We start from the raw sequence: 268,719 nt of genomic DNA on the forward strand, positions 1-268,719 counted from the left end.
ATGGGTACTTCAGACCTGTGTTCACTGGGGAAGACACAAGCAATCTCCCTGAGGTAACAGTGGCTGAAGGACCTGAACTGAAGGGAATTTATATTTGCCAGGATTTGGTGTTGGAGAGACTGTTAGGTCTGAAGGTTGATAAGTCTCCGGGGCCCGATGGTCTGCATCCCAGGGTACTGAAGGAGGTGGTTCAGGAAATCGTGGATGCGTTGGTGATTATTTTCTAGAGTTCAATAGATTCGGGGTCGGTTCCTGAGGATTGGAGGGTGGCTAATGTTATACCACTTTTTAAGAAAGGTGGGCGAGAGAAAGTAGGAAATTATAGACCAGTTAGTCTGACCTCAGTGGTGGGAAAGATGCTGGAGTCTATTATAAAGGATGAAATTACTGCACATCTGGATAGTAGTAACAGGATAGGACAGAGTCAGCGTGGATTTATGAAGGGGAAATCATGCTTGACTAATCTTCTTGAATTTTTTGAGGATGTAACTATGAAGTTGGATGAGGGAGATCCAGTAGATGTAGTGTACCTGGACTTTCAGAAAGCTTTTGATAAAGTCCCACACAGGAGGTTAATGAATAAAATTAGGGCGCATGGTATTGGGGGCAAAGTAATAGACTGGACTGAAAATTGGTTGGCTAATAGGAAACAAAGGATAGTGATAAACGGCTCCATTTCGGAATGGCAGGCAGTGACCAGTGGGGTACCGCAGGGATCCGTGCTGGGACCGCAGCTTTTTACAATATATGTTAATGATATAGAAGATGGTATTAGTAATAACATTAGCAACTTTGCTGATGATACAAAGCTGGGTGGCACGGTGAAATGTGATGAGGATGTTGGAGATTACAGGGTGACCTGGACAAGTTAGGTGAGTGGGCAGATGCATGGCAGATGCAGTTTAATGTGGATAAATGTATGGTTATCCACTTTGGTAGCAAGAACAGGAAGGCAGACTACTACCTCAATGGAATCAATTTATGTAAAGGGGCAGTACAGAGAGATCTGGGTGTTCTTGTACACCAGTCAATGAAGGCAAGCATGCAGGTACAGCAGGTAGTGAAGAAGGCTAATAACATGCTGGCCTTCATAACAAGAGGAATTGAGTATAGAAGCAAAGAGGTGCTTCTGCAGCTGCACAGGGCCCTGGTGAGACCACACCTGGAGTACTGTGTGCAGTTCTGGTCTCCAAATTTGAGAAAAGACATTCTGGCTATTGAGGGAGTGCAACGTAGGTTCACGAGGTCAATTCCTGGAATGGCAGGATTACCTTACACTGAAAGACTGAAGCGACTGGGCTTGTATACCTTTGAGTTTAGAAGATTGAGAGGGGATCTGATTGAGACGTATAAGATTATGAAAGGATTGGACACTCTGGCAGCAGGAAACATGTTTCCACTGATGGGTGAGTGCCGAACCAGAGGACACAGCTTAAAAATACTGGGTAGACCATTTAGGACAGAGCTCAGGAGAAACATCTTCACCCAGAGAGTAGTGGCTGTGTGGAATGCTCTGCCCCAGAGGGCAGTGGAGGCCCACTCTCTGGATTCATTTAAGAAAGAGTTGAATAGAGCTCTCAAAGATAGTGGAATCAAGGGTTATGGAGATAAGGCAGGAACAGGATACTGATTAGGAATGATCAGCCATGATTATATTGAATGGCGGTGCAGGCTCGAAGGGCTGAATGGTCTACTCCTGCACCTATTGTCTATTGTCTATTGTCTAAATTGCCTGTAGTGTTCTGTGAAGGGGTAAACGTATGGGTGGGTTGCACTTCGGTATGGACCTGTTGGGCCGAAGGGCCTGTTTCCTCAATGTAAGTAATCTAAAAAAATCCTTTCCTATTTCCCCAAACCATCTCCGTCATAATCTTATACAACTCCCAACTTTCTCTGCTCCAAGGAAAACAACCCCAATCTATCCCACCTTTCCTCATAGCTCAGACCGCTTAGCCCAAGCAACATCTTGGTGAATCTTCTCTGCACCCCCTCCAGTGCAATCACATCCTTCCCATAATGTGGCGACCACAATTGCACACAGTACTCCAGCTGCGGCCTAACCAATGTTACATCTAGGTCCATCATAATCTCCTTACTCTTGTGTGAACAATATCGGTTATCAGAATATCAATTATCTGAATTTTGGGTTATCCAAACAAGATCTCAAGGTCCTGTAAAAATTTTATTAAATTTAAATAAAAGCACGAGAACAGGCAGCCTGGGCTGGCAGGGGGAGCAGGAACAGGGTTGCCACGGGACACTGTTCCTGCTATTGCTGCCGTCACGGGACACTGTTCCTGTTATTGCCTCTGCCATGGGGCTCTGTTCCTGCTATTGCCTCTGCCATGGGGCTCTGTTCCTGCTATTGCCTCTGCCATGGGGCTCTGTTCCTGCTATTGCCTCTGCCATGGGGCTCTGTTCCTGTTATTGCTGCTGTCACGGGGCTCTGTTCCTGCTATTGCCTCTGCCATGGGGCTCTGTTCCTGCTATTGCCTCTGCCATGGGGCTCTGTTCCTGTTATTGCTGCTGTCACGGGGCTCTGTTCCTGCTATTGCCTCTGCCATGGGGCTCTGTTCCTGCTATTGCCTCTGCCATGGGGCTCTGTTCCTGTTATTGCTGCTGTCACGGGACACTGTTCCTGTTATTGCTGCTGTCACGGGACACTGTTCCTGTTATTGCCTCTGCCATGGGGCTCTGTTCCTGTTATTGCTGCTGTCACGGGACACTGTTCCTGTTATTGCCTCTGCCATGGGGCTCTGTTCCTGCCATTGCCTCTGCCATGGGGCTCTGTTCCTGCCATTGCCTCTGCCATGGGGCTCTGTTCCTGTTATTGCTGCTGTCACGGGACACTGTTCCTGTTATTGCTGCTGTCACGGGACACTGTTCCTGTTATTGCCTCTGCCATGGGGCTCTGTTCCTGTTATTGCTGCCGTCACGGGACACTGTTCCTGTTATTGCCTCTGCCATGGGGCTCTGTTCCTGTTATTGCTGCCGTCACGGGACACTGTTCCTGTTATTGCCTCTGCCATGGGGCTCTGTTCCTGCTATTGCCTCTGCCATGGGGCTCTGTTCCTGTTATTGCCTCTGCCATGGGGCTCTGTTCCTGTTATTGCCGCTGCCATGGGGCTCTGTTTCTGCCATTGCCGCTGCTATGGGGCTCTGTTCCTGCTATTGCCTCTGCCATGGGGCTCTGTTCCTGTTATTGCCTCTGCCATGGGGCTCTGTTCCTGTTATTGCCTCTGCCATGGGGCTCTGTTCCTGTTATTGCCTCTGCCATGGGGCTCTGTTCCTGTTATTGCCGCTGCCATGGGGCTCTGTTCCTGCTATTGCCTCTGCCATGGGGCTCTGTTCCTGTTATTGCCTCTGCCATGGGGCTCTGTTCCTGTTATTGCCGCTGCCATGGGGCTCTGTTCCTGCCATTGCCGCTGCTATGGGGCTCTGTTCCTGCTATTGCCTCTGCCATGGGGCTCTGTTCCTGCTATTGCCTCTGCCATGGGAACCTGATCAGTTATCCGATCGATCAGTTATCCAAACAAAATACACCCCATCCATCTTGTTCGGATAATCAAGGTTGTTTTGTATTCAACTATCCCATATGGCTTCTGAACCACTTTATCAACCGACCAAGGATCTATGGACATGCTCACCAAAGTCCCTCTGTACTTCCCAGGGTCCAACCATTCAACTTTAAGTCCCTTGCTTTGTCAGTCCCTTAAAATACATCACCTCACACTTTTCAGGATTAAACTCTATTTGCCACTGTTTATCCCATCTGACCAGCCCTAAGGCTAAGCCTCCAAGGCTCCTCACTATCTATCGCACACCAAATTTTGTGTCATCTGGGAACCATCACAACATTCATTATCACTTTACCTCAAAATGGTTGGAGTTTTGATGCCCCCAGTGGTAAAAGTGATTTAGGTGGGAACATAAATATAAGCAATTACCTTGTCTTATTCCTGGCTTGTGCTGACTCAGCTGGTGACCATACAGGTGGCAGTAAACGGAGGAAGATTCCATCAGGGCTCCTGCTCTTGGTAAGTCTCAGTACCCATGGCAGCAAAGCCTCCAGTATTGGGTGGTCTTTGGGATATATCTTGTCGTATAGCCTCATGTTTAGAAGGATATGGACCAAGTGCAGAGAAATAGTGTTACTGTGGGTAGACGTTTTGGTCGGCATGAACCAGTTTGGGCCAAAGAGCTGTCTCCATGCTGTAGGACTCTATGAATCTATATGATGGGTTGTTTAGTGCGTGTGTCCCAGAGATATTTTCTGAAATGTTTCACAAGCTGATATCCTGTCTCCCCAAAGTAGAGGAGACCATCAAAGCAGTTAGGAAGGGAGTTCCATGATTTTGACCCAGTGACAGTGAAAGAACAGTGACATTTATAATAAGCAGGTTGTTGCTCAACTAGTGCCTCTTGAACAGCGTTGTCACTGACCACACCCTGTATTACCTTCCTAATGACAGCAAGAGGGCTGGCAGGGTAGGAATTGATCTTTTGTAGATAAGATGTACTTGGACAATATTCCACACTGTCAGTAGGATGGAAATGCTTTAGCTGCACCAGAGCAGCCTAGCAAATCTTGTAGATGGTTCTGGAACTTCATATTGAAGGAACCTGATGCAGTTTGGACTTTGCACTAGCTGAACAATATATAGTTTGACATCATATATAAAGTAACTGGGACGCTGAGCTCACATTGAAGGAAACAATACATCATAAAAACAATTATTAAAGAATAGAAGACATGAACATTTGATTTTACTTTGTTGAGGTAATGCTGGTCAATGAGAAGTATAACCTTTCTTTAAATAATGAAAGGGTAGAGGAGGGCAAATACAAGCAAACTATTTCCAACAATTGAGAATAGGGACATGAGATTAAACACAAGTGCTTCAGAATGAGGAGATAAAGAAATTCTCTGTGCAGAGAACTGTGAAATGATGGAGTTTCTTTCAAGAGCTTATGGTTGAAATAGAAATTGTCAACATTCAAGAATAGAATGAAATGGTTGAAAACTCAAAAGGGTTGGAGGAACATGGCAACATCTGAATAAATGTGATTAGACCTATTTGTTCCACAGTCGTACAATGACCTATCTCTATTCTGTGACTTCGAGGCAATACTTGACTGGCCTTTCTAAAACATCTCTAATTCCTTCATTCCATCAGTTAGCCATTAAAATCAAACCTTGAGCATATCTTTTCAATAAACACACCTGAAGAGAGATTTTGCGCAAATAAGTTAATTCAGTTTGATATCTAACTCCCCTATTTTAAAGGCTGTTGATTCCATAGTACTCTACTGATTAACACTGACATTGTGAACATTTCACCAGTAGCTCTGATTGGATTAAAAGGTGATTAAGAACTGACAGATTTTGTTTTCAGTTTGAAGTATGGAAAATTAGTGCCAGGACTTTATTCACAGAATTAGAGCCAAGAAATTATTTATTAGCAGTATCACCAGACAATATTTGATTTATTCACAAGAGCTTCCTCTGTTTATTATCGTAATGTACGTTTGATCCAGTTATTGTTCTTGCTCTGCTAAAATTATGGATAATGGAATATTCTGAAAACATGTTAACTGGATACTGGATATCCACTAATGACTTCCAGAAGTAATTTCTAGTCTTCTATTGTTTGAGAACTGTAGACTTTAAGAAATCATTACATAAGGTAGATAATGTCTTTTTTTAAGAAGCAGCATACTACTGTGGAACTTTGAATACAGCAGTTCCTCCTAGTTTCTGTGAAACTCAGTCTGAAGTTCAGCTTTTGCTTGTCCTATGATTAATTATTTCGAGTCATTGTGTTCATGTGCTTTGATGGTGTTCTTTGTTCCCAGAGTGACAAATAAAAAAGGTACTTCATTGATCGTGTGAGAAGAATAAAGGAAGCCCTCAATGTACACTGTCCTCAACCTTTAGAAAAGAAAACTGATTTCCCTGAGTTCGATTCCTCATTATTTGGCCAAAGGGGAAGTGCAAACTTGAGAATTCTGCCACTTTACAAGTGAGATGACCAAGTCACAGTGGCTTGCTTTAATTTATACTTCCCTCTGGAGCTGTTCTCCCCTCGGAGTGTGCTACTCATAACCGAGCCAAGAGTTGGAATTGACTCTCTGTGGAACAATCTACAGCGTGCCTCACTGTGCTGTCACATTCTACTTGGCTGCCATTAGCTCATCTATTTATGTAGCCTTGGTGAAGATACTGGTGTGGAATGCAAGCATTTGCACTGTCAGGTTGCCTTCGTTTTACACATTGTGAGTGAATTCAGACTTATGTGAATGAGGTGTCTTTTCCTTCCAGTAAAGGATCTTTGTGCCAATGATGGGCTCCTCCTGTGCTAATTTCCGTGTCCTCAGTGAGATCCCAATGGAATCAGGGTGGAACGACTTCCTTTGAACATTGAGTGACCATTTGGAGTCAGGGTGTGATGGAGTGTCTAAGTACAACCCTTCCTGGAGAGGCTTCCAAATAGTCACGGATGTCATCGCTGCATTGTTCCACCTGTGTCCTGCTTACTCACACTCGGATAAATCTTTTCCAGACAAATCCGATGGCAAAGAATACGACACAAGGAGGGGAAAGGAACCATTCATCCCCTTTTCCCCTAGTTTTCTTTCTTCATCACCTTGGCAACAGCTTCTGCTCAATAGAACCACTGAGAGTCTGAATGTGTGAAGTTATTTTATTCAGGACTGAAACGTAAATCTCTAAATGAAAATAAAGAACTGGGTACACTATGCACACATACACACTGGACTGCTTTGTATCAAAAATAAACTTCACTGTCCGGAGGCTGAATTTATTACTTCACAGGAACACAGACACCAGAATTCTCTTTCACTGCTTTACAGCAAGCTTCAACAAAAACCTGAATGGAAATTATTTACGCTCTGAAGTCGTCAGCATCAATTCTGCTTTACTTTGCTGCCATTGAACACAGTAACAGGGCTCTGATTGTTTAACTTTGTTGAATGTGTTTTAACATTTCCACCACCATGTTAAAGAGAGATTTCCTTTAAGTGGCATCTTTGGGCTTTGTACCATGAAAAGAAGAAAATTCTGCACAGCGTTCCCCCTTAAATCCTCTTGTAAAGTTGATGAGAAGACCACAGCACATCAATCTGGCACAATGCAAATCATCTGGAATGTTCCGTTTTGCACACAATTCAAACTCCCTGCTCAATGGTCTATCAGCTAAACTTGTTCATTTTGGGATTTGCAGAATCTGCTCAGAGTGGAGAAGACTGAGAATGAGAGTCAGAAAAAGTCCACAATGAGCCTACTCTCATTTTGTCTCTTCCTCCACTGAGCACACACAATCCTCTTGAGAGACAGATATCCAAGTTCAGGAAACAAGAAATAAGAAATGATAAAGGCAAGCAGTCACTTGTGGGATTGGAGAACAAGTCTCCAAATGTTATCATAGTGTGGGGAAGGAAGAAATATTAATAGTTTTCATAAAGGCATAGCAATAATCATGGGAGATTTTAATCAGCATATTACCTGGAAAGGTCAGATGGGCAAAGTAGCCCAAGTAAGGAGTTCATGGAATGACTTTGGGATAGTTTCTTTGCAGCAGCATGTTCTGGAACTGACCAGAGGGTAGGCTATCCTAGCCTTGGTATTGTACAATAAAATAGGATTAATTAGCGAAAGTGAGTGTAGGTAGCAGTGATCATAATGTGACTGAATTTTATATTCCGGTTTGAGAATGTAGTGGAACTGAGACTATTATGTCAAAATTTAAGGAAGGGCGATTATGAGGCATAAAAGCACAGCTAGCTAAAGTGAATTGGCAAATTAGGTTAAAGGATAGGCCAATAGAAATGCAGTATTAGACATTTGAGGGGATATTTCAGAGAATATACCCATTAGAATGAGTAAGACCAATTCCAAAGGACAAGCCCACCACCAGTGGTGAACAAAAAAATGTTAACGGTAGTAACAAACTTAAAGAAAAATTGTTGTAATTATGACAAGACAAGTGACAAGTCAAGAGATTGGGCAGAATATTAGAGAAAAGTCACAAAATGATCAAATAATTAAGGAGGGGAAAATTAGTCTTATAGGGCCAAATGACCTAATTCATTATCCCCATCATCTGCTCCAACATGGCCCTGGTGGAAGAAAGCAACCTCACACATTCAGACTCTCAGTGGTTTCTGTTGAGCCAAAGTTGTTACCAAGGTGATGAAGACTTAATGGTTCCACCCCCCCCCCCCCCCCCCCCCCCCACAACCCCCGTGTTGTATTCTTTGCTGTCGGATTTGTCTGAAAAAGAATTATCTGAGTGTGAGTAAGGAGGACAGATGTGGAACAATACAGCAGTGATGTTTATGACTATTTGGAAGCCTCTCCAAGAAGGATTATACTTAAACAATCCATCACACCTGGCAGCCTGGGCAGTAGGATTCAGGAGTAGAGCTGAAAGTTAGTAAGTTTGTAGGTGACACCAAAATTGGAGGCGTAGTGGACAGCGAAGAGGGTTACCTCAGATTACAACAGAATCTTGGTCAGATGGGCCAATGGGCTGAGGAGTGGCAGATGGAGTTTAATTCAGATAAATGCAACATGCTGCATTTTGGGAAAGCAAATCTTAGCAGGACTTATACACTTAATGGTAAGGTCCTAGAGAGTGTTGCTGAACAAAGCGACCTTGGAGTGCAAGTTCATAGCTCCTTGAAAGTGGAGTCGCAGGTGGATAGGATAGTGAAGAAGGTGTTTGGTATGCTTTCCTTTATTGGTCAAAGTATTGAGTACAGGAGTTAGGTCATGTTGCGGGTGTACAGGACATTGGTTAGGCCACTGCTGGAATATTGCGTGCAATTCTGGTCTCCTTCCTATCAGAAAGATGTTGTGAAACTTGAAAGGGTTCAGAAAAGATTTACAAGGATGTTGCCCGGGTTGGAGGATTTGAGCTATAGGGAGAGGCTGAACAGGCTGGGGCTGTTTTCCCTGGAGCGTTGGTGGCTGAGGGATGACTTTATAGAGGTTTACAAAATTATGAGGGGCATGGATAGGGTAAATAGGCAAAGTCTTTTCCCTGGTATCGGGGAGTCCAAAACTAGAGGGCATAGGTTTAGGGTGAGAGGGGAACGATATAAAAGACGCAACTTTTTCACACAGAGGGTGGTATGTGTATGGGGAGGAGTGGTGGAGGCTGATACAATTGCAACATTTAAGAGGCATTTGGATGGATATATGAATAGGAAGGGCTTATGCCCGAAACGTCGATTCTTCTGTTCCTTTGATGCTGCCTGACCTGCTGCGCTTTTCCAGCAACACATTTTTAAGCTCTGATCTCCAGCATCTGCAGTCCTCACTTTCTCCTATATGAATAGGAAGGGTTTGGAGGAATATGGGCCGGGTGCTGGCAGGTGGGATTAGATTGGGTTGGGATATCTGGTCGGCATGGACGGGTTGGACCAAAGCGTCTGTTTCATGCTGTACATCTCTATGACTCTATGACTCCCAGGTACAAGGTAACATTGATTGTAAACACACAGCACTGAGAGGGCCTGACCACAACACTGCAGAGTTTATCACCAGGATTCATGTTCAAGTGCTCTATCATCACTGTTACCACTTCCTGGAGGGTGTGTGCCTGCTCCCCTGGCAGCTGCCACTCCTCCTCCACCTTGGAATCCTCTTATGTATCGCATGTGTTTGAGGGTGCAGGGCCTGAGAAGGAGGTTACTTGGATCAAGGGGCTAGCCACAGCAACCATGGCTCATGACAGCATTGCACAACCCCGTGACTGAGGTGGGGCACAGATGCAATGCTACTCTTGCTGCTGTGCCAAGGGCCATCGTGGAGCAGACGATGGGACTACTGAAGATGCTGCTTGGTCCAGTCTTGGGCAGGGGAGCCTCCAGCTTAGACTGGACAGAGTGTGCTGCATCATCCTGGACAGTTGTGCTCTGGACCATTGGAGCAGGCGGTGAGGTGAGATGATAGATAGAATCAGAGAGTCCTACAGCACAGATACAGGCCCTTTAGCCCAAACTAGTCCATGTTAGTGGACCAAAATGTCTGTCCACGCTAACTCCATTCCCCTGCACTTGGCCCATATCCTTCTAATACTTTCCATTTGTTCAAATGCCTTTTAAATGTTGTTAATGTACCCGCTTCAACCACTTCCACTGGCAGCTCATTCCATATGCATACCACCCTCTGTATAAAAAAGTTGCCCCTCAGGCTCCCTCTTATTCTTTCCCCTCTAATCTTAAACCGATGCCCTCTCGTCCTCGATTCCCCAACCCTGGTAAAAAGACAGAGCGCATTCACCCTATCCATGCCTCTCATGATCTTATACACCTCTATAAGGCTCCCCCTCAGTCTCCTACACTCTAAAGAAAAAAGTCCAACCTCTCTCTATGGGTCCAGGCAACATCATTGTAAATTTCTTCTGCACTCTTTCCAGTTTAATAACACCCTTCCTATAACAAGGTGGCCAACACAATAAACACAATATTCCAAATGCGGCCTCACCAACGTCCTGTATAACTGCAATGTAACTTCCCAACTTCAATACTCAATGCCCTGATTGATGAAGGCCAGTTTGCCAAAAGCCTTCTTCAATGCCCACTTTCAGAGAAACATGCACCTGAACTTCAAGATCTCTCTGTTCCACTACACTCCTTAAGGCCCTACCATTCACCATGAGAGTCCTATCTTGATTAGACTTTCCAAAATGCAGGACCTCCCGTTTACCTATATGAAACTCCATGCTGAGGAACTGGGGAATGGGGAACAGTCTTTAAAGGAGGAAGAGGAGGAGGACACTGGGGAGGTGGAAACTGCTATTCTTCATGACTGAACTCAGCTGCATCAGGCTCTGCAAGGCCAGTCAGTCTGGGAGCTGACTGACAGCTGGCTCCAGTCAATGGGAGCGGCAGACCATCACAGTCTCTAAAATAGTCATTTGTCACAATGCCTTTGGTTTGGTTTGTATTGTGGGGGTGGACTTCAGCCTCTGTTGATTTTGTTTCCCTTTGCTGTTTGTAAATGCAAGCTCATCTTTGGAACTGCCCAATTATTTGTCTGTGTGTGATGCTTACCAACTGGACAATAACAGGGCTTTGGGGGTAGGGTACAGCTGATGTAGAGGGTGTTCAAACAGGATGTAGCTAAGGACAGGTAAACTGTGTATCCTAATGGTTAAACAGTGATGAGGGAGAGAGAACGTGTGAGGCAGGATCAGCCATCCACAGATGTGTGCTCTGGGCAGTGTGGCTTCATAACTGCTGGGCACGACGTTGCCAGTGAGGGGCAACATGGGATTGCCAACACTTGTCTGGGTGGATGGTGACCTCTCAATTATTACACAGGTGCCAGGGGTATTGCTCTTTCACAGATACCAACTGAGTGGTGAGTCATTCCAGGAACAGGGCATGGAAAGATGAGAATCAGACTCAATGGATGCCTTGGGGGTGGGCTAGGTAGCTGATGTGGTAAGCTTGATAAGAGACGGTGAGACACCTCATTGTGCAAAGAGAAAACTCTCCAAAAATTGCATCACAACTCAGCCTTGGCCAAAAACAACAGCTTCAGCCCAAATGTTCTTGTCTGATGATGCTAAAAAGAAGTGGGTTTCTTTCGGTTAATCTTTTTGTTTTCATTTTGAAGCAGGATAATTACATCACCTGCTGTATTGATTGAGCTTTAAGATACTTCAATAAATGAGGATTAACTAATGAACAGGTGAACGTTTTATTTGGGTTCAAACTAAACAGGAACAATATCAATCGCTGTGAGCAGATGCTTTCTAACCACTTGCAATTATTGCTCGACCGATATAGGAAAATGTAGAGCCCAACAATAAATAAATAGTCGTTTTAGCTCAGTGCATGCTTAAATAAGTTTTAACTATTCTTAAACAAATAGAGAATTTCCCTCAGGGAAGAGTGAAACATGAAGGTTATCTCCTCATCTCTGCTCTATACGATATCCGCCTCTTTGATCTTCCATAAATATTTTACATGGGAGAAAGGAACTAAAGTTGAACATACAGCAATCAGCCCTTAGTTAAATCTCATTCAACAACAATATTGGAATTGATAGCCATGGGATTTCATGAAGGACGTGACTTTCCCTTTCTTTTCAATTATAGATTTTATATTTCTCCCTTTTTTGAAGTCATTGATTCTCTGCTGAGTTTCACAGGGTCTGGGAATATTCACTGTGGGGATATGGGAACAGGTAGAGAACATTCAGGTTGCTCTGCTGTTCAATAGTATCATGGTTGACCATTTACATCAAGGCCTTTAACACAGATAATCCATATCCCTTTATATCATTGGCTTTTAGAAATCCATCAAACTCAGAATGTACTCAAAGACTGAATATCTTTAGTCCTCTGTGGTAGGGAATTCCAAAGATTCACAAGTTTCTGAGTAAAATAATTTCTCCTCATCCCAATCAAAGCATATTGACCCACAATGCTCTTAGGGAGAGAATTCCAGGATTTCGATCCAGTGACAATGAAGAAACGGCGATATATTTCCAAAGCAGGAGGGCAACATGCTGGCCCTGTGGTAGAAGCCACAAGTTTAGAAGGGATTGTGAGGTGATGTTAGAATTGAAAGTAAAAGATTTAATGGGAAACAGTGACGAGATTGGACAGAGACAGCAAATCATGCTTGGAACTTTTCAAGTCTGTAACTCGTAGAATTGATCAAAGAGGATCAGTGGATATGGTTTACTTTGGCTTTCAGAAGGTCTTCAATAAGGTCCCACATATAAATTTAAAGTCCATGGGATTGGGGACAGTGTACTGACATGGATGGAGAACTGGCTGGAAGACAGGAGACAAAGAGGAGTAAGAAATGGGCCATTTTCGGAATGGCAGGCAGTGGTTCATAGGTACTGCAGGGACTCATACTTGGACCCCAGCTATTCATAATATATATTGATTTAGATGAGGGAACTAAAAGCAATATCTCCAAGTCTTCTGACAACAAAAAGCTAGGAATGAGGGTGAGCTGTGAGGAGGATGCAGAGACACTGCAGTGTGATTTAGTCATGTTGAGAGAGTGGGCAAATGAATAGCAAATGCAATACAATATGAATAAATGTGAGGTTAATCACTTTGGTTACAAAAACAGGAAAGCAGATTATTATTGTTATGGCGACAGATTGGAAAATGGGGAGGTGCAACGAGACCTGGCCTTGTTGAAAATAAGCACTGCAGGTGAAGCAGGTAGCGAAGAAAGCAAATAATATGTTGACATCCATAGTGAGAGGGTTTGAGTACAAGAGCAGGGATGGCTTGCTGCAATTGTACAGAGCCTTAGTGAGACTACACCTCGAATATTATGTGCAGTTTTGGCCTCCTTATCTGAGGAAGCATTCTCTGGCTATGAAGAGAGTGCAATGAAGGTTTACTATCCTCAAAGAACACTATCTGGCTTGTCAAATATGATTTCCCTTTATTAACCCATGCTGTCTCTCCCAAAGTTGACTGTCCTCCCTTCTTAAATAGATGTGTTACATTGGCTAAATTCCAGTCAGCATGAACCTTTTCAGAATCAGCTGAATAATAAAAGATCGCCTCTAATGTAGACATTACCACTTTTGCTACTTCCTTCAAAATTCTGAAATGAAGCTCATCTGGTCCGGGGATTTATCAAAATTATCTTGATCTTGAAAAGTGATCTTGATCAGTTGGACGAATGGGCCAAGGAGTGGCAGATGGTGTTAAACTTGGAACGATGCAAGGTGTTATGTTTTGGTAAAACAAATAAGGGCAGGACTAACATAGTTAATGGTAGGGCCCTGGGAGTGTTGTAGAACAAAGAGAGACCTAAAGGTTCAGTATATAGTTCACTGTAATTTGAATCTAAGATAGATAGAATGATAAAGAATATATTTAGCACACTTGCCTTTATTACTCAGCTCTTGAGTTCAGGAATTGGGATGTCATATTATACAGGATATTGGTGAGGCTGCTTTTGGAGGATTGTGTACAGTGGTGGTTGCCCTGCTATAGAAGGATATTATTAAATTGCAAAAGATACAGAAAAGATTTACAAGGATGTGATTGGGACTAGAAGATTTGAGTTATAAAGAGAGGCTGATAACCTGGGATTATTTTTCACTGGAGCATAGGGGTTTTATGGGCAATCTTATAGAGGTTTATAAAATCTTGAGGGGCATAGATAAAGTGAATGGAAAGGTATTTCCCCTGGGGTTGGGGAGTTCAAAACTAGAGGGGATAATTTTAAGGTGAGAGCAGAAAATTTTAAAAAGGACCTGAGGGACAACTTTTTCACACAGAGGGTGGTTCATATGTGGAATTAACTGCCAGAGTGAGTGGTGCAGTTGCAACATTTAAAAAAGGTTTGGATAGGCAAATAAATGGGAAAGGTTTAGAGAGATATGGACCAAATGCAGGCAAATGGGACTAGTTTAGTTTGGGAAACATGGAATGGACAAGTTGGACCAAAGCTTCTGTTTCTGTGCAGTATAACTTTAAGACTCCATAACCCTCAATCCAGTTAGATTTTCAATTACCATCTTTTCACAAATACTTTTTTTTTAGGTTTCAGTTACACAAGTCAAGGAGCCTTAGAGATCTACAGCACTGAAAAGGTCCATCGTGCCTGCACTGGTCAACAATAATGACCTTACTGTTCGAATCCTATTTTCCAGCACTTGGCTCATAGTCCTGTATGTCTTGGCATCGCAAATGTGCATCTAAATACTACTTCAATGCTCTGAAGTTTTCTGCCTCTACCACTCTTATAGGCAGTGAGTTCCAGATTTGCACCATCCTCTGAGTGAAAAGGTTTTGTTTACAAATCCTTCTAAATCTTCTCCCCTTACTGTAAATCTATATCCCCTGGATATTGACCCCCCTGGATATTGACTCCTCCATCATGAACAATCCAGACATTGAGAATTCAGAGGATGCATGGGAATTAGAATGGGTACCTGGCGACTTCAGCTCCTGATGACTGAAGATTAGTCTCCATAGAGCTCAGTACCAAGCAATGTCTCAAACCACGATGCATGGAGACCAGCCACACATGGGCATTGCCAACCCATCATGACCATATGGTATCTCTTCGGTACACTGGCAGTGCATTTTGGAAGCTCAGACCTGCATTGCAGGGTACAATGTCGAAAGCTGCTGCAGTTAGGAACACATGGTTAGGAACACATTGTGAGCAGAGAATGCCGTAGACTAGATTAATGGATTGCAGGTAAAGTACGGCTTCACCTTAAAGGTGCATCTTGGGCCTTGAATAGTGAGGAAGAGGGGAGTAAGCAGGCAGGGTATTACACCTTCTGTGAATACTTGAGGAGGTGCATTGAGTCTGTGGGGAAGTGTTGGGAATGAAGGAGGAGTGGACTAGGGTATCCCAGAGGGAACGGTCCCTGTGGAGATGCCTCACAAACCTTATTGAATTCCTTGAGTATGTGACAAAAGACATTGATGAAGATAGAGCAGTGGATGTGATGTACATGGATTTTAGCAAGGCATTTGATAAGGTTCCCCATAGTACGCTCATTCAGAACGTAAGGAGGCATGGGATATAGGGAAACCCATCTGTCTGGATACAGAATTGGCTGGTCCATAGAAGACAGAGGGTGATAGTAGATGGAAAATATTCAACCTGGAGCTTGGTGACCAGTGGTGTTCCACAGGGATTGGTTCTGGGACATCTGCTCTTGTGATTTTTATAAATGACTTGGATGAGGAAGAGGGTGGACATTTTGGAGTTGGCACAATCAGAATAGAGGCAACAGAGATGGAGGAACTGGGAGAATAGAATAGAACTTTTACAGGAAGCAGGGTGTGAGGATATATAGTCAAGGTAACAATGGGAGTCACTGGGTTTATAATGGATATTGGTGACCAGTCTATCCCCAGAAATTGAAACAGAGATATTGAGGAAGGGAAGGGAGGAGTCAGAGATAGACCAAGTGAAGGTGAGAGAGGGGTGGAAATTGGAAGGGGAATAGATAAACTTCTCCAATTCCAGACAATAGAGAGAGGTAGCACCAATGATGTCATTGATGTACTGGAGAAACAGTTGTGAGTGGGAGCCAGAGATGGACTGGAACAAGAAATGTTCCATGTACCCCACAAAGAGACAAGTGTAACTGGGACCCATGCAGATACCCATGGACACGTCTTTGACCTGACAAAATTGAGAGGAGTTAAAAGAGTTGTTCACAGTGAGTACAAGCTAGGTCAAGCAGGGGAGAGTGATGGTGGATGGGGATAGTTTAGGCCTTTGTTCCATGAAGAATCAGAGAGTCCTGAGTCCATCCTGAGGGGGATGAACGTCCATGGTAAAGTGGAGGTGGCTGCAAATCACAAATTGGAAATTACAAAACTCACGTAAAACTTTAGAAGAATTGCTTAATGAGGTGAGTTTGGCTTGATTTGGCAAGAAATCTGACTTGGTCTAGCCCTCTAAAATAGTTAATGCAACTTGTATTTAGCCAAAAAAACACATCAGCATAGAGTAACTGTTTAGCCTCTTGGACATCTCCTTGTTGTCCACTATAAATTCTCCAATCCCAGCCTGCATATCCATGGGTATCCTTCCTAACCTCTTCTTTTCATATGATTGAATCTGTTACAATCTGTCTTTCTGCTTCTCACTAAATTGCATCCTTGTGAAACCATTCTGCCCCTTAATCACAACACACATTCTCACTTAATATCGCCAAATTTGGAAATATTGTATTTGATCCCCACCTCCAAATCATTGATATAAATTGTGAATAGCTGGGACACAAGTACTGATTCACTAGTCATGGCCTGCCAACACGAGAATAACCCATTTATTCCTACTGCTTGTTTTCTGACCTTTCGCCAATTGTTAACCCATACCTGTACGTTACCTCCTGGTCCATGTGCTTTAATCTCTCTAAGTTGCTAATGTTGTGTCCTTGTTTAAAGGTGGCAAGGGATAATCCAGGTAATTATAGACCGGTGAGCCTGATGTCAGTGGTAGGGAAGCTGCTGGAGAAGATACTCAGGGATAGGATCGATTTACATTTGGAAGAAAGTCGGCTTATCAGTGATAGGCAATATAGTTTTGTGCACGGAAGGTCATGTCTTGCCAACTTATAGAATTCTTTGAGAAAATCTGAAAATAGATAAGACCTCTGGGCCGGATGGGATTTATCCTTGAATTCTTTGGAAAGCCAGGGAGGCGATTGCAGAGCCTTTGGCTTCAATCTTTATGTCATCGTTGTTGACAGGAATAGTGCCAGGAGACTGGAGGATAGCAAATGTTATTCCCTTGTTTAAGAAGAGGAGTCAGGACAACCCTGGTATTTATAGGCCAGTGAGCCTTACTTCGGTTGTGAGTAAGGTTTACGAAAACGTTATAAGAGGTAAGATTTATAATCATCTGGAAAGGAATAATTTGATTAGGGATAGTCAACACAGTTTTGTAAAGGGTAGGTCATGCCTCATTAACCTTATTGAGTTCTTCAAGAAAGTGACAAAATAGGTGGACTTCAGTAAGGCATTTGATAAGGTTCCACATGGTAGGCACAAAATACAGAGGCATGGGATTGAAGGTGATTTAGTAGTTTGGATCAGAAATTGGCTAGCTGAAAGCAGACAGAGGGTGGTGGTTAACGGGAAATGTTTATCCTGGAACTCAGTTACTAGTGGTGTACCTCAAGGATCTGTTTTAGGACCACTGCTGTTTGCCATTTTTATAAATGACCTGAATGTGGGTGAAGAAGGATGGGTTAGTAAACTTGCGGATGACACTAAGGTAGGTAAAGTTGTGGGATAGTGCCAAAGGATGTTGTGGGTCACAGAGGGACATAGATAAGATGCAGAGTTGGGCTGAGAGGTGGCAAATGGAGTTTAATGCGGAAAAGTGTAAGGTAGTTCACATCGGAAGAAGTAACAGGAATGCAGAGTATTGGGCTAATGGGAAAACTCTTGGCAGTGAAGATGAACAAAGAGATCTCTGTGAGAAAGTGAGGACTGAAGATGCTGAAGATCAGAGTCGAGAGTGTGATATTGGAAAAGCACAGCAGGTCAGGCAGCATCCAAGGAACAGGAGAATTGACGTTTCAGGCATAAGCCCTTTCCTGATGAAGGGCTTATGCCCAAAACGTCGATTCTACTGCTCCTTGGATGCTGCCTGATCTGCTGTGTTTTTCCAGCACCACTCTCTCTCTCTCTCTCTCGTTAAATCCCTGAAAGTTGCCAACCAGGTTGATAAGGTTGTTAAGAAGGCATGTGGTGTGTTGGCGTTTATTGGTAGGGGAGTTGAGTTTCAGAGACACGAGGTCTTGCTTCAGCTGTGCAAGACACTGGTAAGGCCGCACCTGGAGTATTGCATGTAGTTCTGGTCACCGCATTATCAGAAGGATGTGGAAGCTTTGGAAAGGGTTCAGAGGAGATTTACTAGGGTGTTGCCAGGTGTGGAGGGAAGGTCTTATGAGAAAAAGCTGAGGGATTTGAGTCTGTTTTCTTTAGAGAGAAGAAGGTTGAGAGGTGACTTAATCAAGACGAATAAGATAATCAGAGGGTTTGATAGGGTGGACAGTGAGTGCCTTTTTCCTTGGATGGTAAAGGCTAACACGAGGGACATAGCTTTAAATTGAGGGTATGATAGACTTAGGACTGATATTAGGGGTAGTTTCTTCACTTAGTAGTAGGAGTGTAGAACCGTCTTCCTGCAACAGTAGTAGACTCACCAATGTTAAGGGCATTTAAATGGGCATTGGACATACATATGGATAATAATAGAACAGTATAGGTTAGATGGACATCAGATTAACTTCACAGTCAGCGCAACATTGAGGACTGAAGGGCCTGTACTGCGCTGTAATGTCCTATGCTCTATGTTCTAAGTGGCAAAGTTAATTGATGAGGGAAGGGCTGTAGATGTCATATACATGGACTTCAGTAAGGCGCTTGATACGGGTTTTCCATGGTAGGCTGATGGAGAAAGTGAAGTCACATGGGGTCCAGGGTGTACTAGCTAGATGGATAGAGAACTGGCTGGGCAACAGCAGATTGAGAGTAGTAGTGGGAAGGAGTTTCGCAAAATGGAGAACTGTGACCAGTGGTGTTCCACAGGGATCCGTGTTGGGATCGCTATTGTTTGTGATATACATGAAAGATCTGGAGGAAGGTATAGGTGGTCTGATTAGCAAATTTGCAGATGACACTAAGATTGTTGGAGTAGCAGATAGTGAAGGGGACTGTCAGAGAATACAGCCAGTATAGCTAGATTGGAGAATTGGGCAGAGAAGTGGCAGATCGAGTTCAATCTGGGCAAATGCGAGGTGATGCAGTTTGCAAGATGCAATTCCAGAGCGAACTATACAGTAAATGGAAAAAGCCCTGGGAAAATTGATGTACAGAGAGATCTGGATGTTCAGTTCCATTGTTCTCTGAAGGTGGCAACGCAAGTAGACAGAGTGGTCAAGAAAGCACATGGCATGCTTTCCTTCATCGGACAGGGTATTGAGTACAAGAGTTGGCAGTTGTGTAAGACTTTGGTTTGGCTAAGTTTAGAATACTGCATACAGTTCTGATCGCCACATTGCCAAAATGTGGATGTGGATGCTTTGGAGAGCATGCAGTGAAGGTTCACTAGGATATTGCCTAGTGTGGAGGGCACTAGCTATGAAGAGAAGTTGAGTAGATTAGGATTATTTTCATTAGAAAGATGGAGGTTGAGGGGGGACCTGATTGCGGTCTATAAAATCATGAGAGGTATAGACAAGGTGGATAGCAAGAAGCTTTTTCCCAGAGTGGGGGATTCAATTAATAGGGATCATGAATTCAAGGTGAGAGGGGAAAAGTTTAAGGGAGATATGCATGGAAAGTTCTTTACACAGAGGGTGGTGGGTACCTGGAATGTGTCGCCAGCAGAGGTGGTAGAGGCAGACACTTCAGCACCATTTAAGATGTATCTAGACAGATACATGAATGGGCAGGGAGCAGAGGGATACAGACCTTTAGAAAATAGGTGACAGATTTAGATAGAGGATCTGGCTTGGTGCAGATTTGGAGAGCTGAAGGGCCTGTTCCTGTGCTGTAATTTTCTTTGTTCTTTGTTTGCCTCCTGTGGGAACTTTATTAAAAGATTTCTGAAAATTTAGCATCCATCAACTCTCCTTTGTTAAATTTGTGAGCAATGTCTTCAAAAACACCAAAAAGGTTCACCAAATGTGATTTCCCATTTGCTGTCTGTACTCAACCAAATTATTATCCAAATGTCAATTTTTCACTTTACCCCTTATAACAGACTCTAGGATTGCCTGTCCTACTAATATAAGGCTTTTAGGTCAGTAGTTCCATGTTCATTCTCGCCCTCCTTTTCTAAATAGTGGGGTGACATTTGCTATCTTCCAATATGCAGGAATCATTCCAGAATCTAATGAATTTGAGAAGATGATGACCAACTTATTCATTATCTTCCTAGTTACCTATTCCTACACATTGGAATTTAGAATGTCAAGTTCCAGGGACTCATCAAACTCCAGTCTTGTTAATTTCTCCAATAAAACCTTCCGACTAATACAAATTCCTTTCAGGTCCTATGTGTCTCTACACCTTTGGATCTCAAAATCTGAGGGATTGTTTGTATCTTCCTCAGTAAAGACAGAAAAAAATTAATAATTTAACTATTCTGCCATTTTTCTATTCTCTGTGATGACACTTCTTGGCTTTGTCTATAATGGACTCACCTGGAAACTTTCTCACACAGAGGGTGGTGTGTTTATGGAACAAGCTGCCAGAGGAAGTGGTAGACACAGGTACAATTACATCATTGAGAAGGCATTTGGACTGTACATCGATAGGAAATGTTTGGAGGAATATGGGCCAAATGCAAGCTAAAACTGGCACTAGTTCAGTTGAGGAAACCTGGTTGACATGGATGAGTTGGGCTGAAGTGTCTGCTTCAGTGCTCTATGACTCTGTGACTCTAGTGCTCTTAGTTAAATGTGCCTGTAGAAGATTTTACAGTTCATTTTTATGTGTTTTACCTACATTCATATTTCATTTTCCCTTTCTTCATCAACTTCTTGGTCATTCTTTGCTGCAAACTAAAGTCCTCTCAATCTTCAGGTTTGCTACAATTTCTGGCAAATTTATTTGGTTTCTCCTTCAATCTTATACAACTCTTAACTTCCTTTGTTAGCCGTGATAGACTGCCTTTCTTTGAGGTTTTGTATCAAGCAGAAATGTATAGTTGCTGTAAACTATGTAATAATTCTTCGGAAGAACAATTGCCTCTGTTCCATCAAAGCTTTTTATTGTTCCAGTCAATTTAATTAAATTCTATAACATTATGATCTTGATGATGAGATGAGATTCCCTACAGTATGGAAACAGGCCCTACGGCCCAACAAGTCTACACCTACCCCCCAAAGAGTAACCCACCCAGACCCATTCCCCACATTTACCCCTGACTAATGCACCTAACGCATTGGCAATTTAGCATGGCCAATTCACCTAACCTGCACATCTTTGGATTGTGGGAGGAAACCAGAGCACACGGAGGAAACCCACGAAGACACGGGGAGAATGTGCAAACTCCACACAGACAGTCACCCGAGGCAGGAATTGAACCTGGGTCCCTGGTGCTGTGAGGCAGCAGTGCTAACCACTGAGCCACTGAACTGCCCCATTTCCTATTTCTATCCCTATTTTTTAAGGCAAGAACAATCTGTAGTCTTTTTCATTAAATACTGCTAGATCTAAAATAGCCTTTTCCTTGGGTTTTTATATTTGTTAACTTTTCTAGAAAGCCATCACATAGCAGGAGCCCATGCTCCACAGTCTTCAGTTAGTTCACCTGGTCTAATCTATGATAACTGTGTTGCCCAATCTATATGCTTCTCTCATCTCCTGATTAACACCATGCTCCACACCACTACTATTTAATGGCCTCTAAATAATGCCACCTAATGATCACTGTTATTTTATTGATTTTTAGCTCCATCTGAACCGATTCCACATTATGTATTTTCATACTGAGACCTCACTTATGTACTGATCCCACTCCCTAATATCAGCACAATTCAACTTCTTTTCCCTGTCGTCTGTCCTTCCTAAACATGGAATATCCTTAAATATTACATTCCAATTCCTGGTCAGCTATAACCTTGTTGCCGGAATGGCAATTAGATCCTACCCGTTTACCTGTATTTGTGTATTTAAATGATTTACCTTGTTGTGAATGCTATGGATATTCAGGTAGAATGCTCCTAACTTTGTCTTTTGATATTATTCCACATTCTAAGCTTTGGTTACTTTCATCTTCATTTCTGTCTCCTAATTTAACTCTATTCCTGTTTCCATCTTCACCTCATTCCAATCAGAACTAGCCCTCAGATTCCCAATCCCCTGACAAGATACTTTAAACTCTCCTCAACAGTACTTCCTGAACAGTAAACCTTCCTGTAAGGATATCAGTCCTGGTTTCTGTTAAGATGTAACCCATCCACCTGGTACAGGTTCACCCTGCCCGTACCTGATTCGATGATCTAATATCTGATGCCTCCTGTCCTACACTCGTTCTCCATTAAACATTCCATCAAACAATCCTCTTATTCGTTCGCCTGTTAGCAAATGGCACTGGGAGTAATCCTCAGATTTGTGCTCTGAGATCCTGCTTTTTAATTTCCTTTTTATCTCAATTAAATCTGCTTGTAGAATCTTATCCCTCTTCCTACAAAATGTTATTGGTACCAATGAGGACCATGACTTTTGGCTGATCACCAGGGTCCAAAAGGAAGTCCTGCAGCCATCCTTGACCTTGACACCAGCAAGACAACACGCCATCTTGAACTTATGTTTACTGCCACAGAAATGCCTGCCTGATCCCCTGTTCATGGATTCCCCTTTACCGATTGATCTTCTATGCTACTTACTCCCCTCTTGTTTCGCTGAGTTGCCCAGGGTGCTGCAAATTTGGTTTTGGTTGTATTCCTTTGAGGAACCAGCTCCTTCACTTGTAACCCAAGTGTGAATAAGGTAGATTCCTGAACTGTCTGCCTTGTTCTCTTAGACTGCCTGGCAGTCAGCCACTCCGTCTCAGCCTGAACATTCCTAGCTTGTGGAATGTTCCCCTCCTTAAACCTGTTATCCACATATGTTTTGTTTTGCAGATACGTAACTATGATTCCATCTTCTGCTGAAGTTCTAAAACTTGGGGCTCAACCATTTTTAGCCATTGGCAGTTTTTGCATGTGTCCATCTCAGACATATGGTGCATCCATGATTTGTACATACTGCAAGATGGACATGGTAAAAACAAGGACTGCAGATGCAGATTCTAGATTATAGTGGTGATGGAAAAGCACAGCAGTTCAGTCCTCAGCAAAAGACTCACCTTCATCCCCCTCCGCTCACGCATCAATGAATTTAATACGCGTCGTGACGTCGAACACTTCTTCCGCCGCTTGCGCCTCTGAGCTTAATTTTACAATCAAGACTCCTGCCCACCTTCCGAGAACCCCTTCACTCACCTCCAACACACCCCATCCACCTGGACACCCCGTGCTGGCCTATTACCCGTCCTCGACCTCTTCATTTCCAACTGCCGCCGAGACATTAGCCGCCTCAACCGGTCTACCTCCCTCCCCCACTCCAACCGCTCACCCTCACAACGTGCAGCCCTCCACTCCCTCTGCTCCAATCCCAACCTCACCATCAAGCCAGCAGATAAAGGGGGTGCAGTGGAAGTCTGGCACACTGATCTCTATACTGCTAAAGCCAGATGCCAACTTGAAGACACCTCCTACCGCCCCCTCGACCATGACCCCACCCCCCATCACCAAACCATCATCTCCCAGACCATACAGAACCTCATCACGTCAGGAGATCTCCCACCCACAGCTTCCAACCTCATAGTCCGGGAACCCTGCACTGCCTGGTTCTACCTCCTTCCCAAGATCCACAAGCCTGACCACCCTGGCCGACCCATTGTCTCAGCATGCTCCTGCCCCACTGAACTCATCTCTACCTACCTCGACACTGTCCTATCCCCCCTAGCCCAGGAACTCCCCACATACGTTTGAGACACCACCCACGCCCTCCACCTCCTCCAAGACTTCGTTTCCCCGACCCCCAACACCTCATCTTCACCCTGGATATCCAATCCCTCTACACCTCCATCCGCCATAACCAGGGCCTCCAAGCCCTCCGTTTTTTCCTCCCGACATCCCCAACAGTACCCTTCCACCGACACTCTCATTCGTTTGGCTGAACTGGTCCTCACCCTTAACAATTTCTCCTTCGAATCCTCCCACTTCCTCCAGACCAAAGGGGTAGCCATGGGCACACGTATGGGCCCCAGCTATGCCTGTCTTTTTGGAGGCTATGTAGAACAGTCGATCTTCTGTAATTACACCGGCACCACTCCCCACCTCTTCCTCCGCTACATTGATGACTGCATTGGCGCCACCTCGTGCTCCCGCGAGGAGGTTGAGCAATTCATCAACTTCACCAACACCTTCCACTCTGACCTTAAATTTACCTGGACCATCTCTGACTCCTCCCTCCCCTTCCTGGACCTCTCCATCTCCATTAATGACGACCGACTTGACACTGACATTTTTTACAAACCCATCGACTTCCACAGCTACCTGGATTACACCTCTTCCCACCCTACCTCTTGCAAAAATGCCATCCCGTATTCCCAATTCCTCCGCCTCTGCCGTATCTGTTCCCAGGAGGACCAGTTCCACCACAGAACACACCAGATGGCCTCCTTCTTTAGAGACCGCAATTCCCCTTTCCACGTGGTTAAAGATGCCCTCCAAAACATCTTGTCCACATCCCGCACCTCCGCCCTCAGACCCCACCCCTCCAACCGTAACAAGGACAGAACCCTCCTGGTCCTCACCTTCCACCCTACCAACCTTTGCATAAACCAAATCATCCGATGACATTTTTGCCACCTCCAAACGGACCCCCACATATTTCCCTCCCCACCCATTTCCCCCTTCCGCAAAGACCATTCCCTCCGTGACTACCTGGTCAGGTCTACGCCCTCCAACAACCCACTCTCCCATCCTGGCACCTTCCCTTGCCACCGCAGGAACTGCAAAACCTGCGCCCACACCTCCTCCCTCACCTCCATCCAAGGCCCTAAAGGAGCCTTCCACATCCATCAAAGTTTTACCTGCACATCCACCAATATCATTTATTGTATCCGTTGCTCCCAATGCGGTCTCCTCTACATTGGGGAGACTGGACGCCTCCTAGCAGACTGCTTTATGGAACATCTCCGGGACACCCGCACCAATCAACCACACCGCCCTGTGGCCCAACATTTCAACTCCCCCTCCCACTCAGCCGAGGACATGGAGGTCCTGGGCCTCCTTCATCGCTGCTCCCTCACCACCAGACGCCTGGAGGAAGAACGCCTCATCTTCCGCCTCGGAACACTTCAATCCCAAGGGCATCAATGTGGACTTCACCAGTTTCCTCATTTCCCCTTCCCCCACCTCACCCCAGTTCCAAACGTCCAGCTCAGCACGGTCCCCATGACTGTCCTACCTGCCTATCTTCCTTTCCACCTATCCACTCCACCCTCCTCTCTGACCTATCACCTCCATCCCCACCCCCATTCACCCATTGTACTCTTTGCTACCTTCCCCCACCCTCCTCTCTGACCTATCACCTCCATCCCCTCCCCCACTCACCTATTGTACTTTATGCTACTTTCTCCCCACCCCCACCCTCCTCTCATTTATCTCTCCACCCTGCAGGCTCCCTGCCTCTATTCCTGATGAAGGGCTTTTGCCCGAAATGTCGATTTTACAGCTCCTCTGATGCTGTCTGAACTGCTGTGCTTTACCAGCACCGCTCTAATGTAGAATGCATGAGGGACATCCCTTTGGCCAAGCTGTACTGCTGTAGGACAATATTATAACCTATTTATTATAATTCAAATAACTTACTAGTTACTTAGTTTCTCCCTCTGTGCGAATGTAAGATACAACTATTAGAGGCTGGAAAAGGTGGAAAAAGAAAGGAGCACTCCATTCCCACACACACAAAGTCCCTCGCACCCCAAACCCCCCTGGTACCATAAACCTCCCCTCGCACACCAAACCCCCCTCGTACTCTAAACCTCCCCTCGCACACCAAACTCCCCTCGCACACCAAACCCCCCTCGCACACCAAACTCCCTCGCACACCAAACCCACCTCGCTCACAAAACTCCCACACACACCAAACCCTCTCCCAAACTAAACCTCGCTCACACACCAAACACTCCTCACATACCAAACCCCCTCACACACCAAACCCTCCTCACACACCAAACCCCTCTCGCATGCCAAACCCTCTTGCATCAAACCTCCCTCACACTCCAAACCCCCCTGGCATACGAAATCTCTCCTCGTACACCAAACCCTCTCACACACCAAACAAAACCCGCACACCAAACCCCCCCACGCACAACAAACTCTCTTGCACTCCAAAACCCCTAGCACACCAAAACCCCCTCATACACCAAACACACCTCGCACACGAAACCTCCTTGCACTCCAAAACCCCTCGCACACCAAGCTCCCCTTGCACACTAAATGCCCCTACAACCACCAAAACCCCTCATACACCAAAGCCCCTCACAAACCAAACCCCCCTTTGCACACCAAATCCCCTCTCACACACCAAACAACCTCACACGCCAAACCCCCCCCCCCCCCCGCACATCAAACTCCCCTCGCACATTAAAGCCCCACACACATCAAACTCCGTCACACACCAAACCCCTTTTGCACACCAAAATCGCCTCGCACACCAAACCCCCCTCGCACACCAAACCCTCTCGCACATCAAATCCCCCTCACATACCAAACACCCCTCACACACCAAAACTCCTCACACACCAAACCCCCTCACACACCAAACCCCACTCACACACCAAACCCCCCTCGCACACCAAACCCTCTCACACACCAAACCCCCTCACACACCATACCCCCCTCACACACCAAACACCCTCACACACCAAACCCCCCTCGCACACCAAACCCTCTCACACACCAAACCCCCTCACACACCAAACCCCCCTCACACACCAAACTCCCCTCACACACCAAACTCCCCTCACACACCAAATCCCTCACACACCAAACCCCCTCACAAACCAAATCCCTCACACACCAAACCCCCCTCACACACCAAACCCCCTCGCACACCAAACCCCCCTCGCACACCAAACCCTCTCACACACCAAATCCCCCTCACACACCAAACCCCCTCACACACCAAACCCTCTCACACACCAATCCCCCCTCACACACCAAACCCCCTCACACACCAAACCCCCCTCACACACCAAACCCCCCTCACACACCAAACCCCCTCACACACCAAACACTCTTCACACACCAAACCCCCCTCACACACCAAACACCCTTCCCACACCAAACCCCCCTCACACACCAAACACCCTTCACACACCAAGCACCAAACCCCCTCACACACCAAACCCCCCTCACACACCAAACCCCCCTCACACACCAAACCCCCTCACACACCAAACACTCTTCACACACCAAACCCCCCTCACACACCAAACACCCTTCCCACACCAAACCCCCCTCACACACCAAACACCCTTCACACACCAAGCGCCCCTCACACACCAAACCCCCCTCACACACCAAACCCCCCTCACACACCAAACACCCTTCCCACACCAAACCCCCCTCACACACCAAACACCCTTCACACACCAAGCGCCCCTCACACACCAAACCCCCCTCACACACCAAACTCCCCTCACACACCAAACTCCCCTCACACACCAAACCCCCTCACACACCAAGCCCCCCTCACACACCAAACCCCCCTCACACACCAAACCCCCCTCGCACATCAAACCCTCTCACACACCAAACCCCCTCACACACCAAACCCCCCTCACACACCAACCCCCCCACACACCAAACCCCCTCACACACCAAACCCCCCTCACACACCAAACCCCCCTCACACACCAAACCCCCTCACACACCAAACACTCTTCACACACCAAACCCCCCTCACACACCAAACACCCTTCACACCAAACCTCCCTCATACACCAAACACCCTTCACACACCAAACCCCCCTCACACACCAAACCCCCTCACACACCAAACCCCCCTCATACACCAACACCCCTCACACCCCCTCACACACCAAACCCCCTCACACACCAAACCCCTCTCACACACCAAACCCCCCTCACACACCAAACCCCCCTCACACACCAACCCCCTCTCACACACCAAACCCCCTTACACACCAAACCCCCCTCACACACCAAACACCCTTCACACACCAAACCCCCCTCTCACACCAAACCCCCCTCACACACCAAACCCCCTCACATACCAAACACCCTTCATACACCAAATCCCCCTTGCACACCAAACCCCCCTCGCACACCAAACCCCTATCGCATACCAAACCCCCCTCATACTCTAAACCTCCCTTCACACACCAAACCCCCCTCACACACCAAACACCCTTCACACATCAAACCCCCCTCACACACCAAACACCTTCACACACCAAACACCCCTCACACACCAAACACCCCTCACACACCAAACCGCCCTCGCATACCAAACCTCCCCGTACTCTAAACCTCCCTTCGCACACCAAACCCCCTCACACATCAAACACCCGTTACACACCAAACACCCCTCACACACCATACCCCCCCACACACCAAACACCCTTCACACACCAAACCCCCCTCACACACCAAACACCCCTCACACACCAAACACCCCTCACACACCATACCCCCCTCACACACCAAACACCCTTCACACACCAAACCCCCCTCACACACCAAACCCCCCTCACACACCAAACCCTCCTCGTACCCTAAATCTCTCTTTACACACCAAACACCCTCACACACCAAACCCCCCTCGCACACCAAACCCCCCTCACACACCAAACCCCCCTCACACCCTAAACACCCTCGGATACCAAACCCCCCTTGTACCCTAAACCTCTCTTTACACACCAAACACCCTCACACACCAAACCCCCCTTGCACACCAAACCCCCCTCACACACCAAACCCCCCTCACACACCAAACACCCTCACACACCAAACTCCCCTCGCACACCAAACCCCTCTCGCACACCAAACCCCCTCACACACCAACCACCCCTCACACACCAAACCACCTTCACACACCAAACACCCTCTCTCACCAAACCCCCTCACACACCAAACCCCCCCTCACACACCAAACCCCCTCGCACACCAACCCCCCCTCACACACCAAACCTCCTAACACACCAAACACTCTTCACACACCAAACCCTCCCTTGCACACCAAACTCCCCTTACACAACAAACCCCCCTCAAACACCAAACCCCCCTCACACACCAAACCCCCCTCACACACCAAACATTCTTCACACACCAAACCCACCTAGCACACCAAACCCCCTTACACACCAAACCCCCCTCAAACACCAAACCCCCCTCACACACCAAACATTCTTCACACACCAAACCCCCCTAGCACACCAAACCCCCCTCACACACCAACTCCCCCTCACACACCAAACCCCCCTCGCACACCGAGTGCCCCAACAGCCACCTAACCCCACACACGCCCCTTTTGCACACCAAGCCCCCCTCGTACACCAAACCCTCCTTACACATCAAATACATTCACACACAAAATGCCCTTACAACCACCAAGGTACATTTCACAAGCTTGTTGTGAAAGGTACGGTGGGCGGCACGGTGGCACAGTGGTTAGCACTGCTGCCTCGCAGCGCCAGAGACCCGGGTTCAATTCCCGCCTCAGGCGACTGACTGTGTGGAGTTTGCACATTCTCCCCGTGTCTGCGTGGGTTTCCTCCGGGGGCTCCGGTTTCCTCCCACAGTCCAAAGATGTGCAAGTCAGGTGAATTGGCCATGCTAAATTGCCCGTAGTGTTAGGTAAAGGGGTAAATGTAGGGGTATGGGTGGGTTACGCTTCGGCGGGTCGGTGTGGACTTGTTGGGCCGAAGGGCCTGTTTCCACACTGTAAGTAATCTAATCTAATCTATTACATTACATTACATTACATTACAGTGTAGAAACAGGCCCTTCGGCCCAACAAGTCCACACCGACCCGCCGAAGCGCAACACACCCATACCCCTACATTTACCCCTTACCTAACACTACGGGCAATTTAGCATGGCCAATCCACCTGACCTGCATATTTTTGGACTGTGGGAGGAAACCGGAGCACCCGGAGGAAACCCACGCAGACACGGGGAGAATGTGCAAACTCCACACAGTCAGTCGCCTGAGGCGGGAATTGAACCCGGGTCTCTGGCGCTGTGAGGCAGCAGCGCTAACCACTGTGCCACCGTGCCGCCCACCGTACCTTTCACAACAAGCTCCCTCACACACTAAATTCTCTCTCCCACCAACACACCAAATCCCCTCACACACCAAACACCCTCACATACCAAACACCCTCTCCCACCACCTGCCTGCCACACCAAATGCCCTTACAACCACCAAACCCTCTTACACAACTCCCACACACTCCCTCAAACATCAAACTCTCTCTCCCACCAAACTCTCTCTCCCACCAAACCCCCTCAACACAACACTCCCTCACATAGCATCTCCCATTTTACACACTGAACACCAACGGCAGTACTCAGTGCAAGCTAAAACTGTACTGAGAAATTACTATTTTTTATGGTCCCTGGCAAACATAAGATTCAAATTTTGAAAACCAGTTTAACTCAGTACTAACTGCAGCTGCTCTGTTGCAAACCTTAACTTTGCCTATCTTAAAAGCACAATGTTTTGATGTTGCTAAGATAAGGAAAAAAAAGTTGTCAGTTGCAGTTCTGGGCAAATGGATTAGGATGGTAGTGTAATTGTTATGCCACTGGGACCAGCATTTCAGAGATCTAGGCTAAGATTCTGAAGACATGCATTGAGTAATAATTAGACAATTCACCAGCACAAGGCGTTACTTTATTTAGATTGAACTCAGTTGCAAAATGAAAACTTGAGACGTCATGTGGACTGTTTCAGTCCACATTCATCAGCTGGTTGGTTTAATCAACAATTCCTCTTTGCAAGCTTCACAGGAATAAACGTTTGAATAATAACACAATCAAGCACAAAATTTCAGTCTCAGATTAAACGACATATTACCCTTAAAATACTACACATAAAATGCCTGATCTGGTGTCCCTGGAGCAATACACACACCTTTTCCCCAGTTCAGCAAATAAACACTAAGTTATCAACTACCTGGTACAGGAGTGACTCGGCAGTAGGACAAAACAGCAATAGCTATTGTCTTTAATGACTGCTTTAACTTCTGTTGCTAAAAGCTGGAAGCGGAATGATTATGTGATGCAGAGGAAGGTTCATCACATTGCCAATCTGTTAACGTGAAGAAATCCTATTTTATATATGCTCGGCAAATAAATATGTAAGATCCTGATTCAGTTTGATCTTCAATGGTAAACAGTGTTGGGCTTAGTTATTTTATAGATAGCAGACTACCTGGGTTTGTTAATAGATTGTTTAAACAAAGACAAAGGTTTAACACAATGGAAGCTCAATGATGAGTACAGTCCTGTACACAAATAGAATCTTCAATTGAGAAGGATGTAACCTTACATGAACTCAACGAATTCCTCTTCCTGATCTAAATCATAAAGATAGCTATTTCCCCAGAGAATAAAGCAGGAGAGGCTAAATTAGAGACACAACTCCAGTACAGAGCTATCGTTAATCACAAAGCAGGGCAAGTGGCCCAAGATTGTTGAAGTTTAACAATGCATTGGACAATGAAGAGTTACTTGATGAAAAATAATATTAAAAGAACATTGCATTTTTGTCAGTGGAAAACAGACTTCAAAAAAAAGTGGCTATAAATAATGTATTGTCAGGAATTCACAGTCACTGCCAGTGCTGAGCTCAGCAACAGACTCCCTTAAGACCATCATTGAGTGCGATATGATTGGCTGTCAAATGCATTCTCACAAAGCAGATCAGGATAACTGGTCACCCGTCCCCAAACACTCCGACAGAATGGGGCAACTTTGAGCAGCAGTTTTTAATATTGTTAAGGGGATGTAATATTTGCACTGATGTGGAATAGTAGGATTCTTTGTGTGATTCTTTTCAAATGCAATTTGCCAGTTTGAGCTGCCAGATGACAGACTTGCCCAAAGAGCATAACTGAACTACATTGTGCCTCACTTCAAGGAAATGCTGGTTTGAAAACCTTCAAACACAAGCCCATCTGATTGGCAAAGAGTTTGGGTGTCATCATCTGTGATGCCATTGCATCATTATTTTTATTAATCTATATGAAGTGTGCATTGCTAGCTGGCCCAGCAATTATTACCCATTCCTAAATGCCCTGATGGTGAGCCACTTTCTTGAACTGCTATAGGTGCAGGTATTGCATGGTGCTATTAGGAAGTGAGTTCCAGGATTCTGTTGCAGAGACAGTGGAGGAATAGCCAATAAAGTTCCAATTCAGGGCAGGTCATAACAATCTTCGCAGTGCATTTAAGAATGGGAAATAAATGCTGTCAAAATGACGATGGTGTCTGGCGTGGGGAGGGGATCTTGCTTCCATCTATCTGCTCCATCCCTTGTGGATGGTAGAGGTCATGATTGTGAAAGGTGATGTTGAAAGAGCCCTGGTGAGATATGGTACTGCATCTTGTAGATGTTATGGGACACATTGCTGGCTCTGTGAGCATCAATGGTGAAAGGTGTGAATGTTGAAGATGTTAGATTTGTGCAGGTCTTTGCTGATTAAGCAGGCTGCTTTGTACTGTACGGTGTCAAACTTCTTAATGATCGAGAATAACCCAAGAGCATGGTGATTGGCTGGGTTAGTTTTGTCCTTTTTTTTGGTCATAACATCACATGGAGTGAATCCAATTGGTTGAAGACTGCTATCTGTAATGCTGGAGACCATTGGAGGAGACCAAGATGGATCATTCACGCGGCATTTCTGGCTAAAGATTGCTGCAATTTCTTCAGCCTTATCTTTTGCACTGATATGTTGGGCTCTATCATCATGGAGGATGGGGATAGGGATATTGGTGGAGCCTCCTTCTCCAGTGAGTTGTCCCACCACCATCTGCAACTGGATGTGATGGGACTGCACAGCTTAGATCTGATCCATTGATTGTGGGATCAAATAGCTCCATCTATCGCTTGCTTTTGTATTCTTGACATGCAAGTAGCCCTGTTTGCTAGTTTGCCAGATTGACAGGTATACCTGGTGCTGCTCCTGGCATACCTTCCTGCACTCTACATTGAAACAGGCCTAATTCTGAGGCTTGATGGCAAGAACAGGGGGATATGCAGAACCATTTGTTTACTTAGAAATTAGGAACAGTAGGCTATTCAGTCCTGCTCCACCATTCAATAGGATCATGGCAGGTTCTTTATCCCAATGTCCATTTGCTCTCCATACCCCTTGATGTCTTTAATATTTAAAAACATGATCTTTCTTGCCTCCACAGTTGTCTGTGCTAATGAATTTGCAGCTCAACCATCTGGAGTAAAATGTTTCTTCATTTCAGCCCTGAATGGATTACCCAGTATCCTGCGATCATAAGATCTGGTTTTAGACTCCCCAACCAAGGAACATCATCCCTGTGTTTAGCCTGTCCAGCCGAGTAAGAATTTTATGCATTTCAATTAGATCTCCCTCACATTCTTCTAAACTGTAGTGAATGCTGACCCATTGAACCAATCTCTCCTCATACTACAGTCTGGCCATCTCCAGTATCAGCCTAGTGAATCTCTGCTGTATCCAGTGGCAAGTATGTACACAGTACTCCAGGTGTGGTGTCAATTACACTAAGGCATCCCTACTTCAGAGCTTAAATTCTGTTGCAATGAAGGCCATTTGCCTTCCTAATTGCTTGCTGTAGCTGCGTTTACTCCCATTGACTGGTGTACAGACACCCAGATCCCTTTGCACATCCACATTCCAAGATATCACCATTTACATATTTCTCTTCCTTTGTTTTTACAGTGTATAACTTTATATTTACTCATGTCATTCTGCATCTGTCCTCTCAAGTTATCCAGATCATAAAGCCCTTGCATCCACCTCACAACTCCATCTAGTGGGTATCACCAGCAATTATACTTTGTTGCCTCATCTTGGTCATTTAAATATACCCTGTATCATGAATTCCTGTGGTGCCCCACTGGTTACCACCTGCCACCTGGAAAGAGACTAATTTCCACTTTGTTTCTGTCTGTCTACCAATCGATCCATCTGCAGATTGCGGTTGAATACAATTCTGCTGCTGACGATAGCAGACATTGTCTCACAGGTGCCAAGTTTTGAATTGCTAGGTCTGGTCAGTCTAGCCCATCGAGAGCAGTGGTAACGCCACCCGACAGAATGGAGGGAAGCTTCAATGTGAAGATGGGACTTAGATGTTAACAATGAGAATCTGGTGGTTACTGCAACCAATGATATCAAAGACAGACGCATCCTCGATCCAGACTGGTGAGGGAAACGTCAAGTACATTTCTTCCCCTTCTTGGTTCCCTCACATCCTACCATAGACCCAATCTAATCACAATGCCCAGCTGAAGCAAGTGGAGCTGCCAAGGCACTTGGTGCTGAACACAAGTGCCCCATGTGGGCATACATTGTGTGCCCATGCCACTCTACAGTTTGTCCAGGTGTTCAAAATGGAGGAGAATTAACTGTTCAGCCCCCAACTTTGAAATGCCACCTGGGATATTGTCTGCAAGACAGTTATATTTGTGAAATCTATGCCAGCCTATTGCTTGACCAGTCTGAGATAGCTCTCAATTTTGGCACCAGCCCCCAGCTAGTTGACCTCAGGTCAAAAGGGCTGTTTGCTGTCATCATTTCCAATGAAGAGGACATCACCATGTGACCAGTCTGGTTTCATTCCTTTTCAGCTTTTATAGCACTGTCCATTTCCTTCCCTAAAGAACATCCCTGAACAGATTGGGGTTTCCTTCTACAGCAAAGCACGAGTTGTAAGATGTAATTTCATGTTCTTCAGTTCCATATTTAACAACTGACTATAAATTCCACCAGTTTCCCCACAGCCTGTGCCTCTGGATTTTTGGTATAGTGATACTACCTCCCTTATAGCTGTTATCAGCTTTAATGCTGCCAATTTTAGCAAAGTGGTTTTGCAAAAATGTCAAGTTGGTCAAATGGAATATCCACATAAGGTACAGTCAAATTAGATAATCAATGAATACTCAGCTATGAAATGCAAACTGTAATATTAAACTTTGAACAATATATCAGATTTGAACAATATATTACATGTAATGTAATCTAATCTAATATATCAGATTTGCAAGGGCACATATTTGGGGACACTGCTTTCCAGCGTTGTTTCTTTATTCTCTGAACATGCCAGATAGCAGAATGCATTTGATTGAACCTTTACACAGCACAAGCCTCAGTACAACTTGCAGAGCTGCTTAGAAAGCAACAGAGACCATTAGAGACCCTCCCCAGGATTATCAAGAAGTGAGACAAGGAGGTAGCACTTCCAACCAATAAAATCCTTTATTAGAAAGGAAAGGATGTGTATCCATCAGCTTTCATTGTAACCATTCAGGGTCCACCCCAAGTGCCAGTAATTGTATTTACAGTGTTTTACAGTCACTCATTTCCAGATACTGGAGTATAAATAAGAAGCAATTAATTCTAAGAGTTCAAACATCACGTTTTTACACATCAGAAAGATCTGATTATTAAGTAATTGTTTCAAATATACAGCCATACAAAAGAACAGTAAATCCTGTCCAGATAAGTATATACACAATGCAAGTAACCCAGTATGGGTCATGATCACAGAACATGACTGACACTCGCTGCTCTAAGTGTTACACACTCAATGGGATAATTTGTACCTTTTATTCCTTCCCCTACACTGAAATCAAGAAGGAAAGGGGTGGCACATATCTAGGAGTCATTAAGAGGCAAATTAAAGGTTTAAAAGGAGGATGCAATTTTAACTTAAAAGATGATAAAAAAAAACTTAAATAGGTTTTCACGACTCAAAAGTAGAGACATCAGCAAGTTTAGAACTGGGTCTTACAGATCAGGAACCCATCAAACCTAAACTCTGATCTGCCCAGCACAAGTTGCTCTCAACTGTTGGCACATGCTACAAGTAATCTCCGTGACATAGATGTCAATGGGGAATGCTAGTCCAGCACTGCAATTTCTAATTCCCCAGCCAGTTATCAATTACAAGCCATGAAGGTGCACGGAAACAAGTGAAAGATATAATTGAGAGCATTTCTGATGCCTCCTTCAGGTTAAATACTTTGTCAATCTAGACAGTGGTTCTGATAATGTAAGTGGCTTTGCATGATCTGACCCTCAATTTAAAAAGGGTGGGCAGGTGAAAAGAGCAGCGAAATCCAAGTGGCGTTCAAATTTTTTTTTAAAAAGTGAAAAATTAACATTTTTCCTAAAACCAAAAATATACTCTCTTGAACCAAATGTTGAGACTTGATGCAAAACAAAAACTCCTTTGGGATTTATAAATAAGTGATCTTATAAAATTTTTAAAAGTAAAACACTGTTTTGCAGCCGCTTTCAATGAAGTGCTATTTCAAAACATTAATTTGAAATGGCAAAACATTACAAATTAATAGAATTAATCAAACCCCATTTCTCAGGTAGCATTCCATTAACTGTTAGTGCAGCGCATTTCCAAATTCATCCCAGAAGTGTATCACAAGCAGCCAACTCCTTTCCAGACCATTAGAAACCATCGGATTTTGAAAGGAGAAAAAGTGCTTTCACGTACAGACAAGCCTCAGCAATAATCAGAGGCCATGTCTAAGATCCTCCAGTAGCCAGTCTTAAACACCAGCTTTAACCACGGATAACCTCAACAGGAGTGCGAATGCAGATATCAAAATGGAAAATTTATTTTTAAAGGAGATCTCAATTATGTTTAATCCTGACTGGCACTTCAGGCGGTATGGAGACAAAATTATTTTCCAAGCCTAAGAATTTGGAAGTGACTCTGCATTCTTCAGACTTGTTCAGTCCCATGTTTTAGCATCAATTGTAATCAAACCTTTGAAACCTCACCACATTGCATAGCATCTGTATTTATGGTTCAACAGGCAGCTTTCCTAAGTCTACTGACATGATCCTAATGCATGTCACAAGGGAAAGCAGTGAATATTTAAAGCTGGTTAAAGGAGGAGTCATTTACATTCCTAAAGATTCGCCGATACATCAGCAACACTTTCAATTTCACACTCGGGGAAAAATTAATTACATGACACACACAATCACACATCCTTTGATGTCTGTTTGCCTTCTGTTGCTTCCTGTTCTGCTTGGACTCAAAACATGGCTTTGTTCCATACACGACTGCAAACAGAAGGGAGACACTAAAGGTATCGGTACATCCAGGCCGCACAGCAGCCTTACCACCCAGCAATGTGCATTAATACAGCTACACAAGAGCTTCACAGCCAGACATAGTGGTCCCCACATCCCCTTCAGATACCAGGGTTACATGGGACGAGGTTAGAAGTTAATAAGTAACATTGCGAGGACACCATGGGGTATCAGGATACAGGAGGCAATGAATTGAGCGAAACCTAGACAGAATCAGAGCAAAAAAAAATAAGTTAGGACAATTGCATGAGAAATAATTTTTGCGGCACTCAAAAGTTAGAATGTCTTGCAATCAGTTTCCAGAATATATTCATTTTCATTTATTCACAACTGTTTAATAAAAAGACTTGATACACAGTATTGAGCTTTGAATGGGCGACAGATGTTTCCTCTTGTACCTTTATCAACTTGTGCTGCTAAACAAATCCATCACAGCCTTTCAAAGAATAAATTTCCAGCAGAATTCACTATCTCAATAAGTTAGAGATCCATTATCGCTCTTAGCTCAACTGAAGCATTTGGCTCTTTTTTTCTGGTGATCTGTTTGCTTTGGCTGCTGTGATACCAGTTGAGCAAGACCTCTGCTACAGAGTTGCAAATGACTAATTGTAGCATGGAAAACTTGTGTTAAACTCACCATGTGTGGCCATTCTCAATGCTTTACTGTACTAAAGGTACAATTATATTCCCCATGCCACCCCTTCCAACCAGAATAGTGGGTGGGAATAGTGCTTTGTTACAGTTGCTGCTCTCTAGGTTCTCATCATTTATTTTAATGACAGTCTAGTCATGGGCTGTGCACACCAATATTTGTAATATGTGATTTTGGCTAGTGAACAGTTCCTACCCATACCTTCTGACATTACTGCTAACATTGTTTTGATATTAAGGGATGACTTGGAGATACAGCATGAAGTTAAAGGGTGGTTCAGTATAAATCAATACTTGTCTCTTCAATAGTTCTACAGTGAGTCAATTACAAAGAGTGGGTTAAATATAAAAAGCGAGTTTTCCTGAATAAGTTTCTGCATAGAGCACATTTCCACAAAGTAGAAACAAATTGATAAAAGACAACAGGAATGAATGATGGAAACTTTAATACAGTAAGCAGGAGCACAGGGACATCAAAATGGGATCTCTCACTTACCGAGAAGGATCCTGCTCAATGGAAAAGCCCCCTTTCAGATTAATGGCATTCCTTTTATTTTCAAACGTGCCATAACTTAGTGTAACCTGAAATACAGACCAGTCCAGTTAAAGACCCTGCTTGCTTCTTCACTGTGATTATTTAAATACTGAACAGCTGATTGGCATGTACCTGGTTGGAAATGTCACCCCTCATTACTTGTTGCAGGTTCTCCAAGTGAGAGTGAAACAGGTTACTCCGAATCAATTTCACTCCCAGAATGGCCTCGATAATGTAACCAATGGTGCAATCATCAGGAAGACGGATTTTCTCCGCAGTGTTAATGAAGTGACCTCCACTATGGAGAATTGGGAAAAACAATAAGGTTAGGGTTAGGCACATTGCAACCTATTCAACACAGCAATCCCCAGCTTTCGGGTCAAGGATCGGGAACCACAACAAAGAGTTTGATTTCAAATTGCATCTTAAAAACTGGTTGAATTACGTTAGTTACGTAGATTTTTAAAGCCAAGAATGATAATCTAAATGTTTCCTTTAGTCATGGTTAAAGTCTAATTTTCAAAACATAAACAAGGTCTATTAAAGCAAGCATGGAATATATTTCTCATGTCCTTAGTTGGGAGTTTAATTAAAAGGTGCACTATTTATAGTCAAACTCCATTTAAGTAGTAAAATGATCCCAGTCAAAAACAAGCTACAGATGTTTGATTTCAAATTGCAAAATTCTCTAAGTTTGGTCACTGTCAGCTCATACCTTGCCCACGGACTCATCTTGAGCGCCAGCCCTCGGCTGATACAGAATCCAGCTCCACCAGTGGCGAACCAGAAGTGCACTGGACGCTGCAAGAAAATAATGGAATAATTCACTGAACAACATCATACCACGCAATGTCCTCCCTGCCCCAGTGCCAAAAGCACCAACATGAAGAGTGAGCAAGATGCCCCAAGTGACCCCATATTCAGGGAGAGGATGAGTCAGGATGCAAACTCCTTCACAAAGGCTTAGTTGATTTTGTTGGTAGCACTCATGCCCCAGAGTTAAAATGGTTTAACTCCTTGACCTGAGCACAAAAATCTCAGCTAACACTAGTGTTGTACTCCCTCAGTACAGCACTATCAGAGGCATGAGATCCCATTAACCCTCACTCATGCAGTAGAAGATTCACACCTACCACTTTATTATCACTGATCCTCTCAGTAGCCTCAATGGGGCGATCCAGGCTTGGCTTCCCAATGTAAATGTCCTGGGTGTGGGGATATTGAGCAAGGAGCTTCACCAGGGCTCGGGTGTTCACATAATTATCATCATCAACATGACAGAACCATCTGCAAGACAACAGGGTGGCATCAGTTAACAGCACCACAAGACAAAAAACATTATGTGTCAATGGTTTACCATTGTTCACCCTCCTGGTCTTTCTCATTTATCATTCTCCACCCCCTCCATAGCCTTCTAACCTCAGCTACACTCATATCTGCCCGCTCACCCCTCCTCCCCCCCCCCACCGATTTGCCCTCTTACAATCTCATTCTCCCCCATCTTTTTCATTCATACTACCTCTTACTTGTTTCCTGACCCATGCCCATGTCATTTTCAATCCCAATACTCACTACCCTCGAAGATCATGGACTGATACGGACTGTGCAGGATGGTGATAGGGTGTAGCTAAAACATCATTCTCAATGTTACAGTTGGTCTGGTTTTGCCAGACAGTTATATCCAAGACAGATCCAACTTGTCCAGTTATTTGTGGGTTGATTGGTGATCTAGATTTCCCAAGGTGATAGTTGCCATTGAGCATTGAGGCTCAGTCTTGGCTCAAATAATCCCAAAAAACCCAGTGGTTGGGCAGGGATAAACAATCAATAAATGAGCTTTCCTACTCCCAAAGACTGCATTCTCTCTGGCAGGAATCAAACTGGGAACATGATCAATCTTAACTGCGATGCCCTCAGTTGAACATCCTGATAATATATACAGTCCAAAATATATGCAAGGCGACCATGATATAGATGAACAGTCGGGCGCACAGTTGAAGAGGGACAGAGGGGAGAGAGAATGTGGGTGGGGTGTGTGGGGGAAACAGAAGGGAGAGGACTTGGTAGCAGTGGGTGGGATGGGAGAAACACAGAGGGCTGGGAGTGGGACTAGCCTTAACACAATGTGGACATGAAGAAAAGATGAAAGGCTGTTTTTGGGCAGCCGGCATGACAGGAACATATTTCCAAAATCTTAAAATCACTTCCTGAACTTTCATGATGGCTTGAGCAGAGCTCAAACTGGGCTCAGGTCATCCATTCCATCCTACACTACAAAGTCCGACAGCCTGTGTCTGGAATGTAACCAGATTCCCATGGTGTCCGTCATTTCTCTGGCATTTTCATAGTCCTTCCCCAGGATTCGTTGACTTTCACTATCCTGTGGGTGACTTTCACTATCCTGTGGGTGACTTTAACCCATGAGTAAATTGTCCTTGTAGCTAATACTCATCTATGGGCTTGAACTCCCACGCCCATGTCCTGGGCTCAAACTCCCAGGGCCATGTCCTGGGCAGAGAGCCCACAGACTTGTTTGCACTTAATTATCACACATATACTGGAGTCAGCATTCAACAGTGAATCTGGCAGGGCCATCTTCTCAAGTTTTCTTGGGGGCACTTATGTTGAAGCCTCTACAGCATTCCATAGTTCCTCTGCTTTTTAGATAGATTGATGAGCTGCACGTGATTTATTTACACTGTTCCGCACCCCCCCCACGCCCCAAAAAGAGACGTAAAATTCCCCCTTCTTACTTACTTTTTCCCTGATTCAATAAACTTGTCGTATTCGACTGCCATCTTGCAAGAAAGTGCTTGCCGGCTGTGAGCAGCTGAGCAGTTTGTATTCACCACGTGGCCTGCTATTGGATGGGAGAAAGGAAACACATTAGCAACAATATCCTCAACAGGACCAAGTGAAGAGCTGCAGAACAACAGCAGGGCACACCACAAATATATCACATTCAGTCAGAAACAATTCAGGAACCCTGGGGTCAAACAATCGAGCCAAAAACAATCAGAATTTGGCTTCCTACACTGCTTTGGAAAAGGATGTGATACTTTGAAACTGTCCAAAGAAAATGGAGTAAAAACTCCAGAGGCACAAAAAACACTTGCCCCCTCCAACTGGTCTAGGATTTTGCCCACTCTGTGCAAATCCAACCCCGTATGTGGCTTAAGGATTGAGCTGTAGTGTTTGGTAAGAGCACAATTGAATTTGCAGACAGGTGCTGTCACCCTGCAAGGGCACTCTGCCTCCTTCCACCCAATCCCTTAAACATTTTCCTGCTCTCTCAGGACAGCCAGAATCCCTATAGCAACCAGTTCTTTATTTTCCCTCCTCGCTTTTTCCCCATTTTCAATTAATTTGATGCAAGGGCATCCCTTGTAGCAGGTGGCAGATAGTGGGAAAGTTTTCACTCAATAGGCACGGAGGTATGAAACACTGACAACTATCCATCACAGTCACACTTGGAAGCTCAAAAAGCAGGGGCTTTCACAGCTTTGCCCCACCCCCTGGGACAGCTGACAGGTCACCGCTGGAGCCAAATCCTGATTTTGTCAGTGATCACAAGGAGGACCAGACAACTTAATCAGACTCCAGTCTGCTAACTCACTCCTGGATCTAACCAGTTTCACCAATTTAACAAGCCACTACTACCCAGATTGGAAAGAAGGCTCATCAACAAGGGTTATGTCACCGTGCTGCTTTTGTTGTAAATTAAAACAAATTTTGTTGCTGAATTGATCTCAGTTAACAATGCATTTTATAATGTCATTGCTGGGCCCATCAAATTAGGGGTCAATAGGTTTTCATTCTCACCTGCCAACTCCCCAACATGAGGAAAGGTGTACAGCAAGGACCTTTTGTGATATCCCCACAGAGTTCTCATGGCTTACCTGCCTTGCTCTTCAACTCTTCATCTTCCCCATCAGTGAAAATATATGTCTGGGGACAAAAAACAAAGGGCACAATGAATTTCAAATCTACTCGAAGAACCTGGCTGATCAATTCTAAAGGGCTTCATGTTTCTGCGGCAGTGTTACTGGAAGAGGTGAAGAAATTGAAAATGGAGCACTTGGCTACATCTAAGTCTCAACTTATCCCTCAACTACTTTGCCGCATTTAGTTACGTAAATTCTCTAAATCCAAAACGGTAACCATTATTTTGTTGACAACTACACAGATCGGTAATCTGGTGTATCCAGAACTTTCACTGAATATTTATACAATGTGTCCAAATATTGTTATTTGACACATTTCTCCATCCCGGCCCCAAACAAGAGACAAATCTCTGCCCATTTCCACCTGCTGACTTTGTCCATTCCCCTTTGACAGCTTTGGCTTTTATTCACAGCATCACCAAGGCTGGGATCGACTGATTAATGCAAAGTTTATTCCAAACTGCTGCTTAAACAAGTCAAACAAGCTCGAAAATGTGAGGTGGGGGTGGTGGGAAGGGAAGGTGGTGCTGTTGGGGATGGAGGGTGAGGGGGGGGGGGGGAAGAGAGGAGGAGAAGAGGAAGGATTGAGGGGGTGGGGAGAAGCGATGAGAAGGAAGCCACCCCACAAAGGGCTGTTGTATTGCTCTCTGCTTTGTTGGAGCTTTCTCCATAGCAACCTGCTCAGAGCACTGCAGCATCCCAGCCTGGAGCTAACTGCAGACAAAGAGCAGAGGTGACCCTTGGGCTCCCTTAACATAAAGGCCATTGTAGCGAAGCCTGTCATCCAAAAGCACAGCTATTCTCCCAGAAATGGCCTTCGAGCCAGCACTCTAAAATGCCAACATGTTAACCATCCATTGATTGCAATCTACACTTTTTTAAAAAGATATATAAAACTTGAAGAGAAAAGGTTAGCTTATTTGCAAAAATGAAAGTCCAAGACAATCGAAGTGAGTCTTAAGAAATCTCATAAGTGCTTTCTTTCTCCGTCTCATCCCCTCAGTGGATAAAGAGCTACTCACCATCTGGGTGAGGCCCCCACCTGGCAGAGGTTATGGGCCACTCATCTGTGTTTTGCTCGGCATACTTAGCCAGCCCAGTGCCCGGGCGTGTCTCTACAACGGCATGGCCTCCTAGAGTCACTGGCGGCCCAGCACTCACTTTCATGTGGCTTTGGCCCGGGGCCAAGGACTGGCTGCGTCTTTCAGCCCACGAGCCGCTCACCTCCCTGGTTGAATAAAAGGGGCTAGTTCAGGCGGCGGCTCACAGAATTCGAGCTGCCGCTGGGTTTGCAGTGGGGGTGGAGCTGGGACCGTGAGGAGACTGACTACCAGGCAAGGCAGCTGAGGATTCACCCCACCCACGGGGAGAGGTGGGGAGGACAAATACCTCAAGAGGGGTGGGGATTGCAACACCATCTGTCGAGCTCAGGGAGCACACCGATACGGGGCAGAGGGAGGGAAAGCAAACAAAACAAGTGAAGGGGGGGGGGGGGGAAACTAATAGCATAAATCTGCTGCACTAGCCCCTGTGTATTCAAGGCACGCAGGGCTTCGGTAAACTCTCTTCACAATGGCAAGGATTCCGCGCTTGAATGAAGTCGCCAGCGAGGAAACTAAAAGCATGTTTAACCGATTAGCATACAGCTGAGCAATTTACACAAAAGGGAGAAAGGGAGGGGTAGGGACAGGAGGGCGGGTGGTGTTGGAGGAAGGCAGCACTTTAGTTAAAGTCTTGGCCACCTGCTCGTTCCATTACCAGCTTTTCACCTAACAATGCACATTGTGCTTGGATCAGTAACACAGCGGCAATGTGTGGACCTTATTTGTTGGGAGAAACTGACGGAATGTGGGATGAACTGTTGAGAAGATTTAGCTGTTTATGAATTAACCCTTCCCCTACTGCCGCGCATTCTATGTCGATCCTGTTAATTCTAAAAATATCCAACTGCAAATATCACAGGTTGATAAAGGGAAAACGTGCCAGACCAGCTATAACATTTCACAATAATTCATTCTTATCTGGGAATGCTTAATCCGTTTATCATGTACAAATATAGTTGAATGCTAAATTGTTTAAAACAAACTAATGGGTAAATAAAACTAATGGCAGCCACCTTAAAGCTACATATTTACATGGTGCCTCAGTGCTGAGGGTACATCAGCTTTGCTTTGGAAACTTATTTCCAAATTTCTCCTTTAAGCTCTCCTTTAAGCTCCAAATTTCTCCTGTTCCCCCAGAATTTGGTAACTTACCAGACACCAGCAGTCCCCCATAACTTGCGCAAATGGCAAATCCTCAGGTGCAAGCCAGAACAGCTGGAATGCTGGGAAACTAGTTAACAATGAAGGCAGCTTTAATGTGCCCATGCCCACCCATTCTGCCACCTGCACATGAAAGGTGCACAGACCAGCATGCAAAATAGATTGGAACAATGGGGAATGTCAGAGGCGCACATTCACCTGATGTGATTAAGGAACACCCTGCCACCCATAATCATGCCAGCTCTGAGGTCCATATAGCAACTGATATGAATATAGATCTCCCACTGGCTTGGCATGCTGCTAAATTGTGTAAATCCATAAGAATCCAGATTCAGTTACAGTCTATCCAGCTGTTAACTATTGGGGGATTTTGTTGAGTGGGGGGAATGGCGTAATCCAATTGGTCTCAGCACCCTTAAATCAGGAAAGATGACAATGGACCCAGTGACCTCCCAACTGCTAACCTGACACTGCTGTCTGAACTTGCATATTTGGGTATGTCAAATGCCAAACAATGACCATTTCCAATAAGAGACAATCTAACCACTGCCCCTTGGCATTCAACAGTGATACCATCACTGAATACCACATGTTCAACATCTTGGGATTACAATTGTCCAGAAATTCAACTGGACTCACCACAAACACTGGTGACAGGAGCAGGTCAGAGACTGGGAATACTGCAAAGAGTACCTCTTAACTCCCCAGTGCCTGCCCACCATCTACAAGGCACAAGTCAAGAGTGTGATGGAATACTCCCCACTTGTCTGGATGGGTGCAGCTCCAACAATGTTCAAGATACTTGAACCCATCTAGGGCAAAGCAAGCCACTTATTTGCCACCACATTCACAAACATCCAGTCCCACCACAACTGACGCACAGTTGCACCATGATATACCCTGTAAGATGTGTTGCAGAAATTCACCAAAGATTCTTGGACAGCACCTTCAAAACCCATGTCCACGCCCAACTAAAAAGGAACATCTTTACCTGCAAGTTCCCCTCCAAGTCAAGCACCATCCTGCTTTGGAAATGTATTACTGTTCCTTCATTGTCATGGAGTCAAAATTGTGAATTCTCTTTAAAAGGGATGGAGAGTCTATCCTACAGCATAAATTGCAGTGGTTCAAGATGACAGCTCACCACCACCTTCTCAAGGGCAATTAGGGACAGGCAATAACAGCTGGCCCAACCAGTCATAACCACGTCTCAAGAATGAATAAAAAAAAAAATGAGATAAAACTGAGGGCTCTTGCAATGCAGTGGTAATGGCCTACTCTCTGGGCCAAAAGGCCCAGGTTCAGGACACACTTACTTCAAAGATATGAACAAGCTGATTACGAAACATCGTTGATAAAATCTGCAATGCATCACCCAATGGAATGGCCACCCCAGAGTCAAGTGAAGAATATCAATGTTGGTTTGTTGTCAGATAATTGAGGATTCAAAGGACTATATTGCTTAAAAGGATTAATTTATCTTTTCTATATTTCTGAAAGGTTGATATCTTTTGTGGTGGCAACCAAATGTGGACCTGGAGAAATCCAGAAACTGACCTTTACTGGCTTGCTCCGATTGTCACCAGATGTATCCAGGCACAATTCAGAGCTGCATGATTTGAGTTCAACTAACAATTCCAAAAAGAGAAAAGGAAAGCTGCAGTTAGCAGCAGCTTGAGTAGGCAAATCAAAGGGATCATCTGAATTTTCCTGCAAAAAAAATTCTGTTTGGCTGGAAACCCAGTACACAAGAAAAGGCAACAAAATCTTGAGAGCAAACAGCATCCAGCTTCAATCCAAGAAAAAAAATGCTGAAGGCTGTTTCATGAGATTCCATCCATCTGTTGAAGAGTGGAGGCTGTGTGAATGACTGTCACCTCCTGCTCACAATTCTGAACAGAGAGAATCCAGCTGCCAACTTCTCAAATGCAGGAAAGGCTACGTGGCCCTCAAGTCTGCACTGTGGAAGGCAGCCGGACTGTCCCTGGCTCCTACAAGGACACTGGGGAGGAAGGGAAGGGCAGGGCTGGGGGCTGCAACGTCAGCCCTTTCGGAGCCTGCTTCTGAACTCTGCAGTTATCACTTCCCCCATTGCTGCCCTTCCTGCTGGCTCTGCACAAGCATTTTCCGCATCGGTAGCAAGCCAGGAAACTGGCTTCAAACAGCAGTCTTGACAGGGGAACTCATTTCATATAATTGATGTATCAAATGTTCTTCAGTTGTTCTGGTCTTGAAATATTCACTCAGTCTCTGTCTGCATGTGCTGAGTTGCCCCAGCACTTTATTTTTATTTCAGATCTTCAGCAGCTGCAGTATTTTGCCTTCATTGCATTTTTTAAAAAAATCTTCAAAAATGCGTCATTTTACCCTCTGTTTCTTTTCTTGCTTCCAAGTTCAGTTTAATTTGATGTTACGCACTCCAGCCTACCTGGTTCTACTGCAGCAGGGTTAAAATCAACTAGGTAAAAACAATGACTGCAGATACTGGAAACCAACAGACTGGTTACCATTCAAGTTAATCAACTATAATTAGCTCAATCATAGATTGAGTGCACAGGATTCGAGTTAAACACTGTCTGCTGTGCCTGCAAGTTCTTGTTCTCATTCCTGCCCTTAAGCATTAATATTGCTGTTGGCACATCTACACCTTTGAAAGTGGGAGTCATCTGCAGAGCTGAAGCCTGTTTCCCCGGGTGTTACAATTCTGTGAGCAAATAAACATAGTAATACCAACATAAAAGAATGAACCCACAATCATTCAGTTGAACCTACACTTCTGGTGAACTGCCACACTCAATAGCCTTTACTTCAGTCAGTGGCATAAAAATTGCCCTCAGCTTAACGTGTGGCTCATATTGCTTTATTATTCCTTCTGCAAGACAGAATTGTTTAACACTGCCACACTTCCACAAATCCAGCTCTTTCAGAAGAATAGGGCTTTCATTTTACCTGAATCCATTCACAAGATACTTTTGTGTTGAAGCAAATAGTCATTGTTTTCTGGCACTATTGTCACTCTGTAGCCTATTCTTCTCTTCCAACTGGGAATTACACATTGTTTTCTCTCAGCATTCAATGCAGCCAAGACAGGAAGGCACACTGGAGGAACTAGCAACAATGAAGTCAGCCAGGTCTGAGAAAAAGACAGGAAGTCATTTTCTGTGGATAAGCTCAAAAACAGAAGGCGGTGCAGGCAACATAAGCTTGGCAAAGCTGAAATAAAAAGGTCCATGTAAAACATGGACGCATCACTGCCCAGGAAGGCGGCAAACATTTGAAACAGTTTGACAATCTAGGTTTGGGTTGGATTGGGATCTGGATCCTACTAAAATCTGGATTATTTTCAGATGCTCACTTTTGAAGGATTAGGACTGTGGCAGATTGCAAATCAAGAGCAGAGTTGATGCTGGTGAAACAGGCCACAATAAAATGTGAAGCCAAGCAAACCACGCATAAAATCCCTACAGTGTGGAACCAAGACCATTTGCCCATCGAGTCCAAACTTACCCTTCAAAAGAGCAGCCCACCAAGACCCACACCATCACTTTAACTCTGCATTTCCCCATGACCAATCCACCCAACCTGCAAATCTTTGGTTTGTGGGAAGAAATCAGAACCCAGAACCCAGAGGAAACCCAAACAATGTGCAAACTCCACATAGTCACCAGAGATTGGAATCAAACCTGGGTTGAAACTTTATTGCTGGAACAGCACAGCAGGTCAGGCAGCATCCAGGGAACAGGAGATTCGACGTTTCGGGCACAGGCCCTTCTTCAGGAACGTTTCGGGCACAGGCCTATTCCTGAAGAAGGGCCTGTGCCCGAAACGTCGAATCTCCTGTTCCCTGGATGCTGCCTGACCTGCTGTGCTGTTCCAGCAATAAAGTTTCAACTTTGATCTCCAGCATCTGCAGACCTCACTTTCTCATCAAACCTGGGTCCCAAGCACAGAGATAGCAGTACTAACCACTGAACCAGTGCCACCTCCTATCTACAAATTAAGACAAATATGACAATATTATGTGCTGAAAATCTAGTTGAGTAACCTAACAGCTTTGGTGACACAAAATGCAAACTCCCAGCTTTGCTTGAGACAGTTGGCAGGCTGGCTGGAGCAGGATGATATTTTGGAAGGTTTCTTATGGAGATTTACAATAGCAATATCAGCAATCACAAAATTCACTACAAAACTAAATTAAATGCTTCTTGAGAAGGGGGAAACACCACATAACAATGATCCAGTAGAATCTTAAAAATCACATACCACAATATTTGGAAAGGCTGTCCATATATATAATGTACATAATTCACTGGCCTTTAGGATTGGATTGTACATTACAACAGATTTCATCAAGAATTTGAAGCAGTCTTTTTTGCTTTTACACACAGCCTTTGCTGCTTTCTGTAGTGCTGTGCTGATTTGCTGACACTTGTGTGCCTCAGGGCTGGAGGAGAGCGTGCCTAGTGAAAGCCGAGTCGATCCTCGGCTCATTGCTGCACACGCCAAGCCTGGAGCAGAATGCCTCAGCTCTCCTCCCAGTCTCTGACAGGTGAATTGATAGCTGCAGAGGGGAGGCTCCAGATGCCGCCACACTCTTGCTCAAACAACCATCAGCTCATTTTGCCACACGCTTTGCACATTCCAGCTTCCACAAGATAAACAGACAGTAGAAAGTGCTCTTTTCTTTTTGAAAAAAAGACTTCCTTAGGCAAAAGAGCCTGCTGGGGTTAAACCAGTTGGAATGGAGCTGGAACTGGCCGGAGCTGGAACTGGCCTGATCTGGCCTGAGATAGATCTTGGATCCACCGGATCAGTGTTTATACTGTACACAGTAAACAGAATACTGGGCTCCAACTGCCAAAGAGACATTGAGAAACGTACCAGGAGAGGAATGCAAACATCAACACAAGGACTGTTGAGGTGCAAGTTCAAATTTAAACAAACTTGCATTCAGTAGGAGGTTGAACTTAAAGAAAATAACAATCGGATTTTCACAGATTCTTTTCAATGTTAACCATAAACTTTACAAATGCTGAGAAATTGGTAATGAGCTGTAATGGCCACCTCTCTAAAATTCTAACCAACCCTTGTGGCCTTGTGAGGGCTCACACACAAAGAATGGGCACTTAGTACAAAAATTGCAGTGCTCCCAGCTCTGAGAAATCCTAGTAACATGAGCAGGCTGGTTCAGGAGAGATGGCAGGAAAAGCATGAGGATTTCCACTCATGATGGGAGCTGGGACTTCAAGCTCTTATTTGCCAGTGTCACTCCCTTTACCCTCCCAGATCTTTATCCTTTGCCATCCCACCAGCTGTTTCATTCCAGCGATGTAAACCTTTGTCTCTTGGTTTAACTAAAATTATTCACTGGAGTTAGTACACTCAAGGCAGCCACAACCAGCTCCTTCTGCTATTAAACTCCTCCATTGAATCTGCTTATTGAAGGAGAAGAGGGGGTGGGGACAGTGTGCTGAGCAAAAGACCGTAGAGCCTAACCCTCCCAAGGGATGCGCGGAACTGACCACCCTCGGGGGATATGGGGTGAACCAGGAGGGAGAAATTTATTTTGTTTGATGGATAGGGTGAAGGAACACTTGACAGATGCTTTACAGCAAGACTCATGGGAGGCGGTCCTTTCCAAAACAATTCGCCCCATCCCACCTCCTGCCACGCTATTCAATAAAACAAACGCAGTCAGCACACATGTTAACTGCTGGGATTTGTAAACAGCCCACCATCCAGCCATCAAGTGGAAATAACAAGGAGTGTCTTTAGCACTGTGCTTTATCCAAAAAAAAGTGCAACTCAATTACATTTTTTGCACATAGCTTTAGCAAAAAATAACTTACACTGTTTCCTAGTGACTTCCTTTCTGATCCCAACACCATTATTTTTAAATTTGAAAAAAAACCACACATATCTGAATAGAAGTCAAGAGGAACAATGCAACAGCGACTCAGCTGCCGCAGACTGTGTCCAGATGATACACGGGGGACCAGCGCAGGTGGCAGCTGCAAGGCTTTCAGAGCCGCCCTGGAGGCTCAGGCTGCACCCGACGGACGTTCCCGACAAGCAACTTGTTCAGAGCTCCACGGTTCAACTTTAGTCACATTTCAATTGGCTCTCAGCAACGCCGAAAAACTGGGCACAAAACTGTGCAGCAGGAAAGACAACTATTCGCTTCATTTAGATGTCCGTCAAGGACGACTAATCAGAAAGGCAGTGTTAGGAGCAGGATCGGATCCTTCAGCCTGTGCAAGTCGCTTCTGCATTTTAATTAGATCCGCTGATCTGCTCCTCAATTCGATTTACCTATTCTTTGCCCTACACCCCTTCATATATTTGTTGACAATGTTTTTTTCCAAATGACCTGCGTTCTGGGAGTGCGCGTGCCAGGTATCCAGAGGATTTAGATGAACCATCATTCTGGGAATATTTCTGTTGGTATGGGTAACTACAATTTTATGGTTATGTTTTTGTTGTGGACTCTCCCTTTAGTCGGAGACACTCACTATCTAGCCTATCAAATCCTTCAATTAGTCATTTATTGAACAACGTCATTAGGTTACCCTTTAATCTTTTATACTCAGGGATTGGGAGTATGTAAACTTCAATCATAATTAAAGCCCCAATATCATTCAGTTCTACATCCCTCCCACACTGTACAAAATTGAACACAGTATTCCACAGAGTCTAACCAGAGTTTTACAGAGTTAAAAATCACAACACAAATCTTAGCAGGACTTATACACTTAATGGTAACGTCCTAGGGAGTGTGTTGAACAGAGACACCTTGGAGTGCAGGTTCATAGCTCCTTGAAAGTGGAGTCACAGGATAGTGAAGGCAGCATTTGGTATGTTTTCCTTTATTGGTCAGAGTATTGAGTACAGGAGTTGGGAGGTCATGTTGCAGCTGTACAAGACATTGGTTAGGCCACTGTTGGAATATTGCGTGCAATTCTGGTCTCCTTCCTATCAGAATGATATTGTGAAACTTGAAAGGGTTCAGAAAAGATTTACAATGATGCTGCCAGGGTTGGAGGATTTGAGCTATAGGGAAAGGCTGAACAGGCTGGAGCTGTTTTCCCTGGAGCATTGGAGGCTGAGGGGTGACCTTGTAGAGGTTTACAAAATTATGAGGGGCGTGGATAGGATAAATAAACAAAGTCTTTTCCCTGGGGTCAGGGAGTCCAGAACTAGAGGGCATAGGTTTAGGGTGAGAGGGGAACGATATAAAAGAGACCTAAGGAACAACTTTTTGACACAGAGGGTGTTACATGTATGGAATGAGCTGCCAGATGTGGTGGAGACTGGTACAATTGCAACATTTAAGAGGCATTTGGATGGGTATATGAATAGGAAGGGTTTGGAGGGATATGGGCTGGGTGCTGGCAGGTGGGACTAGATTGGGTTGGGATATCTGGTCAGCATGGACGGGTTGGACTGAAGGGTCTGTTTCCATGCTGTACATCTCTATGACTAGGTTGTAGCCCAACAGATTTATTTGGAAGCACTGCTCCTTCATCAGGTGATTCAACTTTGTACTCCCAGTCCAACACCGATATCTCCAAATCAGAGTTTGATAGAACAGTGACATTGCTAGTCATTGATATGCCAATCCTCAAATTAAATACACTTTAATTACTTTTTATTCCTGCCATGGAGCTCATGGTGATTTCTATACTTGGACCCCAAAATCTCTGCTTCTCCAGCGGGCTGAGCTTCTATAGACTAGCAAAATAATGCATCATTTCTGAGTCGAGAGTGACTGACCTCTCACTTCCCCTGCTTGAACTCAGCAACAACAGTTCAAACAAGCTACTGATGTACTGGATAGTCTAGTTCAGACCAAGGCTGATGGGAACCAATGGGAGACTGCAAACGTCAAGGATGGGAACTGAAGGTGAGTTTAGTCATTACTTAATTGGAAACAAACTTTTAAAGATACATGTTTTTTTCTCCCCTCGCTGACTTGCAATAGTGAGGTTGAATGAAATGTTCTCAAAGATGATTCCAAATCTTAGCAACTGTCAGAATTTGGCAACATGGCAAAGTCAAATGTTTGAGTATCAGTTACTGCCTCTTACTATGCAGAAATATGTCACCACAATACTTTTCCAGTATATATTTTGCAATTTTCAGCACACCTCAAAATTTCACTAGTTAGCAGTGATGGAATATTTTCTCAAATAATGAAACATTTATTATTTGCTTGTTTTTATAGGCCACTATCATTTTTGATTTAAAGAATGCAGTACACTGTGTACAGGGCCCATATACATCATTATCGTTGCTTACATCACAATGATTGCAATTGGACTGTCACCAATACCCACAGAAGACTTGACATCTAAGACAGATACACCTTTTTGATGTTATGCAGGTACATTAAATTTAATGTCTCAATATGTCAATAAAGTGGTTATAGGAGTGACTATCACTGGTTTCTCCTGCAACTATATTAACACAACCCAAATCATCTACTACTGTAGCCATTAAAAACACAGCCAATGCTGGTCTGGCTGTGAGGAGGTGGGAACCATTTACTCTCCAAGCATCAGTGAGCTGGGAACTCCTTTCCATCGCCAAGCAACCTGACCTCCGCTTCTTTCCTTTCCAAATCCACAGCTTCGTCTCCTACGTTCCCATGGAAAGCCCAGCACAAGAGGCCAGGGTTCCATTCTCTAGTTTTAGAAAAGGGCTTTGTTAGTCTTCAAGGAGACAGCGTGAGAGCTGAACCACAATCACTCAAGCTCAGGATACAGGCTGAACTACTCACAAAGCTAAGAAGCATCAGAGGCCAGGCTAACAAAAATCTATCATAGAGTTAAAAATGAATCTTTTAAAAAGGTGACTGTCACGTCAAACCACAGAGCTTCAACTTGCTCAAGTGAAGCTTTTGTTAACTTGAGTGCAGGGTTTAAAAATCCACTAACATTAAAGTACGTGACTATCTTTCAGATTTTATGGGATCAACAGCTCCTGCTGGATAATGCTGTGGATTCTGAATCTCTCATTGCTACAGCCATAAAGAACAAACGGGGCCTGATGGCCAGTTGAAAAATTGACTCAAACACTATCAACCATGCAATTTAAATGAGGTTCTGTCGATGGATTAGTCCAAACAAAAGTTCTAATCTGATTAACACAGCAACGTACATGAAACAGCTCCTTTCAATTGTACTGAGTCTGTGATATTAACGGAAAATGATCTATTCTATTGATGTACTGTACCTCAAGCATATGTACGTAACAAACCCCTTCAACACTAATGACATTTTAAATACTTGTGTTTCAACCCAGAAGCTGCTGTAACTACATTCAGCAGGTACAAAACTTTGACAGTGACTAGAATTCAATAGGATTTCCAATGTACTTGCTTTGGCGAAGTTACAAATTGCGACCCTGGAACTTCTATAAACCTCTTCCTACCATCACAACATTCCTACTGGATCCGTTTCACCTCATAGGAAATTTGTTTTAAAAAAGGTCCTAGCCCAAGTAATTTCCGAAAGTGTCAGGGCTTGAAGGGAACAATTGTCCCACAGTATCTTCCCACGGCACAGAAACTGTTCAAATTCTGCCGCCTTTTCTTGTTGCAACTATCGGTCTGAAAGCATGATAGTCAAATCCCCAGAGTCTGATTTACAACTGACAAGCGCGGTCAAGTCAAACCAAGTGAGCACCGGCACTAATCACATTACATGGCCCAATCCTCCGAATTCCCGCGGGGGTGGGGGGTGAGGGGGGTGGGGTGGAGAGGGGGGGGGGGGGGGGGGGGGGGGGGAGTGTATCTGAAGGTGTGCATGGGTGAATGGGAGTGAGGCAGTGGATGAAGTTTAGAACCAAATAAACAGGTTTCCATTTCCCCTTTACTGTGTGTAAAGTTCAGATATTAAGCCCATCTTTTGAAAAGAATTATTTGGGAAAGTACAACATGGATAGCGCAATTTAATCATTAGCTCTGTTGGAAACAGTGCATACTGTTTATCTAAGCAGAGGTTCTCTGCACTGTCTCACTCAAATAATCTTCAAACCTGGAAGGTTTGCAGCTCTCAAATACTCTCACGTTCCCCTCCTGTCTATTTCTTATTGTAGTTGTCACTGGTCCCTGGGAACTTAAACCCACGCCCTCTGCTCCCAGCCTAATTCTGCATTCAGCTCAGGCTAGTTGTTTAAAGCCTTTGGTTTCTGTTAAACTTTCTAATTAATCAGGTTAAGGCTGACAGAGCGTGGAAGTCCTCAGTTCAGCACTCCAGGGGTCCTGCAAAGACAAAGATTGTGTCCTTCTCTCTCCCCTCACATTAACAAGGACAAAAAACAGGACCTTCCCTCCTCCCTTTGTGACCACAGACAACATCATTTATTAAAAAGTATAATGTCTTAGAAATTACTCTTTTTTTAAAGCAGGAAAACACACACAGACGATGCTGGTTTAGTTATGGGCATATTTTAAAATGAACCCAATCTCCAACGCAACTCACTGTCAATGCTACTTCCAAATGAAATATGCAAAAAGTACAATGCTAATGCTAACAATGCCCAGGATTACCCACATTAATAGTTTAAAGTGATTTAAAATATGTAACTAAGAAACTTTAAATGCACCGTTACCACACTGAGCCGCTATCAGAATGGTTTAGTTTTTAATCTGCATTAGCTGAACCTGAGCTACTGCAGGGCAGATTCTGTGAAGTTAAAAAGTCTCCCCAACAAAGTGTGCTTGTGGAGACATGAGAACATGCACAAAGTGTCAGATGAAGCAACCTGTTCCCCATCACTTGGCACTTAGTTCAACAATAAACGTCCTGGAGTACAGGACAATGGGTGAACTACAGACTGAAGGAGTGTAGGAAAGGCGGGAGAACGAGGAAGGTGAAGGACTGCAGCAGAGAACAAACACTTCAATTGCAGCAGCCGAAAGTAACATAACATTAAAGTGAGGCTGCAGTGCGCTGGCTGAGTGAGAACACCCGGCAAATTCAAACCGGGCAGCCTTGCCGACAGGAGTGTGCCAGTGTGCCAGACTCCCCCTGAGGGGTGTGGGTAAAAGGCTTCACTTTCTTGTGCGGCTGATGCCATTCCATGCACAGAGGGGCAGCGGCTGACCACATGCTTCCAAACTCAGTTGCCTTTGAAATAAACTCGAAAAAAGGTAATTGTAGCCACAGGCAGCAGCAGGGTTGAAAAGGCAGGGGAGCCCGCTTGGTCGGCTGGATTGTACAAAACCAGCTCGGTCTCAGCCAGTGCCCATCTCTTCCCTGCCATACACCCATCACTTTACACCCAAACCCAGTATGACTGCAGCGTCTGTGCCCACCTAGTGCCAAACCTGAATCCCAGAGCCAGTTTCCTGGGCAACTTATACCCACGTCCTAACTATTTCACCCCCCCCCCCCACTCCTCGCAGCCCGTGCGCCCACCCAGTGCCAAACCTGAATCCCCAGTGCCAACTCCCTGGGCAACTTGCACCAAGTCCCTGCCCTTTCGCCGCAGCCCCAGTGCCCAGACTGTGCCCCCGGCCAGTGCTCATTGGACGGCTATTGTGGGAGTGTGTAGCAGTTGTTCCAGATGACCCACCGAGTCTCTCTCTCTGTCCGGCTCACCTGTTCCCGGCTCCGGGAGATCCAGGTCTCCAGCAGCAGCTCCAGCCGTCCCCGGTGGAATTTCTTGGTGGTTTTCACGGCGATGAACAGGTCTCGGGCGCTGATATCGTCCCGGAAAGGTTGCGGAGTAGCGGGCAGCTCTGGCTCCAGCAGCCTCCTCCCGGAGCCCCTGGCCCGGCTCAGCTCACTGAAATACTCCCTGAAGCTGCGGGCGGCCGGCTCCGGCGCTCCAGCCGCAACCTCCTCTTCCTCTGGCCAGGGGCTCTCCCAGCTTTGCAGAGAACGGCTCCGGAGCTCCAGCCCCCGGTGGCCGGCCTGGCCCTGCCCTTGGTCTGGCAGGAGCAGCAACAGTAGGCAAGTGAAAGCTGCAGCTAACAAGCTAAACACCACCTTCCTGGAGCAGCGCCTCGGCATGTTCCTCAAAGTAGTGTGTGTGTCTGTGTCTGTGTATCTCTCTCTCTGTACGTACGTCTGTATCTACTTGTGCCTCCCTCTGTTTAGATCTGTGTGGTGTATATGTCTCTCTCCCTCTCTGTGTGTCTGTCTCCCTTTCTCTGTGTCTATTTCCCCCAGACTCCTGTCTTTCGCTCCCAGTCCGTGTTAGATGTGCGCCTCTCGCTAATATCGCCCACAGACGAATACACACTCTCTGTGTCTCTTTCTCAGCTACTGCCCACCCGGCGCTGCGCCTCCCCCTCCTTATATAAGCTGTCGCTGGTGTCGCGTTCTGCAAACCCCACCCCTCGGTGCAATACCACTCTCAGGCCAGCGGGAGTTGAGTGTATGGCAGGATGGAAGCGTGAGAGGTTGGAGACTCGAGGTGGGGGAGGGTTTGTAACGACATTGCGAGCGTTCAACACAAGAACGTACAGTTTGTGAGTGAGTCTGCTGGGTGTGTGAATCTGCAATGTGGAATTGGTGACAGGGAAATTATTCAGCATTTGCAGTGAGGATGTGGGATTTTTGTCTGTTGTTCACTTATGGGAATCGCTGGCTGGGATGGTATTTATTATCCCACCCTAGTTGCCTTTGAAAAGTTGGTGGTGAGCTGTCTTTTTGAACCACTGCAGTCCACCTGCTGTAAGTAGACCCACAATGCCATCAGGGAGGGAATTCCAAAAAATTGACTCAGTGACAGCAAAGCTGAAAATGTGTTGCTGGAAAAGCGCAGCAGGTCAGGCAGCATCCAAGGAACAGGAGAATCGACGTTTCGGGCATAAGCCCTTCTTCAGGAATGAAGAAGGGCTTATGCCCGAAACATCGATTCTCCTGTTCCTTGGATGCTGCCTGACCTGCTGCGCTTTTCCAGCAACACATTTTCAGCTCTGATCTCCAGCATCTGCAGCCCTCACTTTATCTCAGTGACAGCAAAGAAACGGTGAGATATTTCCTAGGCAGGATGGTGAATGGCATAGAGTAGTGGGAAGTGTTCTCATGTATCTGCCCTTGTCATTCGAGATGGAAGTAGTTGTGGGTTTGGAAGGTATTGTGTGAGGAGCTTTGGTGAAGTTCTGTTAGTGCATCTTATAGATAGTACACACTGCTGCTACTGAGCTTCGGTGGTGGAGGAAGTTTATGTTGGTGGATGTTATGCCAATCAAGTGGCTGCTTTATCCTGAATGATGTCTAGGTTCTTCAGTGTTGTGGAACTGTACTCATCCAGGCAAGTGGGGAGAATTCCATCACACTCCTGACTTGTGCTTATAGATGGTCGACAGGCTTTGGGGAGTCAGGAGGTAAATTACCCACTGCAGGACTTCTAGTCTCTGACCCACTCTTGTAGCAACTATATTGAATAGAGAGTCCAAGTCAGTTTCTGGTCAATAGTAATCCTCAAGATGTTGATAGTGGGGACTTCAAGTATGAAATGCCATTGAATGTTACTTGCCACTTGTTAGCCTAAGTCTAGATATTTTTGAGACCTTGCTACATTTGAACGTGAACTGCTTCAGTGCCTGAGGAGTAGCGAATGGTGCTGAACATTATGTAACCTTCGGCGAACATCCCCACTTATAACATTATGGTGGCGGGAAGGTCGTTGATGAAGTAGCTGAAGATAGTTGGATTACGACACTACCGTGGGGAACTTCTCCATTTCCCTCCAGAAAGTTACTTGAGTTTAATTTCATAGAATTACAGAAATACAATGTAGGAGACCATTCAGTCCATGGAGATTTCCCCGACTCTACTAAATGAGCATTATCATCTAGTACCAAACTCCTGCTTTCTCCACATTATTATCATGTTTTATCCAATGTTCTCTTGAATGTTTCAATTGAACCTGCCTCTGCAGGCAGTGCATTCCATACCTAAACACTCACTGAGCTAAATCATTTTCTTCTGACATCACATTTGCTTCTTTTGCAAATCACTTTAAATCTATGCCCTCTCATTCCTGATTCTTTTCTGAATGGGAACAGTTTCACTCCAGTCAGCCCACTCATGGTTTTGCTGCCTTCTATCCAGGGGGAACATTCTGAACCTCTTCAATCTATCCTTATTCCTGGAATCATTTGGGTGAACCACTTCTGTTTCCCTCTCCAATGAGTTCACATCATTCTGATGCCCAGAATTGTATACAATACTCCACATGAGTTGTAACAAGTTCAACATCACCTCCTTGCCCTTGTAACCATGTCCCTATTAATAAAACTGAGAACACCATATGCTTTATTAATTGCTCTCTCCACCTGCCTTGCCACTTTCAATGATCTGTACACACATGTATTGCTTTCCTTCAAAGTCGAGGAATGGGTTTCCTCCGGGTGCTCCGGTTTCCTCCCACAGTCCAAAGATGTGCAGGTCAGGTGAATTGGCCATGCTAAATTGCCCGTAGTGTTAGGTTAAAGGGGTAAATGTAGGGGTATGGGCGGGTTGCGCTTCGGCGGGTCGGTGTGGACTTGTTGGGCCGAAGGGCCTGTTTCCACACTGTAAGTAATCTAATCTAAAAAGTCATAATCCTGGAATTCCCTCCCTAATGTTATTGTGGGTCTGCCTACCGTACATGGTCTACAGCAGTTCCAGAAGGCAACTCACTAACACCTTCTCAAGCGCAATCTGTGTCAGGAAAAAATACTGGCCCCAACCAGCAACACCCACATCCTATGAAAGAATAAATAGTAAACATAAACAATAAATGGTGGTACAAGTTTAGAGTTCTCATCTGGAAATGGCAGTTGATGCGAGATCAATTAGTAATTTTAGTTCTGAGATTGATGGTTACCTTTAGCCAAAGGTATTATATGGCAAAAGTCATAGATCAGTCAAAATCTCATTGAATAGTGGAATGGCTTTGAAGAGGTAACTGGCCTACCCTTCACCTGTTTCAGAGGGGCAACTGTTGAAGCTAAGAGATTAAAATTATCTTGGCCTCACTCTGTTTGCATCAGGCGTGTTCAGGCGTGTTCAATGCCCCTGCCTGCCCAGTTAAAACTTTTCCTCACAGCTGTACACTATAAGACAGTAACTTTACCTGATAATGGGTGCATATACCATAATAGCTCGTGGGATTATGAATAGTGTGTGGTAATGAAAGTAGATAGGGTAGTGAATAAGTGTGTGCACAGTGTGTATGAGAGTAAGCCTAAGGTAAGTGAAATAGTATGAAGGAGCATGTACAGTGTGAGAGGTAATATTAGAGGATGAATACACATGTAAGAGTGGTGAAACAATGGAGAGCAAATATGTAGTGTTTGAGATGATCGGCAAAGTGAAGATTTGCAGGATATGAGTACTGTGAAAATGAATGTACAGACGTTCACAGTAAGGGCCATTAAATACAATCTGAGTGTATATTGGCTGTAGTGAATAAAAATGCATATATCTCCAGTCACAACATTGTATTCCTCAATCTGTTCTATTAACCTTACACAGTGTGTGATATGATCTGCCTGTCCTGCACACAAAACAAAACTTTTCACTGTACCGTGGTACATTGGATAATAATAAATCAAATCAAAAAATGTCAGTCAATGCTGCTTGCAACTTGAAATTTATAAACAATGTACATGGAAAATACCTCCTGTGGCTGCAGGAAGGCAGTTTGGAAAAATTTGTCAAAGTCAATGATTTCTGATTTATTCAATTTCAAGATGTAGCTTAAATTATCCTTTTCACACGGTGTGCTTTTGTCTTTTTATTAACAAATTTAATAAAATTAGATTTGCATAACTGCAGAAAGGCCTCATGCAAATAGATCATAATTCTTGGTAGCTAACAATTTGTGGAGCAGATTCCCCTGGTCTGCAGAATGGAATATAAACCTGTTGTTTTGGGTAGAATTGTGTCAATGGCTGAGAACAGGCCCTATTCACATAAGTGCCTTTATAACTCTGTTTGAAAGCTCAAAGTCTTCCCCAATATTTTAACAACAAGGAAATTGGAGACTTCAAATATGTGATATTGCATGGAAATTTTATTGTTAATGGGGTGATCATTTCCAAAATATTTGGAAATGTTCTGATTTGCTCAACCTTGTTAAACAAGTAGATCAAAATGATCAGAGGTGGGTGTAAGTGTAGAGTAATCAGATCAGTCTGTTGCATAGCAGAGCAGGCTCAAAACACTAAGTAACCCACTTCTGCTTTTAATGAATATGTTCATAGGTTTGAATTTTTATTTTCTTGGCACCACTCATCAATGCCTACCAGATTTCCTGAACTGAACTGATCCCATTTGTCTGGGTTTGGTCCATATCCCTCTAAACATTTCCTATCCATGTGCCTGTCCAAATGCCTTTTAAAGGTTGTAATTGTACCCGCCTCTTCCACGTTCTCTGGCAGCTCATTCCTTATATGTGGTGCCTGTCTGTGTGGAGTTTGCACATTCTCCCCGTGTGGGTTCCCTCCGGGTGCTCCGGTTTCCTCCCGCAGTCCAAATATGTGCAGGTTAGGTAGATTGGCCATACTAAATTACCCACATTGTCCAAGGATGTGTAGGCTAGGTGGATTAGTGATTGGAAATGCAGGGTTATGGGGATAGGGTGGATTTGGATGTGTTGCTCTTCGGACACTTGATATGGACTTAATGAGCCGAATGGCCTGCTTCCACACTGTAGGGATTGTATTCTATGGACTCTTTTGATCTAATACTAAGTTTAATATTCTTGGTAAGTTACAGGAAGATACTTTTAATTGAGATTTTGTTACTGTACTGCAATGTGTTTTTCTTGAACATTTAAAATTAAAATGAAATGTTTTCAACTGTTTTATTGCCACCATGGTCTATTTTGCCAATAATGTAATGCCAACTCTTCCCCCATACCCATGTGATTGGCTTTGTTTAGGTTTAAGGTTCATGTCTGGGACTGGAGTATGTCCCTTTTACACTCATTATGGATTGTAGTGTGACCATTTTTTCCCGGATCTTATGTTACGATCTTACCAATTAATCTTGTGCCATTATATAATACCTTATCTAAAATCACTTTTCCCAGTTGATTCCACAAAGAATTGCTTCAAGAGATGTATCCTCCAGACCATGAGAGCCAATTTCATTGATCAATTCTATACAAAGTTTAAAATCCTGAACAAGAATTACATTGTTTTTGCTACTAGCTCTAATTATTTTTTGCTATAAACCTATAAAATACCTATAAACTACTCCCAAAGGTGTTTTCAAAAACTTGTTATTCCCCATCTCCACCAATTCTTGTTGAAATTATTTTAAGCAGTGTCACCCCAATTAAAATTGGAAGTAGAGTCATAGAGTCTCATAGCTGAAAATGTGTTGCTGGAAAAGCGCAGCAGGTCAGGCAGCATCCAGGGAATAGGAGAATCGACATTTCGGGCATAAGCCCTTCTTCAGGAATGAGGAAAGTGTGTCCAGCAGGCTAAGATAAAAGGTAGGGAGGAGGGACTTGGGGGAGGGGCGTAGGAAATGTGATAGGTGGAAAGAGGTCAAGGTGAGGGTGATAGGTCAGACTGGGGTGGGGGCGGAGACGCCAGGAAGAAGATTGCAGGTTAGGAAGGGGTGCTGAGTTCGATGGATTTGACTGAGACAAGGTGGGGGGAGGGGAAATGAGGAAACTGGTGAAATCCGAGTTCATCCCTTGTGGTTGGAGGGTTCCAAGGTGGAAGATGAGGCGCTCTTCCTCCAACTGTCGTGTTGTTGTGGTCTGGCGATGGAGGAGTCCAAAGACCTGCATATCCTTGGTGGAGTGGGAGGGGGAGTTGAAGTGTAGAGCCACAGGGTGGTTGGGTTGGTTGGTCCGGGTGTCCCAGAGGTGTTCTCTGAAACGCTCCGCAAGTAGGCGGCCTGTCTCCCCAATATAGAGGAGGCCACATCGGGTGCAGAGGATAAAATAGATGATGTGTGTGGAGGTGTAGGTGAATTTGTGGCAGATATGGAAGTTTCCTTTGGGGCCTTGGAGGGAGGTGAGGGGGGAGGTGTGGGCGCAAGTCTTGCACTTCCTGCGGTTGCAGGGGAAGGTGCCGGGAGTGGAGGTTGGGTTGGTGGGGGGTGTGGATCTGACGAGGGAGTCACGGAGGGAGTGGTCTTTACGAAATGCTGATAGGGGAGGGGAGGGAAATATATCCTTGGTGGTGGGGTCCGTTTGGAGGTGGCGGAAATGATAGCGGATGATGCGCTGTATATGGAGATTGGTGGGGTGGTAGGTGAGGACCAGTGGGGTTCTGTCCTGATGGCGGTTGGAGGGGCGGGGCTCAAGGGCGGAGGAGCGGGAAGTGGAAGAGATGCGGTGGAGGGCATCGTCGACCACGTCGGGGGGGAAATTGCAGTCCTTGAAGAAGGAGGCCATCTGGGTTGTACATTTTTGGAACTGGTCCTCCTGGGAGCAGATGCGGTGGAGACGAAGGAATTGGGAGAATGGGATGGCGTTTTTACAGGGGGCAGGGTGGGAGGAGGTGTAGTCCAGGTAGCTGTGGGAGTCGGTCGGTTTGTAGTAGATGTCCGTGTTGATTCGGTCGCCTGAGATAGAAATAGAAAGGTTGAGGAAGGGGAGGGAGGAATCTGAGACTGTCCAGGTGAATTTGAGGTCGGGGTGGAAGGTGTTGGTGAAGAGGATGAACTGTTCAACCTCCTCGTGGGAGCACGAGGCAGCACCGATACAGTCATCGATGTAGCGGAGGAAAAGGTGGGGGGTAGGGCCAGTGTAGTTGCGGAAGATGGACTGTTCCACATATCCTACGAAGAGGCAGGCAGAGCTGGGGCCCATGCGGGTGCCCATGGCTACTCCTTTCGTTTGGAGGAAGTGGGAGGATTATAGAGTCTCATAGCACAGAGACAGGCCCTTTGGCCCAAACTGCTCCATGCTGACCAAAATGTCCATCCTCGTTAACCCTATTTACCCGCACCTGGCCCATATCCTTCTAAACCTTTTGTCCAAATGCCTTTTAAAGTTGTTAATGTCTCAACCATACGGCAGCTCAATTCCATATGTGTACCACCCTCTATGTAAAAATGTTGCCCCTCAGGTTTATTCTTTCCCCTCTAACCTTTAACTGGAGCCCTCTAGTCCTCGATCCCCCAACCCTGGGAAAAAGGCTGAATGCATTCACCTTATGAACCTCTCATGATCTTATTCACTTCAATAAGATCCCCCTCAGTCTCCTACACTTTTAAGAAGAAAGTCCTAGCTTGTCCAACTTCTCCCTATAACACAGACCCTTGCGTCCTCGCAACATCCTTGAAATTTTCTTCTGCACTCTTTCCAGTTTAATAACAACCTTCCTATCATAAGGTGACCAAAACTGAACACAATACTCCAGTGCGGCCTCACCAACGACCTGTACAACTCCAATATAACTTCTCAACTGATGAAGGCTAGTGTGCCTAAAGCCTTCATCACTGCCCTGTCTACCCGTGACTCCACTTTCAGAGAACCATGCACCTGAACTCCAAAGTCCCTCTGTTCCATCACACTCCTTAAGGCCGTACCGTTCACCATGAAACTCCTACCTTGATTTGACTTTCCAAAATGCAAGACCACGCACTTATCTATATTAAACTCCATTTGCCATTTCTCGGCGCACTTCCCCCGCTGATCAAGATCCTGCTGCAATTTCTGTTAACCTCCCTCACTGTCCATGATACTGTCTATTTTAGTGTCATCTGGAAACTTACTAATCATGCTTTGTACATTCTTATCAAATCATTGATATAGATAACAAACAGCAATAGGCCAGCACTGACCCCTGAGGCACTCCACTAGTAACAGACCTCTAGTCTGACAAGCATCCTTCCACTATTATCCTCTGCTTCCTACCATTAAGCCAGTTGTGTATCCAATTTGCCAGTTCCCCCTGAGTTCCATGCAATCTAACCTTCCAGAGCAGCCCACCATGTGGAACCTTATCAAAGGCCTTACTGAAATCCATATAGACTACGCCTATGGCCCTGCCCTCATCAACCTTCCTGGTCACTACATCAAAGAACTCTAACAAATTTGTGAGGCATGATCTCCCAGTCACAAAGCCATGCTGACTACTCCGAATCAAACCCTGTCTTTTCAAATGCATGTATATCTTATCTCTCAGAATCTTCTCAAGTAACGTACCTATTACAGATGTTAGCCTTACTGGTCTATAGATCCTACAGTTTTCTTTGCAGCCCTTCTTGAATAAGGGCACAATGTTCACTATCCTCTAGTCTTCCAGGACCTCACCTGTGGCTAATGATGATGCAAAAGTATCAGCCCCCCACAATTTGTTCTCTGGCTCTTGCAGTGTTCTTGGATATATCTGGTCAGGACCAAGAGATTTATCCACCTTCATGCATAATAATACGTCCAACAGCTCCTCTACTGTGATATGAACTGTCCCTAAGATATGACCAGTGTGCCAAGTTCCCCAAGTTTTCATGTCATTCTCCATGATAAACAGAGGAGAAATATTCATTGAGGACCTTACCCATCTCCTGCAAATACAATTCAGAATTTCAAATGCAAAGAAACGTGTAGTGAAAGTTTTGGAAATAGTTGGTTTTGTTGTGAAACATGTATCCTGTAACCCCTCAATGGCTTTGTCCCATCTATAACTGAGCCAAGCAAACTAAAAGTCCCAAGCTTGGATTGAATTAGACTAGGGTAGTGGCAAAAAGTTGTTTATTGTGCTTGCTACCTCTGAATGTGAGAAGGATCCCATTAACTGGTCACCATCTGGTGATTCTTGCTTGGAGATATTTATAGGAGAAAGTGAGGACTGCAGATGCTGGAGATCAGAGCTGAAAATGTGTTGCTGGAAGAGCGCAGCAGGTCAGGCAGCATCCAAGGAACAGGAGAATCAACGTTTCGGGCATGAGCTCTTCTTCAGGAATGAGGAAATTGTGTCCAGCAGGCTAAGATAAAAGGTAGGGAGGAGGGACTTGGGGGAGGGGTGTTGGAAATGCGATAGGTGGAAGAAGGTTAAGGTGAGGGTGATAGGCCGGAGTGGGGGTGGAGGCGGAGAGGTCAGGAAGAAGATTGCAGGTTAGGAAGGTGGTACTGAGTTCGAGGGTTGGGACTCAGTCAGACTGAGACTTGTCTCAGTCCCAACCCTCGAACTCAGCACCACCTTCCTAACCTGCAATCTTCTTCCTGACCTCTTCGCCCCCCACCCCCACTCCAGCCTATCACCCTCACCTTAACCTCCTTCCACCTATCGCATTTCCAACGCCCCTCCCCCAAGTCCCTCCTTCCTACCTTTTATCTTAGCCCGCTTGGCACACTTTCCTCAATCCTGAAGAAGGGTTCATGCCCGAAACATCGATTCTCCTGCTCCTTGGATGCTGCCTGACCTGCTGTGCTTTTCCAGCAACACATTTTCAGCTGGAGATATTTACATAAACACTTTCCAAAACCAGTATTAAGACTTTTATTTTTTGTTTAAGCTTAAGTCTGATTCTGAAGTCAAAAATCCTCATGGGCTGCCGACCCTCATAGAACCACTTGTATAATTGATATTAGGAGTGGAGCAGAGTAAATTGAAGGAGAAGTATAAAAGATGTATCTCTCATTCTGGTCCGTTGCAATTATACTGGATCATCTGCAGTTGTCAGCCAACTGGAGAGAAGCCATATTGTGAGGTTGTGCAACCAATTGATGAACAGCCACAAGACTTGTCTTGGGTGATAAATGTTCCACTACTGACAATACACTCGCTTCTTTCAAAAGGTTTTGCAAAATTGTGAAGAACCAACGGCTACAACAAACCAGCAGGACTGGAACAATCTACCCCACAAACCTCGCTGCTCCATCTTGTTTGCCTGAGTGGAATTTTTCCTTATTATTTTGTTTCTTACACTTAACACTGACTGATCCTTAGATCAAATTAACAATAGCTGTTGATCATTCCTTGAGTCCCAAGCCGGTAGAGTTTGGCAACCTCCATAAATTATTGCTGGCTTCTTTCTGAAAGAGGAGAGGGGAGAAGAATGTACCCCACCCCCTTCCAAAAAACAAGTGGGTGTTAGGACCTCAAGTGGAGTTGCGGCTGGAACTTTGGGTTTATGAGTCCAGTGTTGCAATGATCACTATGGAGTTATAACAGTGTGCTTCCACTCAAGCAGATGGGCTCCCATTTCTATTAGATTAGATTACTTACAGTGTGGAAACAAGCCCTTCGGCCCAACAAGTCCACACTGACCCTACGAAGAGTAACCCACGCAGACCCATTTCCTTACACTTACTCCTGAATAATGCACCTAACACTATGGATAATTTAGCAAGGCCAATTCACCCAGCCTACACATTTTTGGACTGTGGGAGGTAACCGGAGTACCTGGAGGAAACCCACGCAGACACTGGGAGAATGTGCAAACTCCACACAGACAGTCACCCGAGGCTGGAATTGAACCAGGGTCCCTGGCGCTGTGAGGCAGTAGTGCTAATGACTGAGTCACCGTGCTGCTCCTTTTTACACAACCCAATCTCATGAGAAAATTCCTCCATATCCAGGATCAGCCTAGTGAACTTTCTCTGGACTGTCTCCCCGTGCTGGTATATCTTGCCTTTGATGGGAAGACTAAAATTTTTCACAGTATTCCAATGTGCTCTCACTAATGCCTTGTATAGTTTTTGGGAACTATTTTTGTACTCGGAATTTTGTACTTGGAAATGAAGGCCAAGTTTTACCACAAGTGTCACACATGAAGCTGGCCATGACACTATGGGTTGCTTGTTGCTACAGGTCATACTTCCAGGAAGTGTCGCCATTTCCCTGTTTTACTGCCTACTGACTTTGAGGTGCAACAATCAATGCTTAGGACTTTCATGTCCCACTTGTACGGAGCGACTTGATGCCAAGAACAAAACTGAGTGGCTTTCACATGATACCGGAGTCCACTATTCGTAATGAAGTATATTTTAACAAAATGCCATTTGTCTTACATTTGGTCTGACATTAGACAGCTCATTGAACTTCGTTAGATTCTTGCAGTGATGAACAGATGATGATAGTGTCTGCAAATTGCAAGCATTTATTACTTAGCCCAGGCAAGTTCAAGTTCATTACATGAAAGGTAGGTTATTATAGTCTTTCCCAGTGGGATCATGTAGGGACCTGCAGTGAGCAGTGACAATTATCCTTACAAGTGAGCCTGGTAGAATGTACTCCTGACAAGTTCTGAAGTTATTTCTGCTTTTTTTGAACCCCTACAGTGTGAAAACAGGCCCTTCAGCCAAACAAGTCCACACTGACCTTCTGAAGCGTAACCCACACAGACCCATTCCCCTGTATTTACCCCTGATAAATGCACCTAGCCTACACATCCTTGACCACCATGGGCATGGCCAATTCACCTAACTGCCCATCTTTCTGACTGTGGGAGGAAACTGGGCATCCAGAGGAAACCCATGCAGACACGGGGAGAAGGTGCAAACTCCACACAGGCAGTTGCTCAAGGCTGGAATCGAATCCGGGTCCCTGGCGCTGTGAGGCAGCAGTGCTAACCACTGAGCCATCGTGCTGTCCCATTTATTGTCAAAATGCTCTTGGTGAACCAATTGATAGTTTGGAGTTTTCACTGTATTTGATCATTTGTGAAAATCTGCCGGTTTCAATTTAAAGGAACTGTCTACTAATGTATTTTTTTCCCCAGGAAAGTACTTTATTCAGAACATTTGTAAAAGTCAATATTACAAGAAGTGCAATACAGTTCAACTTGTCCGTGTGCTGCATATTCCCCTCTGAGGTATGTCAATACAGGTCCAATACTCCACACGTATATTGCTTAGGAAACAGCTCAACAGTTTTTTACTGTTGTTGATTCACCAACTGAGTCATCCAGCAAGTTATATAAATCTTTACTTCTCACTTTATTTAAGAGAAACATTGCAATCCCAACACAGCTGAAAAATGTCTGCTGTGACTAATGCCTTGGAAGGATGATTCAAGTGGAGTGAATCCAGTGGAAAAATAGTCATATCTGAAGAATGAGCTGCTAGTAAGGATCCCGTATTTGCCCCTATTTACATGAAATATTTACATGAAAACTCTGATTAGCCCGCAGTTCCTGCATTCAATACTTTAACCTCTAAATGTCTACATTTTGCTTTTTAATGTGCAAAGTCAACCTTTGTCTAGTTATGATTAATTAATGTGTTTTGAATCTATTTAAGCACATCAGATATTCACAGAACCACGTACGTCATCAGAGGTGTCAAATGCTGATAAGATCACAAAGTCTTGGTTTCCATGCAATTGGTCACAGTCTCTTTGAATCTTCAAATGAAACGCTGACGTGAGAAAATTTCCAATAGAAAGCAAACAGCTTAGTTGAAGTTTGTTGATGATCAAACTTCACATCACAAACAATAAACTGGTACTGATACATAAACAGAAGAGAAGCACAGAGATTTCATAATTCGACAAGATCATCAATGTGTTTGGTGTCAAGCAAGTCGTCAAACTGTTAAAAAGCTGAAGGACAAATTCCTATCTCAGTTAGGAATGGGAACTGGTTTGTTCTTCTGAAGGACAATAGCTGAGGTGCTACAGTTGATCTCAGTGTTAGATTACAGAGAGGGGAAAAGAATCAGCAATGGTTTCTGTTCCTTCTCACTATCTCCAATGGATATGAAGTGAAAATAGGATTGGATTTAAAAGAGCGAGTTTTAACTGAGTGTGAGATAGCATAAAATGCTTATACAATGTGTCATACATGACAAATAGTCACTTGGCTGTGTTGGGGGCCCTATTACAGAATTGTTACTATGCCAAGGGAGGCCACTCAGCCCATTGTGCTAGAATTCACTCCCTACAAGGGTATTGTGGGTAAACCTAGAGCAAGCGGACTGCAGCGGTTCAAGAAGGCAGCTCACCACCACCTTCTCAAGGGGCAACTGGGGCCAGGCAATAAATGCTGGCTCAGTCAGTAACACCCACGTCCCTTGAATTAAAAAAAAAGGCTCTTCAAATGAGCATCATTGCCAGTCTCTTGCTTTTCCCTATACTCTTGTTCACTATTTCTATCCAAAGAATTATTCAATGCCCCCTTGAATGCCTCCCTCCATTAAACCCTGTCTCCACTACATTTCCAGGCAGTGCATTGGATACTCTAACTACTTGTGTGAAAGTTTTGTTTCTCACAACTTGCTTCTTTTGCACATCACCTTAAATCTATGCCATTTTGCTCTTGTTTCTTTTGTGAGCAGGAACTGCTTCTCCCTATCTATTCCGTCCAGCCCATTCATGAATTTGAAAACCTCTATCAAATCACCCCTCCATCATTTCGCCAAGGACTGCAGTCCAAGCTTTTTCAATCTAACCTCAAACTGAAGTTATTTTGTTCCTGGGGGGACCTTTTTGGTAAATCACTTCTGCACTCATTCGTATGCATTCACATCTCTTCTATAACGTGGTATCAATAACTGTACACAATACTTCAGCTGAAGACTAACAAGTGTTGTACAAGTTCAACGTCTCCTCCCAGCTCTTATACTCTCTGCCCCTATTAGTAAAATGGAGGACACTGTGTGCCTCATTTATTGGTCTCTCCACTTGTCCTGCCACAATCAATGATCTGTGCACAAGACCTGTGCTATTGAATCACTACAACACTAGATGTTTTCAGGAGAAGAGAGAAAGGCTATATTTTTCATATTGTTGCATGTGATGCAGGCATCATTCACAAGGCAAGCAATTCATAGCTTATCCCTAAATGCATGATTTCCTGAGCCTTTTCAGAGGGCAGTTAAGAGTCAACCACATTATTATAGATCTGGAATCAATGTGAACTGCTCTGAAGAAAGGTCATTGAACTCGAAACATTAACTCTGCTTTCTCTGCAGAGATGTTGCCAGACCTGCTGCAATTCTCCAGCAATTTCTGTTTTGTGTGTTTCAGATCTTCAGTATCCGCAGGTTTCTTGCACATGCAGGTTGAACATTAGGAAACACAAGAAAAATGAAGACAATTAAGCAAACTTTTGGGGCAATTAGAATATACATTAAAAATGCTTAATTTTGTAATTTTGGCTAGTATGATACTTGAGTACCATTTATCACTGAAAAATAAAGTAATATCTTGATCTGAAAGCTCAAATATAGTATAATATTGTAATTAACAAATTCACTATATCCTAGATCTACTAATTGTATAAGAATAAAGTTTTCCCTATCAGACAGGATCAGTAACCAGGAGGTGCAGTTTTACGGTAAGGAGCAGGAGGTTTAGACGGGATTTGAGGAAAACATTTTTCACCCAGAGGGTGGTGGAAATCTGCAACTCTTTGTCTGAAAGGATGGTAGAGGCAGAAATTCGAGACATTTAAGAAGTATTTAGATGAGCACTTGAAATGCCATAATAAAGAAGGTTATGGGCCAATTGCTAGAAAATGAAATTAGAATAGATGAATATTTACAGATTACTTACAGTGTAGAAACAGGCCCTTCGGCCCAACAAGTCCACACCGACCCGCTGAAGCGCAACCCACCCAGACCCATTCCCCTACATTTACCCCTTCACCTAACACTACAGGCAATTGAGCATGGCCAATTCACCTGACCTGCACATTTTTGGACTGTGGGAGGAAACCAGAGCACCCGGAGGAAACCCATGCAGACACGGGGAGAACGTGCAAACTCCACACAGTCAGTCGCCTGAGGCGGGAATTGAACCCAGGTTTCTGGCGCTGTGAGGCAGCAGTGCTAACCACTGTGCCACCATGCCGCCCAGAATTTGATGACCAGTATGAACATGATGCTGGAAGGGCCTGTTTCTGTACTGTAAAGCTGTAGTGAGCTCGATTGTTTTGTATACCAATCAGTAAGGGTTTTATGAATACTGTTACTGAGACTTTTTTTAAATTCCAGATTTATTAATTGAATTTAAATTCCAGAACTGGCAAAGAGGTTTGTCTCGGAGGTGTAACCTGGCCTTCTAGATTCTTGGCATTGGCAGTATACTCCAGCTTCTCACTCTCATCAATTATCCTGAGGGATCAAACTGTTTTTTTTCAAAACGTTTTGGAAAATAGAATCTGAAACTTTGGATTTTTGAATTTCTGTATGGAAGTTCATTTCTGAAGACTAGCCAGTCATACTCCTACATGTGACTTTTCAAATACTACCTATGCTGTCAATGTAGGATTGCAACCCATTACAACGTCTCTGTACCCTTGGAGTTAAAAACACAGAGAGATGTTTGGGATAAGTCTGTGCATTCCTGTTGTAGCACCTCCCCAGTACATTAGGAATGTATCCCTGCATTGCTTTTCCATCCATTCACAAGGGATGAACTCAGATTTCTCCAGTTTCCTTATTTCCCCTCCCCCCACCTTGTCTCAGTCAAATCCCTCGAACTCAGCACCGCCTTCCTAACCTGCAATCTTCTTCCTGACCTCTCCGCCCCCACCCCACTCGGGCCTATCACCCTCACCTTGACCTCCTTCCACCTATCGCATTTCCAACGCCCCTCCCCCAAGTCCCTCCTCCCTATCTTTTATCGTAGCCTGCTGGACACACTTTCCTCATTCCTGAAGAAGGGCTCATGCCCGAAACGTTGATTCTCCTGTTCCTTGGATGCTGCCTGACCTGCTGCGCTTTTCCAGCAACACATTTTCAGCTCTGATCTCCAGCATCTGCAGCCCTCACTTTCTCCTCGACAGTTCTGACTATGTCGTGTATGATTCAGGAGGCCTTGTAATGCTGAAGTAATTTCCCTATGTCTGAGGCTCTGGGTTTGGGTCCCACACCACCACTTGTTGGCTGTGGGTGGCAACATGCCAAATATTTGATTATTTGTCGGCAACTCTTTCTACAATGCCTGATGGCAGGTGATAAGAATGCAATTGCCTCCTGGTCTGTCATCCTGGCAAACCACTGTAATCCTCTGCCCATAAGCATGGGCTGTAATAGAAGGCCTTGGCCAATCCTTGGAAGCAGGGATAGAACAGACAGACAGACAAATACTAAATTGAAGTGAAGGACAGCCTAATGTCCAGCTTAGGGAATAGATGTAAACCCAAATATTCTGAAACAGAGACAGGGATACTGCATTTTAATCAATCTTTTTCAAGAATGGCACCCACTGCTGTATTTTACATTTGGTTTCACAAACACACATGGAAAAAAGTAGAACTGTCCAAGTAGTATTGGATCCTATAATCCATACTGCATCCTTCGCTTCCACATCTTTTTATGTAATACCTCACTGCCATTGTATGTTGGAGATGCTTATGGTCTCTGCCCATTAGGTTGAATAATAGTCAAAATGTAACAGTGCAACACACCTTATGGATCCTTTGACTTGTTCACTCACATCAGTGAGCAGTTGGAAATGAGTGACCAAAAGAATAACGTCATGTATTCTAATATTAACTCTTAATAATTAATAAACTTACAATTCTGAAGTGTCTTGAAGCAATTCACATTGGAATTGTTTTCAAAGCTTAATAACTGTTATTTAGAACAAAAACAGCAATTTCTGGAGAAACTCAGCAGTTCTGACAGCATCTGTGGGGAAGAAATAGAGTTTTGAGTCTGGTGACTCTTCATCAGTTCTCCTATAGACGCTGCCAGACCTGCTGAGATTTTCCAGCAATTTCTGTTTTTGCTTTGATTTCCAGCATCCACAGTTCTTTGTTTTATTTTAACTGTTATTTAGATAATGTTGTCTCTCTTAGTAAAGTCCTGGGGACAGTAATGAAATGGATGAGCCCTTAAAACAAACCTTTTTTGCTGGTATCAGTTGATGCACTGAACATCAAAGGAAAATATAAGTAAATTCTCTTTTTCTGTATCTCTGAAATGAAACTGAAAAGGTTTGTGTGCAAGTTAGTTTGGAGACTGTCAAACTTAGTTACTGCTATATCACGTGATTGAGCGTTTGATTTGTTGCTTTGTTTTATGAAGAACTTGGCTTTTTTTTATAGAAGAGATATCGAGGTCAGCCTTTTCCTTCACCTATCACTGTACTGTGCTTTGTTCTGTAATTACACTTACCATTGTCTTGTAAATAATAGCATTGCTTTGTCCCTCCATTAGCTTTTCGAAAATGTTGCAGTCAAATTGACCTAAATCTTCAGTCAGCACAAAACATGATTGTTAAATAGACTTTGTCGTATTTGTCCTACTATAGGATCAATTTCTAAGTTACGTTTTCATTTTTGTTGTTCAGGTATGAATTTGGGCACTTGTTTTTAAGATTTTGAGCTGCTTCACACTGTTCCTGGTACTGGAACCGCACTATTGAAGCAGCCAGTGCTTCACATTGTGCAGAGTACAGTTTTCAGGATTATATTGCAATTTTTGAATATCACAGCTTGACAATAAAACACTCACTGACTTCCCTGATAATTGTATTCAGTTCAGCTTTATGTGCTGCATAATTGAGGGGCCTGTGCAGGTAGAAAACAAACCAGATCGGGCTTACACAAGCTCACTTGTCATCGGATAATGCATAAACTGGAGAGATTTCCATTCTTGCTAGACCGTGAAGAGGTTTCACTACTGTACCTCCCATATTAGATGTTCATCCCCAGGGAAAACATTGTGTCTCCCTTTGTAAAGTACCTCTGTGGGAATTCTACAACACCGTATCTTCAAACAATGTAGATTTAAGCTTCAATCCATCACATCTTTTCATTGAAGAACAATTGAAGTAAATGTCCCAGGACTACTGTAACACGTCTGAATCAAGGGAGTGATGTGACTGGGTTACAGCTTCTGGAGCTGGTTCACAATTCAGCTTTTTGTGCAGGAATGTACTGGGGGTGTTCTGTTCTATGTGACCTGTTATGTTATTCATTGTGTTATTTTTACAATGAATAGATAAGGCCATACAAAAGGGCCGAGCCTTCGACGCTCAAGTTGTTTGATTAATTATTCAATACAATATTGCTGATATGTCAGACTCTTTTTATCTGTCAGACAATAAAAAGTTTAAGTTTATCTTCCTTCCTTCCCCTCAGCAAGCCTCCTGTCCCACACAAAACTGGGAGGCCAGACAGATTGTGTAAGATTAAATTATGAGGCAAATACATTCCTCTGCTTTATCCAAATGCAGAGTCAAGTATTTATAATTTGAAACAACAGCTGTGTAAAACAAAATGCATGTTTACATTATTATATCCTTTTTTTTCACCCCATTTAACCCATGCCAACCATGCTTATTGTAACCATGAAACGTTTAGTGGAGAAATTCTTTCGAAAGCCACGTGTGGACAACACAGCAGAAATCCACAGTGCAGCCTGTACTAGGGGAATCAGAGAAAGTCCACATGTGCCAGGCAAATGAACTTCTCCCACTCTGCCCTCCCTTAGTCCAGTGCCACTCAAATATATATAAAATCTCAGGTGTATGTATCAGTCAGGTAGCACCTGAATAAAAATATACTAAACTGCAAAAAAACTCTTAATTGCTATTGCTGATAGCAGCAGACTTATTGATTTGGTATTCCTCTGTCTACAATGTTATATTTAATTCATTAACCCAATATCTTCTCCTGTTAAAGCATCATTCAAATGTCGTACAAATGCCTAAAGGGTCATTCTGTTAATAGTGTGCAGTAATGACTGGATTTTGCAATGCTGCCTTATGGAGAAGATAATAAATGTTAACTCTGTCTATTCATGGGAACATGGGAGTAGGCCATTCAGCCCCTCAAGTATGCTCCAGCATTCAATTAGGTTTTGGCTGATCTCCTACCTGAGCACCATTTTCCCTTCACTGTCCCTTCAGGGCAACTCTTGATATCTTTAAAATCCAGAAATCAATCAATCTCCGTTTTGAATATACACATTGATTGAAGCCCCACGGTGGATGTGTCAAAATTCCCATTTCTCCAATGCTGCTTCCAATCTGCACAGTCACGTAATAACCAGAGACCTCCCAAGCATGTCAAGCACAAATCTGGTCGATTTATTACAAAGTCTGAAAGAGAATTGAAACACCTGATCATTTATACAAATTACACAAAAAGAAATTAGAGGACACTTTGCATGGCAATATATTGTAAAGAACTGGGAGTTTGAAAACATTTAGTCCACAGCCAACATGATGAAGACAAATTAACAGGCCATTAATCCAACAGCAATTCATAAGACCTTGAAGGTAGCTGGTGGAGTTTTGATTTAACTGTCCAGAATTTATTATGTTGATTGCTATGTTAGCTGAGAACAGTCATTTTGAGGGGGGGGGGGGGCATGGTGGCTCAGTGGTTAGCACTGCTGCCTCACAGCGCGAGGGACCTGGGTTCGAATCCAGCCTCAAGTGACTGTCTGTGTGTAGATTGCACGTTCTCCCTGTGTCTGCGTGGGTTTCCTCTGGGTACTCCAATTTCCTCCCACAGTCCAAAGATGTGCAGGTTAGGTGAATTGGTCAGGGGTAAATATGGGGAATAGATCAGGGTGGGTTACTCTTCGGTGGGTCGGTATGGACTAGTTTGGCCGAAGGGCCTGTTTCCTCACTGTAGGGAATCTAATCTAAAAATGGTCACTACAACTTAAAATAACTGGTTTCTGGTGTGATTGCAGTTTTTTCTCACATCACTTGTTTTTGAGGATTGAGCCCTGGAATTCCATTGTTTGGTGTATGCTAATGAACAAAGTACTGCAGTGGGTTACCATTGCCTGCTGCAAGATGGTTTGAGCCAGCCTGTTGGTTTCCATTGCCACAGATTTGTTACAATGTAGAAAGAGGCCTTTCGGCCCATTGTGTTGGCACTAGCATAATTTAATCTTACACAATGATGTTAAATGAATATCATTAGGGTTAGGTGGATTAGCCATGCTAAATTGCCCATAGGGCCCAAGAATGTGCAGGCTGGGTGAGCTAGCCATGGTAGCAGGGATAGGGTAGGGATGTGGGCCAGGGTGGGATGCTCTTCGGAGGGTTGTTGGGGACTCAATGGCCCAAATGAGCTGCTTCCACACTGTGGAGGTTGCATGATTCCATGATTACCAAGTGTCATAGAGTCAGACGTTTACAGCATGACAACAGGCCCTTCAGCTCAACTCATCCATACTGACCAGATTTCCCAAACTGAGCTATTCCCATTTGCCTGTGTTTGGCCCAAATCCCTCTAAACCTTTCCTATCATGTACCTGTCTGAATGTCTTTTAAATGTTCTAACTGTACTTGCCTCTACCGTTTCTTCTGGCAGCTCATTCCATATATGCACCACCCTGTGTGTGAAAAAGTTGCCCCCTTAGGTCCTTTTTAAATCTTTATCCTCTCACATTCAATCTCGGCCCTCTCAATTTGGACTCTGCTACTCTGGGAAAAAGACCTTGGTTATTTACCTTATTTATGATTTTATAAACTTCAATAAGGTTACCCCTGAGTCCCCTATGGTCAAAGCAAAAAAGTCCCAGCCTATCCAACCTCTTCTTACAACTCAAACCTTCCAGACTCAGTAACATCCCTGTAAATAATTTTTGCACCTTTTCCAGTTTAATGACATCCTCCCTATAGTAGGGCAGCCAGAATCGTACGCAGTACTCCAAACATGTCATCTACCCTTGTTCTATTTCCCTGAAGTATTTATATGATCTGCCTGGATACCACACAAAACAATACTTTCCGCTATATCTTGGTACATGTGACAATAATCAAATCAAATCAATGTGGCCTTATCAAGAGCCAAAGTCCTGCTCAGTCCCTGTAGAATTGCACATTAATTTGATGCAAATAACCATCCAATACCCTCTTGAGTATCTCAATTGAACATTCAACAGTCAGTGCATATATGGGGAGCGCGATGTCTATCAGATCAGAAAGATGGGGTGAGATGTTGAGCAGAGGGTTCCAATTATACTGGCCCTTGTTGCATTAATGTAGTGTCAACAAGTTAAGTGTGTGATGACCCTTGTCAGATTGTTCTCTGCTGCAGACTATGATAGGACACTGCTGAGGCCCAGAGTATTATGTCAGCAGTTCTGGAAGTGCTGTCACCCCAATGGGTGTCCTTCCAGGAACATGTGAAGAAAAATGTCCAATGTGGAGTATGGTGGGATTGTAGTAAGAAATGAGCTGTCAATATTCAGCTTCCTATATCTGATTGCATACCTTTCATGGACTAAACATAGGTGTGAAAAGGACGAATACTGACCAAAAATGGCTGCTGTGATCACCTGACCACAGACCAAGTCAGGTCCAGGGAACTGTCTGAAATCAATGTAACCACTGCGTGTCATCAAAAGACTGAAACCAACTAACTGAATCAGCATCAAGATATGTGCCTATCTCGTTTAATTCACGCTTGCATGATACATTCACTTCTTGGGAAATGAATGAGCACCTGTAGGAGTATTAAATTTAAAAGAGCAAAGGTGCGGATTCAGGAATATATTAGGACCAATATCAACTATTGTTTTGATTAATAGCACTGAGAGAGAAATAAATATGAACTGATAACGATAAGAACAGCACAGGCCTTTCTCTGCCTGTCTTCTTCAACCTCCCAAGGTAGAGGTCCAGTAAAAAAGGCAAATTGAGACAATAAGAACTTACCAAGTACCCAGTTATCAGACTCTCCAAGTGTCTCAAATATATGCAAATATAGTCTTGTACAAGTAAGAGATGCCTTTGATTTGTTTGTTGGATACAGTTAAACTCCAGTGTTCCCTCTTATGCAACTGTACAGTATTGAACTGCTTTAGTATATAAGATATTTTTTATGAATAAAGTATATTTTTGAAATAAAATAAAAAAATCTCAAGATCTGCAAACTTTGCCACTGCTGCCAGAATACATCTCAACAATTAAACAACTGAAAAGACAAAACACCCCACAAACTGTGGATGCTGGAAATCAGAAATTGCTGGAAAAGTTCAGCAGGTCTGGCAGCATCTGTGGAGAAAGCAGAGTTAATGATTCAGGTCCAGTGACCCTTCTTCATATCCTCGGACTGTTGAATTGAGGGATGCAAAAGGGCATTGGATGGTTATTTGCATAGTATTGACAAACAAAAACAGGAGATCGGCACAAGGTGACGATGTTCATTTAACAATAGGCCAAATGGCCTTCTTCTGCACTATAATAATGCTGTGACAATGAAAACCCACAGGCTGGTTGAACCCATCCTGCAGAAGGCAGTGGTAACCCACTGTAGTACTTTGTCCATTAGCATGAAACTTCTTAATTAATTTCTAATCAAATCACTGACCTCAGGTTTAAAATCTAACACCTCAAAATATTCTAAGGACGTTTTTAAAAAAAATTCAGTCTTCTCTTTAACCTTATTCCCTGTGCTAGCCTGTGTTTTTGATGATGGATTTATATTATATTTTCAGGATTAGTAAGCAATAAACTCATCTTTCTCAAACTCAAGAAACCATATAATTTGAACTCTTCATTTTGTGTTAATTAGTTAGGTTTTAATTAAAGCATGATAGCTGTATGCTAAAAAGAAACTTAAATACTTGTTGTGACTCGTCAAAAGAAGGTTTGAAAGGACGGGGTTGATTTCCCTCTTCTCATGTGACCATAACAAAAGAGGCAGGATCAAACCACCTACTGCTCACCTTTGATCTTGCAGGAGAAATCTTTTGAATCGAGGGATGGGAAACATGGGAAGTCAATAACATATTCCTGGTGACAAATTCAATCTGTTGAATGGCAGATGTTGAATTTTCAGTGACAGTTCAGGTCAGGTCCATGTCCCTTGCAGACAGCCTTCCCATGCTAGGGCCTTCATGCAAACCCTTTCTGGACTTGTGGAGAGACATAAACAAGACATCAACATTACTGAGGAGTGACCCTCCACAGACTCAGCAGCAGACTAATCAGCTTGAACTCAGCAAATGAGGAGGTTACAGCTTGGCTCAGGAGGACTTCTGGTAAGATGGCAGTGGTGTATGGTTTCTGATTCCCAGCCTCATCTATTCCATCTCTTTTCATTTAATTTCTTTTTGGTCATTCTTTTCTTTTTTTCTCCTGTTTTTCTCTTTTAGATTAGATTAGGTTACCTACAGTAAGGAAACAGGCCCTTTAGCCCAACAAGTCCATACTGACCCTCTGAAGACTAACCCACCCAGATCCATTCCCCTACCCTATATTTACTCCTGACAGTGGTTAGCACTGCTGCCTCACAGCGCCAGAGACCCGGGTTCAAATCCCGCCTCAGGCGACTGACTGTGTGGAGTTTGCACATTCTCCCCGTGTCTGCGTGGGTTTCCTCCGGGTGCTCCGGTTTCCTCCCACAGTCCAAAGATGTGCAGGTCAGGTGAATTGGCCATGCTAAATTGTCCGTAGTGTTAGGTAAGTGGTAAATGTAGGGGTATGGGTGGCTTGCGCTTTGGCGGGTCGGTGTGGACCTGTTGGGCCGAAGGGCCTGTTTCCACACTGTAAAGTAATCTAATGCACCTAACAGTATGGATTATACTTACCACTTGCTGAAGAGCACGGGAGCTCGCGGCAACATCACGTTTGCCCAGCGCAGACTCGTGCTGGCAGTGTCAGAGAGAGTTTAAGTTCCTGTCCGCATCTGCATCCAGCACAGGTTCATGGGGGCAGTGGTGAAGGTGAGTTTTGGCCCCGTACGAAGCCCTGCAGAAACGTCAGTGGCTGTATCAGTGAGGTGGGCCTGAGGGAGACACATGGCGGTGGCAAAATCGAGTTTGGGCCAGTGGTACCAGGGGGCATTGCATTGGTGAGGTTCAGCAAGGACTTTTAGTGGTGAGGGCTTTGGTGAAGGTGAGATGGTGCCAAACAGCAGGGACTTTCATTTCACTGGCAACAGTGCTGAAGAGGATTTGTATCTGGCCACTAGACCCGTGGCCCAAAGCAGAGCATTTAACAAGAAGAACTGTAAAATTGGACACTATTTCTTTATTTCTTTTTTCTTCTGCCTTTATATTCTATATCTTGGTTTATTTTTGTGTTTCAGTTGCACCGGAGAGTGGCGGCACTATACAATGCTTTTTACTGTATCTGTAACAAAGCACACGTGACAATAAAAAAATAAATCAAATCAAGATTTATGGTTGTTAAATAACTAAATTGCGTTCTGCAGTACGGTTGGCCAATAAACTGTTCCATGCTTACCACCTGCCGTCAGGTATACAGAATGGATTTATAGGCTGACAATCAACCCGTTTGGTCATGTTACGAACATACCTTCCATTGTTAATAAACCAATGCTAGTGCTTCTGCCCCAGTCATATGGTATCACAAGATCCCTGATCTGCTGGAATATTCAGTAACTACACCTCAGAATTGATTTCGACTTGTGAGGTTGTGTAGACAGGTGATACTATTGTTCAACCTGCCCATTGGACATTAGCGGAAAACAAAAGGGGATCTAATATGGGCTGTTGACTTTGCTATCAGTATTCTACAGTGATGTATAATGTGAGAGTTTACCAGTTGGAATTTCCATGGGGATTTTCCCCATCTCCAGCTACAACCAGAAAATTGAGTTCACCACTTGTACTAAAGAGGACAGGGGAACTCTTGGTGGGCGGCACTGTGGCACAGTGGTTAGCGCTGCTGCCTCACAGCGCCAGAGACCCAGGTTCAATTCCAGCCTCAGGCGACTGACTGTGTGGAGTTTGCACGTTCTCCCCATGTCTGCGTGGGTTTCCTCCAGGTGCTCCGGTTTCCTCCCACAGTCCAAAGATGTGCAGGTCAGGTGAATTGGCCATGCTAAATTGCCCGTAGTGTTAGGTAAGGGGTAAAAGTAGGGGAATGGGTGGGTTGCGCTTCGGCGGGGCGGTGTGGACTTGTTGGGCTGAAGGGCCTGTTTCCACACTGTAAGTAATCTAATCTAATCTAATCTAAAATCCTATCTGAGAAACACCAAATTCTCTCCAAATGCAGTTTGCTGAACATTTGTAAGTTAGTCTAACTTGCAGAAATCTCAGATGATCCAAAACCCACAGCATTTTAAAGAAAGAGAATTTGAGAATTCTCTGATTACAACTGACACTGCAGATTGAGTCATAGAGATGTACAGCACAGAAACAGATCTATCAGTCTAACTTGACCAGGCCCACCAGATAGCTCATAGAATCATAGAATCCCTACAGTGTGTAAACAGGCCATTAGGCCCAACAAAGCCACACCGATCTCCAAAGAATATCCCATCCGCACCCATTCCCCTACCCTATTATTCTACATTTCCCCTGACTAATGCACCTAGCATACACATCCCTGAACACTATAGGCAATTTAACATAACCAGTTGACTGAACATGCACATCTTTGGACTGTGGGAGGAAACCGGAGCACCCAGAGAAACCCACGCAGACACAGGGAGAATGTGCAAACTTCACACAGTTACCCAAGGCTGGAATCGAACCTGGGTCCCTGGCGCTGTCAGGCAGCAGTGCTAACCACTGAGCCACCACGCTGCCTAAATTAATCTAGTCCCATTTGCCAGCATTTGGCTCATATCCCTCTAAACCCTTTCTTTTCATGTACTCATCTAGATGCCTTTTAAATGTTAATTTGTGAAATCCCATTTTAATGTTTTGGCAAGGAAGCTATAATCAAATTGGATACTAAACTAGACAAAAGCTATCTGCAAGCACTTGGCTATGACAGAGATACTGACTTAATTTCCAAACAGTCAGTGTAAACAAATTACATGAAGCCAAAAACAAAAAGATAGAGCAATGGAGAAGAAGTCTTGGAATGATCAGGGCCAGATCAATTTCCTTAGAATTGTGTGCAAGTTAAAGAAAAAGAACTGCATATAACATATATAACATATTTCATATGCAAGGAAAATTGAATACAGAAGGAAGGAAGTCACAGCTGTACAAGGCCTTAGTGAGATGACATCTAATGTACTGTGTCCACTGGGAGGCAGCAGTTACCCAGAACCCCAGAGTAATGTTTTTGGGTCATGGGTTCAAATCCCATCATGACAGATGGTAAAATTAGAATTTCATCAAATCTGCGATAAAACGCGAGGATAATAGCGATCATGTAACCATTCTCAAAGAAACCTGGTTCACAAACTTTTGGGAAGGAAATCCGCCTTCCTTACCTGGCCAAACCTAAATTGAAAAGCCATGTGATCAACTCTTAATTGCCTCCTAAAATAGATTAACCAAGCGACTAAAATACCTAAAGAAAGGAATGAAATGGGAGGCACTGCCCAGAAGCCAGGTACCAGAAATGATGTCGCCCTTTACATCTGGGGACTGGTGCCAAATTGGGCAAGCTGTCTCCCAGACTAGTGGAACAACAGCCTGACATAGTCATATTCACAGAATCATACCTTACAGACAATGCCCCAGACACCATGATCATCATCCCTAGCTATATCCTCACCCAATTAGAACCCTCAAAGATCAGCAAGGCAGCCTACGTGTAGAACCACAGGAGATGGGGGAGACACTAACCGAGTATTTTGCATCAGTGTTCATTGTGGAGGAGGACATGGAAGATACAGAATGTGGGGAAATAGATGGTGACAGCTTGAAAAATGTCCAGATTACAGAGGAGGTGGTGCTGGATGTCTTAAAATGCATAAAGGTGGATAAATCCCCAGGACCTGATCAGGTATACCATAGAACTCTGGGAAGTTAGGGAAGTGATTGCTGGGTCCCTTGCTGAGATATTTGGATCATCGATAGTCACAGGGGAAATGCCAGAAGACTGGAAATTGCTAATGTGGTGCCAATATTTAAGAAAAGTGTTAAGAGAAAGCCAAAGAACTACAGACCGGTGAGCCTGACTTAGGTAGTGGGCAAATTATTGGAGGGAATCCTGAGGGACAGGATTTCAAATGGTAAGAACTGATTAGGGATAGTCAACATGACTGTGCATGGAAAATCATGTCTCACTAACTTGAATGAGTTTCTTGAAGAAATAATAGAGGATTGATGAGGGCAGAATGGTGGACGTGACCTATTTGGACTTCAGTAAGCTGTTCAACAAGGTTCCTCATGATGAACTGATTAGCAAGGTGACATCACATGGAATGCAGGGAGAATGAGCCATTTGGATATAGAACTGGTTTGAAGGTCGAAGATATAGGGTGGTGGTGGAGTGTTGCTTTTCAGACATGAGGCCTATGATCAGTGGAGTGACACAAGGATTGGTGCTCGGTCCACTGCTTTTCATCATTTATATAAATGAGTTGGATGTGAACATGGGAGGTATAGTTAGTAAGTTTGCAGATGGTGCTGAAATTGGTGGTGTAGTGGACAATGAAGAAGGTTACCTCAGAGTACAATGGGATCTTGATCAGATGGGCTAATGGGATCAGGAGTGGCAGAAGGAGTTTAATTTAGATAGATGTGAGGTGCTGGAATTTGGAAAGACAAATCAGGGCAGGAATTATATACTTAACAGTAAGGTCCTGAGGAGTGTTGCTGAACAAAGAGACCTTAGTGTGCAGGTTTGTAGCTCCTTGAAAATGGAGTTGCAGGTTGATAGGATAATGAAGAAGCCATTTGATATTAGATTACCTACAGTGTGGAAACAGGCCCTTCGGCCCAACAAGTCCACACCGACCCTCCGAAGAGAAACTCACCCCCCTATATTTACCCCTGACTAATCCACCTAACATTACAGGCAATTTAGCATGGCCAATTCACCTCACCTGCACATCTTTGGACTATGGGAGGAAACCGGAGCACTTGGGGGAAACCCATGCAGACACGGGGAGAATGTTTAAACTCCACACAGTCAGTTGCCCAAGGCAGGAATTGAACCCGGGTCCCTGGCGCTGTGAGGCAGCAGTGCTAACCACTGAGCCACCGTGCTGCCCCCCCTTTTCTTTTCTTTTTGCTTTTCTTTATTGGTCAGAGCATTGAGTATAGGAGTTGGGAGGTGATGTTGCGGCTGTACAGGACATTTGTTAGGCCATTTTTGGAGTATTGTGTGCAATTCTGTTCTCCCTCTTATCAGAAGGATGTTGTGAAACTTGAAAACGTTCAGGAAAGATTTACAAGGATGTTGCCAGGTTTGAATGGTTTGAGCCACAGAGAGAGGCTGAATGGACTGGGGCTGTTTTTCCTGGAGCGTCGGAGGCTGAGGGGTGACCTTATAAAGGTTTATAAAATCATGAAGGGCATGGATAGGGTAAATAGACAAAGTCTTTTCCTTCAGATGGAGGAGTTCAGAACTAGAGGGCGTAGGTTTAGGGTGAGATGAAAGATACAAAAGGGGCCTAAGGGGCAAATTTGTTACAGCCTGTATGGAATGAGCTGCCAGATGAAGTGGTGGAGGCTGGTACGATTGCAGCATTTAAAAGGCATCTGGATGGGTATATGAATAGAAAGGGTATAGAGGGATATGGGCTAAATACTGGTAAATAGGACGAGATTAATTTAGGATATCTGGTTGGCATGGACGAGTTGGACCGAACTGTCTGTTTCTATGCTGTACATCTCTATGACTCTAAGCTCCAGATGTTTGGGCTGTTTGCCATTGTTTTTTCCAGCACTAAAGTCAATTTAGGGTGGTTCATTTAATCTCATTCTTTCCCTTGGAATTCCAGGAAAAAAAGGGCATGGAAACCTCCTGCAGTTTATCATGAACTGCGTAGCACTTCCCCGACCTCCCCATTGGTTACTACCTGATGAATGAGTATTCCTCAATATTGGACACTACTTGGAGAAAACACTGAGGGTGACAAAAGCGAAAAATGTACTCTGGCTGGGGGATTTCAATGTTCACCACCAAGAGTGGCTCATCAGCAGGACTACTGATCAAGCTGGTGGAATCCTAAAGGACATAGCTGCTAGACTGGGTCTGCAGCAAGAGGTGATGTAACCAACAAGAGAGAAAAACATACTTGACCTTATCCTCACCAATCTGCCAGCTGCAGATAGAGTCATAGAGATGTACAGCATGGAAACAGACCCTTCGGTCCAACCCGTCCATGCCGACCAGATATCCCAACCCAATCTAGTCCCACCTGCCAGCACCTAGCCCATATCCGCCCAAACCCTTCCTATTCGTATAGCCATCCAAATGCCTCTTAAATGTTGCAATTATACCAGCCTCCACCACATCCTCTGGCAGCTCATTCCATACACATACTACCCTCTGCATGAAAAAGTTGCCCCTTAGGTCTTTTTTATATCTTTCCCCTCTCACCCTAAACCTATGCCCTCTAGTTCTGGACTCCCCGACTCCAGGGAAAAGACTTTGTCTATTTATCCTATCCATGCTCCTCATAATTTTGTAAACCTCTATAAGGTCCCCCCTCAGCCTCCGACGCTCCAGGGAAAACAGCTCCAGCCTGTTCAGCCTCTCCCTGTAGCTCAGACCCTCCAACCCTGGCAACATCATTGTAAATCTTTTCTGAACCCTTTCAAGTTTCACAACATCTTTCTGATAGGAAGGAGACCAGAATTGCACGCAATATTCCAACAGCGGTCTAACCAATGCCCTGTACAGCCGCAACATGACCTCCCAACTCCTGTACTCAATACACCAATAAAGGAAAGCATACCAAACTCCTTCTTCACTATCTGCGACTCCACTTTCAAGGAGCTCTGAACCTGCCCTCTAAGGTCTCTTTGTTCAGCAACACTCCCTAGGACCTTACCATTAAGTCCTAGGGAGTATAAGTCCTGCTAAGATTTGCTTTCCCAAAATGCAGCACCTCACATTTATCTGAATTAAACTTCATCTGCCACTTTCTCAGCCCATTGGCCCATCTGGTCCAGATCCTGTTGTAAGCTGAGGTAACCCTCTTCGCTGTCCACTACACCTCCAATTTTGGTGTCATCTGCCTGTACCTCTTTTGCTCGCATCCAAATCATTTATGTAAATGACAAAAAGTAGAGGGCCCAGCACCAATCCTTGTAGCACTCTACTGGTCACAGGCCTCCAGTCTGAAAAACAACCCTTCACCACCACCTCTGTCTTCTATCTTTGAGCCAGTTCTGTATCCAAATGGCTAGTTCTCCCTGTATTCCATGAGATCTAACACTACTAATCAGTCTCCCAGAATGCCTTACTGAAGTCCATATAGATCACATCTACCACTCTGCCCTCATCAATCTTCTTTGTTACTTCTTCAAAAAACTCAATCAAGCTTGTGAGACATGATTTCCCACGCACAAAGCCATGTTGATTATCCCGAATCAGTCCTTGCCTTTCCAAATACATGTACGTCCTGTCCCTCAGGATTCCCTCCAACAACTTGCCCACCACCGAGGTCAGGCTCACTGGTCTATAGTTCCCTAACTTGTCTTTACCGCCCTTCTTAAACAGTGCCAACCTCCAGTCTTCCAGCACCTCACCTGTGACTATTGATGATACAAATATCTCAGCAAGAGGCCCAGCAATCACTTCTCTAGCTTCCCACAGAGTTCTCAGGTACACCTGATCAGGTTCTGGGGATTTATCCACCTTTAACCATTTCAAAACATCCAGCACTTCCTCCTCTGTAATCTGGGCATTTTGCAAGATGTCACCATCTATTTCCCTGCAGTCTATATCTTCCATATCCTTTTCCACAGTAAATACTGATGCAAAGTATTCATTTAGTATCTCCCCCATTTTCTGTGGCTCCACACAGAAGACTTTGAGGGGCCCTATTCTCTCCCTAGTTACCCTTTTGTCCTTGATATATTTGTAAAAACCCTTTGGATTCTCCTTAATTCTATTTGCCAAAGCTATCTCATGTCCCCGTTTTGCCCTCCTGATTTCCCACTTAAGTTTACTCCTACTTTCTTTATACTCTTCTAAGGATTCACTCAATCTATCCTGTCTATACCTGACATATGCTTCCTTCTTTTTCTTAACCAAGCCCTCAATTTCTTTAGACATCCAGCATTCCCTATACCTACCAGCCTTCCCTTTCACCCTGACAGGAATACACTTTCTCTGGATTCTTGTTATCTCATTTCTGAAGGCTTCCCATTTTCTAGCCGTCCCTTTACTTGCGAACATCTGCCTCCAATCAGCTTTTGAAAGTTCTTGCCTAATACCGTCAAAATTGGCCTTTCTCCAATTTAGAACCTCAACTTTTAGATCTGGTATATCCTTTTCCATCACTATTTTAAAACGAATAGAATTATGGTTGCTGGCCCCAAAGTGCTCCCCCACTGACACCTCAGTGCCCTGCCTTATTTCCCAAGAGTAGGTCAAGTTTTGCACCTTCTCTAGTAGGTACATACACATGCTGAATCAGAAAATTGTCTGTACACACTTAAGAAATTCCTCTCCATCTAAACCCTTAACACTATGACAGTCCCAGACGATGTTTGGAAAGTTAAAATCCCCTACCATAGTGGGCAGCACGGTGGCTCAGTGGTTAGCACTGCTGCCTCACAGCGCCAGAGACCTGCGTTCAATTCCTGCCTCAGGTGACTGACTGTGTGGAGTTTGCACATTCTCCCCGTGTTTGCGTGGGTTTCCTCCGGGTTCTCCGGTTTCCTCCCACAGTCACAAAGATGTGCAGGTTAGGTGAATTGACCATGCTAAATTGCCCGTAGTGTTAGGTGAAGGGGTAAATGTACGGGTGGGTTGCGTTTCGGCGGGTCGGTGTGGACTTGTTGGGCCGAAGGGCCTGTTTCCAAACTGTAAAGTAATCTAAAAAATAACTACCCTATTATTCTTACAGATAGCTGAGATTTCCTTACAAGTTTGTTTCTCAATTTCCCTCTGACTATTGGGGGGTCGATAATACAACCCCAATAAAGTGATCATCTCTTTCTTATTTCTCAGTTCCACCCAAATAACTTCCCTGGATATATTTCCGGGAATATCCTTCTTCAGCACAGCTGTAATGCTATCCCTTATCAAAAATGCCACTCCCCCTCCTCTCTTGCCTCCCTTTCTATCCTTCCTATAGCATTTGTATCCTGGAACATTAAGATGCCAGTCCTGCCCATCCCTGAGCCATGTTTCCGTAATTGCTAAGATATCCCAGTCCCATGTTCCTAACCATGCCCTGAGTTCATCTGCCTTCCCTGTTAGGCCCCTTGCATTGAAATAAATGCAGTTTAATTTATTAGTCCCTGCCTGCCCTGACTGTTTGACTCACTTCTGTTCTCAGCTGTACCCGTCTCAGATCGATCTCTTATCTCTTTCCTCACTAACTCCCTGGGCTCCCCCCCCACAACCATCCCCCCATCTCCCCCCCCACCCCACCCCTCCCTCAGCCCCAACTTTACTCCTCTCAAGCAGTTCTAGCAAATTTCCCTGCCAGTATTTCCCCTTCCAATTTAGGTGCAATTAGTCCTTCTTGTACAGGTCATGTCTACCTCAAAAGAGATTCCAATGATCCAAAAATGTGAATCCTTCTCCCATACATCAGCTCCTCAGTTATGCATTCATCTGCTCTATCCTCCTATTCCTGCCCTCACTAGCTCGTAGCACTGGGAGTAATCCAAATATTACTACCCTTGAGGACCTCCTTTTTAAATTTCTGCCTAACTCTCTGTAATCTCTCTTCAGAGTCTCAATCTTTTCCCTTCAAAGTCATTGGTTCCAATGTAGACAATGACCTCCTGCTGGCCCCTCTCCCCCGTGAGAACATTCTGCACCCTCTCTGAGACATCCTTGATCCTGGCACCAGGGAAACAACACACCATTCTGCTTTTTCTCTGCTGGCCACAGAAACGTCTGTCTGTACCTCTGACTACAGAATCCCCTAACATAATTGATCTCTTGGAAGCCGACGTACCCCTCATTGCATTAGAGCCAGTCTCAATACCAGAAACTTGGCTGTTCGTGCTACATTCCCCTGAGAATCCATCACCCCTACATTTTCTAAAACAGCATACCTGTTTGAAATGGGTATATCCACAAAAGACTCCTGCACTAGCTGCCTACCTCTCCTACCCTTCCTGGAGTTAACCCATCTATGTGACTGTATCTGAGACTTTCCTCCCTTCCTATAACTGCCATCCATCACATACTGCTGCTGTTGCAAATTCCTCGTCGCTTCTATCTGTCTCTCCAACCGATCCACTTGATCTGATAAGATTCGCATCCAACAGCATTTATGGCAGATATAATCCGCAGTAACCCTTAAACTCTCTTTAAACTCCCACATCTGACAAGAAGTACATATCACTGCAAAGGCTATTTTTGCTCCTTCACAATCTACAGACCCAGAAATTAACACTGTTTTATTCCTCTACAAACATGCAATTGTCCATGACAGTATCGGTAACAGTGACTGCTGGACAGTTCACATCCAGGCTAGGCAGATTAGACATGGTGAACGCAAGGATAGGGCAGGGGGCTGGGTGGGATGCTCTCCAGAGGGTCAGTGCACACTCAATGGGCTGAATGGCCTCCTTCCACACTGTAGAGATTCTATTCTATGATCATCTTCTCCACCAACTGGAAGGTCAGGGGGCAATCTCATCATGGCCAGTTCAGGATGGCGTTTTGAGAACCATCAAAACAGTTCATTGCTGTGGGGTCTGCAGCCTATTTCAACACAGAGGAGACCTTTATACCCATCGTCCTGTCCAAGAACTGTGAACCACACTTGAAGCAATGGGCACTGCTGACACCTACAGCAATCATTCCTGATTTGGGAAAATGTTGGATACATCATGATGAATGTTTGTGAGGTTCACCAGAGCTAGTTAGAAAGTCCTTGGTGAGGGTGGAGCAGGGTTAGCATCATTATTGAGGAAATAGGAGAGTGAGGATGGGCAGGCTTTACAAAGGGGTAGCCAATCAGCCTGTGCCTGAGGGCAAAATTTGACCCCTTTCTGACATCTCAACAATTACAACAGTTCCTCATTGCAAGACATAAATTAAAATGATAACCTCAAGTCTTGGAGTGGGGGTGTGGGGTGGGGATGGAGCTGAGGACGAAGGAGGTATATGGGTTTGGAGGGCAGTAGGGTTGTGAATCATCTTTCTGGCTGAATATTGTGAATTCTTTCACTGCCTCGAGGTTGGCATAGAATGTTGGCACATGGTTTTTACTCAAAGCCAGCTGAGCAAAGCCAGTGAAGTCTGAGTGAATGGGAAACTCCCTGGCACTTCTCATAACAAAGAACTCTTTGTCAGTTTTATTTTCCTCTTCCAGGAAATTGCACTTGAATCACTTTCCATGGAAAACAATGGGAACTATTTCCTCTATAGATTTACTGGTGGTTGGCTAATTTGTGGAATCACATTCAAAGTAAGGAGATTTAAAGATTAAAAAGCTCTTCTTCGGTTTTGAGCCAACAGGCAGAGTTTCTGTGTTTCTCCTCATTTTCCCTACATGAGACATTTCTACCTTACATGCACTTGTCACAGACCTGCAAAGAAGCCATTTTGACACACTTTCAAATTGAATGGAAGGTCTAAGTAGAGAACATCATGTCAAAACTATCCTAACACAGATTTTAGATAATTTGGAGAAAAGCCAAAATATGATGACTAGATTTTTTTCTTACATGGGATTAAGTTAGACTGTTTAATATTCAATAGTGTTACCCCACTATCAACATCCTGAGTGTTAGCATTGACCAGAACCTCAACTGGACTCACCACATAAACACAGTGGCTACAAGAGCAGGTTCAGGGGCTAGGAATACTGCAGCAAGTAACTCGCCTCCTGACTCCTCAGAGCCTGTTCACCACCTACTAGGCACAAGTCAGGAGTGTGATGGTATACCCCCCACTTGCCTGGGTGGGGGCAGCTCCAATAACACTCAAGAAGCTTGACACCACTCAACACCACATCCACAAGCATCCACTCCTTCATCATGCCACTTCATGCCCCCTCAGCAACACTTTGGTGAGAGTAACTATAGTGATTAGAATGAGGGCCAGATGGATCTCATTGAGTATGAGATCCCTGAATGGAGTTGTTAACCTGGATCATTACATCTACACACGGGCACAAAGACACTCTCAGACAAAACACAACACAACACACACACGCAGCCACACACACACATACACCCACATGCATGTGTGTGCACACATATAGACAGTCACACTCACACACACACACACACACACATATTTGCTCAGAACTACTGGACAAAACCTGGTGCAACTTTGCATCCGAAATGTGCATGTTAAATCAATCTTGACATACAATGTCAACTGATGTACACTTTCTGAAGATAAAGCAGGTTCACAGTTTCCTGTCTCAATTTTCTTTGCTTTTCCATTCTTCTAACATACACCAATCAGATAGCAGTTAATTATTTCACCCTCTTGCACAATCAAACAAAGTGATCAGTAATTGCAAATCTTGGTTGACAACACAGTTCATCACAAAGTTTATCACCACATTATGAATTGTAAATAGGTTCTGTCACTGCGACTTCCTAACATGATATTGGCAAACCAATGTTTTCTAAAATTCATAGATATTACAGTGTAATGTAGTGTTACTGTGATGTTTTTGGCAATGCATATCAGTGTGGGAGGTCTGAAGTAGTCAGTATTAAGTAAAGACTCTCCCAATACTTTTTGCATTCTCAAAAGATTTTCTCAGATTGTCGTTTCCCAGATTTCTGTCTACTGTATTCCAAGGCTAAACCAGCACTAATGACTTTAATTACTTTAATAAAGTATCAAACAATTTTTAAAATATTAATTGTTGTAGCCTGAAAGACAAAGAGCACCTACTCAATGTAGCAAAGTCCCTGAGCTGGTAGTAATTAAAAGGACGGGAACAAATCTCATTTTCCGAATGTTTCTCACCATTGTTGTTTTATGGTTCCCTTTGTCTGGATTGAATTAAATACTTTGAAGGACACCATTTCAGAGCTTGTTATTTCACTGAAATGAGTGATGGGAACTGAGATGCTGTAAATGAGGGGAAGCGGGTTAGGAGCATTCTACTGAACTGTGAGACAGTTTCAAAGGAAGTTGCACACAATGGGTTATACACATGTGTATATAGCAAGAACCAAGGGGGAGCCAGTGGCAACTTATGAGGGATGTGGCACGTTCTAAAATGCATTCAAAAATGTCCTGAATTAGATGGAAATTCAGTTCTTCAAATATTTGAAAAGAAACATCTCATTCTAGCCCTATGTATCTCGAGTACTCACACCCACATCCAAAGTAGCTTTGATTGGCCTTTTGCTCCCTTTAGGTATCATACTTGACTTTTATTCTGTCGTCCCTACCAGACAGCATTGTATAGAGCAAAGGCTCACCTTGTGGACAACAGCAGCTGCGTGTCCGGATCTGTTCACCGAATGACACAATTTGTTTGTACAACGCTACCAGGCCCCCATTAAACTGCACTAATCAACAAACAGTCCAGATGGTACAACGTGTAACCACAGGAGAGTGACAATGAGACATGTGAGTCAGACTATTCCCAGACTCGACTGAAGCTCAGTAATGAGTTAGCTGAATTCATTCACAATGTCGATGCCCATAGACTGCTGATGGGAAAATGCGTGAAGATGTTTTTAAACTGGTTTTATACTTCTTAGCTAACTTTCCAATCTTTCATTATCACCACAGAGTGCCAGCCATTTTGCTGTTTGACCAGATCCAAGTTGTTGCATACTCATTGAAAGTGGGACTATGAATTTCATTTTTAAAAGTGATTTTACACTTGAATTGAATTTTTATGTTGTCATATGATTCTATGATTTTAATAATGTCTTGCTTTCCAGTAGTTGTTGCTGAAAGGTGGGCCTGTGAAGACATTTAGAGAGGTCAACATCAGCCTATCCTCGGGCTCAAGCTCACAAACTAAGCTTCACTGTACCACAATTATCAATCAAATAAAATTGATTTTGCATTCATTAATAAGATGTGGGCATTGCTGATTCCCTATTTGCCCTGCACAGGTTGGTGAGGAACTGCCTTCTTGAACTGCTGCAGCCAATGTGGTATGGGGACTCTAATGACTGCTGAATGGAAACAGAAGGATGGAGAAGGAAAGCACAGGGGTGTGACCGTTTTGGGGAGACCTCTAATCTGGACAGGGGTCCCATAAAAGAGACATCCCTTCATTCCTGGAACTAAGCACTCCAGCAGGAGTGGGTGAAGTGGCTGTATGCAAAGTTCAGGCCAACCTGTATCAATCAGCAGCTGTCTTCAGTCATGTTTCAAATGTGAAATATAACAAAGTTAATCACTAGGATAGTTTGAACACCTGAATGTGACTAATATAAAAGAAACTCACCAGATTTTGTCAATAAACAAGAAAGCAAAAGTATATTTTTGATTAGATTCTCTACAGTGTGGAAACCGGCCCTTTGCCCCAACCAGTCCACACTGACCCTCTGAAGAGTAACCCACCCAGACCCATTTCCCCCCAACTAGTACACCTAACACTACAGGCAAATTAGCATGGCCAACTCACCTGACCCACACATTTTTGGACTGTGGGAGGAAACCGGAGCACCCGGAGGAATGTACAAACTCCACACAGACAGTCACCCAAAGCTGGAATTGAACCTGGGACCTTGATGCTGTGAGGTAGCAGTGCTAACCAGTGAACCAAACTTATTGTTTGACACATGACAAGTTGGATTATTAATTACAAATACAAAAATTTAAATCACACACTTTTACATTCAAACATGGCCACATTCATCCTCAAATAAGATGGACAAGACAGGTTTTCAAGGACCTCAAGAGTACAGGATATGGGCAAAAATGAACAAAGTCTGGGGATCCAGGTCGCAAGGGGAACTGAGGTGCTTTCTCAAAGATCTTCAAGATTTTGGTAATGGCACAATGTTGTTTCTGACTATGGAGATCCTCACTTTGGCAGCTGGTCAGTTGGATCTAGGTCTTTTAGAATTTTTGAGTGTGGTTTCTTTTCCTGTCACAGACTCAGTGAGGGAGAGAGAACAATCTGTCATGCTTGCGTGCTTTCTGAAGTATGAGACCCCAGCTGTTCTCTCTTCTCCCAGTCAATAACAAACTGCTATCTAAACCTAACCAAAACGTTGGTGCTGGGCAGTTGCTTTCCTCTTTCAGTCAATAGACACATGGTGCAGCCTATCTCATTAAAGTATCAAATCTAGATTCACAAAAGCTACGTGCCTCTGGAACAAATGAATGAACAGCACGCAGTTGCACTTTTGCTTTGAATTTAAAAAAACTGATTCTTTCCCTGCAAAAAAGAGTCCAAACTCTCATTTCTTCGATTTGTCTTCTAAATAAAATGTATGTAGTACTCATAATATTATCATATGTAAATGAAGCTAAATTTATTGATTTTTTAAAATGATTTTTTTTTCTTACAATTAAAGTTTGCAATGGAGAGTATATTGTTAAATCTCATAATGTCTCCTGAGCTCTGGTCAGGGTGAACACTTGGATGAGTTGTCATGGTAGATGTAAGGCAAAAGGGTGGTGATGGTAGGGGAATAGGTTGGCATTAATTAGCATGAAATTGGCAGTGGAAGGATAAATGAGAGGCATAGGGTAGGATGGAGGTCATGAGGGGCAGTGAGTGGTGAAAGGAGGGATATTGGCTAGTATGGGAGCATGGTGAGGTTCTAGAGTCTGGATTGTGACTTGAACAGCATGAGAGATTATAGGACTGAAAGATACTAAGTGGACTGAGGTGTTATAAGGCATGGATGAGGAAGGAAGAGTTGGGGGTGAGGATTGGAAGGTTATGTTATCTTGATTTTTTTTCAAACTTCCACAGAGTGTTGCTGTCCTGAAGCAGAACAAAGGTCCAACCTGCCTTTGTATTCATTCCAGTACTAGCTTGCCCCAAATCACAGAGAACCAGTACAGCTCAGAATGAAAATCCCAACCTTAGACTTATGGAATCCCATTCGGCCCAAGCATGTCCACAGTGACCCTCTGAACAACAGCTCACCTAGACCCACCCCATTGCAATCCTGCATTACCCATGGCTAATCCACGGAACCAACACAACTTTGGACTGTGGGATGAAATTGGAGCACCCAGAGGAGACCCATGTAAACGTGGGGCGAATGTGCAAACTTCCCACAGTCACACGTGTGTGGAATTGAACCCAGATCTCGAGCACTGTGAGGCAGCAGTACTAGCCACTGAGCCATCTTGGGAGCATTTATGCTGGATCAAGTTTATGGAACTGGGAAATACACTGAGTTCATGCTCCAGAGGCAAAAACTTAGCTTTGGTTTTCAATTTATATTTCCTACTTTATAAGTGGATTTAAATTTCACTAATTTGAACCAATGCTCACAGGCATGAGTCTGGTTTCTGGGTTACTATCTAGCAGCATTACCGTTGTGAAATCATTTTCACATCTGGAAGTTAAGGATGAACTACAGGTTCATGTGGACCTTGCATGGACTCCTTATGTCTCACACGACATAGATATGCATAACTGCAGCTCCATCATACATCACATTTATAAGCCAGCACATCTGCACATTGCAGACAGTGTAGGCATATGCCCACATGTGGATATTACCACTATGGAGACAGCTTGTTGAAACTCCCAGTCTATAAATAAGGAGTTGAGCCCAAAGAATAGCAGTAGAACTTAATATAAAATGTGGAACCAGTTGGGAATTTATATCTATATCTATATATCAGGAATTATAGTAAAATCAAATGCACATTTTAATTCAAAAACCAATAAATGCAGAAACATCAAAATTTGCCATCAAGAAGGTAAAAGACACCAAGATATGTTTTGGATGATAAAAAGTGCAAAACACAACAGAAAGTCAGATTAGATTCCCTACAGGAGAAAGTGAGGACTGCAGATGCTGGAGATCAGAGCTGAAAATGTGTTGCTGGAAAAGCGCAGCAGGTCAGACAGCATCTAAGGAACAGGAGAATCGACGTTTCGGGCATAAGCCCGAAGAAGGGCCTATGCCCGAAACGTCGATTCTCCTGTTCCTTGGATGCTGCCTGACCTGCTGCGCTTTTCCAGCAACACATTTTCAGCTTAGATTCCCTACAAGTCCACACTGACCCTCCTTACAGCAACCCACCCAGACCCATTCTCCCACCCTATATTTAATCCTGACTAATGCACCTAACACAATGGGAAATTTAGCATGGCCAATTTACCTGACCTGCACATCTTTGGATTGTGGGAGGAAACCGAAGCAAACCCACACAGAAAGAGGGAGAATGTGTAAACTCCACTCAGACAGTCACCCAAAGCAGGAATTGAACCCAGGTCTTTGGCCCTGTGAGGCAATATTGCTAACCACTGAGCCACTGTGCCACCTAAAAAGATTTAAAAGTTAATACAGAATTAACAGCAGACTTGAGATAGAAAAATGAAAGTAGGTTTGAGGGTGTGGCAAAACATAAAAGAATTGACAGAGGAATTGGAATAAGGTAAGTAAAATGCCTGTGGAGGAAGGTTTCATAGCTTTATAGGAGCAGTTATTTAGAACAATCTCAGAAATAATTGATTAGATTTTACGTGAAGCTGACTTTAAGATTGTGCCTCATATCAGCATTATAGCTGTTCTGATAGTGGGCAATTCTGTCTCTAGGTTTACACAGTATTGATTTTGGAACTATGCCATGACTGGACGTGGGTGAGTTTGATCAAGTGTCTCTGAACACACAAGAAAGTAAGATTTAAAAGTCAATACAGATAAATTCCACATTTGCTTTGTAAAGTAAACAACAAAATGCATATCTGTGAATTGCCTTGGCTCAGGTTTAAGTCTACACTGAAGATTGAGAGTTATTGTACAAATTTGCATGTATATATCCAATTTAATGTAAAGACAGACAGGTAGAGAGAAGGCTTCCTAAAGAGGTGGCTTTTGAGAATGTTTTGAAGCTGGAAAATGTGTAAAAATTGTACCACTAAGAGTAAGACTGAGGCTTTACTGTGATTGGAGGTCCAGAAGTGTTCATGATGGGGAAATGGAGATCTATCTAGCAAGGTGATATTGCTAACTGTACTAAACACTGCAGAAAGATCAAAGAGGTCTTGCTCAGAGATGCTGGGCTGGGAAACTGATTGGGGGGGTTTCAGTGTTTGAAAACTAGACTGGAGGGAATGAAACAGGGAGTTATGAAAGAGTCAGAAGGTATTCTAAAGAGGAGATTGGAATTGGAATTAGGGACTTAGTAAGAAGAAAGAAAGATGAAGTTTTTTTTTGAGAAAGTATAAGTGATGGGTGTGGCTTGGATATCTAAAAAACATAATGGAAACTTGTGTCTGAACCCCACACAATTACAAAACATACCGTGGGGCTATTGCTGTGGATCAACATGTAAAGAGCAGGACAGATGAGAAGCTCCTCCATTAACTCTTTTGTCTTGACATTAGTTGAGCAAGCAGTAGGGCAGCAATAGCTCTGGTCCATTAATGTTGATCAACTTTAAAATGGTCTCTCTTTGTCAGTGAGATCCTGTGACCAAGATTTACTTATAGATAAGCATCTGAATAATGTTTCCATTGATAAAAAGAAAGAGCTAAAATGGTTTTTAAAACCATAACCACTGATCTGAGAAAGCAAAAGAAAAATTCATGAAGCACAGAGGCAAGTAGAATGTTTTATAAAGAAACTGACAAACCAAGGCAAGTTGCAACTGATTCAATGTGTGTTCCTTGATGCACTAACCTGCGATAGAAAGAATTTATTGTTTACCACTCAATCAGTAGCTCCTCTGAAACATCTCTTTAAATGTTTTCAGGTTAAAATTCTTCCTTGTTTATGTGAATAGGTTGACCTTCAGTTACCCTGATTAACTTAGTTATATTAATTGAAAATGCAAGTGGAAGTACATGTGATAGCCTCTTTGAAAGATAACATTGTTTTCAATACATGAAAAAGAAAGTCGAAAGCTCATGTCTCCTTCATGAGTCATCTTTTCTGCTATGTTTAGCAGATGGTCTTCTTATCATGCTCAGGACACAAGAACAGAAAAGGCTAATCAGCCACTCAAGCCTGCCCAATATTCAACTTGATCCTGGCTGATCAAACACTTGAACCCCCTTTCACTCACCCCCAACCCCATAACTGGGTAATCAGAACTTTATCAACACCTAGAACAGAATATAATAGAATATAATCCTGACAGTGTGGAAACAGGCACTTCTGCCAAACAAGTCCACACCGACACATCTGAAGAGTCACCCACACAGATTAATTAAACGCTAATTTCCCTTTCACAAAACCAGGTTGGCTCTCCCTGATCATATTGCGATTGCCTCAGTATCCTGATATAATCTCCTCAATAACGGATTTGAGCACCTTTCCTACGATGAACGCTGGTGGATCTGTAGTTTCCTGCTTTCTGCCTTTCTTCTTTCTTGAAAAATGTAGTTACATTTTTGTTTTCCAATTTGATGAGGCTCGTCCAGAATCAAAGGAATTTGTAAGATTATAACCTATCTACAATCTAAGCTGTCAGCTCTTTCAAACCATAAGATGCAGATCAGTTGGGCCTGAGGCATTTAGTTGCAATAATTATCTCAGTGCTATTAAAAAAAGACCTATTTTTCTAATCAATTTGTTGAGATGTTAGCACACACCTCTGGAGCAGGCAGGACTTGAACCTGAGCCTCATTATCCAAGGGTAGGGACCCTCCTAATACTTTTTAACCTGGTGAATCCTGTTAAAGCCCCTTCAATTTCTTTAATCAGAATAACCCTCAAACAACAATCACTTTAGTTACTCCTTTTCTAGTCAGACACTTGAATGATATCTTATTATCTTTTTTTTACATTATATCAGCTAGCTTTCTTTCATTCCTTACTTTCTACTTCTTTACCATTTGTTGGTTTTTAAATACCACCCAATCCTCTGACCTACCATTACTTTTTTTCAGATTAGTACAGTGTTGTCTTAATTTAATACTATGCTTAACTTCTTTATTTAACCGGGGATGATGTATCCTCCTCAAAGAGTCTTTCTTTTTCACTGTGATAAATCTTTGCTAAGAATTATTCAATATCTTCTCAAGGGTCTGCCACTACAAATTTACCATGTTACCTTTTAACCTTACTTTCCAGTTCACTTTAACCAGCTCTACCTTCATACCCTCAAAGTTACCTCCATTTTAGTTTAAAACATTAAAGTCATGATCAATGTTGCTGCCACATGAGCCTTTCAGGTCCATGCACAGCAGTAATTGTAGCTTCTATGATTTTATGCTCACTGTTACCTGGACACTCCCTTACCATCAGCTTATTGATTAACCCTTGTCTCATTGCACACTTCAGGTTCAGGATAACCTGCTTCCTGGTTGGAGATGGAACATATTTCTAAGAAATTGTCCCAAAAATATACTTTGAACTTATTTTGTAGGCTACCGTTGCCAATTTGATGCTCCCAATTTATCTGCAGATGAAAATCAAACATGCATATGTTAATTCCTTATAAGCATCCATTTATTCTTACATGATCATCTTAAAGTAAGAGGTTCTTTAAACTTTGTCCACAAGTAACCTTTCATCTTTGCAATTTCTTATCTCTACCCAAACCAATCTCATGTCTTGATATTTTACATTATGGCCATCTCTTTGTATTAATGCTTCCTTAATTAGAAGAGCTACCTCACCATCTTTTCCCATTTTCCTGTCATTCAGTTTTAAAAATACCTAACCACATATAGCCCTCAGGCTTTGCTACCTTTTGATCATGTTTCTGCAATGTCTACCAGGTCATGTATATTTATCTTTTCTATGCAAGCGATTAATCTCTTTAGTTATAAATGCTGCACAATTCAGATACAAGTCCTTAAATCTAATTTCTTTTAAGCATTTTTACAAGCTGATGAGCTCATGTGTGTATGTCCTGTCCCCTTCAGTTACTCTCTGACAATCATTACCCAAGGTGCTGCTCCGCTCCATTACATCTGTTGTTTCCATTTACTTTGCCATGCCTCCCTTAACGTGGTTGCCTCATCAGCTGTTTAAAGCCGTGGGTATTGAATTTGCCAGCAGACAACTTCTAGCACAGTTCAGGTGCAGGCTGCCTCAATAATATAGCTCCCACTTTCTCCAGCACTGATTCCAGTGCACGCAAACTAAAAACCATTTCACTCACACCAATCTTGGAGGCATGCATTTAGCTGCCTAATCATATTTACCCTATGCCAATTTGTTCATGGCTTCAGTAACAATCCATTATCATTATCTCTGAGGGTCTGCTTTAATTAGGTCTTGGATGTTTTTATTTCTTCACAAGAGCCTCACTCTTAGTCCTATTCATTTTGTTTGTAGCCATGTGGACCATATTTCCCTTTTCGTGCTGCACATTCCCTTTCAGTCCTGAGTAGATATCCTGAATCCTAATACTGAGCAGGTGACACAGCCAGTTGGAATCCTACTCTTGGTTATAGAGCACTGAGTCAATTCCCCTGATGATCCTATCCCTATTACACTGTATATCTATTTGCTCCTGTGATTTCTCGTACCACAGTGTCCTGGTCGGTTGGTTCATTCTCCTGCAGCCCCCAAGCTCAGTTAAAAAGGCTGCAAGAACATCAAGCCTGATGGACCATGTCTGAGGCTCCTGACCTTGGGCTCTTCTGGAGTCCCCTTCCTCAAAGTCAGAGAGCGAAATCATCAGCGGGAGTGCTGCTCCTGGATCAGGGCCACTCCCCGCCATCCCCCACCCTGCCCCAACCCCAGCACATACCCCACAACCTCAGGATGTCAGCCCTATTCTGGATTAGGGAACTTCCAACCAGCAACCCTGACCCGCACTAGCTCCCTCCAGAACAGCCAGCCTACGTCCAACTGTAGTATAGTTGCCCATCTGCTCTGACCTGAACACATTTGGCATCCAACAGTCTTGGACGCTATAGATTTTGAGCCTATGATTCTGATTCAGAGTTTACCTCACACAAAGTCTGTATGTTCTGTCGACAGGTTTACACCCCCTTTCCTGAACTCTGCTCTTTCAGGGGTTATCTGACTATCGATGTGTGCAATTCCAATCTCATCTGCTACCAGTACCCATCCTGTCAGAAGCTCAAATCCTTTAGTTAAAGTGTCTCGTCACTCCAGCTCACACAGCACGATTCGCCTAATACAAAAACAGAAGCGAACATGCCTTCCTGGATTATTGGGAATACAATCTGGCACACTGCCCAGGTCAACTTTCTGAACAGAGAATCTTCTACTCATTCTATTTAGATCCTTCAAAACTAGCCTCACGTGTAGGCTCCCAGATTCTGAAAGGCACCTCTCTTTTCTTGTGTGTGTCGTTTTATCGGTGCACTGAAGTGTAAACTGGACTCTTTGAGTTTGTTAAATCTTCTCTGACAGGCTTAATTACCCTGTAAATTGAGTTTACACAAGCACTTTCTTCCACAAGGCAGGTTCCCTCCCTCTCAACATCGGTGTCTTGTTGGGAAATTAGGGGAGTTGGAGCAAAGATTCAGATCTTTGAAATGAAGTAAATATGATTTTCCTTTTTGTAATCTTTCAACATGGCAGGTTTCATTTGAAAAGAATAAACTTGTCAGTGTGAAATATGTAATATCATTAAATACACTTGTGAAAAATGAGTGTGTGTCAAACTGCATTTTGTTCGACGAACAGGCAGTCAATTTTATTTGTCAAGTTTCTTACATGTCCTGTTTGTAGTTCTTCCTTGGGTATAGGGCACAATGCTTCAATATCTCATAGTTAAAAATCACACCAGGTTATAGTCCAACAGGTTTATTTCGAAGTACGAGCTTTTGGAGCACTGCTCCTTCATCATGTTGCCATGGAGCAGGATTATAAGACACAGAGTTTATAGCAAAAGATCACAGTGTCATGCAACTGATACAATATATTGAACAAGCCTAGATTGCTGTTAGGGCTTTCATCTTTTAGAATAGGTTGCAGGTTTTGGTTCATTAATATGTAAATCCCAGAACTTCCTGCAAATCACATAAGATAACTTAAGGTTTTATAAAAAGCATATTAAAAGTATGAGGTTAGAGTCTCTCTGTAAACCTATTTTTTGAGTCAGACAGGTTCTATTTCCAAAATAGAAATTTATAAAATGTTGCATGGCTGCCTGTAGATTGTGTGCTTTTTGAACAAAATAGAATGTTTCTGCAACTACAATTCTGTAAATGCAAATTCACCCCATAGACTTATATGTGTGTGCGTGCATGCAAGGGAGAGACAGTGAGAGAGACAGTGTGCATGTGATGTGAGTGTATGATGTGAGCGTGTCTTTGCGTGCTTGGTAGAGTGTGTGCGTGAGTGTGATGGAGTATTAGCCTGTGAGAGGGTGTGTGCATGGGGGGTGTATGTGTGTGTCTGAAGAGAGAGTGTGTGTATGACAGAGGGTCTGCATGAGTGTGTGAGTATGTAAGAGTGTGTTTGTGAGTATGTAAGAGTGTGTGTGCTTGTGTGTGTAAGAGAGTGTATAGTGTCGTGGAGTCAACTGTAGTGTGATAAGAACCCCAGGTCCCAATTGAGGCCATCCTTATGGGTACCGAACTTGGCTATTAGCCTCTGCTTGTCCACTCTGCATTGTTGCTTATCCCAAAGCCCTCCTGGATTACATAACATCACAGAGTGGCCGAGCAGAGGCTGATAACCAAGTTCATTACCCATGGCCTTAACTGGGAACTTGGGTTCATGTCAACCTACAGGTGACCCCACTACATTATACACTCTCTCTCACACATAAGCATGCATACATACACACTCACACGTACTCACACAGACAGCTCTCATACAGACACTCTCTCTCAAACACACATACAGCCCACACTCACTCACGCATATACCCTCTCACAGACTTATACTCTGTCACACTCATGTACACACTCTACCAAGCACGCACACATGCAAACACACACACTCGCATATGCACTCACACATGCCCACAATCTCTTCCTCACACATACTCTGTCCCTTCTCTCCCCCCGCCCCCCAACTCACATACACACACACATATATAAGTCTATGGGGTGAATTTGCATTTGCAGAATTGTAATTGCAGACGCATTCTATATTGTTCAAAAAGTGCCCAAGCTGCAGGCAATCCATGTAATATTTTATAAATTTCTACTTTGGAAGCAGACCAGTCTGACTCAAAATTGGGATGCAGACAGACTCTAACCTCACACCTTTAATGTATTGTCTGAGCTGAGACGTCACCTTTTTTTAATAAAACCTTGTTTTCTCAAGAATGTGACTTGAAAGAAGGTCTTGGATTTACATATGAATGAACTAAAACCTGCAACCCATTCTAAAAGATGAAAGACTTCACAGCAATGTGGGTTTGTTCAATATATCGCATCAGTTGTATGATACTGATCTTTTGCTATAAATTCTGTGTCTTATGATCCTGCCCCACAGCTACCTAATGATGCAGCTCCGAAAACTAGTACTTCCAAATAAACTTGTTGGACTATAACCTGATGTTGTGTGATTTTTAAACTTTGTCCAATACCGGTACCTGCACATCATCAATATCTCATGTCACAGACATTTTTAGTTGCTAGGCTAAGGTTGTATGAATCTTGTGGGCATGACTGGCAGGCATTGATGCTCATCAGGGACAGGAACATCTCATTGATGTCAATTGTAGAACCCAAATGGATGGTCCAACTGAGATCAGTTAGCCCAGCACACATATCAGGCACTGTCAGCTCAGGTTGAAGTTCACTGGGAATGTCAGAATTCTGTTTCATTCTTGATGGGACATGGGCATCACTGACAACGTCAATGGTTAACCTATTTCTATTTTCTTCAATGGAGTGGCTTCTCAGGCATCACAGTGTGCAATAAAGAGGCAACCTGGAGACACATGTCGACCAGGTCAGGTAAGGTTGATAGATTTCCTTAGGGAAAGTAACTGCCATCTTTACCTGGTCTGGACTACATGCGATTCTAGACTCAATGCAGTTTGATTGAATCTTAATTGACCCAGAGATGGGCACAATACACTGGCCCAGCCAATGACACCCACATCCAATGAATGAATTGAAAAAAAAAATGTCTTCTTAATGGAAATAAATGATAACTTCAAAGTCACCATTCCTGCACTAATTTCAATTTCATTAATTATTTTAGAGTTTAACAGCAGCTCTTGTGGGATTTGACACCACACCTCCATAACATCTGTCTGGGTTGCTTACTAGACCAGTTACACTTGGGGATTCTATGACGCTATTCTACATCTCTGGAGCAGGTAGGCGCTTGAGCTCAGTTCTCCAGAATCAAAGCTGGAGATACAGCCAATGTATCACAAGGGTACTACAAAACCCAAGATTGAACCAGACATTTTTAGGTCTTCAGTCAAACCCTCTCCAAACTTCACCAACGTCTTCATATATTGTCTCTTGAATTATTACTTTCTGAATTAAGTTAGTATAAAGTGCATTTGAGTGGAGCCATACTAACTGCTTCCTGCATCATGGTTAGGTCCTGCATGTTAGCCACTGAAGGGTAAGAGGTGCATTTGGGTGTGAAGTTGAAAAAAATCACAAATCTGCAACTAGAACCTTCCTCAACCATGGCCAGATTCAGTTTTTACAGAGCTAGACAGGGGATTGGGGCAGGTAACCAAGCCACACCATAATGGAGCCCTCATTTAAAGGTTTGGATGAAGATACATACATCTAATCTTTCTCTCTCTTCCAGGTTTAACTGTACACCCATTAGTCTGGATCATGATACAGAGGATCCAACATAACACAATCCTAATTCCCTCCTCTTGATCATGGTGGGGTGGAGTTTTGGGAATGGAGAGGTAGGGCTATTAGATGAACAAAGAGCAGAAGGAGGCCATTCAGCCTCTTGAGCCTACCCTGCTGTTCAATAGGGGAGCTGATCTGATCGTAACCTCAAATTTGCATTTCTGCTTATCCCTGGAAACCATAATCTGGTAAGCATTTCATGTACTGCCTTTGACGCATTTTCATCCATCCTTAAATGTGGGGACCAATTCTGAATACAGTACTCCAGATATAGTCTTACCAACACCTATATAACTATAGCATAATCTCCCTACCTTTGTCACCAATTCCTCTTGCAAATAAATGATAATACACTATTAAACTTTCAAGTTACTTGCTGGTTGGAGATAGTGAGGACTGCAACTGCTGGAATGTCAGAGTCAAGCTGGAAAAAAGCACAACATATCAAGCAGAGGAGCAGAGGAGCAGGGGAGCAGAGAAGCTGAGGAGCAGAGGAGTTGAGGAGAGAGGAGCAGAGGAGCTGAGGAGCAGGGGAGGTGAGGAGCAGGGGAGGTGAGGAGCAGAGGAGCTGAGGAGCAGGGGAGCTGAGGAGCAGAGGAGCTGAGGAGCTGAGGAGCAGAGGAGCCTGTACACCTCCATCCCCCATCACGAAGGACTCAAAGCCCTCCGCTTCTTTCTTTCCCGCCGTACCACCCAGTACCCTTCCACCGACACCCTCCTTCGACTGACTGAACTGGTCCTCACCCTGAACAACTTCTCTTTCCAATCCTCCCACTTCCTCCAAACGAAAGGAGTAGCCATGGGCACCCGCATGGGCCCCAGCTATGCCTGCCTCTTCGTAGGATATGTGGAACAATCCATCTTCCGCAACTACACTGGCCCCACCCCCCACCTTTTCCTCCGCTACATCGATGACTGTATCGGCGCCGCCTCGTGCTCCCACGAGGAGGTTGAACAGTTCATCCACTTCACCAACACCTTCCACCCCGACCTCAAATTCACCTGGACAGTCTCAGATTCCTCCCTCCCCTTCCTCGACCTTTCTATTTCTATCTCAGGCGACCGAATCAACACGGACATCTACTACAAACCGACCGACTCCCACAGCTACCTGGACTACACCTCCTCCCATCCTGCCCCCTGTAAAAACGCCATCCCATTCTCCCAATTCCTTCGACTCCGCCGCATCTGCTCCCAGGAGGACCAGTTCCAAAAACGCACATCCCAGATGGCCTCCTTCTTCAAGGACCGCAATTTCCCCCCCGACGTGGTCGACGATGCCCTCCACCGCATCTCTTCCACTTCCCGATCCTCCGCCCTTGAACCCCGCCCCTCCAACCGCCACCAGGACAGAACCCCACTGGTCCTCACCTACCACCCCACTAACGTCCATGTACAGCGCATCATCCGCCGTCATTTCCGCCACCTCCAAACGGACCCCACCACCAAGGATATATTTCCCTCCCCTCCCCTATCAGCATTCCGTAAAGACCACTCCCTCCGTGACTCCCTCGTCAGGTCCACCACCACCACCAACCCAACCTCCACTCCCGACACCTTCCCCTGCAACCGCAGGAAGTGCAAGACTTGCGCCCACACCTTTAGATTAGATTAGATTACTTACAGTGTGGAAACAGGCCCTTCAGCCCAACAAGTCCACACCGACCCGTCGAAGCGCAACCCACCCATATCCCTACATTTATCCCTTACCTAACACTATGGGCAATTTAGCATGGCCAGTTCACCTGACCTGCACATCTTTGGACTGTGGGAGGAACCCGGAGCACCCGGAGGAAACCCACGCAGACACGGGGAGAATGTGCAAATTCCACACAGTCAGTCGCCTGAGGCGGGAATTGAACCCAGGTCTCTGGCGCTGTGAAGCAGCAGTGCTAACCACTGTGCCACCGTGCCGCCCACCTCCCTCCAAGGCCCCAAAGGAAACTTCCATATCCGCCACAGATTCACCTGCACCTCCACACATATCATCTATTGCATCCTCTGCACCCGATGTGGCCTCCTCTATATTGGGGAGACAGGCCGGCTACTTGCAGAGCGTTTCAGAGAACACCTCTGGGACACCCGGACCAACCAACCCAACCACCCTGTAGCTCAACATTTCAATTCCCCCTCCCACTCCACCAAGGATATGCAGGTCTTTGGACTCCTCCATCGTCAGACCACAGCGAAACGACAGTTGGAGGAAGAACGCCTCATCTTCCGGCTAGGAACCCTCCAACCACAAGGGATGAACTCGGATTTCACCAGTTTCCTCATTTCCCCTCCCTCCAGCCTGTCTCAGTCAAATCCATCAAATTCAGCACCGCCTTCCTAACCTGCAATCTTCTTCCCGACCTCTCCGCCCCCACCCCAGTCTGACCTATCACCCTCACCTTGACCTCTTTCCACCTATCACATTTCCGACGCCCCTCCCCCAAGTCCCTCCTCCCTATCTTTTATCTTAGCCTGCTGGACCAACTTTCCTCATTCCTGAAGAAGGGCTAATGCCCGAAACATCGATTCTCCTGTTCCCTAGATGCTGCCTGACCTGCTGCGCTTTTCCAGCAACACATTTCCATCTCTGATCTCCAGCATCTGCAGACCTCTCTTTCTCCTCCGAGCAGGATGACATGACAGGTTGCCCTAGAGACCCTTGCTCTCAAGCCTATTATTGATATTATTGAGGCCATGCCCTCAAAATGGACTCAGCCTCCAACTCACCCAAAGTCATCGCAGGAGGTTATATCCAGCTGAAAGTATTTTGTAACACTACGGTTCTGAAACATAATCTATGATTAAATAGCAAGATATGAGAGTAAATGGACCAATCCTGTATTGCCAATAGGGGGCTGCTGTGCTTGAAGGGTGTTAAGCATGATATCCATTTTGCAAAGAGCACTCTTTTCAGGCAAGGCTTGCAGCATAGTGACTCAGTGGTTAGCACTGCTGCCTCACAGCACCAGGGACCCGCGTTTGATTCCAGCCTTGGGCAACTGTCTGTGTGCAGTTTGCAATCTCCCCATGCCTTCTGGGTGCTCTGGTTTCCTCTCACAGTCTAAAGGTGTGCAGCTAAAATGAACTGGCCATGCTAAATTGCTCATAGTGTTCAAGGATGTCTAGGTGAGGTGCATTAGTCAGGGGAAATGTTGAGTAATGGGGTAGGGGAATGGATCTGGTGGGAGACTCTTTGGAGGGTCAGTGTGGACTTGATGGGCCAATTGTAGAGATTCTATTCTACATGGCAACTCCATTTTGCTTCCTGGTCAATAGATCTGTTTAAAACCTGATATATATAATGGAATTAATTAGTCATCTTGGTAAATGGAAAAGCATTTGAATTTTACCTTGTGTCCCATGATGTACTGGAGCTAGAGTGACAGATGCAATCCTACAGCCTCTATTACAACACAACGGTGTTTCTCTGAGGCTCAGGCAGAGTTCAGGGGTAGCTACCCTGCTTATGAGAAAGTTGTGGGTTAACATTGTGCCTATCACAAGGATGACTCTATTGCAGTGCCTGGGGGAGTGCTGCATGATTGGAGGTACCGTCTTTCAAATGAGATGTTCACCCGGTCCGACTTGCCCTTTCAAGTGGCTGTACAGATGGAGAAGCAGCACATTGTTATTTGAAAGAAGAGCCTGTCTTAGTTTCCCAGCCAATATTTACCCCTTAAGCAGCACCGGAAAACCAGATTGTCCAATCATTGATTTCACTGCTGTTTGTGGGATCTTGCTGGGTAAAAATGGTTGCTTCCTTTCCTACATTATAACAATCTTTACACTTCAAAACTCTTGACTGTTTGGGATATTTGGAAGTGGTGTAAGGCTCAAAAGAAATATAAGTTCTTTCTTTCTACACAGTGTTGCTGCAGTATCTGCTATTGTTGGAAGATCAAACAGATTTTAAAAAACTGCACATTCAGCTCCATGATTTTCTTGTTGTGCATTGTAAGCAAACTCATGACCTGTACCTTGAGCTTCCCATTAGTAACACAATGACACCAGTCCTGGGGAAGAGACTGTTTCATTCAGTATCACTCTTTCAATGGAGAATGAACTTAACCTCAGGGTCACCCCACCTCAGGCAATGGACAAAGATATGACCATCATGGTGACCCCAGCCAATGCAGGAACTGAACTTGTGTAACTGGTGTTGTTCTGGACTAACAACTAGCTAAGCTAACTGAATCTCTAACTGAGTTAACAAAGCTTCTAACTAAGCAGTCTGACCTCTAACTAAGCCACCTGTCCCCCCAACTAAGTTAACTGATCCCCTAACTAAGCTAACCCACCCTCTAACTGAGCTAACTGACTCCCTAACTAAGCTATCCAGCCTCGTAACTGAGCTAACTGACCCTCTAATTGAGCTAACTGACCCCCTAACCATGTTATCTGATCCTCTAACTGAGTTAGCTGACCCCTAACTAAGCTACTCAATTCCCCCATCTAAGCTAACCGACCCTCTAACTGAGCTAACAAATCTCCCGAAGGTAACTGACCCTCTAACTAAACTAACCAACCCCCAAGTAACATTTTCAAACATCTAACCAAGCTATCTGAACCTTTAATTAAGCTAACTGACCCACACCTCCCCACCCCACCCCCCTGCAACAAGTATAATACAGTATGTTAGGTGTGGAGGCAAAAATAGGGTCTGAATTTTCATCTGTGAACCTGGATACCTGGATCCCACAGAAATGGGCACCTGGAAGCAAAGTATATACACAAACACACACACATACATAGACACACACACAGACACACACACACACACACACACACAGACACACACACAAACACACACACATACATACACAGACACACACACACAAACACACACACATACACAGACACACACACAGATCCGCACACACAAACACACACACTGACACACACATAGACACACACACAGACGCGCACACACACATACAGACGCACACAGACACACACACAGGCATACACAGACGCACACACAAACACACACACCGACGCACACACAGACGCACACACGCACAGACGCACACACACAGACGCACACACAGACACACACACAGACACACGCACACAGATACACACACAGACGCACACACAGACACACACACAGACGCACACACAGACACGCACATACACATACAGACGCACACAGATACACACACAGGCATACACAGACGCACACACAGACACGCACACACAGACACACACAGACGCACACACAGACACACACACACCGATGCACACACAGACGCACACACACACAGACACACATACACACAGACACACACGCAGACACACACACACAGACGCACACACAGACGCACACACACACAGACACACACACAGACTCACACACAGACACAAACACTCACACACACACGCAATATGTTCGGGCCGCGATAAACCGTGTGTAACTGAAACCAAGGTAACTTAACTCTGCGGATATGGCGATGGCCCTGTATTGCATTTCGATACAACAAACATGGGCAGGACCTATACAATTAATGGTAGGGCCTTGTGTAGTTTTGTAGAACAGTGGAACCTAGGGGCTCAGATACATAATTCTTTGAAGTTTGTGTCACATATAGACAGGATGGTTAAAAGGCATTTGGCAAGCTTGCTTTTATTGTTTAGTCCTTTGAGTGTAGGAGTTGGAAAGTCATGTTGAAGTTGTTCAAGGCTTCCTCTGGAGTACAAAATGCACTTCTGGTCACCTCTTAGAGGGAGGATATTATCAAGCGAGAGGGGGTTCAGAAGAGGTTTACTGGGTATGGAAGGTTTGAGTTATAAAGAAAGGCTGGATAGGCTAGGACTTTCTTCACTGGAGCATAGGAGGTTGAGAATAACATTATAGAGATTTATAAAATAATGGGGGTATAGATGGAGTTAATGGTCAATGTCTTTTCTCTAGGATGGGGGATTTCAAGGCTAGGGGCACATTTTTAAGGCGAGAGGAGAGAGATTTTAAAAAAGACATGAGTGGCAAATTGTTTTACACAGAAGGTGTAGAATGAATTTCCTGAGGAAGTGATGGTTGTGGGCACAGTTGCAATGTTTAAAAGACACTTGGATAAGTACATGAAAAGAAAAAAATTAGAGGGATGTGGGCCCAGGAGCAGGCAGGTGGGACAAATTTAATTTGGGATTATGTTGGGCATGGATTGGTTGGACCAAAGAGCCTGTTTTATATGACTCTGTGTGACACACATGCTCTCTCTCTCTTTCTCTCTCTCTTTCTCTCTCTCTCTCTCTCTTTCCTTGGGATCCTTGAGGGTCAATTTTTGAGGAGTCGGTGTGCTAATGGGAACCTCTGAGAACTCCATCCAATGATGAAGGGAAGGTGGTCCCTCCAGCACTGAGAGAACAGGAACTCCATCATTGAAATGTAGAGGCACTTTCTGAAGGCTCTTTACAGATTTTAGAGAGGAATTGGTCACAGCTGTCAGGCTGCTGTGTGGAGATGGAATTCCTTCACAGAGCACCCCATGGCATGATTGGACAAATCTCAGTTTGTCTGCTCCCAGAATTGAGTGGGAGAGGTTTAAAACTATGCAGGATCCTGCTTTGGTCCATTGGGAAGTCATCTCTATGCCTTGGCTGTTCTCCAGCAATTATTGCTCCCAGTTAAGTCTGAGAATATTATCATAGAATTCCAACGGTGCAGGAGGAGGCAATTCAGCCAATTAAGTGTGTACTGAACCCCATTCAGACCCATCTCTCTATCCTATCCCTCCAACCCATGGTTAATCCACCTAGCCTGCTCACTATGGGCAATTTAGCATGGCCACCCATCTATCTTCTTTGGACTCTGGAAAGAAGATCACACAGACACAGGGAGAATGTGCAAACTCCACACAGACCGTTACCCAAGAGTGGAATCGAACCCAGGTCCCTGGTGCTATGAGACAGCAGTGCTAACCATTGAGTCACCATGCCATCCGTATTGGATATAAATGGCCTGTTAATTGCTTTAATAAGCTCCATATCACTAATGGGCAGACAGTCATCACTGCCCCACCCGACCCCACCCTTCATGAATGTGCCTCTTCAGCCGTCCACCTCTGGTCCCAATCTCGCCGGAATTAACAAAATTTTCCCCGTATCATTCTGCATATTAGATTCTTACTTGATTAAAAGCACAAACCAAATGATGGGAATTGTACAGTGAATCTGTGTAATGTGTCAGGTTTGGGACCAGACAGCTAACCCAGTGAAACCTGCGAATGATATATTGTGGTCTGACGCATCTTTTACATTTCAAAATAGAGCTTTAGTATGACTGGGCTGTTCATTTCTAAGAATTATTGCAAGTTTAAATAGCTTTATTGCTTTTGTGTAAGTTACCCTGGCCAGCTGGGAGACCAATTGGTTGAATTTACTTCTTCACCCCCAAAGAAGATCACCCAGCATTGATAAAGAAATAACTCGATGTGGAAAGTGAGGCTCAGCTGACAATGGAAGTATAATTCCTGGGTTAAACTCTGCGCTTGTCCAGCTTGTAGAACAGGATTTGTTTCCATCATCTGCAGGTGCAGGGCACAGTTTAAACTGCCAGCAGCACCATACATTATCCAGACTGAGGGAGCTTCCATTTCACGTCTGTCTTAATCAACCACAATTTATTCGGGACAGCCCACAAGGAAAGAGAGAGACAGAGAGAGAGAGAGAGAGAGAGAAAGAAAGAGCTGGTGTGAGACTTCTATTATGCAGCACAGTCCAGTGCACAGATTGAAAAGGTCTGATTACTGAACCTTGTAATCCCCTATCACACTCGATCACTGCATTGGTTCCCACACATCCTCTGAGCCAACTGCCCAGGGGAGGGTCACGTGAAACCGCCTCTCCTCTCTTTGCCATGCAGACCCTCCACGACTGTGGGAACTTGGTTGACCGGTGCCTTACACTTCATGGCCAGATGCCAGTCTGCCGGTCAGTCTGCTCACTCTTCCACCCAAACTCACACCCTCAGTCTCCATGAGGGAAATCATCTAGTGTTGAATGAACTCTGATAGCTTCACTAATCAAGATTACTCTGCAATTCTGTTCCCCCTGTGGTTAAATTAGAAAAGGTTCAGAAAAGATTTACAAGGATGTTGCCACGTTTAGAGGGTTTGAGCTATAGGGAGAGGCTGAATAGGCTGGGGCTGTTTTCCCTGGAGCATCAAAAGATGAGGGGTGTCCTTATAGAGGTTTATAAAATCGTGAGAAGCATGGATAAGGTGAATAGCCAAGATTTTTTTCCCAAGGATGGGGGAGTGCAAAATGAGAGGGCAAAAGTTTAAGTGAGAGGGAAAAGGTTTAAAAAGGACCTGAGGTGTAACACTTTCTCGCAGAGGGAGGGACATGTATGGAATGAGCTGCCATAGGAAGTGATGGAGGCTGGTACAATTTAAAACGCATCTGGATTGGTATATGGATAGGAAGGGTTTACAGGAATATGAGCCAATGCTAACAAATGGGACTAGGTCAGATTGGAATGTCTGGTTGGCATGGTTGAGTTGGACTGAAGGGTCTGTTTCTGTACTGTATGACTCTATGACTTTATGCAAGTTGTGATGTGCTCATCTGCAATGGAGTGCGGGTATTGCGGCTACACATGGTCAATCTTTCAATCACAACAAAAACGAGCATTGTCACTGGCTTTTGGCTCAATCCCGAGTCTTTTGAACGATTAACTTTCAAGTGAGAGCAGATTTGTTCAGAAGCCTCCTCTGTTTTTTCAAGCAGGATCTGCAGATCAGAAAAGCTTTTCACAGACTCCTGTGTCAGGTCAGTTCACCCGAACCACAGGGGATGATTGGAGACTAAAGCAATCCTCTCAAAGCAAGGAGAGAGGGGAAGCTAGGTTTTGTTCTTTAGAAACCTCAGCCACGGTCACGACTGATTCACTTTGGTCCAGTTTCAGGGTGGAGTTAGACACACGGAATCATACATTACAGATTGGAAACCACTGTGCCCATTGTGCCGGTGATGTCTCTTTGACAGAACTACTGCAATTCTGCAACCCGTTTCTTTAAACAAATCAATACCCAATCTCATTTTGTAAATTACAATCAAATCAGTTCCCAGCAGCCTCTTCAATGGTGAACTCTGGGTAATAGCAATTTGCAAGCAGATAGTTTACCTCCCTGCTGTCTCACCTTTCTACACACACACACACACTCACACACAGACTCACACACTCACACATACACTCACTTCCATATACACATTCACAAACATACTCACACACACACCCTCACACACATATACATTCACACATACACATTCGTGCACACTCATACTCCTACATGCACACATACTCACACATGCACACTCATACACTCACAACTCACTCACCAATACCCACACTCACACGCACTCACACATATTCATGCAAACTCATACACACATGGATTCACGCATATACACACACAGATTCACCCACACACATGCACACAGACACGCACACACTCACACACACATGTACATACACAAACACACACACACACGCACACATATACACACAAACATTCTCTCACAAACATGTACTCACACACTCACATGCATAATCATGCGCACTCTCTCTCACACACGTGCACACACACACTCATACACACACATACATGCAGCTGTTATAATTGTAATGAGGTCAGTCTGCCGAGCATGTGCTGTGCTGGATGAGGCTCCACCCCCTCCCAAGTGCCAGTGTGACTCTGGACGCATGCCGGACCCTGAGTTCCCTGATTGTGACTGTTAACCAAGTTCAATCAAGGAGCCCTGGCTGACAGATATAAACAGAAGTGTCTGGGGTTCTGTTCACTCCAGGAACTGCTTCTGTGTTAGCTGGGTCAGTATCATGTACTATGTATGTGTAGGTAAAGGGTGACTTGGTGACAGGATACCAGCCTCTGTGGAGTTAGTTTAGTGGCAACAAGAGAAATCAATACGCTTCCAGAGATATTCGCTCGCAACAGTGCTCTTTCAGTTAGGGCAATCATTTCTGCCATTGTGCCATTATTTGGGAAGCCCAACTCATTTGATCTTGCCATTAAAGACTGGGCTCTGTGTGTAGAAAGAAAGTGATTTTTTTTTCAGGCAACTCACATTGGGGCAGATGAAAAGCAGCGAGTAATTCTTCTGTCAGCTTGTGGACCCCAGCTTTTTCAGTTATTGGAAGCCTGACATTTTCTGAGGTACCAGATACTGCAACCTTTTAAAAGTTTATGGGTTTAGTTAAGGAGTATTACAATCCCAAGCCTCCTCTAAGATGCTATCAGTTTTAATCAGCAGTTCGAGAATCAGGGGAATCTGTGTTGAGATGTTTGACAAGGTTAAGATGACTGGCAGAAGCATGTGACTTTAGTTTAACCTTAATAGAGATGCTGAGAGACTATTTAGTACGTGGGATTAGCAATGTAAACATGCAAAAGAGCCTAACAGCTCAAGCACAACTGGACTTCAAACAGGCACTACTTTTGTCACTAGAAAAATGCGGCAAGTGTTACAGGATATGCCGATGGAAATGGACAACTTTGCAAGGCAGACTGAGCTTAGGGTCAACACTTGAGTGAGAGCCATTGCATGGCCTCACTCAGGGCATATCCTGAACAGAGCGACCCTAGATCAGCCCACAGCAAAATGCAAGACAAGTCCAAGCCTCGGCCAAATGGTTAATGTTTTCTTTGTAATTGCTGCCAGTATGCAGACTTGAGACAGAAAAAGAGTCCCACTAGGCTGAATTCAGTAGGCCATTCTCCAGGAGAGTGCACACCCTGGAAAGCCCAGCTACATTTGGCTTGGGACCGTTCAATGGCTTAGCAGCATCCAAATCAGAACCAATCAAAATAAATGTCTGGTTAAATGGTCACCCGGTTCTAATGGAGGTCAATACCAGTGTGGCTGTTTCAGTGTTTGCAGAATCTGTCTTTAATAAAATTTACTCTGGACTCCAACACTTAGGTTTGTGTAAGATCTCATCCAGTCTAAGAACCTACACTGGGGAACATTTTAAAGTATAACAGTCTCGTATGAGAAGCAGCTTGTTCAGTTATCACTGGTTATAGTAAAAACTTTGTGCCCAAGCCTGATTGGATGAAATTGGTTGAGAAAGGTTCACTTTGACTGGCTCAACATTTTTTGATTAGAAAGTAACGGGCCTGGGTGAAGTCCTAATTAAACACCCAGAGGCTTTTCAGAAAGGTGAAGGGACTATTAAAGGTGCCAAGACTACCTTGCATGTTGACCAGGAAGCAAGTCCATGATTCTGCAAGACCCACCCCATGCCATTTGCCTTATGGGCAAACATAGAGGCAGAAATCAGGTGACAGGTAAGTGAAGGAATCATTAAACCAGTCCAGTGTGCGGAATGGGCAGCATTAGCTGTACAGATTCTGAAGCCCGACTGGTCAATTAGCCTTTGTGGGGATTTTAAACAAACAGTAAACCACTCTCACAGCTGGATGAATACCCAATCCCTTGTACAGAGGATTTATATGCAAAGCTGGCAGGGGGTGTCCTTCACAAAGCTGGACATGAGTCATGTGTACTTGCAATTCTGGTTAGATGAGGATTCCCTGCAGTATGTGACAATTAAAACGCAGAAGGCTTTGTACCACTATATGATTCTGCCATCTGGGGTATCATCAGCCTGCGTCAGTTTTCAGTGGACAGTGCAAAACATTTTACAAGGTCTATCTGAGGTGGTCATTTAACTGTGCTGATAACAGGGAAGACTATTAAGGCGACCTTAGAGAACTTGGACATAGTCTGTGGATGTTTCTTTAAGACAGGCATAGCCTTAGAAGGGGAAAATGTATGTTACAGGCATGCCGCGTGAGCTATTGGTCTGCAGGACAAGACCAAGTTACACCTGTTGGAAGATAAAGTGAGGGCGATCAAAGATACTCTGGTTCAAAGTGGTTGGAAGTCCACAGAGTTCATTCGTCAAACACGGGGACAATGATATCTTTTGCAATACACAGAATCCTGGAAGTGTTGGTCACAGATAACAGATCATCACTTACTGCAGGAAATCTGAGTATTTCCTAAAGTCGAATGACATTCGACGTATAAGGACAACTTCATAAGATCCATTGTCCAATGGTCTGGCAGAAAGAGCAGTCTAAACTTTGAAGAAAACTTAAAGAAACAGCCTGCAGCTTCAGACGATACCAAGTTGTCCCAATTCCTGTTTGGTTATAGGATTACTCTTCATGTTAATACAGGGATAGATCCCACAGAGTTGCTAATGGGAAGAGGACTCTGTACCTGGTTAAATCTGATCTTCTAGGAGAAGGTGAGGACTGCAGATATTGGAGATGAGGGTCAAAGAGTGTAGTGTTGGAAAAGCACAGCTGGTGGTCAGGCAGCATCCGAGAAGCAGGAAAATCAACGTTTCGAGCATAAACCCTTCATCAAGATCTGATCTTTGTGGACCTCATGGGCGGGGTGGGGATGGGGGTGGGGGGCAATGAAATGGCATCAGGAATGCTAATGAGTGACACAAGGCTCCTCTAAGCGAGGGAGATAGTTTATTTCAGGGTGTTGGAGCCATGGAAATGGCCCTGTCTGAGTAAGAAGCATACTCAATGCAACGTCAGATCTCAGTGACATACAAAGACCGGGTAGGTGAGGGGGTCCACATAAAATCTGCAAACTCACAATTGGGGCAGGAGCAAAACATACCTGGCCCATCAGAACACTCACAAAGGTTGTCAGAACCCTTGAGTTCTCCTCCTCCATCTAGCACCGAAGAAACCTTGGAGTCTGAGATGGACATGACGGATGTCATAGCCATGACGCGTTTACCACCTGCAGAAGAAGATGAGTTTCTTCCGAGATGCTCTGGGTGCAAGAGGCAGAATACAGTCTGGTCACATCAAAAGTATTGGAGGAACTGGACCCAGAGTAAGTTCCGAACAGTGAACATGATCTATGTGGACTTCAGTAAGGCCTTTGACAAAGTTCCTCATGGTAGATTAGTTAGCAAGGTTAGATCACGTGGAATACAGGGAGAACAAGTTCGATACAGAATACAGAACTGGATACAGAACTGGCTCTAAGATAGAAGTCAGAGGGTTATGGTGGAGGGTTGTTTTTCAGACTGGATCCCTGTGACCAGTGGAGTGCCACAAGGATCGGTGCTGGGTCCGCTACTTTATTCACTTATATAAATGATTTGGATATGAACATAGGAGGTATAGTCAGTAAATTTGTAAATGACACCGAAATTGGAGGAATAGTGGACAGTGAAGAAGGTTAACTCAGAGCACAATTGAGGATCTTGATCAGATGGGCCAAAGGATCAGGGCAGGACTTATAAACCTAATGGTAAGGTCCTGGGGAGTGTTACTAAACAATGAGACTTTGGAGAACAAATTCATAGTTACTTGAAAGTAGAGTTATAGGTAGATAGGATAGTGAAGAAGGCGTTTGGTATGCTTTCCTTTCTTGGTCAGAGTACTGAGTGCAGGAGTTGGGAGGTCATGATTCGGCTCTACAGGACTTTGGTTAGGCCACGTTTGGAATATTGTGTGCAATTCTGGTCTCCCTCCTATAGGATATTGTGAAACTAGAAAGGGTTCAGAAAAGATGTACAAGGATGTTACCAAATCGGACGGTTTGAGTTATAGGGAGAGGCTGAATAGGCTAGGGCTGTTTTCCCTGGAGTGTTGGAGACTGAGGGATGACTTTATAGAGAGGCATGAGGGGCATGGATAGCGTAAATAGATAAGGTCTTTTCCCATACATTCACAAGCATGCAGATTCACAAAGACACATTCGTCACACACACACATACACATACACACACACACAAACACGGTCTCACACATACTCACATGTACACAGACACTCACTCACATACACACACATTCACACACATACATTCACATAACACAGACACACATAGACAGACTCACACATACCCACATTCACACGCACACACATCAAGGCATGCTCACACACACACTCTCATACACAGACACACATGCACATCTACGCACACAGAGATACATTGGGTTTAAGCAATTGGGCTCAAATGAATCCCTGATGACTATAAAAAGTGTAGCAGCACACTTAAGAGAGAAATCAGAAGAGCGAAAAGAGGGTAAGAGATGGATCTGGCAGATAAGGTTAAAGATAATCCCAAAAGGTTCTATAGCTGTATTAAGAGTAAATGGGTGGTTAGGGAGAGAATAGGTCCCCTTAAAGATCAGCATATGTGGAGCCACAGGAGGTGGGGATATTTTTAATGAATATTTCTCCTCAGTGTTTGCTCAGGAGAGAATCATGGATGCTAAGGAAGTCAGGGAAACAATTGAGGATGTTTTAGACTGCATACATATTAACAGAGAGGAGGTGTTTGCAGCCTTAAAGTGCATTAAGGTGTAGAGTGGAGTGCAGTTACTTCATCTTGGAGTGCAGTTACTAGCGGTGTTCCGCAAGGATCTGTTTTGGGACCATTGCTGTTTGTCATTTTTATAAATGACCTGGAAGAGGGGTTAGAAGGTTGGGTGAGCAAGTTTGCGGATGATACGAAAGTCGGAGGAGTTGTTGACAGTGAGGAAGGATGTGGCAGGTTACAGCAGGATATAGAGAAGCTGCAGAGCTGGGCAGAAAGGTGGCAAATGGAATTTAATGTAGCTAAGTGTGAGGTGATTCACTTTGGGAAGAATAACAAAAAGATGGGGTACTGGGCTAATGGTCGGATACTTGGTAGTGTGGATGAGCAGAGGGATCTTGGTGTCCATGTACACAGATCTCTGAAAGTTGCCACCCAGGTAAATAGTGCGGTGAGGAAGGCATATGGAGTACTGGCTTTTATTGGTAGAGGAATTGAGTTCTGGAGTCCTGGGCTCATGATGCAGTTGTATAAGACTCTGGTGCGGCCGCATCTGGAATATTGTGTGCAGTTTTGGTCGCCATACTATAGGAAGGATGTGGAGGCACTGGAACGGGTGCAGAGGAGGTTTACCAGGATGTTGCCTGGTATGGAAGGAAGATCGTATGAGGAAAGACTGAGACACTTGGGGCTGTTTTCATTAAAGAAAAGAAGGTTTAGGGGTGACTTGATTGAGGTGTACAAGATGATTAGGGGGTTAGATAGGGTTGACAGTGTGAACCTTTTCCCGCGTATGGAGTCGGGTATTACAAGGGGGCATAGCTTTAAATTAAGGGGGGGTAGATATAGGACTGAAGTTAGGGGTAGGTTCTTCACTCAGCGAGTCGTAAGTTCATGGAATGCCCTGCCAGTAGCAGTGGTGGACTCTCCCTCTTTATGGGCATTTAAGCGGGCATTGGTTAGGTATATGGAGGATAGTGGGTTAGTATAGGTTAGGTGGGCTTGGATCGGCGCAACATCGAGGGCCAAAGGGCCTGTACTGCGCTGTATTCTTCTATGTTCTAAATCCCCTGGGCCAAATCAAGTCCATCCTCAGATACTGTGGGAGGCGAGGGAAGGAATTGCAGAGGCCCCTTTGCAGAGATTTTTGCTTCATCGTTAGTTCCGGATGTTGGGAGGGTGGCTACTGTCGTTCCATTGTTTAAGAAAGATAGCAAAGACAAGCCAAGGAACTATTGACGAATGAGTCTGACATCAATGGTAGGCAGGTCATTGGAGAGGAAACCGAGGGGAAGGATCAACCAACGCTTGGATAGTCAAGGTCTGATTAGGGATATAGACAGCATGGATTTATGAATGGGAAGTCATGTCTGACGAATCTTTTAGTGTTTTCGAAGAGGTAATCAAGAGGATAGATAAGGATAGGCAGTGGATGTTGTCTATATGGACATCAGTAAGGCCTTTGACAAGATCCCACACGGCAGGCTTTTCATGAAGGTTAGCTCGCATGGGATCCAGGGGAGAGCTCGCTAATTGGATTCAAAATTGGCTTAATAGTAGGAAAAGTTGAAAAGTGTGGTGCTGGAGAAGGCACAGCAGCATCCAAGGAGCAGGACAGTCAGCGTTTCAGATATAAGCCTTCCATCAGGAATGCTGAAAATCTCACTCTCCTGCATCTGCAGTCCTCACTTTCTTCTCAATGGTGGGAGGCAGAGGGTGATGCTTGACGATTGAAGGTTGAAGGTTGTTTCTCGGACTGGAGGCCTGTGACTTGTGGTGTGCCTCAGGGGTCAGTGCTGGGACTTCTGTTATTTGTTATTTTCATAAATGTTGATCAAATGGGGAAGTGGGCTGAGGATTGGCAGGTAAATGTGAGGTGTTTCACTTTTGAAAGTCAAATCAAGGTAGGGCTTATACAGTAAATGGTAAGGTCCTGAGGAGTATTGTGGAACAGAGGGACCTTGGAGTACAAGTACATATTTTGTTGAAAGTGGTGTCACAGCTAGTAGTGGTGAAGAAGGCATTTAGCATGCTGGTCTTCATCGGTCAAGGCACTGCGGTGAGGGGTTAGGATGTTATGTCACAGTTGTATAAGTAATTGGTGAGGCTGCACTTGGAGTATTGTGAACAGTTTTGGTCACCCTATTATAGGAAAGACATAGTTAAACTGGAAAGAGTGCAAAGAAGATTTACAAATATGTTGCCAGGGCTAGTAGGCCAGAGTTATAAAGAGAGATTTACCAGGAAAGGACTTTATTCTTTCGAATGTAGAAGAATGAGGGATGACCTTATTGAGGTGTATATAATCATGAAGGGCATAAATAGGATGAATGCACATGGTCTTTTTCTCAGGGATGGGGAATTGAAAACTAGAGGGCATAGGTTTAAGGTGAGAGGGGAAAGATTTAAGAGGGCCTGAGGGGCAAACTCTTCACATAGAGAGTGGTGCGTATATGGGACGGGCTTCCAGAGAAAGTGGTTGAGGCAGGTACAATAGCAACTTTAACAAACATTTGGATAGGTACATGGATGGATGGAAAGGATTTAGAAGGATATGGATCAAATGCAACCTATTGGAACCGGTTGAGTGGGCGCCATAGTTAACATGGACCAGTTTGGGCCAAAGGGCCTGTTTCCATGCTGTATTACTCTATGACTCTACCACACACACAAACTCACACACACATTTCACATGCTTCACTGATACATTGCATTCATTTTCCCTCACTTCACGCACCAGGACATGTTGTGAATTGCCTACAAAATGCACTCCTATTGCTAAGCTTCATTACAAATCTCCTTGATTTACTTCTAATCCACAGTCAGCTTTAGGCACTGGAGTCAACTTGTCTATTTCATATAACTGAACCCTAAGCTGCAACTTGGGTTTGGCAAAATCTGCTGCTATGGTGACAGCTGGCATGGGGCTTTTGCAGCCTTGTAGCAGGTTTTAAGTTGAAAGCAATTCAGAGACAGAGCTATGTAAACTACGTGCTGTTTCAGGAGCCCAGTGCTATTTATTTAATGTCACCTTGAATGTGAAAAGCTTTCAAGTTCTGAGGCATCATCGTACAGTAGCTCCAATTCTCGCAAACGATGGCTAAATTTGTGTGCTCTGTTATATTAGAAAACCATGAAAATAGAGCTCCAGTACGACCAATACGTTCACTTCCAAGTGCTACTGATGTTTTACTGTTGTTTTTTACTCTTGAAGAGTAAACTGTGTGAATTGTGGATAAACCCAGAAATGTGGTGGAGGCACGTTCAATTGAGGCATTCAAGAGAGGTGTTGGATGATTATAGAGATAGAAATAGTGTGTAAGAAAATGGGGAAAAGGCAGGATATTGGCACTAGATGATAGAATCAGTTAAGGCACTGATTGGCTGATTGGCTGTTTTTTGCACATTAAAGATTCTGTAATAAAAATGATAGTATTTTTAGCCATCCCAGGAAGTGAAAAGAAAGAGTATGTGAGTGCATACAATTGTGCGTGCAATGATAGTGTTCTACAATCTTGAACTTATCCAAGGTTGAGGTCAGGAACTTAATGGAGACAAAGCTGGAGCCAGATTGACATTGGCAGGGACTGAAGCGATGAGATTTGATTTTTGTAGCATGAAGCCACAGGAAGCATTGCTTTCACTGGAAGCTTGGAATGACAAATCTTGGGACCCAGGGAGGGAACAAGGGTGAGCACTTCAAATAATTCTTCACAGCCTCAAATGAATTCACTTTGTGAATACTTCCCTCACAAGGCAGTTGCATCTTGCAGTGAACCTGCCCATCATCATTGTGGGCTTCATCTGAAATTTGAGGTTGTGTTTTTGGGGTCTACAAGATCAGGAATAGAAACAAAATCAGAAATTGTTGGGAAAGCTCAGCAGGTCTGGCAGTATCTACGGACAGAAATCAAATTTAACATTTCAGGTTCAGTGACCCTTTCTCATAACTATTATTTTAATTTTTTTTAATGATCCTGCGTGGATTCAAAGCACGAGGGATGAAACTTGGGTTGGAATCCATGTAGCGTGAGTCTGAGCCAGAAGCAGTCACTGAGGAATGTGATGTGGCTGTGGAAATGAGTTTTAGCAAATACCTTGTCAAATACCAGGAGCGAGAGTGAAATTTAATGACAATGGACCAGAAAAAAGATTGGAACGGAAATCCTGTTGGAGACAGGAGCAGAAATTCTTCGATGTGGGTGTGCCAGTGAGAGAAATACTAAATTAGAATCCAAAACAACTGTGGATGCTGGAAATCAGAAACCAAAACAGAAATGGCTGAAAATGCTCAGCATGTCAGGCAGCATCTGTGGACAGAAATCAGAATTAACATTTCGGGTTCTGTGACCCTTCCTCAGAACTGGAATAGAGGAGAACAGCAATAGAGTTGGACATGGTCCTAAAGTACTAATTTTGTCCATCTTTATCAATTTGGATTCAAAGCCCAACAGGACCCAGAAGGCAGGGAGTCTTACTGCTCTCCTAATTACCCAGCAGATGTAGGCACCTGGTAGAAGGCCTGGGACAACAGGGCTCTATTTAGGCCTACAGGCTCTTCCAACCTGCCCAGGATCTTCTATAGGGATTTCTTCCCTATTTCCCATCCACAACTTCACCAATCCATAGAATAATGGTGGCCTGGTTACAATTTCTGTCAATATTTTAACAAGCAGTGAGCAGGTATCTTGGGAGCTCTGCTGCTCCACTTTAGCTGGAAGGCTCTAGTTGGCAGGCTAGCTTTGAGACTTCATCCCAACTGTTTTCACCAACAGGAGCAGGAATAGGCCATTCAGCCCTTCAAGCCTGTTTGCCATTCAATATGATCATGGTTGATCCTTTGTCTCAAAGCCATATTCCTGCTTTCTCACCATACTCGTTGTTGCCTCTAAAATCTAAAAATGCATCTCTCTCTTTCTTGAATGTATTCAGTGATTTTGCCTCCAAAGCTTTCTGTGGTAGAGAATTCCTGAATTTACAACATTTAAATGAAGAAGTATTTCCTCATCTCAGTTATAAATGATCTATCCTGTATCTGACCCTGTGTCCCCATGTTTTAGACTCACCAGCCAGGGAAAACATCATCCCTGCATATAGATTGTCAGAATGTTACACATTTCAATCAGATCCCCTCTACCCATTCTTCTAAGAATAAATAAGTTAGTGTTCTAAACAGCTTTGTCTCCTTTACTATATAAAGCAAACCTCTGATTCAATACGTTTAAATCCCCTCAAGTAATTAATCCTAAGGTAAGCAAATGTTTAAGAAATATAACCTCACAAGATTTCTGACATGTGACAGGGGAAATTTCCTTCTATCGTGTGACCAAATCATTAACCTATTGGTAAAACCAAATTGCTGATTTTGTACTTTATCGACCCTTCAAACATGTAAGTAGCAGTTCCTGTTTTATCAGACTGTTTCGGCATAAGTCAAGATTCTTGGAAATTATTCTATGGATAATGGTAATGGTTCAGAAGCTATAGCAACGTACACCAACATAGACAACAAGCATGGAATATGGCACTGTTAAGACTGGTTATGTCCTTTTGATTCGGAGATGCCGGTGTTGGACTGGGGTGTACAAAGTTAAAAATCACATAACACCAGGTTATAGTCCAACAGGTTTAATTGGAAGCACACTAGCTTTCAGAGCGACGCTCCTTCATCAGGTGATTGTCTGATCACCTGATCAATCACCTGATGAAGGAGCGACGCTCCGAAAGCTAGTGTGCTTCCAATTAAACCTGTTGGACTATAACCTGGTGTTGTGTGATTTTTAACTTATGTCCTTTTGTTCTTCATGGAAGAGGTCAGACTTAAGTTAGGGTAGAGAGCAGGCTGGAGGTGGGAAAAGGGATTGTTGAAGATATTAGTTTGAAGGTTTGAGGCTCGGACAATAAACACATTGATTAATGTTTAAAGGTTGAAGTTCCAAAAGAAAAAGATAAGATGGCTGAAACAGAGATAGTGGAATGAGCTCACTTCACCAAGATCAGACGCACTCGGGGGAAGAAACCAAAGTTACATCAGTCGATACACTCAATCTACAATCTAATTATTCTGGTATCCAGATAGAGAGCACTTATACTTCATATTGTGTCATTTTGTTCTAATTAGTCATCTATAAGAAATATTTTCATAAGAGCTCCAAATAAGATTTCCAAATGGAAATCAGAAATCAAAACAGAAATAGCTGGAAAATGGATTAATGTTTCACTTGAAAGTTCAGCTGCTTAATTTATTATCATCTCTAATCAAAAATCTATCCCCCAGGGAAATATTTGAAAATCGTAACTGTCAGTTGAAGTGTCGAGGCTTGTATTATACAGACACCTGCGGAAAAACATTGAGATGTAGCTCGGAAACAAGGAAAGGAAATATTCTAATTATGAACCTTGTGACAGAGTTTTGGTTTGGAATGGAGTTTCAAAGAAATTGATAATGAAACCAGACTCTTCACCCGATCACTGGATCAGTAAGTGTTCTCAGGGCATGGAGGGAATGACTTCTTTACTTTACGTGAAAAATTTGAAATATAAGGAACACGCTGTGAGAGCTTCACAACAGGAGAAACCATTGGTACATCCCCTTCCCTCTTCCATGTGTTCTATAATTAGCCATACTCACGGGTAAACTTACACAAGAAACATTCGCAGGGGGTCAACATTGCCTCAATTGACTGAATGGCCTCCTGTGTTTAAACCATGACACAACTCTCAGACTTTGCTAGTTATAAATATGTCTTCTTTTTTGAGGGAAAGGCCAGAAAAGTCATGGGAAGTCTTTCCTAGGTTGCCAAGGGCAATGGAATGTTGCCACCTGCTTGCGTACAAACATGTGGTTTGTAAGTTTTGACCCTTTTTCCTGTTGATCACCAGGGGAATGGAGACCACAAGGGAAACAGGTGGATAGTGAAGATGAAATGGCAGATCAGGCTGTTGCCTCCAAGGAGTTGCAGCAGTCTGACCCCGGTCTCTGAGGATAGCAGCACGTGCTAGATCTCCTTTTGCCCACACCCCAACATACACATGCAGGAACAGAATTAGGCTATTCAACCCATCAAATTTATTCTGTCATTTGATCATGGCTGATATGTTTCTCAACCCCACTGTCCTGCTTTCTGTCCATAACCCTTGATCCCCTTGCCAATCAAAAACCTATCTATGTCTGTCTTAAATACATTCAATGACTTGGCCTCCACAGCCCTCTGAGGCAATGAATTCCACCGATTCACCATCCTCTTGCTAAAGAACTTCCTCCTCATCTCAATTCTAAACAGTTGTCCCTTCACTCTGAGGCTGTGCCCTTGGGTCCTAGTCTCTTGTATTAATGGGAACACCTCCTCCACATCCACTCTATCCAGGCCTTTCAGCATTCTGTTTGTTTTAATCAGATTCCCTCCACTGAGCACAGAACCAGAGTTTTCAACTGCTCTGCGTATGACAAGCCCTTCATCCCCAGATCGCTCTTGTGGCTCTCCCCTTGACGCCCTCACTGCCAGCATCAGCCTTGTCTGCCAGGGTCACAAGCTGGAATGAGAATCATAGCATCAGAGAATCCCTACAGTGTGGAAACAGGCCATTTGGCACAAGTCCACATCGACCCTTCAAAGAGAAACCCACCCAGATCCATTCCCCCTACTCTATTACTCTATATTTACCCCTGACTAATGCACCTAACCTCACATCCCTGAACACTATGAACACAATTTAGCATGGCCAATTCACCTAACCTGCACATAGAGTCATAGAGATGTACAGCACAGAAACAGACCCATCAGTCCAACTTGTCCATGCCAACCAGATATCCCAACCCAATCTAGTTCCCCCTGCCAGCACCCGGCCCATATCCCTTCAAGCCCTTCCTATTTGTATACACATCCAGATGTCTTTTAAATGTTGCAATTGTACTAGCCTTCACCACTTCCTCTGTCAGCTCATTCCATACACGTGCTTCCCTCTGTGTGAAAAAGTTTATCCTCTTTTTTATATCTTTCCCTTCTCACACACATCTTTGGATTGTGGGAGGAAACCGGAGCATCTGAAGGAAACCCATGCAGACATGGGGAGAATGTGCAAACTCCACACAGACAGTCGCCTGAGGCTGAAATCGAACCTGGGTCCCTGGCGCTGTGAGGCAGCAGTGCTGACCACTGAGACACAAGAGAGCCACCTCAATCCCGTGAGCCTTCCCTGCAGCAAAAACAGCCAATCACCTTCCACAATCCTGACTCTCAGATGGCACCTGCAAGTACATGAATAAGTTAAAAGAAAAGCACATAGAGGCACTTGGCCTAAGTGCAATCTTAAGTGAAGATTCAAATGATTGTGCCTATTTGGAATTGATTGTAAGAAACTAGCATGTGCATAGGCATGCTCTTTGTTACTGAGTAGCCCCTTGGTCTCATCTTCATCCTCACACCTACCCAATATATTGACTCCCATATTAGTCAAGAATCCATCTATATCAATTATAAAACTATTCAATGATGCTGGCCTCACAACTTTAACAGAAAGGCGTTTACAACTCACAGTCCTCTTAGAGAGTAGATTTTCCTCATCTCTATCTTAAACATTGCACCCGAGTTTTCATCTCTCCCTTGAGGAGAAACCCCTTTCAGCATCCATCCTTCAAGTCCTATCATTGGCACAAGGTGGTCTAATCTGTTTTTCTATGGTCAAATAGACAGTGGTTTGAAACTGGGAGAGAAGGCTATAGGTCTGTTCTGTCAAAGATAGAGGTTAGACTGGGTTTTGTAGTCAATAACTATACTTGCTGCTGACCTCAAAGGAAGTCACTTTCAAAGATCTAGTGATCGCCATAGAATGGATTTCCCAACTCATGACGTTATTCGGGTCTGGCACCAAACCAAGACAATTTGCAAGCATCCCGCAACAGTGACTTATCAATTAGAATAAGCAGCCAATCACAGAGAAGTATTCTTGCTGTCAGCAGCCCAGAAAGTAAATCCAGTCATTATCTTGCACTTTTAATTAAGTTTTACAGATGAAATTAATGATTTGGATGTATAAATAGGATTAAAGAAAAAGATAAATATACTTAATGTTTTTAGAATATAGAATGCTTTCATCATAATGGAAATTTGAAATTCCACACATACAATTTCTTTAAGGTACAGAAAGGCTATTTAAATCTTAGCACACTGTTAAAAACCAAGGAGATCTCATTCAACAAAGTTGTTTTTCTGATGGATTTTCAAAGTAATGCTCTAAAGTTACAGATTCTTGATTTGTAATTGATTGCTAACTGAGGGCACATCAACAGGATTTTGACATTTAACTGCAAATGTGTGAGTAATTTAAGATGTCGTTATGAGTTTCAGAGGATAAATGAAAACAAATACTGATGATTTCACTGTTATTATTACTGTCAAATGCAGGCCATTGTCTCATGGAAGACAAGTTTTAGTGATGGTATGTACTGTCCACCTCTTAAAGTACATTTTTACAAATCATTCATTGTCAGGTGGATATTGAAAACAAGGCCAGTGTTCGCTTTTCTCCCTAGCTGTCATGGGATAGTGGCGGTGACTATCCACAATGAACTACTAAAACAATATGAAAACTGGACAGTGTGACACTGTAATAGTGGAGGAATTGTCAGAGATTCTAAGTCAGGATGGTGTGAATATGGACATAATAATGTTTCCTTGCACCTAATGCCACAGTCCTTTTAAGTGGGGCTGATTTCAGTAATAGCAATAACTTAGATTTTAGATATATTTTTATATCACAGAATCACAGATTTATTACGGTGCAGAATCTTTTAGCCTATCATGCCTCTACCAAAATACCTCGGATTTGGCAATTGTTGCACTGCACATTGTGGTTAATAGAACTTACACCCGTTATATAAGGTGTTGGATGGAATGTGTTTTTTTTTACAGGGTCCCTCTTAATTGAACAGATGCAAGTGAGACCAGTGGTAACTTGGAAGACCAATGCATGAAGAAGCTCTGAGCATGTGTCAACAGCAAAAATCAGGTAGAAATGATTTTCATCCAAATGATCTTGCTAACAGACTTTCCTGTGTGGTAAATACATCAAACCATGAGCAAACTGACCGTCTCCTGCATCATTCCCGCAGCTCTGATGTCAGTGAGCCATTAAACTGTCGTATACAGCTAACCCAATATTGTGATTGATCACCCACTTTCCAGACTGAATCAATGAAATCTATGTTGAATTTGTCATGGAGCCCTAGGAATCAGAGGCAAAGTTTACCACTGCTGTTTTCCAATTAGTCAATTTAATTGTACAGTATTAAATATTATTTCACACTGCACAGCTGGTTGCACCTTTATGAAGCACTGTTGAAGATCACAACTGCACTCAATCTCCTCGTATCAGCATATTCTCACAAAGTTGACAACCTCAGTTTTTGCCCTGATTTTGGATGTTACTGGCTTTCTGCTACATACTTTGGGTAGTCGGTATTTCTGGCCAATTTGCTTCAGACGAGGTCAAGGGTTACTTGAAGCACATGAATAGGCAATCAGCACAGTCCAAAGATATGTAGGTTAGGTGGATTGGCTGTGCTAAATTGCCCAGAATGCCCAGGGAAATGCAGGCTGGGTGGATTACCCATGGGAAATGCAGGCCGATAGAGCCAAGGGGTGGTAGGCAATATTGGTCAGAGTAGAATGTGCTTTGGACGGTAGGTGTGGACTTGATGGGCTGAAGGGTCTGCTTCCACACTGTAGGGATTCTAATAACTTCCAGTCCTATCACCTTAATCTTTTGTAATTCATGTGCCCAGATCCGTCTGTCTGGCTGTGTTCTGTCTATTTCAATTTAAATAATGGCTTGCTTTCGAATTCTTCATGTCAAAATGAACAACTTATTGTTTCCCACATCATATTTTATCTGCCAATGTTTTGGCTACACACTTAACCTGGAAGGGTGGTGGGAATAGATACCTGCTGAAACATAGCCCAGCAACAAGTCAATGCTTCAGAGGAGAGGGGTGGAGAGAAAATTGAAAGTCAAAAAGAGACATCTGCAGGCAGACATGCCCAAATCCATCAGGGCTGATCTTGGAAGAGGATCAGTCTATATACTCAACATCACCAAATCCATAGATCTTTGTTAATTATAGCATGCAACCTCTAAGTGGTATTTTACAATACATGCATAAGCACATAGTTTTGTTGTAAAATGTATTCTTGGCAGGATTTAAAACCACACCATGCCCAAAGCGAACAAATATGTAGAAACATTTGTTCTCTTTTCTCTTTCAAGAAAAAACATTCTTTGGAGATAAGACCTCAATTGTTGCTATCTTCCTTACCTTTTTAAACATCACTAGTGAGGATTAAGATCATTCTTTTTCCCAGTGGAATAATCTCTCAGAAGGAATGCACTGGATGGAAGACAGCCAACACACGGTTGGTATCCAGTGACCCCTACTAGGAAATGCATTTACCTCAATGGCAGTGATTGCATGCTGAAGATTGCCTGTTTATAGATTAGACAGAAACAATGGTCATTTGGGCTGGATACCATACACCTCATGAACCATGGGAAACTAGAAAGTTAGTAATAAGAGGAGCAGTCTGATGACTTTTTTCTCTAACGTATAATTTCAATAGTTGCAACAGTCCTCACCTATTTATGCATTGCTTTATTTTTCACAAACCACATTTTGATACACAGACAAGCTGTTGTTTTATCAGCCCGTAACAGAATCTCGAGACAGAAAGCAATGAGTAGAATTAGTAATCACACCCTGAACCACAGGTACAACAACCTATCATGATCACAGCAAGGTAGTGTGAATTTGTTCCATTACACCTTCACAAGTTCCAGAATAAAGTCACAGGCAATTTTGTTAACTGTTTCTGAGTTCCCTTAAGGTTTCACAGCTGATTTCTGTAAAATCTTCTTAAGCGGGCAATTGTTCAAAGCTTTCCAGACTGTATACTGTCTACACTGGATATATCAAATAATCCCTCATCCAGCACATTGTGACTTGAGACAACAAGTCTATTTGGTGTAATACAAATTGCAAGAAAATTAATATCAATAGAATGCTTTGGATGTTATAAAAAGATAAAGTACCTTGGTATTTCTGTGACAAAGTTTGAGAAGTCTGAATATATTTTTGGGACTAACTTTAATAGTGCCACTACATTTAATAGTAGTGAAATACCACAAGAAAGTTTAATGAGATTAAAGTTACGATAGTCTAAGAATGGCAATTTTTGGTAACAACTTAGTGAGAATCAGTTGTGCTGAAATACTGCATTGATTGTCAGGTATATACTGTATTACATCAAGGTATATCTACAAGTGTTGCATTGCCACGGAAGCTCATTTTGTATTGGGTTTCCAAGAGCATTTGTTTCAGACCATTTCCAAAATGTAGCTTAGCGAGGGTTTAGCATGACAGACAGGGGAGTTAAAGTAGATTTCCTGAAGTATTTGTGATCTTTCCATTACTTGGAAGATTGCAGTTCAGATGCTGAGCCTTTATATATTGAAATAACATTTTTGGATTATCATTCATTCATCCAGACTTTGACTCTGAAACTCTATTTGAAGTAGTTAACAAATAGGATCAATAGCTAAAATGAATGTGCAAATGTGTAAATTAGGAGCAGCAGTAGTCTATTTGGCCCATCAAACTTCCTCTGTGAATAAGATCATGGCTGATTTGGTGGAGTTCCAAATTCCACATCTTCTGAGACAGGGAGCTCCAAAGTTGCAAACGTAACACTAATGAACTTGTTAAATCTGCACTTCTGAAGCCATACCTTTCAAATATAATATTTCCTTTCTTAGTTATTTTGAGAACTGGTTGTTTTCCTAAATACGTTAAATTTTGGAAAATATTAAATGGTAGCCCAAATAACTTTAGATTGATATTGAAACGCATAAAAGTGGATAAATTCCCCGGACCTGATCAGGTGTACCCTAGAACTCTGTGGGAAGCTAGGGAAGTGGTTGCTGGGCCTCTTGCTGAGATATTTGTATCATCGATAGTCACAGGTGAGGTGCCGGAAGACTGGAGGTTGGCTAATGTGGTACCACTGTTTAAGAAAGGTGGTAAGGACAAGCCAGAGAACTATAGACCAGTGAGCCTGACCTCGGTGGTTGGCAAGTTGTTGGAGGGAATCCTGAGGGACAGGATGTACATGTATTGGGAAAGGCAAGGACTGATTAAGGATAGTCAATATGGCTTTGTGCGTGGGAAATCATGTCTCACAAACTTGATTGAGTTTTTTGAAGAAGTAACAAAGAGGATTGATGAGGACAGAGCAGTAAACGTGATCTATATGGACTTCAGTAAGGCGTTTGACAAGGTTCCCCACGGGAGACAGGTCAGCAAGGTTAGATCTCATGAAATACAGGGAAAACTTGCCATTTGGATACAGAACTGGCTCAAAGGTCGAAGGCAGAGGGTGGTGGTTGAGGGTTGTTTTTCAGACTGGAGGCCTGTGACCAGTGGAGTGCCACAAGGATCGGTGCTGGGTCCATAACTTTTCGTTATTTATATAAATGATTTGGATGTGAGCTTAAGAGGTATAGTTAGTAAGTTTGAAGATGACACCAAAATTGGAGGTGTAGTGGACAGCAAAGAAGGTTACCTCAGATTACAATGGGATCTTGATCAGATGGGCCAATGGGCTGAGAAGTGACAGATGGAGTTTCATGTAGATAAATGCAAGGTGCTACATTTTGGAAAAGCAGGACATGTACACTTAATGGTCAGGTCCTAGGGAGTATTGCTGAACAAAGGGACCTTGGAGTGCAGGTTCATAGCTCCTTGAAAGTGGAGTCGCAGGTGGATAGGATAGTGAAGAAGGTGTTTGGTATGCTTTCCTTTATTGGTCAGAGTATTGAATACAGGAGTTTGGAGGTCATGTTGTGGCTGTACAGAACATTGGTTAGGCCACTGTTGGAGTATTGTGTGCAATTCTGGTCTCCTTCCTATTGGAAAGATGTTGTGATATTTGAAAGAGTTCAGAAAAAGTTTTACAATGATGTTGCCAGGGTTGGAGGATTTGAGCTATAGGGAGAGGCTGAATCGGCTGGTTCTAATTCCAAAGTGGAATTTACAAAATTTAATGTAGCATGTGATATTTTGTAAATTCCACTTTGGAAATGGAACCAGTCTGACTCAAGATTGGGATACAGGCAGACTCTGACCTCACATCTTTAATGCATTGTCTGAGCTGAGATGTCACCTTTTGTTATAAAACCTTAAGTTATCTCGAGAAGGTGACTTAAAGAAGTTCTGGGATTTACATATTAATGAACCAAAACCTGCATTCATAAAGATGGAAGACTTAACAATCCAAGTTTATTCAATATATCACTGTAATCTTTTTCTATGAATTTTGTGTCTTATGATCTTATACTCCACAACCACCTGATGAAGGAGCAGCGCTCTCAAAACTAGTGCATCCAAATAAACCTGTTGGACTATAACCTGGTGTTGTGTGATTTCTAACTTAGAATACTGTACATAATTTCGAACACCTCAGGAAGGTCACCTCTTAATCTTCTCTGCAAGAGAATAAGCCTATCTCTAATCTCTTTTTGTATTTAAAATCCCTCATTCCTGGTGTCATTCGAGTAAATCTCCTTTGCACTCCAACCCAAGAATCTTATAATCTTACAACTGTTTCAACTTGTTTGGCCACCTTCAGAGAATTATGCATGGGAAGCCTAATGCATTCCCTGCTCCACTCAAAGTTGTACCATTAAGCCTGTATTGTTTCTTCGTGTTTCTTCTACCAAAATGCATTACCTCATATTTCTCTGAAATTCATCTGCCAAGTGCCTGCCCATTTGGCCAACTTGTCAATGTCTATCTGAAGTCATTCAGCATCATCCTCACAATATACTATGCTCCCTAGCTTAGTAGCATCTGCAAATTTAGAGATTTTGCCCTCAACACCCATTTCCAGATGGTTTGTATAAATCTGCAAAACCAAGGTTTCCAACACTGATCTCTGGGGAATACCATACACAACTCATCTCCAAGCTGAGAAATATCCATCTCCAACTACCCTCTGTTTCCTATCTTATAGCCAATTCTAATCCATTCTGCCATTAGTCACAAACATTTCTCATTTTCTGACCAACCTGCCAAGTGGCACCTATAAAATCTTTATAGCACTACCCTAATCCAATGCCTGTGACAACTTGTCAAAAAACTCAATTAGTTTTCTGACAGGACCTACCCTTGACAAAGCGATGCTGACTTTTAAAAATTCAGTCATGGGATGAGGGCGTCGCTGATTAGGCCAGCATTTATTGCCCTTCCCAATATGCCCAGACAGCAGTTAAGTGTCTATCACATTGCAGTGGGTCTGGAGTCACATGTACGCCAGATCTATTAAGGATCACACTTTCCTTCCCTAAGGGAAATTAGTAAGTCAGATGGGTTTTTCTGATAATCAACAATGGATTCATGGTCATCACTGGACTCAGAAATCCAGTTTTTTTAAAATGCAAATTCCTCCATCTGCTGTGGCTGGATCTGAACCTGGGTTACCAAAACATTACTTGGGTCTCTGGATTAACGGTCCAATGACAACATCACTAAGCTGTCCCCTCCCCATGACTGTCTAATATTAACTTGTTTTTCTCTACCTTTAATCATTTAAAGACCTCCAGTACCTTCTCTTTCATAACATGAACTCTTTTCAAGACATCCCTATTTATTTCCCTGGGTTCCTCAGCTTCCATGTCTATTTACACAGTATATATTGATGAGAAATATTCATTTAGTATCTCATCATGACCCGTGGTTCAACACATAGATGGCCTTGTTGATCTTTACAGGAGTCTATTCTCTCCCAAGTTAATCATTTGCCTTATTGTGGGCACTGGGACTACCATGTCTGTGAGCAGCAGCAAAGGCAGCAGCAAAGTCAGCCCAAGATGTTGTCGTCACACGACTCTCTGTCGATTTTTAAAACTTGAAATAACTACATGGAACATGAAAACCCATGTAAAGACTCCACTACCACCTGATGAAGGAGCGTCGCTCCAAAAGCTAGTGTGCTTCCAATTAAACCTGTTGGACTATAACCTGGTGTTGTGTGATTTTTAACTTTGTACACCCCAGTCCAACACCGGCATTTCCAAATCATGTAAAGATAGATCAACAATGAGAAATCAACCAGCAACTAATCTGGATGTAGTTGATTTTCCCTCAATGTAGCACTGTTGGGGAATCCTTTATGCAGCTGAACTGTGACAGCTGAAGAGCTGGAGCTGTCAGGATCCTGGTGAAGTAACATTAAACACTGATTGATGCCATGCTCAGTCTGCTGTGCATCACTCTTGCAGATATGGCTCTTGTGAACAGAGGTTAACACACTCATCAAGATTTTGCCAAACATCTTGGGTCATGTTTGAAGCATATGTCATGGGCACCTTTTTGGATCTCTCATGGCAATGATAGCAACTGAGATACAAATACTACTGAGCCCACTTTCTTGTCTTTCTTCCCTTTTGTACCATTTCTCTCCCAATTTTGGACTCGATCCATTTCCTCCTCTGATGCCGAACCAACTGATTGTAATCTTGTATCTGATCCTGAGATGAACATACTGAGATAACCACACCATAATGAAAACCATCTACATCCACCTCTGCAACATTGCCCTACTCTGTACTGCCTTTAGCATATTTGCCACTGATATCCTCATCTATTTTTTTTGTTGTAGACTTGACTATTCAAATTGTCTCTTATCTTTTACCTTTCATAAATATTGATGTATCGTGCCTGCTGCCTGTATTATAACCTGCACCAGTTGAGTTAGCTCATCACAGCCCATTACCATATACCTGCTGACTTACCTTGGCCCATGATGCAACAATGCCTTGAACTTTAAATTTTCATGGCCTCCTCCCACCTTTTTTATAACCTCCTTCAGTCCTGCAGTCCCAGGAGATCTCTGTTGCTTTATTGCTGGTGCCAGGTACAGTTTGAATTTTAATCCCTGCATCAGTGCCAGACGTACCTTCTGCAGTCTAAGCTGCCAGGTCCTGGGATGACCACCCATAGAGCTTTCCATCTCTTTACCTCCTCTCTTCAAGACAGTTTTTTTAAAGTTCCTCATTTGTCAAGCTTTTGGTCATTTAGAATATCTCCTTTTGGGCTCATTGACAAATTTTGTTTTGTAATTGCTCCTGTAATTTTGTAATTATAGTCTGAAGTAACCTTCTTCATTGTCCACTACACCTCCAATTTTGGTGTCATCTGCAAACTTACTAACATACTTATGCTCACATCCAAATCATTTATATAAATGATAAAAAATAGTGGACCCAGCACAGATCCTTGTGGCACTGCACTGGTCACAGGCCTCCAGTCTGAAAAACAACCCCTCACCACCACCCTCTGTCTTCTACCTTTGAGTCAGTCCTGTATCCAAATGGCTAGTTCCCTCTGTATTCCATGAGATCTAACCTTGCTAACCAGTCTCCCATGGGGAACCTTGTCGAATGCCTTACTGAATGTTGTGAATCCAAACCATTTGTAGATTTCTGCTAAGAACTGCAATTAAGCAAACATCCCACCAGATTTTACCATGCAACATCTTCAAAATGTACACAATAAACAATGGTATGTTCTGAATGAGGACATGTTACCCAGCATCCCTTTGTGCAAAGACAGGAAACAGCCAATAGGAAATGGTATAAAATAGTGAACAGATGTGCAAGTTCATTTTGTCCCCACTGCAAGTCAAGGGGCTAAATAGAAAAGTTAAGAAGAGAACAGCTATTTAAAGATGTAAAGGTTTGATCTTTGCAAGAATGGAAAGGCTGTGTACATCTGTGGTCTCACCTCTCCTTGAAGGAAATGTGTTTTTGAGACAGCCACCTGCAATTCTCTGATGGCTAAGGAATAGAAGAATATATTGATGGTGTGAATTGAACTAAGGTTTGAGGGTCACTGTATGAATCATAATCACTGATGTTGTCAATTAGACTGAATGGCCTGCCATTTCCTGACAAAGTCTATCTGTTTAGCTCCATTTCTAAACTGGATTTGCTAGTTCCAACCACTTTCTTCCAGTCTAGATTAGAGTGGTGCTGGAAAAGCACAGCAGGTCAGGCAGCATCCGAGGAGCAGGAGATTTTGTACCTAGGTATCTTTTTGACTTTGTCCACTCCAGTTCAACACCAGCACCTCCACATCGCAGGTACCTTTATAACTAAGGAGGTGCTGTGAATGGCGACATTGTAAACTTTTATTCCTGTATCCTTGTACTTGAGTACACATGATAATAAAACCTCATTATAATTCCAATTCCAGTAGGATACTGATTCAATCTCAACTGGATTTCACAGTACACTACAGGAATGGTACGAATCATTTGGGTGGCACAGTGGCGCAGTGGTTAGCACTGTTGCCTCACAGCTCCAGAGACCCGGGTTCAATTCCCGCCTCAGGCGACTGACTGTGTGGAGTTTGCACATTCTCCCCGTGTCTGCGTGGGTTTCCTCCGGGTGCTCCAGTTTCCTCCCACAATTCAAAAAATGTGCAGGTCAGGTGAATTGGCCATGCTAAATTGCCCGTAGTGTTAGGTGAAGGGGTAAATGTAGGGGAATGGGTCTGAGTGGGTTACGCTTTGGCGAGTCGGTGTGGACTTGTTGGGCCGAAGGGCCTGTTTCCACACCGTAAGTAATCTAATTTGGAAGGAATGCAAAAGGGTTTTATAAGAATGATTTCAAGAATAAAACAGTTTTCAGTCATGAAGTTAGATGGGATAAGTTGGGACTGTTTTCCTTGGAAAGGAGAGGGTTAAGAGGAGATTTGATAGAAATTTTCAGAAGTATGAGGGGTCTGAACAGAGTGGACAGGGAGATATTCTTTATATTTAACAGACTGAGAATGAAAGGGCACAGTTTTAAAGTGTTTTGTAAAAGAATCAATAGCAAGGTAAGAAAAAGAAATTTCAATCAGCGAACGGTTCAGTCTGGAATGCATTCCATGGATGTGTGGTCAACTGAGACATTCAAGAGGATGATGATTTAAACAGAAACAGTGTGCAGGGTTATCACGATAAGACAGGAGCTTAACAGTCAGTTAAAATAGTCAGAGAGCGGGTGTAGGCACAGTGAGGTGTTTGGCCTCCTTCTGTATGATAATAATTCTGTGATTCTGTGATCTTTGCATATTAGTGACGTCAAGGGATATGGAGACACTGTGGGAAGATGGAATAGGGATAAAAGATCAACTTTGATTCTGTTGAGTGGTAGATCAGCCTCGAGGAACTGAATGGCCAAGGTCTGCATCTATTTCTTGTAAACGTAACTCATTCACAATTGTCATGCTCATTAACCAGAGCTTTCACTTCTCTATTGAATTTGGTCAGTCGGTTGGTTTTGATGAAAAAAATATGTCCCGTCTAAAACTTTTACCGATGCTTTAACTTAGTGACAAAATCAAAGTCAATCATTGGGATGAGCTAACTCCTCTAACATTCAGAGTAATATTTGGGAATTTCTTCTCCTAGAGATGGAGTGTGTTTGTAGGAAATGAACACAGTTCATGCATGCAAATGGGCTGGCAAAGCAACTGGATTTTTCCAGACAACGGAACTGGACTTGTGCGGAGCTCAGTAATACAAAACACGCTGGGGGGTCCTCCACTACTGAAGAGTCTGCTTCAGAGGAGTTGCTAGGTCATTTTCTGGTCGAGAAGATAAGAATGTTCCATATCATAGTGTTGCACTCCCTTCCCTGACCGCACAACCCACTACGCCCTCCCAGTTTTTAAATGCAGTTCTCATCCGTGTGATTCTGAAGTAAATCATCTATCTCAGGCTTTCATGAATGAATAATTGCACCAAAAGTCTGGCTGCAGAAGGATATTGGTTTAAAAAGCTTGCGATATTTTACTAACGTCCTCTTGTTGAACAGACCCATAAGAAATTTATCTATTGGACTTAACTAATCCTCTGAAGCCTTATTGATGATTTGGAGATTGTTTACATGTAAACCATCCGCAGCATAAAAGCTCACGGGCAATCTGAACTGTCCTAGATTGCACATTTATCACCATAGTAACCAACATAGGTCATTCAGCCCATTGAGCTTGTTCAGCCATTCAGATGGATCTGTATCTTAATTCCAGCTACCTGCCTTTGTTCTCTAAACCTTAATACCACTGCCTAATATAAATTGATCAATCTGAGTTTTGCGATGTTTATTGATCACATCCCTCAAACAACTTGTTGGGGAAAGGGCTTCCAGATTTTCCTGATGTTTTTGGTGGTGATTTATAGAAGCAATGGGAGGGTCTCTTGCCTGCTTCCTGGAAAACTATTGGGAGCCCTACATCATCCCCTTTTGGGAATGTCAGTTGAAGTTGATGCCTATCAGCTGGGCAATGGTGGGCCTGCCGCAGGGTCCAGGACTCCAACAGGAGGTTGCCAATCCCATCTCTGAGAACTGCTGGGCATTCAGCGGCTGGCACACCAGGTGTCCACACCTGGGAATGTGGTAACGAATCCACCCTGGGCACAGGCTTGTCGTGAGAACCAAGCCACAGGTGACAGGGGGCTGGGGAGGCAAGATGGGTGCAGCAAGATAGGGATCCTAGGATTGAGGAGGGTCTTTGGCAGAAATAGCAGGCTTACGGTGTGGCCTCCTCTTGACGGCACAGGGACCCTCAATGAAGCACTGAATCTCACTGGATGATGGTAAACCCCCAAACCCGCCACTTTCCATCCCTCTCAGCAACCTGGCAGGATTTCTTCTTCAGACCTTCTACATAGTGAGAATTCCTGCAACTAATTGAGACCTTTTGGTTGGCATTAAGTTCTGTTTAGAAGACCTTCAATAGTTGGATGGAGGGTTTTTCCAGTCATAATGGAGGTATTGGGCACTGCCCCCCCACCCCCCGCCCAATTCAGCATACTCCTGTTTAATTAAATGCTCCCTGCCATCAAACATTCGTCAGGGAGAACATCAAATTCTATCCTCTGTAAGAAGAAGGGTTTCCTGGCATCAGCAGAGACCTGCCTAGCTCTAACCTTGTCCATCCACCAGAGAGGAAATCACTTCTCCCTATTTCCCATTTTATCTCCTTGAATCACTTCACTTTCTCTGTTAAATTAACCTCAATCTTCTCATTTCAGAGAAGTGTCTTGCCTGTGCCACCTCTCCTCAGAACATTCCTCCTTTAGCTATTGTCTCATACTCTGTCATGTCTTCTTTATCAGCCTGTTCTGTGGTTCTGCATGTTTTGGCCATCATGCCAGCATACAGTCACAGGAGACTGCAAATCTGAGGCTGCTATCCTTAATAGTTGATGGCAGAAATGGTCCAGGGTGAAAGGTCAGCTCTTTAACCACCCAAGCTGCAATTCCTTAACAAGAGAAGGAATCAGAAGTATTGGTTCTTGTGTGACCACAGGGCTGAGCCATCACCCACATTGGTCTGTATGTACCCAACCAGTCTCTAACAGAATTATTGCATGGTTGTGGTAGATTTCAAAAAAAAAGAGAAGAAACCATTGTGTGGACGATTATTGGCATCAATGCATAAAGGTTCCCCTTTGTCACAACTTAGAATTGGATAGTTTACAGTTCAAATTGTCTTGAAAATTCATCTGCTTTATCACAAGTGTAAAATTTTCATGAAACACTGCAATCAAACAACATAATGGAATGCAACTGTTCCTTTTCTTTTGTTACATGAAGAGGTATTCCTCCATGTAAGATTGGTGAAGACAGTCTTATTAATGGGGCTGCCTTTAGATTTATTATCAAGTGAGACCTGTGTGTTTTTCACTCAGAATGAACTTGATTGGAAATCACTGAAACTGCCAAAGATGATGTCAGTTTCATTGATGAATAATAGTCAACTTTTTTACTAAATTAAATATTTTCAGATAGTGTGTGCTGAAGAAAATTAGTGCAATTCAGAAAACCTTTCTGACCCAGCATTATGGCCATAGATTTACAATCTTGGCTGTATTTTTGTGGGACAGGGTGCTTGATTTGGCCAAATCTGATTAGTTGAATTGAACTTAAATTGGTGTGGGATAAAACATGATGGGAAACAGTGTAAGTGATTTTGGACTTAATTTAAAATCTCCTGTTCCCTTGTTGAGCTGGTTGCTTCGACTAAGCTGGCCTAACTAACAGCAATGGCATTCCCAGGTACTGTCAGTTCTATCTTTTAAGCAGTTCGGTTATGTCTAGTTTTTGCTTGCTGAGAACAAACAAACATTGAGGTCCAAAGGCATTTCTTAATTTTGCCAAAACAGAACTATTTATATGTGTCTGAGGCACCGAGTAGGTCTGATAACTGAATGGAGTCCCATTATACTTTGGCAGAAAGACCTTCGAGAGTGGTCTTTCCCCATTGTGCCTTGGCAACACCTGCACTAAGCTTTAGTGCATCCCTCAGCATGTAATCCTGGCCGTTACAATGTGCCAGACTCCAATACTCAGTCAAGGTCAACTTCTTGTTCTAGAACACCAACACGTTTCAGGCAGACCAGAAAGTGTCTTTCACTGAATTGATGGTCTTCTAGTTGCAGTCAATGTTTGTCTCAGTGTGCATATCTGGTTCTGTCTTTTTCATGTGCTGCATAGGTTAAAATCAATCTTATCAAAATCATATGGTGTAGTTGCACTGGAAGTTTTAACGGTGTCACCTTTTTATTAAATTAAAAATCATACAGCACCAGGTCACAACCACCTGATGAAGGAGCAGTGCTCTGAAAGCTAGTGCTTCCAATTAAACCAGTTGGACTATAACCTGGTGTTGTGTGATTTTTAACTTTATATACCCCAGTCCAACACCGGCATCTCCAAATGATGACCTTTTTATTATATTCAGTTCTAATACAAGATTGCTGACGTTTAGAAATCTCTGCACCAAAAGCCTGGTCAAAAGATGTCAGTTTTATGTGAAGGCAAGGTTTGACCACAGCGTTCAAACAGTAATTCTAACGTAAATGCAAATTTGCATGAATCTAAAGGGATTTCTCCTCCTTAAGGTTGCAGTTGCCCATAACTAATTGCATTTGCTGCACTCATGCACAGACATTTAAGGCAGTGGGCCAAAGATTCCCAAGAATAAGTAAATGGGAAGGCACCGAGGCATGTAACTTCAAAAGGGACTTGTGTTAACTAGTCACCAACTGTCAAAGTTAACAAAAGTGGACTTTTGTTTAAACAGCTCAAAAGGGAAGAGAATGTAACGTTTTCTGGAGTTTTTGCGCGTGGGTCAGAGGTTGGCTTTCCCTTTGTGTGAGACTGCAGCTGGCAAGCAAACTAACTCTCCCCTCTCCTTGCATCACACAGTTTTGTCTTTCTTCAAAGCTAGGAATCCTTCTGAAAGAAAAGTAAATGGAACACAAAAGACTTTCTCCCACTGATCATCTGAGAGCTGCAGAAACATACTTTAGAGCTGTTCAGAAATCCCAAGGACTTGGAAGATAATCTTCACTTTGCCTGACAAATGGGCAGGGGAGGTTTTCACAGTGGCATAAGGTATTATGAGGCTAATAATCTGAGGAATGCTGATGAGAAGAAAAAACTTGTATGTAAACAGCATCTTTCAAACTTTAAGTGTGCCAAAGCACTTCACAGTCAATTAGGTACTTTTTGAATGATGGTGATCGTTGTAATTCAGGTAGTGTATCAGCCAAATGGAGACTTATGAGTAAGTTAGAGTCATAGAATCTCTACAGTGTAGAAAGAGGACATTTAGCCCATTAAGTCCGCATTGACCCTCTGAAGAGCACCTCATTCAAATCCACCCCCTACACTATGTCTGTAACCCTGTATTTACCATGGCTAATCCACCTAGCCTGCACATCCCTGGACACTATGGGCAATTTTGGCATGGCCAATCCACCTCACCTGCACATCTTTGCACTATAGCAGGATCACCCGGAGGAAACCCACACAGGCATGAGCGAATGTACAAACACTACACAGACAGTCACCCAAGGCTGGATCAAACCCCGATCCCTGGCACTGTAAGTTTTCTTGAGTGACAGGAAGACCAACTTTTTTGCTGAGAAAAATAACAAAGCCGCAATATCAGACATACACACACGCAAATGCAATTCCGAATTTATAAAAGGGAATAGTGCTATACAGCCTACACAGTGCTTCATTGTTATTTCAGTCAACACAAATATAAAATGGAAAATGTAGTCTAACCATGTCCAGAAAGGGCAATTAGAGATAGTATTAGGTCCAAGCAAAGGAGAATTCAAATTGACAAAAGATAAAGCAGCAAACCTGATGAGTTAGAGCAGTTTTGATTTCAGTGGACAGAGGGATTGATTCTGATGGAGAAAATGGAATATGAGAATAAGCTTGTGGGAAACGGGCAGCTCAGTGGCTCAATGGTTGGCACTGTTGCCTCACAGCACCAGGGTCCTAGGTTCGATTCTCCCCGTGTCTGCATGGGTTTCCTCGGGTGCTCTAGTTTCCTCCCACAGTTCAAGGATGTGCAGGTCAGGTGAATTGGCCATGCCAAGTTGCCCATAGTGTTAGTTACATTAGTCGGAGTGAAATGGGTCTGGGTGGGTTACTCTTCGGAGGGTCGGTGTGGACTTGTTGGGCTAAATAGCCTGTTTCCACACCGTAGGGATTCTATGAGTTTCTATCTAACAAGCAGAATTGATAAGTGGGAACCAGTGGATGTGGTTTATTTAGATTGTTAGAAAGCTTTTGACAAAGTCCTACATAAGAGATTTACCATATAAAATGTAAGCAAATGGGATTGTGTGTAGTGTACTGACATGGATAAACAACTAGCTGGATGACAAAAGACAAAGCGGAGAAATAAATGGTCCATTATCTGAGTGGCCACCAGTAACTATCTGGTTACTACAGGAATCAGTGCTTGGACCCCAGGTATTCACAATATGTATTAATGATTTTGATGAGGGAACTTAGGTAAGAAGCAGCTCCATTGTTTTGCTGGCAATGAGGGAGAGATTGTTGTCTTTACACCATGCCACTATCTCTTTCATGCTCTCTATCTCTTTCATGCATTCTGTCTTGTTGTTTAGTGTTGTTTGTGATATAAATAAATGATATGGAAGAGGGCACTGTTGGTTTGATCAGTAAGTTTGCACATGACACGAAGATTGGTGGAGTAGCAGAAAGCATAATGGACTGTCAAAGAATACAGGAGAATATAGATAGAGTGGAGAGTTGGGCGGAGAAGTAGCAGATGGCGTTCAATCCAGGCAAATGTGAAGTGATGCATTTTGGGAAGTCTAATTCTGGAGAGAAATATACAGTCAATGGAAGAGCCTTGGGAAAAGTTGATGAGCAGATTGGGAGTGCAAGTCCATTGTACCCTGAAGGTTGCTGCACCGGTGGATAGAGTGGTCAAGAAGTATATGGTATGCTTGACTTTATCAGGTGGGGTATTGAGTATAAGAGCTGGCAGGTCATGTTAAAATTATATATAACGTTGGTTCGGCCGCATTTACAATACTGTGTACAGTTCTGGTTGCCACATTGCCAAAAGTATGTGGACGCTTTGGAGACGGTACAGAGAAGGTTTATGAGGATGTTGCCTGGTATGGAAGGTGCTAGCTTTGAAGAGAAGTTGAGTAGGTTAGGTTTGTTTTCATTAGAAAAAAGGAGATTGAGGGGGTACCTGATTGAGGTCTACAAAATCATGAAGGGTATAGACTGGTTAGATAGAGATGCCGGTGTTGGACTGGGGTGTACAAAGTTAAAAATCCAGGTTATAGTCCAACAGGTTTAATTGGAAGCACACTAGCTTTTGGAGCTCTGCTCCTTCACCACCTGATGAAGGAGCAGTGCTCCGAAAGCTAGTGCTTCCAATTAAACCTATTGGACTATAACCCGGTGTTGTGTGATTTTTAACTTGAGATAGAGATAATCGTTTTCCCAGGATGAGGGATTCAATAACGAGAGGTCACGCTTTCAAGGTGAGAGGTAAAAAGTTTAAGGGGGAGACACGCAGCAAGTACTTTACATAGAGGGTGGTGGGTGTCAGCAGAGGTGGTAGAGGCGGGCACGGTAGATTCATTTAAAATGCGTCTGGACAGATGCCTGAATAGGTGGGGAGCAGAGGGTTACAGATGCTTAGGATTTGGGCGACAGGTTTAGATAGTGGATTTGAATCAGCTCAGGCTTGGAGGGCCGAAAGGCCTGTCTCTGGGCTGTAAAGTTTCTTTCTTCTTTGTTCTTTTGTTCTCTTTGTTTAAGGTCTGACCCACAATGGAGGTGTCATCAGCAAACTTGTAAATGGAGTTAGAGCTGAATTTGTCCACATAGTCGTGAGTGTACGTGTAGTGTAGTAAGGGGCTGAGTACGCAGCCTTGTGGAGCATTAGTGTTGGGGTTTATCATGGAGGAGGTGTTGTTGCCTCTCCTAACTGACTGTGGTCTCTGGGTCAGGACGTCACGGGTTCGGCTGCAGAGGCAGAAGCAGAGTGCGAGATCTTGGAGTTGAGCTTGGTTGGAATTATGGTATTGAAGGTGGAGCTAAAGTCAAAAAAGAGGAGCCTGACATAAGTGCCCTTGTTATCCAGATATTTCAGAGATAAGGGTGGGGCCAGGGAGATGGCGTCTGCTGCGAACCTATTGTGATGGTCAGTGAATTATAGTACATCAAGGCAACCTGGGAGGCTAGAGTTGATATGTGCCATGACAAACATCTCAAAACACTTCATAATGCTGGCTTTCAAAGTCACTGGGTGGGAATCATTAAGGCACATTGTCTGATATTGCATTGGCACCGGAATGATAGTGGTCTTCTAGAACCACGTGGACACCTCACATCAGAATAACGAGAGGTTAAAGATGTCTGCAAATACTCTGGCCAGCTGGTCTGCATAGGATCTGAGTGCACACTTGTTCTCATGGTATTCCATCTGCCTCATTTTTGCCCATTCACTTAGTCTGTCGAAGGTGTGGGATACAGATGGGTGGGTGGAGCTACGGGTGTGTGTGATCTGGGAATGTGGGGACATTGTGGGTGTGTGGGGCATGGATGTGTGGAGATGTGGGTGTTTTGTTTGTGGGAACATGGGGATGGACGGAGTGGGTTTGTGTGTAGAGGTATGGTGATGTGGGGATGCAGATTGTGAAGGTAGGATTTGTGTGTGTGGGTGTCTGGGATTGTGAAGGATGAGGGTGAAGGTCTATGTTGAAAAGTGAGCCACTGGAAAAGCATAGCAGGTCAGGCAGCACCTGAGGAGCAAGTGAGTTGACGTTTTGGGCATAAGCCCTTCATCAAGGATTTGGGGGAAAGGGGGCTGAGAGATACATAGGAGGGTGGAGTTTGGGAAAGGGGGAAGGTAGCTAGAAAGGCAATAGGTGGATGCAGGTGAGGGGCAACTGTGATATGTCAGTAGGGAGGTTGATGTTGTTAGATGGGAAGGAAAATGGACAGGCAGGACAAGTCAAGAGGGTGGTGTCAAGTTGGAGAATTAGGTCTGGGATGAGGTGGGGGATGAGAGATTTGGAAACTAGTGAGGTCTGTGGAGGATGTGAGAGGTGTGGGGGTGTGCGAGTGGGAGTCTGTGGAGGGTGTGAGGGGTATGGAGATGTATGAATGGGGGTCTGTGGAGGGTGTGAGGGGTGTGAGGTTATGGGAGTGGGAGTCTGTGAGCAGTATGGGGTTGTGAGGGTGAAGGTCTACATGGGTATGTGGGGGTGCAGTGGTGTGAGGACGGGGTCTGTGGACGGTGTGGGGGTGTGGGTGTGTGAAGGAGGGGAAGTATATGGGGTTGGCAGTTGTGGGTGTGTGCCGGTATGGTGATGTACAAGTGGGGGTCTGTGGAGGATGTGAGGGGTGTGGGTGTGTGTCAGTGAGATGTTACATGGCGGTTGCAGTTGCAGGAGTATGGGGTGTGGGAGTGGGGATGTGGGAGTGGGGTCTGTGGAGGGTATGAGGGTGTGGGGGAATAGGTGTGAGGGGGCCGTGGGGTGAGAAGATGTGTGACATGTTGGCGTATGCGGTTATGGTGGTATGGGGTGTGTGGGAGTGTGGGGCTGAAGGTTGAGGGGGATTTGAGGTGTGAGCAGGGTTTGAGGGATGTGAGGTGAGGGGTGAGCTGGTGCAGAGGTGCTGGGTAGGTCACTAAAGTCAATGAACTGCAGATGAGTCAGGGTGTGTCCATGGAGGGAGGGGAAATTGCTCATTGCCATGATGTGCAGATAGGAGAAACCTCTTGACGCAAGGATCGGTGCTGGGACCACTACTTTTCATCTTTTATATAAATTATTTGAATGTGAGCATAAGAGGAATAGTTAGTAAGTTTACAGATGACACCAAAATTGGAGGTGCAATGGACAGCGAAGGTTAACACAGATTACAACAGGATCTTGATCAAATGAGCCATTTGGCTGAGAAATGGCAGATAGAGTTTAATTTATATAAATGTGAGGTGCTGCATTTTGGGAAAGCAAATCTTGGCAGAACTTATATACTTAATGGTAACGTCCTAGGGAGAGCTGCTGAATAAAGAGACCTTGGAGTGCAGGTTCATAGCTCCTTGAAAGTGGAGTCGCAGGTAGATAGGATAGTGAAGAAGGCGTTTGGTATGCTTTCCTTTATTGGTCAGAGTATTGAGTACAGGAGTTGGAAGTCATGTTGTGGCTGTACAGGACATTGGTTAGACCACTGTTGGAATCTTGTGTGCAATTCTGGTCTCCTTCCTATCGGAAAGATGTTGTGAAACTTGAAAGGGTTCAGAAAAGATTTACAAGGATGTTGCCAGGGTTGGAGGATTTGAGTTATAGGGAGAGGTTGAATAAGCTGGGGTTGTTTTCCCTGGAGTGTCGGAGGCTGAAGGGTGACCTTATAGAGATTTTATAAAATTATGAGGGGCATGGATAAGATAAATAGACAAAGTCTTTTCCCTGGGGTGGGGGAATCCAGAACTAGAGGGCATAGATTTAGGGTGAGAGGGGAAAGATATAAAAGAGACCTGTGGGGCAACTTTTTCACGCAGAGGGTGGTACGTGTCTGGAATGAGCTGCCAGAGGAAGTGGTGGAGGCTGGTACAATTGCAACATTTAAAAGGCATCTGGAAGGGTATATGAATAGGAAGGGTTTGGAGGGATATGGGCCAGGTGGGACTAGATTGGGTTGGGATAGCTGGTCGGCATGGACGAGTTGGACTAAAGGGTCTGTTTCCATGCTGTATATCTCCATGACTCTAAGTTTAAACAATAAAGATTCCAATCTGAGAAAACTGTTTGTTGATGAACTGTTTTGTGGACAGTGAGCATAATGTCATTGAAGCAGTCTCAGAATTCCTGAACTCATAAAGAACTAGAGGGCATAGATTTAGGGTGAGAGGGGAAAGATATAAAAGAGACCTGTGGGGCAACTTTTTCACGCAGAGGGTGGTACGTGTCTGGAATGAGCTGCCAGAGGAAGTGGTGGAGGCTGGTACAATTGCAACATTTAAAAGGCATCTGGAAGGGTATATGAATAGGAAGGGTTTGGAGGGATATGGGCCAGGTGGGACTAGATTGGGTTGGGATAGCTGGTCGGCATGGACGAGTTGGACTAAAGGGTCTGTTTCCATGCTGTATATCTCCATGACTCTAAGTTTAAACAATAAAGATTCCAATCTGAGAAAACTGTTTGTTGATGAACTGTTTTGTGGACAGTGAGCATAATGTCATTGAAGCAGTCTCAGAATTCCTGAACTCATAAAGTGTGCAGTGTACTGCCACTCCATGTGGGACTGTGCATGTGGTGTCACCTCATTTTGGTCTCTACTGCATCTTTCTGAAACAAAGTTGAATTATTAAATGCATGTAACTGTACCCTCTGTTATAGAGAATCTTAATGATAATGCCACCCTTGATAACCTTGTTCCAATTCATGTTGAACTCAAAAATGACTGCTTGAGAGCATGTGTGATCTGCAAAATGCCCAGCGAGAGTGCCAGAATTAAACAGCGAGGCTTCTCAACTGGTAATGGTGTCAATTGTGCCCGACAGTGTGGAATTATGCACATCAGGAGGCCACCCAGACACATGCAGGAGGCCACCAGGGATAGCAGACATATACCATGGCAATAGTACACCAGGGACTGGAAACATCTCACAAGACCACCAAGGATAAAACAAATAGAAAGCAGACGTTCAAAAGAACACTGAACGCACTGCAGTTTGAGAAAGATCATTTTACTTTCTTCCTGCTTCATATTTGTCTCAAAGTTACCAGAAACTTGAGTTTTGGTGAAGATTTACTGAACAAAAAGAATCCTTTGATTAATTAATACTTATTACAACTGGGAAAAAATATAGCTACAATAATACATTAAAATAACATTTATCAACACACATACATATGGCAAAACCAAGCACATATTTTGCAGCACACATATACAATATTATCCACATCAACATTGACATTATACAATGAAACCTGAATCCCAAGTGACTCTGGAATGAATTGTACAATCAGATGTTTTGTAGTATTGTTAATGTGGTGCTAGAGGTGCCAGGAGAAAAGAGGTGTCATGCCGTGTATTACTAGGAATACCATTTCTCGGGACTGAGATGGGTGCCTGAGGTTTGGGCTCACAGGGACTGTGGGCATTTAAAGCAGGTGGAGGGGCGTGTTAGTGGTCCCAGGATCTGACTGCACAGGAAGCTGCATTCCTGGAGTCAGGGACTAAAGAAGATGATCTGCAAACACTAACACGTGCCCTCAATGACCATCAGTTGACCATATGCATCAGAAAGCATTGTCAATAGAGCCTTTGGTTTCTCAGCATTCAGAGAGTTACAGCAGCAAACCTCGGGGCAGGATCCTGAGGTACAGTAGAAGTGGAGAGGAGCTTTCCCTCTTTGCTGAGGTCAGGATTATTTGAATTGAATGAATGAACTTCATTGGGATCTTCCATCCTGGAGCCAGAACAAGCAGTCCAAGAGTTGTCTCAAGAGATTCTTGAAAGGCATAGCATTTTCCAAAAGAAAAGGTTTGGTTGGTTTGATGGCTTCATCAACAAAATGTAAGAAAACATTTATGTACTTTGATGAATTATATGTTGGCACAATGCTTACTGCAGGGGTCTGTAGGGACTACAATAGGTGGCAGCGATACCAAATTCCAATTCCTCCCATTGTATCCCTGTAACAAAGGAGGTGCAACAGGGGAGTTCTATTGTTTCATGTTAATGCATTGCTTTTCCTTTTAAAGAAATGTGATACTAAGTTTGGATCAGTCTTGTTCATTATTTGGGTATTACAAGTGCATTCCATTTCCGAACGGTCTTCAATCTGTGGTATAATTGATGTTTCACAGGTTACTTGTGCCAACACGTCATGATATTAGTTGGGAACAAACAAATCATGATATTAGTCTGTGTGTTCTTGTTGAGCACCCTTCCGTCTATGTTGGATGACGGATGTGCAATCAGTCAAGTCCATTGTGTGTGGGGTAGCTTCACATGGTACCTTTCTGTCAGTTACTGAGAGCCCAATCTATGATGAGTCGGTCCTGTGACAAATGTCACATGTGATCTGATGCTGTAGCTTGTTTCTTCTCATGATTCTGCCTGTTGCTAAATCATGTTCAATCACTGGTCACAGGTTCTGCTATCTTTTCTCCAGCATTAGCTGCTGTCTGCTATGAGTGGAAATCAATATTAAGAGCCTTCATGTCACACTTGCAAGCATCTTCTCAATGGTGCTTTGCTCATCAGAGCTATTCAGAGATTAATCTTACTTTCTTCAGTGGACTATCCGGCATAATTCTGCCTTTTGCACAACAAAAGTTGTGATTGTGGCATGTAGTCATTGTGACCATGTTGCCTTCAGTGTCTAGTGTTGCAGTTGATAAAACGGGTTGCTGGAAAAAGCGCAGCAGGTCAGGCAGCATCCGAGGAGCAGGAGAATCAATGTTTTAGGCATAACCCTTCTTCAGGACTAAGGAGGAGGAAGCGGGCTGAGAGATAAATAGGGAGAGAGGGTGGGCTAGGGGAAAGGTACATGGGATGCTGATAGGCGGGTGAAGGTAGAAAGTGATGGTGATGTGTTGGAGGGAAGAGTTTAGCTTAGCTTACTTACAGTGTGGAAACAGGCCCTTCGGCCCAACAAGTCCACACCGACCCGCCAAAGCGCAACCCACCCACACCCATTCCCCTATATTTACCCCTTCGCCTAACACTACGGGCAATTTAGCATGGCCAATTCACCTAACCTGCACATTTTTGGAAGAGTGGAGCTGTTTGATGGGAAGGAAGATGGGCAAGAAGGTTAGGTCAAGAGGGTGAATCTGAGTTGGAGGGTTGGATCTGGAATGGGATGGGGGAGGGGAGATTTGGAAACTGGTGAATTCAATGTTCATGCTGTGTGGTTTTAGGCCTCTGAGGCGGAAGATGAGGTATTCCTCCTCCAGTTTGCGGGTGGCCTTGTGTAGGCAGTGGAGGAGGCCCAGAATGGACATGGCATCGGGGAAGTTGAAATGGATAGCCACAGGAAGATGGAGTTGGTTAGTGCATACAGACCAGAGATGTTCCCTGAACTAATTGCGAGTTTGCACTCATTCTCGCGATGTAGAGGAGACCAAATCAAGAAGACCGGATGCAATAAATGAGATTGGAGGATGTATAAGTAAATCACTGTAGGATTTGAAATGATCCTTTGGGGCCTTGGATGGAGGTGAGGGGGGAGGTGTGGACACAGGTTTTGCACCTCTTACACCAGCAAGGGAAGGTGCCAGGTCTGGAGAGGGGCTTGGTGGGGAATGTAGGCCCAACAAGGGAGTGGGGGAGGGTACGGTCCCTACAGAATGCAGATAGGCTTGGGGAGGAAAACATATTTTTGGTGGAGATGTCTGATTGTAGGTGTCAAAAGTAGCAGATGATGATGCATTGGATTTGGAGATTGATGGGGTGGAGTGTGGGGACAGGAGGATTCTATCCTTGTTGCGGTTGGGGGGGAGGGGTGGGTTTGAGGGAGGAGGTGCAGGAAATGGAGGAGACACAATTGATGGCACCGTTGATCACAGATGAGGGAAAATTGCTGTCCTTGAAGCAGGAGGACATTTATGCTGTCTTGGGGTGGAATTGCTCATCCTGACAGCAGATATGGTGAAGACAAAGGAATAAGGGGTAAGAGATTGTGTTTTTACCAGGGAGGGGTGTGGGGTGTAGTCAAGGTAGCTGTGGGAGTTGGTGGGTTTGTGGTATAGGTTGATGTGGAGTCAGTCGCTGGAGACAGATACAGACAATTTCAGGAAGGGAAGGGAGGTGTCGGAAATAGACAGATGAATTTGATCTCGGGGTGAAAAGTGTTGGTGTGGTGGACAAACTGTTCAAGGTTCTCATATTTCTAGCGTGGTGCTGGGAAAAGCACAGCAGGTCAGGCAGCATCTGAAGAGTAGGTGAGTCGATGTTCTGGACATAACTCTTCTTCAGGACTGGAGATAGGCTTTTGCCAGAAACATCAATTTTCCTGCTCCTCGGATGCTGACTGACCTCCTGTGCTTTTCGAGCACCACACTCTCAACTTTAATCTCCAGCATCTGCAGTCCTCACTTTCAACTAGGGGGATTGGGGCTGAGAGCTAAATGGGGGATGAGTCTAGGGGAAAAGTAGGTGGGATGGTAGTTGGTGGGCAAAGGTTGGAGGTGATGGTGGCCGGTGTGTTTTTCTCGTGTGTTGATAAGGGTTGCTTCAATATTGTTAACTCTGTCTGTGATAGTAGTACAGATAGCCATGTCAGGTAAGTGGTTGAATGAGATACTTGACCACAAAAGTACACAAGATGAAGGGACAAAAAATAACACTGTTGCTCAATTTAGATAGTACCCCACCAACACCAATGAAGAGTGATACTGAAATAGGTGACTGTCTTCTCCACTGCAACTTTAAAAAAAGACCCGGAACTTCACCATGATGATATAGATATCCTACATTTCACTCCTGGGAATAGATTCCTCCACTTGTTGAATTGTTGTTGTCTTCTTTGATCTGTACAACTTTGCAAAGTGCTTGATTTTTGAGTACGAGATGCACTTGTTCCCTTGAGCTGGACTTGTGTTATGAATTGATTGGTATTTCTACAATTTGGGTCATGTTTTGACTGTAATAGGGCAGATCACATGTCTGAGCCTTCTTTGTCCATAACCTTTGCACTTGAGTTAGTCGGATAAATTGTGTCTGTGATCCTGAGTATGGGAGTGCATTCTCATAGAACCTCTTTGAATCTAACTTGGCTGATTTGATATGGGCTGCCTAGGACATCAGTGTTTTCAATGTGAAAATGTCACTCCTGGATGAGAACATTTTCTAATTTATGGAATTGAAGCTTGCTCAGTCAGTTGCTCACAAATGAGTTGGTTAGGTTGTTAAATTCACATGCGGAAGCTAGTAGCTGTACTGTTCAATGGGCCCGCTATTTCCATCATATTGCTGCCAGGATTTGCGTTATTCAATTATCATCATGTTCACCAAAATATTTTTCAAGGGCTCTTCCTCTCATATTAAGGACAGACTTGTCTTTTCTGTGCTGCTTGAACACCCTCTAGCCACATGCTTTGAGAGAATTCATGAGTATCTCTCTCTTATCGATCTCTGTATCCATATCCCTAACAAATAAATAGGTTTGAGGAACAAGATCCATTGATCCAATGACTTGGGTGGGTGTTATTTAAAATACTATCCATTTTTCTCATCCCAGAATTGTGTTTTGGACCCTGGAGATATGCAGGGATGTCAATCACAAGGGTCTATGTATGAACGAGGAGTCTACTTCAAAGCTTCTGCAACATTAGTTCTGAAGAAGGGTCACTCGCCCTGAAATGTTAAATCTGATTTCTTTCCACTAATGCTGTCAGATGCTCTGAGCTTTTCCAGCAATTTCTGTTTTAGTTTCTCCTTTCCCACGCTTATTGTTTAGTTTCTGTTTTCCCAAATCCTGACTAGCAGCATCTAGCACAGTAAGCAGTCAACAGAGACACACAATCAAGCACTGGACAATTGACATACGACATTGTATGCACTCGGAGATTAACACTTCAGCTAAATTCCTCTAACTGAAGCAGCAGCAAGTTCTCCCTTCCCCTCCCTCTCTAGATCACCTGCACTGTTTAAAGAAATAATCAACTACTAACAGGCTCCAGGCACTGAATATCTTCTTCTTGGTTATTGTCTTCATTCCATTAATGTTGAGTGCAGGACGAGTTGCTGGCAGAAGGAAGAGGGGGAGAAGGATTTTCAGTAGGAGGCCAGATCTTCCCAGGTTGTTCAAGGAGTAATCCTTTCATCTGAACCTCAGTGAGGAACAAGGTGTGCAATATTTATACGTCATCCCCTATCATCTGCTGCTGCCATTATTGCAATGACAGAGCAAGGTAAGGATCACGTAGCCACTGAAGGTGATCTTGGTGAGGAATGTTGATGCTTTTGGCTTTTCCCGGATTGGAATCTTTCCCATTTTGTTGTTGCTGTTAAGTAAACTAACACTCATTGACTCATTCTCCATTACCAGAGGCAAGCAGTGGTGTAAGCACATGGCTTTGCTGGCAGATTTCTGGATGGTGCAGGGTGCCAAGGTCTGCATTCAGATTATTTCACTCCTGCGGCATGGTGGCTCAGTGGTTAGCACTGCTGTCTCACAGCACCAGGGTCCCAGGTTCGATTGCAGCCTCGGCTGACTGTCTGTGTGGAGTTTGCACATTCATCCCGTGTCTGCGTGGGTTTCCTCCGTGTGCTCTGGTTTCCTCCCAGATTCCAAAGATGTGCAGGTCAGGTGAATTGACCATGCATTAGTCAGAGGGAAATGGGTCTGGGTGGGTTTCTCTTCAGAGGGTTGGTGTGGACTGGTTGGGCCGAAGGGCCTGTTTCCGCACTGTAGGGAATCTCATCTAATCAAATGTCATGTTTAACTCTCAGTTCCCAGTTAACTGCTCCAAACTAAAATTGACAAAATAATAAACTAAAAATAATGAAAAAATTCAGCAAGGGCTCTACACAACTGTGCTAACCAACCTCTAACATAACTATAGCCAACCAAAGGGTGACTATTGAATGGAAAAGCCATGCTGCTACCTACAGGTCTGAGGCATGAGTTCACATTTCATGCACATGAATAGTGGGCTAACAATGTGTTGCCATGTGTGATGGAGCAGGTCATCAGCATGCTGAGGCTGTGCTGCCCTCCTCAGTGATGTTTGTGGTTCATGATAAAAGAGAGCCGTAATTCATGGTGATCTGCTGCACAATGGGCATTCTCATTGTCGAGTTGGCATAGCAGGGAGTGAGCAGCAGAGGGTGGGCAGGCACAGGAGGAGAATAAGGAAGAACGGAGTTGGCAAAGAATACAAGGCCTTTCTGGCTGGGCTGTGAAGGACTCTGATGCTAGTGACAAGAACTGAATTCCCTATTGAGGGGAATGGTGGATGTAGTTGTAACGTTTGGGCTCTACATCCAGAAGCATATCCAGGGTTCAAATCCTGGACGGTAACATTTAGATTTGATTAATACATATGTAATATAACGCTAGTCTCAGGAACGGTGACCATGACAACTATCATCAATTGTCCTGCAAACCCATCTGGCACGCTAATGCCCTTTAGGGAAGGAAACTGCCATCTGATCTGGGTGACTCCAGGTCCACAGCAATGTGATTACCTCTTAACTGTCCCAGAGAGCCAATCAGTTCAAGGGCAGCTTGGAATGGGTCACAAATGTTGACCTTTCCCCTCTTGCTGACTATCAGAGTGCCCTCTTGACCATACAATTCAAAATTAATAGTCCCCACAGAATAAAACTTTAACTACAAATTTATAAATGTTCAGTAAGGGAATCAAGGGTTAAAGGGAAAAGGCAGGAAAGTGGAAGAGGATTATCATAATCTCATTAAATGATGGAACAAGCTGAATGGCTGATTTCTGCTCCTGCATATTATGGAAATTACATTCATTTTCAGTCACTGTTTATTCCCTTCATAGCTATCTTCCCTGTGCCTTCGACTGTCTTTGTGCTCCTACACAGAATTACTCGAGTAGCTTCAGTGTGAAGAGGGCACTTTGCTCACTTCTACTGGTAAGGGAGTAGATGGTGTTAACAACAAAATGACAAAAGAGAAATACAGCACAAAAACAGGCCCTTCGGCCCTCCGAGCCTATGCTGATCATCATGCCCTAACTAAACTGAAAAAAAAACACCTTCTCCCCTTATTTGGTTTGTATCCCTCTATTCCCTTTCTATTTGTACAACTATCCAGATGCCTCTTAAGTGTCGCCAATGTGCCTGCTTCCACCACCATTTCTGGCAGTGCATTCCAGGCTCCTACCACTCTCTGCATGAGAAACATCACTTGCATGTCTCCCCTAAACTTGCCCCCTTTCACCTTGAACATCTGCCCCCTTGTAATTGAAACTTCAATCCTGGGAAAAAGCCTCTGACTATCCATCCTATCTATGCCTCTCATAATTTTATAGAGGCCTCATCTCAGCTGCTGTCTTTCCAGTGAAAACAATCCTTGTCTTTTTAACCTTTCCTTTAACCTTTAGCCAATGCCCTCAGGTCCAAGCAACATCCTGGTGAACCTTCTCTGTACTTTCTCCAAAGCTTCCACGCTCTTCTGGTAATGTGGTGACCAAAGCTGCACATATTACACCAAATGCGGCCTAGCAAGGGTTTTATATAGCTGCAACATGGCTTGCCAACTCTTGTACTCCATGCTCCAGCCAATGAAGGCAGCATGCCACATGCCTTCTTAATCACGTTGGCCACCACTTTTAGGGAACTGTGCACCTCCACACCCAGATCTGTCTGTGTGTTAATGTTTCTAAGGATTCTGCTCTTTACAGTATAATTCACAACTAAATTTGATCCCCCAAAATGTATCACCTCGCATTTGCCTAGATTAAACTCCATCTACCATTTCTGTGCCCATCTCCGATTTATCTATATCCTGCTGTATCTTTTCATAGTTGTTGGCACTATCAGCAACTCCATCAATCTTTGTGTCATCTGCAAACTTACTAATCAGGCCACCCACATTTTCTACCAGATCACTTAAATATGCTACAAACAACAGAGGACCTAAGATTGATCCCTGTGCAACACCACTAGTTACTGGCTTCCATTCCGAAAACCACCCTTTCACCGCTACCCTGTCTTCTATGACCAAACCAATTTTGTATCCATCTAACCAGCCCACCCCAAATCCCATGTGATTTTAGTTTTTGTAATAATCTGCCATGTGGGATATTATCAAATGCCTTACTAAATTCCACATAAACTACATCCACAGCCTTTCCCTCTACATACTGTGTCGGGAGGGTTTCCTGACACAGTATGTAGATAGGCCAACAAGGGGCAAGGCCACATTGGATTTGGTACTAGGTAATGAATCTGGCCTAAATTATCCCTGCTTCCTTTCTTAACAAGAGAACAATATTGACTAACCTTCAGTCCTCTGGAACCTTGCCTGTGGTCAAAATGGATGTGAAGAATCTGCTAATGCCCCAGTTATTTCTTTCCTTGCCTCTCACACTAACCTGAGATAGATTCCATCTGACCCTGGGGCAATTTATGATAACCAAACCTTGCTTCTTCAATATATTGACATTCTTTAGAATATTCACACACTCATCCCCAACCATCAGTCATATCCTTCTCATTGATGAATATCAATACAAAGTACTCATTAAGGATTTCTCCTGCTTCCTGAGACTCCATGCATAACTTCCCTTCATTGTCCTTGAGTGGGCTTACGCCTTCCCTCGCTATCCTCTTTATTCTAACATGTACATGAAAAGCTTGAGGATTCTCCTGTTTGCTAAAGAGGTTTCATGGCCCCTTTTAGCCTTCCTAATTCTGTATTTAAGTTCCTTCCTAATTTCCCTATACTCCTCAAGAGCTTTGTCAGTTTGAAGCTGCCGGGACCTACCATACGCTTCCTTTTTCCATTTCAAAAAGCTTACAATTTCTCTTGTCAGCCATGGTTCCTGAATCCTGCCATTCCTTTCCTTTAGTTTTATGGGGACATGCATATCCCGCACTTTAATCAACTGGTCTTTAAAAACCTTCCACATGTGATGTAAATCTTACCCTTAAATAACTGTTTCCAATCCACATTCCTCAGTTCCTCTCTAATTTGCCCAATTAAGCACCCTCAGCTGAGGGTCACTCTTCTCCTTGTCTATGACTTTGCGAAATCTTGTGGAGTTATGGTCACTGAGCCCAAAATACTCTCCTACTGAAACATCGATCACCTGTCCTGGCTCATTCTCTAATACCAGGTCGAATATGGCCTACTCTTTGGTTGAATTGTCAACGTACTGTTTCAAAAAGCCCTCCTGCACACATGTAACAAATTAGATGTGTGCAGGAGGGCTTTCTGAGACAGTATGCCCCTGGGTCTAAGTGAATCCTAGTCAGTAAGAGTAAAGTTGAGGTCACTCACAACTACTACCTTTTTCACACTTTTTAGTTATCTAAATACATATCTGCTCCCCTGTCTCCTATGGGTTGTTGGGAGGTCTATAGATAACTCCCAACATTGTGATTTCACCCTTCCTGTTCCCAAGCTCCACCCAAGCCCTCACTGCAAGATCCCTCCGATGTGTCCTCCCACATCATTGCTGTGATGTGATCCCTAATCAGCAAAGCAACTCCCCCACACTTTTTGTTTTCCTTACTGCCCCATCTAAAACCGCGACATCCTGGAATGTTAAGCTGCCAGTGCTGTTGTCCTTTAAACGTCTCTCAGTAATGGCAAAAACATCATAATTTGATAGTTGGTTGTAGGGGCCACCTTTGAGAATCTCTCCTGAATGACTGTTGGTGTTCGTCAGTCTTTCGATATGAACAGTCTATCTGACACCATGGCTGGATGAATAAGACAAGGCAGTGTGGAGTCCCTTGGACAGTGTATCAACCATCCCAGCAATCAGCTGGTTATTCTGAGAGCCCGCACAGATTCTCTGTAACCCACAATCAATAGCCAAAGAGTCATAGAGATGTATAGCACAGAAACAGACCCTTTGGTCTAACTCGTTCATGCTGACCAGATATCCTAACCCAATCTAGTCCCATTTGCCAGCATTGGGACCATATCCTTCTAACCCCTCCTATTCATATACCTATCCAGATGCCTTTCAAATGCTGCAATTGTACCAACCTCCACTACTTCCTCTGGCAGCTCATTCCATACACATACCACCCTCTGTGTGAAAAGGTTGCCCTTTAGGTCTCTTTTATATCTTTCCCCTCTCACCCTAAACCCATGCCCTCTCGTTCTGGACTCCCCCAACCCATGGAAAAAACTTTGTTTATTTATCCTATTCATGCCCATAATGACATTGCTCTGTGCTGACATGATATCAGCCTGAGCTAAGGATTTTGGTTGCAAGCTGCTTGCAATGGAAGGTGAGAGGCATCTTGCTTGGCATCAACTCTCCAAGGCTGCACCATTATGGGATTCTCAAATCTGCTGGAAAGTGTGGGCTCTAACCCTGTGATAAGTTGGCATTACCATGTATCATGTTCCTCCCAATACAGTCAGCGATAATGTGCACATTCATTGAGCTATGTTTTGTTTGTACCATTGACATCTTCTGCAGTTTGCCCTCCAGTGGGTGAGTGCCCATACTTTGCTTGGCACTACGCTGCGGGCACACTGAAGTCTCAGCACATGTATGGGAGTGTATGGGGGTGAAGAGAGGCAGCTCTCCTTTGCTCCTTTGACAATTCTTTTTCAGCCTACGTTACTGGCTTGCACCATTATGAGAAAAGAATGTGTAAAAGTGTGTGAGTCTCTCCCTGTTAGTTCACAGCTCCTTGATTAACAAGCCTTTAGTTGCGGCTGCGACCAGTACCACACAGAAACTGTGTGGCTCCAGGTGAAGCTTCAGAGTAATTCAGAGGAAGCTTCTGTTACCACCCCAGGCATGTAGAGTGTGGCATGTGGGCAACCCTGGCAGTCAGCAAACTAAATCCCAACTATGGGCGAACAACTCTACTGCTAAGTGTCACTACCTCAGGAGAAGTGACGTTTATCAAAGTCGGGAGAGGAATCATTAAGATGACTTGATGGCTAAATACGTCATCTTTCTGGTAACTCCCTCTACCACATTGCTTCCAAATGCAGTGCTTTGCATTCATTTGGACTCAACCAAAAGTGGCACTGTGGCTCATGTTTTGCACGGCTGCCTCACTGCGCCAGGGACTCGGGTTCAATCCTACCCTCGGGTGACTGTCTGTGTAGAGTTTTCACATTCTTCCCATATCTACATAGGTTTCCTCCCATAATCCAAAGATGTACAAGTTAGATGGATTAGCCATGCTAACTTGCCCATAGTGTCCAGGAGCGTTCAGGCTATGTAGATTAGCCATAGGAAATGCAGAGTTACGGGAATGGGGGTGGGCTGGTGCAGACCCAATAGGCTGAATGGCCTCTATATCACTGCAGGGATTCTGTGATTCTGCCCTGAATCTTCAGGGGATGAAGTTTAACCTGCAGAACTCTAGGCACAGGTGAGGTGGGGATCCATGCGATTGTTGGATCCAGAGTGCAGATTTCCTCTTGAAAACATGTACATCAACTTTCAGTGGTGTAGGCTTGCTTTAACATGTGCTGACCTCTCATGATTCTGTGGCCCCTGCTAAGACGTGTAGCCTCTCAACAGCAAGCCCACACTGACAACATTGTGATCATGTTAATCAATAGATAACACAGACTTGACATACCTTCCATGTATAGCAGGCATCTTGACACCTGGCCTGTCTTGGGCGGCTCTTCAATTTAACCCTCTAGTTCTTTTTATCATATTACGATCATTGAAATATTTGTCTTCAACAAGAAGTGTTTGCCGCTATTAATATGAGACCAGAACCTGTACTTTGCCCAAGGCAATTGAGGAGGGCTGAATTTCTTTAACAAAACAGCAAAATTGATTGACATTGTATTGAGTTTGACAAGAACTACAAAATAGTGTTGGACTGGGGTGGACAAAGTTAAAAATTACACAACACTTTATAATCCAGTAAATTATACAAAGACATACGAAACTAAGGCAAGGCCGTTAACACAGACAAACAATAGCCTTTGTTTTGTCAGCCATGGGGTTATTACAAGAGCTGAAGGCTTTGATCAGATTGACAAATGTCAGGTGACACAATAGGTTGGCCTTTTTTTCGCTGGGAGATGAACACATGAAAGGAGACACAGAGGAGAGAAGCAGACCATCAGATCTTGCTTGATCTGAGGAAGGGCCATGGGAATAGCAGGCCTCTGACAGATGTGGAAGCTGACAGTGTGGTTGTGTCACCTGACATTCATTCTTCAATTCTGATCCCCCGAGATTTCTGCAGTTTTTATCTGCTCAATTAAATCTATTCCATACAAAATCCCTTTAGGAAAACTCATTATTGAGTAAATCTGAATGAAATCACTTGTCCAATGACCAGAATTGTACTGTATTTTAAGTCAGGTTTGGACAATTTGAGGGATCTGTTTCCCACTCACATCCCTCTCCCCACTCCAGTTTGTTTCCACCTTCTCGAAATTTGAAACCTGTTTACACTTGCTCATTTTTTAGCGCTGGTGAGAGAGAAGATCACTGGATAAACCCCAGTAAATGCATAAATAAGACAGCGTGGTGGCTTAAAAACGCCAGGGACCTGGGTTTGATTCCAGCCTCAGGCGACTGGGTGTGTGTGGAGTTTGCACATTCTCCCGGTGTCTGCATGGGTTTTCTTCGGGTGCTCCCGTTTCCTCTCACGGTGCAAAGAGCTGCAGGTTAGGTGGATCGGCTGTGTTAAATTGCCTATAGTGCCCAGGGATGTGCTGGCTAGATGGAATAATTGTGGGAAATGCAGGATTACAGGGACAGAGTGGGATTCTCTACGGAGGGTCGGTGTGAATTTTCTGGATCAAATGGCCTGTTTCTGCACTGTAAGGATTCTATACAATGATGGCAGAACACTGAGGAATACTGTCAGAGTACGGAAAGTGGGTCGTCTAGCTTCCTTACTTGTGGGTGGTAATGCACAACTCTGTGAAAGCCACAAGGCACATATAAAAAGGTCAAATGATCACTTCCTTGAGATTGACTACGGACTAATGGCTTTATTTCATTGGCTGCCATTTTTGATGCCAGTAAACATGCTCCACCTACAACATCAGTTGAAATAGAAATGTTGTTTTGTATATGGGTTTGAAAGGTTTAATACAGAGGAGATATCACATGGGGTTGTGGAACAGCAACTTAGGATTTTGAAGATGTGTGACCTGACATCCAGATCAACCTGATAGTTTCTGTAACAATGTTCATCATATCTCTGTAACCCATAACTAGATGCTAACATGCAATAAACAAGATCTTAAGACCAAAAGACATAGGCGTGGAAGTAAGGCCATTCGTCCCTTCGAGTCCATGCCGCTATTTAATCATGGCTGATGGGCATTTCAACTCCACTTGTTGGCTGTTAGGCACCCTTCTCAAACCAGACCAAGCTCCCTCTGTGGTTTCCTACATTTAAAGAGGAAATTTCATCACAAACAGCTGACCCTGCAGATACTAAACTTTGCAGCATCTTGTAATGTTTGCTACATTACCTGCAGTATGTAAACGTTGGAGGTAGTCGCTGTAGGAAAATGACAACTGCCTGCAAATAAGAAACACCCCAACAAGAGCATTCTTTCGATTAGATACTGAACTTTGCACTTCCTGAACACGGCAGTAAACTGGGAAAGGAATACATCTGATCTGAATCTATCAACTTCAAAGAATCTGTAAAATGTATTCTTTTTCAGGGTTGGTCCAGTTACACTAGCTTTTTATAGAATCTGCAGCCTTGGGCAGAGAGTTTTCAGGCATTACGTAGTGTTTTGACTGCTGAATTCTTTAATTATAACACAGTGCTATTGGAGAGCCCCTCTGCATACAGGAAATCCCATGTCACCAGATACTCCTGGGTAAAGATCTTAAAAGAATAAATTAACAGCAAAATACTCTTTTTTTTTTACCATTTTCAGTCAATAAAGATAATTTATACTTATATTGGATGTGACACAATGATTGAATTTCTAAGGGCTGTGTGGGGAATCGGAAATGGTTCTATTCTCCTGTTCAGTATAATTGTTATCACATGTTCTTTAATTCACCTAGCTCTTTTGCCAGAGTAACGTCCTTGATTTTGACCCTCCGATGGGCAGGTAAAGCGCTACAGAATAAGATCTGTCTACTCCAACTTCATGTCGTCACTACCTTCGCCCTGGGACTCCGTAACCTTTCTGGCAGCGAACCAGATCCTTAGGATGAGGCCTATATTCAAAATAGTGACGGCCTACTTTGGAGATAAAGGTGGGTGACCTGACCACGTTTCTGCAGGGAGAATCCCAAACTGCTTGTAGCCAGGCAGCAGAACCAAGAGGACGTGGGTGGCTCAGGAGATGCTTATTTCTAACCCCCCCTACAATGGAAAACAGAGAAGGTTTGGCCTGACAAGGCCTGATCATGCTCACTTTCTTTATTTATTACAATTGTGGCCAAAGGGCTCCTCCTGCACTGCTCATGCTCAGAACCTGCTTCTTCTCTTTTTATCTTCTGGGGACTGTTCTCTCAGGTCCTTGGCTGCAAGCTTTCTGTCTCCAAAACTGGAATCTTCCCAGCAATATGAGCTGAAGTGAGAAATGTGGGAGAATTGTATGAGAAGTTGAGAAAAGCCTTTCTTGTACATCTATGGGTTTTAATATCCAAAGATATTATTATATATTACAATATATAAGGGTGTTATTAAATTGGAGAGGATGCAGTAAAGATTTACCAGGATATTGCCAGAAATGAAGGGTTTGAGTTCTAAGGAGAGGCTGGACAGGCTGGGACTTTTCACACTGGAGTGGAGGTGTTTGAGGGTTGACCTCATAGAAGTATATGAAAATCATGAGGGGTATGGATATGTTAAAGAGCAAAGGTCTTTTTTCCAGGTCGGGGGAGTTCAAAACTAGGGGATTTATTTTTAAGGTGAGAGGAGACAGATTTAAAAGGGACCTAAGGAGCAACCTTTTTCATATAGTGTGAGTGGATTGAGCTGCCAGAGGAAGCGGTAGATGCAGATACAATTGCAACTCTTAAAAGACATTTGGACATTTGAATAGAAAAGGTTTGGAGGGATATGGGCCAAATTCAGTCAAGTAGGACTAGTTCAGTTTGGGAAACTTGGTCAGTATGGATGAGTTGAAGCGATACAGTCTAGTTCCATGCTCTATGATTCTTGTCATCGAGACTGCCAATTAATTGAATATAGAATCGCTGTAGTGTGGAAGCAGGCCATTCTGGCCATTACGTCCAATCCAACTGTCAAACAGCACCCCAACCAAATCCACCCTCTATCCTATCCCTGTAACTCTGCATTTCTCGTGGCTAATCCACCTAGCCTGCACATCACGAAACACGACAGGCAATTTAGCATGGCCAATCCATCTAACCTACACATCTTTGGACTGTGGGAGGAAACCGGAGCACCCAGAGGAAACCAAACACCACACAGACAGTTGCCCAGGGTTGGAATGAAACCCAGGTCCCTGGCACTGAGACGCAGACCTCAAATGAAGTTAGATATAGTTGTGGGGCTAAATGGATCAAAGCTATGGGGAGAAAGTGGGAACAGGGTACTGCAGGGATGATCATATTGAATAGCAAGCAAGCTCAAAAGTCTGAATAACTCCTGTTCCTATTCTCCATGTTTCTGTTTGGAAACTACACTTTCCAACTGTGATTGGGCTGTGGAGTTGAGATTCTTGCTAGTGAGTGTTGACAGGCCTATTAACATGGATTATCACTCATTATCACCTTTGTTACTAGCAAATCCCACCTCACTGACATGGACATTCCCATTCTACCAAAGAACAAAGAACAAAGAAAATTTACAGCCCAGGAACAGGCCCTTCGGCCCTCCAAGCCTGAGCTGATCCAAATGTACTGTCTAAACCTGTCAGTCAATTCCTAAGCATTTGTATCCCTCTGCTCCCCATCTACTCATGCATCTGTCCAGACCCATCTTAAATGAATCTACCGTGCCTGCCTCTACCACCTCTGCTGGCCACGCATTCCAAACGCCCACCACACTCTGTGTGAAGTACTTGCCGTATGTATCCCCCTTAAACTTTCCACATCTCATCTTGAAAGCATGACCTCTTGTTATTGAATCCTTCACCCTAGGAAAAAGCTTGTCTCTATCCACCCTGTCTATACCCTTCATGATTTTGTAAACCTCAATCAGGTTCTCTCTCAATCTCCTTTCTTCTAGTGAAAATAAACCTAATCTACTCAACCTCTCGTCATAGCTAGCACCTTCCATACCAGGCAACCATACCAGCCTGAAGATGGAAACCAGACACTGAGAATTCTTGAAACGGATGTCGGAGGGGGTTCCTGGTGACTCCAGCTCACTGTTTGCTCCATCTTGGACAGTGGATATCAGTGAAAGAAGAAGCCTTCCATGGACAATGGCCATACTCACCTCCAGGTACATCAACCATTGGCGTCCAACTTGTGCTAGCTTCTGTGCACCCTTATGATTCACTTCCAGGGTTGCTTCTGTGCTTTAATGCTGCATTATGGAGCACACTAGCAACTTACATTGTAATGCTGGTGCAAGGGCAGTTTACATGCAACGGCAGGCTCCCAACTGTAGGCTGTATCTCTGGGCTGCTCATTTGCTTTGTTAGAGCATGCTCACTTTGTACCTGCCTGAATGCACACAGCATCCCTACCTTGCTTAACATTTTAGCCTTTTGTCTTCTCAGCTGGAATTTAAGGGCTCATAGAGTTTCTGTCTTGCTATACAGTTTAGCACAGACACAAAACTGGGCAGCTAGCCTTGCTGGTCACCGGGATGGACATGTTGCTGTCGGACACTGTACCATGTGCCAGCCATGGATACAGCACGTGCTTCGAGCAAACAGCCAAGTCTTCAAGTCTAAGGGGAGTAGTCCTCAGTCAGTCAAGGGGGGCCAGCCTTCAGTCAGGGGGACCTAGCATAGGACAGCATCCCATATCAGTCATGGGGGAGGTGACAGCATAGTGTATTAGCACTGGTTTGTTAATTTGAAGACCCAGATAATGTACTAGGGACACAGATTCAAATCATGCCATGGCAGATGGTGAAAGTTGAATACAATAAAAATCTGGAATTAAGAGTCTAATGATAACTGTAAATCCATTGTTGATTGTTGGAAAAACCTCATCTGGTTCCCTGATGTCCCTAAGGGAAGAAAGCTGCCATTCTCATCTGGTGTGGCTGACATGTGGCTCCAGACTCACAGACTCTTAAGTGCCCTCTGAGTAATTAAGAACGGATAATGAATGCTGGCCTGGCCAACAATGCCTACATCCCATTAATGAATAACAAAATTGCCTGGTTGAGGCAGTTAGTGTCAGGGGCGCGATACTTGGGCAGTGCAGCGAGTGGATCACAGTAACGGTGTCCCTAAGTGGTCTCATTTTGGTGAGTTTCAGTCAGTCAGGGAGCTATCCGAGGTCTGGTCATTGATCTACTAGGGCCCTCTGGCTGAGTCACTCACAGGCTTGGACCACCATCAGTCCTGGGGGTCTGTCCCACTAAAGATCAAGGGGCTTATCAGGATATAATGCTGTGGGAGAGAGGCAGGGGTCTTAATTGTGAGGACTGGGGTCAGAATTCTGGAATGCAGAGGGATTACAATAGTGAAGGAGGTGGGGGGGAGGGGGGTGCGGCGATGCAACAGGAAAGGTAGATGGATTTGATACAGTCTTGAAATGCACTAACAGACCTGGCGTATTTACTCGCTATGCCTGGGGCTGGAGTGGCACTTGGGGAAGAGTGAAGCCTATGGAATTGATAGGAATGGTTACCAGGAAGGCAATGTTTTATGTTTGATAGACATAGGAGCGGCATGGTAGCTCTGTGGTTAGTACTGTTGCCTCACAGCACTAGGAACCTGGGTTCAATTCCTGTCTGTGTGGAGTTTGCACATTCTCCCTGTGTCTGCATGGGTTTCCTCTGGGTGCTCTGGTTTCTTCCCACAGTCCAAAGATGTGCAGGTTAGGTGAATTGGCCATGCTTAATTGCCCATACTGTTAGGTGTACTAGTCAGAGGGAAATGCGTCTGGGTGAGTTGCTCTTCAGGGGTTCGGTATGGACTTGTTGGGCTGTAGGACTTGCTTCCACACTAGGAAATCTAATCTAATCAGATGGAACCTTTTAGCAGATTGGTTGCTGTTATGCAATGAAGATGAAAATGATTGTGAACATGCTTGATATGGGTGAGGTGGGAGGGTAACAACTTCAGTCTGTGAGAGACAGAGCTGCAGATTCTCCTGACTGGAGGCAAGCATCACACAGCCCCCAGCAGGGCTTAAACATATCTGAGATCTGCTTTGTAAACCTTAGGTATTAGCGCAGTGGGTGGAGTCCAACTTCTTGCCCCAAAATACTCCTGACTGTATTATACAAAGTAACAAATGAACCCCACTAACATCTGTGTTCCAATGACAATATTTAAAATCTCTGAGATTGGGTCTCTGGACCTGGAATGTTAACTCTGATGTCTCTCCACAGATGCTGACCCACTGAACTTTTCCAGCAATTTCTGTTTACGTTTCTGATTTACAGCACCCACAATTCTTGCGGATTTTACCAATTTTTGTCTCCCTGGAAAGATGGAACCTAGTTTTCAAAGCACAATCACCTGAAATTTAACGATTACCTGCACTTTCAGCAGCATTTGCTCACTTCAGCCGGTGGACCAGGGAACGTTGAGTCACACTAAGGGATGGGTATGCTCTGTACCTTCAAAGTTGTAGTTGCTGCTAGACGCAGCTGATAATGTGCTGTATTTTGAAATGTGAAAGCTTATTTATATTGACATTTCACCCATGCCATACGTGTGCTTTGGATCTTATTTCTTTTCCCTCCAACGGTCCTGAGGTCTACAGCTGGGAGACAGGGAGTCTGCTGGCTTTGGGGTTTGGTTACACACCTTTCTTGACCTCCTGCAAGGTGGAGCTGGTCGACCCGACTACCTTTGGTGTGTCCTGAGAGGGAGCGTCGAAGGGTTGTTTCTCCAGCTGGCTACTTTATTGCACAGTCTTGTCTCCTTATGAGGTCAAGGTCCGTCATCCCTCTGACACCTTTCCATTGATGCTGGGTGTCAACGTCTGGGTGATAGAGCAAAGATCCATGAAAATATCCAGCAGACACTGAGACTGGTGGGCCTGTCCCTTGAGGAAGGCAGACACTTGTAGACCAGGGACAGCATTGTTCCAACTCTCTCATTCTCACAGAGATACATGAAAACTCAACAGAAATGACAATTTGCCAAAAAAAAAAGACATGGCTCTCTGTTTCTGCTCACTCCTCCTTAATGGGCTGTTACCTTGACTGGAGTTCAGGTCAAAAACTGTGTTTTTTTAAATGAAAATGTGGCCTTGAGATTGACAGGATGTTCACACATCAGGCCTTTCTTATCAAAAGCCCTCACACCCTAATTCTCTGAGACCTTTTGGGCCTACATATATTGTTTCAGCCTCAGCTGGTTGCCATGGAGAGAAATGGAGTCAGTCCTCTTTGCAAACAGAAGCTGTGGCAAAGGCTTGGCTCAAATCAGCACAGTGCACTCCCTTTCATCATCACATTCTGGGAGACCAGACACAACTCCCTCATTCTGGCAGAACAGGATGATGACCTAGAAAGACCTAAGAGAATATTGGAAATCAGCTCACAGATACCACAGCATAAGTTAGATAAATGGCTAGAGCAAAATGGCTTTTGTATCTTCAGTTGACAGGACTGTTAAAGTTGTGGGTTCAATCCCGGTCCTGGCACTTCAGATCCTGAGGTTGGGGTGGGGATTTGTTGCTGCATTGCCAGTGAGGAGAGATCCTCTCTACTTGTCTTGAAGGGAGTTGAGATGGAAATGTGTTGCTGGAAAAGCGCAGCAGGTCAGGCAGCATCTAGGGAACAGGAGAATCGACGGTTTCGGGCATTAGCCCTTCTTCAGGAAGGGAGTTGACTTGGCCATGCTCTTTCATTATGCATTAGTAATTAATTTTTCTGCTGTCTGTAAAATATTGATCTATAGCCAAAATGAATGTCATTTTAACAGCAGAACACCAGGCACTCCATTTCAAAGCAAGGTATTGTACTTAAAGTGTTTTGAGACCTTTCTGAGTGATGTGAGTTGGAAAATACAAACACAAATCTTTCATTACTTTCCTTTATCACCATTACAACAAGCCCCTTTGAGAGTGATCTAATGGAACACCAAGAATAAGGCTTTAAAGTAATCTGCTATGGTATAGTTATAGAAATGTGAACACTTTATTACAAATATGCTGTACCTTCATGTTCTTATAAAACAAAAACGCAACCTTTTATTGTGTGTGAATGACCTAAAACAAGCACCATTAACTTAACATTATTGTTAACAACTATATATGTTAGCAAGAGGTAATGACATAGTGATATGGTCACTAGACTTGTAGCACCTTTTAAGGAAATCATAGAATCTGTACAGTGTGGAAGCAGGCCATTCAGTCCATTGAGTTTGCTCTGACTGCCAAAGAACCTCCCACCCTGACCCACTCCATCCCTGTAACCCTACATTTCTCATGGCCAATCCACCTAAACTGCATATCTTTGGATTGTGGGAGGAAGCCACAAACATATGGATGAAAATGGAATAGTGTAGGTTAGATGGGCTTCAGATTGGTTTCACAGTAACAGGTCGAAGGGCCTGTAATGTTCCAGGACAAAGAGTCAGAGCATGCAGAGAAAACCCAAACACGTGAGGAGAATATGCAAACTTCACACAGACAGTCACCCTGAGGGTGGTATTGAACCTGGGCCCTGGTGCTGTGAGGCAAGAGTGCTAACCACTGAGCCACTGTACCACCCCTTTACCAACTTTACCTGGTCTGGCTAACATGGGATACCAAACACACAACAAAGAAGAGTAAAGAAAAACAACATGTTATATACTCAGGTTTATGTAGCTCTTATAAGACACATCAATTTGATTTAATTCTAACATAACTAGGAGCAGGAGTAGGTCATTCAGTTCCTTGAGCATGCCCACCATTCAATACAATTATGGCTGATCTCATTTTGGCCTCAGCTCCCCATAAGCCTTCAATCCATTGCTAATGAAAAATATGTCTATCTCTTTAAACTTATTCCATGCCCATCATACTCTGGATATTGATAATCAATGATAGTTACATGGCAAAATTACTGAGTCCTTACCTTTCTCTGGATATTTTTCCAATATTTCCAATGTAATCAGCTAGTTGTGATCTTTGCCACGAGACTGTGGGCGCACAGCAGATTGTTTGACTAGTTTCAACCTCAGCGATTTTCCAGTGAATTGCGATCAAGCCTCATGCATACAATAAATGATGTAGGTTGTGTTTTACTCTGCTTACAGTGCAGGTCTATCTAATTGCCATTTACTTTGGCTATCTTCACCCAGCAAATGACACACAAGTCCCCAAACTCGATGACTGCTTGAATGGCTCCACAGTTTTAGTTTGCCTAGAAGTTCTTGTTTCCAAATCTTTCTATCAGTTTTTGTTTCTAAGGAAACAAAGAGAAGAGTGGGCACATGCATGATGGATCAAATGGTCTCCTCTAGATTTCATAATTACTCATTCAGTCTGCAGGGTTTAGTTATTTATTATGCAGTGTATACAATGTTGTTTTAAGATTTTCTTTACTTTTTAGTTTTAGGAAAATGAGATCATGGCTGATCTGTGACTTAACCCCATATAGGAGAAAGTGAGGACAGCAGATGCTGGAGATCAGAGTCGAAGAGTGTGTTGCTGGAAAAGCACAGCCAGTCAGGCAGCATCCAGGGAGCAGGAGAATCGACGTTTCAGGCAAAAGACAGAGAAGGAGGTAAAAGGGGAGGTGGTATTGTAATATTGATCAGGGAATCAATTACGGCAGTAAGGAGGGACAATATCTGAGAAAGCTCCTCAAATGAAGCCATACGAGTAGAACTTAAAGACTAAAAAAGAGCAATCACATTGCTGAGAGTGTATTATATGTTCCCTAACAATTCGAGAGAAAAGAAAGAGTAGATACATAGACAAATTTCAGAGAAATGTGAAAGTAATAGGGATTTCAGCTGCCCCAACATTAACTAGCATAGTTCTAGGATGCAAAGTTTAGAGTTTGAGGAGTTCTTAATACATCCAAGACAGATTTTTAATCCAGTATGTCGAAGGCCTGCAAGGGAGGGGTGGGTTTGGATTTGCCTTTAGGTAACAAAGCTGGGCAAGTGTTTTTTTTATTCATTTGTAAGACATGTGGCTGACCAGCATTTATTGGCCATCCCTAGTTGCCCTTGAAAAGGTGATAGTGAGCTGCCTTCTTGAAAAGTTGCAGTCCACCTGCTGTGAATTGACCTACAATGCCATTAGGGAGGAAATTCGACAATTTTGACCCCGCAACAATAAAGGAATAATGAAATATTTTCACCTCAGGACGGTGAGTGGCTTGGAAGGGAAAGTGAAGGTTCATTAATATCCTTTCCGGGAGGAAGCTGCCACCTTATGTGGTCTGGCCTGCATGTGATTCCAGACCCACAGCAATGTGATTGATTCTGAACTGCCATCTGGGCAATGTATGAGGGCATTCCTCATCCTGTGAATGAAAAAAAGAAAATCCTCAGAGGGATAAGGTAGGGCTAAACCCTGACTTAAAAGGGGCGCAGTGGTAGTCTGGCGCATTGACCTCTACACCGCTGAAGCCAAACGCCAACTCGAGGACACCTCTTCCTATTGCCCCCTCAACCATGACCCCACCCCCCATCACCAAATCATCATCTCCCAGACCATACAGAACCTCATCACTTCAGGAGATCTCCCACCCACAGCTTCCAACCTCATAGTCCGGGAACCCCGCACTGCCCGGTTCTACCTCCTTCCCAAGATCCACAAGCCTGACCACTCTGGCCGACCCATTGTCTCAGCATGCTCCTGCCCCACTGAACTCATCTCTACCTACCTCGACACTGGCCTATCCCCCCAGTCCAGAAACTCCCCACATACGTTCGAGACACCACCCACGCCCTCCACCTCCTCCAAGACTTCCATTTCCCCGGCCCCCAACGTCTCATCTTCACCATGGATATCCAATCCCTCTACATCACCGCCGTGACCAGGGCCTCCAAGCCCTCCGTTTTTTCCTCTCCAGACGTCCCCAACAGTACCCTTCCACCGACACTCTCGTTTGGCCGAACTGGTCCTCACCCTTAACAATTTCTCCTTTGAATCCTCCCACTTCCTCCAGACCAAAGGGGTAGCCATGGGCACACGTATGGGCCTGTCTCTCTTTGTTGGCTACGTAGAGCAGTTGATCTTGCGTAATTACACCGGCACCACTCCCCACCTCTTCCTCCTCTACATTGATGACTGCATTGGTGCCACCTCGTGCTCCCGCGAGGAGGTTGAGCAATTCATCAACTTCACCAACACAATTCCACCCTGACCTTAAATTTATCTGGACCATCTCTGACACCTCCCTCCCCTTCCTGGACCTCTCCATCTCCATTAATGATGACCGACTTGACACTGACCTTTTTTACAAACCCACCGACTCCCACAGCTACCTGGATTACACCTCTTCCCAACCTACCTCTTGCAAAAATGCCATCCCGTATTCCCAATTCCGCCTCCCCCGCATCTGCTCCCAGGAGGACCAGTTCCACCACAGAACACACCAGATGGCCTCCTTCTTTAGAGACCACAATTTCCCTTCCCACGTGGTTAAAGATGCCCTCCAACGCATCTCGTCCACATCCCGCACCTCCGCCCTCAGACCCCACCCCTCCAACCATAACAAGGACAGAACGCCCCTGGTGCTCACCTTCCACCCTACCAACCTTCTCATAAACCAAATCATCCGCCGACATTTCCGCCACCTCCAAACAGACCCCACCACCAGGGATATATTTCCCTCCCCACCCCTTTCCACCTTCCGCAAAGACCGTTCCCTCTGTAACTACCTGGTCAGGTCCACGCCCCCCTACAACCCACCCTCCCATCCTGGCACCTTCCCCTGCCACCACAGGAACTGTAAAACCTGCGCCCACACCTCCTCCCTCACCTCCATCCAAGGCCCTAAAGGAGCCTTCCACATCCATCAAAGTTTTACTTGCACATCCACTAATATCATTTATTGTATCCGTTGCTCCCGATGCGGTCTCCTCTACATTGGGGAGACTGGACACCTCCTAGCAGAGTGCTTTAGGGAACATCTTCGGGACACCCGCACCAATCAACCACACCGCCCCGTGGCCCAACATTTCAACTCCCCCTCCCACTCTGCCGATGACATGGAGGTCCTGGGCCTCCTTCACCGCCGCTCCCTCACCACCAGATGCCTGGAGGAAGAACGCCTCATCTTCCGCCTCGGAACACTTCAACCCCAGGGCATCAATGTGGACTTCAACAGTTTCCTCATTTCCCCTTCCCCCACCTCACCCTAGTTCCAAACTTCCAGCTCAGCACTGTCCCCATGACTTGTCTGGACTTGTCCTACGTGCCTATCTCCTTTTCCTCCTATCCACTCCACCCTCTCCTCCCCGACCTATCACTTTCATCCTCTCCCCCACACACCCATTATATTCTATACTACTTTCTCCCCACCCCCACCCTCCTCTAGCTTATCTCTCCACGCTTCAGGCTCACTGCCTTTATTGCTGATGAAGGGCTTTTGCCCGAAACGGCAATTTCGAAGCTCCTTGGATGCTGACTGAACTGCTGTGCTCTTCCAGCACCACTAATCCAGAATCTGGTTTCCAGCATCTGCAGTCATTGTTTTTACCTACCTTAAAATGAGATAAGGTCGGGGTAAAAGTGAAGCAAGAAGTTGGAGGACAAGCAGAAAATGCCTTTACGAATAGTTGTGACTCTATCTAATCAAGATAAATTACTATTCTAGTAAAAACTTGGAAATAGCTAACATCATAAAATTCACGCCCCCCCTTGTTTTAATCAATTTGTTAATTTGTGAGGTGAAAGTGTAGGGCGGGGAGCTGAATTCTTGGCACGTGCTTGAGAGGAAATAGTGACCTTCTGCTCAGGTAAACTGCATTGATCGGAAACACAGCCTGGGTGTGGTTTGATAGATCAGATGATGTTTGTGCAGAGGTTCAATGCTCTAGACTCCACACGATCGTCACCAGGAAAAGCATTTGTCAAGAACTGCTGCCAACCCATTATTCTTCTGGTATGCTATTTCCCTCAGAAAACAATTTAAAATCTCTCTAAACGGCTGATAACAGGAATTGTTAGATTAAATTCATTATGTCAAATGAGCACATCTGGGGCAGTGTAGACGGGTGACTAGCTGTGGCAATGAAAGGTCATGAGATATGATTGAGATCATTGCATGCTGCAAATAAATTATCGCAGAAACAATTTGTTTCCGACCATTAAGGCTACAATGCCTCAAAAATTCATTTGTTGGATCAATTTGTTAAGAATAAAATAAATAACAAAATATCCGACACCCACTCTTGTATTATGCGTTGGTTGGTAACAGCGTTGTTCAGAGTTACGCAGTGAAGGCCAAGAGCAGAACATCAACATAGGATCACAGCACTGTTTCAGTATAGAAGGAGGCCATTTGGCCCATCATGTCTGCACAACTTCCTGAGCATTTTGACTTAGTGCCATTCTCCTGCCTTCTCCACATACCCCTGCCCATTGTTTCTGTTTAAATAATCACCCAATGAACACCTCCATTGAAGGGTGGCACGGTGGCTCAGTGGCTAGCACTGCTGCCTCACAGTGCCAGGGACCTGGGTTCAATTCCAGCCTTGGGTGACTGTCTGCGTGGAGTTTGCACATTCTCCCAGTGTCTGTGTGGGTTTTCTCTGGGTGCTCTGGTTTCCTCCCACAATCCAAAGAGGTGCAGGTTGGGTGAATTGGCCATGCTAAATTGTCCCATAGTGTTCACGGATGTGTAGGTTAGGTGCATTAGTCTGGGGTAAATGTAGGGTGGAGGAAATGGAGTCTCGGTAGGTTGCTCTTCGGAGGGTCGGTGTGGACTTGTTGGGCCAAAGGGCCTGTTTTCACACGGTAGGGATTCTAAAACTGACAATGAAATCTAAAACATGCCCAGTCAGTGCATTCCAGAGCTGGACCACTAGCTTTGTAAAATCCCCTTATCACAGAGTCTCAGCTTTCCACGATATCTATTCGGGAAGAGATACAGAACTGGAAATCTAACTTTGCTGACACTATGTTGGATGAAACAGTAAAGAATGCAGGTTAGAACAAAATGTCATTATATCCATTGATAAGTCAAGCAAGTGGGCAAAAATGAGGAAATAGCAGAGAAGCTCTGAATTGTGGGCAACAGGAGTCCAAATATTAAAATAACAAACATTCCTTGGCAGGTAAAAAAAATTAACAAGGCTGATGTTCATTGGGAAGGGTGTCCAACACAAAGTAGTGTAAATTCTGCTGCAGCTCAATAAAGCTCTGCTCAGACCCTATCCACAGCATTGCTGTATATTTTGAGCGTTGTATAACAGCCTGCATTGACCTTGGAAGAGTGAGTGGTTCGACGGGATGCAGTTCAGATTCACCCCATGGCTAACAGGATTAAATCATGAGTACTGGTAGCTTAAACCAGGTTTCTAATCCTCAAGTATGGACAATGAGAGGTTAATCACATTGAGGTGTTTCAAGGGTTCTTGTGGTGCAGTGGTAACATCCCTATCTCTGAGCCAGGAGACCCAGGTTCAACTTTTACCTATCTCGAAGTGTGTATAACATCTCTGAACAGGTTGATTTGGGAATATCTAAAATGTTTAATAGAATTCAAAATGCGAGACACTTCCTTACATTAATGGGAGGGGCAATCTAAAACTCCATCCTTCAAAAAAAAACACTGAGATTGAGGAGTTAAAAATCAGACAAGACCAGGTTATAGTCCAACAGGTTTATTTGGAAGCATTAGCTTTCGGAGTGCCGCTCCTTCATCATTCCACAACCACCTGATGAAGGAGCAGTGCTCCGAACGCTAGTGCTTCCAGGATGATAACCTGATGTTGTGTGATTTTTAACTTTGTACACCCCAGTCCAACACCGGCACATCCAAATCATGAGGTTGAAGAGTTAGTTAACATTTAACAACATAGAATAGTACTGCAGATGATAGTATTATCAGTCAGCCTTTGATCCATAGAGTCATAGAATCTTATAACATGGAAACAGGCCCTTCAGTCCAACTCATCCATGCCAACCAAATATCCTAAATTAATCCAGTCCCATTTGCCAGCATTTGGCCCATATCCCTATTCATATACCCATTTAAAATGCGTTTTAATTGCTGTAATTGTACCAACCTCCACCATTTCCTCTGGCAACCTGTTCCATACACATTCCACCCTCAGTATGAAAAGTTGCTCCTTAGATCCCTTTTAAATCTTTCCTCCTTTATCTTAAGCCTATTCCATTTTGTCTTTGGACTCCCCTACAATGGGAAAAAGTCCTTGGCTATTCACCCTATCCATGCCCTATGACTTTATAAACCTCTAGGGTTTTAAAAATGCTCCAGGGAAAATAGCCCCAGCCTATTCAACCTCTCCCAGGACCTTAAAACCTCCAAACCAACCAACATCTTTGTAAATCTTTTCTGAACTCTTTCAAGTTTAACAACAGCTTACCTATAGCAGGGAGACCAAAACGGAATGCAGTATTCCAAAAGTGACCGAGCCAACGTCCTGTACAGCTGCAACATAACATCCCAACTCCTATAATCAAAGCACTGACTAATAAAGGCAACATACCAAATACCTTCTTCACTACCCTGTCGACGTGCGACTCCACTTTCAAGGAATTTGAACCAAAACCCCAAAGGTCTGTTTGTGTGGCATCACTCCCCAGAACCCTACCATTCAGTGTATAGGTCCTGCCCTGATTTGCCCTCCCAAAATGTAACACCTCACATTTATCTAACTAAATCTCCATCTGCCACTCCTCAGCTCATTGCCCCATTTGATTAGGGTCCCATTGTACTCTGAGATAACCTTCTCCACTGTCCACAACACCACCAATATTTGCGTCATCTGCAAACTTACTAACTATTCCTCCTAAATTCACATCCAAATTATTTATATAAATGGCAAAAAGCAGTAGACCCAGCACCGATCCTTGTGGCACACTGCTGGTCATATTAACTTGATAGATTCCAAGATCAGTCAACTTGTAAGTATCCTAAATAAAATTTTCCAAGTATAAAGAGAGTAGAATTAGATGTTTCTAGAGCAATCATGTAAAAACAAATATAAGTCAGTAGCAAAGGGTCAACGATTTCGTTCAGTGACCTCCACAGCAACATGGACAAAAACTCAGTCTGCATCTCAACATGTGGACGAAGCCATTGACCTAGGGCTGTTCACTTTTCCCTTTGTGTAAAATCAACAGGCCAGAGGTAGTTCCTACTGGAATGGATTGTGAACACTTTTTTAAAATCAAATCTCCTCTCAAACTTCTCTTTGTGATGAAGAACAACCCTAAAGTACCCAGTTCTATCACTTAAATGAAGCCCCCCAACCTTGGAACTAGTGTGGTCAATCTTTTCTGCACTTTCTCAAACGTCATTACATCCTTTACAGCTAGAATATTGCATGCAGTTCTGAAATCCACATTAATCGGGGGGAGATGACAACACTGCAGAGGGTGCAGAGGAGATTCCCCAGGATGTCGCCTGGGCTGGAGAGTTTCAGTTGAAGAAAGATTGGACAGACTGGGGTTGTTTTCCTTCAAGCCAGAGAGGTACATGATTGAGATGTATAACATTGAAGGGCATAGACAGGTAAGAAAGGTTTCCCCTTTGATGGAAGGATCAATGACAAGGGGCATAGATTTAGGTTAAGGGGCAGAAGGTTTAAAAGAGAAAAAAGCTTTTTTCACCCAAATGGTGGTAGGAATCTGGAGCTCACTGCCTGTAAGGTGGGAGAGGCAGAAACCCTGATAACATTGAAGAAGTATTTAGATGTTCACCTGTGATGTGATGGCTATGGGGCAGCAGCTGGAAAATGGATTAGAATAGTTAGATGATTGTATTTGACTAGCACATGTGCGATGGGCTAAATGCCGTTTTTCTATGCTGTGGATCTTTGCAGCCCTTGTTTTACAATGTTATTTTAGATTTTCACGTAAACCAGGAGAAGGAACTTGAATCAGGCTGTGAAGTTTGTGAACTGGCAACGAGAGAGAAGGCAGGCAAAAATTGCTATCCCTACAAATATTTCTCCTTCTTTGTGTCCTGTTTCTCAGAAAAGATCCCTACAAGTTCAGATTTGGATCATTTTTGACACCAAATCACATTGCATTGAGATCTCAGCTTTCCATTAATAAGTAACCACAGGAGCTGCAGAGAATGACCCTGAGTGAACCAGCAGCTGGTCTCTGTTATCAGACATGTGGCATCTTGTTCCTTTCCAGAAACCTCTTTCTTTAGAAAGGATTTCACAACTTCACAACTTGGTTATTATCCTTCATCCATGAATGAAGGATAATAACCAAGAGATTAAGCAACAGTTTGCTAAATAGAGAAAAAGCTGAAAGAGATATTACCTTTGGCAGAAAATACATTCAGCACAGGGAATGGAAAACAATGGCAATGCTGAACCAGCCAGTTTATACAATGGCTAATAGAGCAGGTCAGAGGCGACAAACACTGCTGTGACTGATTCACCTCCTGACTGCCCAAAACATGTCCACCATCTACAAGGCACAAGTCAGGAATGTGATGAAATAATCCCCACTTGCCTGGATAGGCAGCCTTGACAACATTTGAGAAGCTTGACACCACCCAGGACAAAGAAGTCACTTTATTGGCAGCCTTTCTGCTGCCTTCAACATCCCTTTAATGTCCACGTAGAGCAGCAGCAGCAGCAGTATGTACTATCTATAAAATGCACTGCAGCAACACAGCAAGACTCTTCTAACCTCATCTCCCAAGCCTATTAGAATAACACCCCCTGAAAGATTCCCCCCGAAACCCTCATCATCGTGTCTTGGAAATTTATTGCTGTTCCTTCAGTGTTCCTCAGTCAAAATTGTGAAACTCCTTTCTTCATGACATTGTGGATGTACCTACACCACATAGATTGCAATGGTTCAAGAAGGGCAAACCAAGGACACCATATATACTCCACAACCACCTGATGAAGAAGCTGTTCTCTGAAATCTAGTGCTTCCAAATAAACCTATTGGACTATAAGCTGGTATTGTGTGATTTTTAAACTTTGTACACTCGGCTCCTCCACATCAAAACCAAGGACTGATTCTATTTATCACTGTGACATAGCACATAAACAAAGTTGTAATGTATGTTAAAAGCGATTCCTCTATGTTATAATTGGGACAACCCTGGTTGTCAGAAAGGTCACATATTGCTTTATGTTTTAGTGAATATCTACAACCTTCAGGACAGACTATTAGAGTCTAGAACCCATTCTGACGGAGACTAGAGTATAGGTATGTTTAGGGGAGTCCAAGAAAGTACATGAGGAAGAAAGCAAAAGAAGGATTTGTAGGTAGAGTGAGATGAAACAAGATAAGAGAAGATTCTGTAAAGGATAAATCCCAGTTTCAATCAGTTTGGCTGAATGGCTTGTTTTGGGCAATATAAGTAATATGAGGAAAAAATGCCAAAACCAGTTTTGCTCTGAAGATGCTGTCTGCTTTAATCTATAGTATACCCCGCAGAATCTGTTCAGAAGATCTGAGACCATTGCATTATGAAATGAAGCATTAATAATTCTTGCAGCTTTTCATATTTATTCTCCTTCAGCTGTGAGAAAGGAAATGTTGCTGATTTGTTTTAGCCCCTGCTGCATTCCCCTGACAATCAGTCGCTGACCAGATCAAGCTCTGCAGTTAATTGCCAGGTTGTAATGCATGGCTGAGGCAGGCTGCCCTCAGTCCCTGGGTTCCAAGGTGAAAGCCTTTGATTTCAGCAAATTACTTCAAGGCAGCTTTAAACAGTCACATGTTGGATCATCTGGCCTTGTTTTAATTGGTGTCTGGTGATAATTCTCTGACAGGTCAGTAATACAGATTGGAAAAAGAATGCTTCCACATTGCTGATAGGACGTGCCCAATATCTGATAGGTGAATAGAATTGTGAGCTTTAGGATTTCAGTGAGCTCCCAGGGCTGGGGGATGGGCACCTTCTGTCCAAGTTAATATGTATGCAAATGTAGAGAGCTGTACTGCACTGTCGCTTGGTCTGTGTGGGTAAGATATGATAGAATCCCGCAGTGCCACATATGTTTGTGATAATGGGTTGCCGTTGTACATTATTCCCTTCCTCGCTGCACTTTCTACTCTGTAGCAGGCTTCCACAACATCTGTAGCGAGTGTGCTCCATCTTCTCAGTTATTTTCTCTCCTGAGGGGGATGTTTACTCAGGCATGGAAATACTCGCCATATTTCCCAAAGGAACATTACTCGTCCACAGGGCTTTGTTTGCACTGAATGTTGGCAGATATCCCCTGTCACTGCATATTACAGAGCTCAGTCCTCTCCCCAGATTGCAGCAACGGCCATTAGATACACATCAGAAATTTCTCCTCTGTAACCCCAGGGTCCTGAGCTGCTTGTCTCAATCCCCTCCCCATCTCCTCTGCCCTACCTTGGCTGTGGTTAAAGATGTTCCTTTGCTCAGCACAGACTAACTCTCGCACTGCGACCTCTCTGGTGGCTTTGGCTCAACTGGTCAACATTTATCCTTTAATCTGAATTGCTGGATCAAATTTGGTCTCAATACCATTGTTGTTTGTGGGAGCTTGCTGTGCACTGCTTGGCTGTCAGCTTTCCTGCATTACAGGAGAGTTGATCGACACTTTGAAGGTAGTTCATTAACTGCATGAAACCGAGATTTCCTGAGGTGTGCCCGAAAGGGTCTGCATAATTTCAAGTTGCTCCTAGAATCACTTAGCAACTGCAAAACCTCTGGAGCTGGCTGAAAATTGAGAATTAAACTTTGCAGTGTTGGTTGGATAGCTGGTTAGTAATGCAGAATGGCAGGTTCAATTCCCATCATGTTTGAGTCCATGAAGGCCCAATCTTCTCAGCCTTTCCCTCAGCTTTAACTCACCACCAGTCACTTCTCTGTTATCAGAGACCAGGCTTTGGCACTCTGGGACTCTGCAGGTACATTGGAAAGAGAGAGAGAGAGAGACAGACATTTTCCAGAAAGCAAGCACACATACTCTGCCCCTTGAAAAGGATAATAAAGATACTAACGTAGGAGGTGGTGACTGAGTGGTAGTATTGCTGAACTGCTATTCCATAGAGCCAGGGAATGTTCTGGGGACCTGTGTTTGAATCATGCCATGGCAGATGGTGGAATTTGAATTCAACAAAAATCTGGAATTAAGAATCTAATGATGACCGTGAATCCATTGTCGGTTGTCGGTAAAACCTATCTGGTTCACTGGTGTGCTTTAGGGAAGGAAACTGTCATCCTTACCTGATCCACATGTGACTCCAGAACCACAGCAATGTGGTTGGCCTCATCCTGTGAATTAATAAATTCAATAAAGAAGCTTGATGTCACGAGGAGAGACAGCTCAATGGATTGGCATCAGATCCACAAACACCCACTTCCTCCGCCACCAGAATACAGTGACAGCAATGACTACAAGATGCACTGCAAACATTCACCAAGACTCTTTCCAAACACCTTCTACACATAATGTCTTCCATTTGGAAGGACAAGGGCAGCAGGTACAGGGGAACACCACCACCTGCAAGATCCCCTCCAAACCACTAACCATTCTGATTAAGAAGTATCTCTATTCATTCGCTGACACTGGGTCAAAATCCTGGAACTCTCTCCTTAAGGGCATTGTCGATCTATCTACAAGTACATGGACTGAAGCGGTTCAAAAAGGCAGCTCATCACCACCTTCCTGAGGGGCAACTAGGGATGGGCACCAACTACATCCCACTTGCAATTGGTGCTCTAATTCCATGTATAAAGAACTAAATGTCTCTGTGGAAAACAACTGCGATATTACAATCTGGATTTCTGTGACAACACAGAATGCAGTTCCAACAAATTGGCAGAGGACTATGCTTGAGAGTGAACTATTGAATTTTATAATGTTTACACTAAAATAAAGCTGTCTTTAAAAATATAACAAAACTATTGCCAGCAGTAACATTCAAATCTGGTTTTCAATTAAGACAAATATACAATGGCAGCATGTTGGAAGATAGGGCCAATGCAGAAGGAAATGACTAAAACTGTAAATGCACATTTTTAAATTTGCACTGAGGGATGTGGCCCTGACAAGTTATTTAACATCTCTAATGTCTCAGTGCTGATCAAGTGGTAACGTTGATTGAGAAGTATTTTCTTAAATGTGTACCTTGGTAATAATGATTACAAATCTGCTTTCCTGGCTTGGAGTATACGTGGTCCAGGGTACGTGATGTGGTTAACTTCACTTCACAGCGAGACTCGAGAATGATCATCTTTGGTCCTGGCAATGGTGGAACGACTGGCGACAGTTTTGGAGGGGGGGGGGGGGGGGAATATACAGAAAGAATCACGAACCCCTCTCAATTATTTTGGAGTCAGCCAATGTTCAAACTTGTCCATCACTGATTGAAAATAATATGTTTGCTTAACTTATAATTCCCAGTAATAATCTTTGTTTTCCTATGTTTGAATCTGCAGGGAATGGCAAAATATATTTGAGCTCATTGGCCTAACCTAGGTTAGTAGCTGCGCCCCTCATCAGGGCACCCTTCTTACAGGCATTACTAGGGAAGACAGCAGCACCCAGCATTAGCCAGTGTTCTTGCAGGGTAGGGAGGGGTTAAACTGGGGGAATAGGTGTCCTCTGCTGTGTCTCTTTTGTTCATCATACAATACCTTATCCTGCTGGGTTAATCATTTCCCAAGATACGTAGGTTTCGTTCCACAGAAAGGAGCTGAGGACAAAACACTGAATGTTTTGAAGAAGGAATTCCTCGGACCTCGGACTAAAGGGATCAAAAAGACCAGGGAGAAAATGGACACCGAGTTGGAAATCCAGCCATGAACATATTGAGTGGCAGAGTAGGCTCCAAAGGCCCAATGGCCGACTCCTGCTCCTTTTTCCTATGCTTCTATTTGCTCAAGTGCTGGCCAGTCTGGAGTAGGAGAAGATCCTGGCACTGGCTGGGCCTGGGACTGATCCTGTGGAGATGCAGAATCTTCCATATCCCAACAGCCAAGAGGGAGCCTTGTCCATTATTGTGTTATTTTTTTTTTGTTGCCATTGTCAATGTATCCAATAATATACTGGAACTTCTCCACCTTCCCATTACACATTCTTATTCATCGCCTGTGGGTACAAGTGGCATTACTGTGGTCTTCATGCTAAAAGGATGGCACAAGCTAACCCCGTCCTCCAGCTCTGTGGAATTCCTAATAAAGATTTTATGCCCGCAACATTGATTCTCCTGCTCCTTCGATGCTGGCTGACCTTCTGTGCTTTTCCAGCGCCATACCTTATGACTCTGATCTCCAGTATCTGCAGTCCTCACCTTCTCCTAGTAGCTGGATTAGAGTCAAGTGCACGCCGCTGCCACATCCTGACAGCCAGCTGAGATACAGCCCCTTGCCCCTGATACTTGGAGGACAGTCAGAGACCAGGTACAAGTTCAGGCACAGGCAGGAGAGGAGCCTGTGGGTGTGGACAATCAGGGATTTCATCCACATGCACAGGGAGGGACAGCAGCAGGAGCCAGGCATCTGGGAAGAATGGCCCTTATTGCCCAGAAGCTGCAGCAGTGTGGTGGATAGATTGGCGCTGCCATGGAGCACCAGGCCTGGCCCCCTCAGGGTCTGCTGGAAAGGGGCACACAGCTGCTCTCCATTGCCCCAGCCAGTGGGCATCACAACCCAGAGAATGATGACAAGGGTATGGAGAACCTTGACTCCTGTCTGGCTGCCCCTTCCTCACAGGGAGTCACACAACACCAGGTTATGGTCCAACAGGTTTATTTGAAAGTACAAGCTTTCAGAAACAGGGCAGTGCCAGTAGGTACGCAGAGAGAGGAGGGACCGCACAAAGCCCCCACCTCCTCAGAATTATCCACTCAGAACACTCCAGGGGATATTCCACCTGCACCCTGACTGTCCCCTCCCTTCTATGGGAGGTTAATATGAGATTAGATTAGATTACAGTGTGGAAACAGGCCCTTCGGCCCAACAAGTTCACACCGACCCGCCGAAGCGTAACCCACCCATATCCCTACATTTACCCCTTACCTAACACTATGGGCAATTTAGCATGGCCAATGACCACCTGACCTGCACAAGTTTGGACTGTGGGAGGAAACCGGAGCACCCGGAGGAAACCCACGCAGACACGGGGAGAACGTGCAAACTCCACACAGTCAGTCGCCTGAGGCGGGAATTGAACCCGGGTCTCCGGCGCTGTGAGGCAGCAGTGCTAACCACTGTGCCACCGTGCCGCCCATGGTGAGGAGGGTGAAAGTGCCTCTGTGCAGGATAAACTCAGCTCATCTGGCCCCACCAGCCTCAAATGCCCCAGGGATTGCCCGACGAGAAATCCAGGGCCAACAGGGACACTGTGGGGGAGGCACTCTCTCCCTCCCTGGACTACCCTGAGACACAGTGGGAGGGACAGACAAAAGAACACCTTCTGTGGGCACATAGATGGTATAAAGAACACTTAATTGTCAACAAAGTTGTGAATATATTCTCATTTTTCATCGGTGTGTGAGTGAATATCCAGCTGCAATGACAACAATGAAGGCATGGATCCTAACCACCCTGAGTACTACAGAGTTTATTGTCCAAGATGCAAGGTAAGTGGAAACTTGGAGGGGGGCCAACTAGGCTGGGCCTTTCTACAGAGGGAAACATTGCCATGAGTGGGTTTGATTTGCGATGTTGCATAATGTGAGCATATTGAGTAAACATGACAGCTGTTGTACTCCCCAACACCACCTCCCCACCCCGACATCACTGCCAATACAGCCACCACACCACAGAGGCCAGGGTATTGCTGACTGTCAATGCCCATCCCTGTGTAAATTATGTTGACCCACCCCCTACACAATTATAATCCCTTTTGTATCCCAACATGCTGCATCCAATCCCCATATTTAATTTACCTAACATCCCTCCTGTATCACTGACTCCTTGAAACTCCCATTTGACTTTTAAAGGCTGACTATGGTCCACTTCCCAGACTGTTGAGGCGTGGACTCTTTGTCTGTGGCTATTAGGAGCAGCTGAATGATGAAGCCAAGCCTTTAGATTGATATCAGAGGCTGTTCTTGAACTTACTGAACTTACCAAGGCTGTTTACTTTGGCCTGACTGCGGACTATTTCCATGAGACTGTGAGACATGATTGTTTGCTAACAGCACCTTCAGTGTGTCTGCTGCATTTGCAGCTCCACATGGTTGAGATTAGACCATAAGACATAGGAGCGGAAGTAAGACCATTCGGCCCATTGAGTCCACTCTGCCATTCAATCATGGCTGATGGGCATTTCAACTCCACTTACCCACATTCTCCCCGTAGCCCTTCATTCCTTGTGACATCAAGAATTTATCAATTTCTGCCTTGAAGACATTTAGCGTCCCAGCCTCCACTGCACTCTGCGGCAATGAATTCCACAGGCCCACCACTCTCTGGCTGAAGAAATGTCTCCGCATTTCTGTTCTGAATTTACCCCCTCTAATTCTAAGGCTGTGTCCACGGGTCCTATCTCCTCGCCTAACGGAAACAATTTCCTAGCGTCCACCCTCTTCAAGCCATGTATTATCTTGTAAGTTTCTATTAGATCTCCCCTTAATCTTCTAAACTCCAATGAATACAATCCCAGGATCCTCAGCCGTTCCTCATATGTTAGACCTACCATTCCAGGGATCATCCGTGTGAATCTCCGCTGGACACGCTCCAGTGCCAGTATGTCCTTCCTGAGGTGTGGGGACCAAAACTGGACACAGTACTCCAAATGGGGCCTAACCAGAACTTTATAAAGTCTCAGTAGCACAACGGTGCTTTTATATTCCAACCCTCTTGAGATAATTGACAACATTGCATTCGCTTTCTTAATCACGGACTCAACCTGCATGTTTACCTTTAGAGAATCATCAACTAGCACTCCCAGATCCCTTTGTACTTTGGCTTTACGAATTTTCTCACCGTTTAGAAAGTAATCCATGCTTGTATTCTTTTTTCCAAAGTGCAAGACCTCGCATTTGCTCACATTGAACTCCATCAGCCATTTCCTGGACCACTCCTCCAAACTGTCTAGATCCTACTGCAGCCTCCCCACTTCCTCAGTACTACCTGCCTGTCCAGCTAACTTTGTATCATCGGCAAACTTTGCTAGAATGCCCCCAGTCCCTTCATCCAGATCATTAATATATAATGTGAACAGATGCGGCCCCAACACTGAACCTTGCGGGACACCGCTTGTCACTGGCTGCCATTCCGAAAAAGAACCTTTTATCCCAACTCTCTGCCTTCTGTCAGACAGTCAATCCTCAATCCATACCAGTAGCTCACCTCGAACACCATGGGCCGTCACCTTGCTCAGCAGCCTCCCGTGTGGCACCGTATCAAAGGCCTTTTGGAAGTCTAGGTAGACCACATCCACTGGGTTTCCCCGGTCTAACCTACTTGTCACTTCTTCAAAGAACTCCAACAGGTTTGGCAGGCACGACCTCCCCATACTAAATCCATGTTGACTTGTTCTAATCCGACCCTGCTCTTCCAAGAATTTAGAAACCCCGTCCTTAATGATGGATTCTAGAATTTTACCAACAACCGAGGTTAGGCTAATTGGCCTATAATTTTCTATCTTTTGTCTTGATCCTTTCTTGAACAAGAGGGTTACAACAGCAATCTTCCAATCATCCGGGACTTTCCTGACTCCAGTGACTTTTGAAAGATCTCAACCAATGCCTCCGCTATTTCTTCAGCCACCTCCCTCAGAACTCTAGGATGAAACCCATCAGGGCCAGGAGATTTATCAATTTTAAGACTTTTAGCTTTTCTAGCACTTTCTCTTTTGTAATGGCAACCATACTCAACTCAGCCCCCTGACTCCCTTTAATTGTTGGGATATTACTCATGTCTTCCACTGTGAAGACTGATGCAAAGTACTTATTAAGTTCTCCTGCTATTTCCTTATCTCCCATCACTAGCCTTCTAGCATCAGTTTGAAGTGGCCCAATATCTACTTTTGCCTGTCATTTGTTTCTTATGTATTGAAAGAAACTTTTACTATCATTTCTAATATTACTGGCTAGCCAACTTCATATTCGATCCTCTCCTTCCTTATTTCTCTCTTTGTTTTCCTCTGTTTGTTTTTGCAATCTTCCCAATCTTCTGATTTCCCAGTACTATAGGCTCTCCCTTTTTCTTTAATACATTTCCTGACTTCCTTTGTCAGCCATGGCTGTCTAATCCCTCCCCGGATAATCTTTCTCTTCTTGGGGATGAACCTCTGTACAGTGTCCTCAATTATACCCACAAACTCCTGCCATTTTTGGTCTACTGTCTTCCCCGCTAGGCTCTGTTTCCAGTCTATTTTCGTCAGTTCCTCTCTCATGCCCTCATAATTACCTTTATTTAACTGTAACATCATTACATCCGATTTTGCCTTCTCTCTTTCAAACTGCAGACTGAACTCTACCATATTATGAACGCTGCTTCCTAAGTGTTCCCTTACTTTAAGATTTTTTATAAAGTCTGGTTCATTACATAGCACTAGGTCCAGAATAGCCTGCTCCCTTGTGGGCTCCATGACAAGCTGTTCCAAAAAGCCATCCTGTAAGCATTCCATGAATTCCCTTTCTTTGGATCCACTGGCAACATTATTTACCCAGTCCACCTGCATATTGAAGTCTCCCATGATCACCATGACCTTGCCTTTCTGACATGCCTTCTCTATTTCCCGGCACATGTTGCGCCCCTGGTCCTGGCCACTGTTAGGAGGTCTGTACACTATGGTTTTTTTGCCTTTGTGGTTCCTCAATTCCACACACAGACTCCACATCATCCAACGCTATGTCATTCAGTGCCATAGATTTAATTTTGCCCTTAACTAACAAGACAACCCCGCCCCCTCTGCCCACCTCCCTGTCTTTTCGATAAATTGAAAACCCTTGGATGTTTAACTGCCAGTCCTGACCCATCTGTAACCACGTCTCTGTGATGCCTACCACATCATAATCATTCATGATTATCTGTGCCATTAGTTCAACTGCTTTGTTATGAATGCTACGAGCATTCAGGTAAAGTGCCTTAATGCTAACTTTCTTATCATTAGAGATATTGTAAGTCATAAGATGTCCGAAGTTATCCTTCCTTTTTGCTGCATTCCCAGTCTGTCTCAAGTTTATATCTGCCTGCACATATGCTATCTTTCCATTTAACTCCATACTCCCTGTTGCTTTCACTTTCCCTTCCCCCCCAACTCAGAAGTTTAAAGTCCTACTGACCACCCTATTTATAGAACATAGAACATAGAAGAATACAGCGCAGTACAGGCCCTTGGGCCCTCGATGTTGCGCCGATCCAAGCCCACCTAAACTACACTAACCCACTATCCTCCATATACCTATCCAATGCCCTCTTAAATGCCCATAAAGAGGGAGAGTCCACCACTGTTACTGGCAGGGCATTCCATGAACTAACGACTCGCTGAGTGAAGAACCTACCCCTAACATCAGTCCTATATCTACCCCCCCTTAATTTAAAGCTATGCCCCCTTGTAATACCCGACTCAATACGCGGGAAAAGGTTCATACTGTCGACCCTATCTAACCCCCTAATCATCTTGTACACCTCAATCAAGTCACCCCTAAACCTTCTTTTCTCTAGTGAAAACAGCCCCAAGTGCCTCAGTCTTTCCTCATACGATTTTCCTTCCATACCAGGCAACATCCTGGTAAACCTCCTCTGCACCCGTTCCAATGCCTCCACATCCTTCCTATAGTATGGCGACCAAAACTGCACACAATATTCCAGATGCGGCCGTACCAGAGTCTTATACAACTGCATCATGACCTCAGGACTCCGGAACTCAATTCCTCTACCAATAAAAGCCAGTACGCCATATGCCTTCCTCACCGCACTATTTACCTGGGTGGCAACTTTCAGAGATCTGTGTACATGGACACCAAGATCCCTCTGCTCATCCACACTACCAAGTATCCGACCATTAGCCCAGTACCCCATCTTTTTGTTATTCTTCCCAAAGTGAATCACCTCGCACTTAGCTACATTGAATTCCATCTGCCACCTTTCTGCCCAGCTCTGCAGCTTCTCTATATCCTGCTGTAACCTGCCACATGCTTCCTCACTGTCAACAACTCCTCCGACTTTCGTGTCATCCGCAAACTTGCTCACCCAACCTTCTAACCCCTCTTCCAGGTCATTTATAAAAATGACAAACAGCAATGGTCCCAAAACAGATCCTTGCGGAACACCGCTAGTGACGGCACTCCATGAAGAAACTTTGCCATCAACTACTACCCTCTGTCTTCTTCCATCCAGCCAATTCCTAATCCAAACCTCCAACTCACCCTCAATGCCATATCTCCGTATTTTCTGCAGTAGCCTACCATGGGGAACCTTATCAAACGCCTTACTAAAATCCATATATACCACATCTACCGCTTTCCCCTCATCAACCTCCTTCGTCACCTTTTCAAAGAATTCAATAAGGTTTGTGAGGCACGACTTGCCCTTCACAAAACCATGCTGACTATCCTTGATCACATTATTCCTATCTAGATGTGCATAAATCCTATCCCTTACAATTCTCTCTAAGACTTTGCCCACAACAGAAGTGAGACTCACCGGCCTATAGTTACTAGGGCTATCCCTACTCCCCTTTTTGAACAAGGGAACCACATTTGCTATCCTCCAGTCTTCTGGGACTACTCCTGTAGACAAAGAGGACATAAAAATCAAGGCCAATGGCTCTGCAATCTCCTCCCTTGCTTCCCAGAGAATCCTAGGATAAATGCCATCAGGCCCAGGGGACTTATCTATTTTCACCTTTTCCAGGATTTCCAACACCTCTTCTCTACATACCTCAAAGCCATCCATTCTACTTATTTGTGCCTCAGTATTCTCATCGACAACAATGCCCTGTTCCTGAGTGAATACTGAAGAAAAGTATTCATTCAGTGTCTCCCCAATCTCTTCCGCCTCCACACGCAACTTCCCCCTACTATCCTTGACTGGACCTATTCCTACCCTAGTCATTCTTTTATTCCTAACATACCTATAGAAAGCCTTAGGGTTTTCCCTAATCCTATCTACTAAGGACCTTTCATGTCCCCTCCTTGCTGCTTTTAGCTCTCTCTTCAGGTCCTTCCTGGCTACCCTATAACTCTCAATCGCCCCAATTGAACCTTCACGTCTCATCTTGAGATAGGCCGCCCTCTTCCATTTAACAAGGGATTCCAATTCCTTATTAAACCACGGCTCCCTCGCACGACCCTTTCCTACCTGCCTGACAGGTACATAATTATCAAGGACACTCAATAGTTGCCCCTTGAACAAGTTCCACATATCATTTACACTCTTGCCTTGGAGTCTACTTTTCCAAGCCACACATCCTAAATCATGCCTCACCGCATCATAATTTCCCTTACCCCAGCTATAATTCTTGCCCTGTAGTACACACTTATCCCTCTCCATCACGAGTGTAAAAATCACCGAATTATGGTCACTATCCCCAAAGTGCTCACCTACCTCTAATTCTAACACCTGGCCTGGTTCGTTACCCAGAACCAAATCCAGTATGGCCTCACCTCTTGTTGGCCTGTCTACATATTGTGTCAGGAAACTCTCCTGCACACATTGAACAAACACTGACCCATCTAACGAACTTGAGCTATAGCTTTCCCAATCAATATCAGGAAAGTTAAAGTCCCCCATAACAACCACCCTATTACTGTCACTCATCTCCTGAATCACCTTCCCAATCCTTTCTTCAATGATTCTAGGACTATTAGGAGGCCTGTAAAAGACTCCTAACAGGGTGAGCTCACCTTTCCTATTCCTAACCTCAGCCCAAACTACCTCAGATGGCAAGTCCTCATCCATCGTCCTTTCCACCACTGTAATACTATCTTTGACAAGCAATGCCACACCTCCCCCTCTTTTACCCCCACCTCTAAACCTACTAAAACATTTAAATCCCGGAACCTGCAACAGCCAATCCTGTCCCTGTTCTTCTTATCCTCTTCGCTAGAACATTGGTATCTGATCGGTTCAGGTGGAGACCGTCCCAACGGTACAGATCCCCTCGGTTCCAAAACTGATGCCAATGCCCCATGAAGTGGAATCCCTCTTTGCCACACCAATCCCTTAGCCACGTGTTTACTTCCCTAATTTTCTTATCCCTATGCCAATTGGCACGTGGCTCGGGCAGTAATCCGGAGATTATGACCCTTGAAGACCTGTACTTCAATTTCCTTCCTAGTGCTCGATAATCCCCAAACAGGTCCTCCACCCGAGCTTTGCTTATGTTGTTAGTCCCAACGTGGACCACAACAACTGGATCCTCCCCCTCCCGCTCCAATATCCTTTCAAGCCAGTCAGAGATGTCCCGCACCCTGGCACTGGGTAGGCAACACACCATGCGAGACTCCCGATCCGGCTTCCAAAAGATACTATCTGTCCCCCTAATTATAGAATCCCCTATAACCACTACTTGTCTATTAGCTCCCCCCTCTTGAATGGCCTTCTGCACCATGGTCAGCTGGCTCATCCTGTCCAGAGCCCTTTTCCTCATCCGTACAGGGAGCAAGAATCTCATACCTGTTGGACAAGGTCAAGGGCTGAGGCTCCTGCACTCCTGAACTCTGGTTCCTCCTACCTGCCTCACTTACAGTCACACTCTGGTGTCCCTGATCACTAACTGAATGTGAATTACTTAATCTCCCAGGTGTGACTGCCTCCTGAAACAAAGCGTCCAGGTAACTCTCCCCCTCCCGGAGGCGCCGCAATGTTTGAAGCTCAGATTCCAGATCATCAACTTTGAGTGGGAGTTCTTCCAGCAACCAACACTTGCTGCAGATGTGGTCACTGCCATTCACAATGGGATCAGCCAGCTCCCACATCATACAGCTACAGCACATCACCTGCCCAGCCATCTCTGCTTAGTTAATTACTTTATACTTTGTACAGAATTGAGTTAAAATACTTTCTGATACCTCTCTGCTATAGTCTTTTTCTAAAAACCAATTTATTAATAGATAAACAAAAAAAGTAACTTTTTAACCAGTCACTGATAAAGAAATAGAAAATCCCTCCTTAAAAAAAACAGAGTACTTAATAAAGGGGTTAGAGGAGGAGGGCGGGTGGGAGACAAACAGTTGTAGAGTCTCGGATTTAGCCACCTTCCTGATTTATATACTCACTGCTTTCCTTCCCGGCTGCCCCTCTGGTCGTCATCACTTCCCCTGCTGTTCCCGCTCTATCTATGAAGAAAAAAAAAACACGCTGCCCACTACCGGTAAGTAATTTTAAAACAAACTGTCTTACCTTAGCTATAGCCTTCCGGGTTCGTTTAAACTCAGCTGCTGCTCGCACTCAAAAAAAAAGATTGACATGGCCATACTGCTGGAAAGCAACATGTCCATCCTCCTGCCTGATAACCATTGAAAAGCTGCCAGGTTTTGTCCCTGCACTAAAGAGATGCTATGGGAACAAGAGAAACTCGTGATTGGTGTGTTGCCTCCCAGGTGTCAGCTTCCGTGATGTCTTGGATCATGTTTTCAGGATCCTTACCTGGGAGGGGGACCAGACCCAAGTCGTGGTCCACATAGGTACCAATGACATAGGTAGGCAAAGGGATGGGGATGTAAGGCAGAAATTCAGGGAGCTAGGGTAGAAGCATGGAGCTAGAACAAACAGAGTTGTTATCTCTAGTTTGCTACCCATGCCACGTGCTAGCAAGGTGAGGAATAGGGAGAGAGAGAGCAGTTGAACACATGGCTACAGGGATGGTACAGTTGGGAAGGATTCAGATACCTGGATAATTGAGGCTCATTCTGAGGTAGGTGGGACCTACAAGCGGGATGGTCTACACCTGAACCAAAGGTGTACCAATATCCTGGGGGGTAAATTTGATACTGCTATTCAGGAGGGTGTAAACTAATTTAGTAAGGGGATGGAACCTGAATTGTAGCTCCAGTGCACAGTATGTTGAGAGATGTGTCAGTTTTTGTCCAATGTGTGCAGGAGGGTTTCCTGACCAAATATGTAGACAGGCCAACAAGGTGCGAAGCCACATTAGATTTGGTACTGGGTAATTAACCTGGCCAAGTGTTAGACTTGGAAGTAGGTGAGCACTTTGGTGATAGTGACCACAATTTTGTTACGTTTACTTTAGCGATGGAAAGGGATAGGTATATACCACAGGGTAAGTATTATTGCTGGGGATACGGCAATTATGGTGCGATTAGGCAAGATTTAGGATGCATAGGATGGGGAAGGAAACCTCAGGAGATAGACACGATTGAAGTGTGCAACTTGTTCAAGGAACAGCTTCTGTGAGTCCTTGATAAGTATGTACCTGACAAACAGAGAGGAAGTTGTTGAGCGAGTGAACCATGATTTACTAAAGAAGTTGAATCTTTTGTCAAGAGCAAGAAGGAGGCTGATGTAAAGATGAGACGTGAAGGTTCAGTTAGGGCACTTGAGAGTTACAAGTTAGCCAGGAAAGACCAAAAGAGAGAACTAAGAATAGCCAGGAGGGGACATGAGAATTCATTGGCAGATAGGATCAAGGAAAATCCTAAAGCTTTCTATAGGTATGTCAAGAATAATAGAATGGCTAGGATAAGATTAGGGCCAGTCAAGCAGAATGTGGAAAATTGTTCAAGAAGTGGGGTAGAGACAATCCTCGTAATTATGGACCAGTGAGCCTTACTTCTGTTGTCAGCAAAGCTTTGGAAAGGATAATAAGAGATAGGATTTATAATCATCTAGAAAAGGTATAAGTTGATTGTGGATAGTCAACATGGTTTTATGAAGAGTACATCGTGCTTCACAAACCTTATTGTGTTCATTGAGAAGGTGACCAAACAGGTGGATGAGGGTAAAGCTGTTGAATTGGTGTATATGAATTTCAGTGAAGCAATAAGATTCCCCACGGAAAATACGGCGACAGAGCATTGAGGATCACTACAGGAAATGATGTCACCACCGGGAATGATGTCACCACAGGAAATGATATCATCAACCCAAGGAAACCTAAACACATAAATAAAAAGCAAACTTACATCCTGTCAGTATCTCTGATCTGCACCCTATTGATATGTCAGCCAGGGATCCCTGACTGGACCAGATTAACAGCTCCAATCATGGAACTTATATTCTATGATGTCCAACTGGCTGACCTCATTAAAATCAATACAATAATGATGCTTTAATTAGCAAAGGTCCATGAGGCTGAGGTGTGACCTTATAGAGGTTTACAAAATCATGAGGGGCATAAATAACATGAACAACCGTGGGGGAATTCAAAACTAGGGGGCATATTTGTGAGGTGAGAGGAGAAAGTTTTAAAAAGGACATGAGGGCAATTTTTTACACAGAGAGTGTTTCATGTGTAGAATGAACTACCAGAGGATGTGATGGATGTGGCTACAGTTACAACATCTAAAAGGCATTTAAAGTTCGTGAATAGGAAAAGTTTGGGGTGTGTGTGTGTCAAACACAGGCAGGTGGGACTAGTTTAGTTTGGGGGCATGGTTGGTGTGGACTAATTGGACCAAAGGGTCTGTTTGTATGCTGTATGACAGTGTGACTCTGTAACTCACTTCCTTTGTGTTACATATTATTCCAACCAAGGGAGAGTGTTGAATGAGATCAAGAGCTGAGTGGCCCCGATGGAAGTCAGACTGAGCATCAGTGACATGTTGTTTCTAAGCAAATGCTTCCTTGCATTGTCACTAACCCCTGCCATCACTGCAATAGAGTGAGAGGAAACTGATAGTGATAAATGGCCAGGGAGGATTTGTCCTGGATTTTGCACAGAGGAATGCCTGGATAATTTTCCACAATTTGGGCTTGATGTCAGCATTGTAACTGTACTGGAACAACTTGGCTTGATATGTGTGGCTGATGTGCTGGGCTCTCCCATCATTGAGGATGGGGATATTTGTGGAGCTTCCTCCTCCAATGAGTTGTTTAATTGATCTGGCAGCTGTGGAAATGCTTAGCTCTATCACTTTCTCATTAGTATGTGGTTTGACATACAAGTAGTTCTGCTTTGTACCTTCAGTAGGTTACACAGATGGGAAAGCAGGAATGATTAACTGACAGAAGGCATGGCATTGGAACACAAAAAAAGGCTGTTGTCAGACAAAATTCTTCTTTCAAAATTTTAAATGGTCACCTGTGTTTTGTAAGTGCTCCAGGGCTGCACCTCTCCTGATCTCTGCAATCTTCACCAGTCCTGTTGTTCCAGGAAATATCTGCACTCCTCCATTTCTGGCCTTTTGTGTCTCCTAATACTAATCATTTAACCATTGGTGGCCATGCCTTCAAATTATTCTGTCCCTTCACTTGTCTACCTCTCATCCTCTACCTTCGATATGATACTTTTAAACTGACTTTATTAACCAAGCACTTGATTTTTGTTTGATAACACTCCTTTGAAATACACTGGAGTATTTTACAATCAAAAGGAACTACATAAATGAATCCAGAGGATGTGCAAATCGTTACAAAATGTCCAAGGGGAAATGGGTCTGTAAAGTCATAGAGTCATAGAGATGTGCAGAATAGAAACAGACGCTTCAGTCCAACTCGTCCATGCCAACCAGATATTCTAAATTAATCCAGTCCCATTTGCCAGCAATTGGCGCATATCCCTCCAAACCCTTCTTATTCATATACCATTCAGCTTTTTGAATATTGTAATTGTACTAGCCTCCACCACTTCCTCTGGCAGCTCATTCCATAACTCACACCCTCTGTGTGAAAAAGTTGCCCCTTAGGTCCCCTTTAAATCCTTCCCCAGTCACACTATACCTATGCCCTCTAGTTCTGGGCTCCACCACCCCTGGGGAAAAGACCTTGTCTACTTACCTTATCCATGATGATTTTATAAATCTCTACATGGTCACCCCTCAGCCTCCAATGCTCCAGGGAAAACAGTCCCAGTCTATTCAGCCTTTCCATTTAGCTCAAACCCTCCAACATCCTTCTAACTCTTTTCTGAACCTTTCAAGTTTCACAACATCCTTCCAATTGGAGGGGGACCAGAATTGCACACAATATTCCAAAAGTGGCCTAACCACAACAGGACCTCCCTGCTCCTATACTCAATGCTCTGACCAATAAAGGGGAGCATACCAAAGTCCTCCATGCTCTTACTATGACTTAGAGATGATGCAAGGTCATACTGTGGTGTCTCCATGTATCTACCATGTTGGTTGTGGCATTTAAAATGGTTGTTAGCTCCAGTTGCTCTTATTTAATGTGGCCTCCAAAAGGTGGTGGTAATCGTGAGGGAGGGCACCAAGCGGGCATACTTAAACAATTGTGTGGACCCCTCTCTAACGGAAAGGGTGTCTTTGTGAGAAGGAGAGAGGATGAGACACACAAAGGATTGGTTCAACCAGGCGTGGACTGCAGACATAATTCCATCTAAATAATCAGTTTTCCTTTCATGTTTGTAAAGAATTGATGCTAATGGAATAAAGAAACACTGCCAGGAGGGTGAGGACAGTAAAAAAGTCTGCAGTACTTGGACATGAACATATTAGTCGGACTGGAGTACCTTGTTGAAATATACAAGCTGGACTAGCAAGTCTCATTTACTGGTTTCTTCTTTCTGGATCCATGTCCTTAAATGTCCTATTAATTTTGTTGGGAAATTTTGTGGGTAGAATTACCTCTGATTCAACCCCATTAGCCTCCTTCATAAGCCTCCCTTTGTCTGTTGGGCCTCTTTGGAAAAAAATAGAACCATTTCTATCTGCTGCACTGAACAGTTTGCAGATATGTTTGTTCTTTAATCCCTCCAGCAGTTTTCGAATTCCCACACAGCAGCCAGCAAAGTTCCCATTTACAGGCATTTTCTGCACTGGAGCCTCCCTGAGGTTATGGAAATGACACTGACCCTTTGAGGAGCCAATCAGAAACTCTAGGTTGCACTGTCAGATATAAAGGCCAGTTGGATTCACAGCATTATAAATCAGCACAGTTAGTCATACCGTGCTCATGTTTTCCATTCTTCACTTTTATTATTTTCCACACTGATAATAAATATTCCATTGGTCTTTTGAGTGCCTGAACATATGGTGCCATTTTCCTGCAGAGAGGCTGTCCATTTGTCTTGAGATTTATTTCTAGAAGGTGCAGGAGAGTTACAGCTCTCCAAGTTTCCTTCCTTTTGAGGAAGTGCCCCATCTCTGTTTCACTTTTCTCTTCTGGAGAATCGTAAAGTAAAGCATTCCCAGAACACTTTAACAGAACATAATACACTGGGCCTGAGACTGCCAGCCCCATTGAATACCGTACTTCTCTCATTCTTCCTTCCTCTTGCTGCCTTTCTTGTTTTGAAGGTTAACTTCTATGAGTGCTGGCATCATTCTCTCACTGTATCCAATTGCTTATTTTTCATGACGTGAACTCAGGCAGTGAGTGTCAGTAGTACAGAACCCGAAAAAGCTCTTCAACCCATTGAGTCTATGCTAATTCTATTAAACTATAATATTAGTGCCACTCCCTTGCTCTTGCTCTATCCCTACAATATTTACTCTTCCATTTACTCCAGGGTGACATGGTGGCTCAGTGGTTAGCACTGCTGCCAGAGACCTGCATTTGATTCTAACCTCAGGTAACTGTGAAGCTTGCACATCCTCCCCATGTCTGTGTAGGTTTCACCTAGATGCTCTAGTTTCCTCCCATAGTCTAAAGATATGCAAGTTGGGTGAATTGCCCATCTTAAATTGCCCATTGTGTCCATGGATGTGCAGACTAGGTGGAGTGGCCATGGGAAATGCAGGGTTATAGAATGGGGTCTGGGTCTAGGTGGGATGCTCTTCAGAGGGTAAGTGCAAACTCAATGGGCTGAATGGTCTGCTTTCGCACTATAGGGATTCAAGTATTTCTCTCGTTTGAAAGCTACAATTAAACCTGTTCCACCACCTTCTTGGGCAGCACATTCCAGGATCCTAATCACTCATTGCAAAAAAATAAAATCTGTCCATATGCCACCTCTGATTCACCAGAAATCTGTGCTGTTCATTTTCTCTTCCTTTTTCCTGGCTAAGTCTATTGGCAATCAGAAACTGGAAACCCAGGCCTATCTTTTAAGACAATTCCTTTCAACAGGGTGGGGAGGTGTTGATCTGCAGCCAAACTGTATGCCTCCTGCATTGTCCCAGGAAAGCTTACAGGCTGCAGGACCAAAGCCCAAGTACTTGGCAAATTAATGAATCGAATACATATAGATTCCAATACTATAGATCTGTGAGAAAAACTGGCATGGCTGAAAACTCATATTGAATTTGAGCCTTTAGCAATCAGAGGCCATTTACCAGCCAATCGGAACTCTCCTCTTGTGCAGTATAAATGTTGGGTTTCCTCTTCGAGTGGGTTTTTACAAGTTGTTCTAATGAATGCAAGATGAAAATCTTCAAGTAAAAGAAGTCCACGTCCAGCACATACAAATTGGTGGGAAGGCAAGTGGTATCTGCAGGGAGATTGGTGAGGTCTCTTCTGGAGTATTGTGCCCAGTTGTTCTGGGCACCCTGTTATAGGAAGGATATTATTAAGCTGGAGGGGGCTCAGAAGAGATGTATCAGGATATTGTCAGAAATGGAGAGTTTGAGTTTTCTGGAGAGGTAGGATAGGATGGCATGGTGGTTAGCACTGCTGCCTCACAGCGCCAGAGACCCAGATTCAATTGCCGCCTCAGGCGACTGACTGTGTGGAGTTTGCACGTTCTCCCCGTGTCTGCGTGGGTTTCCTCCGGGTGCTCCGGTTTCCTCCCACAGTCCAAAGATGTGCAGGTTAGGTGAATTGGCCACGCTAAATTGCCCGTAGTGTTAGGTGAAGGGGTAAAAGTAGGGGAATGGGTCTGGGTGGGTTGCTCTTCAGAGGGTCGGTGTGGACTTGTTGGGCCGAAGGGCCTGTTTCCACACTGTAAGTAATCTAATCTAATCAAAAAAAAGGATGGGACTTTGATCACTGGAGCATAGGAGGTTGAAGGGTGGCCTTATAGTGGTCTATAAGATCATGAGGGGTATAGATAAGGTGAATGATAGGTATCTTCTCCATCGAGTGGGAGATTTCCAGTCTTGGGGCATATTTTTAAGGTGAGAGGAGAAAGATATAAAAAAGACATGGGGCAATTTTTTGAGAGAGTGATGCTTGAACTTCCAGAGGAAGTGGTGGATGCAGGTAGAGATACAATGTTTAAAAGACATTTGGATAAGTAAAGGAATACAAAATGTTTGGAGGGATATGGGCCAGGCGCAGGCAGGTGGGACCAGTTTAGTTTGGGAATCTTGGTCTGCATGGACTGGATTGGACTGGACTGAAGAGTCTGTTTCCATGCTGTATGACTCTATAGGTTAAGTGAGAGGGCAAAAACTTGGTAGTTAGAATGTAAAGTAGGCAAATGTGAGGTTAAGTACTTTGGCAAGAAGAATAGAAAAGCTAGATATTATTTAAAGTCTGTAGAAGGCTTTAAATAATACACAAGGATTTGGGAGTCCTTGTCCATGAATCACAAAAGGCAAGTTCAGCAGGTGAATGGAATGTTGACCTTTATTTCAAAGTGAATGAAATATAAAAGTAGGGATGTTTGACTGAAACTATACAAGGCATTAATCAGACCACAGCTCGATTTAGGTGAACAGTTTTCTGTTCCTTATTTGAGGAATGATATACTGGCATTGGAGCATTCCAGAGAAGGTGGACTCAGCTGATCCCAGGCACTGTGGGACTGTCTTACAAGAGGTTGGGCTTTACTTGTTGCAGTTTTGGAGAACGAAAAGATGGAGGTGAAGAGGAATTTCTTCTCTCAGACAGTAGTGAACCTGTGGAAATCTTTACCGTAGTGGACTGTTGAGGCTGGGTCATATTCAAGGCTGATAGACAGAAGTTTTATTAAGTAAGGGAATCAAGGGTCATGGGGAAAACACAGGAAAGTGGAGTTGAGGGTAATCAGATCGGCAATGACATCACTGAGTGGTGGAGCAGACTCGATGGGCTGAATGTACTACTTCTGCTCCAACTTTTGATTGTCAATACTCAAATCTGAGAATTGCTAACATCTCCAGATTTCCATCTGCAAGGGATTGAAATGAAAATTGTTGCAGAATTTTAATCTGTTGGGATGGTAGATTTGAGTTAAAACTGGTGAAATTGACAGTTGGGAAGCTTGCTCTAATCACTAATTTGCATATTTCACTTTTCTGCATTTGCGTGGCATGCAGGGAGAAATTGGGGGCTAATTAACATATGTCAATCACTTGATTCCATTACTTTTTAATTGAATCATGGTGGATCTGTTTGTGTTTTAAATTCCACGTTCCCGTCTAGAACATAGAATTGTACGGCACGGCCACAGACCCTTCAGCCACGATGTTATGCTGAATGTGGCGTCAAATGAAACAAACCCCTTCTGCTTGCCCTTGGTCCATATCCCTCCATTCCTTGCATATTCATGTGCTTATCTAAAAGTCCCTCATACGAATGGGGTACGATGCTCAACTCATCGATCGCCAGTTCCGACATGCCACAGCAAGGAACCGTAATGACCTCCTCAGGAGACAGACACGGGCTGCATCCGACAGGGTACCCTTCGTTGCTCAGTACTTCCCAGGAGCTGAAAAACTATGCCATGTTCTTCACGACCTGCAGCACATTATCAATGAGGATGAGCACCTTGCCAAGACCTTCCCCATATCTCCACTGCTTGCCTTTAAACAACCACCAAACCTCAAACAGATCATTGTTGGTAGCAAACTGCCCAGCTTTCAGGCCAACTCTGTACAACCCTGTCATGATAGACATTGCAAGACGTGTCAGAGTGTGGACATGGATACCACCATTACACGTAGGGACACCTCCCATCATGTATGTGGCAGATATTCATGTGACTCAGCCAACGTTGTCTATCTTATACACTGCAGGCAAGGATGCCCTGAGGCATGGTACATTGGGAAAACTGAGCAAAGGCTATGACAACGGATGAATGGGCACCGCACACAATCAACAGACAGGAGGGTTCCCTCCCAGTTGGGGAACACTTCAGTGATCCACGACATTTGACCTTGGACGTTTGGGTGACCATCCTCCAAGGCAGACTTCGGGACAGGCAGCAGCGAAAAGTGGCCGCGCAGAGGCTGATAGTAAAGTTCGGTAACCATAGGGAAGGCCTCAATCGGGACCTTGGGTTCATGTCACACTACAGGTGACCACCATTGCACTATACAGACATACACACTCTCACACACACACCTATACACACACACACTTCTATACACACACACATATACACAGACACGCATATGCACTCCTATAGACTCCCACACTCACACTTACATCCTCTCACAGATTTAGACCACTTTACACTCACGCACACAAATACACTCTCTCTCACACAGACACTCACAACCCCCCATCCCAGACACACACACACTCACCCTCTCACAAACTTAGACACTTTACACTCACATACACACTCTCTCTCACTCATAACCTCCCACCCCAGACAGACAGACAGACAGACACACACACACACAAAAACCCACATGCACACATATACATCATATACGTTTGTGGGGTTTATTTGTACTTGCAGAGTTACATTGTACTTTGCTCAATAACTGCATGAATCCATGTAAGACTCTGTTAACTCACTTTTTGGATTAGAATCAGTCTAAACATTATGGCACAGACAGGGAACATAGGGAGCTAACGCCTTCAACATATTATCTGGCTAACACCAATTGTTACAGTTAACCTGAGAATGTAACTTTTAACAAAATGTTTTGTGATTTACATATGAAAGAAGTGAAACTATCATGGTATTCTAACGGATGAGAGACTCAACAAACAATCAAGGTATTTTTCAATGTATAATTACATCACACTGTAAACTTTTGCTATAAATTCTGTGTCTTACAATTGTGTCCTCCACAGCCACCTGATGAAGGAGCGTCGCTCCGAAAGCTAGTGTGCTTCCAATTAAACCTGTTGGACTATAACCTGTTGTTGTGTGATGTTTAACTTTCCACATTCACTTTGCTATGACCATGCAGGATGTTATACACTTCAATGAAGTCACCCCCTCATTCTCCTAAACCCCGGTGGAAACAAGCCTCATCTGCCCAACCTTTCCTCATCAAAAAAACCCACTCATCCAGTTATCAATCTAATAAGCTTCCTCTGAACCACCTCCAAAGTTTTAAAATTCTTTCTTAAATAAGGAGAATAAAATTGCACACAGTATTTAAAATGTGGTCTTAAGATGCCCTATATGACTGAAACATGAGGTCCTTTAATTTTATGTTCAATTCCTCATGTAATGAAGGACAGCATTCTATTAGCCTTCTTGATTACATACCATACCTGAATACTAATTTTCTGTGACTCATGCAGTAAAACACCTAAATCCCCTATGCTCTGGAATTCCACAATCATTCTCCATTTAAGTAGTACATTACAATTGTATTCTGCACATTTTCCAACATTATATTCGATCGGTCAGGTTTGTGCCCATTCGCTCAATCTGTCAATTTCAGTATAAACTTTGTTTATGCCTTCACAATGTACCTTCTGACGTATCTTGGTGTCATAGAGTCACCTAGGAGAAAGTGAGGACTGCAGATGCTGGAGATCAGAGCTGAAAATGTGCTGCTGGAAAAGCGCAGCAGGTCAGGCAGCATCCAAGGAGCAGGAGAATCGAGGTGTCGGGCATGAGCCCTTCTTCAGGAATGAGGAAAGTGTGCCAAGCAGGCTAAGATAGAGAGCGTAGGGGAATGAAGGTGAGGCCTCTGCCGAGGACTGATCTTTCATCCTCAGAGAGGGGGGTAGTTCTGGAGGGATGGTGAAAATGAGAGCGTAGGGGAATGAAGCCTGCTTGGCACACTTTCCTCATTCCGGAAGAAGGGCTCATCCCCGAAACATCGATTCTCCTGCTCCTTGGATGCTGCCTGACCTGCTGCGCTTTTCCAGCAACACCTTTTCAGCTTTCATAGAGTTACACAAATATATAGCACGGAAACAGACCCTTTCGTCCAACTTGTCCATGCCGACTAGATATCCTAAATTAATCTAGTCTCATTTGCCAGTACTTGGTCCATATCTCTCCAAACCTTTCGTATTCATATACCCCATCCTGACGTTTTTTAATGTTGTAATTTACCAGTGTCCACCACTTGCTCTGGCAGCTCATTCCATAAACTACTCTTTGCGTGAAAAAGTTGCCCTTTATATGTCATTTTTTAATCTTTCCCTTCTTACCCTAAACCTATGCCCTCTAGTTCTGGAGACCCCACCCCAGGGGAAAGACCTTGTCTATTTAGCCTATCCATGCCTCTCTTGGTTTTATAAACCTCTATAAGGTCAGTCTCTGACACTCCAGGGAAAACAGCCCCAGCCTATTCAGCCTCTCCCTATAGCGCAAATTCTCCAACCTTGGCAACATCCTTGTAAATCTTTCCTGAACCCCTTCAAGTTTCTCAACTTCCCTCCTATAGGAGGGAGATCAGAATTGCTTACAATATTCCAAATATAGCCTAAACAATATCCTGTATAGCCACAACATGACCTCCCAGTTCCTATATTCAATGCTCTGACCAGTAAAGGAAAGCATATCAAACATCTTCTTCACTATCCGGTCTACTGTGATTCCACTTTCAAGGAAATATAAACCTGCACTCCAAGGTCTCTTTGTTCAGCAACACTTCCCTGGACCTTACCATTAAGTGTATAAGCCCTGTCCTGACTTGATTAGATTAGATTCCCTACAATATGGGAACAGGCCCTTCGGGACAATCCGACCATCCAAGGAACAACCCACCCAGACCCATTCTCCTACCCTATATTTACCCCCTGACTACTGCACCTACCACTATTTGCAATTTAGCCCGGCCAATTCACCTGACCTGCACATCTTTGGACTGTGGGAGGAAACCAGAGCACCCAGAGGAAACCCACACAGACACGGGGAGAATGTGCAAACTCCACACAGACAGTCGCCCAAAGCGGGAAACGACCCGGGTCCTTGGCGCTATGAGGCAGCAGCGCTAACCATTGAACCACCGTGCTTTTCCAAAATGCAGCACCTCACATTTATTTAAATTAAACTGCATCTGCTCCTCTTTGGCCCATTGGCCCATCTAATCAAGAGCCCATTGTACCCTGAGGAAACCTTCTTCTCTGTCTATTACAGCTCCAATTTTAGTGTCATCTGAAAACTTCCTGACTATACTTCCTGTGTTCACATCCAAATCATTTATATATATGACAAAAAACAGTGGACCCAGCACTGATCCTTGTGGCACACCACTGGCCACCAGCCTCCAGTCTGAAAACCAACCCACAACCACCACCCTCTCTTTCTATCTTTAAACCAGTTCTGTATCTGTGAATTCTGTGCCTTCACTCTCCTCATCTAAATCATTTTAGAAGGAGTAACAGGAATGCAGAGTACTGGGCTAATGGTAAGATTCTTGGTATTGTAGATGAGCAGAGAGATCTTGGTGTCCAGGTACAAAGACCCTTGAAAGTTGCCACCCAGGTTGATAGAGTTGTTAAGAAGGTATCTGGAGTTAGCTTTTATTGGTCGAGCGACTGAGATTTGGAACCATGAGATCATGCTGCAGAGTACAAAACTCTAGTGTGGCTATAGTTGGAGTATTGCGTACAGTTCTGGTCACTGCATTATAGGAAGAATGTGGAAGCTTTGGAAAGGGTTCAGGGGAAATTTACTAGGATATTGCCTGGTATGGAGGGAAGATCTTACAAGGAAAGGCTGAGGGACTGGAGACTGTTTTCGTTAGAGAGACGAAGGTTGAGAGGCTACTTAATTGAGACGTATAAGATAATCAGATGATTAGATTGGGTGGACAGTGAGAGCCTTTTTCCTCAGATGGTGATGGCGAGCATGAGGGGACATAGTTTTAAAGTGAGGGGTGATAGATACAGGACAGATGTCAGAGGTATAGTTTCTTTACTCAGAGAGTAGGAGTGGCGTGGAACGCACTATCTGCAACAGTTGTAGACTCGCCAACTTTAAGGTCATTAAATGGTAATTGGATAGGCATAATGACAAGAATGGAGTAGTGTAGGTTAGCTGGGCTTCAGATTGGCTCCACAGGTCTGTGCAACATCGAGGGCTGAAGGGCCTGTACTGCGCTCTAATGTTCAATGTTCTATGTAATGGTATTGATTGTAAAAACTTAGGGCCTCACTCCTTGTCCCTTCCTGCCAATCAAAGACCCATTTATGTATACTGTTATCTTTTGCCAGCTAGTTGATATTATATTCCTACTAATATTATTCCCACACCATGAACCTTTTTTTTCTGCAATAATCTTTGGTATGACACCTTATCAAATGCCTTCTGGAAATCCAAGTGGACAGGCTCCCTATATCCACAGCACAAAGGACTCTAGTTAATTGACTTTGAGACTATGCTGACATTTGCTGTTTACCTTGAGATTTTGAAAGTGCACACCTATAATCTCTTTAATCCCTTCTAAGACCTCTTTCACAATATTTATCAAGGTAACTGACCTTTATTTTCCTCCTTTTTGCCTCCCTCGCTTCTTGATTCGTTATATTTGCTACTTTTCATTCCAAAGGAATGTTTCCTGAAACAAGGGAATTTTGGCTAATTACCATCACTGCACCTACTACTGCATTTGCTCATTCATTTGAAACTTTGGGCTGACATCCATCTGGAATCGGAGACTTATCAGCCCACAGCTCGATCAGTTTACTTAGTACCACTTCCCTTGAGATTGTAATTTCACTGTGTTCCTCTCTCCCTTCCCCCACCTAGAATCGTTGAATCGTTACAGTGTGGAAAGAGGCCATTTGAACCATCAAGAGTCACGATGCCAGTCTAATTTACAATTTTTTTTGGTACCCTCTGTAGTGAAGACAGAAGCAAGATATTGGTTTATTTCATCTGCCATTTCCTGATTATCTACCAGTAATCTCCCAAACGCAAAAGAACTATTGCTCCACCAAATGATGGCACTGCTTCCTTTGCAGATGTGAGATGTCACTTGTGAAGAATCTCGTCTAATTCTCTCTCTCACTCTCTCCCTGGTGTTTTCTGATCTCTTCTCCTGCCAAGAAAGAAAGCAGAGAAAGCATATGAGTGAGTGCAATCACACAGTTCTTCGGATGGATAGAGTGCATTTGATGAGGATGAGTACACCATGAAAATAAAATGACAGTATAAAGACAATGATGAATGGGAGCAGTGAATGTAATGGATAAGGTAAAAACAATGACTGCAGATGCTGGAAACCAGATTCTGGATTAGTGGTGCTGGAAGAGCACAGCAATTCAGGCAGCATCCGAGGAGCTTCGAAATCGACGTTTCGGGCAAAAGCCCTTCATCAGGAATAAAGGCAGTGAGCCTGAAGCGTGGAGAGATAAGCTGGAGGAGGGTGGGGGTGGGGAGAAAATAGCATAGAGTACAATAGGTGAGTGGGGGAGGGGATGAAGATGATAGGTCAGGGAGGAGAGGGTGGAGTGGATAGGTGGAAAAGGAGATAGGCAGGTCGGACAAGTCCGGACAAGTCATGGGGACAGTGCTGAGCTGGAAGTTTGAAACTAGGATGAGATGGGGGAAGGGGAAATGAGGCACGACATGGTTGAAGAGCTTCAGGGCAGAGGAAGTGACCTGGGAGTTGCAGTGGGAGAGGGACTCCCTGAGATTCTTGTAGAGAGAGGAGGAAAACTTCTTCAAGCAGGCATCCTTGCAAGAATCCTCTTCATGTGACATGATCAAGTTTCCTGCCACAGATTGAAGGAGAAACCCAGCAGTAAAATGACAATGAGTTATAATAGGGGCTGACAGATGGACAGCACTTACACCTAGGCTCTGTAATTCCCCCAACGCATTCTTGCGAACCACTATCTTAAATCAGGACCTTCTGTACCCCAAGACCCAGCTGTCTTAGCTGCACCTGTGAATGCAGTTCCAACCAGTTTCAGACCTCTGATGCATCTCTTCAGAGTAATTTAAATTACTATAAAGCTAGGTGGCATGTTGACTCAGTGGTTAGCAATGCTGCATCACAGCAGCAAGGACCTGGGTTCAATTCTACCCCCAGGCGATTGTCTGTGTAGAGTTTGCACATTCTCGCTGTGCTTGTGTTGGTTTCTTCCCACAGTCCAAAGACATGTAAGCAAGGTAGTTTGGCTGTACTAAATTGCCCACAGAGTCCAGGGATGTGTAGGCTAGTTTGATTAGCCACGGGAAAAGCAGGGTGATGGGGTAGGGAATGGGTCTGGGTGGGATGTTTTTCAGAGAATTGGTGTGGGCTGAATGGCCTGCTTTCACACTATAGGGATTATATGATTCTGAATTTAATATAAAATTACTGTATTAACAGGATATATGAGCCATGATGCCACTTACTTTGTCCAATATTATTTGTTCCCCAGTTCATTCTGTTGAATGTTAGAATGACGGAGAAACAGAAAAATGTCCTCTTGAAAAGTTCCAACTTAGAGTTTCATTACTGCACAGGCCTCCAGCCAATCAGGAAACCAGTGATAAAGTGATTAAATGATATTTATATTCTTACTGTTGTTCTTTGGCTCTTCATATCTGAGAGAGCTGAACTGTCTGGGATGGTTCCTGAAGAAGTCAAGGCCAAAGGGAAGGCTCTTCCCTGTAAAATGTTATCAAGTGCCCGAAGCGATTTCAATCAGGGAAAGAAAAACAATCCCCTCCCAGGCCTTTTCAACACCAGCCAGTGAAAGTTCATGAGCTGTACCACTATGAAACAATTACCATTTCCGCTTTTTTTTTAAGCAGGTTAATTGCAATCATTTTCATGGGCCTCGGGGACATGTCCCACCCAAGTTGGCAAGAGATTGGCTCCAGTTCAAACAACTGCTGTAAGGCAGTGATAGGATTGACGTTAGGCCTTACTCCAGACTCTAGGCACGAGCAGAAGCCTTTGTCTCAACTTCCAGCAGAACTTTGTTTTCCCCAAAACTATTTTAATTTGGCCTTTTTTTGGCAAGAGTTCACTTAAAAAAATAGTCTGTGGTGTTAACTTTTGATATATTAAGTGGTGAACAAATTCAGTGTACTGTGAATTTTGTTTTAAAACACATTTAGAGTCATAGAGTCATAGAGATGTACAGCTCAGGAACAGACCCTTCGGTCCAACTCCTCCATGCTGACCAGATATCCCAACCAAATCTAGTCTCATTTGCTAGCACTTGGCCCATATTCCTCTAAACCCTTCCTCTTCATATACCCATCCAGATGCCTTTTAAATGCTGTAATTGTATCAGCCTCCACCACTTCCTCTGCCGGCCAATCTATACACGCACCACCCTCTGTGTGAAAAAGTTGCCCCTTAGGTCCCTTTTAAATTTTTCCCCTCCCACCCTAAACCTATGCCCTCTAAGTTCTGGACTCCCTCACTCCAGGGAAAAAGACCTTGTCTATTTATCCTATCCATGCCCCTCATGATTTTATAAACCTCTATAAGGACACCCCTCAGCCTCCGACTCTCCAGGGAATTGCTGTTTGAACAAATTCAGGCCCAGCTAGCAATGATGAAGCTGAGATGATTTTCATAGGAAAGATGAGTTCAAATTAACCACACCCTGATGTACATAATTAAAAAAAAGCATACACATGGGAAATATTTGGATTTTCACATATTTTTACGTTAATTTCCGAATGACATCACTGATTGTTGAGATACTACAAGAAGTTTCCACCTGTCAAACGTCCTCAGCACTTTTTTCCCAATAAGATCTCCTTTCTTTTAAATGCTAATAATCACTACCTTTAACTTCTTTAATTGACTACAGGTGTTTCTGTCCCCTACTTTCTATTCCCTGGAATTCATTTTTACTGAGTGTTGTGAAATACCTTGTAAAGTGTCTACTCTGCTGATCTTAACCTAATTTCCCAGTTCACTTTAGACAATTTTGTCTTTCCACCCTTATTTTTTGTCCCTATTTAAATTTAAAATAACAGTCTTAGACCCACTCCTCTCTCTCTCTCTAAACCAAAGCATAATTCATTCAGGTGCTGATCTTAAGGTTGACTTTGCTTTGAAGTAATTAATAACCCTGTCTCATGACATATTACCTGGTCTAGTATATCCTGCTCTCTTTTTGACTCCAGAACACAATGCTCTGTGAAACTGTCCTGAATGAAATCACTCCATGAACTCAACATCCAGGCATCCTTTGTCAAGCTGATTCATCCAACCTATATGTAGATTAAAATCACCCAGGATTATTGCCATACCTTTCTCACCGAACCCAGTGATTTTCTCCTGTGTATCCTCTCCTACAGTATGGCAAATGCTAAGTAACCGATAGGCGGGTGTCAATGTTTTAATAACATCAAATGTCACAATGAGACACTGTGTTATAATGCAGATGTGTGTTTAATATTGCAGATCATGAGTGAAGAGGTAAATTGACCATAATTTTGACAAACATCTAAATTTCTCCAAAAAAAAGACTAGATTTATTCAGGCTATCTGGTCAACATGATCAAGTTGGATTGTGCTGTGCATCTCTAAATATTGAGGGACTGACTCATTGAGAGCCAGAGCTAGCATGCTGTGCTAAGTCTACCTTCTTCCCCTCCCTTCTCCCAGCTCTCCAAAATTAATCAACAGCTTCCATCAGTTTGTATTGATCAGAGGAATATTGCAAAGTTAATGTTTTGGAATCTTCGAATCTCTGTAGCCCATTTTAGCCAAATTATTCAAGAACTTCGCTTTCCTTCAACTTTTACCTGGTGCCTCCTCGACCTCCTTCACCTTACCATTGGTGACTGCGCCTGGGGGACCCAGGCTCTCAAAACCCTCCCTGAAAGCTCTCCATTCTGCCTCAAAACAGGTTTCAAAACCTAACTCCACCACTGAGCTTCTGATTACCCAGCCTAATGTTTCTACTTCGGAGTTGCCGGTGTTGGACTGGGGTGTACAAAGTTAAAAATCACACAACACCAGGTTATAGTCCAACAGGTTCAATTGGAAGCACACTAGCTTTCGGAGCGACGCTCCTTCATCAGGTGATTGTGGATGGCTCGATCGAGCCCTCCACAATCACCTGATGAAGGAGCGTCGCTCCGAAAGCTAGTGTGCTTCCAATTGAACCTGTTGGACTATAACCTGGTGTTGTGTGATTTTTAACTAATGTTTCTGCGTGTGCATGACTGTGACATTCCTTGCGATGGTTTCCTATATTAAAGGTGCTGTACAAATGCATGTTATTTTTATTTGCACTTTTTCCTAAAAACAAGGGAGTAAGACTATTGTGGCATTGGACAGGCAGGTTGGCCACTTCAGGGTCAGATTTGGCAACCGATGTTAATCCTGATGGGGAGTCAGTGGTGTTCAAGTAAACAACTATCCCGCCCAATTAAATATCCTTCCTGCTGCTAGATTAGCCAGCTCTTGGAACAGAAGACATTACCTGTTTGTGCAGAGTGACCAGTTTCATTGAGATAAGATCTCAGGGCAGTATGGTGGCTCTTAGCAGTTAGCACCGCTCCCTCATAGCGCCAGGGACTCAGGTTCAATTCCACCCTGGGGCACATTCTCCTCTTGTCTGCGGGGCATTCTTTGGATCCTCCACTTTCCTCCCTCAGTGGTGGGTAGTTTGACTATACTAAATCATCCTGTAGTGTCCAGGGATTGTGCAGACTAAGTGGATTAGCCATGGGAAATGAAGGGTTATAGGGATAGGATAGGGGCTGGGTCTAGGTGAAATGCTGTTTGGAAAGTTGGTGTGGACTCAATGAGCTGAATGGCTGCCCCCACACATTGTGATTCTATGGTTCTTTGCAGACTCCTGCCTCTGTAATGAGATGCCCCTTCCCTCTTTTGAGTAAACACAAACTCTGCTTGCCCTCTTGTTGCCATTCTGCTAAGTGGTTAGCACTGTTGCCTCACAGCGCCAGAGACCCGGGTTCAATTCCCGCCTCAGGCGACTGACTGTGTGGAGTTTGCACATTCTCCCCCTGTCTGCGTGGGTTTCCTCCGGGTGCTCCGGTTTCCTCCCACAGTCCAAAGATGTGCAGGTTAGGTGAATTGGCCATGCTAAATTGCCCGTAGTGTTAGGTGAAGGGGTAAATGTAGGGGAATGAGTCCAGGTGGGTTGCTCTTCAGAGGGTCGGTGTGGACTTGTTGGGCCGAAGGGCCTGTTTCCACACTATAAGTAATCTAATCTAATCTAAGTTATTGCAGTTGCTACTGGTACCTAATGGGAAGATTTTGGTGCTAAAGGCGAAGGCTCAGCCCTCTGCCTGGTTTTACTGAGCCTCCACTTGTCCCCATAAAACAGCTGCCCGAGCCAAAAAAGGTTAAATATTTATCTTGAAACTCTTGTCTGTTGAATTCCTGTCCTTTGAGGTGCTTCTGTTGTTGATACAAAGGAATTGTCGTGATGTCAAACTCAGCGATCGGTGCAGGAGGAAAGACACACACAGACAAGCTAACGTGCCGTCCTGAAGCTAAACACACAGATGTCTGTTTATTTTTCTTTTCGAGGTCTGACAAGTCATTGACTTACTGACTCCAGTTTAATCTTGGACGAAGAGGAAATCTGACTTGGGGGAGGAATTAAACAACGTGTTTTGGACAGGCAGGCAGGAGTGCCAACAATACCTCTCTCTCTCCCCGTGACATCACCTTAGTCTGGGCCGTCACATCTCCCATAGACTGCAGACATATCAGCTTCAGCAAATGTCCTGACACAATCTTAAGCTAGTAACAGTTAGAAGGGCTATGGGGAAAGGCCAGGAAAGTGGAGTTGAGGCTGAGATGAGCCACGATTGTATTAAATGATGGAGCAGGCTCAAGGGCCTGAATTTCCTACTCCTGCTCCTATTTTTATAGCTATCTCTGGCTCTGTTTAAAAATGTGCTGGAGTTAACGAGGAAGGTTTAGCCAAATGGAAACCACCTTTGATTATTAGAAGGCAATCCTTTTCTTTCCCTGTCCAAGAATAGCTGTTCCTTATCTCTGTTTGGAAAACCATTTTATTGCCAATTGAAAATCTGTTGCAGTGCACTTGAATCTGAAACCTAAAGCTCACTGGGGCCTGAAACAATCCCAATGTTGTTATGGAAAGAAATGCCTGAAGGTTGAAATGCCAACTCTGAATGTGATTATTTGACCTTTAGCTGTGCCAGCTATATGCTGGTCCTGGTTTATTGACAGTAGAACATGGCTTTGTGCGCAAAAGTGTCTTAAACAGTAGGAAAACGGTGAAGTCAGTCCCTTATTTCTTGAAAAGGAATATGTGCACCAGATCATGTTTAAACAGTGACTAACAAGATTACCAATTCAATTCACAGTGCTCTCAAATGCAGATGCTGTTCCTTTGAACTGGATTTATGATTTTACTGTCCAAAGGATGTCTGCATTACTGAAAAATACTTTAAGGTCAAGATTGCTAATTGAAATGGAATTAATTGTGTAGTGCACACAATCTGTGGATCTGGCACACTGCTGAATGATAACAGCCACCCAGCAAACAGTATTGGTCTTGTAAAGGCTGTACAAAGATACAATAAATGAGTAAAGGCCCAGAGCATGCCTTTAATAAGCAAGCATCTGTTTCCTGTTCTGCTGAATTTATGGCATTGCACATTGTTGGTAAATGACAGATATCCACAGAATATGCTACTGTCACTATCAATAGCTCCCTTTATGAGTGTGCATTAGATCAACAGAGCCTAAATTAACCTCCTTCCACTTAGCAAAAGTGCTTTCCTTGTTACTGCATATTGCTGACTGTTTGAGTTCACAATGAGATCACGATAGCCATGTTCACCACAGCCAACATCAATACTCACTGGCCATTGTAACTACTAATTTCCTGGTACAATAAACAAAAGACCATCTCCTCCATCTTCATGTTATCAGTGGCTGAAGCCGCAATGACAAAGAAACACTTTACAAACGAGTAGATGCTTTGATGAATCTGAGGTGCCATTACTGATGCACAAGATGGTGATGGTTGGCCGCAAGGTAAGACCCTCCAGTTGGAGCTCCTCTGCTCGCTTATTCCTTTTCCTTTTCCCTTTCTCTCTCCTCTCTGCAGTATTTTTCTCTGGGTCTTTCTTCTTCCTCCTCTCCACCGCCTAACTTCCAACCACCCCGTGACCGGAGACCAGATGGGAACTGAGCATGCATGCTGTGTCCCACAGCAGCAGCAGAATGAGCATGGGGTGAGTCACTGATCGAATCCTGGAGCCACGGCAGCAGAGCAAGCATGGGCCAGGCTGAGTTCCAGAGTGATGGCAGCAGGGGAGTCCAGGGCGTGATGGCAGTAGGGGAATCCTAAGTCCCAGAGCTGCATGAGGTGAAGCGAATTCTGGCATAGCGTGACCTACATTGTGCTGCTGAGTGCTGGTGAAGAACAGACTGGAGGCTGGAGTGATGCGGGATAGTTGTTGGACTTGGGCCTGGTGCCACATGATGAGCTGCTGCTGTTTGGAATTCTTATGTAAATTTACTATAACGTAAATTCTTTCCACGTTGTTATAACTACATCATTTTTAACTCATTCTCAGACACTGTATGTAATGTCACTACTCTCCTTTTAATCTTCTTCTGTATAGTTACTATATTCTTTAATATGCACCTTAGGTATGTGCACCTAAGATGGCACTATAAAAAGGCAGCCATTATAGAAACTTTTCACTGAGCACATGTGACAATAAAGGATAATCTATAAAGGATATTCGATAGGAGTGCGGCATATATTGCAGTGATGAGGTTGCAGCTGCTAACTGTAATGTCCAGAGGGCATTAATTTTGTTTAAAATTATATTCTCACATATGGTTTCTTTAAATAATGGGCACTTTGCCAGACTGCCAACGTGGATGTCATTAATTGCATTAATTGACCACAATTTCTGTAATGCTCTGACTAGCAATTACCAGGGGACAAAAGCTTATATCATCCTCTTGGATTATGACATTTCTTACAACGTATGAACATTCCAGTCAATCCAACACAAAGGTCAAGGAGACGAGATATCTCCCGCAGCCAAAGAGAACCATTGAAACCCATTATGACTTAAAATAAGTGATTTCCATAGTTACCTGTTGTAAAACACAATGGATTTTGGTCAGAGCAACAAAATCCACCTTGTTAGCTGAGTGCCTCCACTCAAAGCCCCAATCTCATCTGAAACAACTGGTTAGTGTGATTCACCATCCCTATACAGCTTTGTCTGTTGATCAGTTTGCTTGTATCACCTGAAGAATAAGCCACTCTTGGCTTAGCTAGACAACTGCCCCTAATGTCAATATTTCTCAAAAATTTGTTTCCTTACAAAAAACCCGACGTACAAAAACCTGCACAGCAAACCAATTCTTAGCTTACAACCACTCCACTTTCATTAACCATTCAGCCATGTCTGAGCTCCTACTAAACATACACAACATTCAAGGATATGAGTCAAGTGCAGGAAATTGGATTGAGCTCACTTTTAGTGGTAGTCGGTGTAGACTCGATGGGCTGAAGGGCCTTTTCTGTGCTGCATGAATCTATGAAAAGGATATCTGTGCACAAACAACTGAAAGAACATCAAATGGACATTAACCAGCTGAGTGTTCTCATTCACAGGATCAATGCAGAGAGGGTGCAGAATGTTCTCAAGGTGGGGGGGGAGACCAGCAGGAGGTCATTGTATACATTGAAATCAATGACATAGGATGGCAAAACGATGAGATTCTGAAGGGAATATATAAAGAGGTAGGTAGGAATTTAAAACGGAGATCCTCAAGAGCAGTAATATCTGGATTACTCCCGGTATTGTGAGTTAGTGAGTGTAGGAATAGGAGGATATAGTGCATGTACAAATGGCTGAGGAGCTAGTCCCTAGGAGAAGGATTCACATTTCTGCATCATTGAAATTTCTTCTGGGCTAGAAGTGACCTGTACAAGAAGGACAGATTGCACCTGAATTGGAAGGGGACTAATATACTGGCAGGGAGATTTGCTAGAGCTGCTATTAAGGTGGGGGGTGGGACCCAAGGAGATAGTGAAAGAGATCAATCTGAGACTGGTACAGTTGAGAAAAGAAGCGAGTCAAACACTCAGGGCAAGCAGGGACAAAGCAGAGAACAAGGTAAATTAATTTGCATTTATTTCAATGCAAGGGGCCTAACAGGGAGGGCAGATGAACTCAGGGCATGGTTAGGAACATGGGACTGGGATATCTTAGCAATTACGGAAACATGGCTCTGGGATGGGCAGGATTGGCAGCTTAATGTTCCAGGGTACAAATGCTACAGGGAGGACAGAAAGGGATAGCATTACAGCTGAGGGAGGATATTCCCAGAAATACACCCAGGGAAATTACTTGGGTTGAACTGAGAAATAAGAAAGGGATGATCACCATATTGGGATTATATTATAGATCCACTAATAGTCAGAGGGAAATTGAGAAACAGATTTGGAAGGGGATCTCAGTTATCTGTAAGAATAATAGAGTGGTTATGGTAGGGGATCTTAACTTTCCAAACATTGACTGGAACTGCCATAGTGTTAAGAGTGTAGAGACTGAGGGATCATCAGAGGCTGTGGGGTGACCTTATAGAGGTTTATAAAATCATGAGGGTATGGATAGGATAAATAAACAAAGTATTTTCCCTGGAATGGGGGAGTCTATAACTAGAGGGCATAGGTTTAGGGTGAGAGGAGAGAGATATAAAAGAGACCTAAGGGCAACTTTTTCACACAGAGGGTGGTACGTGTATGGATTGAGCTGCCAGAGGATGTGGTGGAGGCTAGTACAATTGCAATATTTAAAAGACATCTGGATGCGTATATGAATAGGAAGGGTTTGGAGGGATATGGGCCAGGTGCTGTCAGGTGGGACTAGACTGGTTTGGGATATCTGGTCGGCATGGTCAAGTTGGACAAAAGGGTCTGTTTCCGTTCTGTACATCTCTGTGACTCTATGACTCAAGATGGAGAAGAATTTGTTAAGTGTGTACAAGAGAACTTTCTGATTCAACAGGTGGATGTACCTACTACAGAAGGTGCAAAACTTGACTTACACTTGGGGAATAAGGCAGGTGACTGAGGTGTCAGTGAGAGAGTACTTTGGGGCCAGCAACCATAATTCTATTAGTTTTAAAATAGTGATGGAAAAGGGTAGACCAGATCTAAAAGTTGAAGTTCTAAATTGGAAGAAGGCTAACTTTGATGGTATTAGGCAAGAACTTTTGAAAGCTGATTGGGGGCAGATATTCACAGGTAAACGGATGGCTGGAAAATGGGAAGCCTTCAGAAATGAGATAACAAGAGTCCAGAGACAGTATATTCCTGTTAGGATGAAAGGAAAGGCTGGTAGGTGGAAGGAATGCTGGATGACTAAAGAAATTGAAGGCTTGGCTAAGAAAAAGAAGGAAGCATCTGTCAGGTATAGACAGGATAGATCAAGTGAATCCTTAGAAGAGTATAAAGGCAGTAGGAGTATTCTTAAGAGGGAAATCAGGAGGGCAAAAAGGAGACTTGAGATAGCTTTGATAGAGTTAAAGAGAATCCAAATGGTTTTTACAACTACATTAAGGACAAAAAGGTAATGAGGGAGAGAATAGGGCCCCTCAAAGATCAGCAAGATGGCCTTTGTGTGGAGCAGGAAATGGGGGAGATGCTAAATGAGTATTTTGCATCAGTGTTTACTGTGGAAAGGACTTGGAAGATACAGAATGTAGAGAAATTGATATCTTGAAAAATGTCCATATTACAAAGGAGGAAGAGCTGGATGTCTTGAAACGCATAAAAATGGATAAATCCCCAGGACCTGATCAAGTGTACCCTCGAACTCTGTGGGAAACTAGGGAAGTGATTGCTGGGCCCTTTGCTGAGATATTTGTATCATCGATAGTCACAGGTGAGGTGCTGAAAGACTGGAGGTTGGCTAATGTGGTGCCACTGTTTAAGAAGGGTGGTAAAGACAAGCCAGGGAACTATAGACCGGTGAGCCTGACGTTGGTGGTGGGCAAGTTGATGGAGGGAATCCTGAGGGACAGGATGTACATGTATTTGGAAAGGCAGGGACTGATTAGGGACAGTTAACATGGCTTTATGCATGGGAAATCATGTCTCACAAACTTGATTGAGTTTTTTGAAGAAGTATTAAAGAGGATTGATGAAGGCAGAGCAGTCGACATGATCTATATGGACTTCATAAGGCTTTCACCAATTCTCCTATGGGAGACTGGTTAACAAGGTTAGATCTCATGGAATACAGGGAGAAAGAGTCATTTGGATACAGAACTGGCTCAAAGGTAGAAAACAGAGGGTGGTGGTAGAGGGTTGTTTTTCAGACTGGAGGCCTGTGACCAGCGGAGTGCCACTACTTTTCTTCATTTACATAAATGATTTAGATGTGAGCATAAGAGGTACAGTTAGTACATTTGCAGATGACACTAAAATTGGTGGTGTAGTGGACAGCGAAGAGGGTTACCTCAGAGTACAATGGGACCTTGATCAGATGGGCCAATGGGTTGAGAAGTGGCAGTTGGAGTTTAATTTAGATAAATGTGAGATGCTGCATTTTGGGAAAGCAAATCTTAGCAGGACTTATACACTTAATGGTAAGGTGCTAGGGAGTGTTGCTGAACAAAGAGACCTTGGAATGCAGGTTCATAGCTCCTTGGAAGTGGAATTGCAGGTAGACAGGATAGTGAAGGCGGCGTTTGGTATGCTTTCTTTTATTGGTCAGAATATTGAGTACAGGAGTTGGGAGGTCATGTTGCGGCTGTACAAGATATTGGTTAGGCCACTTTTGGAATATTGCGTGCAATTCTGGTCTCCTTCCTATCGGAAGGATATTGTGAAACTTGAAAGGGTTCAGAAAAAATTTACAAGGATGTTGCCAGGATTGGAGGATTTGAGCCATAGGGAGAGGCTGATTGGCTGGGGTTATTTTCCCTGGAGTGTCGGAAGCGGAGGGGTGACTTTATAGAGGTTTATAAAATCATGAGGGGCATGGATAGGATAAATAGACAAAGTCTTTTCCCTGGTTGGGGAGTCCAGAAGTAGATGGCATAGGTTTAGGGTGAGAGGGGAAAGATATAAAAGAGGCCTGAGGGGCAATTTTCTCACACAGAGGGTGGTATGTGTATGGAATGATCTGCCAGAGGAAGTGGTGGAGGCTCGTACGATTGCAATATTTAAAAGGCATCTGGATGGGTATATGAATAGGAAGGGTTCAGAGGGATATGGGCTGGGTGCTGGCAGGTGAGACTAGATTGGTTTGGGATATCTGGTTGGCATAGACGAGTTGGACTGAAGCGTCTGTTTCCGTGCTGTATATCTCTATTATTCTAAGTGCCAATAACTTTGATTTTAAATGGTTAGTAATGTCTGTCCTTCCCTTCAACCTCGCTTTCTGTCTTGGATGCACGTGTGTTGATGTGGGTTGCAAACCCTTACCCCAGGTTTTCAATGCAGCAATAAACAATTCTTTGTCTGAATACTAAAAAATTGTTGTGGTTCATTTTCAAATTGGATTTTAGAAACAGGGTGTGGGGAAACACGTAACAGTGTGATTTCAAAATGGAAAAGGAAAGTAAGAAAAACAATAAGAAACTAACTTTGGTTCAGAAAAGGGTTAAAAATAAAATAAAAACAATTCAATTCACCTCTCCCTCTTTTCCATGACTTGGACATTTGTTTCCATTGGAGGGATTTCAAAATGGACAAATACTAAAATAGGAAACATGTTATCATACTGAGGGCTCGAGGATGTTGATGGAAATATTGACGTGGTGCCCAACCACTTCCTGCACCACCTCGACCCCCCCAATCACCTCAACCTCCTACACCATCACCTCAACCTCCTACACCATCACCTCAACCTCCTCCACCACCACCTCAACCTCCTCCTCTGCTACCTCAACCTCCTCCACCACCATCTCAACCTCCTCCACCACCATCTCAACCTCCTCCACCACCACCTCAACTTCCTCCACAACCACCTCAAACTCCTCCACCACCTCAACCTCCCCAACACAATCTCAACCTCCCCCAACACAACCTCAACCTCCTCCAACACAACCTCAACTTCCTCCAACACAACCTCAACATCCTCCTGCACCTCAACCTCCTCCACCACCTCAATCTCCTCCACCACAACCTCAACCTCCTCCACCACCACCTCAAACTCCTCCACCACCTCAACCTCCTCCCCACCACCTCAACCTCCCCAACACAACCTCAACCTCCTCCAACACAACCTCAACTTCCTCCAACACAACCTCAACATCCTCCTGCACCTCAAACTCCTCCACCACCACCTCAATCTCCTCCACCACCACCTCAAACTCCTCCACCACCACCTCAAACTCCTCCACCACAACCTCAACCTCCTCCACCACAACCTCAACCTCCTCCACCACCACCTCAAACTCCTCCACCACCTCAACCTCCCCACCACCTCAACCTCCCCAACACAATCTCAACCTCCCCCAACACAACCTCAACTTCCTCCAACACCACCTCAACCTCCTCCTGCACCTCAAACTCCTCCACCACCTCAACCTCCCCCAACACAACCTCAACCTCCTCCTGCACCTCAACCTCCTCCACCACCACTTCAACCTCCCAATCACCCCAACCACCACCACCACTACCTCAACATCCTCAACCACCTCAACCTTCTCCACCAACACCTCAACCTCCTCCACCACTACCACAACCTCCATCACCACTTCGACCTCCTCCTCCACCAACTCGACCTCCACCACCAACACCTTGACCTCCTCCATCACCACCTCAACCTCCACCTCCACCAACTCGACCTCCTCCACCAACAGCTCGACCTCCTCCACCACCTCGGCCTCCACCAACACCTTGACCTCCTCCATCACCACCTCAATCTCCTCCTCCACCAACTCGACCTCCTCCACCAACAGCTCGACCTCCTCCATCACCACCTCAACCTCCTCCACCACCTCAACCTCCTCCATCACCACCTCAACCTCCTCCACCACCTCAACCTCCTCCATCACCACCTCAACCTCCTCCACCACCTCAACCTCCTCCACCACCACCTCAACCTCCTCCTCCACCACCTCAACCTCCTCTATTACCTCAACCTCCACCACCACCTCGACCTCCTCCACCACCTCGGCCTCCTCCTCCATCACCACCTCAACCTCCTCCTCCACAAACTCGACCTCCTCCACCAACACCTTGACCTCCTCCATCACCACCTCAACCTCCTCCACTACCTTGACCTCCTGCACCACCACCTCAACCTCCTCCTGCACCACCACCTCGGCCTCCTCCTCCTCCACCACCTCGACCTCCTCCACCACCACCTCGGCCCCCTCCTCCTCCACTACCTGAACCAACGCCTCCACTACCTCAACCTCCTCCCACCACCACAACCTCCTCCACCACCACCTCAACCTCCTCCACCACCACAACCTCCTCCACCACCACCTCAACCTCCTCCACCACCACAACCTCCTCCACCACCACAACCTCCTCCACCACCACCTCAACCTCCTCCACCACCACAACCTCCTCCACCACCACCTCAACCTCCTCCACCACCACAACCTCCTCCACCACCACCTCAACCTCCTCTACCACCTCAACCTCCTCTACCACCACAACCTCCTCCTCCACCACCTCAACCTCCTCCTCCACCACCATAACCTCCTCCACCACCACCTCAACCTCCTCCACCACCACAACCTCCTCCTCCACCACCTCAACCTCCTCTTCCACCACCATAACCTCCTCCACCACCACCTCAACCTCCTCCACCACCTCCTCAACCTCCTCCACCTCCTCAACCTCCTCCACCACCACAACCTCCTCCACCACCACAACCTCCTCCGCCACCACCTCAACCTCCTCTACCACCTCAACCTCCTCCACCACCACCTCGACCTCCTCCACCACCTCCTCAACCTCCTTCACCACCTCAACCTCCTGCACCACCACCTCAACCTCCTCTACCACCTCAACCTCCTCCACCACCACCTCGACCTCCTCCACCACCTCCTCAACCTCCTTCACCACCTCAACCTCCTCCACCACTACCTCAACCTCCTCCACCACCACCTCAACCTCCTCTACCACCTCAACCTCCTCCACCACTACCTCAACCTCCTCTACCACCTCAACCTCCTCCACCACCACCTCGACCTCCTCCACCACCTCCTCAACCTCCTTCACCACCTCAACCTCCTCCACCAACTCCTCAACCTCCTCCACCACCTCAACCTCCTCCACCACTACCTCAACCAACACCACCACCACTCTAAATTCCACCATCAATACCTCAACCTCCTCCACCACCTCAATCTCCTCCTCCATCTCAAACTCCTCAACCACTTCAACCTGCTCCTCCACCATCTCAGCCTCCTCCGCCACCACTCGACCTCCTCCACCACCACCTCAACCTCCTCCTCCACCACCTCATTCTCCTCCTCCACTACTTCAACCTCCACCAACACCTCAACTTCCTCCGCCACCACCTCATTCTCCTCCTCCACTACTTCAACCTCCACCACCACCTCAACCTCCTCCACTACCTCAACCTCCTCCACCACCACCTCAACCTCCTCCACTACCTCAACCTCCTCCACTACCACCTCAACCTCCTCCACTACCTCAACCTCCTCCTCCACTACTTTAACCTCCTCCTCCACTACTTCAACCTCCTCCACCACCACCTCAACCTCCTCCACCACCACAACCTCCTCCACCACCACCTCGACTTCCTCCGCCACCACCTCGACTTCCTCCGCCACCACTCGACCTCCTCCACCACCTGAACCTCCTCCTCCACCACCTCAACCTCCTCCACCACCTCAACCTTCTCCTCCACCACCACAACCTCCTCTACCACGTCAACCTCCTCCTCCGCTACCTCAACCTCCTCCTCTACCACCTCAACCTCCTCCTCCGCTACCTCAACTTCCTCCTCTACCACCTCAACCTCCACCACCACCACCACAACCTCCACCACCACCTCAACATCCTCCTCCTCCACTATTTTAACCTCCTCCTCTACCACCTCAACCTCCACCACCACGTCAACCTCCTCCTCCACCACCTCAACATCCTCCTCCTCCACCTCAACCTCCTCCTTCACTACCTCAACATCCTCCTCCACCACCTCAACCTCCTCCTCTACCACCTCAACCTCCACCACCACCTCAACCTCCTCTACCACCTCAACCTCCTCCTCCACCACCTCAACCTCCTCCACCACCACCTCAACCTCCTCCACCACCTCAACCTCCTCCTCTACCACTTCAACCTCCACCACCACCTCAACCTCCTCTACCACCTCAACCTCCTCCTCCACCACCTCAACCTCCTCCTCTACCACCTCAACCTCCACCACCACCTCAACCTCCTCCACCACCACCTCAACCTCCTCCTCTACCACTTCAACCTCCACCACCACCTCAACCTCCTCTACCACCTCAACCTCCTCCTCCACCACCTCAACCTCCTCCTCTACCACCTCAACCTCCACCACCACCTCAACCTCCTCCACCACCACCTCAACCTCCTCTACCACCTCAACCTCCTCCTCTACCACCACAACCTCCTCTACCACCTCAACCTCCTCCTCTACCACCTCAACCTCCTCTACCACCTCAACCACCACCACCTCAACCTCCTCCACCACCACAACCTCCTCTACCACCTCAACCTCCTCCTCTACCACCTCAACCTCCTCTACCACCTCAACCACCACCACCTCAACCTCCTCCACCACCACAACCTCCTCTACCACCTCAACCTCCTCCTCTACCACCTCAACCTCCACCACCACCTCAACCACCACCACCTCAACCTCCTCCACCACCACAACCTCCTCCGCTACCTCAACCTCCTCCTCTACCACCTCAACCTCCACCACCACCTCAACCTCCTTCTCCACTACCTCAACTTCCTCCTCCACTACCTCAACATCCTCCACCACTACCTCAATCAACACCACCACCACCTCAACCTCCTCCACTACCTTAATCTCCTCCTCCACCATCTCAAACTCCTCAAACACTTCAACCTCCTCCACCACCACCTCCACCTCCACTTCAACCTCTTCCACCACTACCTCAGCCTCCTCTGCCACTACCTTGACCCTCTCCGCTACCACCTTGACCTCCTCCTCCACCACCTCAACCTCATCCTCCACTACCTCAATCTCCTCCTCCACTACCTCAACCTCCTCCTCTACTACCTCAACCTCCTCCACAACCACCTGAACCTCCTCCACCACCTCAACCTCCTCCACCACCTCAACCTCCTCCACCACCACCTCAACCTCCTCCACCACCTCAACCTCCTCCACCACCACCTCAACCTCCTCCACCACCTCAACCTCCTCCACCACCACCTCAACCTCCTCCACCACCTCAACCTCCTCCTCCACCACCTCAACCTCCTCCACCACCTCAACCTCCTCCACCACCACCTCAACCTCCTCCACCACCTCAACCTCCTCCACCACCTCAACCTCCTCCTCCACCACCTCAACCTCCTCCACCACCTCAACCTCCTCCTCCACCACCTCAACCTCCTCCACCACCTCAACCTCCTCCACCACCACCTCAACCTCCTCCACCACCTCAACCTCCTCCACCACCACCTCAACCTCCTCCACCACCTCAACCTCCTCCACCACCACCTCAACCTCCACCACCACCTCAACCTCCTCCACCACCTCAACCTCCCCCACCACCAGCTTAAACGCCTCCACCACTACCTCAACCTCCTCCTCCACTACCTCAACCTCCTCCTCCATTACCTCAATCTCCTCCACCACCACCTTGACCTTCTCCTGCACCACTTCAACCTCCTCCTCCACTACCTCCACCTCCTCCACCTCTACCTCAACCAACACCACCACCACCTCGACCTCTTCCACCACCTTGACCTCCTTCTGCACCACCTCGACCTCCTTCTGCACTACCTCGACCTCCTCCTCCACTACCTCAACCTCATCCTCCACTACCTCAATCTCCTCCTCCACTACCTCAACCTCCTCCTCTACTACCTCAACCTCCTCCACCACCACCTTGACCTCCTTCTGCACTACCTCGACCTCCTCCACCACATTTCCAGGACTGCACTCCATACCTTAACTACTTACTGAGGTAAAAGATTTTCTCACATAGTTAAGGAATGGAATGCACTACCTGGAAATGTGGTTGAGGCTGGTTCAATTGAAGCATTCAAAAGACCTCTGGATGATTATTTAGATAAAAATCATGTGCAAGAATATGGTGAAAAGGCCCAAAATTGGCACCAGACAATGATGCTTATTTGAGGAGCAGACACAGGAATGGTGGCTTTCTTTTGTGATAACTTCTGTGATTCTGGGAGGCATCAACTTTTCATGCAATGCTTGCAGAAATCTTAAAATTACTTCCCAAAAAAACACCCAAATATTACAGAGAGGGCTCTTGACGATTAAGTGTTGGAGAGTTGCCATTGGTAATCATATCCAGGAAGCTTTGGTGGATGAGTAAGTGAACCTGTACCAGAGAACTCAGAATAACCATGATATGTACCTACTAGCAGTGTGGTCTGTCAAAACAGGCTTTTGACAGATATTTTAGTTGAGTTAATGGGAACGTACCTTTTCTTTACTTTGATGTATTGCTTGCTTGCTTGAACTTATTGTTAATGTTTGATCTATGTTGATTTTATTCCGTTACAGTAAGGGTTTAAAAGTGTAATTTTTCATTTTGATCACTTTTGTTAGTCACTATAAAATTCATCCTTTTAAAACTTTGAAACACCTCTACTTGGATCATATTTGTGCATTTCAACATTGCGCTGTTGCCCTGTTTTCAAAGATACTTGATATATTTCTTGTTCCAACCCGCACTAATGAACTTTCTGTTGGAACAAATGTGTATTTACATAAATTATCGTGAGGTGTGTTCATAGATTGATGTACACCTCAGATAATTTGTATATTGCAGAAAAATTCTATCAACTGAGAAAAATTTGAAAGTTGGATTGAATTAACTTCTTTGCAGTATCCTGGAACAAATGCCATTATTTTAATTCCAACCCAAAACATAATCTGTGAATGAATTGAATTAGCTTTGATTGTCACACGTACTTACATGAATACAGTGAGAAGTTTACAAATCACGACTTATGGCGCCATCTTAGGTACAAAAGTACCTGGGTATACAATCTTGAATACAGATTCTTAGGGGAAAAAAATAGAAAAACAAAGAAATAAAAAATCCAGCATTACTGATATTCAAAAGTACAAAATAGAATAGAATCCCTATAGTGTGGAAGCAGGCCATTTGGCTCAACAAGTCCCCACCGACCTGCCGAAGAGTAACCCACCCAGACCCATTCCCCTGCCCTATTACTCTACATTTCCCCGGACTAATTCACCTAACCTACACATCCCTGAACACTATGGGCAATTTAGCATGGTCAATTCATCCAACCTGCACATCGTTGGCCTGTGGGAACATGGCTCACAGTAATAAATTTGAAAAATAAAGAAATTAACTATTATGCAATAATATAATGGAAAAAAGGAATAAATTAAAAAAGAGAAAAATTAAACCATTGCAGCGCCAGGAACCTGGGTTCGATTCCAGCCTTGGGCGACTGTGTGGAGTTTGCACATTCTCCCCATGTCTGTGTGAGTTTCCTCTGGGTGCTTGTGTTTCCTCCCACAGTCCAAAGATATCCTAGTTAGGTGGATTGGCCACGCTAAATTGCCCATAGTGTTCAGGGATGTGTAGGCTAGGTGCATTAGTCAGGGGAAATGTCACGTGTTAGAGGAATGGGTCTGGGTGGGATACTCTTCAGAGGGTTAGTGTGGACTTGTTGGGCCAAATGGTCTGTTTCCACACTGTAGGGAGTTTACGATTCCATGATTCCATGACTCGACACCCCGACTCCCAATTGGAATCCTGTGCTGAACCCCCACAATGCTGAAGTCGCTGCCAAGGAGATTCAGACCGATGCTGATGAAAACCACCACTGAAGCTGCCAAAAGGATTCCCAAGCCAGTCACTGGACTCCCGGGTCTGGACAGGCCTCATCTTCAAAGCTGCTGCAAAACAGTCGAAGGACTTACTCGGGCACAGTCATGAGGAACAGCTGGATCAACACCACATTCTCCGCTGCAGCAATCTCTCAGAGCCTCCTTCCTTACTTGAAGTTGCCAAATAAAGGTCAGGCAAACTTGATTTTAAGAGGAAAAATTGATATGTCAGATCTGCTAATGGAAGTAGACAGGCCAGGAACCCGAGCAACTCTTACCCTTCCACTTCCATCTTGATGCGGACTTGAGGGGAGCAAACTCTCCTCCAGTATTTCTGTCATACTTCTGAACCTTTGATTGTCCTGTTATTCATTGAAAAGAATTTGAGCTACACTTAAACATTGTTTTTTCAAACAAGAAACTAACTATTTATATCAATAAGGACCAATCGACTTGAACTCCGGTTCTTACGACAGATCGTCCCTTATTTATTGGGAGGAGAGGAAGTCGGTTTTCAGGACATAACTTTTGGCGAATATTTAACTCAGATTGAAGTTAGAGGCTCAAAGAAAGGAATTAAAAGAGGTTTCTGTTTGTTAGGTAGTTAAACTTTCGTCTCGAAAAGGGAAAGTTGATCTTTCCAAGCCTGACATTTGCCAATTGCAGAGGCTGACCAAGAAATGCAAAGGTGGACTGCTTAATCAATTAACTTGACACTAAATCATTTTGATTCTTGAGAAGGATTCTATGCTTAGCTGAACAAGTGCTGGGTTATTTAAGCTACTCTGTATGTCTTATTCTTGTCGATAAAAACAAAACCGCTGAAATAAATATTTGTGCGTAAGAACACCTTCAAAAGGTTTGACGAATTGTGTGCAGTGGCACAAGTAAAAGTTACAACCTCCTGTCCAGATCCTTCAGGAGGCTATGTTCTTACAGTTGAGGGGTTCTCACAGTAAGTTTACAGTTCGATATTGGGCGTGTGGCCAAATAACTGAACAGAGGTCACTTGGATCTCTTTCTGAAGAGGCTTGCATTATTATCCCCAAGTGGGTGTCTAAGGCAAATCCACATCTTGTCAGGCTTTAAATCTTAGACAGAAGGGTATGTTCTGTCTTCTCTCAATAACAGCTAATAAAATACCCTAACTGAGCTCCTAATAAGATTATTCTGATCTGCTGCTAACCACGCCAAATTGAAAATGTTAGGTATCAAATCTTTCTCCTTCCTGGAGATCTGCCATACCAGAGACTGTTACATCCCCCTGCACTCCACAGCATTTGTTTGCACTAATTTATCATATTCTGAGCACTCATTCAATGAGCAATTGGCATCTCAGGGTGATCGATTGAAATCAGTAACCCCAAAATGAAATCACACAGCTCTCAAGCCATGACAATTACAAGCATTTACTCATCTTCAAAACAGAGGAAGAATTCAATTAAAATAAACTGATGATCAACTTACATAGAATGAAACTGAAATAAGTAAAATAAGGCATTCCTCAACCATGAAGTAATCAAGGGAAATTTTTAACGAAGTCTCGAGCATTATTCTATCTCTCAGTGGCATGCAGCGTGTGATTGTCTAATTATAACGATTACTACAGTTTTATTGTAATTTGACCATGCAAAATTCTGGATGTGATATCTCCTTAGCTTCAGGTAAGGAGAGATGATAAGTTCTCCTTAGTTATTCACCTGCCTTCTTTAATCGAAGAAACAAAGTTTGTTTAAAATGAATACCTTCCCTCATGGATATCTTTCTGCCAGACCAAAGGAATGCGTGCTTTAAAGGAGCTGATTTAACCAGCTGTCTAAATTAACAAAAAGAGTGAGTTTATTAGTTACTACCTGTGATAAGATATAATAATACAATACATAAACACACAGAGTTTCTGAAAAGATAAATGTGAACCATATGCCAGTTTCTTGAGATTTAACAAGCTGTGATTATATTTGAGTACTTTTAAATGGCTCGCGAAATAAAAGAATTATGATATGAATTAAGCACTATCTGTAGTCAAGACTCTGCAAATTACACAATTCATGAAAAATAGGGGTGGCACGGTAGTTCAGTGGTTAGCACTGCTGCCTCGCAGTGCCAGGAACTCAGGTTCGATTCCAGCCTCGGGCGATTGTCTGCGTAGAGTTTGCACATTCGCCCTGTGTTTGGGTGGGTTTCCTCCGGGTGCTCCAGTTTCATCCCATTGTCCAAAGATGCGCAGGTAAGATGAATAGGACGGCACTGTGGCACAGTGGTTAGCTCTGCTGCCTCACAGCGCCAGAGACCCGGGTTCAATTCTTGCCTCGGGCAACGGTTCATGTGGAGTTTGCACATTCTCCCCGTGTCTGCGTGGGTTTCCTCCGGGTGCTCCAGTTTCCTCCCACAGTCCAAAAATGTGCAGGTCAGGTGAATTGGCCATGCTAAACTGCCCGCAGTGTCAGGTGAAGGGGTAAAGGTAGGGGAATGAGTCTGGGTGGGTTGCTCTTCGGAGGTTTGGTGTGGACTTGTTGAGCTGAAGGGCATGTTTCTGCACTGTAGGGAATCTAATCTCATCTAATGCACCCAGTCACCCTGCCCTAGCAAGGATGTTATCACATTAGAAAGGGTGCAGTTAAGATTTACAGGGATGTTATTGATAAGGAGAGGTTGCATAGGCTGAGGCTATTTTCCCTGGATTGTAGGATGTAGAGGGGTGGCTTTATACAGGTTTATAAAATCTTGAGGGGCATAGATAAGGTGACTAGGATAAAGAGGTTTAAAATGATAATTCAAAACTAAACTCTTTCCACACTCTTTCAATGGGCAGAAGGTTAAAAAAAAGTTTGAAACATGTATCAGCAGTTTTAAGAACATCTTCTTCCTCGATGTTCATGGAATTTTGAATGAACCTTTCATATATTTGAGCTGATGTTTCTCTGCCTCTTCACCATTGCTATAACACTATATTCTGCATTCTGCTCTGTATATATTTATATAAGGTATGATTTATCTGGTTAGCATGCAAAACCATACTTCTTATTGTATTTCGGTGTGTGATATGAATAAATCAAATCAAATAAAATAATTTTAAGGTGAGAGGAGCAAGATTGAGAAGGGACCTGAGGAGCAATTTTTTCACACAGAGGGGGTTCATATTAGATTAGATTAGATTACTTACAGTGTGGAAACAGGCCCTTCGGCCCAACAAGTCCACACCGCCCCACCGAAGCGCAACCCACCCATACCCCTACATTTACCCCTTACCTAACACTACGGGCAATTTAGCATGGCCAATTCACCTGACCTGCACATCTTTGGACTGTGGGAGGAAACCGGAGCACCCGGAGGAAACCCACGCAGACCCGGGGAGAACGTGTAAACTCCACACAGTCAGTCGCCTGAGACGGGAATTGAACCCGGGTCTCTGGCTCTGTGAGGCAGCAGTGCTAACCACTGTGCCACCGTGCAGCCCACAATGTGAAATGAACTGACAGAAGAAGTGGTAAGTTTACAATTCAGCTCCAACATTTAAAAGGCATTTGGACAGGTACATGAAAATGAAAGGTTTAGAGGGATATGGGCCAAATGCAGTTAAATGGACTAGTTCTGTTTGGAAAACATGATCAGCATGGATGAGTTGAAACGAAGGGTCTGTTTGCATGCTGTAAGACCTGATGTCCCTCTGCCTGTGGGCGTGTAATGTAACCAATCATCAATCGGGAAATTTTCCTGTAGAAAGAGTCTCCCCCACTTAATAGGTTGTACAAACTACAGGACCATCATCATTTGCAAGCTTTTTAAATATAAATTCCTGCTTAGTTAACACCTGGACTAGTAGAAACAAAGAGATCTGAAACACTCAACCAATCTCCTGGTTAACTTTATCCAAAGTTACCTTAGCTGTGCTAAAACAGGTGGTGAAATATTACAGACAGCCTCATTGTTAGACGGGGAAAGTCACCTCAACTTCACAAAGATCCGGTCTATTAATAATTCTTTCTCTCTCCCTCTCTGGGGATGGATCCTGAGCACTGCCAAAATTTGCTACTTTTACCTTAGTTTGTATTTTGTCCAAAATACATGTAGGTTCAAGTAAGTGGAGATGACAGATTCTGTGTAAGGAGCTGCTCGTCCAATCACAGATAGCTTCTTACCAGTGTTTCATAATGAAGTTCATTAATGCACCCATCTGTGATTGGACGGGGAATCAGAGGGTTGGTCCTGGAGATCAGCCAGAGATTCACGAGGACTGCTACAAAGGAGGCAAGCCAGGGATGGGGCAGGAAAGGGGCAAGTCAGGGAGGGGGTGGATAAGGGCAGACTGCAAAGAAGAGGGGCAAGTCAGTGAGGGAGAGAGGTCAACAGGAAGGGAGGGGAGGAGAGGGGCAAGTGAGGGACAGGGGAGAAGGGAAGTCAGGGAGGAGGCAATCAGAGAGGGTGAGTGAAGCTCAGTAAAGCTATTGAGGTTCAACATATCAGTCTAATGGAAAGGTCTGGAGATAGGCCAAACATCAGCCACTTCCAGCAGAGTCACTTGAGTGATAATCATATTCTTCTGTCACTCAATTGTCCCCAGACTGAGGTCTCCACCAGCATGAAAGTTTGAACCATGACATTATTGCAAGTCAAGGGCAGAGGGAAGGTTACATATCAGCAAAGAGATCAAAGAGGCATCAACGGTAGAGACTGCATGGGTCAGCGATCAACTGGGAAGAGAAATTGAGGGGACAGAGTTGAGAGGAGAGGATCGAGATGGCTGCAGTATCGGACGTGGGAGCTACAGTGTGTGTGAGAGAGAGAGGCTGTAACGGAATGAATGTCCCCTGATATGTTGGAAAATGGGGGTGAGATGGGGAGGACAACAGAGGAAACGTGACTATTCCACTTTTGCTCATGCTTACCAATGGACTTTACTTGCCCCAGCTTCTTTCTGGAATTTGTGAACAGAGATGTGGCCCTCTGTAAATGTTGGACAGTCTTGATTTAAGATGAACAGTGAATGATAAACATTCTCACAAGGAAGAAGCCATAGTGACACTCCATAAACACTACATATATCAGTTAATTTGGTGACAAATGATTGAATGAGGATCATAAACGCCTCTGAACATGCATATACACTGTTCAGCACTAAGTCCCACTCATGGATTCACATTGTTACTTTTACTGAATACCATTTGGTGTCGCAATGGAAAATCACCCCACAGCTGAGTGAAGCTATTGAAGTTCAACATATCAGTCTAATGGAAAGGTCTGGAGATAGGCCAAACCTCAGCCACTTCCAGCAGAGTCACTTGAGTGACAATCATATTCTTCAGTCACTCAATTGTCCCCAGACTGAGGTCTCCACCAGCATGAAAGCTTGAACTCTGACATTACTTTATTGCATGGCTAAATAGGAATGCTTGTATCTATTAAAAGTCATAAATGGCCCTGTGAAGTCTTGACAGAACAGTCAAACACAATAGGGTAGATGGCCAACAGAACTATCATTCATGACACTGGGTTGCCCCTTAAGGAGGTTCACACATTCAATCATTTCATCTCGAAGGATGAAGTGACTGGCTGCAGTTTGGCAGCTTTTATTTTGTGCCATTTCTTTTTCAGAAAACATTTCACTGTCACTGAAACTTAACAAGTAAGAGATGCTTTTGGTTAGTTTGCTGTTCACAGCCAAACTCCTTCTTCCTCTGCTACTGTAAAGAACCGAACTGCTTTAGTGACTATGTATATAAAGATATTTTTATGAATAAAGTATATTTTTGAAATAAAAAGAATGTCACTTTCAATGAAACTGACATGTTCATTTCCACGGTTCTGAAAGCTCTCAGCCAAAGCAATGGGATTGTCGTTTCCTGAAGGTGTTTTCAAGGGGAGAACGTACTTCTCTAATCTCTCTGGATGTCAGCTTTATTTTCACCTGGAATGTTTGTGTGGGTGGAAAGTGCTTTCTCTAGCCTGAGGTCAGAAATTTGAAGCTCGCAGACTTGACCTCTGCTACCTGCCCCCTCATTAAGATATAAAAAAATGACAGGCTGTGGAGCTCTGTGTAAGCACTGATAGGGGAGTCTTTGTCAATCAACTTCCTGTGTAATGCCCATTAAAAACACAGTCTGACCTCTTTTGGAGCCTCCCTTTTTAGATAAACGGGGAATGGATTCATTAAATGCAGGAACCCAATCAGTTCAGATAAACACCAGCCTCAGGTCCAGAAGATACTGTTTTGGGGAACTGCTTTCATGAAACAATTCAATAGTTAATAAACACCCACAGTGTATCAGTCACAGTTCACTATGCTGTCAAAGCAAGACTATTTTAGTTTAGTCTGATCTCAAAACCTTATGCTAATGATAAAGCTTCTTTAAAGTTCCAAGTACATACCCACAGTCTGAACACATACCTGGTGGGGTTTGATCAAGCTCTCACGGAGACCATTACCGTACAATGTTCCAGCCCAAAGTTATTTAACACAGGTCTCACCGAAAGTGTTGTTCAGAAGACATGGCTCTGCTGTTATGTTGAGGTTAAGTGGTGTTAGTGTACTGTTCTAGTGATGCTGTAAACCATACAAAGATCCTGCTGCTGTAGCTGTAGCTGTGGGTTTGGGTTTGGGTTTGGGCCTGCCTGTTCTTGGATTCTGCTACAGAGACCTCCCGATCCGACTAACTTCAATCAGACTGATTTAAGACCACAAGACACAGGAGCAGAGGTAGAACATTCAGCCCACTGTGTCTGCTCTGCTATTCAATGAGATCGTGCCCGTTGTGATTGTAACAAGTTCCCTGTTTGGGGCTGTTAATCTGGTCCAATCAGGGAGATCTGGTGACAAGGAAAAAAGGGTGAGTTTTCCTCGAAAACCTCCTCCTCTGCTATTGGTTGCACTTCAGTTCCGCGCTCCTGATCTTTGGGCACCCAGTACAGAGGAGGGAGGGCAGGTCTGAAGACCTCCTCGTGTGTCTGCTCCTGGGCCTGGCCAAACTGGCCATCAACAGGTCCAGGCAGCGGGCCGTGGAGGGGGTCGTTAGGGCCGACTGCCTGCCCCTCTTCCGCGGTTACGTTAGGGCCCGGGTGTCCTTGGAGAAGGAGCACGCGGTGTCCAACAACAGCCTGGAGTTGTTCAGGGAGAGGTGGGCGCCGCAGGGAGTGGAGTACATCATTTCCCCCTCCAACTCTATTTTGATTTAGTCCCTACCCTCCCCCTCACTGTTTTGATCACACGGCACTGTCCTTTGATGTGAAGGGCAGTGTTTGTCACTGGCCACCCGGGTGTTTTCCTATCTTCCTGGTGGTGGAAATTGAATAAAGATTCGTGCACTTTGTGTCTTTCACTGTGTCTCACACCTATACACACACACCATGGGTGCTGGGGATAAAATAAACACTACCGCACTTAGGTGGTAGTGTGGGGGTTAAAAGAAAAAAAAGGGGAGTGTCCAACTCTATTTTGATTTAAAAGAAGAAAAAATAAAAAAAAATTAAAAAAATTAAAAAAAGGGATTTTTACCCTGGAAAAGAAAAAAAAAGGGCGAGTTTTCCTCGAAAACCTCCTCCTCTGCTATTGGTTGCACTTCAGTCCCACGCTCCTGATCTTTGGACACCCAGTACAGAGGAGGGAGGGCAGGTCTGAAGACCTCCTCGTGTGTCTGCTCCTGGGCCTGGCCAAACTGGCCATCAACAGGTCCAGGCAGCGGGCCGTGGAGGGGGTCGTTAGGGCCGACTGCCTGCCCCTCTTCCGCGGTTACGTTAGGGCCCGGGTGTCCTTGGAGAAGGAGCACGCGGTGTCCACCAACACTCTGGAGTTGTTCAGGGAGAGGTGGGCGCCGCAGGGAGTGGAGTGCATTATTTCCCCCTCCAACTCTATTTTGATTTAATCCCTGCCCTCCACTTTGTGAAGGGCACTGCTTGTCACTGGCCACTCGGGTGTTTCCTTTTTTCCTGGTGGTGGTAATTGAATAAAGAAAAGAAAAGGTGAGTTCAGTGTCAAGGACTTTCCACATGTAAATAAAGGGTGACTTGGTGACAGGATACCAGCCTGTCTGGAGTTATTTCATAATGGGCTTTTATTGATGAGAGGTATTCAAAAGATTATGTTGTCAAGTCTGTAATAGATAGTGGACTAATATTTAATTTCATCTCAGGCTAGTTACTGAGGTCTTCCTATTATGGATACTGGCTGAGTTGGCATGAAGGTGATAAAGGAAATGAGTGATGGGTAGGTGTTATTTATTGGCATTAAATGTTATAAGGGCTGTACGAAGCCATTGGGATGAGTGGAGGGCATAGAGAGTACAAAAGATTGGATTGGGAATGGACATGGGCTAGCACAGATGGGGCTGGGAGGTAGGTAGAGATGGGACAGGGTTTGAGGGCTGAAGGGCCTAACAACACACTGGGACAAAACAAAAAAAAAGAAAAAGAAAAAGAAAGAGAAAAGGGTGAGTAACAGGTTGAACGTTAGGGTTTGGGGCCTGGCTTTGCTGCCCCTCTCCCTTGTAAAATTGTTGTTTCTCTGTAAACAGCTGTTAATTTTAATGATTTGGAGATGCCGGTGTTGGACTGGGGTGTACAAAGTTAAAAATCACACAACACCAGATTATAGTCCAATAGGTTTAACTGGAAGCACACCTAATGAAGGACTGTGCTTCCAATTAAACCTGTTGGACTATAACCTGGTGTTGTATGTTTTTTAACTTTGTAAATTTTAATTGTGATTTGTTTAATAAAATAGGGTGAGTGTCAGAGATACTGATACCCTGATTCTGAATGAGGCAGTACCGAATTCAAAGACTGCCATGTGCAAATAAATGGTGGCTTGGTGACTGGCCTGTGTGGAGTTATTTCAATGCCTAATCTGATCATCTTCAACTCCACTTCTTCCCTTATCCCCAGATTCTACATCAGATTACTAGCAGAACATCTGCTACTAGTGCAGATACTTTCTTTAAAATCCTAGAATGCATCCCATCAGATCCAGGGAAATGTTCAGTTTATCGGACCAATTTACCTAGCACTTCTTCCAATGATTGATACTCTGTTTATTTCCTCCCCAACGTTAGCCCATTAAGAATGTAAAAACATAGCCCATCAATGCAGTTTGATAATTTTGGAGAGGTAATAATAACTACACTATTAATCCAGAAACTCAGCTAATGATTGAGGGACCTGAGTTTGAATTTCACCACAGCACTTGGTGGATTTTGAATTCAATAAAAAAGTTCCAGAATTCGGTATCTACTGCTGACTGTGAAACCATTGCTGATTGCTGGAAAAACCCATCTGATTCAAAAATACCCTTTTAGGGAAGCAAATCTGCCAACCTCACCAGGAGTCACCTACAGGAATGGAGGCAGGGAGCCTCCATTCCTGATGAAGGGCTTTTGCCCGAATTGTCAATTTTCCTGCTCCTCGGATGCTGCCTGACCTGCTGTGATTTTCCAGCACTACTCCAATCTAGACTCTGATTTCCAGGATCTGCAGTCCTCCATTTTAACTAGGTCTCACCTACATGTGACTCCAGACCCACAGCAATGTGGTTGAATCTCAACTGCCCTCTGCAATAATCAAGCAAACCGTCAGTTGTATCAATGGCTATGAAGTCTCAGCAAAGAAACAAAACTGGGTGGACAACCTGACTTCGACCCAGATACTGGAAAGCCAACAGCAGAAACAGCCCTGTCAACTCTGCAGGGTCCTCCTCATGAACATCTGGGGAGTAGTGTCAAAACTTGGTGAGCTATCTCATGGTCTCAATAAGCAGAGTTTATGCTGGAAACATCGATTCGCCTGTTCCTCGGATGCTGCCTGACTTGCTGTGCTTTTCCAGCACCGCACTCTGATCTCCAGCATCTGCAGTCCTCACTTTCTCCTAGTCAAGCAACAGCATGGAATCATACCTTACAGATAATGTCCCAGACACCACCAACACCATCAGGACAATCCCAGTAAAGGTGGCGGTGCAGGAGGAAGGAGTTTCCTTGGAAGTCCTCATCATTGATTCTCGACATGAAGTCTCATGGCGTCAGGTCAAACATTGGCAAAGAAGCCTCCTGTTCATTATGACATACTGTCCTCATTTTGCTGATGAATCAGTCCTCCTCCAAGTTAAACAACACTTTGAGGAAGCATTGAGAATGGCAAGGGAGCAGAATGTATCCTGGTTGGGGATTTCAAAGTGGTCAGGTCCTAAAGGACATTACTTCTTGACTGATCTATCTGATCAACTCCGAAAGGACATAACGTCTAGACTGGGACTGTGACAAGTGGTGAGGAACCAACAAAAGGGAAAAACATACCTGACCTCATCTTCACCAATCTGCCAGCTGCAGATGTACCTCCAGGACAGTATCGGTAAGAGTGACCACGGCACAGTTGAGTGGAGACAAAGTCCCGCCTTCATATTGAGAATACCCTCCATCGTGTTGTGTGGTGCTATCACCATGATAAATGGGACAGACTTCAAACAGGTCCAGCAACTCGAGACTGGGCATCCATGAGGTGCTGTGGGCCACCAACAGCAGCAGAATTGTACTCCAGCACAATCTGTAACCTCATGACCCAGCATATCACCCATTCAACCATTACCATCAAGCCAGGGGATCAACTCTGATTCAATGAAGAGTACAGGAGAGAATGCCAGGAGCAGCCAGGCATACCTAAAAATTAGGTGTCAACCTAGTGAATCTATCAAACCAGACTACGTACGTGTAAAACAGCATAAGCAGGAAGTCATTGACAGAGCTAAGTGATCCCACAAGCAAGGGATCAGATTTAAGCTCTGTAGTCCAGTTGTGAATGCTGGTGGGTACTTAAAACACCTCATTGGAGGAGGAGGCTCCACAAATAACCCCATCCTCAGTGCAAAAGATAAGGCTGAAACCTTTGCAGCAATCTTCAGCCAGAAGTGCCCAGTGGATGATTCGTCTCTGCTTCCTCCAGTAGGCTCCAGCATCACAGATGCCAGCCTTCAGCTAATTTGATTCATTCTATGTGATATCAAGAAACAGTTGGAGGCACTGGAAAATACAAAGGCTGTGGGCCCTGAGAACATTCCAGCAATAGTACTGAAGACCCGTTCTTCCAGTACAGTTACAACACTTGCAGTGACCCGACAATGTAGAAAATTGCCCAGGTAAGTCCTGTAGACAAAAAAGGAAGATAAATCCAACCTAGCTAATTATTGCCTCCATCAGTCTATTCTCCATCATCGATAAAGTGATGGAAAGTGCCATCAACAGTGTCATCAAGCAGCATCTGCTCAGCAATAACCTGCTCAGTGATGCTCAGTTTGGGTTCCCCCAGGGCTACTCAGCTCCTGACCTCATTACAGCCTTGGTTCAAATGTGAACAAAGGAGATAAATTCCAGAGGGGAGCTGCAAGTTTCAGCCCTTGACACTAAGGCCATGATCAACTGAGTATAGGAGCTATAGCAAAAATAGAACCAATGGATATTAAGGGGGAGGCTTTCCACTGGTTGGAATCATACCTGATACATAAGAAGATGGTCGTGGTTATTGGAGATTAGTCATCTCAACTCCAGGACGTCTCTGCAGGAGTTCCTCAGGGTAGTATCCTAGGCCCAACCATCTTCAGCTGCTTTATCAATGACTTTTCTACCATCATAATATCAGAAGCAGGGATGTTCGCTGATGATTGCACAATGGTCAGCACCATCCGCGGCTCCTCAGATACTAAAGAAATCTGTGTTCAAATGCAACAAGATCTGATCAATACCCAGGCTTGGGATGATAAGTGACAAGTAACATACATGGCATACAAGTGCCAGGAAATGACTATATCCAACAAGAGACAATCTAACAACCATCCCTTAACATTCAATGGTGTTACCATCATTGAGTCCCTCTCTATCAACATTCGGGGTGTTACCATTGACCAGAAACTCAACTGGACTTACCACATGAACGCAACATCATAGTCATACAGTGCATTTCACTGTCATCGAGTCATAAAGTCAGACAGCACTGAACAGAGCCTTTGGTCCAATGCATGCATTTGCCACAAGGATCGGTGCTGGGCCCTCTACGTTTTGTCATTTACATAAATGATTTGGATGCGAGCGTATGAGGTACAGTTAGTAAGTTTGCAGATGACACCAAAATTGGAGGTGTAGTGGACAGCGAAGAGGGTTACCTCAGATTACAACAGGATCTTGATCAGATGGGCCAATGGGCTGGGAAGTGGCAGATGGAGTTTAATTCAGATAAATGCGAGGTGCTGCATTTTGGGAAAGCAAACCTTAGCAGGACTTATACACTTAATGGTAAGGTCCTAGGGAGTGTTGCTGAACAAAGAGACCTTGGAGTGCAGGTTCATAGCTCCTTGAAAGTGAAGTCGCAGGTAGATAGGATAGTGAAGAAGGCATTTGGTATGCTTTCCTTTATTGGTCAGAGTATTGAGTACAGGAGTTGGGAGGTCATGTTGTGGCTGTACAGGACATTGGTTAGGCCACTGTTGGAATGTTGCGTGCAATTCTGGTCTCCTTCCTATCGGAAAGATATTGTGAAACTTGAAAGGGTTCAGAAAAGATTTACAAGGATGTTGCCAGGGTTGGAGGATCTGAGCTACAGGGAGAGGCTGAACAGGCTGGGGCTGTTGTCCCTGGAGCATTGGAGGCTGAGGGGTGACCTTATAGAGATTTACAAAATTATGAGGGGCATGGATAGGATAAATAGACAAAGTCTTTTCCCTGGGATCGGGGAGTCCAGAACTAGAGGACATAGGTTTAGGGTGAGAGGGGAAAGATATAAAAGAGACCTAAGGGGCAACCTTTTCATGCAGAGGGTGGTACGTGTATGGAATGACCTGTCAGAGGATGTGGTGGTGGCTGGTACAATTGCAACATTTAAGAGGCATTTGGATGGGTATATGAACAGGAAGGGTTTGGAGGGATATTGGCCGAGTGCTGGCAGGTGGGACTAGATTGGGTTGGGTTATCTGGTCGGCATGGATGGATTGGACCGAAGGGTCTGTTTCCATGCTGTACATCTCTCTGACTCTATGCATGCCGACCAAGTTTCCCAAACTAAACGTGACCCACTTGCCTGCAATTGGCCCATATCTCTCTAAACTATTCCTATTCATTTATATCTATCCACTGGACTTTTAAATGTTATAACTATACCTACATCTATCACTTCCTCTGGCAGTTCATTCCACTGTCTGTGTCAAAAAGTCCTTTTTAAATCTTTCTCCTCTCACCTTAAAAATATGCACTCCAATTTTGAACTCCCCCACCCTAGGGAAAAGACATTTGCTATTCGCCTTAACTGTACTCCTAACAATTTTATAAACTTTGGTAAGGTCACCCATCAAGCTCCTACAATCCAGAAAAAAATGTCCCAAACTATGCAACCTTTATTTATAGCTCAAACTCTCCAGCCCCTGCAACACACTTGTAAATCTTTTTCTGAATTCACTCTAATTTAATAATATCCTTACTCTTGCAGGGTGACCAGACTATATACAGAACTCAAAAGTGGCCTCACAAACGTCCTGTGTAAACTCAACATGACATCCCAACTCCTTACTCAATGGTCTGAGCAATGAAGGCAAGTGTACTAAATGCCTTCTTCATGACCCTTTCTACCTGTAATGCAACTGAAAAGAATTATGTACCTGAACCTCTTGGTCTCTCTGTTTAACAATACTACCCAGGGCCCTACCATTAACTTTATATGTCCTGCCCTTTTTTGATTTACCAAAATGCAACACCTTGCATTTATTCAAATTCAACTCCATGTGCTACTCCTCAGCTAATTGGTCCAATTGATCAAGATCTCCTTATAATCTAAGATAACCTTCTGCTATAAAGTTAAAAATCACACAACACCAAGTTATAGTCCAACAAGTTTAATTGGAAGCACTAGCTTTCGGAGCGCTGCTCCTTCATCAAGTGGTTGTGGCTATATAGCTACTTCTGGCTATATAACTACTTAGATAACCACTGTTGGCTACAGCATCAATTTTGGAGTCATCTGTAAACTCAATAATTCTGCCTCCTAACTTCTCATCCAAATAATTTACATAAATGATGAACAACAGTGGGCCAGCACTGATCCCTGTGGAACACTGCTGGTCACAGGTCTCCAGTCCAAAAACAACATTCCACCATCATTCTTTGTCTCATACTATTAAACCAATTTTGTATCCAACTGGCTATCTCTCCCATGTGATCAAAATCTGCTAATTAGTCTATCATGCAGAACCTTGTCAAAGGCTTTGCTAAAGTCCATGTAGAGAATGTCTACCACCTACCCTCAACAATTTTTTTGGTCAGGTCCTCAAAATACTCAAGTTTGTGAGTCACAATTTCCCACCTACAGAGCCATGCTGACTATCCCTAGGCAGTCCTTGCCTCTCCCAATGCAAGGAGAAAGTGAGGGCTGCAGATGCTGGAGATCAGAGCTGAAAATGTGTTGCTGGAAAAGTGCAGCAGGTCAGGCAGCATCCAAGGAACAGGAGAATCGACGTTTCGGGATAAGCCCTTCTTCAGGAATGAGGAAAGTGTGTCCAGCCGGCTAAGATAAAAAGTAGGGAGGAGGGACTTGGGGGAGGGGCTTTGGAAATGCGATAGGTGGAAGGAGGTCAAGGTGAGGGTGATAGGCCGGAGTGGGGTGGGGGCGGAGAGGTCAGGAAGATGATTGCAGGTTAGGAAGGCGGTGCTGAGTTCGAGGGATTTGACTGAGACAAGGTGGGGGGAGAGGAAATGAGGAAACTGCAGAAATCTGAGTTCATCCCTTGTGGTTGGAGGGTTCCTAGGCGGAAGATGAGGCGCTCTTCCTCCAAACGTCGTGTTTCCATGGTCTGGCGATGGAGGAGTCCAAGGACCTGCATGTTCTTGGTGGAGTGGGAGGGGGAGTTGAAGTGTTGGGCTACGGGGTGGTTGGGTTGGTTGGTCCGGGTGTCCCAGAGGTGTTCTCTGAAACGTTCCGAAAGTAGGCGGCCTGTCTCCCCAATATAGAGGAGGCCACATCGGGTGCAGCGGATGCAATAGATGATGTGTGTGGAGGTGCAGGTGAATTTGTGGCGGATATGGAAGGATCCCTTGGGGCCTTGGAGGGAAGTAAGGGGGGAGGTGTGGGCGCAGGTTTTGCATTTCTTGCGGTTGCAGGGGAAGGTGCCGGGAGTGGAGGTTGCCTTGCCTCTCCCAATGCAAGTCCTACCTGTTCTCTAGAATCCCTATAGTGTGGAAACAGGCCCTTCACCCAACAGGTCCACACCAACCCTCTGAAGAGTATCTCAACCAAACTCATTTCTCTATATTTACCGTGTATACCACGTGGTATACATGGACTTCAGTAAAGCCTTTGATAAGATTCCACATGGTAGGCTGTTGGAGAAAATGTAGAGGCGTGGGATTGGGGGTGATTTAGCAGTTAGGATTAGAAACTGGCTTTCTGAAAGAAGGCAGCGAGTGGTGGTTGATGGAAAATGTTCAGCTTGGAGTCCGGTTACTAGTGGTGTGCCCAAGGCATCTGTTTTGGGACCACTGCTGTCTGTCATTTTTATAAATGACTTAGACGCAGGCATAGATGGATGGATTAGTAAATTTGCAAGTGTAACTAAAATTGGTGGAGTAGTGGACAGTTTGGAAAAATGTTACAGGTTGCAGGGGGACATGGATAAACTGCAGAATTGGGCTGAGAGGTGGCAAATGGAGTTCAATGCAGCTAAATGTGGGAAGAATAACAGGAAGGCAGAGTACAGGGTCAATGGAAAGATTCTTGGTAGTGTGGATGTGCAGAGGGATCTTGGAGTCCATGTACTTAGATCCCTGAAAATTGCCACCCAGGTGGATAGTGCTGTTAAGAAGGCATACGGTATGTTAGGTTTCATTTGTAGAGGGATTGAGTTCCGGAGCCGCAATATCATGCTGCAAGTATACAAAACACTTGGAATATTGTGTATAGTTCGGGTCATAGAGTCATAGAGATTTACAGCATGGAAACAGACCCTTCGGTCCAACTCGTTCATGCCGACCAGATATCCCAACCCAATCTAGACCCACCTGCCAGCACCCAGCTCATATCCCACCAAATCCTTCCTATTCATATACCCATCCAGATGCCTTTTAAATGTTCCAGTTGTACTACCCTCCATCACTTCCTCTGGCAGCTTATTCCATACACATACCACCCTCTGCATGAAAAAGTTGCCCCTTTGGTCCCTTTTATATCTTTCCCCTCTCACCCTAAACCTATACGCTCTCGTTCTGGACTCCTCCACCCCACAGAAAAAACTTTGTCTACTTATCCTATCCATGCCCCTCATGATTTTATAAACCTTTATAAAAGACCCATAAAAGGTCAACCCTCCACCTCCAATGCTCCAGGGAAAACAACCCCAGCCTTTTCAACCTCTCCTTATAGCTCAAATCCTCTAACCCTGGTAACATCCTTGTAAATCTTTTCTGAACCTTTCGAAGTTTCACAACATCATTCCGATAGGAAGGAGACCTGAATTACACGTGATATTCCAAAAGCAGCCTAATCAATGACCTGCACAACCTTAACATGACCACCCAATTCCTGTACTTGGTACACTGATCAATAAAGGAAAGCATATTAAATGCCTTGTTCACTACCCTATCTACCTGTGACTCTACTTTCAAGGAGCTATGAAACTGCACTCCAAGGTCTCTTTGTTCAGCAACGCTCCCTAGGACCTTACCATTAAGTGTACAAGTCCTTCTAAGATTTACTTTCCCAAAATGCAGCAACTCACATTTACCTAAATTAAACTCCATCTGCCAGTCCTCAGCCCATTGGCCCATCTAATCAAAATCCCATTGCAATCTGAGGTAACCTTCTTCGCTGCCCACTACACCTCTAATTTTGGAGTCCTACGTTCATATCCAAATCATATATGTAAATGACAAAAATTAGTGGACCAGCACCGATCCTTGTGGCACTCCACTAGTCACAGGCCTCTAGTCTGAAAAACATCCCTTATCAATTCTCTTTGTTACTTCTTCAACAAACTCAGTCATGTTTATAAGACGTGATTTCCCACACACAAAGCCATGATGGTTATCCTAAATCAGTCCTCGCCTTTCCCAATACATGTACATTCTGTCCCTAAGGATTCCCTCCAAGAACTTGCCCACCACCAACCTCCAGCTCACTGCTTCTCTGGCTTGTCCTTACCACCTTTTTTAAACAGTGGCACAATGTGAGCCAACCTTCAGTCTTCTAGCACCTCATCTTTGACTATTAATGATACAAATATCTCAAGAAGAGGCCCAGCAATCACTTCCCTAGCTTCCCACAGAGTTCTAGGGTACACCTGATCAGGACCTGGGGATTTATCCACTTTCATGCATTTCAAGACATCCAGAACTTCCTCCTCTGTAATATGGACATTTTTCAAGACGTCATCATCTATTTCCCTGCATTATATATCTTCCATGTCCTTTTCCACAGTAAACACTGATGCAAAATACTCATTTAGTATCTCCCCCATTGAGGAAGTTAGAAAGCCACAAAAGAATAAGTTCCATTTTTACTTCTTTATCATGACATGTTGGGAACTCAAGAGTTAAACATTCCACTGCTAAAAGGTCTTATTGCAGTATCGATTGCATGTCTGTACTCTTAGAGAATAAAATGGGACATCACAGCAGGGGCACTAGCTGACTCCCGGAGAACAGAATCCTCTGGAGCCAAACATGCGGATTTCACTTGCAGCCTCAGGCAAAGGTGTTTGCCCTAGCTGGACAAGACTGATAGCCTTGGCCATAACCTTATTAACTGCCTTCTGTTCACATTATTATGCTTCCCCTACCTATTAACATGGGATTGTGAATCCAACAATGAGAACAAGGTAAAGTCCTTCTGTCTAAATCTCTATCCATCAACATATGCTTATGAAGAATATGATAACCAGTCCCTGTAAACCATTCGCTAGTAATCACAGGAAATCAGCAATCACTGGGCTTTTCAAATTGTAATTAGCTGTCTTAAACAATGTAATGGCAGTCAACCATGTGACTTGTCAACCTCTGTATTATTCCTATAAAATGTATCGTCTTTGGGTGTAGAGCAGAGATTCATTGGACACACAAAGGGTCCTCATATTTTGGGAAGGATGTGGAAGCATTGGAAAAGGTGCAGAGGAGATTTACCAGGATGTTGCCTGATCTGGAGGGAAGGTTTTATGAGGAAAGGCTGAGAGACTTGGGTCTGTCCTCATTGGCAAGAAGAAGGCTAAGGGGGATTTGATAGCGACATACAAGATGATCAGAGGATTAGATAGGGTAGACAGTGAAAGTCTTTTTCCTATAATGATGATGTCCGCTTGTATGGGGGGGGGGGCATAACTACAAATTGAGGGGTGATAGATTTAAGACAGATGTCAGGGGCAGGTTCTTTACGCAGAGAGGTAAGGGTGTGGAATGCCCTACCTGCTAATGTAGTCAGCTCAGTCACATTAGGAAGATTTAAACAATCCTTAGATAAGCACATGAAATGATTTTGGGATGGTGTAGGGGGACCAGCTGAGAATAGTTTACAGGTCAGCGCAACATTGAGGGCCGAAGGCCTGTTCTACGCTGTATTGTTCTATGTTCTACATTTACCCCTGACTAATGCACCTAACCTACACGTCCCTGAATACAATGGGCAATTTAGCATGGCCAATTCACCTCACCTGCACATCTTTAGACTGTGGGAGGAAACCAGAGCACCCGGAGGAGACTTATGCAGACACAGGGAGAATGTGCAAACTCCACGCAGACAGTCAACCGAGACAGGAATTGAACCGAGGTCTCTGGCACTGTGAGATAGCAATGCTAATCACTGAGCCACCATGCCACTAACATATCCACCACAGATGTCAGATTTACTGGTCTGTTTTCCAGCCTTCTCTTTACAGCCTTTATAGAATAAAGGTACAATATTACCACCCTCCAGTCCTCTGGCACCTCACCCATGGCTGTAGATGATACAAATATTTCTGCCAGGGGCTTCATAGTTTCTTTCCTATCTGCTGCAACATATTGAGATACACTCAATCAGGTCATGGAAATTTATCCACCTTAATGTTTTTTAAGACCCAGCAGGTCAGATGCTCGGAATACTGTGGTGAGTACCTCACCTCTTGACTCCCCAAAGTCTGTCTATCCTCCACAAAACACAAGTCAGGAGAGTGATGGAATATTCCCCACTTTCCTGGAATGGTGCAGCTCCAGCAACACTCAAGAAGCTTGACACCCTCCAGGACAAAGCAGCCTGCTTATTTGGCACCACATGCGCAAATATTCAATCCCTCCACCACTGACACTCAGTAGCAGCAGTGTATACTATCTGCGAGATGCAGTGCAGAAATTCAACAAAAATCCTGAGACAGCACCTTCCAAACTCACAATCGCTTCCATCTAGAAGGACAAGGACAGCAGATACATGGGAACACCACCAACTGCAAGTTCCCCTCCAAGCTACTCACCATCCTGACTTGTAAATATATCACCACTCCTTCAATGTCACTGGGTCAAACTCCTGGAAATACCCTCCCTAAGGGCATTCTGAGTCAAACACAGAGCATGGACTGCAGTGATTCAAAACAGCAGGTCATCACCACCTACTGATGGGCATCTAAAGACTGGCAATAAATGCTGGCCAGCCAGCAATGCCCACGTTCCATCAATGAATTTTTAAAAATTGATCAGATTGTTTTAAAAAGATGCGGAAGTGAACAAATCTGGTCTTAGCAAATCTGGTCTGATAAGCTTCCAGACTATGTAAAAATACATAACTATCACAGATGGCAATGAAAGAATGAAAGCAGCTTTCTTTATTCAGTCTGTTGAGAGACATCTCCAATTGAACACCAAAAAGAGTATACTAAAAACAGTATACGGTATAGGAAGGATGTGGAAGCTTCAGAAAATGTTCAAAGGAGATTTACCAGGATGATGCCTGGTATGGAGGGAAGGTCTTATGAGAAAAGGCTGAGGGTATTGAGGCTGTTTTCATTAGAGAGAAGTAGGTTGAGAGGTGACCTAACTGAGACATATAAGATAATCAGAGGGTTAGATATGGTGGACGGTGAGAGGCTTTTTCCTTGGATGGTGATGGCTAGCTTTAAATTGAGGGGCGATAGATGTCAGATGTCAGAGGAAGTTTCTTTACTCAGAGTAATAGGGGCGTGGAACGCACTGCCTGCAACAGTAGTAGACTCGCCAACCTTAAGGGCATTTAAATGGTCGTTGGATAGGCATATGGATGAGAATGGAAGAGTGTAGGTTAGATGGGCTTCAGATTGACTCCACAGGTCGGTGCAATGCTGAGGGCTGAAGGGCCTGAACTATGCTGTCATGTTCTATGTTATATAATAAACAATAAGCAATCCTTACCAGTTGTGCCAGTGATGCCCACATCTTATATTCTGCAATACACATTGCCTGGTTCTACACTGTTTGGGGATATTTCACTGCTTTAATATTTTGCTAACTGCTAACTGCACTTTATAGCCACAGCAAAACCAAACAAAAGTTGCCACTTTCACTGGGTCAACACGTGGCCAGAGATTAGCTTTTGACCAGGTCACCCTTCTCAACAAATCTGGGATGTTTGCTACGGTATACACATACCATTTCTCTTGTCAGGTTGGTTGCAATAAACATTTGTGATTTTCATAGCTTCAAATGGTTCATACATGGCTCATTTGTAATCTAAGGTAAAGGAACATTTAATCACAATTGCAGCTGTCACTGCAGTGGTGTGTTGAGGCAGTGTTGCATTGTCAGTGGCACTGACTTTCGGATAAAACATGCCAAAGTCCTCTTTGCCCTCCCAAATCAATGTAAAATATCACATACATCAATCTGAAGAAGCGCAATAGGTTCTTCCTTCTGTCTTAGCCTCTGTTTGTCACTTATCCAAATCATTAATTATCAATGATAACATCACTTATTTGTGGAAGATTGCTGTGCTAGAACAAAAGAGAAGTACAGGACAGGAACAGGCCCTTCGGCCCTCCAAGCTTGTGCTGATATCATGCCCTAACTAAACTAAAAAACAAACCTTCTGCCCTTATTCAGTCCATATCCCTCCATCCTTAGTCATGTAACCATCCAGATGCCAATGTGCTTGCTTCTACCATCTTTTCTGACAGTGCGTTCCAGGCTCCTACCACCCTACGTGAAAAACTTCCCTCACACATCTCCCTGAAACTTTCCATCTCTTACTTTGAACCTGTGCTCCCTTGTAACTCCCTCATTATTGCAGACCTCGATCAGGCCTCCTCTCAGCTGCTGTCTTTCCAGTGAAAACAATCCGAGCCTTTTTAACCTTTCCTCATAGCCAATGCTCTTGAGACCAGGCAACCTTCTTCCATCTATCGCATTTCCAACGCCCCTCCCCCAAGTCCCGCCTCCCTATCTTTTATCTTAGCCTGCTTGGCACACTTTCCTCATTCCTGAAGAAGGGCTCATGCCCGAAACGTCGATTCTCCTGCTCCTTGGATGCTGCCTGACCTGCTGCGCTTTTCCAGCAACACATTTTCAACATCCTGGTGAATCTTCTCTGCACTTTCTCCAAAGCTTCCTCGTCCTTCTGGTAGTGTGGTGACCAAAATTGCACACAATACTCCAAATGTAGCTTAACAAGGGTTTTATATAGCTGCAACATGGTTTTCTCCATGGCATTCCATGAAGCAAGCCTGCCACATGCCTTCTTAATCACCATGGTCACCTGTATTGCCACTGTTAGGGAACTATGGACCTGCACGCCCAGATCTGTCTGTATGTTCCCAAGGATTCATAACTATAGCTCCATTTCAAAAATGACTTAAACGACTGTAAAGTGCTTTGAAGTAATGTGAGATTGTATAATATAAATACTAGGCTTTCACATGGAGAAACAGTACGCAGATCATTCTATTAGTAACACCACATCTACTCCTCTGTTCAATATAGACTTAGAGAACAAAGTTTTAGACTGTTTCAACATAAAGTTATTATAAAGCATTTGCAGTTACAACCTTCTCTTTTGGTGTCATGTTTATGATCTGTTGCACCCTTCCCTGGAGGAGTGTTATGTATATGATGAAAGTATGGAGACTTCATTCATCCTCCCATTTTGTACTCGTTATCCTATTCAGTCAAATTAAATTGTGGGAGCCAAAACATTATTAGCACCGTCTTGTTTACTCTTTACTTTAATACTTTGTTTTGCCTTCAGCTTCTCAAAATTTCCAAGTTTTTAGTCTGTCTTATCTCTAATCATCCTCCGTTTTCATTAGCATATATTCCTCACTTCACATTCGCAAGTATCACACAGGATGAATATATGAATATAACAATATGAATATATGAATATATTTATATTTCTCACATTTCTAAAAAATGAGAAGACACAAGGTGAGGGAACAACTAAAATGGGCAATACGTTATGCCAAATGAGAATAAAACATCCAAAATTCCAAGCCTATTTCAAAAGTTTTCTCGAGAAGGGCCCTGATTTGTAACAATTGCCAGATTATTAATGATCTTGTGAGATGACTGGTAGAAGGTTTCCCCAAGACTAGACTGAAGAGTTTCCGATATGGCCATTTGGTTAAATGACTATGCAGTGTGTTTGCTGTGAAGCGGGCTGACATGGGCTGCCAATGTGAGATTAATGTCTCAGATTCCCCCTGACTCCCCGCCCCAGACAGATCCTTACTGGTGAGAATGACCAGCAGTCTGTCTGTGTGTCTAAATAGCATCTCAATATGGCGAAAACTGAGAACCTTTGGCTGTAAATGAAGTGCTGATGGACTAAGAGGCATAAAAAGGCAAAGCAGGGGTTCCAAAATTGTACTCCCCAAACACAGGGCCAGGTCATTTACAGATACCAGAAAAACCGGCAGTCCTAAAATCACCATGTTGAGATGTTCAGTGAAAGATTCACTCCAGACAGAAACCATTCATTCACCATACTGTCTCCTGTCTATTAGATAATTAAATATCTACATTACCACAATCTCTTAAATACCATAATGTCAGGTTTTGAAATAATTATGTTCTATGTTTCATTTTCAAATACAGTTTGAAGTCCATGCATACAGCATCCACCCCATTGCCTTAATTAACCCACTCTTTAATCAAATAATGCAATCAGGCTACTCTGAGATGATTTGCCTCGAGCAGATTCTAAGCTGGCTGTACTTGTTCTTTCAGGCTTCACAAAGTGAACATATGGATTATTGTTAGGAATAATTCCCATCATTAAGTATGGCCCGTAGATATCTGGTTTATCCCTGTCATTTTGGTTTCAATAGGTTAATAACATTTGCAATTCTCTAATCCTCTGGCATCACCAACCTCCAGCTTCCCCATATCAGAGCAACATCAGAAGACTGTGGTGAGAGATTCTACTAATAGCAGTGTTACTTGCCTCAGCAGCTTAGAGTGTATCCCAGATAGACTGTGAAGCTCTTGGGACAGAAACAATTATTTAGCTAGGATCAGTTTAAAATTAAATACATGTAACCTTTTAAAAATAGACATTCTCTGCTGATACACGTGTAGGGTAGCTTCAAGTGAATAAAAAGCACAATACAATTTTCAATACACAATATAAACCAAATCACATGTTACTTTGAGTGATGAACTTATTATTATTATTCCATTTATATTTATTCTATCCAATTTCTCTACTCACCCTTCTCGCTCCTGACACTAACCTCCTGCTCTTGTTTTGATTTGATTTAATTTGATTTATTATGTAACAAGATGCAGCGAAAAGCATTGTTTTGCATGCTAACCAGATAAATCATACGTTACGTAAATACATCAGAGTATTTGAACAGAACACAGAATATAGTGTTACAACTACAGAGAAGGTGCAGAGGAAGATAACAGTGGGAAAGAAGATGTTCTTGAATTGACACGTGGAAATTATTTATTCAGTACCGCAGTCATGTCTTCTACCTCCATCTTCTACCTCCTCTTTGTGCCTGATGGTCCCTTATTCATGCAACTATCTTTGTTTATAAAGTTCAATTCATAAAAGTATTTCGGGATTTCATCTGCATTACCTGTTCATCTAAAAAGATGACAATAAAGCTAATTCAGTTTAATTCAATTCAATTCAATCCAATGTAATTCAATTTAATTCAAAATAGCGTTACCTAAAGATTTGGCAAATGACGACACTCTCAGTGATTTCTGACTGTTTCCTTCACTCTGTGACATGTCTGATCTCATAGAGTCATAGAGACGTACAGCACAGAAACAAACCCTTCGGTATCCTAAATTAATCTAGTCCCATTTGCCAGCATTTATTCCATATCCCACTAAACCATTTCTATTCATAAACCCATCCAGATGCCTTTTAATTCTTATAATTTTACCAGCCTCCACCATTTCTTCTGGCAGCTCATTCTGTGCGAAAATATTACCCCTTGGGTTCCTTTTAAATCTTTCCCTCTTCACTTTAAACTTATGCCAGTTCATTTCTGGATTCCCTTACCCCATGAAAAAGACCTTAGCCGTTCACCCTATCCATGCTGCTCATTTTATAAACCTCAGTCTCTAGTGCTTCAGGGAACATGCCCACAGCCAATTCAGCCTCTCCCTATGGCTCAAAACCTTGTAAATCTTTTCTGAATCCTTTCAAATTTCACAAGATCTTTTCTAGCAGGGACACCAGAATTGAACATAGTATTACAAAAGTGGCTGAACCAATGTGCAGTACAATTGTAACATGATGTTCTAACTCCTGTTCTCCTTGGTGCTCATGGCTTCCTGGTGACAATAATGGAGTTGAAGACTGCATCGATTAGGGAAAAACACCCTGTGCCAATGCAAAATAATGCTTTAATTCCAGTCATGTCAACTGACAGTCCACCTCCAGGGATGTCCCTGAGAAGTGAGAATGTGTCAAAGAGCTGTCCCAGTGCAGCTCTGCTCTATGATCGCCACCTTCCCTCCCCCTAACACTTCCAATCCCCAAGAAAGTTCACCCCAAAGGATTTACAGTTACTGTGAATGATAGACCTGGCAGAGGCAAGGTCGTACAGGTTTTTATATATATGTTTGTGATCTGCATATACGATTTGGAGGAAAAAGCAGCTGTCTAATCAGTAAGTTTGCAGACGGTTCAAAAATTGGTGGTGTTGCGGATTGTGAGGATAATTGCCAGAGGATACAGAAGGATACAAACCAATTGGAGGCATAGGCAGAAAGATGGCAGATGGAGTTTAATCCAAACAAATGTGAAGTGACACGCTTAAAAAAATCAAGTACATGTGGAAATTATGCAGTAATTGGCAGAACACTTATGAGTATTGATATGCAGAGGGATCTGGGTGTGCAGATCCACAGATCACTGAAGATGGCAGCGCAGGGAGATAAGGCAGTAAAAAATGCCCATGGCACGCTTGCCTTTGTTGGAAGGGCATTGTGTATAAAGATAGACAAGTTATACTGCAGCTTTATAGAACTTTAGTTATGCCACGCTTGGAATATTGCGTACAGTTTTGGCTACCACACTACCTGAAGGAATTTGGATGCTTTGGAGAAGGTACAGAAAAGGTTTACCAGGATGTTGCTTGAATTGGGGGATTTTAGCTAAGAAGTAAGATTGGCTAGACTGGGTTTGTTTTCACTAAAATGCAGGAGGTTGAGGGACAACCCGATAGAAGTTTATAAGATTGAGAATGGCAGGGATAGAGTGGGAAGTGTGAGGCTTTTTCCCAGGATGGAGGTGTCAATTACTAGGGGAAACAGGTTCAAAATGGGAGGGGGAATGTTTAAAAGAGATGTGCGAGGCAAGTTTTTCTCTCAAAGGGTGGTGAGTGCCTGGAGCATGTTGCCAGAGGAGATGGTGGAAGCAGACACAATAGCAGCATTCAAGAAGCACCTGGACAAATACATGGGTAGGAAGGGAATAGAGGGATACGTATCCTGTAAGTGAAAACAGTTTTAGTATGGAAGCGCAAAAGGTGTCAGCGCAGGCTTGAAGGCCAAAGGGCCTGTTCCCTGTGCTTTGTTCTTTGTTCTTGTCAGTTATGGACAGCTGTCTGTAAACATAATGCCAGTTTTGAGCTTTTCATGTCTGATTTCCATGTCAAAATACAACCTACAGCGCCACTGAAACAGGCTTCCTAGATTGATTGTATAAAAATGTTAATGTACACAGCCATTACTTTCTCAAAATAACACCAAGCTCAGCAGCAAAATAATAATTTGTAATTATACAGTGTCTTTAATGCAGCAAACAATTCCCAGTCAAGTATGTCATTGGATACATTGAGAGAAAAGGAGCTAACAGGTAAGGTGAAGAGATACTTGATTAACATTGTGAGGATTGCCTTTACGGCGGAGTGAGAGATGGTGAGGTTTCGTACCTGGACGGTGCATTCTGCAGCACACATCCCACTGTGAGATAGCGTGTCATCCCATTCTTCTTGTCCACTCATCAATCTCTTCCATTCCAGCGTGGCTGTTTTCTCCAACTGTCCAGTAGCCACATACACAGAGACAATGCAAGACTTGCTCTGTGTGAACCAGATTGCCTGCTGCGATAGGTGTCATTTCATGGAAACCAAAACTCAGGCAAGTCCAGCTTTGCCTTTGCTCTGAACAGTGAATGAAAATTACCTGGATGTGCCAGAGGAAACATTAAATTGCCACAGGAGCGGTGTGGTCATAACGGAAAAATATTTAATTTTACTCATTGTGGTTGTTTAGTAGCTGCACGTGAATTATCGCACAGAATTGTTTTAATTTGCCCCCCAGCTAATTGCTCTCTCTTGCTAGCTCACAAATTAGAATGATGGCCTGTCACAGATCCAGCAAGTTACATCAGGGGCAAATACTTTGACTTAGATCTGTGGAATTTTATAGGGAAGTGAACACAAAAGCAAAGCTGCATTTCTTAGTTAAAATTGAAGCCACTATTCTATTGAATGCTCCAAAGGCAGCAAGGTGTAATTTAAAATATCACAAATGCTGCTTGGGTTTTGAAACTGGGTTTGAAATCAGGACAATGGGCTGACTTACACGAGGGAAGAGATGACTATTCTAAAAAGCTAGGATTGATCAAGATTTGGCCTTTACTTGAATTGAACATCATGAACAAGATTTTTGCTGTTTTGATTGCAGTATCCATTAGTCTGAAGACCATGTTCAGAATGTTCACACATACGTGTTGCCTAAAATAGAAAGGTTTGGTCAGGTCATTTCACACTCATTTTCATTTTATCTGATATTAACTTTTTATATGTAATTCTAGATTTCTTCTGTTCACAGTGTTAGTTGGCACTTCAGTAACACTTAACAACATTTATTTTACTTAAAAGATGTATGCTTTCTGGTTTCTTCTAAAAAAACCACCCAGTTTGACTGAATTTATAATTATCTGTCTCCTTCTGTAGTTTACTGTCAAACATTGTTTATAATGTTCCCTTCGCTATGTCCTTGGAAGAGTTATTGCTTCAAGGTCTTAATAATACACTGGTGAGGGGTTGGGGTGGGGAGACATTAGTATAGTGATAACATCATTAAACTAGTAATTCAGCATCCCAAGCTGGATATGGGTTTAAATCTCACCATGGTAGCTGGTGGAATTTAAACACAATTAAACGCAATGAGGGCAGCACAATGGCTCAGTGGTTTACACTGCTGCCTCACAGCACAGAGATCCAGGTTTGATTCCAGCCTTGAGTGACTCTAAGCGTGGACTTTGTGCATTCTCCTTGTGCATTCTCATTGTGTTTGTACAAGTCCCTCTGGGTGCTCCGGTTTCTTCCCATAGTCCAATGATGAACAGTTTGGTGGATTGGCCATGCTAAATTGCCTAAGGTGTCCAGGGATGTGTGGATTAGCCATGGGATGGAGGTGGGTCTCGGAGGGGATGCTCTTCTGAGGGTCAGTGTGGATTGAATAGCCTGCTGCCACACTGTAGGGGTTTTAGTCTCAATACTGGCAACTGGTTGATGTGTAAACCCCTGCTGGTTAATTTTAGGGAAGGAAATCTGCTATTCTTATCCAGTCTGGCCTATAGTCTGGTGATTCCAGACCTACAGCAATGTCATTGCAAGGCCTTAAGCGACCTCTATTATGGCTGGGTAAGCTAGTCAGTTCAAGGGCAATTAGGGCTGGGCAATAAATATGACCCGTGTTGGTGACGCACACAGACCATGAAAGACTGGAAAATAAATTGCATCATAACAATCTTTAACTGCGGTATATCTGCTAGTAGTATAATTACAGGGTTTAGTTATCACTGTAATTCATATTATTTGCAAAATGTTATTATAGACAGATGTGTAATGTATTTAAAACTTGCTTGAGGTTTCAATGACACAGAAGAGTAGTATAATACTTGGTGCTACAATATAGATAATAATATCAATTTATTCAACAATATCTATGACAAGTATTCTAAAAGGGTCACTATAACCATTGGCACTGTCACACCTTCCAAACGTTTCATAAACTACTCGGATAATGAGAGTGAAGCTTTTAAATATGGCTTGCTCCACCATTCAACAAATCACAGCCGACCTGATCATCCACAAATCCACTTTCCTGCATTTCTCCATAACTCTTGATTCCCTTATTTGATTGATTGATCTGTTTATTTATTAACATATATATTTTGTTACAAAGTACAATGAAAACTGTTGCATAGTGTTGCCAATCTCTGGCATTATCTTAAAACACAGAAAAATAAACCAAAACATGGAATATAAAGGCAGAGTATGGAGCAATTAAAAAAAAGTGACCAACTTTGCAGTTGTTCTTGTGAAGTGGACTGTTATGGGCTATGGGCATGGTGACCAGGCATGGTTCCCCTTCGCCCATACCATCATTGGAATGAAAGTCATCACTCTTCATGCCATCTCGCCTCCACTGTCGCCCTATGAGTCCTTGCTGGACTTCACCAATGCCGACGCCACTGATGCTGCTGGGTACCATGCCAGCCCAAACTCGACTCCGCCACCATCTCCATAAAGCATAGAAGCAGGAGTAAGGTATTCGGCTTGTCGAGTCTATTCCACCATTCAATGAGGGCACAGCTCTGTATAATAATCATCATTAATTAGATAATGTATCTGGCAAGGATTGAATGCAGTCTCAGTTTTAGATCCCTGGCCTATGTTAAATTAGGTCATCTCATCCCTTCTCAAGACAGTATGATTTGCTTTGTGTTACAAGGTGGACAGAAAGGGTATTAGGGTCAGATTTGTCAAGTGGGTCCTAATGGAGACTGTTCAACACAATGCCACTGGGTTTGGCAATGATGCTGCCCACCAATCAAACAACACTGACTGTCCAGATTCACCAATGAAGAATGGTTTCAGGACTAATGTACAGAGAATTGATGAGCCTCAGTACAGCACTTCAGAGATCAAAATCATACTTAATAAAAGTATGGGTGACCTCATAAAGGGAACAGATTTATCACATTCAGTTTAAACAAGTGAGATGTGTAAATTGCGAGCTAGAAGGTGAGAGGTCACCTCTCAGCCTCCGATGCTCTGTTATCCAATTTTCAAACACTCTGTGAACTGTGTATTTATTCCAATTTTAACTTAAAAGTTAAAACCAAAACTGGTTGGAGGAAGCATGGGTTCACGTCCCACTTGCTCCCAAGTATGGTCAGTACATCTCTGAACAAACTAATTCAAAATATCATTAAAAAAAACTCACCCAAATTGAACAAGGCTATTGTATCGAATGAGCTCCAATTAACACATTGCCTCATTTCCTTGGCACATCTGTCAATATTTTGCAAGTGGAAAGCACTCTTATCCATCGGATCTTGTTTGAAAACTTTTGTTCAATCATTTTCGTTTAGTGTTTGTTTAATTTTGTTCACACACTGAGCCCCTTGCCAACACATGATAATACTTTGGAGAGCTCAGAGCTAGGGTCCGTTCTGAAGTGTGTTGAGAGAAGTGAGTTTTGACGAGGGTGTGCCAATGACCCAGGCAGGCCTGAAAACCTTGCTCTGAAGTAATGACAAAAACCTGAATGGGGCGAAAATCCCTTTCGAAGGCTGTTGATTGTCTTGAACACAATCCAGGCCCTCAGAGTACATGTTTCCCACCCTCATCATGTCATGTAAATATCTTCATTTATGGTGTGCAGAAGAATCAAGCCTCCAAGCTTTCACATGGAGATTTCTCTTCATCCGTCACTTCCAACAAGGAGGAGTGGCTGGCCCACGAGCAGCCACCTGTGAACTTTAGCACATCCAGAGGTCAGGGAGTGCTGGTTACAATGGAGGTTGCATTAACAATTGACAATTCCCATCCTTCCCATCTGCTGTGTTAAAGAGTGAATGGGAGTTTCCTAATTAAGCATCATGCAATGGAATTACTTAGAGTCATAGAGATGTACAGCATGGAAACAGACATTTCAGTCCACTTTGTCCATGCTAACTAGATATCCTAACCTAATCTAGTGCTACTTGCCAGCACTTGGTCCATATCCCTCTCAACCCTTCCTACTCATGTACCCATCCAGATGCCTTTTAAATGTTGTAATTGTATCAGCCTCCACCACTTACTCTGGCATCTCATTCCATACACGTACCGCCCTCTGCATGAAATAGTTGCCCATTTGGTCCCTTTTCTATCTTTCCCCACTCCCCTAAACCTATGCCCTCTAGTTCTGGACTCTACCACCCCAGGGAAAAGACATTGTTTATTTATTCAATTTGCCCTCATGATTTTATAAACCTCTATATGGTCACCCCTCAGCCTCCGAAGCTCCAAGGAAAACAGCCCCAGCCTATTCAGCCTCTCCCTATAACTCAAATCCTCCAACCTGGGCAACATCCTTGTAAATCTTTTCTGAACCCTTTCAAGTTTCGCAACATCCTTCCAATAAGCCAGAGACCAGAATTGTATGCAATATTCCAAAAGTGGCCTAACCAATGTTCTGTATAATCTCACATGACCAGCAAAGGAAAGCATACCAAATGCCTTCTTCACTATCCTATCCAACTGCAACTCAACTTTCCAGGAGCTATGAACCTGCACTCTAAGGTCTCTTTGTTCAGCAACACTCCCTGGACCTTACCAGGGAGTATAAGTCCTGCTCTGATTTGGTATTCCAAAATGCAGCACATCACATTTTTCTAAATTAAACTCCATCTGCCACTCCTCAGCCTATTGGCCCATTTGATCAAGATCCCATTTTGCCCTTGCCTATGTATTACTTTGTGGCTTCACACGGAATGCAAGCTGAAACTTACATTGCTTCAAGTCAAACTATTCTGAAATAATTTGCTTCTAGTGCTTGAAGGAGGTGTCTTTGAACTGGACATGCATGTAGATGTAAATTTCAAAGAGCTAATAAATTCTCAAAACCAAACTGGTCACTTGCCAGCTGATGTGGGATCTACTGTCCAACATTTACACCACTAAAACCAGTCATCTCCAAACTGTCTATAAACTCAATTTCCAAGACACCAATTCTGTTTTTCCACTGAGCAACTGTTCAGAACCTTACAATCTTGGTGACTCCTGAGATGAGTCTTCAAACACCTGATCTATGATTAAGACCAAAAATCAAACAAAACCAGGTTATAGTCCAACAGGTTCATACCTGGTATCGTTTGATTTTTGACCTTGTCCACTCCCATCCAATTCTAGCATCTCCACACGATAACTAAAACCCACTAATTTCCACCTTGGTAACATCATCTCACGTACTCAGCTCGTGTTCTGCCAAAACCCTCTTTCACATCATTGTACCCATTTGTCACTGGTGCACGCTTCCTTTTGCACCAGAAAGATTCTGTAATCTTTTCTTGTCGATGATTCAGACATACACCTGGCTGACTTCCCACATTCTACTCTCAATATATTTGAAATCATGCAAAACTTTTTTGTACATATCCTAACTCACGTCAACTCCTGATCAATCAGTGCTGCTGTACTCATTGACCTACACTAGCCCCTTGTTTTTAATATCCTCACTCTTCTTTGCAGATCATCTGCCCTATCTCTATGGTTTTGTCGAGCCTCTTATGGTCCTCTGAGATTGTCCAAACTGACTTCTAAATTATCGCTGATTTTACTTTTTTATTTCAAAAATATACTTTATTCATAAGAATATCTTTATATGCATATTCATTGAAGCAGTTCTGTTCTGTACAGTAGCATGTGAAGGAACAAATAAACATTAGAGTTTGACTCTATAATCAACAAACAAATCATAGGCATCTCTTAATTGTGCAAGGTTATAGTTACATGCAGTTGAGGCACCAGAGGGCCCAATAACTCAACAGACCCCCATTTAACTTTGACAGAAAGAGCTTAGACGGTGGACTTTCCTCACTGAGCCTTGCTCCATCATTGGTAGTCATATCTCTATTTACAAAGAGCCAAAGTTCTGGAATTCCCTCCCTATATTCCAGCTCATGCACAGACTAGTCAGTGGTGGGTTTGTGGAAGATAAAATGAGAATGCAACAATCAGATTCCTAACATCAAGTCAAACAAGGTCTGGTGTTCCATGTAACATTTCAATGGTGGAATGAGAAACTTACTGGTGAGCAGTGAGGGGCCTATTTTCATGAATTATCATCTTATTAATACCTCAATGATAAGCAGTTTGCTGCTTTCCCAGACAGTGGAAAGAAACTAGACCAGGTTGATTCTCTGCTGAAAATGTGTTGCTGGAAAGGCGCAGCAGGTCAGGCATCATCCAAGGAGCAGGAGAATCGACGTTTCAGGCATGAGCCCTTCTTCAGGAATGAGGTAAGTGTGCCAAGCAGGTTAAGATAAAAGGTAGGGAGGAGGGACTTGGGGGAGGGGCTTTGGAAATGCAATAGGTGGAAGGAGGTCAAGGTGAGGGTGATAGGCCAGAGTGGGGGTGGGGGCGGAGAGGTCAGGAAGAAGATTGCAGGTTAGGAAGGCGGTGCTGAGTTTGAGGGATTTGACTGAGACAAGGTGGGGGGAGGGGAAATGAGAAAACTGGAGAAATCTGAGTTCATCCCTTGTGGTTGGAGGGTTCCTAGGTGGAAGATGAGGTGCTCTTCCTCCAGCCGTCGTGTTGCTATGGTCTGGCGATGGAGGAGTCCAAGGATCTGCATGTCCTTGGTGGAGTGGGAGGGGGAGTTGAAGTGTTGAGCCATGGGGTGGTTGGGTTGGTTGGTCCGGGTGTCCCAGAGGTATTCTCTGAAACGTTCCGCAAGTAGGTGGCCTGTCTCCCCAATATGGAGGAGGCCACATCGGGTGCAGCGAATGCAGTAAATGATGTGTGTGGAGGTGCAGGTGAATTTGTGGCGGATATGAAGGATCTCTTGGGGCCTTGGAGGGAAGTAAAGGGGGGGGGGGTTGTGGGCGCAAGTTTTGCATTTCTTGCGGTTGCAGGGGAACGTGCCGGGAGTAGAGGTTGGGTTGGTGGGGGGTGTGGACCTGACGAGGGAGTCACGGAGGGAGTGGTCTTTTCGGAATGCTGATAGGGGAAGGGAGGGAAAAATATCTCTGGTGGTGGGGTCCGTTTGGAGGTGGCGGAAATGACGACTAGCTGAAAATGTATTGCTGGAAAGGCTCAGCAGGTCAGGTTGATTCTCGACATGGAAGTCTGAGTGGGATACCTGGCTGCTGAAGCTCACCAGGAATCTGTCTTGGCCAACATCCCCAACATCTCAGGGCACATGCTATGGGCAACGACCATTCTCCACTCACATAGATACATATTGTCAAAGCGACGGCCTTAGTGATGTTAACATGGCGCATCTCTGACTCACTTCAATACAGTTCTCAGTTTCAATACTGTATTGGGAACTCATCAACACTTTCCATTGCAAATCTGCTGTCAGGTCACCACACACAGGGAAAGGTGCCATCTCTTTCATTGGAGCAGGGCTATCTAAGGACTCACTCACTTTCCACCTGCTTGGATGTTCACAGCACCTTGGCTTTGCTTTGCCTGTTTGCATTTTGCCGCCTCTTTCAGATCTTACAGGCTCACCTTGTCTTGCTCTTGCCTTTAGTGTGGACACGAAGCCAGGCAGCCTGCCATGTTTGCCAGCAATGGTCAGAGAAGGGGTTGGACATGTTGCTGTATGGACCAAGTTACGTAAATGTTGTACCTAGAGCAGATTACACACAAACACACTGCATATGCTTCAATCAAATGCCCATGTCTCAAAGTCTATGAGGAATGGTTGTTTGTGCAGTCAGCTTTTTGTCCACTCGGGATGTGCTACTATATTAAGTCAATGACTTCGTCTGATAGCATTCCAGGGACTTAGACATGTTCAGTCTGTTATTTAAGGCAATGTAAGTCAGAAGATTTGTGTCATTACCTGGATTTTTGTATTGGGGAATCACTCTCTATTTGAAAGAAGCCACCTCCTTTCTGCCAAATCCTGGATGGTTAGAACAGGCAGTTTCTTCCTTATGACTGTGTCTGGGATCTATGGACATTGGTCAATTTCCCATGGAGTTATTCCTTTCGGTTGTTGATCAGCCTGTCAATCTTCAGTTGCCTTTTCTGCTTGCTTGATGGTGATGGAAACTTTTTTTCAGACTCTCAGCCATGTAACAGAAAGGTCACTGTTCACTCAGCACCATTTCTATCACTGACATTGACTGTTCTGTTTTAGAAAACCGAAAATGAGAACATAGAATATTACAGCATAGGAATGGGCCCTTCGGCCCACGACGTTGTGCTGAACATGGTGTCACATTAAACTAATCCCTTCTGCCTGGCCTTGGCCCATGTCCCTCCATTCCTCACATATTCATGTGCTTATCTAAAAGTCCCTAAATGCCCCTAAAGTATCTGCCTCCACCATCAGCCCTGGCAGTGTATTCCACACTCCTATCACGCTCTATGTAAAATATTTGCCCCTCATATCTCCTTTGAACTTTCTCCACTCACCTTAAATGCACGCCACCTAGTTTTAGACAATTCAACTCTGGGGAAACATTTCTGACCATCAACCCTATCTAAGCATCTCATAACCTTATAGACTTCTATCAAGTCTTCCCTTCAGCCTCTGATGCTTTAGAGAACGCGACCCCAGTTTTTTTAGTATCTCCTTCGAGCTCATGCCCTCTAATCCAGGCAACATCCTGGTAAACCTCTTCTGTGCCCTCTCCAAAGCTTTCATCTCCTTCCTGTCATGTGGAAAAAGAACTGAATGCAATCCTCAAAGTGTGGTCTAGCCAACGTCTTATAAATTTGTAATGTGACATCCAGACTTTTGTACTCAGTTCCTCAACCAATAAAGACAAGCATGCCATCCCCTTCTTTACCACCCTATCTACTTCTGTGGCCAGTTTCACGGAGCTATGAACTTGAACACGTCCTGCGAAGTCTGTGACTTGCTCTGTATTGACAATGTTAAACAGAGCACTCATTTTGTTATCAGCAATCCCACTGGATTTTCTCTCATTGTATTATGAGTGTCATCACTGGATTGTCTCTCATTACAACATCAGAGATGGCACTGGATTCTCTATCATTATAACACTAGAGATCTCACTGGATTCTGTCATTACAACATCAGCGATCTCATTGGATTCTCTGTCATTGTGTCATTTCTGACCTTACTGGATTCTCTCTCATTGCAACATCAATGATCTCACTGGATTTTCTCATTGCAACATCAATGATCTCACTGGATTTTCTCATTGCAACATCAATGATCTCACTGGATTTTCTCATTGCCACATCAATGATCTCACTGGATTCTCTCATTGCAACATCAAGGTGTGGCCTCAACAAGACATGTGTAACTGCAGCAAGACATCCTTACCCCGATACTCAAATCCTCTTCGCTTTCCTCACCACCTGCTGCACCTGCACGCCAACCTTCAGCGACTGTTCCAACCTCACCTTTTCCTAAATTGCCTCCATTTAGACAGAGGTAAAAGTCACACCAGGTTATAGCCCAACAGGTTTATTTGGAAGCATTAGCTTTCGGAGCGCTGATTCTTCATCAGGTAGCTGTGGAACAGGACCATAAGACACAGAATTTATAGCAAAAGATTACAGTGTCATGCAACTGAAATGATATATTGAACAAACCTAGATTGCTGTGAAATCTTTCATCTTTTTGAATGGGTTGCAGGTATCAGTTCATTATTATGTAAATCCTAGAACTTCTAAGTCACATTCTTGAGATAACAAGGTTTTATGGAAAAAAAGGTGACATCTCAGTTCAGAAATGCATTAAAGGTGTGAGGTTAGAGTCTGTCTCTAACCCAATCTTGAGTCAGACTGGATCCATTTCCAAAATGGAATTCACAAAATGTTACATGGATTGACTGTCTGCATTGACTGCCTAGGCAAAAGTGAGGACTGCAGATGCTGGAAACCAGAGTTTAGATTAGAATGGTACTGGAAAAGCACAGCAGATCAGGCAGCATCCGAGGAGCAGGATCCTGCAGACTGTGTGCTTTTTGAACAAAATTGAATGTACCTGCAATATAATTCTGCAAATGCAAATTCACCCCATGGTCTTATATTTGTATGTGTGGAGAAAGTGAGGTCTGCAGATGCTGGAGATCAGAGATGGAAATGTGTTGCTGGAAAAGTGCAGCAGGTCAGGCAGCATCCAAGGAGCAGGAGAATCGACTTTTCGGGCATTAGCCCTTCTTCAGGAAGTATGTGTGTGCATGAGAGAGTGTGAGTGCGAGAACACGTGAGATTATGTGTTTGCTTGTGTGTATGCTTGGTAAAGTGTGTGTGTGATGAAGGCCTTATGCCCAAAATGTTGATTCTCCTGCTCCCCGGATGCTGCCTGACCTGCTGTGCTTTTCCAGCACCACACTGCCAATTCTGACCTCCAGCATCTGCAGTCCTCACTTTCTCCACTATAATAAGTGGGCGGCATGGTGGCACAGTGGTTAGCACTGCTACCTCACAGCGCCAGAGACCCGGGTTCACTTCCCGCCTCAGATGACTGACTGTGTGGAGTTTGCACATTCTCCCCGTGTCTGCATGGGTTTCCTCCGGGTGCTCCGGTTTCCTCCCACAGTCCAAAGATGTGCAGGTCAGGTGAATTGGCCGTGCTAAATTGCCCGTAGTGTTAGGTAAGGTGTAGATGTGTAGGGGTATGGGTGGGTTGCGCTTTGGCGGGTCGGTGTGGACTTGTTGGGCCGAAGGGCCTGTTTCCACACTGTAAGTAATCTAATCTAATCTAATCTAATCCTTTGCTAATCTGTGTCTTATGGTCCTGCTCCACAGCTACCCGATGAAGGAGCAGCACTGCAAAAGATAGTGCATCCAAATAAATCTGTTGGGCTATAACCTGGTGTTGTGTGATTTTAACTTTGTCCACTCTAATCCAACACCGGCTTCGATCATGGCTACCATTCAGATAATAATCTGCCTTCCTGTTTTTGCCACCAAAGTTGATAACCTCACATTTATCTACATTGTATTGCATTTGCCAAATATTTGTCCACTCAACCAGTCTGCTCAAGTCACCCTGCAGCCTCGAAGCATCCTCCTCACAGCACACACTGCCACCCAGCTTAGTGTCATCTGCAAATTTGGAGATATTGCATTCAATTTCTTCATCCAAATCCTTAATGTATGTTGTGAGCAGCTGAGGTCCGAGCACTAAACCCTGCTGTACCACACTCGCCACTACCTGCCACTCTGAAAAGGACCCATTTATTCCAATTCTCTTTCTTCCTGTCTGCCAGACAGTTTTCTATCCACATTACAATACCTCCAATGCAATCCATGTCAATACATTACCTCCGATACGTCGCCAAGCTATTTTCTAATTAACCTATTCAGAGATGGCAATACACACGGCTGGAACAGGAGCGTCTTGAACCCAAGTATCCTGGCTCAGAGATAGGGACACTGACACTTGACACTGCTCCGCTAGAAGCATATAATGTGCTCATGAATGTTGCTAACAGTTGACTGTTTCTTGTTTGTGAACATTGTTTTATATTAACAAAGACTTTGATTTAGATAAATGTGAGGTGCTGCACTTTGGGAAAACAAATCTTAGCAGGATTGATACACTTAATGGTAAGGTCCTAGGGAGTGTTGCTGAACAAAGAGACCTTGGAGTGGAGGTTCATAGCTCCTTGAAAGCAGAGTTGCAGGTAGATAGGATAGTGAAGAACGCGCTTGGTATGCTTTCCTTCATTGGTCTGAGTTTTGAGTACAGGAGTCATGTTGCAGCTGTACAGGTCATTGGTTAGGCCACTTTTGGAATATTGCATGCAATTCTGGTCTCCTTCCTATCAGAAAGATGTTGTGAAACTTGAAAAGCTTCAGAAAAGATTTGCAAGGATGTTGCCATGATGGAAGATTTGAACTATAGGGAGAAGCTGAACAGGCTGGGGCTGTTTTCCCTGAAGCGTCGAAGGTTGAAGGGTGACCTCATAGAGGTTTATAAAATCGTGAAGGACATGGATAGGATAAACAGACAAGGTACTTTCCTTGAAATGGAGGAGTCAGAACTAGAGGGCATAGGTTTAGGGTGAGAGGGGAAGATATAAAAGGGACCTGAGGGGCAACTTTTTCACTCAGAGGTTGGTGTATGTACAGAACATGCTGCCAGAGGAAGTGGTGGAGGCTGGTACAATTACAAAAATTAAAAGGCATCTGGATGGATATATGAATAGGAAGGGTTTGGAAGGATATGGGCCAAATGTTGACAAATGGGACTAGATTAGCTTGGGATATCTAGTCAGCATGGACGAGTTGCAGCGAAGGTTCTGTATCTGTGCTGTACATCTCTATGACTCTCTGATGCTATGATTTGTTTTGCTCTTTTATCATTTAAAAATGATTTTCACTCAGAGAAGTAATTACATATCCCTGGAACAGGCAGGATCAAACATGTATTTCCTCGTCTGGAGGTATAGACATTACCACTACACCACAAGATTAGTCTGGGACGCTGAATTGCCAACCCAGTGACATATCCACTGTGCCACAAATTCTCTTTAAAGGGAGAATATTTTCTAATCCCTCTGAACTGGGTGGGACTTGAAACTAGGTCTCCTACTTCACAGGTAAGGATGCTACCACAGTGCCACAAGAGCCCTAATATGTATCAAGGGATATTTTCTAATCAACCTGCTCAGAAATATTATAACACACCTCTGGAACTGGTGGGATTGAATTCAGGCCTCCTTATCTAGAGGCAGGAATATACCACAGCATGACTATTATACCTACCTTTCATCTGTTCATCCTTAACTTTAACAATACAATTGATAAGGCCTTGTCCCACAGAGAAAAGCGAAACAAAAACCATGTTGAATGCATCTTACGTTTTCATTCCTATCTCTTTTCTTTATCAGGAGTGGGGAAAGGAGTGCTTTTCCTAGTTGGTTCAGAATTAACTACTGTTACATCCCAAAGGTATGGAACTCTAACCTCCAGAAACTTTGTCAGATTCATAGAATCCCAATAGTGTGGGATCAGTCCACTCTAACCCTTCAAAGAGCATCCCACCCAGTCCCAACCCTCCACCCAGAGTAATCCTTGCATTTCCCACAGCTAATCCACCCATCCTGCATATCCCTGGACACTATGGGCAATTTACCATGACCCATCCACCCAGCCTGCATATCCCTAGACACTATGGGCAAGTTAACATGACCAATCCACTTAACCTGTACATCTTTGGACTGTGGGAGAAAACCTGGAGGACTGTTGGAGCATCTGGAGGAAACCCATGCAGAAACAAGGAGAATGTGCAAACTTCACACAGACAGTCACCCGAGAATGAAATCTAATTAGATTAGATTAGATTAGATTACTTACAGTGTGGAAACAGGCCCTTCGGCCCAACAAGTCCACACCGACCGGCCGAAGCACAACCCACCCATACCCCTACAATTACCCCTTTAACCTAACACCACGGGCAATTTAGCATGGCCAATTCACCTGACCCGCATATCTTTGGACTGTGGGAGGAAACCGGAGCACCCGGAGGAAACCCACACAGACACGGGGAGAACGTGCAAACTCCACACAGTCAGTCGCCTGAGGCGGGAATTGAACCCAGGTTCCTGGCATTGTGGGGCAACAGTGCTAACCACTGAGCATCCATGTCAGTGCTGCTGCACAGGGTTAAAGCTGAAGATGGTGGAATACAGGCAGCTATCACTCCTCACCTGCTCAGATTCTACATGATGAAGAGGATTAAAATAGATGTCACAGGAAGCGTTGTTATGGCTTTGAACACAATAGTTTTGTGAGGTCCACTCTCTTGGTTACAATGCCCTCCTGAAGTTCTCAGTTATATTACATCTTTCCCCAGCCACCTGTTATTTTGTGGTTACACAATAGTACATTTTGATTTGCCAGCAAAATTTAACCATCATCTGACCCCATAAACAAGGTTTAGTCTGAAAGTAATTGGGTATTTTATGTTTGAGATAGAAAAAAACAATGATTATCAATCTTGGGGAGGGAAGAAATGTGAAGAAAATTATGATCATAAAAGCAAAGAAAAGAAATTGTGACAATGTACCCCCCCCCCCCCCCCCGTATATAATTCCCACTGCAGTCTAGACCTTGCCAGGAAATGTAGGTTTGATATGAGCCCAGCAAATAGACGTGAGACTAATTGGCAGGTATCAGATTATCCAGAACGTTCCAGTGAGCTTTTACACAGATTAAACACTAACAACTTCAAAGCCGAATAAACCTTCTCACTAAGAGCAGCCTCAGCAAAAAAAAATGAGAGTTTCTTCAATTACACAAACGGCAAGCTGAGGGAATATAACATTTCACAGCTACAGAAAGGTAGATCACAAAATTCACAAGAATAAACTAAGAGACATGACAAAGGGAAGGAGCTTGTGGAACATTATCTGAGAGTACCTTCGAAATGCTGGGGACCAACCTGGACTAGCCCGTTGTAGTATTCCTGTTGTTAAATGTCAACAGCATTTTTCAAGTAGTCAGGCCGCTGTTCAAGTTAAATGTGTTTCATTTAAATGATCTGAATAGCTTTGATTTCTATGCAGGAGTTCCTGAGATTTCTTCAGCCACTCCTGTAGTTGTGTAAATGTAAACTCTGAATTATTCTTGGGCATCCTCTTAACACAATGTTTTCAGTCTTTTCTTGAAGAAATTGAGAGATAGTTGCTTTAACCCTTGTTTAAATGGATACCTTTCCCAGTTTTCCCCACCATATACATCAATGATGGCTATTCCTTTAGCTGCCAAGATTCCAATATTCTCTCTAAATGTCTCTGCCTCTTTATTTTGTTTTCCTTTTTTAAAACACTCAATAAAACCAACTTCTTTCCAAGCTTTTGGTCAGCTCAGTAACATAGTTTGAACTATGATATTCAAATATGATATTTATGAGATTCAAGCTGCTCAAATAAATTTGTCACTGCTTATTGGGGCTTCCTGTATACAAATTGGCTGCTGTGTTTTCTACTATTACAACAATGAAGGCATTTCAAAATTGCTTCTTGAGCTGAAATGTGTTTTGAGACATTTGGTGGTCAAGAAAGGTGCTACAGAAATGCAAATCTTTCTTTATTTCTTTGGGCAATTGTCTTTTCTTACAGCTAAGTGGTTTGCTTGGCTTTTAAAGGCAGCAAATTTAGTGGGCGGCACGGTGGCACAGTGGTTAGCACTGTTGCCTCACAGCGCCAGAGACCCGGGTTCAATTCCCGCCTCAGGCGACTGACTGTGTGGAGTTTGCACGTTCTCCCCGTGTCTGCGTGGGTTTCCTCCGGGTGCTCCGGTTTCCTCCCACAGTCCAAAGATGTGCAGGTTAGGTGAATTGGCCATGCTAAATTGCCCGTAGTGTTAGATGAGGGGGTAAATGTAGGGGAATGGGTCTGGGTGGGTTACGCTTCGGCGGGTCGGTGTGGACTTGTTGGGCCGAAGGGCCTGTTTCCACACTGTAAGTAATCTAATCTAATCAAATGTTGATCGTGCAGTTGTATTTGGGGAAG

General features: G+C 44.1%; 2 protein-coding genes across 2 annotated transcripts; both read right to left on the minus strand.

Moving 5' to 3' along the window:
* Positions 1-35,561: 35,561 nt before the first annotated feature.
* Positions 35,562-57,092, minus strand: LOC122560476 (beta-1,3-N-acetylglucosaminyltransferase lunatic fringe). Its single transcript, XM_043711114.2, has 8 exons — positions 56,444-57,092; positions 42,529-42,577; positions 41,387-41,489; positions 39,763-39,916; positions 39,345-39,430; positions 38,762-38,927; positions 38,591-38,676; positions 35,562-37,646 (listed from the first exon to the last, which is right to left on the minus strand). The coding sequence occupies exons 1-8, from the start codon at positions 56,855-56,857 to the stop codon at positions 37,580-37,582; spliced, it is 1,125 nt and encodes a 374-aa protein (XP_043567049.1). The 5' UTR covers positions 56,858-57,092; the 3' UTR covers positions 35,562-37,579.
* Positions 57,093-69,082: 11,990 nt separating this feature from the next.
* LOC148146641 (uncharacterized) lies at positions 69,083-224,961 on the minus strand. Its single transcript, XM_087997565.1, has 8 exons — positions 224,590-224,961; positions 223,846-224,070; positions 223,303-223,653; positions 221,235-222,101; positions 220,784-221,158; positions 220,481-220,687; positions 219,728-219,850; positions 69,083-69,202 (listed from the first exon to the last, which is right to left on the minus strand). The coding sequence occupies exons 1-8, from the start codon at positions 224,959-224,961 to the stop codon at positions 69,083-69,085; spliced, it is 2,640 nt and encodes an 879-aa protein (XP_087853691.1).
* Between the last annotated feature and the right edge of the window lie 43,758 nt (positions 224,962-268,719).

The sequence above is a fragment of the Chiloscyllium plagiosum genome, unplaced genomic scaffold (assembly GCF_037043375.1).
Source record: "Chiloscyllium plagiosum isolate Xiang-an unplaced genomic scaffold, Cpla_swu_hap1 HiC_scaffold_20, whole genome shotgun sequence".
NCBI classification, from domain to species: domain Eukaryota; kingdom Metazoa; phylum Chordata; class Chondrichthyes; order Orectolobiformes; family Hemiscylliidae; genus Chiloscyllium; species Chiloscyllium plagiosum.

Excerpts from the sequence above, each read along its gene's own strand:
- LOC122560476 (XM_043711114.2), bottom strand. The coding sequence starts at position 56,857 with ATGCCGAGGCGCTGCTCCAGGAAGGTGGTGTTTAGCTTGTTAGCTGCA. Across the intron at positions 41,490-42,528 it reads AGAGTTGAAGAGCAAGGCAG|CAGGCCACGTGGTGAATACA; the intron begins GTAAGCCATGAG and ends CCCATCCAATAG. Across the intron at positions 39,917-41,386 it reads TTTATTGAATCAGGGAAAAA|ATGGTTCTGTCATGTTGATG; the intron begins GTAAGTAAGAAG and ends GTTGTCTTGCAG.
- LOC148146641 (XM_087997565.1), bottom strand. The coding sequence starts at position 224,961 with ATGGAGTGCAGTCCTGGAAATGTGGTGGAGGAGGTCGAGGTAGTGCAG. Across the intron at positions 222,102-223,302 it reads TTGAGGTGGTGGAGGAGGAG|GTAGTGGTGGAGGAGGTTGA; the intron begins GTTGAGGTGGTA and ends GTGTTGGTTGAG. Across the intron at positions 221,159-221,234 it reads TGGTGGTGGAGGAGGTTGTG|GAGGTCGAGGTGGTGGAGGA; the intron begins GTGGTGGGAGGA and ends GTGGTGGTGGAG.